Source organism: Lampetra fluviatilis, chromosome 2, assembly GCF_964198595.1.
Source record: "Lampetra fluviatilis chromosome 2, kcLamFluv1.1, whole genome shotgun sequence".
NCBI lineage: Eukaryota > Metazoa > Chordata > Hyperoartia > Petromyzontiformes > Petromyzontidae > Lampetra > Lampetra fluviatilis.
This window is the reverse complement of record NC_136276.1, coordinates 1406836-1695193: the sequence shown is the minus strand read 5'-3', so window position 1 is coordinate 1695193 and position 288358 is coordinate 1406836. Positions and strand designations below refer to the sequence as shown.

General features: G+C 52.6%; 3 protein-coding genes across 4 annotated transcripts in view; all 3 read left to right on the top strand.

The window, feature by feature from the left end:
* EPOP (elongin BC and polycomb repressive complex 2 associated protein) overlaps positions 1-939 on the top strand; it is a 5982-nt gene extending 5043 nt beyond the window's left edge. Inside the window, exon 5 of the mRNA XM_078866644.1 lies at positions 1-939. This exon is cut by the window's left edge and continues 1300 nt beyond it. The gene's annotated coding sequence lies outside the window, so the exon portion shown is untranslated.
* A 49123-nt stretch (positions 940-50062) lies between these two features.
* SRCIN1 (SRC kinase signaling inhibitor 1) lies at positions 50063-243603 on the top strand. Of its 2 annotated transcripts, XM_078866687.1 has the most exons (20): positions 50063-50435; positions 200565-200884; positions 202534-202708; positions 203099-203300; positions 203950-204043; positions 206979-207829; positions 209483-209700; positions 212504-212604; positions 219542-219735; positions 221806-221948; positions 222447-222594; positions 223553-223868; positions 224089-224442; positions 225008-225422; positions 225864-226177; positions 230247-230429; positions 231234-231350; positions 238165-238260; positions 240667-240759; positions 242531-243603. In XM_078866687.1, exons 1-20 carry the CDS (start codon positions 50291-50293, stop codon positions 243461-243463), a joined length of 5412 nt encoding a protein of 1803 aa, XP_078722813.1. In that variant the 5' UTR covers positions 50063-50290; the 3' UTR covers positions 243464-243603. The 2 variants fall into 2 exon arrangements, with proteins under 2 accessions (XP_078722813.1, XP_078722814.1); XM_078866688.1 differs by lacking the exon at positions 238165-238260.
* A 32505-nt stretch (positions 243604-276108) lies between these two features.
* The window catches only part of LOC144939099 (metabotropic glycine receptor-like), a 55511-nt gene continuing 43261 nt past the window's right edge, over positions 276109-288358 (top strand). Inside the window, exon 1 of the mRNA XM_078866671.1 lies at positions 276109-277107. Within this exon, the coding sequence (XP_078722797.1) occupies positions 276119-277107 (989 nt within the window). The 5' untranslated portion in view covers positions 276109-276118. The remainder of the gene's footprint in view (positions 277108-288358) is intronic.

Here is a 288358-nt window from a genome sequence, read left to right as displayed (position 1 = left end):
TCTACGTCCGTGGTGCTTTGTTTATATGTGTGTGTGTGTGGACGTATGTGCGTCACGAACTAATTAATGGCTCCGCGCGTAATTATTTGCACGGTGGTCTGGGTGCTCGACTCTCAATCGCGAAGGTTGCGAGTTTGTTGACGTGAATCATCTCGGCGAGCGAGTGGGGGGTGGGGAGGTTCGCGTCGCTTGGCCAATCATCCCTGCAGGGTCGGGGAGAGTGGGAGAGACTGGCCGCCCGCCATGCGAATGTGGAATTTCCACTTTACTGCTGACCTCTGGGTCACCAACGCTTGAACAGGAAGACACTTTCTCTTCTTCTACGTCGTGTGACTATTTGAATAGCACCAGGGCTAGAGGACCGTCGATGATGATGATGATGGTGGTGAAGATGATGATGGTGATGATGATAGTGATGGTGAAGATGGTGATGAAGGTGGTGGTGGTGCTGGTGGTTATGACAGTGCAACACAGAGACTGTTTTCTTTCTTTTTGGGTTTTCATACTGCGGTGTAAATCAGGGTTAACCTATGAACTACTGATCCACGGTGCCTACGTCATTACAATTGATGCCTCGACTGGGTCTGTCCGGTGCCCCACGTGGGCCCGCCGGAGCCGCGACGCTTTCGGGCAGACTCGGGTCACTGGTGTTGTCGAATCGAGAACAGCGTGCTTGATTTTTTCTTATTGTAATAATTATTATTATCATGGTAATAATCATGATGATGATTTTTTTGTACGTAATTTATTAATGCCAATGACAATTGTGTTTGGTGTGCTTGCGATATTGAATTTTTTTACACTTTAAAAGCGATTCAATTGATCTCCTTGTTATTTATTTGTTGTTATTGTTTCATTTCGGTGTTTTGATAGAAGCTACAATTCTTGACTATGTTTTGTTTATTTGTTTGTTTTTCCCCCCTCTCTGCGCGAGAAATTTGAATTAAAGAGAATGGGTTATTTTTTATGACGCGGATGTCGGTTGATTTGGGATCCACACTCTCACTGGCACATTCAGTCACTTTCACTGGCACGTCCATTGACACACTTTCTCACACTCTCACTGACACTTCCACGAATACAATCATTCACACTCTTGCTAACATATTCACTAACGCCCGCACTAACATGAGGCCGAACAACTAAAACATGACAGTCTATTTAATACTGACACGGTCACTAACACACTCATGAGACACTCACAGACCCAACACTCGCCACATTAGCACTCGCACTCATACAGTGAAACGAACGTTCCCACTAACATTTGTACGAACACACGCTAACTGCCAAAGACTGCCAAAGACAAAGATACCCCGTATAGCCTTAACAGGCTGTTGGGGCAAGTACTGTAAGCGAGCACCTATGAAGGCCGGCACGGCACATGAGGAGGTGGGTGGCCAGCACCGTGCCCGGCCGTCTTTGTCTCTCCATTGGCGATGTTTACACAGCGTACCAGGTACTCATTTGATTTTGAGCCGACCTAGGAGAGGCCCAGGACCATTTCAGATAATCGTCACTGACGGTGTTGGCCGTGAGCAGGAATCGAACTCGGATCGCCGGGTTCGTAGCGCAGCGCGGCGCTAACCGCCGCACTCTTACACTCATCAACACTCTTACTAACATACTTGAAAACTCACTCGCACTAACCCTAATAATCTCACCGCCACTCGACGACTTTTGACTTACGGGAAACATGATCGTGCTCCTGTCCTGGAACTTAACTCGACGTTATGGTCACGCATAAGTTACGCTTGAGTTACGTACAAGTGACCACAACGAGCGCCTATCGAGGCCCGAACGGTGAGCGAGGGTGTGTGTGCCAGTGGGTGTACCAGTGTGTGTGTCAGTGTGTGCCAGTGTGTGTGCCAGTGTGTGTGTGTGTCAGTGTGTGTCAGCGTGTGCCAGTGTGTGTGTGTGATAGTGCGTGCGAATGAGAGTGTGTGCGCGTGTGTGTGTGGGTGAGCGAGTGAGTTGTGTGGTGTGTGTTTGCCTGGGGGTGTGAGTGAGCGTGTGTCGGGGGAGCGGTGGTGCAGTGGTTGTCGCACTGCGCTACGAATCGGGTGACCCGAGTTCAATTTCGGCACGCGGCCAACAGCATCGGTGACGGTGTGTGTGTGTAAAACATCAACACTGGGGAGACAAAGGCGGCCGGGCGTGGAGCTGCCCCCCCCCCCCCCTCGTATTCCGTGCAGACCTTCGCTGCTCGCTAACAGCACTTGCCCCAGCAGCAGCCTGTGAAGGCGTGTGTTGGTGCACGTCTGTCATCCGAGCTCGATCTGCCTGCGTGTTGCTGTGGGCGCGTGTGAAGCGAACACAGCAGCACACCGGCGAGCGCACAGAGGCCCACGGACATCGTGAGTCATCAATGGGGCACGATCTATCCACTGCTCGACGGAGGCCCGCCGGAGGCCGCCGCACGCATCGCGCGGTCCCTGCGGTGGAGAGAGAGAGGTCCACAAGAGAGAGAGAGATCCACGAGAGAGAATGATCCGTCGTGCTGTTTGCGCGCCGATCAAAGGCGGACGTTTTGATGCAACACACGAGCGCGCGCACACACTGAGTACGTGCAACGCGTCCACGCGCTCGCGCCTGGTTGACGTCGAGGTCGTCGTCTGCATCCTACGGCACAGCGCCGTTGTGTCATGGACGCGCGCGCGCGCACGTGTGTGTGTGTGTGTTGAACTTCTTCCGCACCGTACGTAGTTCACCGTGCCTATCGGCGGTGCGGGGGGAAGGGCAACAAACTAAACACGAAAAGCAGTTCGAAAAAAAATTAGTAACGCGCGTCTGCGTGCTCGTGTGTGTGTGCCACCCCTATATCGACTCAGCCTTAAAATGAGCACCTGGTGCGGCGTACAAACGTCGCGACTGCGATGACAAAGGCGGTCGCGCGCCGTGCCGAGCTTCATCGGTGCTACTCGCTAGCAGCACTAGCCCCCAACAGTGTGTTGAGGCTGCACGGGGGATCTTTGTCTTTGTTGATTGTGGTGAGCGGCGGCGCACTGCAAACTCGGACCCCCACCCCCCTCGAGTTCGTGGGCCTCCCCTCTAGGTCGACTCAGCCTTAAACGAGTCGAGTGTCTTGCTGCGGCGTGGGGTCTCATTGTCTTCGGAGGTCGCCCAATTACAACGACGACCGTATTACTACTACTATTATTACTATTCAACGGGGGAAATTTGAATGATCCCACGACAAGATGTACTTTTTATTAATTTACTTTAGAACTGCTTGTTGTTGTTGTGTTCAGTTTATTGTTGCCCCCCCCAACCCCCCAGACACCTCCGATCAGCACGGCTGGCTACGTACGGTGCGAAGGAAGTCCAACACACACACACTACAATGGAACCTCTATCCCATTGCATCAACGATTGTGCATCGCGAGAGACCGTGTGCATTGTGCAGGTTTCAACTCACGTTATCCAACAGGTAACATAACATTGTATATTAAATCACGTTCAGCCTGTTGTGGGGGCGGATGGAGGGGGGTGTTGTTTGACCATACTTCACCGCACTGGTGACGAAGAGGGTAAGGAGAGTCGAGACGAGTTGGCGATGCCACATCGCTACTGATGGCAGCCGTGGCCAGGACACCAACTCTGGACGAGGGGTTCACGCCGGCGAAGTGCCGCCAAGCACTGCACCAGCCGTACCGGACAGAACATGAAGACGACGTTTCGGTTCACGTGCCATAATCGCGGCACGCGTTGAATGCGCACGTGCCACCGCCAGGAACGCGAACCGCCTCTGCAGCGTCTCAGTTGTAGTCAGCACACAAAGACAAAGGCCCCCCGTATAGCCTTAACAGACTGCAGGGGTAAGTGCTGTTATAAAGGTCGGCACGGCACGTGAGGGGTTGGGTGGGCAGCACCACGCCCGACCGCCTTTGTCTCCCTAGTGGCGATGTGAACACATCGCAACTCGGTACTCATTGGAGTCGACCTAGGGGAGGCCCGGGACAGGTTTGAGATCATCGTCACTGATGTTGGTGGCCGTGAGTGGGAATGAATTTCATGTCGCCGGGTTCCAAGCGCAGCGTGCTAACCACTGTGCCACCGCTCCCCACTACACTCAAACACAATGCACTCCTCCGATTATCACGGTTGGCTACGTACGGTGCGAAAAACGAATCTCTAAATTCACACAAACGCGTGTACAAGCGCTGTCGTGCCCTGGTGAGTATCCCACAACATCTACGTACGCATCAGCTGTATCCATGCACACGTGTGTGCACATGGGCCCTGTGGGCCAGGGAACTCACACAAATCAGGGATGTCATTTTGAAGAAGAGGGAAATTAGGTGCCCGAGGGCATGAACGCATCGCTCGACAGAGGGTGGACGAGACTTGCAGACGGAATGGCAGTCAAAGGAGAGAATCCACCCCCCACCACCCGCCCAGAGAGGGCGATGGCCGCGGAGATGGAGCGACCAGATCAGCTCATGTCCAGGAGTGAGATGGATGGCAGCAGCAGCAGCTGACAGCGTGGGGAGGTCTTCATTCAGCAGCGGATAAACCAGGCGCCCTGTAAACACATCACTAAGTACTCGCAACACAGCAACTCACTCACCACACTGCAGGTCACAACAACTCACTCACTCATGCACTCACCACACTGCAGGTCACAACAACTCACTCGCTCATGCACTCACCACACTGCAGGTCACAACAACTCACTCACTCATGCACTCACCACACTGCAGGTCACAACAACTCACTCACTCATGCACTCACCACACTGCAGGTCACAACAACTCACTCGCTCATGCACTCACCACACTGCAGGTCACAACAACTCACTCACTCATGCACTCACCACACTGCAGGTCACAACAACTCACTCGCTCATGCACTCACCACACTGCAGGTCACAACAACTCACTCACTCATGCACTCACCACACTGCAGGTCACAACAACTCACTCACTCATGCACTCACCACACTGCAGGTCACAACAACTCACTCGCTCATGCACTCACCACACTGCAGGTCACAACAACTCACTCGCTCATGCACTCACCACACTGCAGGTCACAACAACTCACTCACTCATGCACTCACCACACTGCAGGTCACAACAACTCACTCACTCATGCACTCACCACACTGCAGGTCACAACAACTCACTCGCTCATGCACTCACCACACTGCAGGTCACAACAACTCACTCACTCATGCACTCATGACACTGCAGGTCACAACAACTCACTCACTCATGCACTCACCACACTGCAGGTCACAACAACTCACTCACTCATGCACTCACCACACTGCAGGTCACAACAACTCACTCACTCATGCACTCACCACACTGCAGGTCACAACAAGTCACTCGCTCATGCACTCACCACACTGCAGGTCACAACAACTCACTCACTCATGCACTCACCACACTGCAGGTCACAACAACTCACTCACTCATGCACTCACCACACTGCAGGTCACAACAACTCACTCACTCATGCACTCACCACACTGCAGGTCACAACAACTCACTCACTCATGCACTCACCACACTGCAGGTCACAACAACTCACTCACTCATGCACTCACCACACTGCAGGTCACAACAACTCACTCACTCATGCACTCACCACACTGCAGGTCACAACAACTCACTCACTCATGCACTCACCACACTGCAGGTCACAACAACTCACTCACTCATGCACTCATGACACTGCAGGTCACAACAAGCCACTCGCTCATCGACTCACTCGCTCGCCCACTCACTCACTGACTCACCCAATCACCCACTCACTCACTCACCCACTCACTCACTCCCTCACCCACTCATTCACCCACTCACTCACTTACCCACTCACCCACCCACTCACCCACTCACTCACCCACTCACTCACCCACCTACCCACTCACTCACTCACTCACCCATTCACTCACTCACCCACTCACTCACCCACCTACCCACTCACCCACCCACCCACTCACCCACTCACTCACCCACTCACTCACCCACCTACCCACTCACTCACTCACCCACTCACTCACTCACCCACCCACTCACTCACCTACCCACTCACTAACCCACCCACTCACCCATTCACTCACTCACCCACTCACTAATCCACCCACTCACCCACTCACTCACCCACTCACTCACCCACTCCCTAATCCACCCACCCACTCACTCATCCACTCACTCACTCACTAACCCACACACTCATCCACTGACTCACTCACCCAGTCGCCTGTTCCACTTTGGACTTCCCTCCTCCCATCATCGTCTCTCATCCCAAGCTCTTATCAATGAAACACCTCGCTCAGTTCACGTGTAACAGGAGGTTACACGTGTAACCTCCTGTTACACGTGTTACACTCGCACTTACGTTGCAACGTTGATAACGGTGCTGTTTGTTGCTGGCTGCTTGCAGTTTTACACCTTCGGGCTCTGTGCTCAACAACTGTGTTTAAAAAAGACAAAACAACACCAATCATCACCATCACAACCACCATCACGCATGCACCCCATTACAACCTCATAGAAGAACGGCAGATACAGTCCTGTGCATTATAGAGACAATGGGATGCACATTATTGTACGTGATTATCGACTTATATATACACACATCGAAATACAGCTCTCGCGTCTCAAAAAAGGAAGTCATGTTAAAGCAAAACTTAGCAGAACTATAAACATATCATGATTACGCGTTTGATTTACCACGTGGTTCGCTGATGGGCCTGCAATTGATGTTAATATCACACACACACGTGCTTACACGCATTGCTACCCACGTGGTGTGCAAAGTACGCCGGCGTTGTAGTCGCGAGTGCCTTGAGCCGGTGTTTACACACCGCACCAGGTGCTCGTTTAAGGCTGAGTGGACCTCCGGCGTGGCCAGAACCACGCTCGACCGCCTTCGTATCCCCGGCAGTGCTGACGTTGTTCCACACACAGCCCACCAGCTACTGCTCACTGAACGCCGCCGCCTCCTCAACGCTGATGTTCGCCGTGGCCAGGACTCGGGGTTGGTAAGTCGCGGTGCGGGAACCACTGCGTCACCAGTAGCCACGAAGCACGCAGACGATGATCCCCTGCTAACAGCAGACTGTTGGGGCAAGTGCAAGCAGTGAGCACCCATGAAGGCCGGCACTGTGCACTCCAGAGGGTTGGTGGCCAACACCACGCCCGGCCGCCTTTGTCTCCCCGGCACTGTTGATGTTTACACACCGCACCGGGTAACGCGTTTAAAGGCTGAGTCTACCTAGTAGCGCACACGGACACCGTGCGTGCTATAGGCGACGTCGAGTCTGTCGGGGCCCTCGGCTGTGAATGACAACGGCGGACGTGGCAGAGGTCACAGACGCTGCGGCGTCCGGGTTCAGAATCAGAAAGGATTTTATTCGCCATGAAAGTTCGCACAGACAAGGAATTTACTTTGGCAGGAAGGTGCATACATGCAACATATAGCAATTATAAATCTTAAATAAGTGGTGTACAAGTCTAACTATACTACAGGTACAAAGTCTAACTAATACTAAGGGGCTAACGTATTTAAAAATCTTGAATAAAATATTAAATATAAAATAGCTATAATATACAATATTAAAATACAAATAGGGTGACATAGTGCAAATATGGCAAGGAGTCATTGTGTAGACAGAGCGTTAAAGTCAGTGTGAGCCCTTGGCCTTGCTGAAGAGGCCAGCAGCGGATAGGAACAAACTGTGTTTGTGGCGTGAGGTGTTGGTCCTGAGGGGAGTACCTGGAGCAGAGAGTGACCAGGGTGGGAGCAGTCGGCCACAATCTTCCTCGCTCGCCTCAGCGCCCTCGAGGTTCCAATCCAGCTGGAGCCGCTGCTGCCCGTGCTGAGGCCCGGGCACTCGGGTTCGGCGAGCTGATGGTCTCAGCCCTGTCAATGATCACTGCGCACACGAACGACCATCACGTTACATTTGGTTTGGCAATTAATGTGGCTGAAATTCCAGCTCTCAGTAGAACATTTCGTATGGGTGTTGAGCTTCTTTCGCACCGTACGTAGCCAAACGTGCTCATGAAACGAACGTTATTCTCCGATGTAGAACGGGTGTGAAGGTTCTGCCCTGTACTTGCATAGGCCAGAGGTCACTTGAAAGGGTCTCACAGGTAGCTCCTCGATATCCACTTCAGTGGGCTGTCCCCTAACACGAAGAGATCAAGCTGCTGTCAAGAAGGACCATTTCTGAATCTTCACCTTTAATATTTGTTTTTCTATTCAGACCACACAATGTAGTAGCATCATCACCACCACCACATGTGCTTCGTCAGAATCTGAATCTTTATTTCTACTCGAGGAATCCGATGAGCTATGAAGCTCTTTTTCACAGATGTCTAGTAGAGACAGGTCAGAACGTTACAACAACAAACATTACAACAAAAAAACGATAGCACTGAAAAGTATAGGAAAGGTAAATAATATATATTTACAAATAAAACTAAACTCTTTCTTTATTTTACCAGGTAAGTCCCACTGAGCTAAGTAGCTCTCTTTCAGAAGCAACCTGGCCACAAATGACAGCTCACCGAAGTGGCTTATCATCATCATCATCATCACCACGTGAAAATGTATAGCAGCAAAGTAATCTAAACTAATACAGACCGCGTGTTTCTAAATGTGGAGGGGGGGGGGGGAGTAAAACCCGGAGGACGCGGAGAGAAAGAAAAAGAAACAACCCACGTGCCGCCGATCGCACAGAGGGCATCAACAGGAGAAACAATAACATCAATGGACACACTCAAAAAAGAACGATGCACATGGCGCTATAAGCACGTGGGGGAGGGAGGCGAGACCTGACCCCGACTCGAACCCTATCCGACCCCGGTACTCGACGGCGTGACGGCTCACGCACCCGCGGCTCCGTGACAGCCGTCGTGACAAATCGTGACTCGTTTGAAAGGCCGTGGTTGATTACTGATAAAAAAGCGGTGATGGATGATTCCGATTGCGATGTGACAATGCGTGCCGCTCTACGCAAGGGGGTACGGGGCAGGGCATCCTCGGGGTTAGGGGTTGGGGTCACGGGGGGGGGGGGGGTGTGGGAGTGTGGTTGGAGTCCGTGGTGAGCGCGGCGCTGCGCTACGAACCTCGACCACTCGACTTCGATGCCCGCTCACGGCCACCAACATCGGTGACGATTATCTGAAACCGAGGTGCTGCCCCCCCCCCCCCCCCCGTAGATCGACTCAGCCTCAAACGAGTGCCTCGTGGGGCTGTGTAGTAAACATCGCCCACTGGAGAGACAAAGGCGGTCGGGTGTGGTGCTGGCCACCGACCCCCCCCCCCCCGTCTTACCGTTCTGCCCTTCGTCGATGCTTGCTCACAGTAATTGCCAGAGGTGTGGACTCGAGTCATGTGACTTGGACTCGAGTCAGACTCGAGTCATGAATTTGATGACTTGCGAATCGACTTGGACTTGCATAACAATGACTTTGTCCCACCTATAAGATGTGGACTCGAGTCATGTGACTTGGACTCGAGTCAGACTCGAGTCATGAATTTGATGACTTGCGAATCGACTTGGACTTGCATAACAATGACTTTGTCCCACCTCTGGTAATTGCCCCAGCAGTGTATGAAGGCGATACGGGGGATCTTTGTCTTTGTCTATGGTAAACCCGCGGTGTATTTTTAATTAGCTTATGACAACGTTCAGCTCGAGTTGAGCGTAATTCACTCAAGTAATTGGACCACGCATCCCAAGCAGAACCCGCCTTCAATTGAAAGTGCCACTCACGTTGCGCATCACATGCGCACACACCACACACACTCCACACATACACCACACATACACACCACACACACTCCACACATACACACACCACACATACACCACACATACACACACCACACACACTCCACACATACACCACACATACACCACACATACACACACCACACACACTCCACACATACACCACACATACACACCACACACACTCCACACATACACACACCACACATACACCACACACCACACATACACACCACACATACACCACACGCACACACACCACACACACCACACACCACACACACACACTCCACACATACACCACACACTCCACACACCATACACACACTCCACACACACCACACACACATACCACACACCACACACACATACCACACACCACACATACACACCACACACACTACACACACAAACTCCACATACACTACACACACAAACTCTACACACACTACACACACACATCGCACACCCCACAAACACACACTCCACACACACACCACAAACACACACCCCACACATACACACCACACAAACTCCACACACACACACGACACACTCCACAAACACACGCTCGACACAATCAAAGATCCCCCTTATAGGCTTTTCACAGACTGTTGGGGCAAGTGCTGTTAGCGAGCACCTATGATGATGAGGGCCGGCACGGCACACACACGGCCGCTGTTGACTCCCCAGTGGGCGATGTTCACACACCGCACCAAATACTCATTCGAGGCTGAATCGACCTAGGGGAGGCCCAGGACTGATTCAGATAATTGTCACTGGTGTTGGCTGTGAGTGGGAATCGATTTCGCGTCGCCGGGGTGGTAGCGCAGTGCGCTAATCACTGCGCCACCGCTCCGCACAATCACAAATACCCCACCCCCGTATAGCCTTTCACAGACTGTCAGGGCAAGTGCTGTGTTAGCGAGTAGCACCTATGATGATGAAGGCCGGCACGGCACACACGAGGGGGTTGGGTGGCCAGCACCACGCACACACGGAAACACAACGCACGTGAACGCACGCGCGCAAATGAACGCGCGCGCGCGCACCGCGGTGTCGCGATGTCTCCCGGCTCTCGTCGCCGAGCTGAGCTGCCGTCCTCAGATCACCGAGGCATGGAAGAGATCCACACGTAATTGGGATCCGGCTGTCTGAAGCTCGCTGTGTCCGCGCCCGCTCTGTCTGTCTGTGCTCGTCGTGTCTGTTTGCTCGCTGTGTCTGCGCAGGAATTGTCAGTCTGCTGTGTGTCTGCGCGCGCTGCGTGTATTATTATTGTTGGGCTGCTGTAGCAGACGTGGAAAGTGCGTTTCGAGGTTTAATTTACCCTTGCGTATGTGCACGTGTGTGCGTGAACGTGTGTGTGAATGTGTGTGTGTGAACGTGTGTGCGTGCGTGAATGTGTGTGAACGTGTGTGTGTTAATGTGTGTACGCGTGTGAACGTGTGTGAACGTGTGTGCGTGAATGTGTGTATGTGTGCACGCGTGTGTGTGTATGTGTGCACGCCTGTGTGTGTGTGAACGTGTGTGCGTGAATGTGTGTATGTGTGCACGCGTGTGTGTGTGTGTGAACGTGTGTGAACGTGTGTGCGTGAATGTGTGTATGTGTGCACGCGTGTGTGTGTGTGTGAACGTGTGTGCGTCGTGGTTCACGCACTGCCCTACGAACCTGACCACGTCGTTTCACGGCAGCTGCGAGAGACATCCTGTACCCCGACGACTCGCTCAGTCTCCCTCGTGCCTCGTGCCCGCGACGAAGGCGAAGTCAGCCGAGCCTGGAGCTCGCGACACAAGCTCCCTCGTGTGCCGTCCTCGCCTCGATATGTTGGCTCGCGAGCAGTTCTTGCCCGAACCGCCTCGGTATATGTATACGGGTTATACGAGATGTCTTTGTGTGTGTGTGTGCACATATTCATCCGTGAGGGTGTGTGTGTACATGTTGGCGCGATGTGGGGAGCGGTGGCGTAGCGCGCGCTGCGCTAGAACCCGGCGACCAGAGTTCGATTCCCGCTCATGGCCAGCACCAGTGACGTATTTCTGAACCGGTCCTAGGCCTCCCCTAGGTTGACTCAGCCTCAACTGAATAGCTGGTGCTGTGTGCAAACATCGCCACTGGGGAGACAAAGGCGGCTGGGCGTGGTGCTGGCCACCCACCCCCTCGTGTGCCGTGCCGGCCTTCATAGGTGCTGCTCGCTGACAGCACTTGCCCCAACAGTCTGTTCAGGCTACACGGGGGGTCTTTGTCTGTCTGCGGGCTCCGTAGACAGAACGAGAGATCGTAGAGAAAGTGCGAGAGAACTGCATGGAGCCGAAGAGAGCGAGAGAGAGAGCGAGACCTCGTGACCTAATCACCTCGATCTAAACACGTGGCGACGTGCCGGCTACAGTAATTGCGTGGCGAGACAGCATAGCCACAGTGTAGCCACGGCGATGCTGTCCGCCTGTGCCTACACGGCATCGGCGTCCAGGGCACGCCGAGCTGCGTTGGCTTGCGGGTTGCCGCACGAACACTTTGTCGCCACACATGAACCGCAACGCGTTTGCTGAACTCTTCAAGGAGCATGACCCATCACGCGAACGAAGGCGGCGGTCACCGCATCATCATCATCATTATCGCGCGACGCTTTCGGAGCCGTCTGGAACGCTCTTCCCTCCGATATTAGGAAGCCACCGGAGCCACGCACTTTAAAATCATCTAGATTGACGAACTCATGTATTTAGAACTGCTGTCTGCGTTTTATTTGCCGTCCTTCCCCTCCTGCACCTCTAATTCGCACAGTTGGCTACGTACGGCGAGAAAGCGTTTCAACATGCAGCAAAGCAATCGAGATGCGCGACTTACGTGGAGCGATACACAGCATCCGCAGTGCAGCACACACAGTGCAGCTGCAGACAGCATGCCCCAGGTACATGCAGCACAGCAGCACACACAGTGCAGCTGCAGACAGCATGCCCCAGGTACATGCAGCACAGCAGCACACACAGCGCAGCACACACAGTGCAGCTGCAGACAGCGTGCCCCAGGTACATGCAGCACAGCAGCACACACAGCGCAGCACACACAGTGCAGCTGCAGACAGCATGCCCCAGGTACATGCAGCACAGCAGCACACACAGTGCAGCTGCAGACAGCATGCCCCAGGTACATGCAGCACAGCAGCACACACCTTGCTCACAACGATGCACAGCACACAGATCGCAATGCACAGCACAACCCCGGTACGTACAACATAAACGCAGCTATCCACAGCATAAACCATGCAGTGTATGCAGCATAGCTACCGTTACGCAAAGCATAAACTCGATTATCGGCAGCGATTCCAGACCGCCTATTAGATGTACTAATGTCTGGTATGGCTGTTGTTCACAATTGCACCCAATACAAAATATATATATAGCTTAACCATAGCAATAGAGAGCAGAATCACAGCCATCTATAGCATAACCACAGCAACAGACTGCAGAATCACAACCATCTATAGCATAACCACAGCAACAGACTGCAACATCACAACCATCTACAGCTCAACCACAAGCGTATATAGAATAATCATGGGAATAAATATCATAGCCACAAACACATACAACACACCTACAACAATAACCAGCTCAACCACAACTATATGCAGCATAACCACAACTGTACGCAACATTCCCATCGATAAACACGCCATATACAGCACTAACCACAGCTAGATGAGGCAATTAGGTCAGCTTTGCTACATAGCATGACACCGCGAACACAGCCGAGCAAGAGCTCGTGCACAGAAACCCATCCACCGCACAGAAGAACAGAGACGTCCATAGCATGACCCTGCCTGAGAATAGCAGTGTGCTGTGTGTACATGCTGTGTGTGTGTGTGCTGTGTGTGTATGCTGTGTGTGCATGCTGTGTGTGTGTGTGCTGTGTGTGTGTGCTGTGTGTGCATGCTGTGTGTGCATGCTGTGTGTGCTGTGTGTGCTGTGTGTGCATGCTGTGTGTGTGTGTGCTGTGTGTACATGCTGTGTGTGTGTGTGCTGTGTGTACATGCTGTGTGTGTGTGCTGTGTGTACATGCTGTGTGTGTGTGTGCTGTGTGTGCATGCTGTGTGTGTGTGTGCTGTGTGTGCATGCTGTGTGTGCATGCTGTGTGTGCTGTGTGTGCTGTGTGTGCATGCTGTGTGTGTGTGTGCTGTGTGTACATGCTGTGTGTGTGTGTGCTGTGTGTACATGCTGTGTGTGTGTGCTGTGTGTGCATGCTGTGTGTGCATGCTGTGTGTGCTGTGTGTGCTGTGTGTGCATGCTGTGTGTGTGTATGCTGTGTGTGCATGCTGTGTGTGTGTGTGCTGTGTGTACATGCTGTGTGTGTGTGTGCTGTGTGTGCATGCTGTGTGTGCATGCTGTGTGTGCTGTGTGTGCTGTGTGTGCATGCTGTGTGTGTGTGTGCTGTGTGTACATGCTGTGTGTGTGTGTGCTGTGTGTGCATGCTGTGTGTGCATGCTGTGTGTGCTGTGTGTGCATGCTGTGTGTGTGCTGTGTGTGCATGCTGTGTGTGTGTGTGCTGTGTGTGCATGCTGTGTGTGCATGCTATGTGTGCTGTGTGTGCATGCTGTGTGTGTGTGTGCTGTGTGTGCTGTGTGTACATGCTGTGTGTACATGCTGTGTGTGTGTGTGCTGTGTGTGCATGCTGTGTGTGCTGTGTGTGCTGTGTGTGCACGCGGTGTGTACATGCTGTGTGTGCTGTGTGTGCTGTGTGTACATGCTGTGTGTGTGTGTGCTGTGTGTGCATGCTGTGTGTGTGTGCTGTGTGTACATGCTGTGTGTGCATGCTGTGTGTGCATGCTGTGTGTGTGTGTGTGTGCTGTGTGTGTGTTGTGTGTGCTGTGTGTGCACGCGGTGTGTACATGTTGTGTGTGCTGTGTGTGCATGCTGTGTGTGCTGTGTGTACATGCTGTGTGTGTGTGCTGTGTGTGCATGCTGTGTGTGCATGCTATGTGTGCTGTGTGTGCATGCTGTGTGTACTGTGTGTGCTGTGTGTGCATGCGGTGTGTACATGCTGTGTGTGCTGTGTGTGCTGTGTGTACATGCTGTGTGCTGTGTGTGCTGTGTGTGCTGTGTGTACATGCTGTGTGTGTGTGTGCTGTGTGTGCATGCTGTGTGTGCATGCTGTGTGTGCTGTGTGTGCATGCTGTGTGTGCTGTGTGTGCACGCGGTGTGTACATACTGTGTGTGTGCTGTGTGTGTGTGCTGTGTGTGTGCTGCGAGTGCACGCGGTGTGTACATGCTGTGTGTGTGCTGTGTGTGCTGCGTGTACATGCGGTGTGTACATGCTGTGTGTGCTGTGTGTACATGCTGTGTGTGCATGCTGTGTGTGCTGTGTGTGCACGCGGTGTGTACATGCTGTGTGTGATGTGTGTGCATGCTGTGTGTGCTGTGTGTGCACGCGGTGTGTGCATGCTGTGTGTGCTGTGTGTACATGCTGTGTGTGCATGCTGTGTGTGCATGCTGTGTGTGCTGTGTGTGCTGTGTGTACATGCGGTGTGTGCTGTGTGTGCACGCGGTGTGTACATGCTGTGTGTGCTGTATGTGCTGCGTGTGCATGCTGTGTGTGCTGTGTGTACATGCTGTGTGTGCTGTGTGTACATGCTGTGTGTGTGCTGGGTGTACATGCTGTGTGTGTGCTGTGTGTGCTGTGTGTGTTGTGTGTGCATGCTGTGTGTGCTGTGTGTGTGTGCTGTGTGTGCATGCTGTGTGTACATGCTGTGTGTGCTGTGTGTGCATGCTGTGTGTGCATGCTGTGTGTACATGCTGTGTGTACATGCTGTGTGTGTATGCTGCGTGTGCACGCTGTGTGTACGTGCTGTGTGTACATGCTGTGTGTGCTGTGTGTGTGCTGTGTGTGTGTGCTGTGTGTGCATGCTGTGTGTACATGCTGTGTGTGTTGTGTGTGCATGCTGTGTGTATATGCTGTGTGTGCTGTGTGTGCATGCTGTGTGTGCTGTGTGTGCTGTGTGTGCACGCGGTGTGTGCTGTGTGTGCACGCGGTGTGTGCACGCTATCTGTACTGTAATGCATGCTGTGTGTGCATGCTGTGTGTGCATGCTGTGTGTGCCATGTACGTACACAACAATAGCTGCCACTGCGGGGAAGATTGCTGCCCCGCAGGGATTGAGTTGCCGATTGCCACTCGCTCCGACTGGAGGCGGAGCTCACGGCCCAAGGGGATTTCGCGACGCCGCTGCTGCGGTGGCACCTCCGATTAGCACGGTTGGCTACGTGCGGTGCGAAAGAAGTTCAACATACATGTGTACAACAACAACAACCACAGATACTCAACATATTTGTCCACACACAAAAACAACTTCCCGAAGATGACTAAATCTATAACAGGCGATGGTTCGGGCAATGGTCCATCTTCATGGCCAAAGAGAGATCCCTTTCAAACGATCTTTAAGCTTTTGGTCTATTTGGCACTTCTTCGTGTGCTCTATATATAAATATGGCCATTGCCCTAAACGTCGCCTATTATATATTCAGTTTGTGTTGTTGTTTGTGCACCACTGCCAACGCAGCAGCAGTAGCGCCACAAAACCATTCTGTCCGTGTTTGAAATATCGATTAGATATGTCATTGTTTTCCTTTTAAGGGCAGTGTTCTTCTTGACACATTGCCCGATGTATGCTACACAGCAGATAGAGCTTAGCTATGGGCCGTGGGTTTGATGTCGAACCCTGGCCATGCCTGTGGTTGTATACTTGGAGTCCACGTGTTCTCTCTCTCTCTCCTCGTGGTGGTCGCGTGGATATTTCTCTGGGTCGCTCAGTGTTGCCCTCCACATTTACAAGCCACGCGCATTTAGACGACATGCTGCAACTCTACATTGCCACGTGTGATGATGATGATGATTATATATGTTACTTCGATGAGCGGGTCGCCTCTGAAAAAATAGCTCATAGCTCAGTGGGCTTCGCCTGGTAAAATAATAAAACAGTTGAGTTAAATTTGAAATGTACAAGCCAAAACATTTTGTCAGGAATCTGAATCTTAATACAATACGAATACACCTTATGGTGAGTACAACATTGCCAAAGCGTTCTCGATCCACCGGAGGAAAAACTCGATTGGATCTCAAAACTTTTTGTTGTTGTTGTAGTAAAATCATATTTCAAAATCATTCCTCGTAACTGCAGACTTGGGGGCGGGGGGGGGGGGGTGGAGCGGTGGCGCTGCGGTTGGCGCGCTGAGCTTCGATGGTCACAACAACTCACTCACCCACTCACCACACTGCAGGTCACAACAACACTCTCACCCACTCACCACACTGCAGGTCACAACAACTCACCCACTCACTCACCACACTGCAGGTCACACCAACTCACCTACTCACTCACCACACCGCAGGTCACAACAACTCACTCACCCACTCACCACACTGCAGGTCACAACAACTCACCTACTCACTCACCACACCGCAGGTCACAACAACAACACTTACCCACTCACCACACCGCAGGTCACAACAACTCACCCACTCACTCACCACACCGCAGGTCACAACAACTCACCCACTCACTCAGCACACTGCAGGTCACAACAACTCACCCACTCACTCACCACACTGCAGGTCACAACAACTCACGCACTCACTCACCACACTGCAGGTCACAACAACTCAACCACTCACTCACCACACCGCAGGTCACAACAACAACACTTACCCACTCACCACACCGCAGGTCACAACAACTCACCCACTCACTCACCACACTGCAGGTCACAACAACTCACCCACTCACTCACCACACCGCAGGTCACAACAACTCACCCACTCACTCACCACACTGCAGGTCACGACAACTCACCCACTCACTCACCACACCGCGGGTCACAACAACTCACCCACTCACTCACCACACTGCAGGTCACAACAACTCACCCACTCACTCACCACACTGCAGGTCACAACAACTCACTCACTCACCACACTGCAGGTCACAACAACTCACCCACCCACTCACCACACTGCAGGCCACAACAACTCACCCACTCACTCACCACACTGCAGGTCACAACAACTCACCCACTCACTCACCACACTGCAGGTCACAACAACTCACCCACTCACTCACCACACTGCAGGTCACAACAACTCACTCACTCACCACACTGCAGGTCACAACAACTCACCCACCCACTCACCACACTGCAGGCCACAACAACTCACTCACCCACTCACCACACTGCAGGTCACAACAACTCACCCACCCACTCACCACACTGTGGGGTCACACCACTTATCTTTCCGCCTCTTGCCTCGCTACCGCTCCACTTTGTGATTCCCTCATCCCATCGAAATCATCGGCTCTTGTCCCTCCCCAAGCTCTTGTCGAGCCGTCCCTCGGGTACACTGCGAATCATCGGGACGACTGCCCCGGGCCCCGCGCTGTAGGGGGGTGGGGGATGGCACGCTTCGAAGTCACGGTGTCATCAGATGTCATATTTTCGCCATGGACGACCCTACTGATCCAGACTAATCTATACTACTGTATTCTGTATTACAACATTTCATAATAGTGCTGATTGTTGCTGGCCGATCGACGTCGTTGGGCCTTTGGGCTCTTTAGTCAGCGACTGTGTTAAAATAAATACACACACACACACACGTATATAATACTCCAATGTACATATGCTGGACATTAACGTCTACTCATATGTCCACGTACACGCATTTACACAGACACTCATACACAAAAGCAGTAATCATACGCACCCATTTACTGAAACTCATACACCTATCTAGTACTCGCATAGGCACACGAAGCATCGTGCACGCATATACTCATGCACACGCACACACACTCTCCTATACCAACTTAATCTCACATGCACACGTACACTGATTTCACACACACACTCTCCTATACCAACTTAATCTCACATGCACACGTACACTGATTTCACACAGACACTCTCCTATACCAACTTAATCTCACATGCACACGTACACTGATTTCACACACACACTCTTATACCAACGTAATCTCACATGCACACGTACACTCATTTCACACACACACACTCCTATACCAACTTAATCTCACACGTACACTCATTTCACACACACACTCCTATACCAACGTAATCTCACATGCACACGTACACTCATTTCACACACACACTCCTATACCAACGTAATCTCACATGCACACGTACACTCATTTCACACACACACTCCTATACCAACTTAATTTCACACGTACACTCATTTCACACACACACTCCTATACCAACTTAATCTCACACGTACACTCATTTCACACACACACTCCTATACCAACGTAATCTCACATGCACACGTACACTCATTTCACACACACACTCCTATACCAACTTAATCTCACACGTACACTCATTTCACACACACACTCCTATACCAACGTAATCTCACATGCACACGTACACTCATTTCACACACACACTCCTATACCAACGTAATCTCACATGCACACGTACACTCATTTCACACACACACTCCTATACCAACTTAATTTCACACGTACACTCATTTCACACACACACTCCTATACCAACTTAATCTCACACGTACACTCATTTCACACACACACTCCTATACCAACGTAATCTCACATGCACACGTACACTCATTTCACACACACACTCCTATACCAACTTAATCTCACACGTACACTCATTTCACACACACACTCCTATACCAACGTAATCTCACATGCACACGTACACTCATTTCACACACACACTCCTATACCAACGTAATCTCACATGCACACGTACACTCATTTCACACACACACTCCTATACCAACTTAATTTCACACGTACACTCATTTCACACACACACTCCTATACCAACTTAATCTCACACGTACACTCATTTCACACACACACTCCTATACCAACGTAATCTCACATGCACACGTACACTCATTTCACACACACACTCCTATACCAACTTAATCTCACACGTACACTCATTTCACACACACACTCCTATACCAACTTAATCTCACACGTACACTCATTTCACACACACACTCCTATACCAACGTAATCTCACATGCACACGTACACTCATTTCACACACACACTCCTATACCAACGTAATCTCACATGCACACGTACACTCATTTCACACACACACTCCTATACCAACTTAATTTCACACGTACACTCATTTCACACACACACTCCTATACCAACTTAATCTCACACGTACACTCATTTCACACACACACTCCTATACCAACGTAATCTCACATGCACACGTACACTCATTTCACACACACACTCCTATACCAACTTAATCTCACACGTACACTCATTTCACACACACACACAGTCCATGCGTCCTCCATCCGTGCTGGCGACTCCCTGTTCAATCCCAGGCTCCTCCTAGTCGTCGTCTTCTGCCGATGACGGACCACCGTGGGATGATGACGAGGATGGATGACAGTGACGTATGCATGTTGAACTTCTTTCGCACCGCACGTAGCCATCCGTGCTAATCGGAGGTGTTATTGGTACGCAGTCTTGAGATGAAAGGGGTATTTGGAGGCGATGTGCATCCACGTCGTCTTGTATTTACTACTCAGATACACACATATACTCATATACGCACCTCCGATTAGCACGTTTGGCTACGTACGGTGCGAAAGAAGTTAAACACACGTACAATACATACAAAGACACTTACTCTTACATTCACACCTAAAGCCTTAACAGGCTGTTGGGGCGAGTGCTGTTAGCGAGCACCTATGAAGGCCGGCACGGCACACGAGGGGGTGGGTGGCCAGCACCACGCCCGGCCGCCTTTGTCTCCCCAGTAGCGATGTTTACTCCACACCATCGCACCGGGGACTCATTTGGTGGTGGCTGTCAGCTCGGGTGACGGGGTCCGTAGCGCAGCGCGCTAACCGTTGCACCGCCGCTCCCCACTCATACACGCACTCGAGCGAGTGTACACAGCTTCGTAGGAGGGGCCTGAACGATGTTAAATACAGCATCGATGTATACCGTCGATAGATTGAAAAGGGAACGTTGTTGAAAGTTGAGCTCAAGTCAAATGCGAATATCTCGTGGAATATCGACTCTAATAGTCGCCCTGCAACGCACCCCGCCCCGCGTGTCAATCAGCACACCTCCCCTGCTCCCAACACACACAACACACACACACCACACACCCAACACACACACACAACACACACACTAAAGTCTACAGTGTATACTGTATTGCTGTACAGAGCATTGCTTCACGCTTTGCGATCAGGGCCGGCTGCCCGTATACGACACCGCAAGCAGCAGCAGCATCACAGCTCCCACGTGCACCATAAGCAGCAGCAGCATCACAGCTCCCACGTGCACCTCGCGTTTTAACTCCACAGTTGTTGATTCGCGTCCACAGCGAGGCGGATGGGTGTGAAACATTGCCAATTAACGAACGGTAATAATTAGCGTGCGAGCGATGAGCGCGCTCGTTAATTGATTCATTGACGAGGGGAAATGCGAAGTCCGATGCGTTCTTCGCGTTACGCGTTCGTGGCCGATAGGGCGCCGTGACTCGAGCGAGCTGTCACATCATAAACAACGCAAAGCCCCTTCTCTGTGTCTCTCTCTCTCTTTCAAATAAAAACACAACGTGTTTATCTACAAGCTATTTACATGATCCACCGCTGGATGAAGGCCTCCACCTCCTGCCAGAAGTGGAGACAGGGAGAGAGGGAGAGAGAGAGAAGTTGCCCCGGTACCGTTTCGGATATAAAATAAACTAACGACGCGAGCCCCTGATGTCTGTTCGTGATTATCCGTGGTCGGGAACCGACCTCGGACTGGAGGGCTGCAATCATCATAGTGTAGCGGGACTGAACCGTGGTACGCACAGACACACACACACCAGACACACACACACATGAACTGCCTCACGAGGCAGCTGAAGCAGGGGCCCTCGCTCGAAACGTCGGCAGCCGCGTTGCACACGCGTGTAACGCCTCGCGGCAGCAAAGGAAGCGGACGTGGTTCTCTGCGTTTCGTTCGCCCACCGTAGTAGGCCTGTGGGTGTCCGTGCGTGTGCAGCAGCAGCAGCAGCGATTCCTGTGTATTACCCGCACAGACCCAAGTGGCAAGTGCTGTTAGCGAGCACCTATTAAGGTCGAACGACGGCAGCGAGCCCAGCAGTCACGCCTGCTCACCTTGTGTCCCCCCACGGCTCTGCCCACGTGGGCACAGCACGCGGCACGAGGTGCTCGTGTGCGGGCCGAGTCGCCCTAGCGGAGGCACAGCGCAGGTTAGGGCAGCGTGCCGGCCCCGCTGTGTTTGGTTACTGGCGGACTGGGAGTCGGACCCTTGGTGAGCGGATCATCACGCTGCACACGACAGGAGCCGCCATTCGTCACCGAGCCGCGGTCTCGTCTCTGCCGTGCTTGTGCCAGGCTAGGTGCATTCCCTGTACAAAGCTCCCGCGTATAGCCTTCAGCAGATTGTCGGGGCAAGTGCCCTTAGCCAGCACACACGAAGGCCGACACGGCACACGAGGGAGTGGGTGGCCAACACCAAGCACGGCCGCCTTTGTCTCCCCAGTGCTGGGTGTTTACACGCCGCATCAGGTACTCATTGAAGGGCTGAGTCAACCTAATTGAGGCTCAGGACCGGTTTAGATATTTGCCACCGATGTTGGCCGGGAGCGAGTCGCGTATCCGCAGTGCGCCAACCACTGCTCCACCGCTCCCCATATTGTTTATACAGCAAAGACAAAGATCCCCCATATGGCCTTTAAGATACTTTTTTGGGGCAAGTGCGAGTACCAATACATACACACACATACACACACATGCATACACACATACACATGCATACACCCATACACGCACAAGCATACACACATACACATGCATACACACACACACATGCATACACACATACACATGTATACACACATCACACATACACACACATGCATACACACATACACCTACATACACACATACACATGCATACACGCACACTGCAGCGTGACGTTGCAGGAGGATACATGAAGCCCCATATATAGAAAATAAAAAATAAATTGCCGGCCGATCGGTCCCGAACATCGGCCGCATCCAGCGGTGTCTTTTTTAAACAAAGCAAAGCGTCGCCCCGTTTCCCACATTTTGGGTCTCATCGGCAGCGTAAGGCTTTTTAAAAATTAAAATGTAACCGACTACGGGGGTGATCTGTTGTTATTGGCAAGAGGACCCCCCTCTGTACCGCGGTGTTTAAAAAAATATGTAAAAATACATATACATATATGTTTAAGAAACTTTTGCAAAGATGTCGCTGATGGTCGAGGTATTACATTCGTGAGTGTCGTATTCACGGCCTCGCCCGTTGTCAGAGGCTCCCTTCGTCAACTCGCACTGACCCACGTGGTCAAGTATGGCCAAAAAACCCCCCGTGAAACACCACGGCGTGGGGGAGAGCTTCCATCATCTTACGAGTGGATATTGACCGAGAGATGATGATTATAATGATTATTTTTGGTAACGGAAGTTATAAAACGTGATGTTGTTGATGTGTCAAGAGCTGAAACGATGAGAAATGATTGATTCAAAGTTAATGTGTGTGGGTGTGTGTGGCTATGGTTGTGTGTGTGTGTCTTACTGTGGGTATGTGCAGCTGCGCTACGACCCGGGTTCGCTTCCCACTCACGGTTAAAAGCAGTGACGGTTATCTAAACCGGTCCTGGGCCTCCACTATGTCGACTCAGCGGTGTGTAGACATCGCTACTGGGGAGACAAAGGCGGCCGGGCGTGGCGCTGGCCACCCACCCACCCCCCGTGTGCCGGTGCCAGCCTTCATAGGTGCTCGCTGACAGCACTTGCCCCAACAGTCTGTTAAGGCTATACGGGGGATCTTTGTCTTTGGATGCGTACGCGTGTGTGTGGCTGGGTAGAGATGGGGGGTAGGAGGAGGGGGGGTGGAGGAGGAGGGGGGAGGAGAAATGCGAAGGAGGGAGGAGGAAGAGGAGAGGAATTGGTGGGAGAATTTCGAGAGAAAGAGAGAGGCAGGGAGAGAGAAAGAGAGAGGGAGGGAGAGGGAGGGGAGAGCGAGCAGCCATTTTCGCTTAAGCCGGACTCTCGTCTCGGATCGCTCGCGGGGTGGGGGGTGGAAGGGGGTGGGGCGCATGGGGGGGGGGTGGTGGAAGGGGGTGGGGGAGGGGTACAGAGCGAGGGGTGGGGGGGTAAACGTGGGTGGGGGAGGGGAAACTGGGAGAGAGATTCGCGAGAGGAGGAGAGGGAGGAATGAGTCGAGTACAGGCGCGCGCTGCGTGGCTCTCCGTGCACAAACACCGCCGCTGCGCACAGCGCACGACAGCCTTGTGCGCGCTCGCTGCTGTTGCTACACAGCTGTGATTGTGTTCTTCTCGTGTACACGGCGCAACGTGTGCGCGCGTGTGGCGTGCGTGTGCGCTAACGTTGCGATAAAGCGTGGGGTTGTGCTCAAAATGGCGACGCAAACATTGTGGTTATCGAGACGCAAACCTCGCTTCGGATCGGCGCCTGTCAACTTTGTGTAGCGGGTTGCCGCATGTGCGCGTGTGCGTACACACATTGTGCGCGGACCAGGGTGGGCTGTGTACGCGTAGAGGATGAGGCAGCAGCAGCGGCGACAGCAGCAGCCCCGGCTCTGTGCGCGCAGAACGCGTCGGGGTCGAGCCAGGCTCGCGGAGCGCGCGTGTCGCGCCGCTGGGTTCTGTGTCCACGTCGCGTGGCTGGCGTCGTGTTGTGGTGTGCCCGCTATTGTTGTGGTGGTGGTGGTGTGTCCGCTGTTGTGTGCCATCTCCGACAGCGTGCGGTCGCTGTGCTGGTAGTGGTGATGTGGCCGTCGTGCGGTTGATGCACGATCGCGTTACGCACGCGGGTGTTCTGGTAGGTTTATATATATACGTATCTTTCTCGATGGATCTCCGTAACAGATCATTCTTACAATGCGTACAACCCTCCCGGACAATGGAGCCGGGAGCCCTTCCAAAGTAGAAATCCACACTCGATAATTGCGGCGCAAACAGGTTGCTGCTTGGCGCGCGCTTCAACTTGGCAGCAATCAGGCGGAATCGGCAACAAACAAAACGGAGCGACGTTTTGCGCGCCCGAATGTTTCCCATCGTTTTTGCTGGAAGGGAAAAAGAGGCAAAAAGAAAAGATACACGCCCTACCATCGGATTTTACTTTTGGGGGGGGGCGGACGTTGTCGATGTCTGTCTCTCTCTCTGTTTCTCTGGCTTAGATCGTGGCCGAACAAATGGGTAGCGTGGGAATCATCGCCAGTGCGATTGTTGAGTTGGGGGGGGGGGGGCCCGTTCCGTGGACCAAAGGCGTTTGGATCGGACTGCGCCCTCTCTCGCCACTGTAACTCGCTCACGCACGGTACGACGTGGAGATTACATATACATGACACACATATGTATATACGTGGAATATATAGTACATATTTACGTACAATATAGAATACATGTACTATGTATATATATATAAAACGATGGCTTGGGTAGGTAGGCCTTCGGTATTATTCATCCAGCAGTGAATTTATCATCGCTACTAATGCTGAGGTACACGTGTTTATTACATCAACAATAATTATTTCAAATTTTTTTGCACAAAAATACTCCCAACGGGAATTATGCGGCGGGGGGGGGGGGCATACATTAGAGGGCAAATGTATAAAGACAAAGATCCCCCGTATAGCCTTCACATACTGTTGGGGCAAGTGCTATTAACGAGTAGCACCTATGAAGGCCGGCACGGCACACGAGCGGGTGGGTGGCCAGTACCACGCCCGGGCCCCTTTGTCTCCCCAGTGACGATGTTTACTACACCGCACCAGGCACTGATTTGAGGCTGAGTCGACCTGGTGGAGGCCCTGGACCGGTTCAGATAATCGTCACCACTGGGTGTTGGCTGTGAGAGGCGATCAAAGTCGGGTCGCTGGGTTCGTAGTGCAGCGCGCTAACCGCTGCACCACCGCTCCCCACCGACGCACACAGACACACACACATCGTGACGAACGTCCGATTCCGTCTCGGATTTCACCAAAGTTCTCGCGAAAATGGGCCCCAAGGTCTCCCCGCATCAACAACAACAAACGGCTTCGAAAGTGATTCTCGTAGGCACGCGTGAATCCGGCTCTGCTCTGTACATTTCCATGTTGGTTGAAGTACATTTGGTGAAATGTTAATGCGCAAACAACGATCCCAAGATGCCGACGAAGCGCCGAGTCTCGCGATGAAGAGAAGCGAAGCGGCCCTTCCGTCGTCGTCATCATCATCGTCGTCGTCCTCGTCACCACGATCCATGGGGCAGATAGCCCGTACGTGTCCACCGCATGTTTTGTCACGCGGTAGTTTCCTCTCTCTCTCCGGCACTGTTCGCTCCGCGGCTTACATTGAACCTGGCATCGGTGCTTTGTTATCAGCCGTACGAAAGAAATATGAAGACCGCCACGGCGCATTCATGCACGGTGCATGTGACGCCATAATAATCAATCATCGGGATCATCAGCCACGGTCGATTCACTGCTGGACGAAGGCCTCGCCAAGCCGCTGCAGTCTTCCCGAGTGTACACGTGTACACGTATATACGTGTGCACGTGTATACGTGTGCACGTGTATACGTAACGTGAACACACGGACCGAGGCGACGCGACATCGCACCGACTATTTCCGATCTGCATCTCTCGCACAATGTACCCGCAGTGCCCTTGACGGGCCAGAGACGCGGGCATTGACCACAAACGGATTGCAAACCAAATCGATGTCGGGGGGGGTGAGATGAGTCGGTGAGTTTAGTGTTGGAGGCGGGCCATGTTGACGAGCGCAGAAGCGACGTTTGTATCAATGGCGACCGCGGCCAGAGTCGCTTGAATCAACAGGCGGCACGCGATTCTGTTGTTACGTATGCCGCCACTCGATGCCATTGTCGAGGTCTGCTGCAGCTGCTGCTGGCCACGAAAGGAGAGGGCTTCAGCATAGAGAGAGAGAGAGATTTCGCCTCGTTTTGTTCTTCCTCCTCCGTGGAAGGAGCGCAGACGACGCTGGTGTCACTATTACGGCTCCATTGTTTGGGTTGCGTGGCCACAGTCGCACGACACGGTGGCTAGTGTCTTAAAATTATGGTATAATATTATTGTAGACGAATGTCTCATTTGCGCACGTTTCGATACGATTCGAAGCCGCGTGCTTTATTCAAAGGGCAAATTAACGTAAACACGGGTGGATCGAATTCGCGCTTTGCTGTCCAATTATCTTCATTTCCGTTTGAAATCGCACCGCCACCGCCACCACAACAACTACCACCCCCCACCACAACTACCACCCGCCACAACAACCACCACCCGCCACCACAACCACCACCCGCCACAACAACCACCAACCGCCACAACAACCACCACCCGCCACAACCACCACCAACCACGGGTGTGAATCATGAAGACGGCGTGAATGTGTTCAGCAAATTCATCAGCCACCTTTGAATCCGGCCCCCTTCCTGTGTCAGCTGCTCAATTACACGCATACAGATAGCTATATATATACACACATATAGATACACATCACCACCACCACCACCGTTCATCAACCGCCATGCTCAATCCATTGCCGGATCCACGGGCGATATAAACGCGGCCCCTGCGCGCGAGATGAACTCGTCCGCTCCATCTCCTCCCACCGCCCGGCCCGTGTTTCCCCGCCTTTAGCTGCCACTCCGTCCTTGGCCTCGACCCGCGAGCCCTTCGCGACTCGCGCGCGGCACGAGGTGGCCTTCCAGACCCCTCGTCCCCTCGCGCCGCCGCGTGTGCGGGCCTCCCCAGCCTCCGTTACAACCACGTGGCCCTGTTGATGTTCCGTGTTTCCTTACACGTGGTAGTAATAGCGGTTAAGTGTGTGCGTGTGTGTATATACATACAATAAATATACAACACTGGTTGGAAAAAAACAATGATCGGTTGCTTTATATTGTTTGATTGTGTTTACGCTCATATAGACATACTAATGATGCATTTAAGTGCGATGGACTTCTTTCGCACCGTACGTAGCCGACCGTGCTATAGATCTACTGCTGGATGAGGGCCCCCACCACTAAGCCGTCCGTGCTGGTGATGGCCATTGTTTGGCCATACTTCACCACCCTGGTCATTGCGGGTTCGTGATGGGGGTCGATTCAGACAAACATTTGAAATTAAACGATCTTCAAGAACATTCACCTCCATTATTAACACTGCGATCTTGTCAGACACACGTATATACAGTTGGCTAACGTTTCAGGCAATTGCCCTTTTTTAGGGAAGCACAGATTGGGTGTACACATCCAGTTGGCTAACGCTTCAGGCAATTGCCCTTTTTCAGGAAAGCACAGATTGTGTATTCATTTCCTCCTCTAAAGGAGGGCCGTTGCCCGAAACGTCGCCTCACTATTTAGTTTGTTATCAGGGTCGTGCTGATGGCGAAGATGACAATTTGTGATCTTACTTGCACACTGGTATTAATTGTGTGCATATGCATGCCGTGTGTATGTACGTACATACGCACAGTACGTACTTATGTATGTATGTAGTGTTCATAGGTTTCCCATAACATCACTCGTTTAAGTAATCTACACGGATAAATGTGAAGTGTTTGTGTTTCCTGGTGGGTGAGTACGTATGTATGTATATATGTAAACCCTTCAAAAATCTAAAAGTATGATTTAGTAATCCATTTTGCTTATTTAATGGTTCGTGTTATTCAATGACGACTATTAGTGCAACTATGTATATACATCTTTAATTGCTGGTCACCATGAATCGTTAATGAGATGTAAAATATGTCCAGCCTCCAACTCTAAGTATCCACTCAATATCTCTCCAGCCTCTCCATCTATCTGCTCTGAAGATTGGCCATCAGCCGAAACGTCGGCTATTACATGTGTTTTTCCTCTTTAAGGCCAAACAAAGTGCTATTGACGAATGTTCAAAAAGGTGTATGCATGCGTGGGGTTTAATCCACGGTAACAACATTACAACAGCAACACACACACAATTATATATAAGAGACAGCAATTAAATGTCTAAATATGTTAACCACAAAACATTTGTAAAGTACACAACTATGAACCCCTGAGTTTTCCTTATGGTAATTCCGTTGCTGTGCAGTTTAACATTTTTCCAATATGTGTGTGTGTGTCATTTAGGTCGACTCAGCATGAAATTACTACACAATGTGGTGGTGTATAAAAACAAAAGCAGCATTGGGGAGACAAGGGCGGTCGGGCGTGGTGATGGCCATCCCCCCCGCCCCCTCGTGTGCCGTTCTGGCCTTCATAGAGTACTACTCTCTAGCAGCGTTTGCCTCCAACACTGTTACAGGTTACACGCGCGATCTTTGTCTTCGTATACTTCAAAAGTGCCGAATAACTTGGACAGGAACTCACAAAGGTTACACACAACGTACGTATAGACAGCGTGCATGTTAAATTGAATGGAAAAAATACGTACAATATATAGCTACCATTACACTTTCACTAGGATACTTATACAAATATGATTATATACTGCTCACCAAGTCTGTTTGTGTGTACCTCAGTGTAAGTGTACAACACTTGCGTATTAAATATCCAACGCACGTTTCCATATCGTGGCGTGTTACACTTTGGCTTATTGACTCCTCGTACATGTGAACGTGGGATTTCCGCCACTGACCCGGGCACCGCACGGCTCGTTCCAGCGTGAACTCGTCTCGTGAACACGTTCGTCTGGTACACCGAGTTCACGCGTGAGCATTATTGATGTATTTATGCAATTCGCACGGGGTACGCACGCATTGTGATCTTTTCATTCACGCAGTCGACGTGTACGCGTGCACGTCCTAGCGCCATGGCACGCGACGTTCACGCGTACATCGTGCGCAGCATTTCACGCGTGCACGTCCGTCGTTTACGCACGGCGTACACGCGCTTTGTTTCACGTGAACCACGTGCGTCCGTAGATCATCCCAAACAAAGGACGCTCACGTTGTGCACGTTGAACTTCTTTCGCGGCGTACGTAGCTAGTCGTGGCGATCGCAGGCGCGGGGGAAGGGAGGCGCGTGAATGGTGTGCGCATGAGGCTCGCGTGGAGTTCATCAAGGATGTGCCACGTGTTTGAGTGCACGTCCTTTGTTGTTCTTGAAGTTAGCGTGAACCCAGTCGTGTTAGCCAGAGTTTACAAACCCACTTACATCGCACGAGAGAGAGAGAGAGAGAGACAGAAAACACCTACACGATTCAACGAAATCGTCAATAACCCGTTAGCCTTGGCATTCTATTTAATAGGCGACGTTTCGGGCTATGACCCTTCCGAGCATTGTGTGCTGATGCGGATGTTGTTGTTGGTGTTGTTGTTTGTCCTGGTGCCACCACTGCCAAAGCAGTGACCCCCACCTGATGTATTATATTTGTTGAGTCACGCATTTTAAAATAAAATCAAGAAAGGACCTTACGTAGACCGAGTGAGGTTGTTATTGATGAGATTCCGATTGCGTCATGCAATTGTCATCTCTTGCAGGGGTCCACTCAAACGAAGATGTATTTCTTCAATCGGTTTGTAAAAAAAATACCCCTAAAACTATCCCACAGTACAGTACCAGCCACACCACAAAATAAATTAAACACACTCAATATTAATGTCTTCATTTACAAGGAAACATATTTTCCTACAGGGGTATCAGTTTATTGGAACAGTTTATTCAAACAGTTGATTGAAAAGTGCGGTTGTGCCGGTGTTAACCCCGTTTAATATCCTATGTGGTGTGTACCTGAATCGTTTTGGTAGCAAAATACTTTTGGGAAAAAAGTAAAAAATATATGTAGGTGACACATTGGGAAATGGCCATACTTGAGAGCAACATCAACAGAGAGAGAAAGAGAGAGTGTGGACTGTAATAGTTGGAGACTGCACTTGATTACAACATGGGGAGAGGGATCGCTGAGAAGGACATTTAAAAGATGTTCTTCCATTACCAGTTTTTATTTTATTTTCATTGGCACGTGAATAGTTAGACGAGCAGTAGCTATTGGGTGACTGACAAACCGTTCAAGAGGCGAGAGTCAAATCCACACGTACCCTGGCACGTATTTTACATCACATAAGAGGCGAGAGACACATCCACAAGTACCCTGGCACGTATTTTACATCACATAATAGGCGAGAGACACATCCACAAGTACCCTGGCACGTATTTTACATCACATCACGCGAGTATCACGTTCACGCGATGGTCTGGTCAGTAGCACAAATGTCTTGAGAATGCGATTTGTGGTGAAGTATGGTCAAAAAACTAACCGCGTAAAGGAGGCTATCATCCAGCAGTGACCTGATAAGGTTTCTGTGAATTATGTTGTTACTGTTGTTGCTATTGTTGTTGTTGTTGTGTATCGTCTAATGCCACAGAGACGAAAGGAAGAGGTAACGGATCGGAGGAGCGGAATCGATTGGCGAGGGTGAGGAGTGGAGATGCGAGTATGCCGCACAGGACGTTCACCATCAGAAGATGTAAATACGCTGCAGGAATCCGATGAGCTTTCACGCTCTTTGTCACAGATGTCCAGTCGGGGCACGGAGTCAGAAACGACGAGCTGGATCCTGGAAAAGGAATCATCGAGGGAGGGAGGGAGGGCAAGCGAGCGAGCCGGGAGAGCTGCGCGCATCCCCCGCGCTGTGGACGATGAACGAGATGCGGCTGGGAAGGAGGGAGTGGACGCATCACAATCAGCATCTGTAATCAGACCGGAGGAGGAGGAGGAGGAGGAATCGGATGAGCTATGAAGCTCTTTATCGCAGTTGTCCAGTAGGGGCGGCTCAGCAATTGACCCTCACAGTGACGACGACGACGACGGTGATGGTGACGGTGGGTTGCTAATCGCGGTGAAATTAATTCCATCCCGTGCGGTGATTCTCACAGAGTATTCGTTTGAGATAGCCAGGTCGTTGGTGAAGAAGAGTTGTGTAGCTTAGGGGGCATTACCTGGTGAAATAAACAAAATTGTTTAGTTTAAAATACGAGGAATACTTTGCAGAGCACGTGAGTGGATTTGACAGCAATATATCACTTTCACCGAATAGGGAAAATACCGATTACATATATATAACATCGCCTGCCGACCTGTGTTACCCCTAAACCTACCTCACTCCTCTAGCCCGAACTATAAACTCTAGCACCAACTTACATGGCAAGCCTAATTGTCACCGTAACAACTCCTCGTTCTCCCTACCGCTAAAGGCTCACACGATGCTCAGCTCAAGACAAACTCAACTCCCTACCCAGACTCTGCTTGTTTGACCATACTTCACCCCGGCTGGTCGTTGCTGGGTGTGCCCAGATTCGTTTCCGTATGTCCATTCGTCACTGATGACAGCCGTGCCTGGGGAATCGAACTTAGGTTACCGGTTTCCTTAGCGCTCATGGCATGGCTTACCAAAAAAATAAACCACGTGTGTGTAAAGGCAAAGATACCCCCTGTGGTCAGAACGGACTGTTGGGGCAAGTGCTGTTAGCGAGTAGCACCTATTATGAAGGCCGGCACGGCACTCGAGGGGGCGGGTGGCCAGCACCACGCCCGGCCGCCTGTCTCCCCAGTGGCGATGTTTACACACCGCACCAGGTACTCATTAGAGACTGAGCCGACCTAGGGGAGGCCCAGGACCGGTTAAGATAGTCGTCACCGGTGTGGGCCGTGAGCGGGAATCAAACTCGGCTCGTCGGGTTCGTAGCGCAGCGTAGCGCTAACCGCTGCGCCACCGCTCCCCACGTGTGGTACGCGTGTGTGTATATACACACACGCACACAAAACGTGATCGTTTATAGATACCCCACTATGATACCCGGTTGGGATTATAGAGAGAACAACATTTTATTCTTAAACCCTCTACGCGTCTCCCAGCGATCTCAACAGACGCGTTAAGAGACGCGTTCACGCTCTTGGCTGTCAGACAACGGAGCCGTCGCCTTTACAAACAGCCAACGCTGCCGTTGCGGGTCCAGTAAGAGGATGTTTGGAACAGTGGGGTATCTATAAGTGGATCGCCGTGTATATACTGAACACACAATTACAGAGTACGCGCCCCCACTCCGCTCCCAACACACGATTAAGGCGATCGCGGTGCACGTGGGTTGGTGGGGCCAGCTGATGTGGTCAGCCCTACTCCCAGCCGCCTTTGTCTCTCCCGCACGATTTAATTGATGCAAGGTCGCCCAAAAGTCAGGACACGTAGGGGCACGTATAGGGCGATTGTAATTTTGTTCTACAAATCACAACGGGTGATTTGATTTATTTTACCGTATGTTCAAACTGACTTAAATTAACGTTCATGCACGACGTGTGAATTAATTTAAGACGTCATATTTTTTTTTTTAGATTAATCTTGTCAACTTTGGACATTCATGAATTGTGTTCTCTCTTTTGTCTCATCAATTGTGTGTTGCCTCTTCATTCGGGGTTCTTGTTCCAGTTGTGTCATTGAACTCGTTCGTCTTTCGTTAATTTTCTTTCACGTTAAAAAAAAGTAATCATAGTCATGATAATCGATAACATATTAACTTAAAGAACAAGCAAATATAAATGTTTCAGTGCATATGTTAAAATAAATTAAATAACCCTATATATGTCCTGACCTTTGGGCCACTGCAACCCCATTACCACCACCAACACAACAACAATCCCACCACCACCACAACAATCCCATCACCATCATGAAAACGACCCCATCATCACCACCACCACCACAACAATCCCATCACCGCCACCGCACCACCAACAACAAAAATCCCCCGTATAGCCTTGACAGACTGTTGGGGCAAGAGTTGTTCGCGAGCACCTATGAAGGCCGGTACGGCACACGAGGAGGTGAGTGGCCAGCACCACGTCCAGCCGCCTTTGTCTCCCCAGTGGGTGACGATGTTCACACACCGTAACAGGTACTAATTTGAGGCTGAGTCGACCTAGGGTACGCCCAGTACCAGTTCAGATAATCGTCACTGGTGTCGGCCATGAGCAGGAATCAAGCTCGGGTCGCTTGATTCGTAGTCCAGCGCGCTAACCACGATGCCACCACTCCCTACATGTGCGTACACACACACACGTGTAGCCTTCATCACACGTGTATCTACGGCGCCGATTGCTTCGCCATAAATTGTCGGCGTGGTGCAGTCTCTGCTGCTGCTCTGGTTCGCTGTGCTGTGGACCCACCACCGTGGGTATTACGGTGGCTAGGAGATGTTGACTACCTCGCCTGCTATACAGGAGAGCGTGGGATCGATCCCCACTCTGACGCCGGCTGTCCATTTAGAGTTCGCGTGTCTCTCTCTCTCTCTCATCACCATCAAGGTGGCTAGGAGATGTTAACTACCTTGCCTGGTATACAGGATGTCGTGGGTTGGACCCCCACTCTGACGCCTGCTGTCTATTTGGAGTTTGCGTGTCTCTCTTTCTGTGGTCGCGTGGATTTTTCTCCGATTTTCCCCTCCACATTTAGAATTAAAATCACGCATTTGGAATATTTGACTGCTGTACATTTCCACGCGATGAGCCACTTCGTTGAGCTATCATTTGTGATTGGGAGGTCGCTTCTGAAAAATATCGATAGAGTTCAGTGGGGCCTTTACCTGGCACAATACTAAAATAGTTTGGTTGAGTTTTGAGTGGAGGATGGATGCGGCTGTCGGTGGCGAATATTCGTCACCGTTCATTAATCTCGCCCAGATTTGAACCTGATGGCGGGACCCCGGGGTCCCGAATATACGGAAGTCAAAATCGTAATTAATGAATTAATGTATTTTGTCGACTCCGTCCCACCGCGCACATGAACGCCGCGACCTGCCTGGCGCGGATCGTTCTGTTGCCGTGTCGTGTCCAAGCGCAGCACCGAGGACGAATGCGCAGAAGAAACAAAACTTTGATTAGCGCATCGTGTAGAGCTCGTCGAGAGGGACAGATCGCCGTACCGTTCGCCTTCAACAGACATAAAACGACGTGGCAACGCAGTTGATGCGAGAGCCGGGGGCTTATGGGACCCCGGGGTCTCGCCATGAGGTTCAATTGTCGGGCGAAAACGACCTCTCCGTATCTCTGTCATCGCCACCAATGAATGGGGCGATTCGACCGAGGTGGCGGCGGTGATGATGATGACGACGATGATGATGGTGATCATGATGATGTGTTTTGGCTGTGTTGTCAATATTTGGCACCATCATCATTAATTGGCAGAACCCTCATGAAAAAAAGTCATGACTCAGCGTGGCTTTCCTGGACATTTAAGCAATTATCATTATTATTATTTGCCATAAAACAAACGGCAATACCTCGCTAATCTCCGTCAAGGAACATAAACCACCAATCACGCGACACTCCGGTCATCCTCGCCACCGTATCGCGCACTGGTAGGCGCGCCTCGACGGCCCTCTTGAGCGCTCTCAGCCACCGGAGTTTCGCACTTTTAAATCCTCTAGATTGAAAACTCATTTAATTAGAACTGGTTTTTGTGTTCAGTCTGTTGTCCTTCCCCAGCACCTCCGATTAGCGCGGTTGGCTACGTACGGTGCGAATGAAGTTCAAAATATATGCGAATCCGACGCTCAATATCACGAGTTAATTATTTACATTATTGATAATTTAAATAAATACATTCGAATTAATTCATTTGTTGCGGAAACGTGAGTGTGTGTATATATATACACCCGGGGAGCGGTGGTGCAGTGGTTAGCTCACTGCATTACGAACCCCAGGCAACCAGGGTTCGATTCCCGCTCTCGACCAACACCAATGACAATTATCTGAAGCAGTATTGGGCATCACCTAGGTCGACTCAGCTTAAAATGAGCACCTGGTGCAGTATTTAAAACATCATCACTGGCAGCCGGGTGTGGTGCTGGCCACCCACCCCCTCATGTGTCACAGTGCCGGCTTTCGTAGGGTGCTGCTAATCGCTCCTAACAGCACTTGCCCCAACATTCTGCTAAAGGCTACACGGGTTCTTTGGCTTTGTCCTTGGTTTGCGCGCTCACTTCCTATCAACTCAGTCAGATGGGTTCGATGTCGGGCCACGGCTAACATCAGTAGCAAGTTGTACCTGAACCCAAGGCCGTAGCCATGGAGTCAACATTGGGGGGGACCAAATCTTCCAGGGAATCTGGGGGTCCCCCCCCCAGAAAATAAATAAATTTTAAAAGAATTTCCTGCTTAAAATATAAAAAAATGCACAAACACGGGATGGATTTTCTTTTTTACAATGTCTAATAGTGTATTGTATTACATTGCTCTGTTGTTTCATTGTATGTAATGGCAAAGATTATGGATTCATAAAGTACAACCATAACCACAAACATATAAACAGAAATCTATTTTATAGCAATATATTGGGGGGGACATTTTGAGCATATTTGACTATTGGGGGGATGTGTCCCCCCAATATATATTATAATTACGGCCTTGCCTGAACCCCAAGGTGGATTCAGTCTTCAATAATTCCCCCAATGCCCTTTGTGATCGACACTAGAGATGGGGAGGAAAAGTCGGCCGAGCGTGGTGATTGTACACACGGCTGGCTCGCTGTGCCCCTTCTGGCCTTAACAGGTCATCGCTAACACCCGCGCCCTTCTCCACGACAGGGTACAACGGTGTCGTGGTGGTGTTGCGTGAACGTGTTGTGCTTCACCGCACGCAACGTGACGTTCCCATCGAGATTACACCTACACGGTTATTGCGTCGTTTCATCGGTTACATTCAAACCTTCGGCTCATGCTGCAAGCGTCCAATCGTCGGCGTGATTATTCCATTCGTTACTCGCATGCGAATGTGATGATGATGTTCCATGCAAGTTATCGTATCGAGCAACACGACACAATTAGCGATACAGACAACATGAACCGGAGAGTCCAGACAAGAGACGGAGCACACGAGATGCACAATACAACGTGAACAACGCAATTCAAATGAGACGCAACGACGTAACATGTTGGGAATGTTGTGGACAAACATCACAAAGCAAACGATACATCAGCAGACACGGTGTCCACGTTACCAATAAGCAGACGCGATTGATCTCCCTCGCATGTGTCTCTCCACGTGTTCATAGGTGCTACTCGCGAACAGAACTTGCCCCAACACTCTGTCAAGGCTACACGGGGGATCTTTGTCTTTACTGTGCCCTTCGCGTCTAGCGCACGCACGGCCTTCTGGGAGTGCACAATTTCAGCAGAATTTGTTCGCTATAAGCAACTGTCTGGCTGCATGGGTTTCAACACGCAGTCTCTCATCAGCAGAGCCAGGCTTGCTTAAATCGATCAATGCTGATGAACTGCCCAGATGTGTATAGGCAGGGACAGGATTTCGACACGCAGTGTCTCATCAGCAGAGCCAGGCTCTGCTTGAATCAATGGCGGTGAACTGTCAGATGTTTTTCGACAAAGGACCCTCGGTTTGAGATGTTGCTACTGTATTTGCATTTCCCCGCAAATGATGATTTGTGTGATCGTTGGCGGTAGTGGTGGCTCCGCTGCTGCACGCGGCTGCCTGTAGTCCAGCGCTGGAGGCAGGAGCGAGGGTTGGTGGATCACGCACAGATGCCGTGAACCTCCTTCCCCCGTGGACGTCGATGACGAACCGTCGCCTCGCTTGCCAGGAGATGGCGGTACAGCGGAGTGTGGACTCCACCTGTTCCATCTGCGCGGGATAGAGCGTTGTCCCCTCGCACGCGTGGGTTTTCTCCGCGTACTCAGGTTCCCTTCCACGTCTATACACACTCGTCAATTGTCCGATAGCACCTTCATATGTAGAGGACCGCAGAGCTTGGGCAAGTGTTGGTAGCGCCGGCTCACCACCGCGTGGCTGTTGCTGATGCTGCCTTCCCCGCTCCTCGACTGAGATGACACTATTATTGTTGTTGTTGTTATCGAGATGCATTAAGCGAGCGATACGTGCCACGCATCCCCGTCTCTCTCTCTCTCTCGGGTCTTCACTCTCCGCCGAGTCTGCATGCGGAGCCGCGCGCGTTGTCCCCGAGTCTCCCCGTGTCTCGTGGCCGCCACCTCGCGGTGCGGCTGAGAAGTTTTCGTCGGTTGGCGATGATTTGGCAAACAAATAAAATCCACGCTTGACCAGCCGAATGTGAAATTGACGTTGTTGTTGTTGTGCATCCACGACATCATGACATCAGCCGTACGAAAGACGAAGACGAAGAAGCAGCAGTGTCCTCTTATTGTGGGCCCTTCGCGTTAATGGCGAACAATACCGATACTACTCGCGGTGTCATTTCTTACTCCAGACGTTACGGAACGCAGCGAGGCGAGCTCAGGAGTAGGGATTATAATCGACGTAAGGCAACTCCCACGAGAGTACAGCGTACGCCTATCCATAATACCCCCATATTATTGTACTGTACTCTGCATTCCTGTGCGCTCCATAAAGAGATTGACGAAGCGAGACAATTCCCGGGACCGCGTTCCGGACGTTTTCCCGGCTGATAACGAAGTCCTGGCCACGAGGAATGATAACTTACAACCGTTTGCAAAGGCTGTACAACAGCAGTCCAGATGGATACTAAGAAGGCCGGGGCGACGGGAGGGGGTGCAATTGGACATGTGGCCCCATTTCATTCTCTGAATTAAAGAGCCTTCCTGTGCCAACTACGACACGCCTCTGGTCAAATCCACTGCTGGATGAAGGCCATTGATCGTAAACGTCACCTATGATATATATGTTAATTTTAAGGCTCCGGTTTTGTAATTGACGAACGCGTTGCGTTGTTGCCGGCGTCGCAATCGTTAAGCGGCGACGTTCCACCCCATGGAAAGACGCGCGCGATTTACACTTCCCGTCGGAGCGCGTGGATCTCTTCTTCTTACCTTTGTCATTAACACTCGGGGATCGGCACGTCGCCGCTGGTGGGGGTGACGCCTCGCAGGCCACTCGCGAATCCCTTCACTGACCTCACGCCGACACGTCTGTACACATGCAGGAATGCGACGCTCGCTTTGCTTGCTTTTTCTTTTACAAACGCAGTCCATTTTTAACCGCGCATATGCTAAACCAAACTAACGCTATACAGTATGTTGTTTTATGTGACCAGGTGATGCCCACTGAGCTATGAAGCTTTTTTTCCAGAAGCGACCTGGCAACTACAAACGATGGCTCAACGGGGTGGCTACTCGTCGTGTGGAAACGTATCGCAGCCGAATACTCGAAACGCAAGTTTATTCTAATTGTGGAGGAAAAAAAACCCATCGCGACCATGGAGAGAGAGAGCGAGAGACATGCACACTTTAAATATACAACAGAGTGGGGATCGAATCCACGCCCTCCTGCATACTTAGCGAGGTAGTTAACATCTCACCACCGAGGGACTGATGCGGGAATGAGGCCTCCGAAATGTATTTGCTTATTTACATCTTTAATCTTTGGTTCTTTAGGTAAAGTCACGTAGGTATAACGTAAAATTCGTGTCATTTGTTTATTATTGCAGCAGTGTTCATTGAGGAATAAACCCCAGGCAGAACACGTGGTCAGAACGAGCACGCGACACGCAGACAAAACACCACCGGATCGGGCATCGAACTTTGCCACTCCTGCATCACGACCCACACGACCTCTAACATCCGCAACATTTCCTCAAGTAGGCTATGTCGGCCGAAACGTCGAGACCCTCCTATCCTAGCAGCGATAGGATTACACACCTGTACATGTTGTAATTTACCCGTCCTGTGGTTCATGAAACTCATGCCAGAAAAAAAGACGAAGATCCCCCGTATAGCCTTAACAGACTGTAGGGGAAAGTGCTGTACGCGAGCACCTATGAAGGCCGGAACGTCACACGAGGGGGTGGGTGGCCAACACCACGATGTTTACACATCGCAACAGGTACTCATTTGAAACTGAGTCGACCTAGGGGAGGTCCAGGACCGGTTCAAATAATCGTCTCTGGTGTTGGCCGTGAGCAGGAATCGAACCCTGGTTGCCAGGTTCGTAGCGCAGCGCGCTAACCACTACACTACCACTTCTCACACTGACAACACACACACACACGTGCATGCCCGTGTGTGTGTGTGTGCAGAGCACTGCAAATGTGGGGAGCGGTAGTGCAGCGGTTAGCGCGCTGTGCTACGAACTCCGCTGCCCGAGTTTGATTCCCATTCACGGTCAGCACCAGTGGTGATTGTCTGAACCCGGTTCTGGGCCTCCCCTAGGGCGACTCAACCTCAAATGAGTACCTGGTAAACATCGCCACCGGAGAGACAAAGGCGTCCGGGCGTGGTGCCGTCCACCCACCCGCTCGTCTGACGTACACCGGCCTTTCTTAGGTTGCTAAATTAACAGCACTTGCCCCAAAAGTCTGTTACACATTACTGCGGGACCTTTGTAATGTATATGGATGTGTGTAAGTGGGCGCGTTGCGTGTGTGGGTTGTGCACCGTGCACACCTGTACACGTCTCTCTCCGCGTCCTCATGCCATCAGTTTCGCTGAGTAATCGAGCCAGACAAGATGGACAAGAGGTCGATACACGATCGATATTTGCTGTTATATAAATATATATATACCAGACCCTTCACACTGAAAACGGTCCCCATTAACAACCAAGCGCCGTCGGTCTCTGCGTGAGCGGCATGTGCGCGGTGTGGTCGTAAACGTCGTCACTCGGGAAACAAAGGCGGCCGGGCGTGGTGCTGTGGCCACCCACCCCACCTTCGTGTGCAGTGCCGGCCTTCGTAGATACTACTCGCGAACAGCACTTGCCCCAACACGTCTGCTAAGGCTATACGGGGGATCTTTGGCTGGAGTGTAGTGATGAGCGCGCCTGCACAAAAACATCGTCTTTGTGGTCTGTTTTTCCCATTTAAATATTTGCAGACCTTTAATTATGCTTTCCTCCACCCCCCTAGCCCCCCCTCCCCAGTAGACAATTATAAACATGATGCATATCCTGTGTGTATATATATAATTGTATCCACATCTCATTGTCGCGAGGGCTAATTACTACACCACTCCAGCCCCATTACCGCCGTGTTTGTTCCGTGTAAACACGCGCCACGCCACGCCGCGGCTGCTGCTGCTGATGATGCTGCTGCTGCTGATGCTGCTGATGCTGCTGCTGCTGCTGATGATGCTGCTGATGCTGTTGATTCTGCTGCTGCCCCTCGAACCTCTCCCGGGTCCTCGCTGGGCCTCGTGGCGCGCGACTCCGCAGCCCGGAGAGCTGCGCGGAGTTGGAAATGTCTCGCGACATGAACACCTCGCTGGGGTCTTTCACGAAGCTGCTCGTGGTCCGCCCGAAATCGCATCCGCCGCACCAAAACCATGACAGCAGACGTGGATAGCTGGTACACACAAAACAATACTCCAGTCGGAGTGCGGTCATCCAGAGCAGACCGTACACGCGTGTTCATTTCATTTTAATTCATTTCATTTATTTGGTATAGCCCTGTGAGCCATTCGGCTCTTGAATCGGGTGCAACCGCAACAAACAGAAAACATAAACAAGAAAACATCTTAAAGTGACGATGTGTAAACAGAAAATCCAAGAAAAGACAGCAAAATATTGCAGAAAAAGACAGCAAAATATTGCAGAAAAAGACAGCAAAATATTGCAGAAAAAGACAGCAAAACATTGCATAACAAACGACGCAATGCCCCGATCCACAAATACGACGGAAACATCGCGGCGAGGCACGCCGCTGCTCCTGAATCGGTTGTCTGCCTTGACCACCTCCAATGTGACGTCGCAGTCGGTGCGTCTGCATCAACATCAGCAGCCGTGCGGGAGGAGGAAGAGTGGGACGCGGATCCAGGCGACGTCTCCGTGGCCTGGCTGGCGTGTTCTCTCTCCATCGTGGGGTCGTTCCCTTCAGCGAATTAAGAATTTGATTCCCTTCGCGGGAAATCGGCAATGCATGCGCCCAGTGAGATGTACAATACGAACTAGACACAAGGATACAGGCGAGAGAGAACAATACAAATGAGACGGAACGGTACAAACGAGACAGTGGAAACGAAAAAAAATAACCATCGATCATTGCATCGATTCGTGACGACTGAATCGCGAATGAGTCCAACGGGGAGGTGGGCTTCGGCGTGGATGTTTACACGCCCCCCCCCCTGCGAGTTATTGAGAACAATTCTCTCGCTTCGCCTGCAGGGGAAGTGCGCGACACCCCTCGACCCCCAACACAATAGCGGCTCCGCGCGAGGAAGGGGTGGTCCGTGTGGGGGGACGTGGGAGGGGGCGTGGGGGGGGGACGTGGGGAAGGGGGACTTGGGGGAGGGGTCAGAATAACCCATGGACCTTGCATCCTTCCCGGCGGCCCTGTCTAACCCCAAAACAAAGACAAAGATCCCCCCCCCGTATATAGCCTTAACAGACTTTCTGGGCAAGTGCTGTGAAGGCCCGCACGGCACACGACGGGGTGGGTGTCCAGCACCACGCACGGTCGTCTTTGTCTCCCCAGTGGCGATGTTTACACACCGCACCAGGTACTAATTTGAGGCTGAGTCGACCTAGGGGACGCCCGGGACCTGTTCAGATAATCGTCACTGGTGTTGACCGTGAGCGGGAATCGAACCCGGGTCGCTAGGTTCGTAGCACAGCGTAGCGCTAACCACAACACCACGCACGTATACACACACACACACACGTGTACACACACACACACGTGTACACACGCACGTGTACCCACACGTGTACACACACATACGTTTGCAGCCCGACTGTACGTGGTCTTCCGGATGTCTTACGATTCGCCTTTAATTGTCTTAAACTTAATATATGTTGAAAGCAAGGTTTATTTAAATCAGAAATTAATATGCAAAGGGAAAAAAATGGTCCTGGTCAATGAATTTGGGGTCACAACACATGTGGACCAGCCTGCACTTAACGCGTGTGTGTGTCCGTGTGCGTCTTACGATGGTGCTCAGAGCGCGCATCGCCTATCGGTTGACTTTGTTTCGCTCTTTAAACGGAAGGGACCTTCCAACCGAGCAGATTGTACAGCACGTGGAACTTCTTTCGCACCGTACGCAGCCAACCGTGCCAATTGGAGGTGCGGGGGAAAGATTTGTGGAGATGGAGCGAGGAAATCAGCCCGTGTGCTGCCGCTGCTGCTGCGTGGTACCCCGCCGCACCCAAGTTCTCTGCCGACGCCTTAGGGGACCGTCCATAAATGACGTCACGCACCTAAGGGGGGGGGGGGGTCAGACATTTGTGACGATGTGTAACGAGGGGGGGGGGGGGGGGTTGAGAAATGTGACGTCACATCAAAATGCGCAACTTTAAATAAATATAGACAACACGTTCTACTTAATTAAATCGACTTTTTAATAAATGTTCTCTCCTACAACATCAGAGTGCAGCGGCACATTAAATACAATGACAATAGTTTAAAGCGATTTGAAGCATGTTTTTTTTATATTTTTTTGGGGGGGCAGAGCTTTGTGACGTCATATTTCAGGGGGGGGTCTGACTTTTTGTGACGCCTTGTGACGAGGGGGGGGGGGGGGCAAAAATCGTCCAAAATCGCGTGACGTCATTTATGGACGGCCTCTTACAACACTTCCGACGAAACCATAGACACCTTGGCAGTGCGACGCAGAACCTCCTTGGAACTCCCAGGACAAGCACCGTTATTGTTCTTCATCGTTTCTCAATTGCAGCTCCCCGTCACTTGGGACGCCCCCCCCCCCCATATTCACGTCCGTAGCGATCAATCGTTTCCTTCGTTCAAAACAAACCCCCATCTCAGAGGGGCGTCTCTTCGGCTCGACATTTGACCACCGAGTCTCACCGGAACCGCGCGATTCGACACTGAACTCGGCTCTGCGCCTCCGAATTGCGTCTTCGGCTCCGCGACATTGCACGCGTTACACAATGGTCTTGTTTATTATTATTATCATCATCCAGCAGCGGATAGAGCACGGCTGACGTTGGTGGTGAACGTGCATGCACATCGTGAACGCACCCCACGTGTGCACACGACATCAATGTAGTTGATTAAGACGTGGTTCCAGGAGTCACGCGCACAACACGCAATTGGTTCCAAGAGGCTCATCTGATTATTAATTAAATAAAACGGATTAATTAATTAATTAATTAATTCACGGGCCACCACCACCACACTCCGTCTTTCCACGTTTTACAAATGTAGTCCTCCCCATTCAAATAACATTTAACTCGTTGCACGCTGCATGCGCCTGATGACTGTTCCACGCGTGTGTGTGTGTGTACACGTGTTCATCGTGATGATTGTTCCACGTGTGTGTGTCTGTACACGTGTTCATCGTGATGATTGTTCCACGTGTGTGTCTGTACACGTGTTCATCGTGATGATTGTTCCACGTGTGTGTGTCTGTCCACGTGTTCATCGTGACGATTGTTCCACGTATGTGTCTGTACACGTATTCATCGTGATGATTGTTCCACGTGTGTGTGTCTGTCCACGTGTTCATCGTGACGATTGTTCCACGTGTGTGTCTGTACACGTGTTCATCGTGACGCACTCAGCGTTCATCGCTTAGCGCCGTCACGTGGGACGTGTTTCACAATCATCGGACGCGTGCAGCGTGGGACGGGTTACTTATTATTCACGGATTCAAACTACAAAGCCACCGCTCGGCCGATTTGTCTCGGCGTTTGTGCTGTACAGTACAGCTTGTCGCGGTCTGATGTCCGACGTTTCGCTCCCGGTTCCTGAAGAAGCTCCCAGCACGTGGAGCGAAACGTCGGACATCGCGTCAATCAACACGAGGTAACAGCCGGAAAACGCATTTGCAGAGCTTACTATTCAATGTCGTTTTGGGATTTGAAAGACAAAAATATTCACCGGGTAGTTTAACCACGAGGTGGTGGTAGAGAGTTAGGAATGATCGCGTACCGAAGTCTCCGCGTTTGTGCAGATATCGCCGTGCGTGCGTGTGCACCTGTGTGCGCGCGCATGTGCGTGTGCGTGCGCATGTGCGTGTGGGGAGCAGTGGCGCATCGGTTAGCGCACTTCGCGAAGAACCCGGCGACCAGAGTTCGAATCCGGCTAACGACCGACAACAGTGGGGGATATCCGAACCCAGTCCTGGGCTTCCCTCTCGGTCGACTCGGCCTTAAATGAGTACCTGGTGCGGTTTGTCAAAAAAAAAACAGCGGCACTTGGGAAACAAAGATGGTGGCGACTGCAGCTCACCACTCGCTAACAGCACTTGCCTCAACAGCCTGTTAAGACTATACGGGGGACTTTTGTCTTTGTCGGGTGTGGGGCATTCGTTGCTGGTGCAGCCGGCGGAGCTCTGCGTGTTGTTTGCGCATCGCGACTGCACGAGGGGGGCAGGGGGGTCACATCTACTCCTGTGAGCGTCACACACCGTGGCGGTCAGCTCGGCTGCTGTGTGTGTGAGGGGGGAGCGGTGGTGTAGCGGTTAGCGCGCTGCGCTATGAACCTGGCGACCCAGGTTCGATTCCCGCTCACGGCAAACACCAGTGACGATTATCTGAACAGGTTCCGGGCGTCCTCTAGGTCGACTCGGCCTCAAATTAGTACCTGGTGCGAGGGTGTAAACATCGTCACTAGGGAGACAAAGGCGGCCGGGCGTGGTGTTGGCCACCCACCCCCTCGTGTGCCGTGCCGGCCTTCATAGGTGTGCTCCTCGCTAACAGCACTTGCCCCTACAGTTTGTTAAGGAGGATCGTTTTCTTTGTGTGTCGATGTTCATGTCCTGTGGTCATCTACGCAGCGTATCCTGCGTGTACGTGAAGCTACGACAGTATGCGTGCTGTGTATGTGCTTCCTGTGTATGTTCTATGTATTGTAAGTTGTGCGTCTCTTGTGTATATGTGTGCCCTGCGTGTCTATGTATATCCTGTGTATGTGTCCGTGTCTATCCTGTGAATCCGTGTGTGTGTTATGTGTGTTATGTGTGTATGTGTGTGTCCTGTATTTGTGTATATATTTTGTGTTTCACCCCTCGCAGCCACGAGCTGTAATCACTGCTCGCCACGATGCATTAGCAGGACCTTCATCACCGCTCATTGCAATCAAAGTCCTTAATTACACTCGTAATCACATAACGTTACAGCTCGTAATCACATCGCATCGCACTCTCCGCCACGTCGGGAAAAGTGTCTTTTCTTTAGGTCTGGGGTTTTGTTGTTGTTGTTGTTGTTGCGTGAACTGCTAATGCGGCCTCTAAGTCCAACTCCTTCACCCGCTGGAGATTTATGCAAATCGTAAATTAGTAATCACGCGGAGACGTCTCGACATTGGTCGAACAGAAATAACTTAAAGGCACGGCGAGAGCCAAAGGCGCATCCCTGCAAACGCTCGCTCACGGCACTGCTGGCAGAAGGAGCCTCCAATCGATGAGTCCCGAGACAATCCTTCCTCGAGGGAAGTTTGGCCTACTCTTCCACGCTACCAGCTAAAACGTCTTGGATGACTTGAATGTGTGCTGAACCTCTTTCGCACCGTACGTAGCCAACCGTGCCCAACGGGGTGGTGCGACGGGACGGACGCTCATCCCATTGTGCGCGTCCCCTTATCTCGAGCGAGGCAACTACAATTCAAAACAACGCGGCGTGAATTGACGCGTAAGAGAGAGAGCACGAATCACACCGCACCGGCACAGAGATCTCACCGTGTAGCTCACATACACGCCACACACACCACATACACACACGCACACACACACGCCACACACACACGCCACACACACACCACATACACACACGCCACACACACGCACACACACACGCCACACACACACGCCACACACACACACACGCCACACACACGCACACACACACGCCACACACACGCCACACACACACCCCACACACACACACACCACACACACACACGACACACACACACACACCACACACACCACACACACACACGACACACACACACACACACCACACACACACACGACACACACACACACCACACACACACACCACACACACACACGACACACACACACACACACCACACACACACCAGTCTCTGGACTCGTGCTGCTAAGAAAGCGCTCTTTGGACACATCTGTGGCCGGGGCCGACATCACGCCCGGGCCGCCTTTGTCTCTCCACGGTGAGGCACGTCATTCGGTGACGCTGCGTCAGCATCGGTGCACAAGAGCGATGAACACAAACCTCAACGCATTCGTGAATAACACAAATGTACAATAGGCGACGTTTCGGGCGATGGCCCTTCTGCGAAGCACACGAATGGGGTAAGGCGACAGAGCGCGATCACTTCACGCCGCAGCCGCCCTACAGAACAACGACAGGGGGTGGAGGAGGCGACGCTCACAACATCGAGCAGAGCGTCGGGCGGTTAAAACGCAGCAAGTCGCACAGAGGGGAGCACTGCCGGTGGTGCAACTCACACACGTCATCTCGGTTCATCTCCAGCACCTTGGTGGTGAGAGGATTATAACATTGTCTGCTCGGTTATTGTTTTAATAACACCTGTGCCTGTCTCCTTGACCTGCTCCCAGCGAGACTTCGACCCTCCACGTGATGACCGCGACGTGCACCTAGCCTGGCACAAGCGCTGCGGTGATGACGTCGCCGTCACTGAGTGGCGAATGGCGGGCTCTTGGTGGTCGTGGTGGTGATGATGGTGAAACAGGAGGAGGATTTCTCCACAAATCTGGCTGTCGCCTGATGAATTGTAAATGTTGCGGGTTTACTCTCCAACACGCCGCTGTGCCGTCCTCGTAACGAATTCGCACGTTTTGCTTACGCGACAACCCTTATATTTACGCGATATAAACCAAACAAAAATCACTTCCCCCTCGATTATGGATTATATTGGTCGCGAAAGCCTGCTGCTTGACTGCGTGTTGAACTGATCATGATGGTGGTGATAGTGGGAAGAGGAGGCGGTGATCATTGTGCCATCATTGGGTCATCATTGAATAGGCGTCGACACGCGGCGACGCGCGACGCGTCAGGGCCCCGATGCGCGCGGCCCGACTCGGCGCGTTCGCGTTGAGGCCCCCCCCCATGCCCCCCATCCCCCCCCATCCCCTCCACAGTGCGCGTGGCTGACAGCCGCGGTCGCTGCGTGTCGGGTGATTACGGTAGAGAGTGGGCGGGTTGCTGAGCACCACCCCTCCCCCCTTTGCTCCCCTCCCCACCCACCCGCCCACACTTCTCCCTCCCCCCCCGCCCCCACTTCTCCCTCCCCCCACCCCCTCTCCCACGACCTCCCTCCCTCCCTTCTCACCACTTAACGCTCCCCCCGTGCGATTGATCAACGGGGTTATTTTATTTTAATACAGCGTTGGCAGTGGTGCGCGCAAACACAAATAGCAAGGACGCATTCCTCATTAGCGCATTTCGCAAACTGAAGATTATATATCATAGGCGACGTTTCGGACAACGGTCCTTCATTCCAGCAGTCGAGTTCGATAATTCCCTGGGCATTGACGGCCGCCTGTAGCGTCGCTCACCCTCCTCCCCCCTCCTCCTCCCTTCCCCCTCCTCCTCCCATCCCCCTCCTCCCCTACCCATCCATCCACAACCCCAGCCCACCACCTCTAACGGGATGTGCCAAAACGGATGAGCAATTGCAGATAACAACAACAGCAGCAGTGATGCTAATAGCGAGAAAGGGGGGGGGGCTTATGCTGCTCTGCGATATTTGATGAGAATGTTACAAACGGACCACCGCGGGTTTGGAAACCGGTTCACAGAAATACTATTGCTCGCACTCATGGAGGAAAAATAAAACATCATCATCATCATTGGCCGTGGTCAGTCCACTGCTGGGTGAACGCATCGCCAAGCCGCTACCACCTCCGACGGATCACACACGATTACGTTAACAATCGTAATAAATCACAGCCCTTTGACAAATCCACTGCTGGATGAAGGCCTACATACGGCCACGGTTGAGGTTGAGATGGGGGGGAGGGGGGGGTTTGACCATACTTCACCACGATGGTCAGTACGGATTGGTGCACAGCTCGTCGTACTCAAAGCACCGATTAATGTTATGCGTGTTGAACTTCTTTTGCACCGTACGTAGCCAACCGTGCTAATCGGAAGGTTTTCTTTAATATAATATGAAGGTAACTGGCCAGACATGTCACCCTATGCAAGGTAGCAGCAGCAGCAAGACCCTCTCGAATAGGAGGATATTGGTTGGTGGGTCCGATTATCACCACCACCACCACCGCTCCAGCCGTTCGAGACGCATCTCACGGATATCAGCGGCCGTCCTGGCGGGAGGAGAAGGGGATTGTTTATTGATTCCGGACTGCGGATTTGAGAGGGGAGGGAGAGGGGAGAGCGACGGAGAGCGAGAGAGGGGGCTGGAGGGAGACAGCGGAGGGGGAGAGCGGAGAGAGAGGGAGAGCGAGCGACAGAACGACAGAGAGGGTGGCGGTGGGCTGAGTGAATTGAAGAGAGTGGTTGAGAGAGCGAGGATGATGCAGAGAGATACGGAGAGAGTGAGTGGGTGCTAGATAGGCAGGGGAGAGGTTAAGAGACGCTGAGAAAGAGTGGTCACGGGAGGTAGAGAGAGAGAGCGGTTGTAGGGGTGATTTCGAGAGAATGGTTGAGAGACAGAGGTGAGGATAGAATTGTATAGAGAGGGCGTGAGCGAGAGATAGGTCGGCACATAGTGGTAGGAGAGGTCGGTGCCAGGGTGTGGGCTGGAGTTCCGCCATGCGCGGCTGACCCACGCCGTGCCGGCCTTCAAGGAGCAGTGGGCGCTGGAGGAGGCCGTGTGCTCGGTGGCAGATATGAGCTACCGTCGGAGGCCGTAGGACTTGCGAGGAGGGCTGGGTGCAGATGCAGCACTTGTCGTAGTTAAAAAAAAATATGTACATAGAAAACAGGGGGAACATAGACATCGAGTAGGAAGAGAGGGGGTAGAGAGAGGGGGGGGAGAGAGAGAGGGGGGGTAGAGAGAGAGGGGGGGGGGTAGAGAGAGGGGGTAGAGAGAGGGGGAAGGGGTAAAAAGGAGGAGAGCAGAGCGTGACATATTTCGTGAAATCTTTCATTTAAACAGGGAGGGGGGCACATAAAACAAGGCATTGGAAAAACAAAACAAAAAAACCGAAATGATGAACGAAGCAAAGTGCCGACTACACCGACCATCTTCTTGTTTCCTCTGATCGTAAAAAAAATAAAGAGAGAGAGGTAAGCACACAGTGGTAGGGGAGAGGGGGGTGAAAGGGCCGTAGGGAAGGGGTGAGAGAGAGTATCAGAGAGAGGGGAGGGAGAGAGAGGAGGGAGAGAGAGAGGGGAGGGAGAGAGGGAGAGAGGGGAGGGAGAGAGGGGAGGGGGGGAGAGGGAGAGTATCAGAGAGAGAGAGGCAAGGTCGGGGAGAGGCAGGCAGCAAGGAGGAGGAGGGAGAGGGACGCGTTCTGAATCCCGACGATCTCCGCCCGCGCTCGCCACGGCCGCTGCCGCCGCCGCCGCCACCAAAAACAAACTCGGGGAGTGAATTTCTCCTCTCGCTCCCGTGAGCCGCAGCGAGCCGGGAGCCAAGGAGGCCATGTCGGTGGCTCGCCACTCGGGGCTGCCCTCCGGGGGCAGGCAGGCTCAGAGCCGCGCGGGAGATCGAACATCGTCAGGAGCAGCAGCAGCAGCAGCGGCGGCGGCGGCGTCATCGTCGGCAGCATCGGCGGCTGCTGCGTCGGGTGAGTGAAGCCCTCGGGCTCTCCGATGGTGACGGCGTCGTGAGTCGAGCGGCGGAGAGAGCGTGACGGTGGCTATGGTTACAGCACGGATGAAGGGTGTGGGGAGGGAGGTCGGCTGGCTGGCTGGGTGCTGACGGCATCCACAGGGGCAGCACTGCGTGAGCATCGTGCCGCTGGCTGGCGGTGCTGGTGGTGGTGGCTCGGGGTGGGTTCGCACCTGCAGCAACAGCCGGGCATGGTGAATAGCAGCGACAGCTCCACCATGGACACCGCGACATCACCAACGATAGCTACACACAGCATGGAGGCAGCAGCATTACGTCTAGCGAGATAGAGAATACGGCAACATCACCTACAGCTACACGCAGCATGGCTGCAACAACATCGTGTATAGCTACACACCGCATGGGTACAGCAATAGCGACATCACCAACACAGTAACATCACCTACAGCTCCACACAGCATGGGTACAGCAATAGCTACATCACCTACACGGTAACATCACCTGCAGCTCCACACAGCATGGGTACAGAAATAGCGAAATCACCTACAGCTAAACACAGCATGGGTACAGCAATAGCGACATCACCTACAGCTACACACAGCATAGGTACATCAATAGCTACATCACCTACAGCTACACACAGCATGGGTACAGCAATAGCTACATCACCTATAGCTACACACAGCATCGGTACAGCAATAGCTACATCACCTACAGCTAAACACAGCATGGGTACAGCAATAGCTACATCACCTATAGCTACACACAGCATGGGTACAGCAATAGCGACATCACCTACAGCTACACACAGCATGGGTACAGCAATAGCGACATCACCTATAGCTACACACAGCATGGGTACAGCAATAGCTACATCACCTATAGCTACACACAGCATGGGTACAGCAATAGCTACATCACCTACAGCTACACACAGCATGGGTACAGCAATAGCTACATCACCTATAGCTACACACAGCATGGGTACAGCAATAGCTACATCACCTATAGCTACACACAGCATGGGTACAGCAATAGCTACATCACCTACAGCTAAACACAGCATGGGTACAGCAATAGCTACATCACCTATAGCTACACACAGCATGGGTACAGCAATAGCTACATCACCTATAGCTACACACAGCATGGGTACAGCAATAGCTACATCACCTACAGCTACACACATCATGGATACATGACATACAGCTACCGACAGCATCGATACAGCAATAGCGCGTGCAGATACCGAGATGCAGAAACGCTGAGCAGCCACAGGTACCGACACAGACACTCGGGATATACAGCATTGCGGAGACACAGCACGCGGGGGCTGAGATACAGCAGCTACGGCGTTGCTGGCTAACGTCGCCAGACGGACGCTATCGATTCAAACGCAGGCAACTACAGCAGCTACAGCAGCTACAGCAGCTACAGCAGCTACAGCAGCTACAGCAGCTACAGCTGCTACAGCAGCTACAGCTGCTACAGCTGCCCGCACACCATCAGCACCACTACAGCCACGTACGTTGATATAGCAACTACACCTGGCGACAGCATGACACAGACACAGTCCACCGTGTCACGCTCCATCCACAGCAAGCTACAGCTGCACCACAATACAAAAGACAAAGTCCCCCCCGTATAGCCTTTTGCATACTCTTGGGCGAGTGCTGTCAGCGAGCACCTAATCCTATTAATCCCGCAACGGCACGCGAGGGGGTGGCGTGGCCGGAACCCCCAGTGCTGATGTTTACACACAGCAGCGGGTGCTGTACTCAGTTACGGCTGAGTCGACCTAGGGGAGCCACGGACGCCGGTCGTGTGAGCGGGAATCTAAAAAATGCAGCAGCGCCACGCACATCCAAGCCACGTTATGGTCACGGCTGCAGAGTGACATGAGTCTGTTCGAGACCGCCACAGCACGGTGCAGTGTGGTACAGCTGCTGCCAATAGGCACACGACTGCCAGAGCTACGCACAGCGATCTGCATACAGGATGCAGCTGCACCTTGGTAGAGCTGCAGACAGCTTGGTGCAGCTGTACAGGTACGCGGAGTACAGCAGCATCGCCACCTGCGGCGAGATGACAAAGCCACTCGGCGCGTATCCACGCCTCCCTCGCAAGCATGGGGCAGAGAGGGTCGTGTACAATGGGAGTCACGTGTGTGTGTGTGTACATAGGTGCCTGTGTATACAGGTGGGTGTGTACAGCTGTCAATGTATGTATTGGTACGTATAGGCGTGTGTAGGTATGCATAGGTGGTTTGTGTGTGATTGTATGTGCAGCGGTTAGCGCGCTGCGTACGAAGCTGACGACACCGGTGACGATTATCTGAATCGGTCCGGGGCCTCTTCTAGGTCGACTCAGCCTCAAATGAGGACCTGGTGCAGTGTGCAAACATCGCCACTGGGGAGACAAAGGGGACCGGGCGTGGTGCTGGCCACCCACCCCCTCGTGTGCCGTGCCGGCCTTCATAGGTGCTACTCGCTAACAGCACTTGCCCCAACAATGTATCCGCTGGCTACACGGGGAAATGTTGCCATTGTGGGGTTGTTAAGCCACGCGTCCCCACGCTGGTCTGTGCGGGTTGGTGAATAAGGGGGTGGGGGGTCAGGATTAATTCAGCACTCGTGGCCTGGGATTGAACTCAGGTCGCCGGTTTCATAACGCATGCCCACATGCAGTTAGCCATACACAGGGTGGCCCAAGAATTCGGGACACGTGCTGCTATTATATTAAACAAATCACATTTGGTGTTGGTGTTGGTCATGATGATGATGATGACAAAGCTGCCCCGTTTCCGACCGTTGGATGAATGTGGCGTCAGTGAGACGCACCGAGGAGGGCCGGCACGGTGCACACAGAGGGGTGCTGGGGCCAGCAGCATCACGCCCGGCCGTCTTTGTCTCCCCAGTGCCTATGTTTACACACCGCACCAGGTCTTCATCATCTCAACCGTACTAACAACAACAACGCTTGTTCACCCAGGGAGAAGCCTCGTCGAGTCTCATGACTCTCTTTCAGGAGAGTCCTGCCACGTGTTCGCAGCAGGTGGGCTGGGGGGGGGGGTGCCGCGTGTGATTCGAAACGAGCCGTGTGCGGGTAACGTTTCACATTCGGCAAAACAAAATGTTGGACCCTCACTCCGGCACACAATGGCCTAACTCTTGCCAACGACATCACGGGATCTTTAACGTGCGCATGTCAAGCAGAGGACGCGTGGTCTCGTCACGGTTCGGTACCACACCCCCGCAGTAATAACCCGGACGGCCGCGGAGATCGAACCGTGAACCTCTGCAACAGGCGTCGAACGCGCCGCCGCTGATGCTCTGACGCCGCCCCCCGCCGAAGGCTGAGCCGACCCAGGCGGAGCCACTCGAATTGACAAAGAGACAAAGGTCACCCGAGATACAGTCCTCTGCACGCCGTCGGGGCGCAAGTGCCGTTAGCGAGCGCTCATAAAAGGCTGACGCATGCGCAGCTACTTGCGTACACATTGACACGCACGCGAGAAGACAGCAGGTCACGAGCACGCCTGGTGACAAATCCTGAGCACCCCCTTCCCCCCATTACCCCCCTTCCCCGTCCTTATCTGCCCCTCCAACACAGGTGTGCTGGCTTAGGTAGACGCGCCGTCTGTTGCCTGTGTGTGTGTGCCTAATAAAGGCAGCGGTTGTGCAAAGCCTGCGCCATGGACGCTCACGGGCGCGTGCGTGCCGAATTCAAACTCGCGAACCTTCTGTGGCTGTCGCACCGAAGTGCGTGACGCCGTGAGCACCGTCACGATCACCGTCACGATCACCAAGCCATGGGCAGTGCGCGTCCGCCCGGGTGGCTTCAGGGGCAGAGCGAGCGAGCGGCTCGCGCTCTCGGAAGGTGCCGAGTCCTAAATATCGGCTGCTGGCCGTTGACTCACGCCCTTCATCCTTCCGGGGCCAGGGGTGTGGGTCGATAAAATGAGTACCATTTTGCGGAGGAAAGTTCCAAGCGTTGTCGCCCCGTGGAGTCGAAGCGATGTCCTGCTCAAGTGATCATTGCAGGCAGTGCACATTCCCCGTGTGTACAGCCCCCGGGCCGCTGGTGGCAATTCCTCGTGACGGGCGCGAGTCGATGCATACCCGCTGGGTGGTCCAGCCACGGGACAGGTTAAGGGTCACTGCCAGGTGGGATGGGATGTGGCGTGCCCAAACAATTCCTGGAACATCGTTCCAGGCTGTCCCGGCTGAAACGGAGCACGCTGGGGGGATGTGCGCGGCGAATCGGGGCGAGACGGTACACGACCGCTCCCCACACACTCAACAACAACACACACACAACAACATCAACACACACACACACAGCAACATCAACACACACGCACAACAACATACACACGCTCAACAACACACACACACAACAACAACAACAACACACACAAAAACATCACACAAAAACACACAACAACATCACACAACAACACACAACAACATCAACACACACACTCAACAACAACACACACACAACATCAAAACACACACAAACACATCAACACACACAACATGAAAACACACACAAAAACATCAACACACACATACAACATCACACAAACAACATCAACACACACACACAACATCAACACACACACACAACATTACACACACTCAACAACAACACACACAGCAACAACACACACACAACAACAAACCACACACAGCAACAACACACACACAACAACAACACACACACAACAACATGAACACACACAACATCAACACACACATACAACAACATCAACACACATTCAACACCACACACTCGACACCACACACTCGACACCACACACACTCAACAACAACAACACACACTCAACAACCGACACACACACTCAACAACACACACGCTCAACAACACACACACAACAACATCAACACACACAACAACATCAACACACACACAACAACATCAACACACACAACAACATCAACACACACTCAACACACACACACTCAACAACCGACACACGCATTCAACAACACACGCACAGGCGACGTCAGCCTGGCATACTCGTTTGCAGAGTCTGATGAGCTCTAATGATATTAAACAAGTCCCTAGTGCCTGTGGACTTTGTCTCGCTGATGCGTCGTGAGTCTCCCGAGTGCGAAGTTTTGTAAGCCCCCCCCCCCCCCCCCGTAAAATTTTCCTGAGCTCAACCACGGACAGCTCCGGCTGCTTGAAACGATTCCCCGAGCGTCACGGAGCCGTGCCGGTGACGGGGATCATCGCACACGGAGCGCTGCTGCGACACCCGCGGTCCCAGGTCCGAGTGCGACACCGGCCCACGACGTCTCGACCACGTCTGCGACGCGCGCCCCTCGCTCCTTGAGTCTCTCAGGGATGGCTGGAAGGGAGAGGGGGGTGGGGGGATTTCCTCGGGTATTGGATGTGCATGCAATGCCGTATGGAACATTGCACTTGGCTACCCGCGGTCCCGTATTCATTTCCTGTGGTATTTACTGTAATCTGCAGTCGCGCTGCACTGAGCTTCTGTCGGGAGCTCGTACCGAGAGCCGATTATTCTATTTGAATAAACCAATCGAGTGGCGGGCAGAAGAGAGACCCCGGGGAGAGTGCGGGGGGGGGGGAGGCTGCGTGCATGCACACGTGTGGACAACGTGCACACAAAGACAAAGATCCCCCGTATAGCCTTAACAGACTGGTGGGGCAAGTGCTGTTAACGAGCACCCATGGAGGGGGTGGATGGCCAGCACCACGCCCGGCCGCCTTTGTATCCCTCGTGGCGATGTTTACCGCATTGCACCAAATGCACTCGTTATTTGAGGCTGAGTCGATCTAGGGGGGCACTGGACAGGTTAAGATATTCGTCACTGCTATTGGTTGTGAGTGGGAATCGAACTTGGCTCGCTGGGTTAGTAGCACAGCGCGCTAATCGCTGCACTTCACCACTGAATCACCATCATCATCGTCATCGTCAGGCTTGGTCGATCCACTGCTGGATGAATGCCTTCCAAAGCCACCTCAATCCCTGACGATCCATGCAAATGTAACAATCGCCATCACCGTCGTCGGTACGATGTGCATTGAGATGGCATCTGAACGCGACCGCGCATCGCGATCGTGCAGCAGAAACGGCGAGGATTTGTTCGTTTTAATATTTCGTCGAGGGAGACAGAGAGAGAGAGAGGCGTGAACCAGTGATAGGTCAGAGGGGAAACGGGAGTAGGGTTTGCCCCTGGCGATGAATCCGGGTTTAGAAGCGTCGCAAGCTACGGGGGCACGGGGGGCGGGTGATGAGAGACCCCCCCCCCCCGCCCAGAGTGCAGGCTAATTGGGGGCTTTGACAGTGAGCCCTGCTTGTTGTCTTGGTTGCATCCTGAATTTAATCATCAGAATCATCATCATCATACAAATGCATCTCCAGAATTCACCACCATCATCATCGCAGTCGTCAGGTACATTGGCAATTGACTCCGCATTGTCACTCTGGCAATTATCATAAATATATAATAAACATAATCAAATATAATTTAACAAAAATATGATGTAAAATAATTATCATCATCATCGCTTGGATAAAGCGATTCCAGCAGGGGCATAGCAGTGGAGGACAATTGAGCGACCCAGTTAGAACGCCCCCTGGATAACTCGCCTTGCGATTAGCAACAACAACAACCGCCATTCGCCACAAAGTGGCGGTGACGTCACCACGATGCTTGTGCCAGGCCATGTGCACCTTGAGGCCACGTGAAGTGTCAAACGCCCGCTGGCAGGAGGTCATGGGGCAGACCCAGGTGCCACGGGTCGACTGACTGAGATGACCGAGATGACTGGCTGATGCACCACCTGTGCCCCCTACTGTGCCAACTTGCTGTGCTTTAGCCACCCAGCGCTTCGCTCGTTGTTGTGAGCGTCGCTCCTCTGCCCTCCGTTGTTGTTGGAGGGCGACTGCCTCCAACTGCCCAGTAGCGTCCTTCACGAGCCTCTTCTACAGAGGCCGATCTTGACACCGCTGGTACCAGTCATCGGCAAGTCCACTCAGCTCCACATCCTACTGTACCACGTCACTCCATCTCTTCTCTAGCCCGTGCCGCGCCTGTTTAGCCCCCTCGATCCGGCCGAACAAAAGCTGTTTAGGCATGCGGTGATTGGGCATGCGGACTACATGGCCCAGCCAACGTAGCCTTGCCTGCCGGAGGTGCTCACCGATGGGACTTTGTCCAGATCTTTCGAGGATTAGCAACACACACACAGACGTGCAACACACACACAGACGTGCAACAAAGATAAAGACCCCCCATTTAGCCTTAACAGACTGTAGGGGCAAGTGCTGTTAGCGAGCACCTAGACATGCAACACACACACAGACGTGCCACACACACACAGACGTGCAACGCACACACACACACAGACGTGCAACGCACACACACACACACAGACGTGCAACGCACACATACACGCCACACGAAGGTCGGCAAAGTGAAACTCGAGATCCGTCGATGGTGCCACCTCAGCCTGGCGTCAAGGCGACCGCTGCACTTTATTAGCCCCTCTCCATCCACCATCACCACGGTGCCTCCACGCGCTCCATCCACCATCACCACGGTGCCACGTGCTCCATCCACCATCACCACGGTGCCACGTGCTCCATCCACCATCACCACGGTGCCACGTGCCCCATCCACCATCACCACGGTGCCACGTGCCCCATCCACCATCACCACGGTGCCACGTGCTCCATCCACCATCACCACGGTGCCACGTGCTCCATCCACCATCACCACGGTGCCACGTGCCCCATCCACCATCACCACGGTGCCACGTGCTCCATCCACCATCACCACGGTGCCACGTGCCCCATCCACCATCACCACGGTGCCACGCGCTCCATCCACCATCACCACGGTGCCTCGTGCTTCATCCACCATCACCACGGTGCCACGTGCCCCATCCACCATCACCACGGTGCCACGTGCTCCATCCACCATCACCACGGTGCCTCGTGCTTCATCCACCATCACCACGGTGCCACGTGCTTCATCCACCATCACCGCGGTGCCACGTGCTCCATCCACCATCACCGCGGTGCCACGTGCTCCATCCACCATCACCACGGTGCCACGTGCTTCATCCACCATCACCGCGGTGCCACGTGCTCCATCCACCATCACCGCGGTGCCACGTGCTCCATCCACCATCACCACGGTGCCACGTGCCCCATCCACCATCACCCCGGTGCCTCGTGCTCCATCCACCATCACCACGGTGCCACGTGCTCCATCCACCATCACCACGGTGCCACGTGCTCCATCCACCATCACCACGGTGCCACGTGCCCCATCCACCATCACCCCGGTGCCACGTGCTCCATCCACCATCACCACGGTGCCACGTGCTCCATCCACCATCACCACGGTGCCACGTGCTCCATCCACCATCACTACGGTGCCACGTGCTCCATCCACCATCACCACGGTGCCACGTGCTCCATCCACCATCACCACGGTGCCACGTGCTCCATCCACCATCACCACGGTGCCACGTGCCCCATCCACCATCACCACGGTGCCACGTGCTCCATCCACCATCACCACGGTGCCACGTGCTCCATCCACCATCACCACGGTGCCACGTGCTCCATCCACCATCACCACGGTGCCACGTGCTCCATCCACCATCACCACGGTGCCACGTGCTCCATCCACCATCACCACGGTGCCACGTGCTCCATCCACCATCACCACGGTGCCACGTGCCCCATCCACCATCACCACGGTGCCACGTGCTCCATCCACCATCACCACGGTGCCACGTGCTCCATCCACCATCACCACGGTGCCACGTGCTCCATCCACCATCACCACGGTGCCACGTGCCCCATCCACCATCACCACGGTGCCACGTGCTCCATCCACCATCACCACGGTGCCACGTGCCCCATCCACCATCACCACGGTGCCACGTGCTCCATCCACCATCACCACGGTGCCACGTGCCCCATCCACCATCACCACGGTGCCACGTGCTCCATCCACCATCACCACGGTGCCACGTGCTCCATCCACCATCACCACGGTGCCACGTGCCCCATCCACCATCACCACGGTGCCACGTGCTCCATCCACCATCACCACGGTGCCACGTGCCCCATCCACCATCACCACGGTGCCACGTGCTCCATCCACCATCACCACGGTGCCACGTGCCCCATCCACCATCACCACGGTGCCACGTGCCCCATCCACCATCACCACGGTGCCACGTGCTCCATCCACCATCACCACGGTGCCACGTGCTCCATCCACCATCACCACGGTGCCACGTGCTCCATCCACCATCACCACGGTGCCTCGTGCTCCATCCACCATCACCACGGTGCCTCGTGCTCCATCCACCATCACCACGGTGCCACGTGCTCCATCCACCATCACCGCGGTGCCACGTGCTCCATCCACCATCACCACGGTGCCACGTGCTCCATCCACCATCACCACGGTGCCTCGTGCTCCATCCACCATCACCGCGGTGCCAAACAACGCTCCATCCACCATCACCACGGTGCCACGTGCCCCATCCACCATCACCACGGTGCCTCGTGCTTCATCCACCATCACCACGGTGCCAAACAACGCTCCATCCACCATCACCACGGTGCCACGTGCTCCATCCACCATCACCACGGTGCCTCGTGCTCCATCCACCATCACCGCGGTGCCAAACAACGCTCCATCCACCATCACCACGGTGCCACGTGCCCCATCCACCATCACCGCGGTGCCAAACAACGCTCCATCCACCATCACCACGGTGCCACGTGCCCCATCCACCATCACCACGGTGCCTCGTGCTTCATCCACCATCACCACGGTGCCAAACAACGCTCCATCCACCATCACCACGGTGCCACGTGCTCCATCCACCATCACCACGGTGCCTCGTGCTCCATCCACCATCACCACGGTGCCTCGTGCCCCATCCACCATCACCACGGTGCCAAACAACGCTCCATCCACCATCACCACGGTGCCACGTGCCCCATCCACCATCACCGCGGTGCCAAACAACGCTCCATCCACCATCACCACGGTGCCACGTGCCCCATCCACCATCACCACGGTGCCTCGTGCTTCATCCACCATCACCACGGTGCCAAACAACGCTCCATCCACCATCACCACGGTGCCACGTGCTCCATCCACCATCACCACGGTGCCTCGTGCTCCATCCACCATCACCACGGTGCCTCGTGCCCCATCCACCATCACCACGGTGCCAAACAACGCTCCATCCACCATCACCACGGTGCCACGTGCCCCATCCACCATCACCGCGGTGCCAAACAACGCTCCATCCACCATCACCACGGTGCCACGTGCCCCATCCACCATCACCACGGTGCCACGTGCCCCATCCACCATCACCACGGTGCCACGTGCTCCATCCACCATCACCGCGGTGCCACGTGCTCCATCCACCATCACCACGGTGCCACGTGCTCCATCCACCATCACCACGGTGCCTCGTGCTCCATCCACCATCACCACGGTGCCTCGTGCTCCATCCACCATCACCACGGTGCCACGTGCTCCATCCACCATCACCACGGTGCCACGTGCTCCATCCACCATCACCACGGTGCCACGTGCCCCATCCACCATCACCACGGTGCCAAACAACGCTCCATCCCAGGCCGCGCGCTCTGCCCGTGAAATTCCTCACCAATTCCCACGCACCGTGCATAAGCTCTCGCCATCTCTCTCTCTCGCTCTCTCTCACACTCTCTCGCTCTCTCGCTCTCTCACACTCGCCCTCGCTCGCTTTCCCGTGGCGTTTTGATGGGGAACTGAGCGCAGCGGTGGTGGTGGTTTTTGAGCTCGGGCCTCCACGTGACGACGCCAGGAGTTGCTTGACGCGTCGCGCCCGTGACTCCAGCGAGAGAGCGTGGGACGAATGTGGCCACAGTGGAAGGTCATGCGACGATCGGCAACATTCACTGCAAATGTACCGCTGGCGTCAGGGTCGGGATCGAGCCCTCGACATTCCTGTATAGCAGGCGAGGTGGTTAACATCTCTCCACCCTGGCACCTGCAGTGCGTCCTCCCAATCCGATTTTATTCACTCACACTCTCACTCATTCACTCACATTCTCACTCATTCACTCACACTCTCACTCATTCACTCACACTCTCACTCATTCACTCACACTCTCACTCATTCACTCACACTCTCACTCATTCACTCACACTCACTCATTCACTCACACTCTCACTCATTCACTCACACTCTCACTCATCTCACACTCTCACTCATTCACTCACACTCTCACTCATTCACTCACACTCTCACTCATTCACTCACACTCTCACTCATTCACTCACACTCACTCCTCATTCACTCACTCTCACTCATTCACTCACACTCTCACTCATTCACTCACACTCTCACTCATTCACTCACACTCACTCATTCACTCACTCTCACTCATTCACTCACACTCCTCATTCACTCACACTCACTCATTCACTCACACTCTCACTCATTCACTCACACTCTCACTCATTCACTCACACTCACTCCTCATTCACTCTCACTCATTCACTCACACTCACTCATTCACTCACACTCACTTCTCATTCACTCACACTCACTCCTCATTCACTCACACTCACTCATTCACTCACACTCTCACTCATTCACTCACTCTCACTCATTCACTCACACTCCTCATTCACTCACACTCACTCATTCACTCACACTCTCACTCATTCACTCACACTCACTCATTCACTCACACTCCTCATTCACTCACACTCACTCATTCACTCACACTCACTCATTCACTCACACTCACTCCTCATTCACTCACACTCACTCATTCACTCACACTCTCACTCATCTCACACTCACGCCTCATTCACTCACACTCACAATCATTCACTCACACTGTCACTCATTCACTCACACTCACTCCTCATTCACTCACACTCACTCATTCACTCACACTCTCACTCAACTCACACTCACGCCTCATTCACTCACACTCATTCACTCACACTGTCACTCATTCACTCACACTCACTCCTCATTCACTCACACTCACTCATTCACTCACACTCTCACTCATCTCACACTCACGCCTCATTCACTCACACTCATTCACTCACACTGTCACTCATTCACTCACACTCACTACTCATTCACTCACACTCACTCATTCACTCACCAACACACGAATAGTAAAGTAGGTCCAGGAGGAAAGATTTCACTGCTGGAAGAACTTAAAGTGACAACGTTTATTTTGGAGATTTATTCAGTTAAATTAGGACGTGCCATTCACAGCTCACCTTTCAATCCACTGCTGGTCACGAGAATTGTTTGACCATACTTCACCACGCTGGCACGTTTCGGATTCGTCAATAGGGGGGGGGGATCGTTTGAGACGTCACCCGCGAATGATTTTATAGGCAGGACGGGAGGAGATTTCCGTGGTTTTGTCTCCAAAGACCCACGCTGTTGGTCGGGTTTTATCAGCGAGGCGAGTAATTAAATAACGAATTCATACACTTTCTGAACATGTACTGAGAGATGAATATTTTTTTTGTTATTATAATAATAATGAAAACACCGCCGGCTTACGTAGGCAACCTAAGACGACCACCGCCCACTGATTCCGTTTCGAAACCTCCACATCCGTCTGGTCTCCCAACGCCCAAAACAATAAAATATCACCGCTGTTGCAAGCTGGCACACATCGTCAACCAGGTCGGCACGCGTGTTGCTGCTGTCTTCAGAATCAAACCAACGAGCAGGGATTGTCAATTCAGCAGCGGGGAAGGGGGTCATTTGCACCCACCCCCTTTGGAGGCCAAAGCTACGAGTTGGGGTCCCCCTTGACAACCACCACGAGATTTGCTTTCAACAACAACAGTGGCAAAGAACAACAACAACAACGCTTCTTTAGAACGCGGTTTAATTTTTATTTTCACGAACATTGTTTCATTTACGTTCCACGTATTTTAATTTAATTAGAAGCAATCACGTAATATTGCAAGGAGGTACTTACCACGGAGCTGCAGTGGATGCATTTTGCGACGACGGAGTGCCCCTACAGCGCTAAATGTTCGAGACCGTGAGCGTCACGACGATGTGATGAGGACAAGAGGAGCCGCGATTTGCAACAACGTCTAGGTGCGTCCGAGCAAGACAAATCCAATGTTGGGCCCCATCTGAACGATTGCCGCACCACCTAAGCTGATGATGTCGTCACTACACCACTGGTCCCACGTTTATTTCTCGTGCTGATGGCAAATCCCCCCCTCCCCACCACCGCTGTGTCTTCTAGCAGGATGGTTCACCTCCAGAGGGTTCATGCAGCAGCAGCTGCTGAGGGGGAGAGGAAATGAAGGTGACGGCAGAAGAAGCCTCGATCCAGGCCAGATTTATGGCAGAACATCAGGGACTATAAACATCACCATCATCATCATTCAGAACGGCGTAGTCACGTTCATCGTTTTCGTCATCACCATTACCGTGATCGTCGAAGCGCCCCCCCCCCTCACAAAACACGGGGCCCGAGGCAATCACCCCGATTTGCCGTAGCCTTGAGACGGCTCTGACAAGAGTCATCTTATCGTCACGACCATTTATCATTGGCACCATCATCACCATCACCACAGCCGTCGTCATCATCAACATCACGGGACTCGATGTGCAACGTCCAAACGAATCGGGTGTGTTGGGCCACACGCCTCCCAGTGGCGCCACGGTGGCTAGGAGATGTTAACCACCTCGCCTGGTGTACAGGAGGTCGTGGGTCCAACCCCGACACTGACGCCTGCTGCTGTATATTTGGAGTTTGCGGTGTCTCTCTCCCCGTGGTCGCGTTTTTTCCTTCCACATTTAGAATCATCGTCACGCGTTTTAGAGTATTTGGCTGCTACACATTTCCACGTGATAAGCCACTTGTTTGAGCTGTCGTTTGTGATAGCCAGGTCGCTTCTGAAAAAAGAGCCGGAAAGCTCAGTGAGCCTTACCTGCTAAAATAAAAATAGTTTATGGGTTGTTTTTTTACAGTGGGAGTCAAACCAAGTTGACCCGCTCGGCTGGGACAGTGGCAGCCCGCTTGCTGCCTCTGAACACGTTAGCATTGCAAGTTAATGTTTCACGTGTGTAAGGATATGGCACAAGCACGCAAACACACGCGGGGATCTCCTGTGCAGCTGCGCCAACCGTAGGGGGGAGGGGAGAGGAAATACGGAATGCGCTGTGAGTCGCCATCGTCCGAGCCCGAGTCCAGTTGCGTTTCCTACGTCTCAAAAAAGAAGACGTCTCAAAGCGATGGCTTTGAATTACGTATACTTTCTTCAATCAATGGATTCTCTTTTTAACCTCGGTGTTTCAATATCTCTCTCTCGGTGCAATGATTCCAAGCGCGCACATTTCCATAGCGGCTCTGCGCACTTTTGTACCACGTGTTCTCTGTCTCTGCACACTTTTGTACCACGTGTTCTCTGGTTGTACCACGTGTTCTCTGGTTGTACCACGTGTTCTCTGTCTATGTGCACCGATCTGATCCTTACGCAGGCGCAACATTTGTGATGCTGCTGCATTGGCAGTGATGTCACGAAACAAATAGCACTGTGGCCTTAAAATATACAAAATATAAGGCGACGCTTATGACAATCCTTCTTCAAATGGTTTATATTTACGTGTTATTATGAAGGGCCGTTGCCCGAAACGTCGCTTATTAGTGATGTTCTTCTGCATTAGGGCCACACCGTGTTTTTGACGAACGCGCTATGCCGCTGCAGGAGCGTTTGCAGCCCCTTTGCTAATCCACTGCTGGATGAGGGCCTCCAGAAACCACGCGGATATTGTGGGAAATGGGGGTGACGGGGAGCGGGGGGGGATTGATTTGACCATACTTCACTTCGCTGGTCAGTGTCACACCAAGTAACGGGGCTAAAGTAAACGTAACACGAGGTCGCCGTGCCCTCTTGTCAGAATCGTGGCTTTTGATTGCTCCCCTCGGGTACACACACTCGTGATGGTGCGTGCGAGTGTGGCTGTGTGTGTCTGTGTGTGATCACCTGCCACGTCAAGTTGGATGCCTTGGCAGCGCAGCGCACACGGGAAGATCAAACGACACTGCGTGCTTACGAGTGGTCGTCGCTTGTGCCTGCGTGCGTCTGTATGTGTGTGTGTGAGCAGCGGTAGTGTAGTGGTTGGCGCTACGCTGCGCTATGAACTCGGCGACCCGTATTCCATTCCCGCTAACGGCCAACACCAGTGGCGATTATTTGAACCGGTCCTGAGCCTCCCCTAGGTCGACTCAGCCTCAAATGAGTACCTGGTGCGTTGTGTAAACATCGCCACTGGGGAGACAAAGGCGGCCGGGCGTGTTGTTGGCCCACCCACCCCCTCGTGTGTCGTGCCGACCTTCATTGGTGCTCGCTAACATCACTTGCCCCAACAGTCTGTTCAGGCTATACGGGGATCTTTGTCTTTGTGTGTCTGTGGGGAGCGGTGGCGCAGTGGTTAGCGTGCTGGGCTTCGAACGTCGGCGACCCGAGTTTAATTCCCGCTCACGGCCAACACCGGTGACTATTACCTGATTCGGTCCTGTGCCTCCCCTAGGTCTACTCAGCCTTAAAATGTATATTTGGTGCGGTGCGTAAACACTCAGCACGGGGGAGATAAAGGCGGCCGGGTTTGGTGTTGGTCCTCAGGTGCTCGGTTACAGCATTTGTCTCCTGAGTGTAGATGTTTACACATCCCATCAGGTACACTCACTTGAGGCTAAGTCGACCTAGGGGAGGCCCGGGACCGGTTCAAATAATCGCCACTGGTGCTGGCCGAGAGCGGGAATCACACTCGGTTCGCCGAGGTTCGCAGCGCACAGACACACACACACAGACAGACACACACACAGACAGACACACACACAGACACACACACAGACAGACACACACACAGACAGACATACACACAGACACACCCACAGACAGACACGGCCGCTTCCTGCATCCTGAGCGAGGCAGAGGGGGAGGGGTCACCGGGCTACAGTCGCCATCTGCTGCTGTCAGACGGGGAGGGAACGAGAGCTGCCACTGCCGATCAGGCGTCGCCTCGCGGCACTGAGCTACACGTGGAGGAACTGGACCCGCCCTGTTGATGTGGAATTTCAACAATTGAACCACTGCGAGAACTGGAGTTTCAGAATCTCTGCCGTATGGTACGACTTGCCTCCCGAACATCACCTCCACACCCTCACCCGCTTCTCGCCCTCATCACCGCCATCATCATCGTCGTCCTCACTTAACGACTGATACAATGAGCAGCTCTGAATGACGATGCCCCACATGTTTGGACGTCAGCAGAGATTTGGTTAATGGGGGCCAGCCTCTCCCTTTCCGCATTAATTCTCGAATTTCCACCTCTGGTTGGAGACATCCGACCCACAGCAAAAAAAAACGAGCACCACCCAAACGCCCGCGCGAGCACGCAGGCACCCAACACACGGCTTGGGATGTTCTGCCCAAGGCCCGATGTTGTTGCTGTTGTTGCTGCTGTTGTTGTTGTTGTTGTTTCTGCTGTTGTTGTCGCTGCTGTTGTTGCTGCTGTTGTTGCTGCTGTTGTTGTTGTTGTTGCTGCTGTTGTCGCTGCTGCTGTTGTCGCTGCTGTTGTTGTTGTTGCTGCTGTTGTTGTTGTTGTTGTTTCTGCTGTTGTTGTTGCTGCTGTTGTTGTTGTTGCTGCTGTTGTTGTTGCTGCTGTTGTTGTTGTTGCTGCTGTTGTTGTCGCTGCTGCTGTTGTCGCTGCTGTTGTTGCTGCTGCTGTTGTTGTTGTTGCTGCTGCTGTTGTTGTTGTCGCTGCTGCTGTTGTCGCTGCTGTTGTTGCTGCTGCTGTTGTTGTTGCTGCTGCTGTTGTTGCTGTTGTTGTTGTTGCTGCTGTTGTTGTTGTTGCTGTTGTTGTCGCTGCTGCTGTTGTCGTTGCTGCTGTTGTTGTCGCTGCTGTTGTTGTCGCTGCTGCTGTTGTCGCTGCTGTTGTTGTCGCTGCTGTTGTTGTCGCTGCTGTTGTTGTCGCTGCTGTTGTTGTCGCTGTTGTTGTTGCCGCTGTTGTTGTTGCTGCTGCTGTTGTTGTTGCTGCTGTTGTTGTTGTTGCTGTTGTTGTCGCTGCTGCTGTTGTCGTTGCTGCTGTTGTCGTCGCTGCTGTTGTTGTCGCTGCTGTTGTTGTCGCTGCTGTTGTTGTTGTCGCTGCTGTTGTCTCTGCTGTTGTTGTCGCTGCTGTTGTTGTCGCTGCTGTTGTTGTCGCTGCTGTTGTTGTCGCTGCTGTTGTTGTCGCTGCTGTTGTTGTCGCTGCTGTTGTTGTCGCTGCTGTTGTTAAAACTTGCGGGACGCGATTAAAGCGGCGCGCTCTCAAAGCCCCTCGTTCCTACCCGTGCTTAATTTTAATGGCGCCGTTAATAATGTATCGCATACTCTTCACACATTGTTGGAAATTCCATTATCACGTCGCACACTCAATTTACCGCCCTCTACACAAAGTCCACCGCGAAGCACAAACCACCACCAGCCACTCGTCCTCCCCCCAAACTCCGATGCGGCTCTCCCCTCTGCACTTCTGCAAATTCGCGTCCGTTCGTGGCTTGCCAGGAGATCGGCATCCCCCCCCCCCCTGTGAAATATCCACGGGGGGAACGGCGGTCCTGCACATCAATGGACCGGACACAAGCTAGTCACAAGCTAGACACAAGCTCGTCACAAGCTCGTCACAAGCTTTTCATCCCCAGCCGAGGATCGCGAGGTTATTAAATCCCCACGGCGCATCTGTCCACCCGGTTGGAATAGAAATGGCAGTGAAGTCGATCGGCGGGTCGCGCTGGTGGAATACATTTTTTTTATAATTTCGTTTAGTTTTTCATCGGAGGCGTTCTGCGACTCACGCCCGCGGTGGCATCATCTGCCCGCGGTGGAGTGGCGCAGCATCGGTTCGCTCCACCCCATTGGCCGATTTGGGGAGCGCATCCTGGGGGGGTGGGGGGAAACGTTGCCCAAAGGAATGACTTAAAGGCCAAGTGACAGCGCCTAACCTCGGCTGACCCACGGCCGATGTCGAACACGCAAATCACCCGGGTCCCCCCACCCGGGTCCCCCGTCGATGCCATTCGCTTGCGTTGCTGCCCAGACGTGCGTCATTCAAACTAAAAACTCGTCGAGAAATTGACGCCGCCGCTTCGATTCGTATCTATCCCGGCAGTCGACGTAACGCAGTTTCTGAAATCACCCTGCATCTGTCCCCCACGCATCAGTTCCGTTGAGCCGTGCGTGAGTGCCTTGTGTACACATCAGCAGCGCCGGAGAGACACTGGTGGCCAGGAGTGGCTCTGGCCACACTGGCCGCTCGCGCACGGCCCTGGCCTTAGTACTTGCTCCTCACCAGAACTTGCCCCAATAGCCTGAACGACTCTATAGGGAATTTTTCGATTTAAAGAAAATTAGAAAAAAGTGGCGTTTTTTTCAAATGTTCTTGTTGTGGGTTTCACACCTGGTGATGATTGCTTGTGTTGCAATCGAAACGTCGTGAGAATTTTATTGTTTTATTTTTATTGTTTTATTATTTCCCTTCTACGTGACTTTACCGAAAGAACCAAGAATAGAAAGGGTATCTTTGTCTGTGTGTGCGAGTGCATCGGGAGCGGTGAGCTTGTGGTTTGCGCACTGCCCTCTGATCCCAGCGATCTGGGTTCGATTCCCATCACCGGCAAGTAATGTATGAGCCATATTATGGGCCTCCCCTGGGTTTACTCAGCCTCAAATAACGGTGCGTTGCGGAGTGGAAACATCTTAGCTGGAAAGACGATGGCAGCCAGGCAATGGTGTTGGCCAGAATGTCCTTTCATTTGCCATGTCAGCCTCAATGGGTGCTCGCTAATAGGGGCCGGTGTGACTTCGTGTGGGTGGTGCTGGACATGTGTGAAATAGAGCTTCATAGCTCATCGGATTCCTCCAGGGTGAATAATAATAATTCTGATTCTGGATGATCGTGATGAACCCTGACCTTCCATCAGTAAGCACCCACGCATCGATTCACATCTATTAATCGGTGAAGACATGTTCCTACGCTCACAAATGATTGATTATTTATGCAATCGACACGCGGACGGCTAAGTGGGGCCGTTAATTAACAAACGTGGCTGACGAAGGTGATCTCTGCTCCACTTGGGCCGCACGTGTCCCCGGCTCGTCGCAGAGACATGTGCTCCGGTTCTCCAGATCCCAGCGGGGCCCACCTGACAACACCCCCTGAGTCTTGCACCTAGTCTGGTTCCACGGAGAGGCTATTGGGGTGGGGCGAGTGCTTGGATGAGTGGGGTAGTGAGTGAGTGGATGAGTGGATGAGTGGGTGAGCAAGTGAGTGCTGGGGGTGAGTTGGAGAGCGAGTGAGGGGTTATTGGGTCTCTGGGAACGTGAGTGGGCGGATGTCTACGTGAGCGAGCGAGTCAGCGGGCGAGCGAGGTCATTCGTGGCTGGTTGAGTATCGGAGCGAGTTCATAAACACGCGGTTGAGTGAGCGAGGGCGATAGCTCGTTAGCTATCCAGCGAATGAGTGGGTGGGTGGCTGCGTGAGTGAACGAGCGAGGCACACAGCCCCTGGGGGTGTGTGTGGGGGGGGTGGTTAGAGTTGTGTGCGGTGATCTGCAAGCACCTGCTGGATGAGCTATTCTCATCGAGCCCCATGGCAACGAGCCGAACTGTGGCTCTGCGGAATTGCTCGCCCAGGCGAGCGTCTCGCGCCGGCGCAGAGGATGACACGGGAGGGGAGACGTGGGGGGGGGGGGGTGATGTGGGCGACGCAGGCTCTTGAGAAGAAAGGAAACGCTTTGCAGGTGAGATGGGAACGGTTTGTTGACGTCAACATCGGAACACGTGGCCAGGGATGCAACAGCAAATAAGCGAGGGAATGAATCCATACCGTTACCGTGTGTTCATTGCATACGAAGGCTTTCGTGGCCAATATTATGATTCATCCTTACTGATTTCTTTTGCATTAGGTCGTCGTGGAAACAACGTATGTCGTTAACCCTCCTCCACCCGACAGGGGAAATTCATAATGCAAGTGTCACGTGCACCAGACGTTGCCAGGAGCAGCAGCAGCAGCGGTGTTGATGTTGGGAGAGGAATCTCACACCATGCGCACTGGTACGAGGTCTGAGCTCCTGTTCACAACCTGACGATGGTGGACGCGATCTCCAGCGAAACGTCGTTAGCCCCCACGTGAGTTCCTGCAGTCGAAATGACGACTCTCGCTCTGATGTCACTGGGCACGAATGGGTGTCTGTATGTGTAGCAATAATAATGATATTAGCGTGCACTCCTTTGTCAGTCATAATCAGCATGCGAGTCAGTGTTGTTTGCCCTCTGGTGTAATACAACTTGTATTATTAATGTCACCGATGTAGCTCATCGTTGTAATGCAATATCCCACTACAATGCCTCACAATTATAATATTGAAGGCATTTATTGACAAAGCAGAGAAGGCAGTTGCGGGTTTTTTTTTACATGGGCAGACTAGTCCTCGCCGTAGGAATGTGGAATGTTCACAAGTGCTCAGGTTCATTAAAGGGGAGATTAGCGCCGCTCATTGCTCGTTGGAGCTTTGGGGACACGGGAGGCATCGCTCTTGAAACTGCAGCACAGCGAGCGCACTCTGTGTGTCTGTGTGATCCGGGTCAGTGGGTAGGGGTGGCTGGTAGGTGGTGAGTGGTGGGTAGTGGGTGGTGGTGGGTAGTGGGTGGTGGGTAGTGGGTAGTGGTGGGTAGTGAGTGGTGGTGGGTAGTGAGTGGTGGTAGGTAGTGAGTGATGGTGGGTGGTGGTGGGTAGTGAGTGGTGGTGGGTGGTGTTAGTGGATGGGGGAATTTTGAGGGTTTTTGGATTTACAGAGCTTTCATGTATTGAGTGGTGGTAGCGGTGGCACACGGCTGTTATCCGGCGCTCTGGAGCCAACAGTTGATAGATCGCAAGCAAAGATTTTGTGAAATTCCCAAACCCACTGTTCTGCGGTGGTGCTCAGGATACGTCAGTACAGCAAGTGGGTTCACGAACCCACCTCTAGGGCAACACCTTTAGAGTGTTAACCCGCTTCTGTGCACGTGGTGGCATTTTCGTCTGCGTCCTCTCGTGACTGAAACGGTGCCGAGACCGAAACGGTGTCGATGCGCGGCCGTTCCTGAATCGAAGTCATTGATCTCTTGGCCGTGACCACTTTTTGCAACCCCCCCCCCGCCCGCCCCAAACTTGAAGTTGGATTGCAAAGGGCAACATCGGTGTCATATGATCGGAGGCTTTGTCCTCCGTTCACGTGAAAAGGTTGCGTTCTGGGAAATGCAGCGCTGACAACTTTTCACGCAGACAGTTATTTTAGAGTTGACCTTTCCCTTCAGGGAACGTTTCCCCTTGTGCTTTGCCAGCCGGCCGGATTTAAGATGTTCCACCAATAGTGGGCTTGGGAATACAAAGGGGGGGGGGGGACGGGGCGCAGGGCAGCAGAACCCCCCCCCGCCCCCCACTTTTAGACACGGGAGCCGAGCCACGCATAGTTGGCCCCGCATTATCGGCCTTTACGGGCCCCCTTTATTACCCAACATGCCCCCCCCCCATGGCTACCAGCCCCCCCCATCCCCCCTCCCCCATCCCCCCTCTCTCCATTCCCCTCCCTCCATCCCCCATACCTCCATCCCCCATACACTCCTGCCCGTAATTAGCTGGAGTACATATACAGGGTGTTTACATTTTTTTTAACACTTCTGAGAATTTGCAACAATACCACTAAAAAATGTGCCGCCTCCGGGCGCTGGAGACCACCTGGAGAAGATTCCAGGCACGTGTGTTGACAATGATGGCGAACAAGTGGAGACTCCTTTACTTTCTGAAGCTATTAACATTACACTTGTTATCATGTTACAGTGTAGCAGTATCCGTTCTTTTTCCATTAAAAACGATAGTCCCATATAAGCGTTATATATAAAAAAAAGTTGAAGCACCATGTATATCGCTGGGGGAGCAGGAGAAGATAGATCAGCATTCGCATTTTTGTTAAATATAACAGTTTACGTGGTGACACATAGACCGACAGTGAAACTGACAGACCGATAGATAAACGGACAGACCGACAGCGAGGCTGACAGACCAACGAATAGACAGACCAACACATCGGCAGACCAACAAATAGACCAAGAGAGAGACTGACAGATCGACAGACAGAAAAACAGACAGCCCATCAGAGGGAACAATGAGGTCGACACACAGACAAGCAGACCAACAGATCGAGAGACAGGATGAACAAAACTCCTCGCGATCAGAGCGCGTTGTTTTATGTTCGCGTGCTAATTGCGCCGTGTTTTTGGCTCGATATCAACTGATTGAGTTTACCCTTGTTTTGCTGCAGGCCACAGAACTCACATTTCCCTAGCGCCCAATCCGGTGGAATCCGGTGCCGCACACACAAAGAGTCCAATGCGCACGCCGTGCACAGCACTGACACGCGCGCAAAGCAATTATCCCGTGTGTACGTCCCATAGACGCTCATAGACAATTCATGTTAGGGTGCGCCTATTAAGGTCGGCAAAACCACGCGTGGTCAGCCCTCTTCATAGGCTTCACCCCCCCTTCCCCACAGTAAACGTGCAACGTTGATCCAACGTTGAGCCAACGGCTCCAACCACATGCCAACGTCGGCCCAATGTTGGCATGGTGACTTGGAGCACGCCTGAGCGCCTCTGCCACTGCAGTGCCGCAATGATCACACCGCAGCCGCACACTCGCCAACCCGTGACGTTTGGAGCGGCAGGCTGCTGACTTTTAAGCCGTTTTGCCACGCACGCGCGTAACTGATTTCCGAAGCAAAGAAAAACACTTCATTAGGAAGCTTTGTATTAAAAAATGTATTTTTAAAAAAGTTTCGCAGTTAAAGTGTTTTTTTTGAAATCAGCGAAGCAGTCTGCCGCTTTAATCGACCATTTGGGCCAGGTCTACGTAAACCCAGCTATAAGGAACCGCTAGTTCATGAGAAGTTGTTTGCAAAGCGGAATTCGGTATATCGAGCGCCCTTTCCCAATGGATTTTCATTCTATAACCGGGGACGCGTTCCTCCGGAACAAAAAAAATCGGCCGGGAGATGAAATAAATTAACATTTGAGAATGCGGGAAACCTTTTTAAAGCCACGAGCCTATGCTGAAATATTCATAATGCTCAAAATAAGTCGTGAAATGAGATCACTGTAGAGTGCTTGCCGGCACTTACCGTAAGGCCGAGTTTGACAGAGGGAAGGCTTAGGAGCGTCTGAGATTGGATTTGATAATTACGTTGTGGATGATCACCAGTGGGAATCCAACCCAGGTCAAGAGGATCGTGGTCAGCACCTTGGATGCACAGCCACCTTTATCTCCCCAGCACCGAGCAAGGAGGACATTCATTCACGTACAGTTGATTGTATTTGTAAGCAGGCGAATGCTGGTTGGAAGGTCAACCACATGCGTGCACACAACCTTTAATAATACAGGATCATAACAATTAGCATTAAGTAGCAATTTAGATATCAGTGAATACGTTTTCAAATGAGCTGTAATGTGACGCACAAATGTATTACACGTTATCCTCGAATAGTCGCTATGACGGTGGTCATGTCCCCGTTTACAGCCTTGAACCAGTGGTCGAAGTTCACGTGGCTCTGCGTAAGACACCCACCATTCAATTCCCCACAAAGTAGCAGAGTTGTAGCGACCCCTGAGGGATGATAGGCTGAGTTAACCCCGGAACCAGGAGTTGAACCTGCGACCTTCCCATCGCGAGCCGCTCGCTCTGCCGCTGAGCCATAAGAGTTGGCCGGGACAATTTGCACATCACCACCTCTGAATTAGACTATTTATTTAGACTGCAAGGAGGAATCCGATGAGCTATGAAGCTCTTTTCCACAGATGCCCAGGAGGGTGCACGGGATCAGAACGTGACAACAACAAACGATGCAAAAACACGATAGGAGTGTAAAGTGTAGGAAAGGTAAATAAATCACTTAAAACATACACGAGTGAAACTAAATCATGTTTTTTTTTTTATCTTACCAGGTAAAGCTTTTAACTTATTTTTCCGGAAGCGACCTGGCTCCAAATGAGAGCTGAACAAAGTGGCTACATCACGTGTAAATTTATAACAGCAAAATAATCTACATAATTTCAATGCACGTTTCGAAATGTGGAGGGATAAACTGGAGGACCCGGAGGAAAAAAAATCCATGCGACCACGGGGAGAGAGAGAGAGAGACACGCAAACTCCAAATATACAGCAGGCGTCAGGGTCGGGATCGAACCCACGCCCCCCTGGGGGTGGCGGGGCCCATCAGTCGATAAGACCGTCCACCACCGCGCTGCCATCGGCCGCAAAGGTGAAGTTCGCCACTCGAGGTTGCATCGTCGGTTCCACGTCGCCGTGATTCCGCTGCGATGTGAAGGCGTTTGCCATTTCTAGGCCTGGAGCTCGAATTCTCCGCGCCGATGGAACTTCTGCGGGAGATGCTTTGTGTTGCCCGCGCTTGGGAATTGGGGCACCAAACAAGTCGCCCCGAAACGTTGCAGGCGGTGAGGGGGGGGTCAACACAAAATTTTAGACTTAATTAATGTTCATCAGTAAACATTGAAATATTTCAGTGACGCGGTACCCGACGTTTTTGCTGTTGTTGCTTCTTTCTGGGAAAGCCTTCGTCGGAAGCGTTTCCGTGAGAAAGACCTGCCCAACTCAACGTGAAAACTCGCGTCAAAACCATAAAAGCCGCCGGCACTCAAGTTTTACGGCCAACTTTCTCGAGACGCCCTTCAGCTCGAATGCTGTGCCGGGTCGAGTCGCCTCGAGCTGTCCGTGGGACGCAGGACACCTCGCAACTTTCATGCTGCGATTTCGTTTTCGCACGGCGCGCATTGTAAGGAAGGCACCGCGCGGTCGGCGTTGAGAGCCCTGAAGCGCGGAGGCACCCACTCCTGAGCCCCGTCAATTATATCGCCGGATTAAATTGAAAGTCCACTTTTTCCCCCACCTCATGAATAACGAACGAACGGGTTGATGCGTCTTCGCCCGCCCGCCCTGCGTCATCGAGGGGCCCGTCGTCCGAGCGAGCTGAATCTCGAGTGGATTCGAGAGTCGGACGTTGTGGTCAACGCTGTCGACTCGTAGCACCATTCCGCTACGAGCATTCACCCCCCCCCCTTACACCCCCCTCCCCCCCGGTGGCCACGGTGAGTGTGGTATTGACGGTGAGCGTGGTATTGACGGTGAGCGTGGTATTGACGGTGAGTGTGGTATTGACGGTGAGTGTGGTATTGACGGTGAGTGTGGTATTGACGGTGAGCGTGGTATTGACGGTGAGCGTGGTATTGACGGTGAGCGTGGTATTGACGGTGAGCGTGGTATTGACGGTGAGTGTGGTATTGACGGTGAGTGTGGTATTGACGGTGAGTGTGGTGTTGACGGTGAGCGTGGTATTGGTGGTGAGTGTGGTATTGGTGGTGAGTGTGGTATTGGTGGTGAGTGTGGTATTGACGGTGAGCGTGGTATTGGTGGTGAGTGTGGTATTGACGGTGAGTGTGGTATTGGTGGTGAGTGTGGTATTGGTGGTGAGTGTGGTATTGGTGGTGAGTGTGGTATTGGTGGTGAGTGTGGTATTGGTGGTGAGTGTGGTATTGGTGGTGAGTGTAGTATTGACAGTGAGTGTGGTATTGGTGGTGAGTGTGGTATTGACGGTGAGTGTGGTATTAACGGTGAGTGTGGTATTGGTGGTGAGTGTGGTATTGGTGGTGAGCGTGGTATTGGTGGTGAGCGTGGTATTGGTGGTGAGCGTGGTATTGGTGGTGAGCGTGGTATTGGTGGTGAGCGTGGTATTGGTGGTGAGTGTGGTATTGGTGGTGAGTGTGGTATTGGTGGTGAGCGTGGTATTGGTGGTGAGTGTGGTATTGGTGGTGAGTGTGGTATTGACAGTGAGTGTGGTATTGACAGTGAGTGTGGTATTGGTGGTGAGTGTGGTATTGACGGTGAGTGTGGTATTAACGGTGAGTGTGGTATTGGTGGTGAGTGTGGTATTGACGGTGTGTGTGGTATTGGTGGTGAGTGTGGTATTGACGGTGAGTGTGGTATTGACGGTGAGTGTGGTATTGACGGTGAGCGTGGTATTGACGGTGAGTGTGGTATTGGTGGTGAGTGTGGTATTGGTGGTGAGCGTGGTATTGACGGTGAGCGTGGTATTGACGGTGAGCGTGGTATTGACGGTGAGTGTGGTATTGGTGGTGAGTGTGGTATTGGTGGTGAGTTTGGTATTGGTGGTGAGTGTGGTATTGGTGGTGAGTGTGGTATTGGTGGTGAGCGTGGTATTGACGGTGAGTGTGGTATTGGTGGTGAGTGTGGTATTGGTGGTGAGTGTGGTATTGGTGGTGAGTGTGGTATTGGTGGTGAGTGTGGTATTGGTGGTGAGTGTGGTATTGGTGGTGAGCGTGGTATTGGTGGTGAGCGTGGTATTGGTGGTGAGTGTGGTATTGGTGGTGAGTGTGGTATTGGTGGTGAGTGTGGTATTGGTGGTGAGTGTGGTATTGGTGGTGAGTGTGGTATTGGTGGTGAGCGTGGTATTGGTGGTGAGTGTGGTATTGGTGGTGAGTGTGGTATTGGTGGTGAGCGTTGTATTGACGGTGAATGTGGTATTGGTGGTGAGTGTGGTATTGGTGGTGAGTGTGGTATTGGTGGTGAGTGTGGTATTGGTGGTGAGTGTGGTATTGGTGGTGAGTGTGGTATTGGTGGTGAGCGTGGTATTGGTGGTGAGTGTGGTATTGGTGGTGAGTGTGGTATTGGTGGTGAGCGTTGTATTGACGGTGAATGTGGTATTGGTGGTGAGTGTGGTATTGGTGGTGAGCGTGGTATTGGTGGTGAGCGTGGTATTGGTGGTGAGTGTGGTATTGGTGGTGAGTGTGGTATTGGTGGTGAGCGTGGTATTGGTGGTGAGTGTGGTATTGGTGGTGAGTGTGGTATTGGTGGTGAGCGTGGTATTGGTGGTGAGCGTGGTATTGGTGGTGAGCGTGGTATTGGTGGTGAGCGTGGTATTGGTGGTGAGCGTGGTATTGGTGGTGAGTGTGGTATTGGTGGTGAGTGTGGTATTGGTGGTGAGCGTGGTATTGACGATGCGACAAACGTCGCCGTTTTTGGGAACCACCTCCGATTGTAGGTACATCGTCATCCGCAGTGGTCAATCCACTGCTAGATGAAGGCCTCGCAAAGCCGTTCCCACCTCTCACGTTCCAGCGATGTCACCGCTCGTTCCATCGCTCCGTCTCCGCAGTGTACGTTCCCCCTCTCGGGCGTGTCCCCTGCCTTAGCTGCCGTGCCGCGATTAGTCTCGAGCACGGGCCATCATCCTCGTATCCACACAATTGTGTAGATCCTCGAAAGAAACATACATACAGGAGCGGAGCTGCGCTACGAACCTGGTGACCGCGAGTTCGATTCCCGTGCCGTGGCTAACATCAATAGGCAAGCAGTACTCGAGCCTATCCCGGGCCTCGGCCTGAGAGAGCGAGCACCTGGCATGCTATTGCTGTTCACACTCGGGTCGCCACCTGTCCTGGTTTTCCCCAGGTTTGTCCTCATGTTGAGGAGGTAGCTGCCACCCTGGGAAATATGTCAGTCTGCCTGGGACATTAAGTGTCCCAATCTTTGGTCAGCCGCGTAATGTATGTAAGCATGTTGAACTTCTTTCACACCGTATGTTAGCCAACCGTGCTCATCGGAGTAATAACAATACCACACCACCCAGGACAATTCACAAGTGGCAACCGTAATGAACGTCACCCAACTGGAAAGACAAACATTGGCTGGCATAGACCGATTCAGGTTTAGTTCATTGTCAGCAGGAAGGGCACAACGTGCTGCACGGCCGTATCCCCTGGGCGTCCCGCGACGGTGCAGATGTTATACACTTCAGACGCAGGTGGGCTTGCTAGGCCAATGCCCTCCGTGAGCACGCTCATGGCTCTGCTCCAGCACTGCCCATCGCCGATTTTCGTTCCAGAACTCCACCACCGTGTGGGACAGGCAGTCGTTGACGCCGTGTTTACGCGTCGGCCTTGGGAAGAGGCCAGCGACTCTGTGTGTGAGTGCAAGGTCCTTGGGAAGGACTTACTGACCCACACAAAGGCTGCATTGATAAGGGAAGCTGCATGGGCGGCCGAGTTATAAATTTCCTTTCCGTAGAACAGCGGCGGGCATTAGTATTCCCCCCAGAGGGTGGCGGTGGCGGTGGTGATGCTGCAGCCGGCTCGGTGGATTTAGCTTTTCATTTTTTTATTGGTATTATTTGTGCTCAGATAGCTTCATTGGGTTGTTTCAAAGGCTTTATATATAGGCACGTGGTGCGAGCCTGCGACTTCATTACCACCGGCGCATCGTACGTGGGTCGAATAAATCACCGCGATGACTTCATTATCCGGCCAGGTGACTCGGCGGCTTGCGATGGGAAGGTCGCGAGTTTAGATCCTGGTTGCCGGTCAATGAAACGAGCATCACTTTGTGGATAGACTCGCCCCCGCCATATGAATGTCGAATTTCCACCACTGGCTCATGAGTGTAAGAAAGAGACGAGCACCCCCTTAATTTTACATTTAATTTGCTTTCAAACATTTAACTATTAAAATAATAATGACATTCAGGCTCATGAATATAACTGAAAACGTACTTTTTTTTGTAGCCAATGCTTTCGTTTGGATCATAGTAAAGAGACGTAAGTGGCTTGGACAGGGTTTAGAGTATTCGGCTGCAACGAATTTCACCTCGATAAGCCAATTTATTGGACTATCATTTGTGACAGCCAGGTCGCTTCTGAACAACATCTATATATCTCAGTGGGCCTTACGTGGAAACATTTTTTTTAAGATCATTTAATAGTTTAGTTTATACGCGTCGCAGGTTGGGATGATGGCCGATGGTTCAGAATGATGATTGTGGAGTGGCCACCACGGGGGATGCAATGTCATGGTGAGGCCCTCCAAAGAGGACGTGGAGAAATGGTGATCGACTGCTAGGTGGATTGTTACAAACATTAGCCCTCATCATAATTATTATAATAATGCAACATTTTGGGGGTCGGTGGTGGCACCAGTGAGCTCATTTAAGTGATGGGTTTCGTTTTGTTTTTAAACGACAAAAAACTGGTCACACTTGTTGCTTCATGCGTATCGACATTTGAAATTGTCATCTTTTTTTTGAGAACAGAAATAAGAAAGTGCGATCATAATCATTGACTAAATAAATAAAACGTGTCTCTCCACGTAAAAAAACAAAAATGCATTTTGACACATCCAATCGCCACATTGCCTTCTGATAGTTTATATATATAATTTCATTTGTTTTTCAGCAGCATCGGTTTCACACCAACAACAAACATCATCAGGCAGCTCACTGGGACTGGTGGTTTAAGCAAGCCTGCCTTGCCAATGAGACAATTAATGTGAAAACCGGTCCAGAGTGTTTGGTTGCATTGCTCTAACGCCGCAGAAATGACACACTCTCAAGAGGCCTCGCGCCCAATACGATCGATGCAAACAAAAATATACTTTTATCTCTGTACGTAGAGGCATATGTGAAGGGAGCGTATTGCCTCATTATACCGTTACCAGCGTTCTCCACAACGGCGTCTAATGATTTGTGTGCGTTATATAATATTAATAATAATCATTTACAACCCCTTGCTCAATCGCATGCTGGGTCGTCCTGGGTGGGGGGGGGGGGGGCTGTTGGACTGTACTTCACCGCTCCCGGCCAGCGTGGGGCTTGGGGAAGGAGTTTGGGGAGGGGGGGGAAGGAGAGTTCAGACACCGCTCATCACTGGAGTCGAACTCGGCTGGTTGGTCTCATGACGCAGTGGGTCACGTGTTGCGCCCCCACTTCCCACCCCACCCCCATTTTCTGCTGACGTCAATTAAATTTGGTCAATGTTGGTCAATTTAATTGACGTTTCTACGGACGGTATTTGTCATGGTGCGATGATGCGTTATGGTGGAGGAAACGCAGAGGTATTTCATGAATAGTATTAACGGATTATGAAGCAAAAAACGAAATCAACATTTCACGCCAACGTCACATTATTCTAAACAAGAATGGCGCAAATTGAATTCATGTAGTAAATACATATCATTTTCTGTTGTTTGGAAGCAATGTCCACAAACAAATTATCGCATCACTAAATCTACGGAGAACGGACGGATTTATTTATTTAAATTTATTTTCTCTGTGATGATCATTTTCTTGTCATGTGTATATGTTTGTCTCGTTATTTATGTATTCCTTTTTTTTTTGCTAAGTAAGTGGGGGTTTTGTTTACGTATCATCTGTGCAAGGGACTGGCTAATTGATGTTGCAGCGTTGTGGGATGCAGTTGCATGAATGATACTCTATAAAAATGACATTATTATTATTATTCTGTACGTTGTATGGGTTTTTTGTGTTTAGTTTGTTGTCCTTCCCCCACACCTCCAATTAGCACGGTTGGTTACTTACGGTGCGAAAGAAGTTCAACATACATGCAAACGTTGCCGATACGTTTGCAGTGCCTCACGTGACTCGCTGTGAAACATCGCCGGAAAATACAGAGAGGGCCTCTCATACGATTGACGAAATATCGAGACATTTGACACAAAATGGGAAACTAAAACAACGATTTTACTGAGCCACAGAACCACTCCACATACTCCTCTTCACCCCTCCGCGATTCCCAAATAGTCCATCAGCTCCAGCTGTTCATAAGCTTCTCGAGTTCTGGGACTGAACCAACTCGAGCCGATTCGAGTTGGCTGTGCGTGGCGAAGCGACTCCAGCGTTCGCCATCCGGTCCGCCTGGCGCAGGGGGTCAGAAGCACTCACCTCGTAGTCAAAGGGTCGTGGGTTCACATCCCAGAGTGTGTGTGCGTCAGAGGATCAATACAATTATAGCCACTTTACCAGATGAGCGGCGGCTGTACTCCAAAACTACGGACAGACGTTTCCTTTGCCATGGGAACGTGGAATTTCCTCCGCCGATGTTTTTGTTGTTGTTACGTGCAGTCGTTGGTGACCGGGCCGAGACCATCAGACCAGGGCCGGCCCGAGGCATAAGCGAACTAAGCGGCTGCTTGGGGCCCCCTGGCCACCAGGGGGCCCCCGAATCGTTTTTTTTTTTTTTTACAATTAAATAACTTAAACAAGTGATATAAATGAATTAATGAATGAATGAATAAATGCACATTTGCAAATAATTTATTTAATATGTTTTTTGTGACCGTTTGTATTCAGAAGTTTTAATAAAAGAGTGAAGTATTTTAAGTGTTGTTTTTATTTTTTATTAATACATAACCTCACTGTATTCGTTTATAATATTCGCTATAACATTATAGTGTGACATTTGTGTCAATAATCTTCTAGCACAGATGAGTCTGCGTGGTGGGAGGGGGGCCCCCAAATCAAATTCTGCTTAGGGCCCCCAAGAGGCTCGGGCCGGCACTGCATCAGACTCACGAGTCTTTGGCACGTGGTGCACTCAGCGGTGGCTGCCTCGGATTCTAACTCAGGTCCTCAGTGGCGCCCGGCGGCCCTCTAAACGAAGCAGTAAACCAACGAGAGAGGGCACCCCAGTTGAGCACCACGCAGTTTGCAGGCCACGCAGAGGCCATGCGGGGCGTGGGGAGCGGTGGCGTAGTCGTGAGCACGCTGCTCTTCGACTCCCGCTCATGGCCAACACCTGCGGCGATTGTCTGAACCGGTCGCTGGGCCTACTCTAACGTCGACTCGGCCTCAAATGTGTGCCTGGTGTCAGAATCGGAATGTTTATTTAGACTGGAGGAATCTATGACGCTGTGAAGCCCTTCATCACAGATGTCCAGTCGGCCCGGGTGGTCAGCAAGTTTCAACAAATACCAAAAACAACACACGGTATGAGTGCGAGACAGAGAACGGGTAAGCGAGTCGCTAAAAAAAAAATATATAGAAGTACAAATTGCACAGGTGCACACATCCCTGACGATTTCTCAATGTGTACACATTGCAGCTTCTGCTGCTGCTGCAGCTTCTGCTGCTGCAGCTGCTTCTGCTGCAGCTTCTGCTGCTTACTCGCTACCCGCAGCACTTGCCCCAAAGGGTGCGTCCAGGCTACGCCGGGGGGACCTTTGCCTCGTTCTGTGTCGGGGCTCAGTGCCGGATTATCCTCGTAGCACAAGTAGCTACAAATGCTACGGGCCCCGCACTTTCAAGGGGCCCGCGCTAAATGCTTTCAAGCTATCAATTCCGGTTCAGTGATTCTGCGCTTGCTCTATTACTATAGTCCTATACCGCCTTCGACTTTTATGAACGACTGGGTGTTTAAGCTTAGGGATTTGTCGCATTATCTGGTTGTATAGCAAATGTGTGTTTTAATATGTGTGTTGTTTTTATATTTAGGGAACCTTTATGACAATATATGGTACAGGCCCCGCACTTGCTTAATTCGGGCACTGGCTTTTTGCACCACACGCCATTAGCCATCGTCATGGCAACGCGGCCTTGTGGCCTGAACACTCAGCCGGGCCCCTTTGTGTGGAACACCACCCTCCCTGGAGCCCTGCGTCTTGGTGGGAAGAGGGAGAGACAGAGAGTGAGAGGAGGAGGATGACATCAGATAAACATTACTTTAAAGATGCACAAACCCCCATTCAGTGCTCGGAAGATTGAAAGACAAACACTGGGGGGGTTTGTTTGTCCTGCTTTGTTGTTGTTGTTGCTGTGTCTCTGTTTGGCCGCGCCGTTTAGTGTTCGTCTGTTTACGTCATCGCGTTCATTCATTCGCGCTGCGTGGCTACCGGGGGCGCTGCCAGCGTTCCGGGCCGACGCCGGTGACGGGGAGTATTGGGCGAGAGGCGGCACTTGCCATGGTTGCCCCTTCCACCCAAAGATGCCACCACGTGTCAGCCTGTAACAGACTGTCGGGGCAGGGCAGCACTGCCGACGAAGGCCGGCACTGTGGCACACGACGGGGATGGGTGGCCAGCACCACGGCCCGACCGCCCCCCCGAAGCGCCGACGTTCACGACATGTCGCGCCGGCTACTACCCGCTTGAGGCTGAGTCGACCTAGGTCGAGGCCCAGGACCGGTTCAGATGATCGTCGCCGGTGGTTGGCCGCGAGCGGGGAATTGAACTCGGGCGGCCGAGTTCGTCGCGCAGCGCTCTAGCCGCTGCACCACCGACAAAATAAAGTCTGAAATGTGTCCCTCGGAGTGATGTTCTTCATTGCAAAGCCCGTGGGCCCTGGTGGCCTTCAGTGCCGGCCCCTGACGCGTGTCCGGCCCCTGCAGGCGGTGCGGCGGCCCTCAGGCTGATGATGTCTTATCGTCTGAAGTACGCCGCCCCGCCCCCATTGAAAGTGAGTGAAGAACGCTGCCGTAGACGGACCTTCTGAGGTCGTCGCAAGTTATTTGGCGACGCTGTTGCTGCTGCTCTGCCAGTGGTGCACGGGCACAGCTGACGCATGCGAGGGGGAAACACTCTATCACAGACTGACGTAACAGGTGGAGTCCATGTTCTCATGGCCCACTGGCCAGGGAGTTTCCACAGCGTTTGTAGGCGGTGATCCACCAACCCTCGCTGCTGCCTCCACAGCTCCTGGGGCGCAGGCCACGCATAGCAGAGCCACTGCCGACTAAAAACTCAACACATTCAGCAATAACACCGAGTGACTTTACAAGGAAAATTACATAATCGGCGACACTTCTGGCAATGGGCTTCCTTCATAGCACAAGATAAAGTGACAAATGTCACGAGGCACTTTGCAAAGTGTTAAACCAAAGTAAGGTCATGAAATAATCACTTTACTCATGGAATGTCGCTTGGGAAATCGCTTGGGATGAAATATCTAATTTGCGAGGCAGTCCAGCGCATCGATGGCCACATGCACAGCACGCACAGTGAATGACGCGTGCACAATATTTGTTTTATCTACAGTCACTGTCATACCCAGTCAAACAACATGATCGTTGCCATCATCATTATCATCATCGTCATATTTCTGATTGTACGTTGAGATCTAGATTACTTTTTTCGAGATGCAAAGAGTTGTAAGTTGAGATAAGGTACAGCGTTTTGCGACCCCTAACACTGAATAATGAGATCTACATTCTGATACCTGAAATTTCCCGATCTGGATACTTCCGCTGTGTGTGGCTCACTTGACGACACCCTGGACGCCACTTGCACACCAGACGCTCCATCTCCAGAGATTACGGAGGTGATTTTTTAAAAATTAATACAATAATAACACTGAGATTCGTAGAGGTACGGCATCTTGAGATTATCTAGATAACTTTGCTGATATACATTTCCACGTGATAAGCCAATTTGTTGAGCTGTCATTCTGTGGCCAGGTCGCTTCCGAAAATGGGTTAGTACCTCGGTGAACTTTACCTGATAAGATTTGTATATTTTTTTAAAGTGAATTGTTTACCTTGCCTATACTTTGCACTCCGATTGTGTCGTTGTACTGTTTGTTGTTGTAACGTTCTGACCCGCCCTAACTGGACATCTGTGAAAGAGAACTCGATAGCTCATCGGATCCATCCAGCGTCAATACATCTTTCCGATTCTGATCACTTTTCGGTTAAATTAGGGACGGTTAATTATTGGAATTAAACGTCACCCACAGAGCTCACACCACGTTAGCAGTTGCCGGAGCAGTGTGAATAAGCAAACTCGGCATCGGAATTTACATCATCCAGCCCTTCCCCCTTCAACCCTGCCGGCCAATCATCTTCCATCCCCCCACCCCCCAACTCAGGTGGGCAGCGTTGAGGTGATGCCCATGACCTCATCCTCCATCACCGATGTTAATGCGGGCTGGTAGCGATGATGTAATCCCATCGCCTGTCAACCCCTTATCAATTAAAACATTATTGGTCACCCCGTGCCCTTATACATCTCAACGTTCGTCCTACGAAGTACCATCACAAGGGAGAAACACACAAATAGACATTTGCCCGTATTGAAACGGCTGTACGCCCCATGGACCTGAAAACTCAACTTCCCCGTACAAGAATACGGGGATGAAGCGTTACGGGTTGAGGCGTCGTGCAATCCGCGAGTTACGCGCGCGCGGCCCGCGTGCCTTGCTCTATCATCTGTTGGCGTCTGCTGTGCCCTTCCTCGTGACACAATATGCTCGGCGTGGTGTGCCTTAGCAACCAGCGGGTTTTTTACAAGTGCTAGGCTGTGGCGACTCAGGCGGTTAACCATTAAACGGTGCCTTTGTGCGGTCGCTCGCTCGCTCACCGGGACGAGCGGTGAATTATTACCATTTCATTCGGGAAGCGTTTCGTAACATCCCAACCACCCCCCCTTACATACCGACCCGATCGTGCTCCTATCGCCGAGCTTCAGACTTTGAACCTGGGATGACCGCCCGGCCTTTTGTCTGCACGGCACCCAGTGCTCTGGAATCCGCAGTTGTTGGATTCATCTTCAGTCCCCGACTGAAGAGCCCTCTACCCGATTAACAACGCCTCCTCTGTCTAATTCTCTGTCTCGTCTCTGATATCTGAGTACCATGGTTTAAGAGCGCCTCACACGTCTAAATCACGGGTTCCCTGGCTTTACCCAGCCTCAGTTTGTGCGACGTCGCGTATATCCGGCGAACACATTTATACCCGAAATTCGCAATATGCGGTTCAAATGTACTCATGCAGTGGCTATGCGGTCGGACGTGGGACAACGTTGTGTACTGTGTGTACTGTGTGTACTGTGTGTGCTGTGTGTGTATTCTGTGTGTGTGTACTGTGTGTGTACTGTGTGTGTGATGTGTGTGTGTACTGTGTGTGTGTATTGTGTGTGTATTGTGTGTGTACTGTGTGTGTACTGTGTGTGTACTGTGTGTGTAATGTGTGCGCTACTCAGCAGGCAGCTGTCTCCTCGTGCTGTTTCGCTTTGTGTGCCCTTTTTTGGAACGCATCTACTACATTTACTATATATACTACTACACCTACTACTACTACATCTACTGCTACATCTACAACATCTACTACATCTACCACTACTACTACATCTACTGCATCTACTACCACTACATCTACTACTACATCTACTGCATCTACCACTACTGCTAATACTAGCTCATAGAGCGAGGAAGACCGGTATTTTTTTTTAAATCGTGGCATGCAGTTATTGACTCAACCTCTCTCTCCCGCCCACCCAGGCCACTCGGTGCATCGTCACGATTCAGGGTCGTAACTGAAGAGGATAATTAGTCGTCTCATTCGCATCGTCTGTATGTAACATTAGCATTTAATTAACATCGTCAGCCTCGATCTATCCATTGCTGGATTAAGGTCTCCCCATGCCACACGTAACATTAAAATAATACATTAATTTGCATTCGGCACATTGTAATTATTCAGCGTTCGCATGCACGAACACGTGCACCGATTTGCGATCGGTTTAATCGATCAATCAATGCGTCGAGCACGTCACAGTCGCGATTGGGTGGACTTGTAACGACGACTCCAATGGTCATCGATCGACGTCGATTCCCGAGCATCCCTCGACGCACGCGTCGAGAGCCCCACGTTGGTTGGTTTCCACGCGGTGAACGAGATGCGAACGATGCGTCCACGTTCACGGCGAGGTTGACGGAGGGAACCGACCGCTATGAACGGCATCGGGTGCAAAAAAAGCGAGAAAGAGAGACAGAGATTATACTGGTAGGAACCTCCTGGTTACACCAGCCCACAGGGGATTATTGTGTCCGTCTGTCGTGCAGGGAGGGGCTGGGTGGGGAGGGAGGGGTGGGGAGGGGAGGGGAGGGTGGGGAGGGGCTGGGTGGGGAGGGTGGGGCTGGGTGGGGAGGGGCTGGGTGGGGAGGGAGGGTGGGGAGGGGCTGGGTGGGGAGGGTAGGGAGGGGCTGGGTGGGGAGGGGCTGGTCACCCCGTGGTCCCCTTATAAAACTCAACGTTTAACCTACTCACGCCGGCTTGTGCCCGCCCTCACAGTCGGACATATTTGCGGAATACACCACGCCGCCGTTGACCCTGGCCATTGACCGAGCAACCCAACGTTCCTACCAGCTCCCCCCTCTGGAATGTGTTACAAGTGAGATTACTTTTTTTCTTTTCGAATTGACCCTTGAATGGAATAATACCCCTGAATGGCGACAACACACAGCATCGCGAGCGTGCGTGGACCGTGATACGCGTCGTGTTCAGCAGTCTACTCTCGACTGCTGGAAGCCCCCAACTGGTGGGAGATGCGTCACCGGCATGGGAGAGAGCTAACCTTGGAGGCAAGGCGATCAATTGATGCGCCTTTTTTTGTTCACACTGTTAGCCAGAGGTGCGGAGGTTGCATGCTTGGAATTACACCGAGAGACGGGAAAGAGGAACGCACGGATCAGAGAGCAAACGCGAGTTGACGCATCGCATTCACAGCTACGACGACTAATTGTCGCCGATTTTAGCCGTGGCTAAGAATCGAATACAGGTCAGCGGATTTGTAGTGCAGTGGCGCTAACCACTGTGCCACGGCTCTCGATGTGTTACCCTCGGTGCACTTGTGTGTGCTCACACGCATGCTCACACGCATGCTCACACGCGTGCTCACACGCGTGCTCACACGCGTGTGAGCACGCGTGTGAGCATGCGTGCTCACACGCGTGCTCACACGCGTACAGCGGGAGCGCCCGCGTCGTGGTTTACAGCACATTGCACTGCACACATCGATGACCCGGATTCCATTCCCAGCCACGGGCTTAACATCGGTTGGCGAGTGATATCTAATCTGATCCTGGTGTCACCTCTAGGTCGACTCGGCCTTAAATGAGCAGCACCCACCTGGTGCTGTGTGTAAACGTCGGCACCGCGGGAGACAAACGAGTGCGGACGTGGTGCTGACTACACCACCCGCCCCTCCGCTCTGTGCGCTGTGCGGGTCTTCATAGGCGCTCGCTAACACCACTTGCCCCAGCCGTCTGCGTAGGCTACACTGGTGGCCCTTTGTCTTTGCGCACACGTGCATACGCTGTGGATACATCTCATTAAGTGGGAGTTCAGCTCCATTGATGATGGAGACTGCCTCATGAAATGCTTCACGACCCCCACCTCCCTCCCCAACCCTCCCTCGACGCCCCCCCCTCCCCCACCTTGCGTAGTGGAGGAACCGTCGCGCGTCTGTCTTTGAGCTGTTCTGGGCCTCCCCTAGGTCGACTCAGCCTAAACAACATTGTACCTGGTTCGGCGTGTAAACATCGCCACTAGGGAGACAAAGGCGACCGATCGTGGTGGTGGCCACCCAGCCGGGGAGTCTTTGTTTTTGTTGTGGTAGGCAATGCGACGTTTATATTTATTTGTTGAGTAAAATTGATTCTTTACGCTCACGGCGCACGCATTGAATTGTGTTTTATGTGAAAGTGTGGATGAGTTTTGATTTGTGCAGACGTAGTACGGTACAGGAGGTAGACGGGGAATAAAAATGAAATACCACTGAGACGGAATGGACGAGAATACGATAACAACGACAAAGTACGGACAGCCGAATCAAACAGTAGGAACGAGACAGCACGAACCAGACCGACAGCATAGACCCCACAAAGAAGACAGTCGGAATGGACGGTACTAAGTTAAACGGTGTACACAGGACGGACATTCCAGCCAAGACGGGCGCAAACGAGACGAAAAACGGCGGTCTATTCTTGAGTGGAAACGCGACCATCGCATCGCGAGTCGGAGCATTCGCTGCGTTTGACGGGGCACGCCACCAACTACGGCGAGTGATGTTGTCCGCGCTTGGAGCGCGCGCGTGGTGCAGTTTGGCGGCACGTGTCGTGATGTCGCAAGGCGCGGAGTGGGCGCAAGTGGGTGGAGCAGGCGGGGGGTCCCCGTGGCGCGTGTTTGACGTGCAACCTCCACGCGGAGAGGCGCCCAAGACGGAGAGAGAACCCGGCTCCTTCCTGCTGAGAGGAACGAGCGTAACCACTGCGCCACCACTCTGGCCACCCCGAACAAAGCGATGCCGTGTATTTACCCCATGCAAGGCGCGCCGAGTCTCGAGACAATGTTTTTGTCGGGAGGGCCCTGCCACATTGGAATATTTGGCCAATGTAATTTCTCCCCGTGCGCGATTGGCGTTGTCGAACGGACACGCGCAGCGCGATTCGTGAAGGGGTCTCTTCGCGCACGCCACAGGCAGCGCCTCCAAACTCGCACAATGAGCGGACCGACCGCATGTGCTCCACGTGGGTGGATCGGCCGGGTGCGTTCGGTGGCCAAGTGCTGCCCTCTGCACTTCCGACGTGCGCGGGAGCGGGGCGGCGGAGCGAGGCAGGGGGGGGGGGTAAGGTGGGGGGTGGGGGGCAATTAAGGGCAGCCGCGGGAGGGCAGTGCGGGGCAATGTCTCCGTGTCTGGGGGCAATTGCCGCACCTCGCGGGGAGCCCTGCGACCCGAGCTCCGCTCGTGAGCCTTGACCTTGACCACGCTGCCACCACAGCGCCGTGCTTTTGTTGTGAAATGAAACAAAAACAAATTATTTGTTCCCCGCAGCTAATTTGTGTCCGTACTTTACGATCTGGCCGAGCAGCGCTCGTCCAGAGAGACGATGCTGCGAGGTGGTTGTGCCTCTTTGCTGCGTAAATCGCAATTTAAATTTAAGGTGGCGGCGTCGGCGGGATAACGGGAGGCGTCGTTCGTGGATACGCATGTACAGCCATGCGCGTCTCTCGCCGTGTCCGTGGGTGTCTCTCGCCGTGCGCGTCTCTCGCCGTGCGCGTGCGTGTCGAGTGCGCAGGCGGTGCAACTGCACTGGGCCCATATGGGCCGGAAGGGCTTAGGCACATTGGGATATATACGCAGATGTTGGGATGAGACGGCCAGGGTAGTGGTGGGCATTGGACAAGGAAGGGCTCATTTCATTCCTGCCAATCGCGCTCCGCAAGCGGTGTCCTGCTGCCCGCTGCTGTCACACAAAGCAAAGGCGGTCTATAGGGGGGGGGGGGGGAGCGGTGGTGTAGCGGTTAGCGCTACGCTGCGCTGCGAACCCGGCGACCCGAGTTCCATTCCCGCTCACGGCCAACACCAGCGACGATTATCTGCACCGGTCCTGGGCCTCTCCAAGGTCGACTCAGCCTCAAATGAGCACCCGGTGCGATGTGTAGACGTCGCCACTCAGGAGACAAAGGCGGCCGGGCGTGGTGTTGGCCACCCACCCCCTCGTGTGCCTTGCCGGCCTTCATAGGTGCTACTCGCTAACAGCACTTGCCCCAACAGTTCGTTAAGGCTACACGGAGTATATTTGTTTGTGTACACCCATGGATACACGCGTACACACGCATACGCACGGACGCGCGCACCACATCGCAATTGCATTCAAATGCCACTTTGAGCAATTCCCCAATTAGCCCCGGCACTCAGGCGAGAAACATCTGTTGACATTTACACCGAGGCGGCGCTTCTCCAGCGTGGCGCGGCACTCCGCGTGCCGCTGGCCACAAAAGAGTCAGAGGGCCTCTTCCGTCGAGTTCGAGGGGAGGCGAGGGAGCGAGTCCCACGCGGCCCCTTTCGTCGCCACCGCCGGCTCGCGAGTTGTTGTTTCTCGTCATCTTGCCCAACGAGCCACGGGCGGATAACGAGCGCGCAGCTGCGCTGCTCCGCGCCGCGAGTGACCCATGATCGGTCCACTGCTGGATGAAGGCCGCCCCGCGTCGTGCTGGCGCACGAGCCGACTTTGTTGCTCTCTCGCCGCCGGGTGAACTCAGCGGGCGCGTTTCCCTCCCTTGGCTGCCACTCCGCTGTTAGTCTCCGCCACTGCCCACCGCCCATTCCTCATCTGCCACGAGGCGTCATGTCCCCAAGCCCCCCCCCCATCCTTCGTGGTTGATGTATGCACTGTATGTAGAACTTATGTAGTGCACCGCACGTAGTCAACCGTTCCAATCGGCGGTGCGGTAGAAGGACGTGGCCCTGAATGTGGCCCCTTACACCTCCTTTCCCACTGCCGAACCGCGCCAGGGCCGTGCCGAACCGAGCACTGACCAACTCTACGCCACGTGTGATAAATTACTTAATTAACCTCGCCCTGCTTGGCAACGAGCCAGACGCGGTTTCTTGTGAGGCCAGTCTCATCATTTGGTGCTGGCTCGGTTTGGCGAACAGCCAGTGGGAAATATTGTTCAAGTCGCGTGCTCCTCTCTCTCTGTCTCTCGATGCAATTATCAGCGCGCGCCTCTCCACGTTTCTGTGCCCAAGTTTGTGGCAGTGACGCCGCAGCGCCCTCCCCCTACCCCCCAAATCGCGGGGCCCGGGGCAGTGGCCCCAATTCGCTTTGTACCACAGGGACGGCTCTGGGGGGTGAGCCCGACCTGGCCGCCGTTGGCGACCGCGCTCCCTCGGCCTCATCACCGTTTGCCGCGCCATCCCTTACGTAGCCAACCATCCGATTAACGCGGTTGTATACGCACGGTGCGAAAGAAGTCCAACACACACACGTGCAAAAAGACAACAACGCATTCATCACCGAGTGGTAGCGTCGCAGCATCTCATCCCCCTCCTTGTCGTTACTGGCACCTGTGTCAACAGCAAGTGGGCACCACGGTGGCTAGGAGATGTTAACTATCTCGCCTGGTATACAGGAGTTCGTGGGTCCCATTCCGACCCTGACGCCTGCTGCTGTATATTTGGAGTTTGCACGTTCTCCTCGTGGTCGCGTAGATTTTTCTCCAGGTTCTCCGGATTTTCTCCTCCACGTTCAGAATCAACGCCACGCGTTCGGAGTATTTGGCAGCTCCACATTTCCACGTAATTATGAGACACTTCGTTGAGCTACCATTTGTGATGACCAGGCCGCTTTGAAAGAAAGAGCCGTATAGCTCAGTGGACCTTAGCCGGTAAAATAAAAAAAAGAGTAGTTTAGTTTTTAGTTTAAGTGCTTGAAACGTTTTTACTGTTTTTGACCAATCCCCGTGAAACCCATGTGTCTCTTTTGACAACTCGAGCGGCGCGCACGATTGCACAATCGTTCTGTGATTGGTCAGGTTCTGGGGGGGGGGGGGTCGTGATTTTTACGAAGCCCTGCAAACAGAGACCCTCCCCCTTCCCCCATTCCAAAGGCACATAACTGTTGCTTTAACATTCGCGAATATATTTGTTTTAACGAGTGTTATCGCTGCCCTAGGAGACAACGCCCCATGAGCAAGCTAAACGTTTGACGTTCACGGCCTTAGAAGAGCGCTCGCCCCTCTCCGTCTGTAACGCGCGCGACCGCGTTGCCCCACGAGACCCCAGTTTCCCCACGAGACCCCAGTGGCCCCGCGTCTGGGATGCGCAATTAGCCTCAATGAGCCGATAGCGACACAGAGCGCCAGACTCGCTGTTTCCATAAACATTACAGCGCGATAAGCGTATTCAAGAGAGCAGTAAGAACCTGTTGCCACCATAAGCGTCAAAGTCTGAAAGTCTCGGCGATTTCCTGCTCACGGAAGCAGTGCGGTGGTGCCAATCGCCCCGTTCACAGTCCCCAACCAGTGGGGAGATTCCACAGTCCTCTGGTATAGGAGCGAGTGGAACTCATTTTATCGATCTCGCAGTGATGATGGGTCGAGTCACCCCCCCCCCCACCCACCCTAAGCAGGGTGTTGAACTCGCAGCCTCTCTCCATAGATGCGCCTCGCGTGAACAGAGCCTCCGACAACCTCCCGATACATATTCCACGTTCCTATGACGGGGCGCAGTCTTGATGCGCTCGACTCGATGGTGGCCATTTAACCGACCCCGAAGGGACGACGTTGGCGATGGCGATGATGATGGTGGTGATGATGATGATGATGACGACGATGGGGCCCTGCTGCTGAGCTGTTAAATATTACCCCTGAGTCAATAACCACTCCAGTTAATGTATCATCCTGTTAGATTATAAGTGCGCGCAGATGGCGATTAACATTCGCGATCGGGAACGTGCTGACTCCGTTGCGTGCGCGCGCTTTTAGCACGGGGCTCATCGTGTTAGAATCAAAACATGTCTGTGGCCCTCCCCCCCCCTCTCCCCGCCGATACGGAATCTCAACAGGACGGTGGGCCAAAGACTTAGAATCGATCTCGCGAGAGAAAACGACGGCGCACGAAACGAAAGAACGCCACCACCACCACAATTACGTCGCACGCGCGCCTTTCTCATCGGCCCGCCATCACATCGGCACTCAGAATCAGTATTTCTAGTGGAGGAATCCGATGAGCTATGAAGCTCTTTTTCAGAGGCGTCATCACGGCCAGCGCCAACGCCGCGCTGCGTGCGTGAGTCCTGGACGCACGACATTTCGCTCGCCCGCTCGTGATCTCAAGGCGCAGTTTGTTGAACAGATGAACCTCGTGGCGGGACCCCGGGGTCCCATAAGCCCTCGGCTCTCGCATAAACTGCGTTGCCACGTCATTTTATGGCTGTTGAAGGCGAACGATACGGCGATCTGTCCCTCTCGACGAGCTCTGCACGATGCACTCATCTAAGTTGCAAAGTTTTGTTTATTGTGCGCATTCGTCCTCGCTGCTGCGCTGGGACACGACACGACAACAGAATGATCCGCGCCAGGCGGGTCGCGGTGTTTATGTGCGCGGTGGGACGGAGTCGCTAAAAATAAATTTATTAATTACGATTTTGACTTTCGTTCATGGGGGATCCCGGGGTCCCGCCATAAGGTTCATATTTCGCACCGTACGAAGCCAACCGTGCTAATCGGAGGTGCGGGTGGCGGAAAACAAACTAAACTAAACATATTTGTATCATACAGACAAAGATCCCCCGTACAGACTGTAACAGACTGTTGGGCCAAGTGCTGTTCGCGAACACCGGATCAAGGTCGGCACGACACACGAGGGGGTGTGTGGCCACCACCACGTCCGGCCGCCTTTGTCTTTAAGATGTTTTCTTGTTCATGTTTTTGTTTGTTGCGGTTGCACCCGATTCAAGAGCCGCATGGCTCACAGGGCTATACCTACTAAATGAACTGAACTGAAATGAACTGAACCCGCAGCTCCCCTCCGCCACGACCACGCGCAGCCCCGGTGACATTTCCATCGGTCGCCGGACAATGCCGCCCGGGGCCGCGGGGTGAAGCTACCGGCGCCCTCCACTCGCGAGATAATTGGCGCCGTCTCTTCGCCAGGGGGTTTGACTTTCACGTTCCCGACGTGAGAGACGATAGAGATAGAGAGAGAAGCGGGGGGCCTTGGTGGGTTGTACCGAGATGATCGGAGAGATTAAAACATTCGAAGTGGCCCCGCAGGCGACCGCGTGGCTCAGCGATCAGAGCGCCCAGTCGGCACCCAAAAATAACCTGGGTTCAAGTCCAGGGCTGGGCCACCGCCTTTGATCAATGATTGAGCCGCGTGCTCGCGTGCTACGAGTTAATGGTCTCAGCGCGGTCACCGGTGACTGCGCGCGCAAAGCAAATCGCCGTGGGAATCTGCGTCGGTGCATGTATATGATACGTGTGGGGAGCGGTAGCGTAGCTGTTAGTGCACCGCGCTACAAAGCCGGCAGAGACCCGAGTTCGATTCCCGTTCACGATCAACACCAGTGACCAGTGAACCGGTCCTGGGCCTCCCCTATGTCGACCCAGACAAAGGCGGCCCGGCGTGGTGCTGGCTACACCACTCTCTCATGCGCCGTGCCGGCCTTCATAGGTGCTCATCGCTAACAGCACTTGCCCCAACAGTCTGCTAAGGCTACACGAGGATCTTTGTCTGAATGCACAGTAATTTGGCAAAGGCCTCCGCGTTGAGCAACGATTACGCCGAATAACCTTCAAGAAGTGCCACGCACACAAAACACCCCGTTAAATAATTACGTTCCGGCGCTAATGGTTTAAAAAATGCAACTATTAAAACACGGATTAAGGAGACGTGGGGCGTCATTGCCGTGGGAATGCAGCCGCAGTAGTTCAGCAAATTTATCGCATTCTCCCTCTATGCCGTGAGTGAGTGAGTGGCACAAGGCCCGTGGAGATGTCACCACTACTTAGTTGTGCATGGCGATGGTTGTTGTTGTTGTTGTTGTGAGTGCAAATTAGTGAGTGAGTGGCACAAGGCCCGTGGAGATGTCACCACCACTTAGTTGTGAATGGCGATTGTTGTTGTTGTTGTTATTGTTGTGAGTGCAAATTAGTGAGTGAGTGCTCGAGGGTTTACGTTGAAGGTCACGTGCAACTGTTTGCACAATTGAGAAATATTCCATCGCGAAGAGTTGCTACCTCTCATTTGTATGTGCCTCATCAAGGTGACGTCTGCCAGTCTATTGTCTAGAGACCCCATCAGAGACGGGTCTGCCAGTCTATTGTTGAGAGAGTCTATCAGAAACCAGTTTGGCAGTAGAGAGATTTCAGAAACAGCAACGTTGACAGCGAAAGTTCTGAAACATATATTATGCTAAAAGGTAACAATGTGAATTGTTTAAAAAATGATATATCAAAGGTTGCAACTTTCATTAAAAAGTATTCAAGGAGTGAATATCACGGTTTATATGTTTGAGATAAATTATTTGTAACGTGTTTAATAATTGCATCGACTGCCCTCCTTTTATTTAATATAAATAAATAACTGATAGAATAAAACCGGGCTTGACTTTGGGGGAAGGATTTTAATCCGTTGTGAGTCATGTTTTGCCAGGAGCTTTCGTTTAATAATAAAAGCAGATTTATCGGCAGTAATTACATTGTTGTGCTATGCTGTTGGAATTTTAATTTTGTAAAGGTTTAGCGAGCTCATTCATGCTTTCCCTTTCAACTGAACGTACCTATAGACACGCACGTCAACACGCACACACACACGCAAACTAACGTACGTAAAAAAACACCCCACGACTGCCTGAGTACCGATCTATGGAACTCGTTTTGAGCGAGCACCTGTGGCTGTACATGGTCTGTGTTACTAAATGTTGGGTCTTTGACTTGGTGTGCCCGCTGCAGTTGTCGAATGCGTTGAGGTTTCTTTTCACTTTGCAAGTGACATAGATGGTGCCTCGCTTTTAAGCGAGTTCCCCGTGTGTCGGTCTGGGGTGAGCACTGCCGTGCCTTGAGATTATTTTGCTGCTATACATTTCCACGTGATAGGCGATTTGATTGAGCTATCATTTGTGGCCAGGTCGCTTCTGAAAGAGAAGCTAATAGCTCAGTCGGCTTTACCTGGTAAGATTAAAACATAGTTTCGTTTTATATGTATATTTTAAGCGATTTGTTTACCTTTGGCAATTCTATTGTGTTTTTTAAATCCTTTATATTAAGTTCGCTTGCTTGCTTGCGTGCTTGCGTGCTTGCTTGCTTGCTTACAACCGTGCAAATCTTTCGGTCGTTGTTTAACCCACCTCCCGTGATCCAATCGAGCTGACATTTTCCACACAGACTCGTTGTGCGTGATAATTAATTTTCGTGAAAAATTTTTCCCCAAAATTTTACACTGTTTAGGGAACATTTTTTTAAATATTTAATTACCAATTGCTTAATGCTGGCAGACAATCATCTGACCCATAGGTGGCAGCCATCTCAAGCCAGAGGACGAGAGGACTCTAGCCGCCACGCATATAAAGGATTTATAGTGAAAAACTTTGTTTTTACGGGTTAATTTTTGTTGTAACGTTCTGACCCGCCCCTTCAGGACATCTGTAAAAAAAAAGCTTTATAGCCTATCGGATTCCTCCAGTATGAATATATTCTGATTGTGATTGTCACGTGAGACCTCACCCTCACAGGGAAGAAGCTATTGCGTTAATAATGAGCTCCCCGTGACCAGATAATAACCTTTGACATAGGTGAAAACAAATAAAACATTGATCAAAATGTGTTAACTTAGTAATATTATAGAGTTTCATAACTCTTGAATGGCTCTTAATAACGTAAGAAAAAAGCCATTCAAACGCACGCCAGGCAAATGAAGTCTGCCCCCCATGAGATGTTCCCGTCACTTTCTGAATACGACATAATCAATAGCATAATCGAACATTCCGAAATGTTAACGATAGCAGCCCAACGAAGCATGAGCGACAACATAAACAATGACGACGATGATCTCAGAGAGCATGGGGGGGGGTGACCCTTGAACGACTGTGGTAGTGGATCTGGCAGAAGGAAGGAAGCGACGGCGTCAACGGCAAACGCCGCGGTGTCCCCTTGACCTCGACATGAACACGGAGCGTTGTTTCGCTGCTGCTGCCGCTGCGTTGGCACTGGTGCACACGCACAAACAATAACAACCACAACAACAACAACCAGAGAAGAACGGGCATACACAAAACTAAACTCGACGCGTGCTCCAACAACACCGCGGGCCTTCAAAAGGAGACAAATATCGAAGAGCGGCAAGTCACTTTCACAAAGGAGTCCTTGGTGAACAAATACACCAACACACACAACAACACACACTCACCCACCAACACACACACACCAACACACACACACACCAACACACACTCACTCACCCACCAACACACACACACCAACACACACACACTCACTCACACACACACACCAACACACACACACTCACTCACACACCAACACACACACCAACATACACTCACTCACACACACTCACTCACACACCAACACACACACCAACACACACACTGACACACACACCAACACACACACCAACACACACACACACTCACACACCAACACACACACACACACACCAACACACACTCACTCACTCACACACCAACACACTCACTCACTCACACACCAACACACACACTCACTCACACACCAACACACACACCAACACACACACTGACACACACACCAACACACACACACCAACACACTCACTCACTCACACACCAACACACACACTCACTCACACACCAACACACACACCAACACACACACTGACACACACACCAACACACACACACTCACACACCAACACACACACACACCAACACACACTCACTCACTCACACACCAACACACACACCAACACACACTGACACACACACCAACACACACACACCAACACACACACTGACACACACACCAACACACACACACTGACACACACACTCACGCGTACGCGCGGGTGGGACGGGCGTTGTTTTCCCTCTCACTGCTGGCGGCAACTCCAGCGCGCGAGACCTTTCGTGCGACCGTCACGTGGCAGCCACACAGAGAGGATTCCCTTCCATGCTCTGGAGCTGCAATCGAGCGGAAATCTCAATATGGGGATCATCTTGTGCAGTCTCTGCACTTGAGAACCCGGTTCAATCACAATTACGTCTGTGCGAGCCTCTGGGTCGTTGAGCGAGTATATGTGTGTCTATGAGTCGATGTGTGTCTATGAATCGATGGGTATCAATTAGTCGATGGGTGTCTACATGAGTCGATGGGTGTCTCTGCGTGGTGCCTGGGCAGAGACCTTCAGCTCGCGGTTTAATAGCGGGCGGCTCAATCCCGGATTCGAACCCAGGCACTCAGCGGTGACGGCTCAGCATTCTGGCTCTGACCTCTGACCCGGCCACCTTTGTTTCGAATCCTCTCCTCCTGAGCCTCCTGACAATGGCGAGGTGGTGACCCAACGATGGTGAATGGGGCGCTGATGTCATTTCCCGTGGGTAACTCAAGCGAGACGCGGGGTGGCCTCTAATTATCAAGCTCCGCTCCCACCTACCACCCCCACCGCTGCCCCCAACCCCCACGCCTTCAGTGGCTTTGAAGCTGTCTCAGTCCGGTTAGAACCCGTGTCGAGTTTCAGTTTGAATTACGGAGTCGTTGTTCCACATTAAGGGCTTTAAACAAAAAATCGTACACCATTTATGAAGCGCCATCAGTATTTCACATCAAGAGGTCATCATGGCCAATGCCGTCGGTGCTACCCACGCCCACCTCGCCGTCGCTTCCTTCCTTCTGCCAAGATCCCGTGTGGTTGTTGCAAAGTCCAACCCCCTCCTGAGCCCTCAAGGTCAGCTCTCAGCACGGGCAGTCGCTTCCATCACGGCCACCCGGCGCTACGTTCCTCTCCTCTCTCCCCCCTCTCCCCTCTCTCCCCTGCTCCCCTCTCTCCCCTCTCTCCCCTCTCTCCCCTGCTCCCCTCTCTCCCCTCTCCCCCCTCTCCCCTCTCTCCCCTGCCCCCCTCTCTCCCCTGCTCCCCTCTGAGTAGCCTCCTCCACCCTGCGCCCGTGCCCCACCATCACAAGCTCCCCTGAGGCACTCACATCGACAGCGCTTTCTTGCCACGCTCTCTTCCAGTGTGTTTCCTTGCAAGGCCCAGGGGGCCACTGGCGGCCTCTGGTGGCCTTTGATGCGGCCCCTGACTTGGGGAACCCCTGACAAGACACAAACAGTGAACACACCCCCCCCCCATCATCATCCTCGTGCTGCTGTCAAACCCCAATGGGTTCAAATGCGTGGCGGCCCTCACATTGCTGATGTCTTATCGGTGAAAGTGCCCTCCCCCTCCTCTGAAAACGAGTGAAGCACACTGCTCTACTCCCGACTTCCGAGTTGTTTAACCCGATCCTTCCATGCCACTCCTCGCATCGTCTGCATGCACGTGTCGTTGTGGTTTTTTATTCAACGGAATGCTTAGACTGGATCTTGGGCGTGTGCTTCTGCAGGCTGCTTCCAAATGATCCGCACGAGATTATCGGCGACGAAAGAGCATCATTCCGCGAGTTCTCACCCCGATGCTTGGGACATCGCGTGGCTTTTAAATCATGTGTTCAGCGAATGGACAACACCATAATTATTATTAAAGTGGATATTGGCTGCTGGCTTTGGATGAGCTTTTGGCCCCATCTCACCGGGGTGGTATGAAGTGGCATTACAAACAAACAGCATTGCACAAACCAATAACATCATGATAACAAGATGGAAAGTATTGTAATCCAGTCGTGTGTCAACATGTGTCTCTAAGCCGGCAATCACCAAGCGGTCGTACCATTACACGCTCTTTTATCTGTCTCTCTCGAGGTCAGGTCACGTACTCTCACAACAAACGTTCGTTTGGGAACGGTGATTTCATTGCTATTCAATGTTGGATGTTTCATTTTGCGGTTTTGACCATTAATATGCGGATTGACGAAGCAAACGGCTCTCGATACACCGATTTGCTCTCCGATAGCGCACGAGTTTCTTCACGCTTTATTTAACGATTTTCTTTTATTTCATTTTCAATTATCGAAATTGCAATCGCATTTTTTAGATATATTCCTTCCCCGTGTGAGTGCCCGATCGATTCGCTGTTCGGGTGAATACGGCGACGTGAATGGGGTGATGTAAATACGGTGACATGAATACGGTGACGTGAATGGGGTGACGTGATACGGTGACGTGAATACGGTGACGTGAATACTGCGACGTGAATACTGCGACGTGATTACTGCGACGTGAATGGGGTGACGTGAATACTGCGACGTGAATACTGCGACGTGAATGGGGTGACGTGAATACTGCGACGTGAATACTGCGACGTGAATGGGGTGACGTGAATACTGCAACGTGAATACGGCGACGTGAATACTGCGACGTGAATACTGCGACGTGAATACTGCGACGTGAATACGGCGACGTGAATGGGGTGACGTGAATACTGCGACGTGAATACTGCGACGTGAATACGGCGACGTGAATGGGGTGACGTGAATACTGCGACGTGAATACTGCGACGTGAATGGGGTGACGTGAATACTGTGACGTGAATACGGCGACGTGAATACTGCGACGTGAATACTGCGACGTGAATACGGCGACGTGAATGGGGTGACGTGAATACTGTGACGTGAATACTGCGACGTGAATACTGCGACGTGAATACGGCGACGTGAATATGGCGACGTGAATACTGTGACGTGAATACGGCGACGTGAATACTGCGACGTGAATACTGCGACGTGAATACTGCGACGTGAATACGGCGACGTGAATGGGGTGACGTGAGTACTGCGACGTGAATACTGCGACGTGAATACGGCGACGTGAATGGGGTGACGTGAATACTGCGACTTGAATACGGCGACGTGAATGGGGTGACGTGAATACTGCGACGTGAATACTGCGACGTGAATATGGCGACGTGAATACTGCGACGTGAATACTGCGACGTGAATACGGCGACGTGAATACGGCGACGTGAATACGGCGACGTGAATGGGGTGACGTGAATACTGCGACGTGAATACTGCGACGTGAATGGGGTGACGTGAATACTGGGACGTGAATACTGGGACGTGAATACTGCGACGTGAATACGGCGACGTGAATACTGCGACGTGAATGGGGTGACGTGAATACTGCGACGTGAATACTGCGACGTGAATGGGGTGACGTGAATACTGCGACGTGAATACGGCGACGTGAATACTGCGACGTGAATACTGCGACGTGAATACTGCGACGTGAATACGGCGACGTGAATGGGGTGACGTGAATACTGCGACGTGAATACTGCGACGTGAATACGGCGACGTGAATACTGCGACGTGAATACGGCGACGTGAATGGGGTGACGTGAATACTGCGACGTGAATACTGCGACGTGAATGGGGTGACGTGAATACTGCGACGTGAATACTGTGACGTGAATACGGCGACGTGAATGGGGCGACGTGAATACTGCGACGTGAATACTGCGACGTGAATACGGCGACGTGAATACTGCGACGTGAATACTGCGATGTGAATACGGCGACGTGAATGGGGTGACGTGAATACTGCGACGTGAATACGGCGACGTGAATACTGCGACGTGAATACTGCGACGTGAATATGGCGACGTGAATACTGCGACGTGAATACTGCGACGTGAATACGGCGACGTGAATACGGCGACGTGAATGGGGTGACGTGAATACTGCGACGTGAATACTGCGACGTGAATACGGCGACGTGAATACTGCGACGTGAATACTGCGACGTGAATACGGCGACGTGAATACGGCGACGCGGCGAGTTGACTCGGCGAGGTCACTGTTATGGCGCGGCTCCAACAAAGGGAAAACATTCAAAGGGCTTCATGGCCTGGATGCGAACGTTGATTTACGAGGCGATATGCGATACGTGCAGGCGGAGCATTTCGTCGGCAATTGGCGCTCTGGCTGGCTGAGGGTGGCATCGGCAGTCGAACGGAAAATGCAGCGAGAGTGACGTCATTGCGCGCACGAACGTTGGACTTGTTTCGCGCCGTACGTAGCCAACCGCGCTAATCATAGATGCGGGCTAAGGACGACAAACTGAACGCTGCAACGAGGTTTGTTAACGCAGGAAGAGCGCCACTGATCGCGCCGCCCCTGCCACGAGCGCACGCTGGGCTCCGTGACGGCGCGAAAGAAGTTCACCGCACACTCGTAGATCGTCAGCGCTCTCCCCTTTTCTGTCGCTGGTGACGGTTACGTTCTTTGGGTTGAAAACCCCCAAAACATCCCGGCGTGCAGCTCCCCGGCGTTTGTGTTCGGGTCGTACCATGTGGTGCCTGCGTGTCCGGCGCGACGTCCGACGTTTCGCACCGAGTTGCTGACCGCTTCTCCAGGAACTCAATCGAGCCGCTCGTGTTTTCCCCTTTTCTTCTCTCGACTCGATTCGGCTCCAACGACGACGACGACTGCGGCACGGGACCGGACCCGAGGTGCAACTCCCCTCGTCTGAGGCGGTGTGGCAAAGTGCGTTTCCAACTCATCATCTCCCCCCCCCCTCACAATTGCGTGGGCTTGCCGCAGGGCAATTTAACATCCAAAGCACGATCCTCCTGCCAAATATAAAACTTAGTCGGGAGTCGTCACTGCCGAGGTTTTGCTGGGTAAAAAAAAAAAGTGAAATGGTTATTTTAATATCGATGTGTGGGCGCTTGCACGCCCCCCCCCTTTTTCCCGTTCCCCCCATCCCCCACTCCTCCCTCCCCCCCCTGGGGGAGTCAGGCGCGGGTGGAGGGGCGGGGGCCCAGTGGGGGGGGGGGGTGCAGAGCGGGGGCGTGAAGAGCCACACGATCGATTCTCCGCCGTTGAGTTGGGAGCAAGTTTGGCGATAAACATTCTCGCGACAGCCTCGATCGATCGATCACTCCGCATCTTTGTTTAAAGCCTGGCCGAGACGAACCCATTGACACGCGCGGTCCGCAGTGCTCGGAACGGGAGACTCGAGCCGGGGATGAAGTGACAATCCAATTTAGAAAAAAATCTAAAATACATAAAATGCGGGTGGAACGGTTTGGCCGTGGTTCACGCGCTGGGCTACGAAGTCCCCGTGACGTGGCTTCAACTCCTGGCCACGGCTAACATCAGCAGCGAGTGATATCGCAACAGGTGATGGGTCCCACCCCTTCACGACCACGTTCTGCAATTAACATTGCGACCACCCTAGTGAAGTATGCTCTAACAGTTCCCATGTTCGACACGGAGTGAGGAGGGCTTCATCCAGCAGTGGATGGACATATGGTTGATAACGAAATGTATATTTCCGTTTAGTCCCGGGATGTTGCGATGTCACGTTTCGTCGTCATTTGTTGGCCACCGATATTAGCCGGTATTATGACGTGACACCTCAGTGGGCTTTGCCTGGTAGGATGGGGATGGTTTAGTTTTATTCGTATGCTTTTGGGTGATTTGTTTACCTCTCTCGTGGGTGTGGTGTGGATGGGTGCGTGGGAGTAGTGTTGTGTGATGTGGATGGGTTTGTGGGTGGGTGTGGTGTGGATGGGTGCGTGGGTGGGTGGTTGTGTGGTGTGGAAGGGTGTGTGGGTGGGTGTGGTGGTTGTGTGGGGTGGATGGGAGCGTGGGTGGGTGTGGTGTGGGTGTGATGCGTGGGTGAGTGGTGCGTGCTGGGGATGCGTTGCTGGGTTGGTGGGTGTGCGGTGAGGATGGGTGAGTGGGTGCTTGACGCATGGGTGAGTGGAGCTGCGGGCTGCATTACGTTCACTAACGCGAGATCTGCTGATTCTGGTACACGACTCATCATTCCAAAGGCGACTCTGTGCTCAATGGAAGATGGAGCTGTTAGAAGACAGGCTCCGCTATTGTGGAATTCACTTTCATCCTCGGTGCATTCGGGAATCGGAGTCTTAAATTAAAACTCACGTGTTTTTGCAACAGGCTTTCTCCGTAACTTAAGCTCTTCCTAAGTCGCTTTGAGGCCTTGTGTGCATTACGCGAATAAAGAACCCCGAGTTTATTATTTTATTAGAATTGTATAGAGGCGCGACAACTGGACCACGCGTTAAAAGTATCAGTGCTCTTTTACTGACGTTTGTTGAAACGTTTAATACCAGAGATCTGACAGCGCTATTGGTCTAACTCCTCATCACCTTCGATGTGTGTATATCTTTCTATTTTGATATTTAACCCTCTTCAGGGCCATGTTGTTCTACATCTGCATTTTGAGTTCAGTGCTGGCTGAAGGTGTCCCCATTGGGGGGGCGGGGTTGTTTGACCACACTTCATGTGCTATCAAGAAGGGCCATTGCCCGAAACGTCGCCCGTTATATATTGTTTCCGTTTAAGACCACACTCGCTGTTATTGACGAATGCGTCGCGTTGTTTGTTATCTGTGCTCGCGCCCCACTGCCAACATCAACCCCCGCACACGTGCACGGTAACCACGGCCATCCTCGAAGCAGCAGCAGCCGCAGCAGCAGCAGCAGCCGCAGCAGCAGCCGCAGCTGCAGCCGCAGCAGCAGCAGCCGCAGCAGCAGCAGCAGCCGCAGCAGCCGCAGCAGCAGCCGCAGCAGCAGCAGCCGCAGCAGCAGCAGCCGCAGCAGCAGCAGCCGCAGCAGCAGCAGCCGCAGCAGCAGCAGCAGCCGCAGCAGCAGCCGCAGCAGCAGCCGCAGCCGCAGCAGCCGCAGCAGCAGCCGCAGCACCAGCCGCAGCAGCAGCAGCCGCAGCAGCAGCAGCAGCCGCAGCAGCAGCAGCAGCCGCAGCAGCAGCAGCCGCAGCAGCCGCAGCAGCAGCCGCAGCAGCAGCCGCAGCAGCAGCAGCCGCAGCAGCCGCAGCAGCAGCCGCAGCAGCAGCCGCAGCAGCAGCAGCCGCAGCAGCAGCAGCAGCCGCAGCAGCAGCCGCGGCTTCTGGCTCAGCCATCGGACAAAGACGGCGCCACCCAATCGTCGCGCGGCGCTTTCAGATGACGCTGCTTCTGCGGCCGTCTGGAACGCTCTTCCTTCCGATATCGGGAAGCCACTAGAGCTACGCACTTTTAAATAATCTAAATTTAAAACTCATTTCTTTCGAAGTGCTGTTGGTGTTTAGCTTCTTGTCCTTCCCCCGCACCTCCGATTAGTACGGTTGGCTACGTGCGGTGAGAAATAAGTTCAACATACACACATGCATGCATACATACATGTATATTTGTTCAAAGGTGGAATCGATTCGTGACTCGCGAGCCCGGGCCGTGACAATCCCACGCAACCGCGAGGTGTGGGCCGCGAATCGCTGCAGCGACACAGTCGTATGAGTCGATGCAGATTCGTGGTCCAGACAACAAAAATCCTGAGCTCCCAGGGGCCTCGTTCGCCAAAAGCAATCAATTAAGTCATCAATTCCTTTAGTTGATAATCGGCTAGAATTCCGCTGGGAGGCAGCGGCACTCGTTTGTTCGAAAACAGGTCTGTGAATAAAGCGGTGAAACGGTTGATTAGGCTTGGGCCACACGCGGCGGCGGCGGAGTGAAAGGAACGGGGAGGGGAGGGAGAGAGGGAGGGAGGGAGGGAGGGGAGGGAAGGGGAGGGAGGGGAGGGAGGGAGGGAGGGAGGGAAGGGAGGGGTAAATACCCCCTCTTTCAGGTGGCAGGGAAATGTGTGCAGAACAAATTTCAGGCGAGGAAAACATTTGCGCAGTCAAAAAGTCTACTCGACAACGACTATTTACTTTGGAGGCTTAAAATTAGTTCGGCAACCCACCACCCACCCCTTGATTGTCAGGGGGCAGGGATCATCCCGTGTGGGGGGTTAAACAACAAAACACCCCGAGCGGGCTTTGCTCTCGAGGAAAGGGGTCGGTTTCGAAGAAAGTGTGACAGCTGACGGAACACGCCACAGTTCAAGCCGCAGGGCGAGAGGGCCTTCGAGGCACGAGTTTTTTTTTAATCCGATCCAGATGTGGAATTCCGGTCCCGTGATGAGTGGGAGCGGAATTCTCTAACCTATAACCTAGCAAGATGAAGGGAAAGATAGGGGCAATAAAGAGATGCAGTGACATGTCAGAAATGACGGACTAGCAAGCAAGTGTAAGCGAGATGAGAGAAGAGCGGCGTGGATGAGGCGGAGATGCAGTGAAGCGAGAGACGCGGACAGTTGCCTTCACCCCCCCCCCAACCATGTTTGTCGTGAATCCGGGGCACCCTTCAGCTATTTGGAGCCCCTAACCCGTCGCTTGGTCTGCTTACGGCCCACGCCCAAACCGGGCGTGACCCCGCTGTTGCGAGGTCATTGCGCCGCTGCCGCCGCTGCTGCTGCTGCCTCTGTGTGGGCGAGCGCCGTTCCACGTTGCAGCCTCGCTCTGCGCCTCGCCCCCTCACGCCTGCGGCTCGAACGCGGTAGGCGTGAGGGGGGTGCAGGGCTGGCTCGGGAGACGTGCAAGTGCCCTGGGCGCAGAGTCCACGAGCGAGGGCCCTCTCCTCCGCGTTGTACGACGCATTGCCACCGTCTGCGTTGCGTCAGCGTTGACGAAGACGGCGCGTGGCGACTGGCGGCTAAAACGCAGCAAGTTGCCGCAGTAGGGGGCACGGCTGGTGCATCTGTCATCTCAGTCAGTCAGACAGACCCAGGTGGCCTCAGAGTGCACCTGGCCTGGCACAAGCACCGTAGTGATGTCACCGCCACTTCCTAACGAATGGCGGCTGTGGTTGTTGTTGTCGCGTGTGTGCATGCGTGTGTGTGATGCATGCGTGCGTATGCGTGCGTATGCGTGCGTGTGCATGTTCGCGCGTGCGTGTGTGCATGCGTGCCCACCACGTGCGCCACCGATCCCGTACGCTCCGACTCACGTCACACGTCACAGATCAGTCGCTGCGCGCCCTCGGTGACGGGGTGGGTTGGGGGAAGGGAATACACCGCCCCCCCCCCCGCCCACCCCCACAATACAAGGCTTCAAAATCCGCCCCCCCCTCACAAGCAGAGCAATATCATTGTCCTTTATCGAGAGCGATGGGAGGCGGGGGAGCGATGCGAGAGCAAACACCGCACGCCGCACGCGGACGGAGAACGCCCACGCCTCTCTCAGCCGTTACGTGCGCGATGGGGACGGCGCTGAGAAGCGCGGCGCTTTCAGATGTGCGCTGCTTTTGCGGCCGTCTGGAACGCTCTTGCGATATTAGGAAGCCACTGGCGCTGTGCGCTTTCAAATCATCTCGATTGAAAGCTTATTACAGGGAGGAACAATGTTCCACACTGCCCACCAGGGATTATTTAGCTGTCTGTCTGACTGTCTGTCTGTCGTGCATAAATAAATATATAATACACACAGCTCTTTGATTGGTGGAGACCTTACAAACAGCTCTTTGATTGGTGGAGACCTACTGCCGGGTACGGAGAGGGGAGGTGCCTAAGGGAGGAGGGTCAGGGGAGGGGCCTAAGGAAGGGGGGAGTCAGGAGAGGGGCCTGAGGGGGGGGGTTCAGGAGAGGGACCTGAGGGGGGGGGGGTCAGCGGAGGGGCCTGAGGGAGGGGGAGTCAGGGGAGGGGCCTAAGGATATGGGGGGGGGGGGTGCTCAGGGGAGGGGCCTAACAGAAGGGGGGTCAGGGGAGGGGCCTAAGGGAAGGGGGGTCAGGGGAGGGGCCTGAGGATATGGGGGGGGGGGTCAGGGGAGGGGCCTAAGGGGGCGATAGTTAAGGGGGCTGTCTGCCTGGCTACCTAAAGTCAAGTTATCTTGTATACATACAGGTAGGAACAACAGGTTCCACACTGCCCACCAGGGATTATTTGTCTGTCTGTCGTGCACGAATGCGCTGTCCAACCAAGTTCCTACCTGCCCACTCCGAAGGAACGTGTTTATTTCGAACTGATTTTGTGTGTTTAGTTTGTTTGTTGTTCCCCCGCACCTCCGATTAGTACGGTTGGCTACGTACAGTGCGAAAGAAGTTCAACATACACACCTACATACACATGCGCCAAGCTCTGGGATATCGCCAAAGAACGTAGCCGGCACTCGTAAAAGCCACTCACCGGGACTGGCTGGCCTTTGCTGTGAGCCGTGTGTAAAATCACGATGGCCTTTGGCAATTGTATATTTAAAAAAAGAAATACAAATGTGGCATATATATTTTATAAGCCGAATGAAAAACTAAAAATTCTAGCCTTGTGGGCTGTGACCTTTCTCCAGAATGTGTGCTTAAAACATGAGGTGTGGATGTCTGGCCGTGCTCTACCACCTCCTGTGTGTGCGTGTGTGCGTGCGTGTGTGCGTGTGTGTGCGTGCGTGTGTGTGCGCGTGTTTAATCGGTGAGGAGCGGTGGCGTTGCGGTTAGCGCATTGGGCAACGAACCTGTCGACCCGAGTTCGATTCCCGCTCACGGTGACGATTATCTGAGCCGGTCATGGGCATCCCCTAGGTCGACTCAGCCTCAAAGTAGTACCTGGTGCGGTGTGTAAACATCGCCACTGGGGAGATAACGGCGGCCGGGCGTGGTGCTGGCCACCCACCCCCCCTCGTGTGCCATTCCGGCCTTCATAGGTGCTCGCTAACAACACTTGCCCCTACAGTCTGTTACAGGCTACACGGGGGGTCTTTGTCTCTTGTGTTTGCCTTTCTTCGGGCGAGCAAGCACGATAACCCGGCTGATAGATTGTGCATGGTTGCGTGCCGAGGAAAAAAATAACATCATCATCGAGTCTCTCTGCCTCCTTTAAAATCGTCTTTGGTTGTTGTTTATTTTCTTCATTCCAATTGTGCTCTCAGCATCCTGTCCTGAAATGTCGAAATGTGCGCCCGGGACTCTCGCAGACCGCAGGGCGTCGCCCTTTCCTCGACAATGGCCCACGGTAGGAGAGCTCACGGAACTACATCTGAGAACACGAAGAACGACCTGTGAGAGTTAACAAGAGATTGCTTCAACTTACAGCTTCGCCACACCGGGGGGCAGCACTTTTCCACCCGCCACAGCGTTGTGTCTGTCACGTGGCAGCCAAGTGAACGCTTGTGCTTTTTGAATTATCAGGGGCTAGTAGACCTTAGCCAACTTTATAAAGAAACCAAATTGAATACGATTGTGTTAGTATCCGTGCAGTCGTCGGGTCACTGGGCTGAGACCAGCAACTCGCGACACTTGAGAACACAGCGCACGGCGATCTTGTATCGATCCACTCGTGGTGCGAATCGAGCATCCGCCCTGGCTAATACCGCGGGTGCAGTAGCCATCATAATACGTACGCACGCGTGCTTGTTGAACCTCTTTCGCAGCCTACGTAGCCGACCGTGCAATAACCGTGCTAATACGCACCGCCTGGTTCATTCGAAAATGACCCCGCAAACTTTACTCGCTTGGGAGTAGAGCGCAATGAATGTGTTAGGGAAGACATTTTTTGTAACGCGGATGCGAATTGGACATAACGTGATTGAGTGACCCGAGCTTCGTCGCGCGAGTCGGAATAAGCGGTGCCTAGGCGTAGCATCGTCGCACAAGGGATTGGGATGCTGCTGGATGCTTGTAGATGCTACGCACGCGCCTCAGTTTTCGTTCAGCCTGCGTACACATATCATACGTTGTGCTTTGCCTGCATTATATATTATTTCTTAGAACGCGATTTTCTCACAACGCGGCGCTTTTCGGGAACGCAACTACCGCGTTATAGGAGATCAGACTGTGCACACAGAGCAGCGATCATCGCCCCCCTACTGACAGACTGGTGCCCCAGATCACTCTTTCACATGAGACTCATGCTGGTCTCTACGAGTTCCCGCCTGGCTGGACGAAATGAACTTGACCTCGTGGCTTCATCTCCACCGAGGTCATCCCGTGCGTGACGTCCTCCTCTCCTTCGAGGTTTGCGACACAGGGCGAGAGAGTAGTAAGGAGTTTGCTGTCCTTCCCCCGCACCTCCGATTAGCACGGTTGGCAACGTACGGTGCTAAAGAAGTTCAACACACGTACGTGCGGTACATGGTGCACCTTTACCTCCTGCACAACTCCCACACGCTCCACATCTTTCGATTTCATCTCAGCCCTTGACACAATCCTTGGATATCTGCCGTTGTGTGGCTTCATCTTCGTCTGTCTTCGCAAAAAAAAAAGAAAATCTATACCTGTCAACGCTGCCAATCTTTGGCTGCACTTTGCCAAAAATGTACGATCCGTGGGTTACTAATGGTTGCTGTGAGTCGAGGTCACGCACTCGGGCGCAGAGGGAGTCGGTAGGACAGCGGCTTTGCGGGAGAGACGGCGATGTGGGCGCCACGGTGGCGAGATGTTAACTCCCTCGCCTGGTGTATAAGAAGAGGTCGTGGGTTCGATCTCGACCCTGACGCCTGCTGTATATTTGGAGTTTTCGTTCTCCGGTTTTTCCCTCCGTATTTACAGTCAACATCACGCGTTTAGAGGATTTGACTGCAACAAAATGGCTACATGATGATAAGCCACTTCGTTGACCTGTAATTGTTGATAGCCAGGTCGCTTCTGGTATCGTCAAAAGAAGTGTAATCGTTCAGTTGAATAGGAACGCAAAGGGGAGCAGCACACGTGGTGCCTCGTGATTATTCTTGCATCCAATCGTTAAAAGCAAATGTTGTATTCCTCTCGACCCACCCAACCCACCGATGCTTTATCGGCGTCACGCCACGAGCCGACGAATCCACGCGGAACTCTCGGAGAGTCGCGGCAGAGCTAAAGAAAGGGGCGCACGGAAGCGGACATCGCCGAACTACTTCCCAGCTCTCTCCCGCCCTCTCGCCTCTTGTTCGCGCCGTAGCTGGGGCCAAGCATTGTGCAACCGATCTTTGGTTTCATCAAAAGTCACTGAAGGACATTGGCTCGGAACCACGGCGAGACCGCCCCACCACCGCCCACCCCCCTCCTCTAATCGCCACTGGCGTCCATCTGCAGATAGATAGAGTGTTGCTCCCTCGCACACGTGGGAGTTCACTCCGGGTGCTGATTTTTCCTCGCACATTGGTTTTTGGATTGTGTCATTCATTTTAGCTTCGTTTGTTGTTGTTGTTGTCGTAACCATGGTGCTATGCCGTGACCAGGTCTCCATCGAAAATGAGAATTAATTCCCCAATGGGTGTTTACCTGCGCCAACGATAACCCCAACCGCAGCCCGTTACGCGCCGGGCAGCCGTGAGAGCGCGGAAGGGGAATTCATTCGGGCAGCAGTGCGACTGTGGAGCCCACGTCAACTCACACGCCGCCTTTTGCGGGATCACCGCACGGCGCCCCCCCCCCCCCACTTAAACCCCCTCAGACCCCCCCCCCCTCAACCCCCCCCGCCGCCCAGCGAGTTTGCCGAGTGATTGATGGCCCCATTAGGCGAGCGCAGATCGTGTCCCCCCCCCGGCCCTCATTTCCTAATGGCGAAGATGCTAAAATTAGCGCCCTGCTAATCCTTGAGTACGCAATGTCCAACAGAATTAGGGTTAGGCCAGCGAGAGATATGATGATGATGAATAATGAGGTGGAGGAGCTGGATTGGAGTACGGAAGTGGATGAGGTTGTAGAGTAGGAAATTTAAGAGAATGATTGATCAGCACCGGTGTGCTGTCCTAGTAACGAATTGGCAGGTTTTATTTACCTGGCAACCCTTACTAATTGGCTGTGTCGGTGGTGGCGGGTTTAACGACCCATTTCTATTTACGCGATCTAACCCACAAAACCTTTGTTATGGATGATTGATTGACGTTGTACTGATGCTACGAAGCAGTCAGAGTGAGGTTTAACAACAACAAGCAAAAAATATCTGGACGGTGTGAAACTGAGAATCACGGTCATAAATGTACAGAGAAACTCGTTAATTTCATTACTAACCTTTCGCGACCAATATTATGATGCATATAATGGGATTATTTTGGGTTAGATCACTGTGTAGGTATAATACCATTGTTTTTTTTTTACTATAAGCCTCCACCACCCACTAAAGTCAATCAAATCAAGTTGTCACGTGATGGACAAATGTGTCAATTAATTTGGTACAAATGTGAAAACCGGAGGATGTTTTATGTCCGACGTTTCGCTGGAGATCGTATGCAGCAGCATCAGGTTATTAACAAGAACTCACATCTTCCTCCAGTGTTGCTCACAAACCAAACCGATTTACATATTCGCCCACGTGACAACTTGATTTAATTGGCTTTGTCAGTTGGTGGAGGTCTATAGTTGAAAAAAGATAAATGGCGTCATACCTGCACGGCGATCCAACCCAATAGAGTCCAATTCGAGAGCGAGATCGCGGCGTTGTACACACGTGGGGCACTGAGTTGAGCTCGTGTGCAGGAGATCGGCACGTGTGCAGGAGTGACGTGGAATGTTGCATCGTGAGACCACGATGGATGGCGACTGATTGGAGAGGCCTTCATCCAGCAGTGGATATATCATGATATATTCACCGATAGATCGTGATCTATCCACTGTTGATGATGATGGCATGATGCAGACTTGGGGATAATGCTAGAGTTAAGAGGAACAGATGTGCGTGTTTGTGTTTTTGTGCGTCTGCGTGTATGTATTTATTTTGAAATTATTTCCCATCGTGCGTAGCCAACCGTGATAGTCGGAGGTGCGGGGGAAGGATAACAAATGAAACACTAAAAGCAGTTCTAAAGAAATTAGTTTTCAATCGAGATCTAAAAGTGTGCGAGTGACGAGCTACCTCTCACACACACTCACGCGTGATTCGTCAGCACACTGCACTACGTCGGTTCGATTCCTGGGCATGCACAATGCCTTTGCCAATTAATGCCTGAATCTTCCTCAACTCTACCCCCAGTCAACATTTTCTCAGTGGGAGGTCGCTCATTCTCCTCTGCTGCCCCCATTGTTTGGAACTCCCCCCCCATCCACCCGTACTCTCGACTCCCCTCCCTGCCTCACGACCTCTCCTCCTCTGTGACTCACACTTTCTCACTCTCACTTTCTCACTCTCTCTCTCTATAAAATATATTCGCCACTGTCGCCGTACATCTCCTTGGGATGCCGACCGCGATTTGCGATGCTATATATATCCCCAAATTGGTGGCATTATATTTTGTAAACGAGTATCTGGTGTAACGTGCCATTATCAATTTGCCATAACCTCCGTACGAATCAGCCCGGTGCAATGACTGTCAGCTCCGCCGTAATTCAGTGCCATTACCGTCCGCGTGGGGCTGTGCTGGTTGTGACAGGGGCAGCTGGATGTGCGTGGTGTTGTGCCTGCTACTTGTTTTGTTTTCGCTTTACTCATTCATTCATATGCCCATTTTGTGACTATTATCATCATTATAATAATTATTGCTACTACCACGCGTGTTTAACCCAGGAATGCCTCACCGATGGCTCTTCATGGGGAGGGTGCTGGCAAGTCTTCGCAGCAGAGGGCCACGATTGCCGTGTGTGTACAATCCAAATTGAGTAACAAGCAAAGGCGTTGATCGATAGGATAGCGTGAATATGTTTCAAATGCTGCAGGACAATTTTGGACCATACTTCACCACGCTGCTAGGCACAGGTGTTGGTGAAGAAGGTGTCCGAAATCGGTTGAGATATCACTCACCTCTGATGTTAGCCGTGGCTGGGAATTAAACTCCGGTTACCGGATTAATAGCGCAGCGCGAACATCTGCGCTGACGCTCCAAGCCCGGATGCAAATTCTATGTTAATGTTACATATATGTGTGCTGATGGCGGGTACCCGACTGTACAAAATAGTGAAACAATAATACAAACGAGATGGACACAACAAAAAAGGAATGGAGCTTTGAATCGCCACAGGTACCTCGTGGCGATCCATCCAATCACTGGGGCAAGTAAATCGTGCTCACATCGGTCTAATAGGGGACACACACACGGGCACACATGTGTACGCGCACACATGTGTACGCGCGCGCGTGTGTGTCTGCGCGCGTGTGTGATACAATTACAATACAATTTGGATTCAAATACGCGTCGGAATACGACCGCATCTCAAGACTGCCGCGTGTGTGGACGCTTGTGTGTGCGAGGGAGCGTGCGAGAGAGCACAGAGGTCATCTCGTCAACCTTGACCTTGAGCGCTCTCACACCCGAGGGTTTCACTGCGAGGCGAGTCCGTCGCCGTGGGGGCCGAATCACCCGGGTGATGAATTGTCTCCGCGGCTGCCAGTCATCTGCAGAGCCGCAGCTTCGGCCACGATTTTTTTTATTTCCCCCCCGAGACGCATTAATCACGCGGCCGCTCGCGGAAACGTCTCGAGCGCCGGGTTTTTTGTGCACGCGCGGCGGAGAATGAGCGGCGGGGACAATTTGACGGCCCTCTCCACTCGCGGGCCCTGAACGTCGCCTCTCGGTGAGACGCTACGAGAGACGCGCGTCCTTTGCCCGTGGTGGGCACGACGCCTGTGTGATGTCGTCCCGGCGGGGACGATTCGCGCGCGCTGTTCGACAGCGAATGAAGAATAAATATCCGCCCTGATCCCCTCTCCCCCCTCCTCCCGGGAAGAAAATAAAAACAACACACCTCTCGGCTAAAATAACGATGGATTGTTGTTGTTGTTTGTTAACTTCGGTAACACGGCTCTCTCTCTCACTCTCTCTGATGCGTTTTCTGGATGTACAGGCGGCCGTTGTTTAGCATAATGTCTGACCTTTCGCTCCGCGTGCTGGGAGCTTAATTCAAGAAGCTCATCCCGTGCCTGGTGCTCGCTAAACAGCACTCGCTCCCTACGGTCTCTGCAAGGCTAAATGTGATGCACGCGCCGTCACACACACACGCGCGCACGTGCACGCACGTACGAGTTTTGTGTGTGTGTGTGTGTTTGCATAACAGGGAGCGGCAATGTAGCGGTTAGGGCGCTTCGATACGAACCCGGCGACCCGAATTTGATTACAGCTCACGGCCAACACCAGTAGCGATTACCTGAACCGGTCCCGGACATCCCTTAGGTCGACTCGGCCTCAAATGAGCACCTGGTGTGGTGTGTAAACGTTCCCAACAGGGGATACAAATGCGGCTGGGGGTGGTGTCAGCCACCCACCCTCTTCGTGTGCCGTGCCGGCGTTCGTAGGCGCTGCTCGCAAACAGCACTTGCCCCAACAGTCTGTTAAGAGGCTACACGGGGGATCTTTGTATGTTGTGCGCACGGCCGGTCACCGGCGGCTGTTGCTGCGGCTCGCGGTGATGGACAACGTTAATCTCGGAGGCCGAAGGAAGTTTGAGAGAATCGCATTGAGGGAGCAGCAACCACGCGATAGTTCCGTGCGGAGAGCCTGTGCGCAGGAAAATGTGTGGCTGCTGAAAAACGATTTAAAATAATTCATTCATTCAGGGCACAGGGACTCTGAGGACATCACCAATATCAGAATATGCATTTACACTGGAGGAATCCGATGCGTTATAAAGCTATTTTTTTTTACAGATGTCAGTAGGGTCGGGTCAGAGAATTACAACAACAAACAATGCAACAAACACGACAGGAGCGCAAAGTATAGGAAAGGTAAACAAATCACTTAAAATGTATATACAAATAAACATAAACAATGTTCTTTTTTTTTAACCCGGTAAGGCCCACTTGGCTCTTTGCATCTTTTTTCAGAAGCGACCTGGCTACCACAAATGGCATCGTCACCCTTTGGGAATCATACAGCGCAAATTTGGGCGGACAGGGTGGGTGACGCAGTGGTTATCACCAGTGCCTCACAGCTAGAATTCCCTGGGTTTGATCCCTGACTAAGGCTGAAATGTCCCTGTGGAGATTACTCATTCTCTCCCTCTTCTGGATGGGTTTCCAATAGGCTCTCTGGTTTCCTGCCATCGAAAAAAAACCCAATGTAACTGAAATCCACCAAACATCCCAGTGCTGAAAGATTTCAGGGCAAATTCCTCAATTGGGATTCCATACAGCAAAAGCAGCAGCAATATCACCCCCCCCCCACTCCCGATTGCGAAAACATCGCAGGACCCTCGTAAAAATAGTATTGAGACTCACTGAGGCTTTCCTAGGTAAACAATCATAATAATAATATTCTTTGGTTCTTTCGGTAAAGTCACGTAGATAGAAAAATTATAATAAAGTGAATAAAAATAATAAAATACAAATAACAACACGACGTTTCGATCGCAACACAAGCAGTCGTCATCAGGAAAAGGGGGTTAGTCTCTAAAGGCAAACTGTTTATAAAGGTTTAAAATGGGCGTAGCCCAAGTGTCAGCAGCATGGGCAGGGAAGCTGATGTTAATGTCAGTGGTGGACCATGGCGGCGTTGGTAGTGGGTTTCCATGTTCATGTTGTTCACGGTGCAGGTTGCTGCTAGAGGTGATGGTAGTAGTGGGTAATGATGGTACAGGTAATGGGCTTCCACCAATAAAGGGCTACTGCTAGTGGTGATGGTAGTATTGGGCAGCGATGGTCCTGGTGGTGGGCTTCCACCAATTAAAGGGCTGCCAGGTCTAACATGGAAACATTACAGCCAGTTATGACTTGGACTGGTTGATAACATCCTTACAGTGATTGCTGAGTTTGTACCCATCTTCTCGGTGGAAATTGTGTATATGTCTGTATATATGGATGGCTTCGTGAACGAATCTTTGTTGATAGCCAGTGGGTTTGCAAAGTACCTTCGTCTTAGGGAAATCAATTTCGTGTGAGCCAGCCGCATTAGAACAATGATCAGCAATGGCAGAAGTTTTGGTCCTACCGTGTTTCAAATCTGCCTGATGTTCACGAACACGGTCCGAGACATGTCGCTTAGTTTACCCATTGTAACTACTGCCGCAGATACAGCTTAGTTTGTAGACGCCGGGATATTGCATGTCAGGGATCTTGTCTTTCACAGATGGGATCAGATCACGAATTTTATGTACTGTATTAAATCGGACCTGGATCTTGTGTTTGTCCATGATTTTGGCAAACGTCGTGGTTTTTATTTTTTATTTCATGATTTTTATTATTATTTTCATTTTGATGAACTTTATTATTTTTCTATCTACGTGACTTTACCGAAAGAACCAAAGAATATGATTTCCTGCAGTCACAAAAGTTTTAAGTAAAAATCATAATAATAATAATAATACTACTGGCTGACCCTGCCGATGTAAGCGAAAAGCTGACGATTTCTCGACCCTTTTTATACCCTTTTACCGCATGTCGATTGTCATAAGTTGGCAGGTCTAGTAAATATGCGGTTGTTTACAAAATTTCCACGGCACATTAAGCGGTAGAACCGCAGGTAATGCATGTAAACAACATCGTATAAAGTGTGCCGTCGATTCATACACACAAACACAGAAATGGCCCGATCTCCTTTCATAGGCTGTTGGGACGAAAGCTGTTAGCGAACACCTGTTAAGGCTGCAATGGCCCACGAGAGAGTGGTGTTCTGATGATTACAAGCCGCGTCAGGTATTTTATTTAAGGCTGAGTCGACCTAGGTGAGGTCCAGAATAAATTCACATATCAACTCGCCACTGATGGTCGCCATGGCTGGGATTCGAGCTCACTCCCCCCGCACAAACACTTACTTCCCATCGGCAGTGAATTAACAATAATTGTGATAGATGTGATGTGAAAAGGCACACTTTGCAAACATTGTCCGTTTTCTAGAATCTTGGATTCACCCCCAAATGTCAATGAATGTCGTTAAAGAACAGCTACGTGGCTTTTTTTCCAAGTTGTAGGCGCTTGTAACAAAGGGCAGCAAATTAGTATTAGCTAATAATGATAATAACTGAAAGACTTGTAATCGCACAGTGTCCACTCACTCTTGAAGAGAGGACCCACAGACGAGCGACAAGGCAGCGGCCACGTGACGAACCATCAGCCGATGTCGTAAGCCGGTGTCAAATTGAACTGCGAAAGAAGTTCAACATACATCCCTAAAAATCCCACCCCCCTCCCGAGCTCTGCGGTCCTCTACATATGAAGGTGGTATCGGCCAATTAATGAGTTTTTTTTACGTATAGGAGGAAACCAGAGCTCCCAGAGAAAACTCACGCCTTGTGCGAGGGGACAACACTTCTATCACACACAGATGGGACATATGGAGGTCCGTCCTTCTTTTTCTGCACCGCTCTCTCCAGGGGGTTAGCCCACGGGAAGGGAGTTTCACAACGTCTGCATGTGATCCACCAATCCTCTCTGCCTCCACAGCGCTGGATTGCGTGCGGGTCACCACCCAGTGAATAGTACGTGGGCCAGAGTAGACATTGGTGCCACTTAACGCATCATTACTTCATAATTACTGCATTACTGGATAACCCGACACGGGGAATATAAAGTGGCGTGAGTGGGACGGTTGCGGTGATTGCCCTCGCAATGTGAAAATAGTAAACCTCTGACGACAATCGCAAGGCGAGGAGACACGCGGTACCGCGATGGTGTTTATTCGGTGCGGGAGTGAACACGCGCGGGGAAAAAAATCAACATCAAAAGTAGAAGAAGAATAACAACAACAACAAAAAACACGTCCTCTGCCGCCACTCTGCGTGGACGATATCGTGTGCGGGACTTGGACGGCTTTTGTTGCGGCTTAAAGAGCGCGCCGTGTTAGACGACGCTCAACGCGGGCACCCGGCCGCTGGGCCGAAGAGCATTGCGAGGCGTGACGCGTTGGCCCTCTGGCGCGTTACGGGAGGCGAGGGAGCGAGCGAGCGAGCGAGTGGAAGCGCCGAGGATGTTTTTTCTCTCGCAGAGGCGGAGGGTAAAATTAACGGGCGAGATCGCTCCGGCCGAGATCGCTGTCTCTCGATCGAGAGCCGTCGCGCGCCACCAAAAGTAATTTCCCGGCGTTTAAGGATAATTGTACGACGGATTTAACGCGCGGGACAAGAATTCGGCGTTCCGGGCGACGCTGTTACACGCGGGGCTTCACCGGATGACATCGAGTGGCTTTAAACGGAACAAATGACTCAGCCGGCGCGGAGGACAATCGCCATCCAAACGGACGGATTCAACGGGGCAGTATTGTGTACTTCACAGGGACGTGGTCGTACGTGGAATGGAGTGGAGTGGTTAGCACGTTGAGAAACACTGCTCCACAGCGACTGATATTCGAGCAGTGGGGGCTACGCTGCTGCACGTGGCTGCCTGTGGTTTAGCACTCTGTGCAGCCAGCGGTAGCATCAGATGATGTCGCGAAACTCCCTGGCTCTGCGAGCAGAAGACATTAAGTTGGCTCACCACCATCTGTTTCCATCTGTACGGGGAGAGAGCGTTGCCCCCTCGCACGTGACGTTTTTTTTTTCTGAGTGCTCCAAGTTGTCTCTTCCCACGTGTATGATCCACACTCGTCACCAATTGGCTGAAAACCGTCTTAAAATAAAAAACCCAACGCAGGAGCCTCATCAAAGAAGAGCCACGGGGCTCAGTGTGGCTCTCTTGAATTGCGCCTGGCCCCATGCATTCGCCAACCCACACTGACCAGTGAGGTCAAGCATGGGTCGGGTCCAATATGTTTAAACAAGGAGGGGTGTTGAATCATACTTCACCACGCTGGACAGCGCAAGTGGTTAGTGAAGAAGCGGTGGGGTGACGGACAAGTACCAGTTGAGTTCGATGTTACTCGCTCCTGACGTTAGCCGTGGCCACACTCAAGTCACTGGGGTTCGTTGTGCAGTGCGCTAACCACTGCGCCACCGCCCCCCCCCCAACACCCCCCTCCCTCCCTCCACGCGTGTACGTAACCGAGCACATTAATAATATCTGTAATCAGTGGCAGGTGATTATATTCAGCAGGATCTTAAGCGTGTTATTATGCAGCTGTGAGGCTTTGTGCAGCGGCGTCGTCCCGGCTATCGGAGCGCCGTCGACATGGCAGCGATTTTAAATATTGAACGAGAGGCGGCGGCGGCGGCGGGGGGGATGGAGAAAGGGAACGGCGAGAGCGCAGGGTGCCCCGCCGCGTCTTCTGTCGTGACCATCAACGCATCGACACCGGACAGGGTTTTTTTCCTTTGCAAATTCGTTTCTGTTTTAAAGAAACGTTGCTTAATCTGTCTATTTATACATATAACGTTTTAGAGAATTTAATGGGGGGGGGGGGGGGGTTCACAAGACATCTGAACCACACTGCCCGGTACTTAAAGAGCAGGTTAAATATTTTAAGAAAACGTGGCAAACAATCACACGTAGATTCCCTCTACAGACTGTCACACGTAGATTCCCTCTACAGACTGTCACACGTAGATTCCCTCTACAGACACTCACACGTAGATTCCCTCTACAGACAATCACACGTAGATTCCCTCTACAGACACTCACACGTAGATTCACTCGACAGACTGTCACACGTAGATTCACTCTACAATCACACGTAGATTCACTCTACAATCACACGTTGATTCCCTCTACAATCAAACGTAGATTCACTCTACAATCACACGTAGATTCACTCTACAGACACTCACACGTAGATTCACTCTACAGACAGTCACACGTAGATTCACCCTACAGACACTTACACGTAGATTCACTCTACAGACAGCCACACGTAGATTCACTCTACAGACAACCACACGTAGATTCACTCTACAGACAGTCACACGTAGATTCACTCAACAGACACTCACACGTAGATTCACTCTACAGACAACCACACGTAGATTCACTCTACAGACAATCACACGTAGATTCCCTCTACAATCACACGTAGATTCACTCTACAGACAATCACACGTAGATTCACTCTACAATCACAAGTAGATTCACTCTACAATCACACGTAGATTCACTCTACAGACAATCACAAGTAGATTCCCTCTACAATCACACGTAGATTCACTCTACAGACAATCACACGTAGATTCCCTCTATAATCACACGTAGATTCCCTCTACATGGACCAAGGTGAGGTGGCTGTGAACAGCACCACACCCGCCCGCCTTTGTTTCTATCCCATTGTGATATTTGCACACAACACCGAGTACACATTTAAGACTGGGTCGACCTTGGGGAGGCTCAGGGCCGTGTATAACATCACTTGCCACTGATGTTGGACGTGGCAGGGAGTCGAACTCAGGCCACCGTGTTTCTAGTGCGATTGACTGGTCGACCATGGCACTGTGTGTGACGATTATCTGACTCGGTCGCGGTCACCTCGCTCGACTCGGTCTCAAACGTGTACGTGGTGGTGCGGTGTGTAAACATCGCCACCGGGGAGACAAAGGCGGTCGGGCGTGGTGACGGCCAGCCGCCCCCCCCCACGTGCGCCGTTCCAGCTTTAATACGCGCTCGCTAACAGCACTTGCCCCGACAGCCTGTGTAGGCTACACTGGGGTTGGGGATCCTTTGTCTTTGTGGCTGTGCGTGTGTCTGGCTGGTTGCATTATTGACGGAGCCTCCCACAGCGATGCCCAGACTTTCAGAAGCAATCACGAGTTTCTGCAATCATAACATTCAGCTACAAGACTTTTACTCGTATAACTCGTATATCATCGGCGCGATCTTATGTACTCTCGATACAATATTGGAAATGTTAAGGTCTGCATTGAAGAAAATAAACTATATCTATAAAAAAAGGAAGCGATAAACATCTCTTAAAGTATCTTTTGGATGGCGCACGCTTCTGTCATGTGGGGTAAAGCCAGCGAGTAGCCTTTGCCAAACGTCGCCCCGTCGACGGAGTGAAACTTCGATCATGAGCAAGGCTGTGAGTGGCAGCTGCCTGGAGGGAGAGGGACGGGGTGGGGGGGGGTCAGCAGTGGGCGGTTGGGTGAGAGGGGCAAGAAGGACTCGGAGAGAGACAGGATGAGCAATACAGAGAGAGAGACACTGAGCGAGACGAAAGATATGGAGAGAGAGACACTGAGCGAGACGAAAGATATGGAGAGAGAGAGAGCATGGGGACGTAGGGAGGGTGCAAAAAGACAAATGCGGAAACATATAAAGATCTCATCGCGTAGCCTTGAACAAACTGTTGAGGCACGTGTTGTACGCGAGCACCTATGAAGGCCAGAACGGCACACGAGCGGGTGTGTGGCCAGCACCACGCCGAGCCGTCTTTGTCTCCCGAGTGGCGATGTTTACGCACCGCACCAGGTACTCAGTTGAGAGCTGAGTGGACCAAGAGGAGGCCCAGGACGGGTTCAGATAATCGTCAGTGGTGTTGGCCGTGAGCGGGAATCGAACTCGGGTGGCCGGGGTTCGTAGCGCGGCGTCAATAACCACTAACACCAGCGCTGCCCGAGACGCGCGTGGAGTGACAGACACTTCGGCGTGGAGACAGACACGGACGTGGAGGGAGATGAACGGCCTCATACCCGCGTATCTGGATTGATGATTCAGCGTTGATATTCGGTCGAAGCACTGAGCCGGTGCCACTGAGATCTTTGGTTAGAATCCGGGGTTTAAGCACCTGTGATTAAACCGGGTTTTCGAGTGGAGCGAGTTGATGGCCCCAGCCTGCACACACAAAAAATATATAATTTTAAATGCGGTTTAATTCATCCCATGTTATTCTAGCTCTGTGGATTTAAAAAAAAAATCAGTTTGCAATGAACGCCTTACTTTGAACGTCTCTGTTAGCCGGCGCAAGTGAGAGAGAAAGTGATGTTTACACTGCCCTCTGCAATAGCTGCAAATGGAAATTTCTGCTTCTCTTGACGTGACGCCAATAAGTGGAATTGCGCAAATTACATCACTAAAAGATACGTAAAAAACCCGAAGACATTATCTACACCTGCGGTAGTAAGTGCTATATGAATTCACTTAAAATAAATTAAAAACTCCATTTGAAAAGCAAAAGTCTGCCTTTGTTAAAGTCTGTTGAACGTGTGAAAATGAACGATCTTATTAGCGGATCAAAATAAACCACCGCTATTAAACGGCCAGCCCTTCAAAGACGACAGTACTGTTTCTGAAACGGATTTGATAACAAAGCAGCGTATATTCCAAGCACGGCCTTCTCCTTTTGTTAACAACAACAAAAAAACAACCCTCAAACTTTGAAATAAATAAACCTTTTGTAACATAATCTGATCATTGAACCTGCTCAAAACGCCGCTTTTATGCAGCGCTGTGGCCTCAATGCCCTCACAGCGCTGTTTGTGTTATTTCCCACCGAGCGAGATAACGGTGCGAGCAACAACGCGAACTTTCTGTGCATCTAAATGCAACCGCAACACGTGCCCGTTGTACAAAGTGATGGGACGTGCGGCGTGACAGGAGGCCTCTAAACACGTGCAACTCAACCGGGCCATGTGGCTCAGCGGTAGAGCTCAGCGATTCGCACTCGGAAGGTTGCGAGTTCAACTCCTGGTTTTGGGTAGACTCAACCCATCATCATTCTGGGGGTCGATAAACTTGATTGCAAATTGTGGGGAACCCAACGACATTGTCCCGTGGATGGTCTCACCCCCGCCATAGTAATATGTAAATTACACCAACCTTGATTTTAAGCTTTCGTGACTGCAGGAATCTATACTCTGGTTATTTCGGTAAAGTCACGTGGGTAGAAAAAAATATATTATTTCTTGTTTTTCTACCTACGTGACTTTACCGAAAGAACCAAAGAGTATAGATGACACCACTGCTAAATGGGAGATCGGAGGTGAACACCACGCCAATGCACCATTGGAACCTCATTTTCCAGTAAAAAATATGAGAATGGGTTGATAAAAGGTGTCAGTTTTGTTGCCAGATAAAGGGTAAAAAAACAATTACCACCCCAATGCTCACTTGAGCGAGAAAACACTTTGGCTTTTTGTAACTCTATGCATATTTATTTTCGTATATTTTTATTTTTAAAGACGAGAGAATGTCAGACATGGGGAGAGGAGGAGAGGAGGAGAGGAAGGCCTTGGCCCAGCACGTGAACAGGGGCAGAGGGTCAACAGCACGGATCTCCGGGAGGGGAGCGAGTCCCAAACTAGGAGGTTCAGCAGAAGAGAAGGAGCGACCTTCCTGAGAAAACGTTGTCTACCTAGGGGGGGGGGGCAAGCACAAGGTTTCTGGAGTGAAGAGCATGCAAAGGGGAAGTAGTTGAAGGAGGCGAGAGGGGGTGGGAAAGCAGCAAGAGCGAGATAGGCAAAAGGTGCCCGGATTAACTGCGTAATCGTTTGCGTGCGCCGCGCGTGTGCGTGCATACGTGCATGTGTGCGTGCATGCGTGCACGTTGAGATCACGTCCTTGTTTGTCAGCCCCTTCCCGTGTTGGCGTGCGAAGGTAAATTATTTTCCTCGTTGGGTTTGTTGTTGCTTGGCCGAGCCGGCTCTCGAGATGAAATCCTAGCGGCGGCGGTGGTGGTGGTGCTGGTGGCGGTGGTGGTGGTGGCGATGGTGGTGGTGGCGGCGATGGCGATGGTGGTGGTGGCGGCGATGGTGGCGGCGATGGTGGTGGTGGTGGTGGCGGCGGTATTTATTCTGCTCCTTCCGTGATCTACGGCAGTGTCCGGGCCTTCCATTCCCTCCGCGCGGCCGGCTGTGACGGACGCTTTGTGTGACGGCTGTCACCATAATAACCCGGGACTGCGCTAAACACGCGCTGCGGAATTTTTGTTAAACAGATCGTATCTGTGCCGAGGAGTGAACGAGCTTACGCGTTGGACGGGATTTTTCGTGGATAGCGTGCAGCAAGCAATGCCGATTTAAGAATATATATATTTTTTAATTCCGTGAGAAGTATTTGCATTCACAAGCACGACGTTCAGAAGCAGGCGCGTGTGCAGCCAAGCAAAAGCACACGTCCCGGTTATAATGAAATAAAAACAAAGATGACCTCATTGGCTGACGGGATAAGTGCTGTTAGCGAGCACCCATTTAGTACAAGTCCCATAACAACACATCAGAGCGTGGTATAGCCATCGGACATACTGATGGGGTTTTTTAATTCATAATCAACGATTTTTGGGTTTAGATCGCGTTATTTAAACCCAAAAATCGTTGATTATGAACAATATTGGTCGCGAAAGCCTACGTGTTAAACTGGGGTTTTTTTAGTCACACTTCTCTAGGCGCTCATTTAGGGTTCAGTTGACATAGGGGAGAACCAAGCCAGGTACAGAACACCAGCTGCCACTTCTGACCGGGAATGAAACCCGTGTGCGTTGGGGATCGGTGCATGAGTCATGACAACATCGCTATCGCATTTGTGCCACTTGGCGCAGGCCGCCATCGTGCAGTGACAATATATTTGATTCTCTTGGGAAGGGCACCTGGATTAAGGTCGTCCAGGGACCTAATCCTGGACTCTGCTCTGGTCACGACGCATGGTTGAGTGCATGAAGTGAAAGATTGATAGATACGGATCGTATCCGGCGGTGATGTGTTAAAACGTTGTTTATCTCAGGCGAGAACTCAAGAGGCGTGGATGAGTCTCATTTGCAACAGAGACCCCGGGCCATTCAAATGTCACGTGTCCCTTTCCATGTCAGCCGTTCAATATCGCCGCGAGCGTGGCTGCATTCCATGCAGGAGGTGATGAGAGCAGGCCGGAGAGAAAGGAGGTACAACTGTACCCAAGGCCCCAGCCTCAGCGGCGAGCCCCAACAGTTAACAAAAACAATACCAACCTAATTCTCAGCCACCTATTTCACTTGCGAAAAATATTTCCTTCCATTGCGTTTTCCCAAGCAAGATGATTTGCAAAAGCGTGCGCTCAGTAATATTATACCGCTGGTTTTACAATCTAGGCCGAGGTGCGGCTGCTCGCTATGACAACGGTGACAGCGGATGGGAAAGAATGAGGCACCCAACCAACGTTGTTTACCAGGGCCCAATATATATACTTTTTATAGCCGCGTCTGTGCTCTTCCCACAAAGTCGGGCTTGAGTATCAGTGCGCTCCGCTCCCCGTAGGTGGTTTATTAATCATCCCCATAGAATTTCACCAGTGAACAAAGAACACTCATTAGTGGCGTGAGTTTGATGAGTGTTTAGAGTGCACCTGCACACATCAGTACGATTGAGTGTGCACTGCAAACCCTGGGCTGGGTGACACCTTCAGCAGGGACCAGAGCAGCGTTGATGGCTTTTTGGGAAATTTCGTCTGGTGTCAGACGAATAGGTGTCCACCCAGGAATGAATATTCATTCCCGTTAGGAATAAAAATTCTGGAATACTCGTTTTCCCCTCCCAAACATTTTATCCCTTTATTGTTTGTTTGGCAATAAAGTAAGCGCCCCTTGTATGCGCGTTTATATGCATGCATTATTTTAAATGAAAACCTTGCTTTTAAAACCACTGTCCAATATATTTGTGAAGCGGGTGCTCAGTTTGCTTTAAGTATAGTTTTTTTTTCAGATGTACATTGATCTTAACGTTGTCCAAACTAATCCAGCACCTAACCCTTCACTCTAATCCGGGGTCACAAATCGGTATGTAGGGAACGCGCCTAAGAGGATGACCATTGTGGAGATGGAGAATGAAATCAACTTACGTGCAGGAGCTGCATGGATTGTTGCATCGCGGGAACGTGAGAGATGGTGACTGTTTGGGGGAGGCCTTCATCCAGCGGTGGATGGATCATGGCTGATGTTGATGATGATCATGACGGGAGAACTAAACATTCACCGAATTATTTGTTTCTGGGTGAACAAACATTCGGGACAGAAGTGCCGCGTCTGGCGTGGCTGTATTCCCAAGCGTGGCCAGGGAATATCTCGCGCGGGCAGCATCGCTCGTCGCTTTGTATCATTATGAAAGATTTAGCGGCTGTTCAGAGTGGCACTGCACGTACGATCAAGCGCGGTGGGTTACAGCGATGGCGCTAATGTGCGTTAACGCGGAGAGGGCCTCGAGCGAGGAGTTATTGCATCAAAAGCCACCCCCTGCTGTTCCGTGATCACATTTACGAGGGGCTCATTATTTTAGCCCGTGACATGATGGTTCTTACCTTCTTTTTTCACCGAGAGAAAATAATGTGGCAGTAGGCAGCGGCTGTTATTGATAACGTAAAGAACGGGGGTGCATGTGTTTATTTAAATATTTATTTTATAACAGAATGGTGGACCGTCGGCCTGAATTTGCGCACGATAATGAGGAAGCATTGGCTGGCGATAACCCGTGGCAGCCAGATATTCCGCTTGTGCATCACAGCAATACCAATGATCATTTATAGACCTCTATCAATCCTTATGGGGGTTATATGACCGTACTTCATCACTGCGCTTTGGTGGAGGGAAGAGGACCAAGGCCCAGTTCAGATACCACTCACTACTATGTTATCACTCACCACTATGTTATCACTCACCACTATGTTATCACTCACCACTATGTTAGCCGTGGCCGGGAATTGAACTTAGGTCACCGGGTAGATGGCACAGTGCGTGGACTCCACTGCACCACCGCTCGTCCCTTCCACTGCATCATAATATTAACGAATTCTACTCAATGCTTCTCTGTTCTGACCCTAATTGTGAAGCAACCTCGTTAAGCAAGGATAAAGTATATCGCATTAGCCATTGGTATTACGGTGCCGAATAGCGTGAGCAAGAGTAGGGATGTTTATAGAAGTGAAGTGGCTGTACGTGGCAAGAGCTTAGAGAAAAATGAGTCACTTGTGAGAAGCCTTAAGGCAAAACTATATCCAAGTGGACTATGAATAATTATCTTCATGGAGGTGGCTGGTTGGTTCAGGAGTCAGTGCACTGAGCCGGCATCACTGAGAGCCGTCGTTCAGATTCGTGTTTGAACCGCCGATAATTAAACTGAGGCTTCAACTGTAGTGACTTAATGGTTTCAGCCCAGTCGGCAATGACTGCACAAGAAACCCGATGTGATAACGATAATATATGTTCACTTAAATTGGCTGAATGCCAGCTGTGACGATTAACAATATTGATTTGACTTCTATAGAGTGGGCATTTTTCAGCAGGAGGTGTGTGGGAAAGTGCAGTGGTCACATAATCTCAGAGGCAGTTCTGTAATCCTGGCTCACCTTCTGCGGACCCTTATCTAACTCACAGGCTCTGTGTGGATATCTCATCTCGTGACTCGAATAGAACAAATGGAATACATTTAAGAAGAAGAAAAGCAGCAATAGGAGAGGAATCGTCAGGCTGCAGAAAAGCTCACTTCTGGCGTCTGGCTCAGCAGTTGTGTCTGTGAATGTAACAGACAGTATTTACCAAGATACCATGAATCATATGAGAAAATGTAATTCTGGAAAACCTTGGCAATCATCCTCAAGTGGATTAAATACAATTAAAAATATAATATTGGCAAATTATAGTTCTCATTGTGAGACGTAATTTTCTGATATGAATTTGCAATGCACTTGCTTTACAGTAATTGATATGAATGTATACAATTACTACAGTGCACCATCCTTGTAAATTCAACTGCGGTACTCGGGGTATTGAGTCACGCAATGAGACAAAACTATATTTCCAAAGGCAAGTGCATCACAATGCGCCGCAACGGTTCCTCGCGCCGGCACAGCACGGACTGGCTTCGTCACTCCGTCTCCACGGCGAACGTCCCCCCCCCCTTTGTGGCGATTAATGGCTACGCACATTGCGTCGCGTGCGCGTAAAACACCGACAGTGAAGTCGCACAAAACCCGGGTCCTTCCTTAATTGATGGTTTGTGCGAGATAATGGACGACACTTAAACCTGCAACAGCCGTGTTAGCGCTTGATAAAATACCGACAATTAAGAAAGCCCCAAGGCAAATGGTCAGAAACACAAAACCCCTTTCTGGGCCTTGAGTCAAGTGTTCGTTTTTTTTTTCTGATCCATATCGCGAATAAAAGCTCAACGCATGCGTCGTTGGAAATACGTGCACCGTTTCGCCATGTTACGTGAACAATAATCAAATTCAGTATCTTAGTTTGCACTGGGATGAGCTATGAAACTGGACTGGGAAAGGGCCAGGTCAGGCCACATCCTGACACAAAATGGCTGAAACACATCACCACACTGTCCATTAACCCCAACGTTAAAGATATAAACCTCGGAATATCTACTAAAAAGATTGGCCTAAAAGGAACATCCTCCAACACATTGATCGTGCATAATACAGGTTTTTTTTTGGGGTTATATCGCGTAAATATATAAATGTGTCGTTAAACCCTCCACCACCCGACACAGCCAATTCGTAAGGTTTGTCACGTAAACAGAACGTGCCAATTCGTTACTAGTACAGCACACTGGTGTGTTGGAGAGCCAAGCCACAACATTTACCATCCGTGTACGTCGTTTGGCCAGTAATTACAACTAGCTTCATCAGGCGACAGCCAGATATGTGGAGAAGTCTTTATGTTTCATTCCTTAAATAGGCGTAGAGGTGGTCACAACATTTGTGCGCCCTACTTGGGGGGGGGTGGTTAATGAATCAACGTACATTATGCATCGGTCCTCCCCTGAGCCATCTGACCACCGTTTTATAATGCAGTCATTTATTTCACGTAATTTTGAGATGCAATCGTATTTATATGCCATCCAGGTCTAAATCGTGTTGCATTGTAGTTCCCTGTGGTGGCAGGTTAGAGGAGGTGTTGATTGTTGATGAGGTGGGGGGGGGAGTCCAGGGGTTGCCACCTCTAGCTTTCGAAACACCGGGACATGTAACGGCAGGAACTCTCGTCACATGACCTGCAGAAAAATAGAACTACATGCAAATTAATGCATTGCCTTGAGTGGTGCATTATTATTACCATCATTACACAACTGACAAAAAACAGGACTTGAAATGTCCTGGGTAAACTTACAGGTTTCCCAGAACACCTACCTCAACAAGAGACAAAAAACAAACTCAACACATTCATCAATGACACTGCCTTAAAAGGGAAGATATATTGCCGTATATCTTTGGCAATAGCCCTTCTCTATGGCCTATGACAGTGGTCCTTCCCAAGGGCACACGGAACTCAACAAGAGCCATTGCGTTTGTTAAACAGTACAGGACCTGTGTGAAAAAGAGCTTCATAGCTCATCGGATTCCTCCACGGTAAATTAAAAATAAAGATGATGTTCTTTGCGTGCTCCCCCCTCGCCCCAGTCGACTCCACAGGGTGCTGCTGTGAGGTTATGTAACACAACGAGCCGCCGCGCGGCTCCGTCAACACGCGCCATTCCCCTCGGGGTGGGCGGCGGTTGTGAGGAACAAAAAATTAACCCATAAAAACAAAGTTTTTCACTATAAATCCTTTATATGCGTGGCGGCTAGAGTCCTCTCGTCCTCGTGCTTGAGATGGCTGCCACCTATGGGTCAGATGAATGGCAGCCACCATTAAGCAATTGGTAATTAAATATAATTTATTTTTTCCTAAAAAATGTAAAATTTTGTAATAAAATTTTCACGAAAATACATTGTCACGCACAACGAGTCTGTGTGCAAAATTTCAGCTCGATTGGATCACGGGAAGTGGGTTAAAAAACGACCGAAAGATTTGCACGGTCGTAAGCAAGCAAGCAAGTGAACTTAATATAAAGGATTTAAAAACCACCACCACCACCCCCCCATCCGTGTAGCCTGAACAGACTGAAGCGGCAAGCGCTGTTAGCGAGTAGCTGCGCCTGTGAGGGAGTGTGGGTGGCCGACACTACGCCCGGCCGCCTTTGTCTCCCCAGTGGCGATGTTTACACAGCGCACGGGGAACTCATTTGAGGCTGAGGCGACCTATAGGGAAGTCCCACGATCGGTTCGGATGATCGCCACTTGGCGTTGGCCGTGAGGGGGTAATGGAACTCGGCGCGTCAATCTCGGCCCGTGCGCCCTGTGTCCTCACAGCCCCGGGGAGTTGGTGAACTTGAGAGACAAACAGATAATTACATTTGGTGGGGAGAAACGGCCGCCATCGACCTCCGCCACCCACTCCGCACACCTCTCCGCCTCTCCGACCCCTCAGGGCTTGTAACAACAACGACGCACAGTACGGGAGAGTCGTGCAACCAAACATGATGAGATAAAAAAAACCGGTTTACTTAGCTCGCTCGGTGTCTTCTCCTCACGTCAGTCAGCTATCGTAATAATAACAAAAACTCATGAAAGGGGGAAGAAGAAAAAAACCCTTTGTCGCTTTTGATTTCGGAGGCGAATGATGCTGATAAAAGGTTTGGGTTGATGGATCGGGTTCAACGCCCTTGAAGGATTTTGGCAGATTCCGAGTGAAACTAACACCACCGCCATCACCCCCCCCCCCCCCCGGTTCTCTCACTCGCTTCAAGGTCCCTCACGTTGATGATCGCCACGCCAGGGTGGGGCTTTTTCGCTGTTGTCGCCTTGTTGATGCCTTGTTGATGGATGCCGCCACGTCCACGCCGTTCCCCATCTGCGCTTAGGCCGCAATAATTTCCGTCGAAGCGCACGGAGGACGGTGCTGGCTCCAGGCGGGTGCTCGGGCGTTTGAAACAAACAAACAAAAAACATTCACAAGTGGCACGAGACGAAGACGTCGCGATGGGATGGCAGCTATTCAGGAGAGAACGCGCGCGAACTTCGCGATTGCCACGGAGACGGAGCGATGTGATGAGAACTCAGGGGGCAAAAGTGGCCTTGATGGTGAAGCAGCGTTGGAGCGTGAGGGATGGTGGCCTTGTGGCCCAGGCAACGTTGGGTCAACTGTGGGCCCGCATTGCATGTTTACTGGGTTTGGGAGGCCTTCATCCAGCAGTGGATGATGATGATGATGAGAGCTCAGTGAGACGAATTCTTAGAATCATTGGCAGGCCTTTGTCAATCCACTTGCTGGATGAAAGCCTTGTCACGCCGTGTTGGGTTCTTTGACCATACTTCACCATGCTGGTCAGTGTGAATTGGTGGGAGGGAGCATGGCCGGTTTCACTCGCTCGCTGAGTTTCGCCGTGTCCAGGAATGAAACCTCGGACCCGCAGGGTTTGGAGTGCACTGAGCCAACCCACGCTTCCCAGCCACTGGGATTGCTCGTCTCTTGTTCAAGAAAGATGTGGGTTTGGGTTAATTTTATTTGTTACACAGATGATCCCGTTAGGCTAGTTCCCCGCTATTTCACACGGGGAGCATCAACAAAACAACGACAACAAACGTCGACATTGCAGAGAACGAGTACAGGGCCCTTAAGGAGCTCTGCGCAACTATAATACCCGCTAATTTCACAGCAATACAATTAGGTGTAAGATGTCATGGATAAAACATTAAAATTAAAGCAAAACGAGAGGGGTGAAAATGTAACCCAGTAAATAGATGCGTTGTGCAGACTGGGTGGGGTCAGGTATCACAACGATCGAATGTATTTTGCAGCTGGAACATTGCAAGCGATGACTCCGGTTTATCACAGAAACCCGCTCGAAAGGAAAACTGATTGTAGTCGTAAAAGAGACGACAATTTGTGGCAAGTAAAAAAAAAGATCGCGCAAATTTTGTTTTGATTGCCCTCCAAAATGATTAACTCCACTGAAAATTGATGCAAATCACCTTTCTGCCAACACACGAATCAGGTTAACAGAATTGGCTCATCCACTGATTACTTACTCTCAGCATTTCAGGTGTTTGAATCAAGAGTTACGAATGAGCATATCCAGAAAATCATGTCGAGCGAAGGCATTTATCATTTACAGCACATTGCTATTCCACAGCTGAATAAAGTCCTCATCATGCCAGGCATGAGGATTATTTGACCATGCTGCACCATCCTCGTCAGTGCGGGTTGATGAAGTGAGATGGGGGGTGGGAAGGGTGGCACTCGTTCATATATCACTCGCCACTCATGTTAGCCGTGGCCGGGAATCGAACGTAGGTTGCCAGCGCAGTACGCTAACAACTGCGCCACCGATCCATCACGTGCCACGACCTCAATATGTAATTTCGCAGGCCCAAGTCACTCTTGCAAATAAGGATATCGCTGGTCTCTTGAGTTCTCACCGCGTTAGACAAAGACAACTTAAAACCGACTTGAATGTGCGTGCTAATATGACAGTATACGTTGCGTCATTACTAAAAATATTGATCAATGTGACTTCATGTTGGTGGACGAGAACTCCCAATGCAGCGATCGTGTCTCCAGTGCAGGAAGGTGACGAACACCAATCGTAGCCTCGTCACGTATCGCCATTGTCGTCTATTTGCCCAAATGCCTTTTGTGGGCAAACGCAAGCCGCGCCTGGCCGTGGAGGTGCTGCCCGTGAGCTCGATGTGTGGTCGTTTGGTGCGTGCGGTCATTTACAGAGGTGTGGACTCGAGTCATGTGACTTGGACTCGAGTCAGACTCGAGTCATGAATTTGATGACTTGCGACTCGACTTGGACTTGCATAACAATGACTTTGTCCCACCTCTGGTCATTTATCTCCTCGTGCGAGAGCCGCGGTGCCATGAATACAAGGGACGCGATGACCCCTCTAGGCCTGCACCCTCAGCTCTCGGCGCCGTGTACAGGACATCCGCAATGCCCTCTTGACCTCCATCTCATCGGTAACACGGGACAAATCTCACAACGAAGCTCAACACACATACGTACGACGTTGTACCGCAGTCAGTTATAGAGAGTAATGGTTGAGAGGGATTGATCAAACAAAACAAGAGCACGGATAATACAAACCATGTAAATTGTAGGCTGCTGTATATGAAACGTATGCATTGTTTAATTAAGAACACACGTAAAATGTGTCGTGTGTGTGTTTCTGAAAAAGCATTCGGGTTACTCGCGGCCACGTGTTTGCGGTCACGAGATCACGTGAGTCACAGACCCCCTATTGTGTGAGGAGCAGATAATCATTGGAAATGAGCGCGCTTGCAAATGTGAATAAATACAATATATATTAGCAAGCGCGGTTAATACGCAACCCGGATAATCCGCCAGGGATAATGCGAGAGCGTTCACCATACATGCTATAAATCATCGTTATCGGCCTTGATAAGGACGACAATGGTGAGAACGAAGACCTGTTCCACGCGTGCGCTGCTGCATCCCGATTGATGAACAATCCTCGTCCTTCGCCTTTTGGTGTTCTCTGGTCTGACACTGGCGAGACGAGGCCGTAGAGAAGGCTGTCTCTGGTGTAGGACAATCAATTTCAAAGACAATGCATTTATTATAACCAGAGCACGTGTGTTTGCATGTTCACCAGAAGTACGTGTGGTTCACGCAGACTTGATTCCTTGCAAAAGGTTTCTATTTGGTGTTTGAACATCTTAACACCTCCTGTTTCATTGTCAGAAAGGGTAGAAGCCATTCTTATTGTATTCATAAACTGGGCTGCCGCAACAAAATATTGAAAGTTTTGTGTATGTTTAACTTCTTTCGCATGCACCGTACGTAGACAGCCGTGCTAATCGGAGGTGCGATGGCTGCGCGAGTGGAAGAGATTCATTGGAGACAGCGCCTCTCGCACTCTGGATCTAAATGCACGCTCCACCACTCCCGTACTCTTCACTCCTGCGGGGCAATGCATCGCCATGACCCGTGGGCTCGCGTGGGCTTTGAATCGGCTGTCATTTCTCTTTCCTCCTTATCTATTGCTTGTTCGCGATTGGGATTGAACAAGAATCAATAACATGAAAGCTTTTCGGGTAAGTAGGCGTTTTCCAAACAGGTGCAGCCGTTAGAGCAATTTTTAATATTTGTTTGGTTTATTACCTCTGATATAATTAACTTTGAGCAATTTACAACGCTTTGTCAATCCATTGTTAATGAAGCTTCCCCCATGTCGTGCCGGTCATGGGGCTTTGTTTGACCATACTTCACCACACGGGTCAATGTGGGTTGATGAAGGAAGATGTCCCCAGGACTGGTTCAGATATCGTTCTCCACTGACATTATCCGTGGCCTGGACTCGAACTCAGGTTTCACTGTGCAATGCACGAGCCACTGTGCCACTGCTCGGCCGTCCTGAACACAGTATATATAGTTATATTATTAGAGTAGAATGCATTGCATAATAATGTTTACTCTAGATGTATCCATGCATCAGAGTAAACATGCTTATTCATGAGCTCATGATGCACACACCACACTGCTCGGGTTTGAATGTATTATTGACTATTCGTGTGCAGTGCAGTATGCTGCATGTAATGTGTCACACGTGACCCCGACAGCCACTAGAGGCGCTACCATTCACTGCAGCGCAAATATGATTTTTGATTTCTAGCCGGGCAGCAGTTCATTTTTTACTTGGTGAAGGTATCAACAAGCTCCGAGTTGTGGTGTTGACGGAAAGGTCGTTTTCGTGCACAATTTGGTGGGGGGGGGGGGGGGGGTAAAATAACTTAAATTGCTGCTATTTTCCGCAGAAGATTGGTACAACCCCTGTGTGTGTGGAACTGGGGCAAACGTTCCATCATCACGTGACATGGGGCGAACGCTGCTGCTGTTTCCCTCGGTTATTTTTCAGCGATGTCGATTTTGAACGAGTGCAGCAAAAAAAATATCTTGCAGAAAATGATTTCCTTTAATTCAAATTTCATGAAGTAATTATTTTTTTAGAACGGTTTATTTAGAATTTGCCCTGTGAGCCAAGAAGTTATTGAATCGGGTTTCATCAACAAAACAGAAAATCTGTTAAATTAAAAACGCAAAGTGTGCAACAGGTTGCATAAAAAATATAAATACAATAAATACAGCAATGAAAAAGAGTCAACAAATATTTTTTTCACAATATATTACTTCATTATAAATTAAATATTTAACTAAATTAAACATTAAGATTAGAGAAACATATCGCAAAATAGTGCATATAAAGTGAGGAATAAGATTCGATAAAATATTGCAAAAACGACGAATCGAAACGCCTTTGGTAAAATAGTTTTCCTGTGCAAACAAGAAATTCGAAGTAGCACTCGCAACCATAACAATCACAATGACATTGCACACATTACAACAGCACAGGACTCATATACAGAATAATAATGATGATGAAAAACTATTTGTATATCATCTACTTTCTTCAGCAGCGGCAGATTGGCAGGAATGCACTTGAAAGAAGTGATTCAAGATGACTGAGTGAAGGTAGTGACTGTAAATCAAGTCTTGTGGTGATATTATTCCAGAGAATCGGAGCGTCCACTGTGTTGCCTTATTACGCGGGGGGGGGGGGGCCGACGAGGACATCGAGGCCCTAATCGGTAAAGCTGTACATGAACGACAAAATGGGTTTGTATATCCGGCGTGTTATACACACGCACAGTGCGCAGGGATAAGAGATGAAAATTCGTGAGATAATATTCGTAGAACATCCGGTTGAGAAATAACAGACGAGACTCGGGATTGCAAAATGCGTTTTCCTTATAGTGGCGGGTGTTCACGCTGCCACTCGGCGTGGACTTTACAATTAAACTCCTATTTTTACTCTTCCTTGAATTTAAATTGATACAAACAGAGACGCGACATGGTGCATCGAGATCATTACGCGGGTGTTCACGTGGCTTTGGGTTATTAAACCAAAAAATAATGAAAAGGCCTGGAAATGGCAATATTAAAGCTTCTCTCCCGCCGAGCCTGCGCGTGTTCGGCTCCATGGCAAGAGGTATTTGCAGCCCTGAGGCACCGGGGATGAAGGGAATTGGGGAGAGGGGGGCGTGGAATTTTGGTGCCTGGTGGTGGCGGCGGAGATGGTGGAGGGGTGGGCGGCAGCTGACGGGAGAGAGTTCGAGGGAAGATGCCGGACATCGTGACGATGATTAGGAAAAACCGTCAAAGTGAATTCTCTGTTCAAATGACCGTGGGGTGGAGCTCATATGAGTCTATGGCCCCGAAGCCAGAGGTGGAATTCCTCGATTGCTTTCCAAGGGGGTCAAACGTGCGTTTCGAGTCTTTGATTGCGATATATTTCCACATAGACAAGCCACTTCGTTGAGCTATCATTTGCGGTCAGGTCGCTTCTGAAAAATAGCCGCATAGCTTGGTGGGCCTTACCTGGTAAATAGTAGTTTTATGTGTTTATTGTAATGAGAGAATAAACAGGAGTAGCCGGAGAAAAACAACGCACGTGAGGGGATGGCGTTCTAATGCTGCACGACCAGGTTAGCCCTCGGGCCTAAGCGGACACTTTACAGCAGTTCCAATTTGTTTATAGGCCTCACAAGCGAGATATAAAGCTCAGTGGTCCTTTCCTGCTAAACCAAAAAAAACAACTTGTTGGTTATATTTGTTTCAATCCATCCGCAAGAAAATCACCGTCGAAAAATAGATTGCCTTTATTTCAAATCAGTTGAGCCTGGAAACCTCGTTTTCAAGGGAGACCTGGGAAAACAAGAAACACATCCCACTGCGAACAGGTTTCAGAGTGCAAACAATTCCGAATGCAGAAATAAATTAAATGATTCGTGAACGATTACGCTAGATTTAATCGGCAGGAATATGACAGCAACACAAACTGCATTCAATTTGAAACGAAATGCGGTTACACATTTACAACAATTTTCATGGGTGCAGCCAGATCGAATGTTGGATGTGGGAAGATTCTAAACGTGGGAACGTTCGGGGTGGAATCGTGCTCAGGGTTTGATTTATTGGGGGGAAGGGGGGGGGGAGCTTTAGAAAGGGAACGTGAGATACGGCGAAAGGTGAACTGGAATAACAGGGAGAAAACATATGACAAAATAAAGAATGAGATAATAACCAAATAACCTCATATACTGTATATTAAAGCAACATCCCATACATAACAAAACAGCAAATAAGATTAAGGCATTGACATTCTTTAAAACGTTCAAATCTTTTTTAAGATGCATGATTCAGGTCGTATGTTTTGCATGTTCCGTACGGTCTGTGGATCGATCGTTGTGGAGGGACTGTCCAGCGCTGCGCGACTCTGACCCGCCACGGCCTCAAGGCTGTCCAGCAGAAGGCAGTATAGCAAGTAGCTTGCTAACAACCGTGTGCAGGTTTGTCACGTGATTGATGGTCAATGCCAAGGCGATAACAAAAAATGTAGCGCAGCATCAATGCCAAGGAGGGGGAGCCGCCGAAGTTTAAACTGAAAGCCGTAAAACATGAGACGCACACCTGTTCACAGTTACTTACCCATACCCCATCCTCCTCCTCCTGCTCTCTGCACCCCCACCCCACCACTCCTGAACTCCCCCACCACCAGCTAAGCCTCTACCCCCCCCCCCCCACAAAAAGGATGTTCGGCAGAGAAGCAGCCGCCGCCTCGTCCGCGCGCTTCTTGGCAGGGCCCACAAATCGTCCACGCTGCCAGCCCAGCTCAGCGCAGCGTCGATTTCACTCTCGCCGAGCCTTTGTTTTCGAAAGTGGGGCTTTGTCGCATTTCAGACGATCTCTGCGGCTGGGAATCGCCGCGTCATTGATCCCTCTCCGGCACGCGCATCACTCGGGCCCGTTCTGCCCATTACGCATGGCGGCATCCCCTCCTTTTTATCTTTTGCCTGTAGCAACATTGACCGTTGTGTAATGTTTGTATAATGGTTGTGGTATTGATGGAGGGCGCGCGCGTGGGGGGTGTGGAGAGGGCGGTAATGTTGCGACGGTGGATTAGGTGTAGCTCTTTATTTTGCAAGGGCTTTTTTGAGATAGAGAGAGAAAATCGCACGACGATTTATCCCCGCCGCCGCCGCCGGCTGCAGTCTGTTGCTGCGGGCGCTCGATGCGCCGCCGATGCAAATAACTGCGCCGCGTCGCAGCATGCCCCGGGTCGTGATGCCGGGGACAGGTGTCGAATGGAACAGGGCAGGTCACGGGCCGAGCGCACATCGGCTTCTCTCGACAACCACGGCCAATGCGGTGCGAACTCCCCACCCGCCCACCAGCCCCACCAAAGACAAAGATGCCCGTGTAGCCTTAACAGACTGTTGGGGCAAGTGCTGTTAGCGAGCACCTATGAAGTCTGGCACGGCACACGAGGGGGTGGGTGGCCAGCAGCACGCCTCGCCGCCTTTGTCTCCCCAGTGGCGATGTTTACACAGCGCACCAGGTACTAATTTTAGACTGAGTCGACCTAGGAGATGCCCAAGACCGGTTCTGATAATAATCGTCACTGGTGTTGGCCGTGAGCGGGAATCGAACTCGGATGGCCGGATTCGTAGCGCAGCATAGCGCTGACCGCTACACCGCCGCTCCCCACACCGCCCCCACCAACCCCCACCACCATCATCCACTCATTCCATCACGAAGCCGCCTCCAGCAGCGGCCGTGGCGGCTCCCTGCGGGGGCAGCGGCAGCAGCAGCAGAGACACAAAACAGGATGCACCGTCGACTGAGTTCGAGTCAATCTCTTGGCGGGCGCCGTTCCCCGCACGGACTGCACCGAGGACAAATGGAGCCCTTCGGGGTTATTCACTTTGTAGTTTTGTATTGCGAGTGCGCGTACGTGTGTGTGTGTATGCGGAGAGCGGTGGTGTAGTAGTGGTGGTGGTGGTGGTGAGCGTGCCGCGCTACGGACGCGGCCACCCGATAGGGATCGGTTCCTGCCGATAACACTGGCAAATATATGAACCTGTCCTGGGCTTTCCCTAGGTAGAGTCGGCCTTAAATGTGTAGCTTATGCGGTGTGTAAACACCAGCACTGGGTAGACAAAGGCGGCCGGGCGTGGTATTGGCCACCCACCCGAACGTGTGCTGCGTCGACCTTCATAGGTGCTCGCTAACATCGCTTGCCGCAAATATACGTTAAAGGCGTTACGGGGGATCTTTGTCTTTGTGTGTGTATGGGGAGTGGTGGTGCAGTAAAACCACAGACTGTGCGCCCGGTGACCTGCGGTGTCGTGGCGGAGAAATGTGCGCACCGAGCTACGAACCTGGCGACCCGAATTCGATTGTCCGGCCACGGCTACTATCAATGGCGAGGGATATCTTTGGCCAATCCTAAGGCTTCAACTAAGTCGACTCAGCCTCGAATTAGTGGCGTAGAAGCCAGCATTGGGGATGCAGAGTTGGATGAAGTCTCATTGTGCTGTGGCCACACCGCCCAACCGTGCGCTGTGCTGATGTTAAGAGATACTCGCGGCACTTGCCCCAGCAGTCTATGAGGCTACATGGGGGATCTTTGTCTGTGTGCATAATCTGAAAGGTCTCTGCACCACAATATTGCTTCTTCTCTGTTATACTGAGAGAGAGAAAAAAATAGTAAAAAAACGGAATTAAGCAAAACCAGATGAGTCCATTGAGGTGAGATGTCTTCCAAGGGACACATGGGTTCACGTTATACTTTATATATATATGCATTATAATTATATAATGCCCTTTCAAAGCTTATGCTCTGTGGCATGATCGTTAATCACTCCGACTCGGGCCATGATAAAAAATCTTTACATTCGTTTACCTTTCTTACACCATGCTCTCCTATCGTCTTTTTGTATCGTTTGTTGTTGGAACGTTCTGACCTGCCCCTTCTGGAACACCTGTGAACAAAAAGAGCTTCATAGCTCATCGGATTCCTCCTCCAGTACAAACACAGATTCTGATTCCAAGGTACGAACCGGAGGCGGTGGTGGGCGGTGGGCCCGCCCAGAGTCGCGGGGTCTCGGGGCTTGCGCAGCCGTCGTCGGGACGAGAGGTCAGATTCGTGTCCCCGTCTCTTCCTGCTGCTCCGTGTGAGAGGGGGGGGGGGGGCGCTCAACTCCGCTGGTGGAAATTCCACATTCCTGTGGCGGGGCGGGGGGGGGTGCGGTGATTGCGATCTTTTTTTTATAGCAAAGGGCGGTGGGGTTGGCACCAACATGCACCTCGTATTAAAACCCACTCGTGCACAATTCTCGGCGAGAGGGGTAGAAATGTATGGCACGGTATGTTTGCTCAAACTCCCGATGCGAGGTGTCGTTTACGATGTGATTCCCTTCCACCACGACTGGCGTGAGGACTCATGTCGTTACTCAGCCCCATACGGACGATGGCGATGATGGTGATGGTTGGTGGTGGCGATGACGGTGATGATTGATGGTGGCGATGATGGTGGTGGTGGTGGTTGATGGTGGCGATGATGGTGATCTTGGTAGCCTTTACCCAGGAAAGCCTCTTTGAGACATTTGTTTGTTTTTGCAGGTTCCATGATCGAGTGCTTGGCATGACAATGCTAATGGTGATGATGATCGATGCTGATGATGTTGATAATGTTTGAATTAAGTCGATCCCCAACTCGAAGAGTCGGTCCCTGAAAGAAATGGAGATGAGAGCGAGAGACGCAAACAACCGAGCTAACCGGACATTGGCACGAGGAAATCGATGATTTTGCTGCTATAATTTCCGCATGATAAAGCACTTTATTAAGCTACCATTTGTGGCCAGGTCGCTTCTGAAAAACAAGTTAATACCTCAGTAGGCATTATGTTCTAAGATAAAAAAAATAATTCCTATACTTTGGGTCCTATCGTACTTTTGTATTGATTGTCGTTGTAACGTTCTGACCTGCCCCGACTGGAACATCTGTGAAAAATGAGCTTTATAGCTCTTCGGATTCCTCCAGTATAAATAAATACTCTGATTCTGATGCTGTTCAAGGGTACGCACGTGCGCGTGTGCGTGTGATGTGCACCTTGCGTGGGTGCTGCCGCTGGCATCTCCACCAGCACTGTCAGCTTGAGAGCACGAAGCCAGGGCGTGATGGGGGAGGGGTGGGGGAGGGTGGGGGGACTGGGGGGGGGGGGAGCAAGAGGGAGAACGTTCAGACGCGCCCTTGGGATTGCTCGCCTCTACCCAAGATGAAAGGCACATTTGGCACATGAAAGAAATTGGTATTTCAGTGCGGAGAGAGCAGGTTTGATCACATGCGGTATGAGGTATGCTCCACTTAGGTGGTGCTTTGCACACGCATGTACACACACGTGTACACACACACACGTGTGTGTGTACCTGGGTGCGCTCCATGCGTGCTATGCTTTATAGCGGTAGCTGGAGCGGAAGAGCAGTGAAACTCCCCCCAGTGCTGAGGCTGAGAGTTCAATTCTCAGCTCGGGATATTTCAAGCCCATTGTTGATGTCGTGGTCGTCATCGTCGTTTACAACGACATTAATCGATGAATCATCGTCACAAAAACATCGTCATCAATCATTAAAATCATTGTCTTCCATCATTATCATCACGGTCATCATTCTCATTCTCATCGTCGTCAGCATCAGCCATCATCCCCACAGGGTCGGTAAAATAGGTATCAACAGTGGCTCTGCTATGGGGAGACTTGACTTCTGATTTCCTTCCCTTCGGTCTTCCTTTCTAGACGACGGAGCCGCAGAGGAATTGTAGAACATAGTATTTACGTTCTCAATGCTTATTCTGGTATTTTCTTGTCTATAAAAAGATGACAATCCAAATTATATCTGTGAGCTACGAACAGACATTCAGTGGCGCATGGTGGCTGCTGTTATTGCTATGATCACTCAATTGCTTACACAACTACGTATACTATTCACGTCGAACGAGTACAATTTAGAAGGTCTAAAAGACAGATTCAAACAAATGCCGTGCGAATCATTGGCCGTGGATACAGACTGACGGGCATTGCAGCATTAACATTTGAGAACGCATGAGCAGATCGATGCAATGGTCACCAACGTAAGTCGGTTTCAATCGCTTGTTTTGAAAGGTCAACTCGATCCATACGTTGTTTGATTAAACGTGATTAATTTCAAATATATCTTTATTGGATTCGAAGAACAGACGCCGTTGATATTTCAGGAGGCTGGCCTTTGGAGTATTTATACTGAGAGGCACAGGCGGCAGATATGTACAGTGATGCCTTTAGATCCAGACAGCTTTGCTCACGACTCTAGCTCTAAAATTATTTTAGTTTCGCGGAGAGGGAATTATGAATCAGGGTCAGGGCAGGATTGTCTGCAAGAGTTACTCCTGTTTCAGGGGTTTCACCTAAACCGGCATTCATAAATTATGCAGGAAATGCATGTCATCACCATCATTATCAACAGCATCAGCAGCAGCAACACTTTCCACTAGCGACTGGGTGAAAATCTCCCGCGATGCCACAATCTACTGGGCAATGCTATTACCACATCAAAACTTAACCCTTTTTTTTACCGGGTAAGGCCCCCTGAGCTCTATCGCTTTTTGTCAGAATCGACCTGGCCACAAATGATTGCTCAGCGAAGTGGCTTATCACGTGGACATTTATAGGAGCCAAATACTCTAAACGCACTTTTCTTAATGCGGATGGAAAAACCGGAGGACCCGGACACAAATCCACGCGACCACGGGGAGAACATGCAAACTCCACATATACAGGCGTCAGGGTCGGTATCGAACCCATGAACTTCATGTATACCAGGCGAGGTAGTTAACATCTCGCCACTGTGGCACCCCTAAGCTCCCACCCAGCACGTGGCGCGAAACGTCGGACATCGTGCCAAACAGCACGCGGTGACAGCTCGCAAACGCGTCGTAGAAATACGCAGCAGCAGCAGCACCCCGCAAAGCCACGCAGTCGTAAAACGAGGAACCCGACGCAGATTCAACGCTTCAACTTGTTTCTATAAAGACAGTGAACGGGCAGGCGAGGGGGGAGGGTTCAGTTGTCTCATTGGGCAGGGCCCCCTTTTAGCTCAGAGCCAGAGGAGCACGGTGGTGGGGGAAGCGATCGAGGGGAGGAGCCACTCCGCTCTGAGCTGTCATCCGAGACGAGGCGGCTCACGTTTCCACTGGGCTCACGAAAAACCGGCCAAGTTAAAAAGCTCCGTCCAATCAGCGCGCGCCTCCACCGGGCCAGGTCACCGCGGCGTGCGGCTTTGCGTCTCGCCGGCGGGGCTCCGGCTGCTGCCGCGTGCGCTGTTGCCGTTGGGTGGTGCGCGCAGCCGTCGCTGCGGTAGCGGTGGCGGTGATTGGGGCGGCCGTGTGGCTCCTCGCACGCACTTGGGGCCTTGCGCGCTCGCCCTGACTGGGGCATAACACGGTGGGGGGAGGGGGGGGGGCTGCTGGAGGGGGCGGCGTTGCGGTCGCGGTCCCGCGCGGCGCCCGTTCACGAACGATCGATCGGCCTCACTCCCCGAACCGGTTTTACAGGTGCGCGTGCGCGTGCTCTCGATTTGCCGCGCTGCGAACCCGGCCGCTCGAGTTCGATTCCCGCTCACGGCCAACATCAGTGACGATTATCTTGGTCCACTCTTTGGTCTTCCCTAGGTTTACTCAGCCTCAAATGAGTACCTGGTGTGGTGTGTAAACATCGCCACTCGGGAGACAAAGGCTGCCGGGCGTGGTGTTGGCCACCCACCCCCTCGTGTGCCGTGCCGGCCTTCATAGGTGCTGCTCGCTAACAGCACTTGCCCTGATACTAGATGAGGTGTCTTTGTATTTGTCTCGCTGTGAGCTACGACCACGGGGGGGGGGGGGGATAAGATCGCTCGCAAAGTCTCGTCTCCACGTCACCCCTCTGGGCGCCCCCCCCCCCACTTCGCTGTGCTTCGGGGTTATCGGCTCTGAGCGTCAAGCGTCTTGTCACCCAGCGCGCGCGTTGCCGTCCGGCCCCTATGGGGGCCCTGAGTAAACACAGCCACCGAGCGCTGCCTGATGAGTGTGCGCTTTTGTGTGCGTGCGTGCGTGCCTGCACTGGCTTCAACTAAAACCTGTTGCGGCCGGGTTACAGGCGCCACGTGTGGATTTCGTGGAGTCAGTAGCCGTCACTTGATTTCGTTTGGCAAGCGTTTGCTTTTTGATTCCTTGCTTGTCTATTGAAAACAATATTTGCCCCAGCGTGCTCTTCAAAACCAGCATATTGGTGACGAGAAGACACCGCAATGCTGGTGACTTAGACAAGTGCGTGAAAGCATTCAGCGCGACGCCGTACAGATGGGAGCCGTGTGGATGGGAGGCGTGCCTTCCTGCTGTTTGTGAGCACGCCTGTGCGTGTTATTGAAACTTATCAGCTCGGGATAATCGGTTGGCGTGGTGGTTAGCGCACTGCGCTCTCAACCCGGCAACCTGAGTTCGATTCCCGGCCACGGATAACATCGGTGGTGATATCTGAATCGGTGCTGCCCATTACCTCGCACTCCCGATCACACGCTCCCTCCCCCCACAGATCACTAAGCTGCACGATCCTTTATAGTGAACTATGGTCAAACACTGTCCATGACTCACGTGGCAAGGTGAAGCCTTCATCCACCGGTGGATTTACAGGGGACCGTGCATTGTTGTTGTTCGTATTCTCCACTCGTGGTGTGGCTGCAGCTACTTGTGATTGGCGGAGGGAGACGGTGGATGATGGCAACAGTCGCTTGGTGTGGTCGACGGAGAGAACGTTGGCCGATGATGCTCCATGCCCGCGGTGGATAGAGATGGTGGTGGGTCTCAGGCGACGTGGCATGTGGTGGTGGCTATTGGACATTAACCACACGTTTTATATTCATTCATTTAAATATTTTACTTGGGGAAAATCCCTTGTGATCGAAGATCTTATTTGCACGGGTGTCATGCAGCGGCTATTGGCTAGCCATCGAACAAGGAAGGTCACTACCGCATCGCGCGGCGCTCTCAGATGCGCTGCTTCTGCGGCCGTCTGGAGCGCTCTACTGAGAGACCCAAATAATATAAATAATGCTTCTAGATTTGAAGCTTTCGTGACTGCAATGATTCATATTCTCAGGTTTTTTCGGTAAAGTCACGTAGGTAAAAACATTAAAATTAATGACTTTACCGAAAAAACCTGAGAATATAAATAATGCTGTTCCTTTAAATATTAGGAGACTACTGGAACTCTGCACTTTTAAATAATTATCTAGATTGAAAACTCATTTCGTGAGAACGGCTTTTTTGTGTTTAGTTTCTTGTCGTTCCCCCGCACCTCCGATTAGCACGGTTGGCTACGTAGAGTGCAAAAGCAGTTCAACCATAGATACATCCATGCAGCTTTGGTGGAGGCTACATGATATATGCACGGATATCACTCTGGGCTTAGAGGCGGCAGGGGGAGTTGCGTGATGTTAGCCGGTGCTCGTGGTGCCCACAGGAGATGGACGTCGTAGGCCAGAGTGATCGCCGTGGTGACGTGAGACGGACGATGTTCACGACCAGCGCTGCCGAGCGGCAGCAGTGGGGAGGAGACGATGCCGGCCACGACTCGCTGTGGCCGGCTGGACGAGGCGGGCGGTGCGAGCCGGCGCGGGGCGGGCCCTGGTTGCGTGCCGCGGGCTTGTCGTGAGGGCGCCACGCCGAGGCCCCAGCGCCTCGCCCCTCCCGCGGTCCGGGCTCTATCGGGGGAGCTGGAATCCGGCTCCGCCAGATGCCTGCACGTGTCGGGGCTCACGGCCGGCGCGGTGAGCTCACGCCTCGCAGCTCCGAGGGAGGGCGGCGGTCGGCGATGACAAGGATTGTGCCGGAGTTTGAGCGCCCTTTTCCCCCATGTTGTTGTTGTTGTTGCTGCTGCTCTTGTAGTACGGCCTGCGAGCGAGCTTGGTCAATTTCCTCGTACAGCAAGAACACGCGCACAGGAGTGGCGGTGGTGGTGATGATGACGCTACTGTCGCCACCACCACCACTACCACCACCCCTCGCCACGGAACGTTGGCCCAATCACATGTGAACGTTGGTCAAACGTTGGACGTTTACCGGATCAAGTTCGCCCCCCCCCCCATGTCACCTGCCGTGTGCGAGCGACGTCACGTCGGGTCGAGGGCTTTGCGCGCTCGCCCGCGCTGCATGCGGCGAGCTCGGGGTTAAAGGTCACGAAGATGGACAGCCGCGTCCGTGTTGAACTGGGCTGCGCCACGCGTCGTTCGGCCTGGTGACCGACGTTTCGCACCACGTGCCAGGCAGTTCCCGAAGAAGCTTCCAAGCTTCAACCAAGCACACTTACGTGCTGAGCAGCACGCAGAACAACCGGAAGACACACCAGAGAGCTCAAAGGCGGATCGATATTTGCGTGAGTGGGTACTGCTGCCGAGTAAACCACGGCCAATGTTGGGTCAACTTTGGTCCAACGGTCCGAACCAAATGCCGACGTCGTCCCGTTCCATGTTCACTGGGTGGTCGCTTGCACCGCGCTGTGCATGTGTTGTGAGCGGGTAGGGGCACTTGGCCACGCAGGGTATGAACTACAAACCTATTAACTTTTTGTTCCTTCTAGGTAAGGCCCACTGAGCTATATAGCTCTTTTTCAGAAGCGACCTGGTAACAAATGGTAGCTCAGCGAAGTGGCTTATCGCAGGGAATGTATAGCAGCCAAATAATCTAAATGCGTGTTGATTTTAAATGTGGAGGGGAAAACGGGAGGACTTGGACAAAATTCCACGCGACCACGGGGAGAACTTGCAAACTCCAAACACGCAGACGTCAGGGTCGGAATCGAACCCACGACCTCCTGCAATCCCAGGCGAGGCCACCGTGCTACCCCGTATGATGGTTGGCCGCCCACGCAGCAGCAATCGGCCCATGAGGGTGGGGAGCGTGGTGATTCAAATCCAATCAACAAGGTCATTGTGAGCCGGCTTCGTGGTGGGAATGTCAAGAATCTGATCACGTGGCCGCGAGCAGTCGGCCAATCCAGAGGCTGCTAACCGGCACTGTGGCTGGTTGTGTAAAAAAACACAACTTAGGTTGTTTATTTCCGTTAATTAAAATGTAAAATTGCATTTTGCACTTAATTGATCTACATTGCCGCTCTGGGAGCCGTACGAGTTATTTCGAGATTCTGCTGCTGCGTTGGCCGTGGTGCACTTTCGTCAATAACACTGCGGCCTTAAGAGGCGACGTTTCAAGCAATGTCGCTTCTTCATAGCGTATCCAAATAAAGAGGACCATTGCCCGAAACGTCGCATATTATGTATGTTAAACTTATTTCACACCGTACTTAGCCAGCCGTGCTAATCGCGGGGGGAGGTTAACATGCCCCAGAAATATTTACGAATTTGTTGAGTTTTTAGTGTTTTTTTGTGAGTTAGAAATATCTTTGTCTTGTGACATAATACAATTTGGGAAAATAGAAAACAAAAACTCGACAAACGTGGCTGGCAAACCAGGAAGACCACATCTCATGATGCACAGGAGAAACACGCTTCTAGGCGCAAATGCAGGCGGCATGCATCCCAATGTTCCGAGACCTTGAAGCAACAGAGAGTGATGCTGGGAACAGGGAACATTTTACGGCTGCGAGCAAACAGACTGCGAGTGCAGTGGCCAGGCAACAGCGTTAAGAGATGTTCCATCGGTAGCCTCACATATTGATACAATACTGTTTGTGTTTATATAGCGACTGCATTGCCGGACTCCACACATACACCGTGGGCATATTTACTTTGTAGACAGAGACCCGTCCACTCACGTGCGTCTCTCTTATATGAGTTCGTGGGTCTCTGTGTGCTCATATGGATCTATGTGGGTGTATGCAGCGGTTTGCGTAAATATACGAGCCTCCGCATGAGTGCCCGTGCGAGTCTGTTGTTTCCTCGCGAGTCGATGCAGTGCAACAGAACGCGATCGATAATTATACAGCGTGCCAATGTGACGGCATCTGGAGATGCTGCAAACGAACGGTGGTGCGTATATCTATTCATTTTACCAGATAAGGCCCACGGAGCTATTTAGGCATTTTTCAGAAGCACCTTGGAGACAAACGAGAGCTCAAAGAAATGGCTTATTTTTACGTAGAAAGGTATAGCAGCCAGATACTGTGAACGCGTGATGGTGTTTCTAAATGTGGAGGTAAAACCCGGAGGACCCCGGAGAAAAACCCACACGACCACGCGGACTCCAAATATATAAGCATCGTCAGGGTCGGGATCGAACCTACGACCTTCTGTATACCGGGCAAAGTAGCTAATATCTCGCCACCGTGGAGCCGTCGGGTCAGTGACTAACATGGGCAGTCGCTCACAGGCAGAGACGAGGTGTCGAGCCTGGCCTTGAACAGAGGGAAGGGGGTCGAAAGCCCGGGCGACCTGGGGGATGTGGAGGCAGAGGAGAGATTTGCAGACCGCGGGGTGCAACAGAGGGGGAGGGGCGCACCGCGGCTCGCAGCCTACGATTGGCATTGTTGCCAGACAACGCATGTATGTTGAACTTCTTTCGCACCGTGCGTAGCCAACCGTGCGAACCAACGGGGGTGCACGCAAGGTAGCGAACGGCGCGTGTCCCCTCGCCGCCCTCCCCCCTTGCGTCACGGGACCTCCGCGGAGAACGCTTGATGGATCGGCGAGCAGTTGACGGGCGATGGTCACGGCTCAGCAGTGGCGTGTGAGAGGGCGGGCTGGGCACAGGCCGGGCACAGGAGGTGCGCTCTCGAGATTACGCGACGATTTCGAGCTGGGAGCAGATGGCTGCTCGCCTTATCTTGCGAGGAATGCGGCGAAAGTGGCGTCGCTAAGCGGGACGGTGGGAAAACGAAACGCCCTTGGCACAAGCCACAGGAGTGGGATGAGAAGAGGTCTGGATGCAGCTTGAGTGCATGTGCGTGTGATCACGTGGAGAGCGGTGGCGCAGTGGTTAGCGCTGCGCTGCGCTATGAACCCGGCGTTCCGAGTTCGAATCCCGCTCACGGCGAACACCAGTGACGATTATCTGCAACGGTCCTGGGCTTCCCCTAGGTCGACTCAGCCTCCGATGAGTACCTGGTGAGGTGTATAGTAAATATCGCCACTGAGGATACAAAGGCGGTCGGGCGTGGTGCTGGCCACACCATCCCCTCGTGTGCCGTTCTCGGCACTCATGGGTGCTCGCTTACAGCACTTGCCCAAAAAGTCTCCTCATGCTATACCGGACAGATCTTTGTCTTTTGCCTGCATCAGGCACATGCATTGGGACCGTGAGAATGGACTTTGTGTTCTTGTGCACGTGTGTGCGTGAGCGCGCCCTTGGCACGCGCGAGCGCACACACACACACACGCACACACACGCACACACACACGCTCACCCACACACACGCGCGCACCCACCCACACACACACACGCGCACCTACACACACACACGCGCACCCACCCACACACACACACGCGCACATACACACACACACGCACACACACACGCGCACCCACACACACACGCGCACCCACACACACACGCGCACCTACACACACACACGCGCACCTACACACACGCGCACCCACACACACACACGCAGCCACACACGCGCACCTACACACACACGCGCGCACCTACACACACACACGCGCACCCACACACACACACGCGCACCCACACACACACACGCACCCACACACGCGCACCCACACACACACACGCGCACACCCACACACGCGCACCCACACACACACACACGCACACCCACACACGCGCACCCACACACACGCACGCGCACCCACACACACGCACGCGCACCCACGTGCGTGTGCGCTGTGCGTGTGTGGACTCGCACCGCGGAATGCTCAGTGGGACGAGCGAGCGCGGCGGCGGACGTGATCGTCATGAGCTGCGTGGCCAATTGCGTCAGACACCGGGGCCCCCCACCTTGACGCGTTGACTCCGAGATATGGGGGTGGTGGTGGGGCAGTTAATAGATAGGGGGGATTGTGGTGAGGGTTGGGCGGGGGGAGGGCAGTTAAGAGAGAGAAAGTTGTGTTGATAGTTGGGGTGGGGGGCAGTTAAGAGAGAGAGAGAGAGGGTTGTGTTGAGAGCGGGGGGTGCGTGGTGTGTTCGGCCCGAGGCTCCGTGCATCCTGAACATGGCGACTCGTGCCATCACGCGAGCCACGTTCCCACGACCACTGGGCAATGAGCCGGCCCGGTGCTTCTCCAACCGAGCTACTGTGCTTGTGCTTTGCTGTGTGGGGGGCGTTTGAGGAAGGGGGGTCGGGCAGGGGGCTGTGGGCTTTCACCCGAACCGCCCCCAATTACAGTCGCGGTGTTTAGGGTAATTAATAATAAATAAACACACAGTGCCCAGATCTGCTTTCCAATGCTGGTAGCAACGCAGTCTTATTCCCAGCACAGGCAGAGCCTCCGTCCCTGCCTCACGAGCCTCGTAAACATTGGACAGTGATGAATGAGTCCTCTGTCTTCTACTAAACTCCAAAGGGGCTCTCCGGAGCTCCCTCTAGCGAACGCCCCTCCGCCAGTAGTGGCGTGAACGAGCAAATGGCGAGATGTTGACTACCTCGCCTGGTGTACAGGAGGTCGTGAGTTAGACCCTTGACGCCTGCTGCTGTATATTTGGAGTTTACGTGTCTCTCTCTCTCTCTCCCCGTGGTCGGGAGGATTTTTCTCCGCGTCCTCCGGGTTTTCCATCCACATTTAGAATCAACGTGGGTTTAGAGGATTTGGCTGCTATGAATGTCCACACGATAAGCCACTTCGATGACCTATCATTTGCGGCCAGGTCGCTTCTGGAAAAAGCATTGTATAGCTCAGTGGGCCTTACCTGGTAAAAATTTTAAAAAAAGTTTTAGTTCATTCATAGTACAGTTTTTTTTGGGTTAGATCGTGTAAATATATAAATGTGTCGTTAAACCCGCCACCACCCGACACAGCCAGTTTCAGTTTAATTGTAGGGCCACACCTTTGCCTGCATGGCCACGTGAACAATGGAAAATGATTCTATTGTTCATCGATGACCGGCGTCTGACTTACGGGGGCGCATGAACCGAAGTGAAAGTGCCGACGAATAGAAGGGCCACGAGCAGTCCAATTCCGCGACGTTTGTTGTTGTTGTAAAACTCCGCACGGTGTGTTTTCGGGTTATCCCGCGTGACGAGGCTCCCGGGCACGAGGAGCGAAACGTCGGACACCGCGCCGCAAAAGCACACTCCGCACAGCCGCAGAACGAGCCGCTGCGCGCTTTGTAAAACTTCGCTGTAAAAGTAAACAACGCTGCCAGGCAGTGGGAGTCATCCAGAGCTGACCGTACAATCAAATAACGACGAAACGCCCCGCTCCACAAATTACGACGAATGCGACATCACGGCGATACACTCCGCTGCACGTGACGCGATGATCTGGCTTGACCCATCTGAATGCGCAATTGTGGCCGTTGCTCTACATGGACATCAGCAGCAGTACGACGGAGGAAGAAGACGAAGAATAAGAAGTGCTACTGGAGAGCGCCCCTTCTCGCGGGAGATCGCTCACGCAGGCGCGACGACGCGGCCCAAGTGCCTCTCAGCGCAGATTCGAAGTTGCTCCGTCTTCTTTTTTTGGGGGGGGGGGGGGGGATTTTACGACATTACCCTGAGAGAGAGAGAGGGAGTGAGAGAGAGTGGGAATTGTATCTTCTCACTCCAGCCCGCCAGCGGAGAGGGCACTCGTGTTGAGCCTCCCCGGGTGCTTTGGGTCACCACACTCGCAGATGAGATTCCCGCAGACGCTGGGAACGTGGGCGCGTAAATGCGGACTTTTTTTAGTTTTATCCTCTGAAGTTTATGCCGCCGAATCGTGTCGAAACTGAGTTTTATCTTCATCGTTGTTCATAATGTTACTAGGAGCACGGGTACAGGGGGAATTGCATTTTTGAGCAATGCCTCTCATTATGATGCTGATGAGTCAATGGGAATGCCCCCGTGCTAAGATCACAATCAGACAATAAACATCTCAGAGCGTATTCTCTATCCACTGCTGCATAACGCCTCTCCCCCCTAAAGTATGTTCAGTCATGTGATATGTTAACCATACTTCATTGTGCTGATCAGTGTGGATTGGTTCTAAGTATTGGCAAAGAGTGGGATATCACTCGCCTCCTGTGGCTGGGGATAGAAGTCGGGCTGCCAAAGTGCATGATGCAGTGCCACTGCTCCCCGTCAAAGGTAGGAGTCATAATAATAGTAGTAGTAGTCAGAATTCGGGGTCTAAAGGTGAAACCACTGCTTAGGGCACCGGTCAGCGTTTGTTAATGGTGATGATGATGGTGGTGGTGGCCAGGGAGAAATATGAAAGCTTTCAGCCTGTCATTCTAAACCATGAGTGCCTAGTAAGTATCTCGCACATGACTATTATTATGAAGTCACCCTTTCATTATGCTGTCTGTGTTTTTTTTTTACACTCGTACGCAGGATATATCGCTGATCGTAGATAGCGGACGGTAGACGATAGCCGCTCTCCCAGCTCGCTGGGTGGGCACATGCGAGTCTCCTGGCACGGTTACGCCACTGAGACCCCAACATCGAAATACATTTAAATTATAAAATAATCTCCATAGGGGCAGCTGTCATCCACTCGGTAAGGGTAACGCAAGCAAAACACCGCTGAAACAAAACACAAGCAGATTCATACTCAAGTTTTTACTTACAAAATGTTAAAACACTTACTTATGTGCTTGTCTTACGCGCTGGCTTTTTGCCAGCTACGCCGATACCATCTCGATTCTGTCGCTGCTGCTAAGAGCCTGGCAAAGATCTCTCAACGTGACCGACTGTTGTCGATTCTCATCGCCGTCGCGCGATTGAGGTGTCGTCGGCCCACGTGGGAGGGAGGGCTCGGCAGCCACGACAAAAGCTTTGGAAAAAAACGTTGCCCCACCCCGACAAATTAAATGCGCGCCTCTTAGTGAAATCCAGCGTGGCTGTTCATGTTATTAGACGACGTCTCTCGTTTCGCGGAGAGATGGCGCCGAGCTCGAAAGGGGCGCGCGAGCCTGACGCGACTTCATCGTTGGCGGCGTCGCAATATTTATTGACATTGATGATTGGCGCGTGCTCGGTGGTTTTAATTCGCCCTGCGGTTACTTTCGACGCCACTCCGCTCAACCACGCGATGCGCGTAGACAGCGTGGCGACGAGATGGCATCGCTGTGCTGTTCAATTCCACGTAGCCAATCACTCCCCAAAGGTATGGACAGATATCCCACGTATATAGTCAGATGTAATTGTCTGTATATTATGTACAGGTGCATTTCCTTATCGATAATAATGATAATTTACGGCTTGTTGCCAATTCCACTCCTGCATGATGTTTTATTTTCTCCCACGCCGTGTCGGCCACTGTGGTTGTTTGACCATACTTCACTACGCCTTGCCCAACAATCAGCTGTCAAATGTAGATGTCCCACATCCTAGAGATGTATTCGGAGAAGATTTCACGTCCGAATGGCACAGCAAAGTACACATTCATCTCACGTCAACCGTGAGATGGCTGGAGGAGCAGCGGCGTAGTGATTTGACGCGCCGCGCTCTGAACCCGGCCCAGCTGAGTTCGATTCCCTGCCATGGCTGATATCAGTGGCGAGTGATGTCAGAACCGGTCCTGCCCTCCCCCATCGTCAACCTGGACTGACCAGCGTGGTGAAGTGTGGCAATTTAAAAAGAAGTACTCCCATGAAATTGCCGACAAGTCTTAGGGAGTGTCCTTCATCTCTCGGTCGACGGAGAATATAAAAAATGAAAAAAAAATGATAGCCAATCATCATGAGCACCGATGGTAAACGATGATAAACGTGGCGTCACTTGCAAGAAGAAGAAAAACAACAACAACGTTGTATAAATTAACCCAAACTGCACCGGCCTGGTGTTTTTTTAGTAAAGTATTAGCTGGTCGCGTGTCCAGGGGATGATATCCTTTAGCGCAAACGTCAACAGGCGGGCCCCCAATGTAAAGCGCAAACATCAATGACCCCTCCCCCACCCCCGCCGTGTGACCTGGGCTTGCCACCTGTCCCGGTTTCCCCAGGATCGTCCTCTTCCTTGAGACAGCCGTTCTGGGAAATCGAAAAGTTTACCCAGAACATGAAATAGCATCCCGGGCTTTCGTCGGTTGTCGAATAACGCACGGGCTCGAGACACAATGCGTGCGCGTGTGGGTCGCACCTCTTCCGGTGCTGTGAAGCGATTCCTCATCTTCTTCTTCCCATGGCAAGCTCAGAGTGAGGTGGCAACCCATGGTGTTAGCGAGCCCCTGTTGAGGCAGGAAGCGGCACAGCCGGGAGGGTCGTGGCACCAGTCTCACTTTACCCTGCCTCGAACCAAGTCGTAGGTGACGTGTACATCGTCGTCGTGGCATCAGTGCACAATGTGTCCTCGTTGTTTGATTGAAGCACTCGTCAAGGGGCGCAACAAGAACCCATGCGGCAATCGTTTGCTGAACACAAAGCCGGGTCACTCGCATCTATGTTTGAAAGTGCACAAAACACACGCGCACACACATACACACTCGTTTTCCAAAATGTATATTTATAGGCTGTGTGTGGGGGGGGGGTAGTGCTGTTTGCGAGCACCTATGAAGAAGCCCGGCAAGGTGCCCGAGGGGGTGGTTGGCCAGCACCGTGCCGGGCTCGCCGCCCCGCCATGCGGCCCAGAGGAGCGGGCAGTGTGGGTGCGTGAGTGGCGGATCTAACGATTGGCACCGATGGCTCCAAGAGAACGCGGTTCGGGGTACGAGGCGCCGCGTCGAGCCGCGCGACACCCAACAAGAGAAGGCGAACAATGAGAGGCGACCCCCGCTCGTTCACACTTTTAGTGCGGCCTGCCGCAGCGCACGTAGCCAACTCCTGCACATACGATTAGCGCGATTGGCGACGTACGGTGCGAAGGAAGTTCTACATACATACAAACATACAAAGGCATTTGCCCAGGGTAGACAATTGACCTCTCGTTACCAACTGAGACGGCGTCGCTGCGGTGGTTCCCAATCCTTAATGCGGCCAATAAAGCTGAAGTATGCGGTAGCCTTTTTAAATGAGTGGCTTATCAAGGACATCATTCGCTCGAATTGGCCGTACGAGTAAATCGGCATTCATTTTTTTCTCCACAGTGACGCGAATGATGAAACCGAGTCGCGTTATGTTAAGAGGTGGACCCCATAACGTAGGGGAAGGTTCCTTGTCCATGAGCTCGCCAGTTTAGCACCATTGCTTCAAGCGAGCCGATCTCTGCTGCTGATTATTAAGACCCGAAACCGGTGCTATGGTTTGCGCCTCTTAAAACAAATGCTGCTGCAATTATGCACCGTCAGAAGGCCGTGCGGCTGATGGATTGTCTCACAAATACTTTGAACAAAGAAATATTTGGAGGGACAGGTACGTGGAGGAGACGTTGTCTGTTTATTTATTTTGGTCCTGCCCTTCGACAGTTTTCTTTTCTTAGGCGTTATCAATACTCGGAATGTTTAATCCACGGAACACGGTGAATCATCTCCCGAGCTATGAGCACAACGCGCTTGTCAACAACGGTCCCCATTGTCCCTCTGCGCGTGCATGCATTTGTTTTATGGTGCTCACTAACAGCACTTGCCACCTTCGTCTGCTAAAGGCTATGCGGGAATCTTTGTCTTTGTGTATTGATACATGCGAGAGGGGTGCGTGTGTGTGTTCGCGTAGTGTAGTGGCAGTGTAGCGCCAAGGACCCAGCGACCCGAGTTCGATTCCCGCTCACGGCCAACACCAGTGACAATCACGTGAACCTGCCCTGGGCCTCGTCCGCCACTGATTACCTTGTGCGATGGCGGTAAACATCGCCACTGGGGAGACAAAGGCGGTCGGGTGTGGTGCTGGCCACCTACCCCCTCGTGTGCCACCGTTCCGGCCTTCATAGATTCTTACAGCACCTGCCCCAACAGCCTGTTAAGGCCACACGGGGGATCTTTGTCTTTGTGTTTGCGTAACTCGCAGCATGTCCTCTGATTGCGTTTACTTCATTAATCGTGCACCGTGCCAGTGCCTGTCTGTACGAGCCCCGCGTTTTACAACCGTCTCGTCAGCTCGAACCCATGCTGGAACACTGCCAGATGTTTGTCGGCATGGAGGGCGTGTGCATCATGGGATGTGTAAAATACACTTGTACGTGGAGGTAAGAGGAGACGTCCTGTCTGTTTATTTATATAGTGGCCTATATGCTCCGCCAAGACACGCTCATGATTATTGCGTGACAAATACACGCAAATACATACATACAAACCACACACACACACCAACACAAAGACAAGGACACAAACGGAACAGCAGGTGACAGAACAGCGAGTAAAAGAACACCCTCTGTTGATGGACTGGCAGCCAGATAGATAGACATAGCGACGTAAGGATGCACAAATTGAAACACGTGCATGTGTGTATAAACTAGACAGACAGGGAAATGTATGAATGTACAGACATGGACACACGCACGCAGTCAGCCAAATGTCCCGCTGGATGTCGAGTCTGACCAGGCAGGTCTCGGAGCCCGTGCAGCCTCCCCGCTAATCGACTCCGCGCGGCGCCTCTGCGGCCCAGGAGCAAGGGTCACAGTGTTTATTGGGTTTGGACGGAGGGTCCGCGCCTCCCCTCGGGGGAGTGGAGCCGTGTTTGTGCAGGATTTCGCTTTGTTTGTTTTGAAATCTTTTTTTTTGTTAATAAAACTCCAGCGGCCTGCCCTCTCAGCTTCTGGTGACATCATCCTCTCCACGTGAGCTCTGGCGGAGGGTTTTTTTATTTTTACATCCTGTTCCAGTTTTAGGATGGGCAAACAAGGCAGCGAGAGCAGGGATCTTTATTTCATTTTTTTACTTAACCGGCGAATCCCCCACTGGGTCGTGGGACTCTTTCTTTCAAGAGGGCCCTGCTGCTACATCGGGGTTTGATTTTCAAATGGTTTCAGCCACTTAATGACGAGCGTGTTTGTTATACAAGCGGGAGTATGAAAGCGGAGCACCCGGAGAAAACGCACGGGCGCAAGGGGGTAACGTTCGATCCCCGTACGGATGGAAACATATGGCTACACTTGCTGTACTGCATTCTCCAGGCGAGCCATGGCATGGCACCTTCTCGTGGCCCACGGGAAGGGAAGTTGACCGAGCAGAGGCTGAGGAACGGTTCAGATAATCGTCACCGACTGTTGACCGTGAATCGAACTCGGTCGTCGGGTTCATAGCGTAGCCCCACACCCCCCACATCCGCACATACAAACAAAAACGCGCGTACATATTTGTATATATTCGTAACACATAATAATACAGTACCCGTGCACGCATGCATAACAAAATGCATGTGAACGCTTGGATTAAAGTGGCAGAGAGAAGCCTTACCGAGTTCTTCGCGCGGGCCTGCCAGACATCAAACTCTTAAGCTCCAAATCCCATTTTGACATAATGCAGAATTTTCTATTAGCCTGGCCGCGTTAAGTGGCGGCTTTCTAAAATATTAAATAGTTGCCCGTCTCGTCGATCTTGTTTTTAAGTTGTATTCCAGGTTCGGCGCACGGGGCGAGGTGTGTGGTTATTTTCTGTTATGCTCTGGGATTGTCCGCGTGTTCGCTCGATGGTGGCCGTCTTTCAGCAAGGCCGCCTTAATATGGCAAAGCGATTTGGATCCCCATTAGCGATGGATAATTGTAACCACCGGCTTTCACTGCTCCGCTCGAGATCAATAGCCGGCTTCTCGAACAGCGCTGCAAACTCCGCCGTAACGCTTGGTGATGGACAGGAAAAGCGCAGACGTTTGTAGAAATGTTTTGTCCAAGTTAAATAGAGAGCCACTAATTACATTTGTGCAAAGAATTTGGAATTCGGGGGGTCTAGGGGCAAAGATTTTCGTAAATAGGAAGCAACCTTTTTCCACCTGATGACGGTCGCTTGTGTTGCGATTGAAACGTCGTAGTTGTATTATTTTATTATTTGTTTAACCTATCTACATGAAATTTCGATTTAAAGCTTTCGTGACTGCAGGGATTCATCTTCTTGGTTCTTTCGGTAAAATCACGTAGAAGGGAAATAATAATATAGTAAAAATAAAACATAAAATAATTCTCACGACGTTTCGGCCACAACGCAAGCAGCCATCCTCAGGTGAAGAACAGGTCTCTCTACATGACTTTACCGAAAGACCCCAAAGAATATGAATTCCTGCAGTCACGAAAGCTTTAAGTTACGAAGGAAGAAACTTTTGTTGAGATTGTAGACTTGCGCATCACATCCCAGAACAATATACACGCGTGCGCACATTCTGAGCCAAGTGCACCTAGCCTGGTACCGCGGTGATGTCACCGCCACTTAGTGGCGTCTGGCGGCTGTGGTTATTTCTGCACATTCGATATCTTAATGGACAAATCGTTTATAACTTGGAATAAGTGGCAGAGGAAAGCTCTTACGTTTATTTTAGGGCCTCTGTGTGTCTGCGTGTGTGTGTGCCCGCATGCCCAGCCACCGCATGCCTAAACAGTTTTTGTTCGGCGGGATAGAGGGGGCTAAACGGGCGCGGCACGGGCTAGAGAAGAGATGGAGTGGTGTGGTACAGGAGGACGTGAAGCTGAGTGGACTTGCCGATGACTGGTACCAGCGATGTCAAGATCGGCCTCTGTGGAGGAGGCTCGTGAAGGACGCTACTGGGCAGTTGGAGGCAGTCGCCCTCCAACAACAACAGAGGCGGAGGAGCGACGCTCACAACAACGAGCAGAGCGCCGGGTGGCATTAGTCAGTCATCCCAGTCATCTCAGTCAGTCGACCCGTGGCACCTAGGTCTGCCCCGTGACCTCCTGCCAGCGGGCGTTCGCACATCACGTGGCCTCAAGGTGCACATGGCCTGGCACAAGCGTCGTGGTGACGTCACCGCCACTTAGTGGCGAATGGCGGTTGTTGCGTGTCTTGGGTGCTCGCCAACTGCACTTGCCCCAACAGTCTGTGTGTGCAAAGCTGTACATCTGCCAGTTGTTGAGCCTTCAGGACTATGCGTCTCCCCTGAGACCGCCTTCTTATCAGCGAGCCATCACAGCTGTACACCGTCTCAGAGTGCACCTAGCATGGCACAAGTGCGTTCTGAAACCTCCGCCACGAGTCGGTTAGGTTTGTTGTCCTGCACAGTACGCAATGTACAGCCCCTTTAATCAACCCACTGCTAGATTGACGAGTGGTTGTTTGACCATACTTCACCATGCTGGTCAGTGCTTCATCCGTAGAGTGCTTGGCAACATACGCTCTGGTTCAGAGTTTTGTTCCTGTCCGTGACGCATATCGGGGACCCTTGCCTGGGTCTCCCCTTAAGTCTACTCGGCCTTAAACGAGTACCCTGATACAGTTTGATTAACATCAGCACCGGGGAGACAAAGGTGGCCGGGAGGGAATGGTGCTGGCTCCTTTGTGTACCATGCCACCCTCAGCACCGATAATCCCCCGCGATAAGTTGGCGAATTGAGTTGTTTCACTTACACGTTGCTGATTGATTAGGGAACATACTGTAATAATTATTATACACAAACATTTTTTTATTTACCAGGTAAAGCCCGCTGAGCTATTAGCTTATTTTTTTCCAGAAGCGACCTGGCTACAAATGATAGGCCAACGAAGTGGCTTGTCACGTGGACATTTACAGCGTCCAAATCATCTAAACGCACGTGTCGAAAAGTGGAGGGGGGGAACCGAAGGACCCGGAGAAAAATGCACGCGCCTATGGGGAGAGAGACACGCAAACTCCAAAAATACAACAGGCATCGGGGTCGGGAGCGAACGCACGAACCTCCTGCATACCCGGTGAGGTAGTTAACATCCTCGCCACCCCGGCGCCCCGTAATAGGTTCCCGACGAACATCACACGAGCCCCAACAGCCTGCGTATTCATCTAAGTGAGGAGGGGAGGTCGTGGCGTCATCACGCTCTGTGTGGATGAGCCCTGGCTCACAGCCACACGAGGCTGGAGTGCGGCACGTGTACAATCACTCGAAAGAACACCATAAATCCAGCCGCTGTGGAAACGATGAGCAGAACAAGGCATCGATTGATATCGAGTCTTAAGGCCGCTGGATACATGCATCGAAAATCGTGCGCATGAATTGCTCTCTCGATCAAGCCAAATCATACGCGAAAATAATAATCTGATTATTTAGCGAGTAAAGCCTCGAAGAGTTAACAAGACTCTGCGTTCAGAAGAGGTCCCGCTGCGTTGGGGTGTTTTGGCCAGCTCCGCTTAGGAATGCGGAATTGTGAATGTGCGAGGGAAAGAGAACCCCCCCCCCCCGCCGTATGAAGCGCACGCGATAGGCCGGGAGAAGGCGCTCGAAGGCCCCCCCCCCCACACACACAGAGACTCAATCCAGCGAGTGGATCAAACCTATGCTCGTGGTATGCTAATGATAACCATTGGCTTGTGGAGCAAAAGCAACTGTGCAGTACGCACGAGAAACGAGGCTCACGAGACAGAGAACGAAACAGGAGGATTTCTCCACGAATATGTCTGTCGCCTGATGAAGCTAGTGGTAATTGCTAGCAAAACGTCGTACTCGGATTGTAAATGGTGTGGCTTGGCTCTCCAACACACCGGTGTGCTGTACGAGCAACGAATTGGCACGTTCTGTTTACGTGACAAACCCTACTAAGTGGCTGTTTCGGGTGGTGGCGGGTTTAACGACACATTTATATATTTACGCGATCTAACCCCAAAGATAGCCTCTATTATGAATAACAAGACAAATAAATAAAACATTATAATCATTCTTGAATCGAATCACCAGCCATGATCCTTCTGCTGCAGGATGAACGACTTCCCCGAAGCCATGAGAGATCTTGCGATAACAACAATCTCCACAGCAGCCTCCCCCCTCCGCCGTGAGCGACACCTTCAATCCGTCTCCGTGGAAGACGTCCTCCTGGGCGCGTTTCCTCCTCCGTCTTCAACACGTGCGCGGTCTCTGACGCGATGCAAATTCAATTGTTGCCACTGCTGTTACGTTGGGAGTTTGACGCAGACCTCCAACACGACAGGGGTAGGCGGGTCCCGAGTCATGGGAATGTGGAATTTACACACCTCTGGTTCGGGGCTTCTAAACGGGCACTGCGCACGCCGCTCCACGTTGGCCTGAGATGGGAAAAGTAAATTTACTTTGAATTCGATGAGTAGTTTATTTGACTACCGTCACTGAGGACTCACAACAACAAAACTGACGACATCTATCAATGATTGCGAATCGGAGAGCCAGTGGTTAGCGTGCTGCGCTACGCATCTGGTGACCTTAGTTTGAATCCTGGCCACGGTTAACATCAGCGGTGAGTTTTGGGGCTTTGCACTCCTTCAACAACCCACACCGACCAGTGCGGTGAAGGACAGCCATGGGAAGACCTTCATCCAGCAGTGGATTGACAAAAGGCCTGTATATTATTCTTGTTCTATAATTATTAGATTGTGAGCTATTGGTCGGGGTTATGGTGGCGGTTTGTGGGGAGATGTTTGCTGGCCTTCGTGTATAGCAAAGTAGAGGACGCTTCAATAACACTGAATATTATCATCGTCGCGATCATTTCCATGGCGTCTTTCACACGCGTGCCTCCCGTGTACACAGCTGTCGAGTGTGCAGAGGAGGTTGCACGGCAGACAACAGCCACTGGCGTCACCATGCATAAATAATAATAATAATGATGATGCAGTCGTGTGTTGATCCAGCGAAAACCTCACCGAGTCCCAGGACTCTTCTACACGAGGGAAATTTGTTTTGTTCAGGGCGCCGCGGTGGCTCGGAGATGCTAACTACCTCGCCTGGTGTACAGGAGGGCGTGGGTTCGATCCCGACCCTGACGCCTGCTGCTGCTGTGTGTTTGGAGTTTGTGTGTCTCTCTCTCCCCGTGGTCGCGTGGATTTTTCTGCGTGTCCTTTGGTTTTTCCTTCCACATTTAGAATCAACGTCACGCGATTAGAGTGTTTGGCTACTCTCCATTCCCACGTGATAAGCCATTTCGTTGAGCTATCATTTGTGGCCAGGTCGCTTCTGAAAACGAGCTATATGGCTCAGGAGGCCTTGCCTGGTCAAATAAAAAAAAGCGTTTAGTTTGTATTTTTTTCCATTACAGTGTAAAGTACCCGGAGAAAACAAACCCACAGGAGGGGATGACGTTCAAATGCGACCAGGTTAGTCCTTGGGCCTGAGCGGATATTGGTGCCCAATTAAAGTCTAACAACTCTCACAGCCTCAACACTCTCGCCGTCGGACTTTGTTTATCGGCCCTGGGCGTGAGTGCCGCGGTGTGGGAAGAGTGATGGAGACGGAGGAGGGGGGTGAAGTGAATTGGAAAATAAAGAGCGTGCACACACACAGGAGACAAGGAGAGCGACTCAACATGCTTTAGTGCAATAACAAAGGCGGAAATCTCGTAGAATTAGTTAAACAAAGGGGTGATTTTTTTTCCATGAAGTCTATTATTTGTCGAATGCTGTTTTGCCTAACACGACATATTCCAAGAACGTAACCCCCGCGTTCTGCGAGGACTGTCCGCACTTCTAACCCCTGCACCACCGTTTCCCCTTGTGCCCCCACCCCACCATCACCACCACCACCACCCCACCACCACCACCCCACCACCACCACCACATACACAGACAATGCAAGTACCGATCATCGCTTTCCTTGTTAAACCAATCAACAACTCGACGCATCCATGGCCTAATTCACGGCCTAATTGGCAAACGGCGAACGGCTGATACGTGGATGGCGCGAGCGAGCGAGCGGGCGGGCGGGCGGGGGCTTTAAATCTCCGGCCGTGGATTCCAGACACGGCCTCAACCATCAGCACCCACCACCAATTAAGCAACTGCCGCAATCGCCCGCCGTTTCCGCGTGCCACATTTGCTCCATTTGCATATCCATTTCACACCCCGCCTGGCGTTTGTGTGTGTGCGCGCATGTTACGTGCGCAATGACGTGTTGAAACGTTTGCGAAAAAGACGGCTCCGTCTGTCGTGCGCTGGATGACGGCCTCCGCTCGCCCTGTGGCGGGCGGAGTGGCTGGGACGCAGGTTGGTGAAAGGCGAGGTGGGAAGATGCAGAAGCATAGAAGTAGAGTCCAACAATAGCTATGTGCTGGCCACCCGCCCCTCTGCTGCCCACCGCGTAGCCTCGGTTTGCAATCATGCGCAGTGGGTGACGCTTTTGTTTTTCGCATCAAGAAATTCCTGGGTTCGATTCCGAACCCGACTCCTTTCTGCGTGGAGTTTGTGTATTGTTCTCGCCCTCTTTCGAGCAGGGGGTTCTCCCGATTTCTTCGGTTTCATCCCGTAGCTGAACAAAATGATACATACAGAACCCACAGCGTGTAACTGGCATTGGCCAAAACATCCCAATGCTGAAAAATTACCCGCTAATTACTCAACTGGGATTACACAAAGCAACATATGGTCGTGAAATGTATAGCACGCACAATATTGTACAGACATACAAGACGACGGCGAGTGTGTATAACGTGGCAGGACTCTCCTGCAAAAGAGCCTTGAGACTCGACGAGGCTTTCCTGGGTCAACCAGCGTCACCATTATAATAATACTAGTAATTGCGTTGTATCGGTCGGTCAAGAATCGCGTGGAACCATTGATCAGACGTCGAGTCGTACATGCAAAATACATTAACGTATTCGTCGAATAATGGGGGTGGTCTGACAATCACGCGACTGTATACGCAAACGAGATGGTAATGTTACATTTAAGATTTAATTAAAAATATGCTAACGATCCGTCAACAACAAAACCCCAAAATATTACCACGCCATAACGACACCATAAATAAATCCTACATTTAATCAAATGGCTGGGTCTTGTCGTGTGCCAATTAATCTGGCTGTGGAAATGAATCATTGTCTGGATGCTGCCTTACCAATTAACCATCTCCCGCCCCGCGTGTGCCCTATGTTGCCTAATTTGCATATATATTCGCGCCGGTCTGGCATCGCGTGCTATCGTGTTTAATATCGCGCCAGAGTTGAGATGAGCCCTGATTTGTGTTCCAAATCGGAGCTTCCCTTGAGCGATAGCCAACGCCCAGCGCAGCCTTGCAAGCGTGTGTACGTGTGGAGGGTGTTTGTGTCAACCCACTGCTGGATGAGGACCCCCCCCCCCCCCACGATTGTGTGTGTCGCGAGGGGTTTATTCAACTTTGACCATACTTCACCACGATGGTCGGTGCGTGTGTTTTTTTTTTGGTGAAGGCGAGCAGCATAGGACGTTGGAGCATCGTAATGGGGTTTGGCTGCATTGCCATCTGTTGGCCGCATCGTGTGCCCCCCGCCCCCCCCAAAGTTGCCGACAGCCGGGGGACTCTCCAGGCTCAATCCCGCTGAGCCTGCGAGTAGCGCTGGCGACGTCTCGCGCACTCGCGCGTGCCGGAGTTCAGCCGCGTTAGCCCGCCTCGGCGAACCGCGGAAACGTTTTTCTGCACCCGGTCGGCACACCGCATCCAGTATCCCCCCACCCTCCCCACACACACACCGAGACGGCTGTGGCCACCCGCGAGTCGCGCACCAACAACTCCAGTCGCTTCGGCAGCCGCGAACAAAATAAATATCCAGAGTTCTGTTCATCGCAGGAGTAGGGGGCGGGCAACACCCATAAATAAACCGACGACGATAAATGAGGGGTCTTGTTGTCTGCAGTTTGAATCTCCTCTACCTGCGACGTGGACCAATCACCCACGTCGCCGTGACCCCCACCTGCAAGAGCGGGGGGTGGGTGGGGGGGGTACAGCCACCGCATTGGGCTTCACCTGAGCCTCAGCGCGGCGCAACGAGACACCGAGACTCGGGTGGGGGTGGGGTTAGGGGAGGAGAGCCCCGCGAGAGGGAGGTGAGGGTGGGGGGATGTGGTGCGAGGTGGTGAAGGGTCCTGGTGGTGGTGGGGGGGAGGTGATGGTGGTGATGGGGGGAGGAGGAGGTGGTGGTTGTGATGGTGGGGGGTAGGGTAGGGTGGGGCGGAGAGTGCAGAGAAGGGGGAGAGACAAACAGAGCGAGTTAAACCAGGGCGTTGACTGCCCTAAACCGAGACAGCCCTGACTGGACACACTCGCTTGTAGTTGAGACAAGAGACTCGGCAGAATAGGGAGGGAGGAAGGGAGGGAGCTCGCAGAGAGAAGGGACGAGAACGCGTTCGCGGGGCTCGTTACTCGCTCATCTCGTTGGAATTTACGGCACACCTCCACCAGCATCGCGAGGCAAGAAGCAGGGGGAGGACATTGGCAAAGCAAGGGAGCAGCTTTGATCAACACGAGCAAACAGCAACGCAGAACTCAGGTGGGTGGTGAACACAGCACGCACTGCGCTGGCAATAGCTGCTGCTGCTGCTGTTGCGAGCTTGGCAGTCTTCGCGTGCCTTGTGGGATAGAAATGTGAACCTGGGAGCGGTCGTCGGCCGAGCAGCGTGAGACGGGGTGGTTCTGTGACCCAGGGACCACGGAAAGAATGTGCGGTGGCTTTTCACCCTCCCTGAGCGCAGCGCGATTGCGCTGGGAGATTCAGACGTCTTGTTGCAGTGCCTTACACAACAACAGTGCCTTGTGTGTGTTCCTGGCCAGCTATTACTATACTACGGTTGTATTCGCCCGATTAAAAGACCCCCCCCACCAACCTCACCCCTAATATATTTTCACTCAAAGTTGGCAGTGCGCATTATTTACCGGTGCTTATGCGCGTGTGTATGAGACTCGATAAAAAAATAACTCCGTTGCCGTGCGCGTCGTATCTTACCGCGAGTATCTTCTTATCCACAACATATGCTCTCGTGTCTTTCTTGAACGCAGAGCTGCACAAAAAAACTATTGTGCGAAGTGAGCAGACTCCAACATGGAGCTTCTACTTTTAGAACGTCGGCTTGTTCATCATTTTGGTGGTGTTTATCACCCCTCGTCTTATTATTATGCACTCGGCACACCACATCCAGTACGCACCTCGCTCTGATTCCTCATCTGGTCTCAATGTCGCGACAGATCAGTATATGCAATGTTTAAAGTGCGGGACGGGGAGAGGGCTATGTTTTGGTCTCGGGAAAAGAGAAAAGGCGTTGAGGTTGCGGTGTGGAGTTGGTTAAGGTGGCTCCGAGGCTCATCCACGGACAGTCACGGAGCACGAAGCATCCTTTCGATGCATTAAACACAAGTCGATAGTATTTAATATTTATACAGCACTGATGTGTGCCCGCATGGAGAGGGGACGGATTGGTTAGCGGGCAAATAATAAATTAATTGCTGCTCTTCTCCATCCACCGTCGGATGAAGGTTTTTGTCCACACGCCGTGTCGGTCATGGGAGGTTTTTGGACCATACTTCACCACTATGTTGACAAACGAGGGACCGGTGATAGTTAGAGCACCAGCAGGCAGAAGGACATCCAGGACCCGGAGTCTGTGTGACGGGGGTCTTCTCCCTCACGAATAAACGGAGCAAAGCAACGCAGGCGGTTAATAATGCTTCTCAAAGCATGCAGGCTGCAGGAACTCGATAGGCAACGTCCACCACATTGCAAATGAGGGGAGTGTGGGAGGGGGGGAGACATTCGTTTTATACAATAAAAAACACAGCATCGTAAAAGCGCGTTGCAAACAAGAGCTCGAATCGCATGCGATGTTTACATCTCAACCCGAACGCTGATCCCCCCCCTACGCATAACCTCCCCCATTCCCCCTGCCCCCATCACCACCACCCTCATCACCACCACCCCCATCACCTCCTCCTCTCTCCTCCATCCACACCACCCCGCTCTCATCACAAACCACTTGCATGCTTGTTGGCCCCAATTTAATTTTGAAGCGTTGATGGCTAATTGCATCAGCTGGTCAATTTATTGGTGGGTAATTCCTTAGGTAAGAGGGGTGATGGTGCGCTGGGGTGTAGGGGCTGGGTGTGTAGTAGTGGTGGCAGTGAATGGGATCGGAGTAGATCGCGTTGGTGATGGTTGGTTGTAGTGCACCGAGCCTGGCACAAGCGCCGTGATGACGGAGCCGCCACTTAGTGGTTGTTGTTGGTGGTGGTGAGAAAGGAGGGGAAATAGAGGGAGTATGCTGTGGGAGGGAATTGGTGGCCGATGCGAGGCGAGACGCGTGGCGGCAGCCACAACAACCAGCAGGGCCGTCTATAGGGGGAGGGGGTGCGGGGCCCGGGGCGACTGACACCATGACGTCGAAGCGCGCCCCGATTCCACCCCCCCAAAGCGCGCGGGGGGGCCCAGGGCGGTCGCCCCGATTCCACGTCCCCTGGTGGGAACGGCTTCACCACAACGAGGCCTTGGTCACGACCCTTCCACGTGCCAGCCACTGCGCGAGATGTCCGGGCAGCAGAGAGGGAGAGGAGGAGGAGGCACGGGGGGCCAGGGGGCCTCGGCGAGGAGGGCCCCCCGCGTCTCGTGCCTCGCCACCTCTGCGCAAAGGGCAGCCGTTGCACGATGCCCTTTTTAACTCGCCCTGGCAAAAGATGAATTTGGCCATAAAAACGCCGAGTTTATTACCCGCGTACATATAGTTTTATTATTATTTTTTGGGTGGTGGGGGCGGGGTTGTTCTTTTTAGGGGAGCGGTAGTGTAGCGGTCTGCGCTACGCTACGAACCCGGCGACCCGGGTTCGATTCCCGCTCACGGCCAACACCAGTGAAGATTATCTGAACCGGTCCTGGGCTTCCCCTGGGTCGACTCGGCCTTAGATAAGTACCTGATGCGGTGTGTTAACGTCGCTACTGGGGAGACAAAGGCGGTCGCGCGTGGTGCTGGCCACCCACTCCCTCGTGTACCGTGCTGTATTCATAGGTGCTCACTAACAGCACTTGCCCCTACAGTCTGCTAAGGCTATATGGGGGATCTTTGTCTTTAAACAAATACTTTTTTTTATTGCCGCATCCATATCTCCAATGTATGCATTCGGCGGTAAACACAAACGCGATCCGTTTGTAGATACCCCACTGATTGAAACGAGCCCCTTTCTGCTGTCGTCTCGCTGAACATTGAAAGGACCTCACACCCGGCTACGTTGGACGAAGGGTACCAGGAGAGAGAGTTAAAGATGTAGCAAGTGTCGAGATTGGTGGAGACGTGTTTCATTACAATGTTTCCTGTGTACAGCAATGCCCCCTTTTTATCCGAGTGGGGCATTTGTAACCAACCTCTGTTCTGTACTGCCTCCATAAATATGTTTCTGAGAGCCTATCTGCATTCCAGATGTATGTCGACTGGCAAGCATTTGTTTAAGCAAGCGGTCTCTGAACGGGCTTTCATTTTCCTGGGGCTCGTCAGCAAGAGTTTTTCTTGCTCAGCAAATGTTTGCGGCCTGCGAGATCTTAATTACTAAAGGGCACTCCGGCCACGCTCTCTAAAACGACGGGGCCCTATCAGCGCAAAAAAAGAACAATGTGGAGATAGCGGAGGTTGATGTATTTATTCTATCGAGTCGATTCGCCGAACCACAACATGGTTCTTTAATGCGGGGAGTGGAGTGCATTCAGGGGTAGTTTGTTTGCTTTCACAAGTCGCAACAGCAGGTGCAACAGAAGCGAGATCTGTAAAATATAATCAATAATAATTCACAGCCTCTTGCTAATCCACTGCTGGATGAAGACCCCCCCCCTCCCCCACCGCGCCAGGTCGGTGCATGCGGGTTATTTGACCATACTTCACCACTCTGGTCAGTGCGCTTTAGAGAATTATGTGGCGCGGGACCGACTCGGACATCGCTCTGCATATCATCCATGCTGCCCACGTGTCCGGGATTCGATCTCGGGTGGCTGGGTTCATCGTGCAAGTGTGCTGCTAACCATTGCGCCACCGCTCTCACCGCACGGGTCTGCATTAGGGGCGTGGGGGGGGTGCCTGCGAGAAGCGGTGCCGTGGTGTTGTTATGTAGCTGCACGCCTCGGCTGCCTTGCTCCAGGAGGCCCAGCTGCTGCTGCCGCTGCTGCCCCGACGTGCGTCGTCGTGTTCTCGGGGACTCGGCGCGTCGCCCGCGGCGGGGAGAACAACAACAAAAACGCCGCTAAAGGTCGTGCGCCGATGTGCCGCGGCAGCGTGACGCGTATACAGTGCCGTCGCCGCCGGGGCCGAGCTGACCGTGTCGCGACTTGCGGAGCCGAGTGGCGCGGCCTCGGCGAAGGCGAATCGGCAATCGTCGTCGTGGGTGGCTCGTGGCTGAGCATGCGGGATTCGTGGCTGAGCGTGTGGGACCCGTGACTGACCGTGAATTGAAGCCACCCAGAAGCCGAGGACCTGCGACCGCAGGGATAGAACCGCAGCAAAGCCTCGCCTCATCCGCCGCACGGCGATTCTTCCGGTTATCCGTGACATTTTTGCGGATAAAAATAGTTTGCCGAGAAAGAGATTTCATTGTCGATGCTAATGTCATAGCATTGATTCTGTTTGCCCGGTTATGGGTAATTGCGTAATCACCTCACTATTGGATTCATGACGTGGTGCTGCTGCGACGTTGGGAGTGGTGCACGCGCAAATAAACGCTTCTCGTATTGATAAACGTCACTGTTGCCTTCGACGATATATAATAGGCGACGTTTCGTACAATGTCCCTCCTTCATGCACTATTTGGATGGGCACTCGGGCAACTTTTCCTTACTGGGCCCGCTTTGTGTGTCCCGGTAGCCCGAGTGGTCACTTGGCCTATGCGTGCCCTGCACAGCCTCCTACACCATCATCACCATCATCATCACCGCCATAATCACCATCACCATCATCGCCATCATCATCACCACCACGACCATGACCGTCACCATCTTCAAGATCACCTTCCTCAAAAAGCATGCCACGCACACGCTCCTTTTTAATTATTATTCTGGAACCGAGTGGATGTCACCGTGTGCAGGATGGGGCAGTTCCTCGGAGGTTTCTGTCCTCCCTTGTGTTGCTATCCACGTGGTTTTATTTTTCGAACGCTATAACCGCATCTGCCAGTTGGATCTCCGTTGTTATCACCTTTCATACCGAGACTCCGGTCGCCACGTGCCCACCCGCAGCAGTTTTAACGTGCGCAGCATCACCAGCACTGTTGTGCACGGCACAGTTTTTTCTTCACTCCCCTCGCCCCCCATGTGCTGCTGTGTCGAGAGATAACGCCGTCTCGGTTTGAAAAGCGCCTCCGCAAACTCTTGAATTTCCCGTGCCCCATCATCTCTCGCTTTGTTGACGTCCGAGTTTTCCGATGTAGTTCGGCGGAGCGTCTGCCCGGTAGAATTACAAGGCACATAGCCTCCTCCATGCCAGGCAGTGGATTCACTCCCCCCCCCCCCCCAAAAAAGAAAAGAAAATTACATTCAATTTGTGCTGTTGTTGGCGAAAATTACACTCCAAGAATCCATGTTTCTGTCCTGCCATCTGCTGGGTCACCTCACAGCCCGAGCCGATAACAACGGTCCTTTACTGTGTTGTGAACTCGTATTATTTTCCAGCCGGTAATCATCATGTTTACATTACGACGAGTTTCGTGATCACTTACAGCTCTGAAAATAGTCTTCTCCATCCAAGCCTCACCCTGTTTTTGGCCTCCAAGATCTGACGAGCATCGGGCGCATTCCAGGCGACATGGCCAGGAGATTAGCCGGACCCTCCACGTGTGCAGGCCTGGAGCTCTCGGCGGGTAATCGCTTTTCGTCACAGATTAGCGCGGAACCGCCGCTCTCGAGAGCTGCCCGCACCGCTGCACGCGGTACGGGGCTGGGTGGGTCACGCAGCACGAAGAAGGCATCCGAGCCTCGACAGCACCCCGCGGTACGGACCCCTCTACGGGGAGGGGAAGCATTGGGGGTAGGGGGAGGCTGTGCTTCAAAGTTGGTCACGGTGCCGCGTGCGTAATGCGGAGCGAGACCTGGGAGGAAGGGGTTGGTGGCTCGCGTGCAGTTGGATCAGTCGCACACCGCAGTGCGTGCCGAGACGCGGCAAGGTGCCTGAAGACATCAGTTCAGTGGGGAAGTCTGCCGACCCAGGCAAAGCGAAAGAGTGATCTGTGTTCTCCGCGGAATGTGTGTGGGGTTTTTATCCATCACTCTGTTTTCCTCCGACAAGAAAAAAAACACCATGAACGAGACCGCACATCACAAGCAGCAATGCTGCCACGTTTCCCTGGGCCTCACGCTAACGTGGTTCCTCGCATCGGACCTGAGGGTGACAGAATAAGGACCCCCCCCCCCCACACGTGGCAATCTGCCCCGGGCCTCCAGGAACGACTGGGGCCAACCTGCCAAACAGGTCTCGCTGAGAAGGACGAGTGGCTAAACCAAGTACCATTTCACCCGTAGTAGCAGCGCCAAAGGCCGTGGTCGTGATGTCATGACGCCAGAAGCGCTCCCCGCGTCTCTCCTGCGCTCACAAACAAACACTGCCGCTTAATTACCAACACATTTAGCCGCGGCAAGCACGGGCGTTCTGTGTCCCCCCCCCCCCGGTCCACTCGAGCGAAGGATGGGATCATTTTTTCGGGACGGGATTATCCGGGGCAATTAGAATGCAGCGGCGTGCGTGGAACGAAACCAGAGATCTGCGGAGCAATTGTGGCTCATGAAAGCCGACACGCACGCGCTGCGCCGTCCATTACCGAGTCTAATTGTCGCGGAAAACCACCTGTGCACTTGCATGCAACAACACAAACATAAAGACAAAAGTCCCCCCGTGCGGCCTGTTGGGTGGGGGGGCAAGTGCTGTGAGCGAGCTCCGATTTGAGGCCGGCAACTGCACACAAGGGGGCAGGGGGGGGGGGTGTGGCCAGCGCCACAGCCCAGCCGCCTTTGTCTCCCCCGAGCGTTTATGTTGAAGAGGCGGAATCCGACCCAGGGAAGGGGATGATGCCCCGGGTAACCGGTTTAGATGTTAATCGCCGCTGATGTTATCCATGGCCGCGAAACGAATTCGGGTTTGTAGCGCAGTGCGCGCACCGCTGTGCCACCCCTCCCCACTCCAAATCAACATCGAGGCGATGCTCATGTTCTGTTCACAGCCCTGAGCCATTGGTGCAAATTCCACATTCCAATGGCAGGGGCGAGTCTATCCAAAGGGCAACCGTCGTTGACGTCCCCACAAGGCGTTATTCATTTTATCGACTCCGGAGGAACGATGGGCCGAGCCAACACCTGCAGCCAGGCTCAGGGGTAGAGCGAGCGGAAGGGAGGGAGGGAGAGCGAGCCGCTCACTCTCAACGTGCAACGCATTCCAAACACGTCGCGTGCAGTCACGCAGTCGCGCACGCACGGGGAGCACGAGGGTGCTTTTACCCTAACACTGTTTCCTCCACGCCACCGCATGGCACGTGCAACGGGGCATTTTGCCGCATCGGCCGGTTGCCATGAAATATTGATCAGGTGCCGCCGGCGTGGAACCGGGACATCGGCCGCTCGCTCCCCCCGGCCTGCGCCACAGCACCACCCCCACGCCACCCACCACCCCCCGCGTCACCCACCACCCCCCGCGTCACCCACCACCCCCCGCGTCACCCACCACCCCCCGCGTCACCCACCACCCCCCGCGTCACCCACCACCCCCCGCGTCACCCACCACCCCCCGCGTCACCCACCACCTCCACGCCACCCACCACCCCCCGCGTCACCCACCACCCCCGCGCCACCCACCACCCCCCGCGTCACTCACCACCCCCCGCGTCACTCACCACCCCCGCACCACCACCCCCGCACCGCACCGGCGGTTCGCGCGCGCACGGCGTGGAGCAATCGCTGCGACAGCTCCTGTGAAAAGCCACGGGGGACCGTTTTTGTTCGGTTGAATTTGGATGCGGTTTTGTTTGTGCGTGTCTGCAGTAATTGCGATGAAGGAGAGTTGTATGTTCGCTGGCGCGACGGGGTTAGAGTTCGTTTGGCCTCGCTCGCCTGTTGATGCAAACTGCTTGATGGAAACAGCCAATTTGGCAGAAAAATAGCAGCGATTTGCCCATTTTTCCGACTTAATGGTACCAATGGGACCTAATAAGTCTCCATTCCACAAGGCGAGAAATTTTACTTGGAATACAAAGGATGCTGGCAACGGCTGAGTGACTGCTCACGCACGGGACTCGGAATCCAGTGATCGCCGTGTCGAAGCCAACAGCAGTTGATGCAATGTTGGTGCGAGCTTCTTAAATTCTCCCCCGCCCGCCCTGCACCTCTGTGCACCCCGCAGTTCTAAAATGGCACCATCACAGTCAAGTAGGTGGCACGCGGTGGGGTAAAGAGTGGGGTCCTCCCACCTCGTCCAAGACTTCTCGCCAGACGAGTGGGCGAAAATGACCTTCCACCGGCATGGGCGTGAGCGAGCAATTGCAGCGCTGCGACTTTACCGCCGTTACCCAGGGATGCTCTTTTGGCACCTTTTACAGAAGACGCAGAAAATCCGGTGGCAGCGTGCACCCGGTGACCTGCCACCGTTGACCTGGGACCACGGCGTTGACCTGCGGCAAGTCGCCTGTGGTTTTCCCGCTGGCGAGGGATCGCGCTGGTGCCGGGGAGAAGTGGCCGGGGAGATTTTGCGGCGGCGCTGGGTTCGTGTTTGTTGGGGGGGGGGAGCGCTGCTAAGGAAGGCGGCATGCAGGGTCGTGCGTCGTCATCGCCTCTTCAGCCGGGACGTGCTGCTCGCGTGGCCGTGACGGTGGGGGGGGGCCGAGTTGCTCTCCCGCGGTGCGATCCGCAGGCTTCAATGTTTGACTTTGAACGACAGGGCCTGACGGTTTACATTTTAATTATAGGCCAAGGAGCTATTTCGTCAAAGCCGTCTCTCCCCATGTTTGCGTGAGTGTTGCGATGCACTGTTGGGTGTCTGTCGAAATCATACTTGACGTGTACTGAACTGAACTGACCTGATCTGACCTGGGTCTTGTGCTGTACGCGCCAGCCGCGTGCATGCCCACCACCGTCTGGCTAAATAACGTGAGTTAGAGACTGACGGTTAAGAAACGTAAGTTGGCTTGGCCAGGACACTTCGCTCGAAGGGATGATAAGCCATTGGTCGAGACTAACAACAGAGTGGGAGCTAACGGAGGGAATTGAAAGGACGTCTATCTTGGAGGTGGAGCGACGAGATCACCTCACGTGTAGGAGCGAGTTGGATCATAGCATCGCAAGGTGCTGAGGATTGGCTATGGCTTGAGGAGGCTTTCATCCAGTAGTGGATAGATGATGGCGGATGTTGATAGTTGGTCTATGTTCATAGCTAGAATCATCTGAAATCCATTATTTTCGTATTTGGGTCCTCAGATCATAGCCAAGAAGTCGCCAGGTTTGTCTCTGCGACGGGGCTAGCCTCACATTCCACGTCGCTTTAGACCTTCTGCTCAGCATTTAAAGGAATATAATACCCATTGGCACTGAACTAAGTAAGTTGCCTCCCAAGAAATGTGACGTCAAAAGTAAGAGAAAGCTGCAGGTTAAGCCCTGCTATCAGACAACGCTGCCAACCCGAGGCCTAACGTAAATCCTCAACACCAATCCTTGGACATCTGTGAAAACGAGCTTCATAGCTCATCGGCTTCTTGCAGCCTAAATAAAGATTCTGGTTCTGGATGTCACCACTGACCGCTTCCGATAGGAGTTCCCATCTCTTCTTTGCCACCTGAGTTCCAAGATCAAGTCCCAAAACCGGCGTATGCGCAGGTTCAAACAATCTCTGGTGTTATGCAGCAGTGCTTCTCAGAATTAGACTTTTTTTCTGTGAGCACAGATCACGGAGTTACAGCCATACCCACCCACTGCAGGCTCCTCGCCTCGTTTAGTGTACTGGCCCAACTTGTGTTTAACGAGACAAAGTAAGCAGCAGCAATGTGAGGCAGTTATCCCACAGCGGATAGACTATGGCCCATGGTAGTGATTATACTGATGATGAGACTGAAATTAGGAGACTAAAATTAAAACCATAATAATTATGAGACAAACTGAAACCATAATAATGATGATGAGACTAGAATTACAAGGATAATAATAATGATACTAAAATTAAAACCATGATAATGATGAGACTGAAAAGAAAACCATTATAATGATATTTGCAATCTTAAAAAGTGAAAGTGATGACTGCTCAGATTAGCATTGAGGCAGTGTTCCACCTCCTCTTCATAGCGCTGCTGTGGTCCGAATTCCACATTCCTAAAGCCAGAGCCAACTTCACACAGAGGACAACCACTGTTAGCTTTCTCCAAAGTGGAACTCATTTATCAACCTCACATGGCTGATGGGCAATATTGATGAGCAATCATAATAACAAAATCTCACTGTTAAATTAGTGTCTAAAAAAACCGTATCATGTACATTTAATATACTGATTTGTGAGCGTATTGGTGAATGTGTAAATTATTGGGGAAACACAAAACGTACAAATGAAACACTTAATTTAAAAATAGATTATTTTTTACAAAATTACCAAGATCATCAGTGCGCGCCGTTTGCACGTTGGTATTAATCACATCCCAAGGCCCAAAAACATCGACCTGCCTCGATTCTCGCCGGGCAGGAGTAGAGGCCTAAAGTATCGATCATGCTTACAATCGCGCCGATTTGTGTTGTTTGCCGTAAATGAGACAACCCGTGTAATTTAGCATTTCAATTTGTCTTAACAACCTCTTATTTCATGCATTAATTCATTAATGTTATACATTATCGTTAAGGGACCTCCGCCCCTCCTTCGCAATACCGTAATGGATTTATGTTCCCTAATTTCACACAAAAGAGTCTCTGCGCGTTTCTCCCGTCTCCAACATAATGAAATATTAAAACAGTGCCTTCACAAATTGCACATTTCAGACACCCGGGGGGGGGGGGGGTTTAATCATATTTATTTTTAAACTACGACACGTGTGCCAGTAAACAAAACCACACACACACACGAGGGGTGTGGACTTTTCCTGAGCCCGTGTTTGCGGAGCAGGGTTGTTGTGTCCAATATCGGTCCAGGTGCAACGCCCCCCCTCCCCCCCGTGCGTTAGGAGAGGTGCCTCCCATTGTATCGATTCGCGCTTCGTGCTCGCGCGATTGCACGCGCGCCACCAACCCCCATTTTAACAATGGGTCGTCTTTAGCCAATCGGAACATTCTGCTGCCCCGAAAGTCAATGGTCTTCATTGTTAACGCATTGACGTCAAAAAGCACGCGAGGACAGACCTGGGCCGTAATCTCCCCCCGACTCCACCCAACGCATCAGCAGCAGCTCCAGAGGGAGGGGGGAGTGAGAGGGGTTTTATGGACGAGATAAGGGCGTGAAAACAAACAGGCCGCCCGCGGCGCACACAAGCCTCTCCACTGTCTCGTTGCGTCGTGGGGGGGAGGGGGAGTGCCTCTGACCGCTACAGTCGGCGGGAACATCGACGGTGGCAGATCAACGCCCCGTGGCATGCTGGGGGAGAAGAGCTCGTCGGCTCCTCCGGTAGTCGAGGGGGAGGAAAGCTGAGACGTGTTGGTGTGGATCCTCGTGGGGAGAAGTGTGGAGGATGATTATTGTGCGCACCTGCGTTGTGAAGGGGGGGGGGGCACGTTCCGCGTGATTTGATGGCTTTCGCCTGTCGCCACAAAGTCGTCGTCTGGTCACGCGAGTCTGGTTTTGTTCGTGTTATTGTTTTAACAATGTCGGCAAACACGTGGCCACAATGAGCTCGCGCTTTTGCTGTTTGTGTTATTGTTTTATGTTGAGAATGTAATGCATACATGATTTCTTACAGCTGGTCTCCGCTTCTGATGATGTCCAGGGTTACACGAACTGGGCCAGGAGTTTTCTCATTTTTCGTTTTTGTAAAGGGCAGCGTTGACACCTCACAGTGTGACATCTGGTTGATGGTGGTGATGATGACACATGAGAATGTTAACACGAGCATGTAATAGTCTTATTGTTTAATATATATGATTCTCTTGTATAAATCACACACCTAAAACAAATATTTGGCCTTGAGCTGTCATGTATATTTTATTACTCTCCTTATATTTAGTTTGTTGTTACCGTTCTATACTCGTTGGCTCTTTCGCTAAAGTCGCGCACCGATCTATATTTAGATTCGTTTCCAACCATTACAACAATTGCAGGATCTAGCAGAAGGAAGCAATGACAATGTGTGGTCGCATCAACGGAGCGGCCCGCGGATGACCTCTTGACCTACTTGATTACGATTCTACACACACAGGGGACGGGCAGCACACACGGAATGACGCAGCAATGCACAGAGCCACATTGAGATTGCTAGCGTTTGCTGTTATTGTCCCCTGGCACACAGAGCCCGGGTGAAGGTACCTGAATTATTCTTTGGTTACATCGTTATACTGGTAGGAACCTCCTGGTTCCACCAGCCCACAGGGGATATTGTGTCCGTCCGTCGTGCAGGGAGGGGCTGGGTGGGGAGGGTGGGGCTGGGTAGGGAGGGGAGGGGCTGGGTGGGGAGGGTGGGGCTGGGCTAGGTGGGGAGGGGCTGGTCACCCCGTGGTGCCCTTATAAAACTCAACGTTTAACCTACTCACACCGGCTTGTGCCCGCCCTCACAGTCGGCCATATTTGCGGAATACACCACGCCGCCGTTGACCCTGGCCATTGACCGAGCAACCCAACGTTCCTACCAGCTCCCTCAGCAGGAATGTGTTTGAGGGATGCTCACGGCAGCGACATTTTAATAACCTCGCCTGGTATACAGGAGCTCGTCGGTTCGATCCCAACCCTGACGTCTGCTGTATATTTGGAGTGTGCATGGCTCTCTCCGTGTGTTCATGAGTATTTTTCTCCGGGTCCTCGGGTTTTCCCCTCCATGTTTAGAAACACGCGTTTCGAGTATGTGGCTGCTACACATGTCCACTTCATTGGGCGACCATTTGTGGCCAGGTCGCTTCTGAAAAAGGAGCTGCATAGCTCAGTGGGCCTTACCTGGTCAAATAAAACATAATTTCGTTTCTAGTTTAAAACACAATATCCGATTATTAGAATCGAGTGTTTTTTTTTTAGGCTCGTCGAGCTGGGCTAAGGCGGCACCTGCACGATTCCCATGGTCCCGTTGGTAATACCTCCACACTGTCAACACTGTTGGTAGGATTATGGTGACAGTCATGATTATGGAGGCGTCATGGAATGGAGTGAGAGAGGAATCATTTGCACAAGCTCCAACGCTTCCATGAAGGTGGGAAGCAATTTGTGGTCGTTTCAATCGCTCGCAGAAGCTCCGCTCACAATCTGATGGCAGAAAAGCGATTTGTTTTTTTTACTGATTCCATGAAGGCAAATCCAATGTTTCAAACAAACAAGGCGATGCAAAAATGTGTTACAGAGCACACAGCCGTTCGTGGATTATGCAAAACAACATCGGCATTTCCTGAAGAAGTGCATTGTGGTCCTCTTCGTCTTTGGCCACCATCAAACACATTTGAGCAAGGTGCTGATATTTTTTGGGTATTTCGGTAAAGTCACGTAGATAGGTTCAAATAAAGTAACAGAAAAATAACACGATCGCTTGTGTTGTGATCGAAACGTAGTTTTTTGTTATTTTTTTGTTATTTTCTTTGAACCTATCTACGTGACTTTACCGGAAGACCCAAATAATATGAATTCCTGCAGTCACGAAAGCTTTAAGTCAAGATTTAAGATGCTGATATTTTGATGGTAATCAAAGACAAGATGACGACAGTGCACTGCTGCAGGACGTGCTGATGGGGGTGTGTGTGTGTGATTTTCACACATCTGAGTGCTGTTTAAAACTCGTGACTTACCAGCCTGCGCTCGGATCCTGCTACGATGGGGGTTTCTTCTCATCGTTTACCGATTCAATTTGAAGACAAATTCTGCAAACTCACTCCCCGTTCATAATTACAGCACACGAATAGAATACAGGTTCCACTCGGGTTTGGCATGCGAATGGGGTCTGGAGAATATATCCCGATAGAAGTCTTTAAAAAAAAAAATCTTTTTGTGACTTGACAAGTCACAGAATAATTGCGTGGGAGAGATTTTTTTTAAAGAAAAAAAAACCCGAAATGAAGCTGATGAAATGTAAGAAGTCATTCATCGCTGACGGGCAACGGCAGTGACAGGGCGGCGTTGGTCACGTGGGCAGGGCGCGCGTCTTCGGCCGGACAGGTGATGTTACTCGTTACCTGGTTACCTTGACAAACAGTTGCCGGCGCGCGGTGTCAGATTGACATGGCGGCACAGGGAGGGGGTGGCCAGGCGAGGGGTGGGGTGTGCGGGGGGGGGCTTTTTGTGCCTCTGCATTTCTCGGCGTATTTATTTATCCGCTGAAAGTGGTGTGGTTTGTTTTATTCGTTTAGCCAAGTTAGCCCTTTACGTGACATTTCTAATTTTCTCCGACGGCTTTTTGGCACAGAAAGTGGCGCAGCTGCGATTTTAAATAGATTTATAAATATTCAGCTGACTTCACCGGATCGTGCGCGAATGAGCGTTGGGTTATTCAGAATCAGAATCGCTATTCATTCTGGAGGAATCCGATGAGCGATGAAGCTCTTTATCACAGATGTCCAGTAATTAGCGGCTGCAACACAAACGCGTTTGCCGATGCAAACATTCACCGTTTCACAACGGCGGTCGCGCTTTTCCGCCAAACAAATCAAGCTGTGACGTGAACGAAAGCAGTGTTTTCACTTTCGTCGTCAGGAGCGTGTTTTTATGCACGCTCAATAAAGAGCGAGCAAATTAAACGGAGAGGATATGCGGTCTCTCGCAACGTTGATTTACATATTTTATTAATTGTGATTAGTACATAATGAGCCTCTAACGCTGGGTTGCTGTGACATTTCTTAGCATATTCTTAGGGCATTGTTTCCGTGTGCGATCAGTACAACTGGCAGCATTTGGACGAATCCTCTGCTGGATGAGAGGCCTCCATACACCATGCGGGTTACCGGTGCTATTTCACCGTTACCTTTGCCACGCTGGTCGGTGTGGGTTGCCGAGCAGAGGGCCAGATATCGGTTCAGATGTCGCCACTCATGTTAACTGTGGCTGGGTGCTCAGCTGGGGTCGCCATCCTCCTAGCGCAGCGCGCGCACAATAGAGGGGAGTCCCACGCAGGGTTGCCACCTGCGAGGCACAGAGATCCAGGACTTGTCAGGGGAAGGAGAACATCTCACAAGACCAGAAGAGGGGAGAATTGAAGTAAATGCCTTCAGTGTTGTATTATTATTATGCAACTGACAAAAAGAACGTTTAAAGTCCCGTGAAGACTGGGAGATTTCCCAGAACAGATATTACAAAGAGAGGACGGTCCTGAGAAAAGCAGGAGAGGTGGCAACCCGAGTCCCGCACCAAGCTTTCCGATATCGAATTCCCACCAGTGTTGTGTACTGACCAGGAATTGTGTATGGACCACTAGGGTGCCTCGACTGGTACACAGTCGGTCGTGAGTTTGATCTCAACCTTGACGCTTGTATATATTGTGCTTGAATGTTAACACCGTGATTGCGTGGATTTTTCTCCGGGTCCTCCAGTTTTCCGCTCCGTTTAGAAGCGTGCATCTAGAATATTTGGCTGATAAGCCACTTCGTTGAACTATCATTTGGAGGCCAGGTCGCTTCTGAAAAAAATGCTACATAGCTCAGTGGGGCTTACCTGGTAAAATACAAAAACAAATTGAACTGGTGCTGCTGAAATTGTAGCGCCGGCGGTGCCTCGATCGCGCCCTCACGCCAGCGCCGTGACTCCTTCCTGCGCTCCGGCTCGCCGCGGAAAACGACAACGGGCAGCGGTGGCGGGGGTGACGAAAGTGGTGGCGGCGGTGTCCCTGCAGGAATTCGCCGAGCGTCTCATCAGTCACCTTTGTTCCGCGTCGGAAACGGAACGCGGCTGCAGCGCCGCGGAGATCGTATCGCAGCTGCAGGCTCCGTAAAGACGCTCAGGGGTTTTACAGCGGGAACATTCTTTCCGCTGCTGGTCGGTGATTGAGACAGGCAAGACAGTGGGGGGGGGGGTGTGGCGGAAAGAACGTCGATACGGAACGTTGTGCGTGTCTGCGCCCGCACGTGCGTGCGTAAACGTGTTTGGCTCGGCAGTGTGAAACCGCGATTAGGGTTCAGCAACCCAAGTTCAATTCCTGGTCCACACACAACACTGCTGGGAGCTTGATCTGGACTGGGCTTGGGACTCCCGCATGGTGCTGGCCACACCACCCCCTCCTGTTCGCCGTGGCGGCCTTCATAGGTGCTACTGGCGAACAGCATAAACAACCTGTTTAGGCTACACGGGGGGGGGTGGGGATACCTAATCGATGTCTTTGTTGATATGGCCAAAAAGTGGGCACCCGTGGGTCAACGTCACAACTGTGAAGATGAAGGTGGCTGGTTGAGCGTCGTGAACCTGGACCCACCTCCATTACAACAATGTTCCCCGGCAGTACGATATGTCGATGACCAATCTCTGGACTTTGGTGTGCAACGCATCACATATTTGTGTGTGCATGCGTATGCATAGCAATGCGCGAGTGTGGTTGATCTTGATAATGTTATTTCTTTTGAGATAGACGGCGAGTCTCTAAAGGCTCACAATAGCTTAGTTCGAGCAGTGCTAAGGCTCGAGTGTTGATTTCGGATTTCAGCCAGAAACGATTAAATTGTCTTTTCGAATGTAGCGAGCTGATTCTCTCAGCCCAGGCACCAAATACTGCACAGAAGGAAAAAAAACCCATCACTCCATCCCACTCGTACAGCTCCCAAGGGCAAAAGGATTAAAATTAATAAATGTACGGGACACATTTCAGAGAGCCGTTCACCGGAGGAGGAGGAGCGTGGTGCTGTGCCCGCTTCGTGTTGGGGTTGGAGTGGCTGATTGACATGACTTGAAGGTACGGTGGTCTAACGTCATCTTACGGGGCAATTTCCTGACATTGCACGGGATAATCTCGTGCGGCAATACATCGGTACCTTTGATTCATATGTGCATGTAATAGTCAATGTGAAGGGGCAATGAAAATAAAGACCTTAGAAAAAAAAACATGCATCGAAGGATACATTTGTTCCAATTCGCGAATGTGATGCAATAGCCGCAGCGCTTCACCATGGTCCCTAAAATCCCTGGGGGAGCTAGAGGGGCTGGGGAGCTGGGTCGGGGCCTGGGGGTTTGGGGGGGTTGGGGGGGGGCAGCAAGGGGCAGAGGTTTGGGAGTCTTGGAATGATGTTTATTTGCATCGTAACTCACAATTAAGGGGATGCTACTATTTCCACAACTGAAATATAATTTGCTAATTTAAAAAAAGTGTACACATTAATAGCGATGAGCACAAAAATGCACGAATTAATGAATGAGCACAATTACCCCGGCGGCGAGAAGATCGGGTGGCCAGGGGGGTGACGCGTGGCCACGAGTCGCCTCCCTGCAGAGCGGCCAACGTGGGCCTGGAGGGAAAACGCCCGTCACGTGGCAATGGGTGGGGAGGGCCCAGGGAATGGGATATTGGTGTGGGGAGAGCGACGATGATGTGTGTGTGGGGGGGGGGATGGGTGAAGGTGAAGATTGATTTGTGAAGGAAAAAGATTTAACAGAAAAATCCACCACAAGTTCCGCAGCCATCGTCCCCATATGTGGCTGCACAGCGGGAGCCCTTCCTCGGCGTGGAATGAGATGACACGTGCAGATGACTCATAGGTAATGCACTTTGTGCGCGTGCGTCCGTGTGTAATACGTGCATTATGTGCGTGCGGTTATACATATAGATACATGCTTTGTGTATGGCGGCGCAGTGGTTGGTGTGCTGTGCCGTGAACCTGGTCATCCGAGTTGGATTCCTGCCTGTGGCAAAAGGCCGAGTCCACCCAGAGTAGGGGTCTGCAAACCAAAATAACGAGAGGAGCCATTTCTTTATAATTCGGTAAAAAATATCTATGTTTGAAGAGCCGTACTGAATGCGACCTCCATCGCGCAGCCTGCCGCTCCGGAGATGCAGGCTGCGACCCCTGACCTCGAGGACGGCCATGATGGAGTCCAGGCGTTTGTCAACGATATTTTCTGTGAGCGGGAATTGAACTCGGGTGTCTGGGTTAGCAGCGAGGTGCAGTAACCACTACACTGCCGCTCCCGTATTATTTACGAAGGGTATCCGATGAAGTGTCACGCATAAGGGTAGTGGTTCGATTCAATAAACGATTCTGTACGTTGTGGTGATGGGTATAGCGTCTCTAGTGGCTGCAGAGGTCACGTGAACCCATTACAGGAAATCATCGCCGCTTTCGCTGTCCCTGGTGGTCCTGCCTTACCCCAATCCATCTCACGCCTCTACACGCGCAAAATACACGAGATGTATGGCACACGCAGTACGTTGTATCTGTACCATCGGCCATGATCTGTCCACTGCCGGATAAAGGCCTCACCAAGCCGTCAGCATCTCACGGTCCTGCAGTGTGACGATCCCACCAGCTCCTGCACACGATCTCATTACTCCATCTCCACGACAGGCGTTCCAACAACAAGCGCAGCATGCACCGATCGAAAGGCATCGATTCTCGCGCGTGCGACTTGATGCGATGTCTATTTGATTAAAAGGCATCTTGAGCTGGAGACTCATTATATATCGACGCATCGATGCATCAGTACAGCTGCGACAAATGGACGACAATAGACACGGGGTCTGTGTTTTGTCTCGAAAGTCTTGCAAGCTGCGCTGCACTTGCAGTGTACTCGGCGTTCTGGCTGCTTACCCCCGCGCACGTCCCCTGCCCCGCGTTTGTTTAGAGTAATTGAGATTTTTGGCTTTCATCGACTTGGCACGATTCGAGATTGCAAACCTTCGAGAGCTCCCTTTTTATTTGTTTGGCCTTCGACCGCACCGGGCCGAGCGCTCTCCTTAATTGAAGGCCGTCGACGTGCGGCGCCTCCGGCGATGCGGCACGGCCGTGTGGAGTTGTTCCGCTTGATTTGTCACGGACGCCAGCACTGCCAATGCAGAAATGATCACTTTTCGGGAAACGAGGAGAGGCGGCTGGTCGTGCTTGCTCGTCGCTCCTCATGGCGCGATTAAGGACTTCATTTCAAAATCGTTTCTCACGGATGCCGTCATTTTCCCACGCCACGAATCGAGCGGGCCTTGACAGAACGGGCGGCTCTCAGCGCTTGGTGGCTCGGGTGCTCTTTGCGTTAAACGGGGGGGGAGGGGGGGCATAGACCATCCCCCCCCCGCGCAGATTTGTCAAATCGAGCTGGGGGAGACGTGCGGCGGCACGCGGGACTCCACTTGCCCGACCGCTTGAGTGGTCGCTTGAGTTAAAAAGACGAGCACGTCATTTAACTTGGCGAGGGAAGAGGAAGCAAACGGATCAGTTGGGGTGGAACAACGTGAACCGTTGGACAGGTCCCTGCATGAGAGGCGCCGAGGACCGTGGAAGATGGAGAGAGCGTCTGTCGTGAACATCGACCCCCAGTGATGAGGATGGTCACTCGATACCGAACAGATAGATGCATTGAAGATAATTAATAACAATAGTGATGACTGTTGAGCTTGCAGAGGTGGGGCTGTTAAAGAAGGAGGATTGTAAGTGGGCTGGCCAGGAGAAGGAGAACCACAGAGCGAGAGTTAGTCCGGGCGCTGAAGCGCTGGGGGAGAACGCTGCCGTTCCGAGGTTGAGGGATGCGAGCTGCGTGAACACGCACCCGCATGCTGATTAGCTCGCCCGCACGTCCACCCGCTTGCTCGTCCGCCCACCTGCTCACCCGCCCGCCCGCCCGCTCACGGCTCGCTGTACCAGCTGCGATTGGCTCGGTGGCGTCCCCTCTTACCGTGCGGCATTGCAAGCGATGCCGAATCTCTTGATCGGGGTTTTAGCTTTAAATGCTTTTATATTTTTGACAGCGGCAGTGACAATGGCACACGGCTCATTGCCGAGCTTTGATAGTGGCACCAGTAGGCGGCCGCTTAGCAATTCCACTCCGACGCGTTCCGCCGCACGCGTTGCATGTGAAGCCATTCTCACCACTCGCCTCCCGGTGCTGGCAATTACAATGCGCTGGCTACGGAAAGATAAAACGCACGACACCTCGCAATTAATATCCCTTTCTCTCTTACGTTTTCAAGTGATGGTAAAGAGGTTGTCGCATCATTAAAAGTTTTAAGGAAATGGTGTTTCACCGCCCACCCCCTCCCCCATTAGACAATCGGGGGAGCGATGTTGAGGCGAGGCCCTCCCGTGACCTCTGCGTGCCAGCGTTTCATTATTTCCCGTTGCCGGATAACAGTCTTCCGGCACTGTGTCGGGTCCTGGAGGTAGTTTGACCATACTTCACCACGGTGGGTGGTGACATGGGGTGGTAGTGGTGGCGATGAAACTAACCGCCTCTGACGATAGCAGTGGCAGCAGTGGCGCGGTGGCTTATGAGGAATCTTGAGGGGCTTCTGCAAAAAATGAAGCTGTAATTCACCGATTTTGGTTTGGCGCGGTGCAGAAAAGCGGCTCTCTGTGTGCGAGCGCGTTCATCATAAACAAACTAAACTGAAGAAAGCGAGAGAGAAATTACATTTGCAATCATCTCGGCTGCAACAAATGGCAAACGGTGGCAGTTTCGGAGAGGTTATATGTTTTGTATCGCATTCAGAGCTGGGGCGATACGTTGATTAAGCCGGTTAAAAACAACTAATACTAGTAACCGACTGCTTTCGGAGTCGATTACTCAGGCCCCGTTAAAATTGGCAGCCGCTTCCCGCATCCTATCTCCCAAAGTCAATAAACCCCCCCTACAAGCCACGCCTGGTGTGACGGGGCTGATGATGTCCCTAGGCCCCGCCCATCACCTCCCGTCCAGCGGCACGTGTGAATAGAGGCGAGGATGTTTTTTTCCGCCACTGTCGTTGTTTTCCGACTCGCCGAGTAATGGAACCGGCAGTGGGGTAGAATCGTCGACTACCGAGCTCGGCGAGAGGAGCCCGGCTCTGATGGTGCTGCGTGTCAACGAGAGGGCCACGTGAATGGTTTTGATGTTAATGGGTTTTTTTTAAAAGCCTAACATTTCAGGGCAGCCCCTCCCTGTCCCCTTGGAAGTTTCTGGATCCGCCTCTGGCTGCCCTCTCCCCAAAGCCACTGAAAACTTCGTGGCCGTGCGGCGGGCTTAATTTCAGCCGGAGCTGCCCGTGGCTGAGCTCCAGAAAATACATCCATTGACTTGTAACAAGCACAATTATGCCTATTGATTGCTCAAGTACAAGCGCCCTTTTGTTCTCACCGCAAAAGAAGGAACTTGATAACGTTACAGCAGGTCGTACTGACACGCCGATTGTATCGTCGTTGCGTTGTTATAATAGGTAATTGTGAAATTGTTCGTCAAAAAAAAAGTCCACGCTGGCTCTGTGTTAAAATAAACCTCAAGGTTGGTGAATGTTGCAAAATATTTCCCCCTCAATAGGCATTCAAATGGAAAGACATTGTTCGGAGCAAACGGGCTTACTGCCAAACCCTTTGCCGTTCGTCGTGTAAAAATTGATCGGGAGCGATGTCAGGAATTGGTTGCACGTTGCTGCGGTGAGCGCAATACACGCGCAATGGGGGGGGGGGGGGCGCTGGAGGAGGGATCACAGCGGCGGCCGACCGAGACGGCCGCTCGAGCTAGGGAGTGGCGCGAGGTTGCAATCTCATCGGTGCAGTGATGCCACACCGGTGCCTCGTAAACACATGTATTGCGGGGGCGAGGCGGAAAAACAAAGCATCCATTTCAATTTTTATTTGCCAGGACATGCTGAGAAAAAAATGTGTATATAAAATGGCAAAATATGGTCGTAAAAATTACCATCGTTTCCGTGCGGCTGTTAACGCCCGCTCGTGACTGCGGTTGGGAAGTTGAAGGATGTGCGTCTTACAAAGCTGCTTATACTCGGCTGGCATGGTTAGCGAAGTTTGATATTTTTTTTTATGGTCATCGCTTCTCAGTGACTCAAGGTCGTGAACTTCACCAAACCAAATAAAAACCACAGTAGCCACAATTTCCCATAACAAGGGGAAGAGATTACAGTCATAATAAAAATATATAAATACCATAAAAGACACTCTGTGAAAACGCAAAGAACATGTTTTTTATCCAATCACTATTTCCGTTACAATAAGATTGTAAAAGGCGAACGGTTTGTGCCAAATATGTATGTAATCGTGCCGTCTCTTTCCATGTTATTGTTGGAAACCTGCAGAACAATAGAAACATTGATAGCGGAGCAGAGGTTACAACAACATGCAAAAGGGGCCGGCCAGCCAGCAACTCGGCAGTCGGCAAGCCGAGCCCCAACACGCTGTGCGCAGTGGCAGCAGCGCTGGGCATGAGAAGACTAAGCCAAGGTGTAGTGGACACCAAGTGGCCCAAAGGTTCCCATATTAATGAACAACAAAAACCACAGGGGTGCACCTGGTATCCTCTGGTATAAATTAAAATATTCTGATTCTAATATCAACCTCAACTCAGAGCAGCCCAACCTCAGATGTTTCTCATGGCGATCTTGAACATTTATTTCATTGTACTTTAGTCTATTAACTCATGCCGTAGCCGGTAGCACATTCGCCGCTTATAGCAGAGAGGGTTCGCGGTTGGAATCCGGCGGGTGTAGTGACCGCCACACGCATCGTCTGCTTCACAGGGGGGACATTAAATAATCCCTTGGCGTCATTCTCAAGAGCAGGGCAACAGTGTGCCAGTGTTGGGTTCCAATTTTTGCCAAATTCGAATATGACACAGCAAATTACTCACAGTCCCCGCCTGCTGTAGGGCTAATGCCCCAGGTCACCCTTGTAAAATGTGACTCTTCCCTGGGTATCTTGAGCCCTCACCTGGTTGAACACAACAAGCTTACCCTTTGACCTTACTTCAAAGAGCTTGCAGCGCCAAACCCCTGATCGTGAACCGTGCGGTCAGCCTCAGCCAGACGCATGCGCTCGCGTGGGAGGCCGGATGGTGAGGGGAGACGCGGCAGGTGGGAGTCGGCGTTGGGAGTCCAGTGACGAGACGTCTGTGGGCGCAAAGCCGTGGGAGTTTGGAATCTCAAGTGCGGGAATGCGCGTGGGTAATGCTCTCGCGCTGAGCGAATGAGCCAAGCGACTTTGACGGAAATGTCAGATTTTGAACGGTTGTCCTGATTTGTATTATTAATATTTGTATAATTATCACAGCTGCTGAGCGCAGACCCAAAGGCTCAATTATTACACGCCATGGTGGCGTTTTAGCGGTGGAGTGACGCGCGCGTTCATTGGTTCGTATGGATTCCGTGAGCTTGTGGGTTCGTGGCACGATTCGCACGCGTCGGAATCTGTGTTGTTTTGTAAGTTGTGTGGCAATAGCTTCATAATCGCCACTGCAGCCACTAGAGGCACTACAGTTCTCGCCTCGTTTCGGTGACGTAATAATGAGCCGAGAGCTCAGTTGCCATTGATCTGTTCTTGCAAGGAATGACTGCGAATTTGTGTTTACGGTAATTGTGGGGTTTTTTCCCCAGCTTTCAACTAAGGGTCACTTTCTATTTGAGCAGTGGCCTAGCTATTGAGTGAGCAGGCGATACACCTGCACCACTGCTGGCTGACGGGGGAGAGGGCCTGGGTTCCAGGTAACACAATCCCATACCGCGGCCCCCACGCGTTAATAATGCAGACGCTGATGAGACCCTCTGTTGCGAGTTGCGGGCGGTCTGCTGACAAACGACGCTCGCTCACTCGACGCGCACGTTTGAATAATGTTCTCCGGTTGAACGCCCGACCAACAACACATCGCAAGCACAAACGTGCGCACGGCTCCGGGAGGGGGTGACGCTTCAGCCGTCTTTCCCCACATCCTTCGTCGCGAGTGCGACACGATCCCATGGCACCGTTGCCACGTGTTGGCCGTGGTGTGCTGCTCAGAGTCGCATGAAACGACAATCCATCTTGCCGACACGGCATGGCAAGGCGCTCCTCCAGCGGTGGATGTTCCCACAGAAGAGCTGGGCAAAAGCGAGGTCTTGCAAACACGCGGCGTGAAGTGGAGCTACCCCTGAGTGTAGCACACTGTGTGTTGTCGAACTTGGCACGAGCTAAACTATCAATCTTGTCAGGTTGCTCCAACCTCCCAGTGGGGAGCTCGCTCACTCTCCTCTGCTGCTCCTATTGTCAGGAATTCTCCTCCCCCAGGCGTACGCGCTGTCGGCTCCCTCCCCCAGTTGAAGTCTACCAGTCAAGACCTTCCTTTTCACCTCTGGCTACAACTGCTCAGTAAACGTGCAGCGTCGGAGTCCAACGCTGGCCCAACGTTCCATGTTTACAGGGTGACCGTCTCTCTCTCTCTCTAAATTAAACATGCCCTCAGTTTCCTTACGGTAGTCTTTTCTGTAGAGATGTGGTCACATATAGACGGTCACCTGCATCCACGTTGTATTTTTGAAAGTTTCAATTATGTGCTGTTCTCTGCTGAAGTTCACCAAAGCAACGGTGATAGATGTTGGAAGCCGTGCGAATAATTGGCTGTGCTCTTCCTCTGGGCGTGCGTCGTCCACGCAAACCGCACGCGCGAGAGCGCGGTCAATAATTACCCGCGGGCGCGAATATGAGCGGCCCAAATTACCTCCGGTAAATATGCGTTGCAATTTTAGACGGGCACTGTAAACAAACAAACAAATTTTGCTTCCCTTCGCTCTGGGAGGGCAGGTACCATTCGCCCATGTCACCATGCCCACCCACCCCTGCACCACCTTGGCTGATAGATGTCATTAACGGTGACGAATATATAGGGGCTGTGAGCCGCGCGGTGTGCGGGCGGTCACGCCACCGCGTTTCGTTCCTGCACCTCGCTCGCTTGTTTGCTCGCTTCGAGTTACCTCGCTCGCTCTCTCTCTCTCACGCCCTCTGTCCAACCAACTCTGCGGGATCGGGTTATATTTAGAGCCGTTGTTATTGTCTCGTCAAAAAAAAAACAACGCCTTGCAAGCCGCCACGGAGAACGTGCTGTTTCGTGAATCAATTTGCTTCGTGGGGACCGAGTTGGGATCGTGGTGGGGGGGGGGGGGTCGTGGGTGGAGGCAGGGTGGGAGGGGATTTCAAATCACCCAGCCGCACGTTTCTACAAATCACGGCTCCCACCCCCCTACCTTCCCCACTCACCCGCCTCCTGCCTGCAGTGGGGCCGCGAGGTGTCATTAGATTTGTTGTTGTTGTTATTTCTTCGTCCTTTTCCCCCCATCCTCGACCGAGGGCCTGGGTTCGCCCCCACTTGCAGGCCTCTGGGCCTCCGGGCCGCCGATGGAAATTCCGAGTGCTCGACGCAGGAGGGGCCAGTTTTTAGCCGCGGTGGAAATCGCCATCGAGTCCTTGTTTTACCGACCCGTAAGAGATGATGGTATGACCAGGGCTTTTTTTGGACGACCTTCTACTTTGTTGGGGCATGTGCCGTCCCGTCCAGCCATCGCCCTACCCCCATAAATTAAGCCGATTTAATTGCACCCACGGTCATTATGTAACTCCTCGCGAAATCTATTTGCAACACTTAACCGAATTTGTTATGACCCTCGTGTGTCCAACCGGCGTTTAACGGGCACTTACCAAACAGTACTTGCCCCAACAATCTCTACCGTGCGGCTAAATCGGGGCGGATCTTCTGTGGTTACAGCCGCACGTCTCCCCTGCGTGCGCTTGCCTAACAACCTCTGCTGTCTCCGCGGGCAAAACCCGCGTCGCTCGCCTCTGCTCAGCAGAATTACGTGCACGTCCGCGTTGATTTATGCCGGTCGGTAGCGGTATGAGTGCGGCACCGCAGTTTAAATGGGTGGGGGGGGGTTAGTGGGGGGGGTAAGCAGAGCCGTCTCCATTTTACGAGTATCTCCCTGGGAGTCGCGGCGGGGTTACGTAGGGCAAGGCTGTGCAGGGGAGGTTGGGTTGTCAAGTGGCAGAGGCTGGATCCATGATGTCTCTACAGCTTTGTACAACCAGCGATGTAATATAATGTGTAATCACCGGCCAAACCCATCAAACGCTACCGCCCCCCACCACCACCATCCCACCGGGTTAGACCTGCCTCGAAAACGAACATCACGCTGCGCCAAAGAACCCGCAGCACCCACGATTAGATGCGGCCACCAGCGGCTTCCTATTCGAATCGGGCAACCGCCGGTGGTGTGCCGACCGTCGCGGACCGCACTGCGAGGCCACCGCCGTAAACCTCGGGTTACACTCGGCGGAGGCGTTGGAACAAATCCATTCAGCTGCAGCCATGGCTGTCCATTCGCCTGGACATGTACGTATGTACGTTGAATTTCTTTCGCACCTTACATAGCCAACCGTGCTTTTCAGAGGTGCGGGGAAAGGGAAATAATGAGCTGCGATGCGAGGCCGCAGGTGAGGAGAGGAAGAAGAATAATCCGGGACGTGGTCAAAGCCAGAGGGCGGAGGGGAGTGTGCGGGCAGGCGTGCGCCGACGCGGTTACGGGGAGGTCGTGGCGTAGCTGCACCGGATCGAGGCCGGTGGTTTTGCCTTCCGCGCGGTGAGAATAAACAAAAATAGAGATTGACATTTGGAACCTGGCGGACTAAATTTTGCAGTCGGGAGAGAAACGTGTTATTGTTTGTATCCATTATTATTATTATTTTCGCGGAGCGTGATGCGGCGGTGACAGGAAATAAATTGCCCGTGATGTCTGGCGCGACCGTGTCCGCTCACCTGTCGAGATTTCAGTGGGCGTGTGGCCGTCGCCTCATCGGAGCGTGCAGCCGGAGATGCGTGGGTCGTGGAGACGCTACCTCCACCGCAGCGGCAGGCGCAGTGTGTGGATCTTAGCCATCGAGTGACAACTTGGGCCCACGTGATTGTCAGTACGTGTGCCATGCAGCCATCAGGATAGATTTGATTGCTAAACTTAAAAATAATTATAATAAAGCAGATTAAGTCAGTGCGTGTGCAGGTGCTGGGTGGACTTACATCGCAGGGGTATGACAGATGGTGGTGGTAGCTTCGGGAGGCCTTCATCCAGCAGTGGATGGACCATGACTGATACTGCTGCTGCTGATGATGATGATGATGAAAATAACTGAGCATTGTCCTGAGAGCATGTGCGAGTGTCCTGAAATGATTTGAATCACAATATACACTACGGCACAAGCTCGTTAAAAACACTGCTATTGTTTTTTGTTGTTGCAGTAATTATATCTTTTGACAGACGTGTCTACGCTTTCTAAGAAGTTGAGGAAGGACTCGTGGTAATTGTGCAAGAGCCGGCTCCTCTATCCAACTACAATTTAGTCGGCTCGCATTGCTGGCAATGGCTTCTTCACGATAAAGAGACTTGGCCCTAAAAACGTCTATTACTATTTTATTTAACCTGTGTAGGAAGGTCCCCAGAGTGGGTGTCATGCACAGAGAATACTTTGCTGTCTTTTCTTGGATTTTCTGTTTGCACATAGTCACTTTAAGATGTTTTCTTGTTCATGTTTTAGTTTTTTGTTTGTTGCGGTTGCACCCGATTCAAGAGCCGAATGGCTCACAGGGCTATACCTAATAAATTAACTTTGAACTTTGAGAATGTGGGGCACCGCGGTGGTGAAATGTCATCTCCCTCGTCTGGGATACAGGAGGTTGTGGGCTCGATCCCGACCCTGACGCCTGCTGCTGTATATTTGGAGTTTGCGTGCTTCTCTCCCCGTGGTCGCGTGGACATGCCTCTGGTTTCCTCGGTTTGTCCCTCCACATTTAGAATCAACATGAGCTTGGAGTATTTGGCTGATATAAATGTCCACGTGATAAGCAACTTCGTTGAGCTATCATTTGTGGCCAGGTTGCTTCTGCAAAGGAGCCACATAGCTCAGTGAGCCTTACCTGGTGAAATAAAAAAAATCGTTTAGTTAAGTATGTTTGGCAATAATAAGAGCATGGGATTTCCACTGCAAGACTCAGGGTCACCTCCATCTCACTGCAGCAGCAGCAGCAGCTCCACCGCTCTTTTTCACGTGGGCAAGGAGACGCTTTGACGTCTGGCATTTCTCTAAGTGACGACGGCTCTTATAATATTTCACCCTGTGCTCGCGTGATCCTGTAATAAGAAGGGCGATTTCGCAGCCACCGGCACGTGACGCCCCCCCCCCACCCCGTTCGCGAACAACGTCACACGACCTTTGCGTTGGCGAGTTGGCGTTGCAGCCGTCACCTTCAAGGGACGCGTGATAATATGTTCGGCGGCAGCAGGTTATTATCACGGGGTGGAGGAGGAGGGGGGTAGGGTTGAGTTGGTTTGGGCAGACGCGAAGGACAGAAGCGAGCGGCGATGGTGGTGGGAGGAGGATGAAGTCTCAGAGTTGAAGGCGAGGAGAAGGCGGGCGGCGCTGGATGACCGAGACGCGGCTTGCACGTGCCGTGAGCCTTCGGCCTTGATTCACGGATCGGAGATGGCGGTGCAGAGTTTGACGTGCGATCCTCCGGACTTTCGTCGCGATTCAAACGAGGAGCGAGACCATGAGCGGTGGCAACATGAGCCAGAATTGACAGATAGTCGAAAGATTCATAAATCTTGACTTAAAGCTTTCGTGACTGCAGGAAATTCATATTCTTTGGGTCTTTCGGTAAAGCCACGTAGATAGAAAAATAATAAAATTATTATTGTTTAATTATTTTTATATCTACGTGACTTTACCGAAAGACCCAAAGAATATAAAAGATGCATAGCTCGTCGGATCTCCCCAGGGCAAATAAAGATTCTGATGAAGTAACTACGCGTGCCCGAAACGGCGTGGCAGATTTAACGCAATAGCACCCCCCTCCCTGTCCCACAACCCGTCCACCCGCCCCCCCCACACCCCCTCCCCCCTTGTTTTCGCCGACCAAATGTGATCACACTTAATTTGGTCGTCGGAAGCCGTAATGTCGCAAGGCATTAACCCGGGGAGGAATACAATTAGGTGGAGGAGCATCGCGTTGCTCGTTCGTTGCCTTTACTTCTACCCCCTCCCGACTGCAGGATGCTGCTGCTGGGGCGCAGCGGTGAGCAGACTCGAATCGCAATCCGGCAGTCGGAACGACGGGGCCAGCTTCTTAAATCTGCCCCCACCGCTCCCCTACCTGCCGCCCATCCAGCAGTAGACGCGGGTACACCGCCACAGTCTGATCGATTGGCGGGTCGCGCGTGCGGTGGGTTGCAGTGTGGGTAGCTGGTCCCATCTCTTTGGCGGCATTGGGCTAGCGTGGAAGAGTAGGCCAAAACACCCCCTTGAAAAGGGGGTCCTCCTGGATCTCCATCGAGTCGGGGCCCTTCTACAAGCAGCGGCGTGAGAGAGTAATTGCAGGGCTGTGCCTTTATCCACCTCGCGTGTTGCCGTCTGTGCTTTGTACACGGCGTGGATCCGTTATGCCATCGGTGTTTTAGATTTTTGATGTATTTTTTAAATCAAGCTACTTTGAGATAAGTTCAAATTCACCCCCGTGAAGCGCCGAACGCCCCGGAGACTGAGATTGTGTTCAGATCTCAGAAATGAAAGGGGGACATTCGCAGTTCCGTTGTATCATACTCGTTTGAAACGCAGAAGCATTCGAAACACGAGCGGCACGCGCGCAGATGACTGGCGTTTATAACAACAACAACAAGCACGCGCGTGTCGTGCGTGCGTCGTGAGTCACTGTCCTACAACTCCCAGACCAACGTGTCGTTCTCTGTCCGCTTGAAAATGTTTCATTCGTCTCGTGTTGACCTCTACCCACAGAGTCAACCTTCCATGTCCGCTCGACTAGAATATGAATCCGCAATGTTTAGATCACGTAGACAAAGACAAAGATCGCCAGTATAGCCTCAACAGACTGTGGGGGGGGGGGGAAGTGTTGTTCGTGAGCACCTATGAAGACCAGCACGGCACTTGAGTGGGTGGGCACCTTGCCCGACCGCCTTTGTCTCCCTGGTGGCGATGTTTAATACGGCGTACCAGGTACTCATTTGAGGCTGAGTCGACCTAGGGTACGCCCAGAACCAGTTCGGATAATCTTTGTGGTGTTGGCCGTGAGCAGTAATCAAACTCGGGCCACTGGGTTCGTAGCGCAGTGAGCAAACCGCTGCACTACCGCTCGCCCACTGATCGCCTAGAAGCACAAACGTGCACACACGCGCACACACACACGCACACACCTCTACCTGAAGCTTTAACCGCACGTTCTCTTCATCCATGGGGGGCGCGCGCAGCAATCATCAGGCGTGTGCGGTGCGTGACGACTTGATCTGTATGTTAACGGAGTTGATCGGTCAACACAGGGAGGCGGAGCGGGGGTGAGTCACGAAAACTGCGCTTTTTTGGAAGCCGTGACGACACCTCGAGGGGCTCGCAGTTGATGGGACGTTCAGGCTCGACAGCGTCCATTGCCGCCACGTGGCCGGCGATGCAACGATTGCAATCAACGACGAGCGAAACTCGACACGTCAGCGACTTTCAAATGGATCTAAAACAGGCGACGTTTTTTGGGCAATGGCCGTTCTTCATTGCACGAATGTAGAGAGGGTAGAGGGATAGGGGGCCTCATTTCATTAGATGGTTATATTTCAGTATTAAAGTGACTTATGCAAATACTATTTTTTTTACAAAGGAAAAAACAATTGTTCGTACGAGCCACTGTGATAAACTTTCAACCGTCGCATTCTCAAACTTCGTAGGGAGCACGTCGCGCTCCTCGCTGAAACGTAAGTATCTCCGTGAATTAAATTTGCCCGGATCGACGTAAGGTGCGGAATAGGGGCTGAGGTTTGGCGAGCGTGCAGACTGCACACGAACCGTGGCTGTCCCCAGCTCACGTCGCCTCCTTTAACCGACGAGGGTAACGCACGGCGTTTCGTTTGGAAACTATGCCTCACGCCAACTTAGACGTACGTTTATCTCCCCAACGTTGTAATTAGCTCTCGAACGTTGCGATTAATATTTTAGCAGCCGTGCCTTTTTGGGAGCGGTGACCGTGCCGCGTCGTGGTTTTTTGCCGGCTATTATCAGCTCCTGCTTATTAGTTAAGTGTTTATCTAAAACACGGAGGAAGACAAAGACGGACGTGGTGGGGGGGGGTGAGGGGAGGCGGGGTGGGTGGGCGATGACATTAAAGAGTGGACACAATCACTCCGCACGGGGACAGTGGCGAGACATTTGCACCGAGAGGAAGCACTGGCATGCGGTGTGCGTCGACCTCCGAACCCGGAGCCGACGCTGATGGATGGACGGACGATTTGCAACGCTTCGCCGGGAATGCGGGCAGATCGGCGCGGCGGTGCGAGGTTCGCCATGCGCGTCTGGTGCCTGGTGATGTCGCAAGGCATTTTACAGGCCCGCGTTGAGAGACGTCATCCGACGTGCTAAGATACGGCAGTGGCCCTGCTGCGGGAGGACACGTGCTCGAAGACGGGACGGTGGCCGATGGTCAGGAGTAATGAACGGGGTGTCAGCCGAGGAATGGGGCGCCCCCGAGTGGAGGTCCACCAAGGAGATGGAGCGCTGGCATCGCGAGAGGCGGCCGTGGCGGCTGGTTGAGGGAGGCGTTCATTCGGCATTGGACGATGACAGGAGAGAAAGGGACAAATTCACTTCACGTGCGCTGCACGGTGCAGCCCGCAGAGTGCTAAGTGGGTGCTTACGAGAGGATGAGGAGGAGGAGCACACGGAGTGGTTTGGAAAGTGCCGCTCGGACGGTCACCGTGCAAACCGCTGGGCCGCTTTGCATGAAATCGCCGAGTCGAAAAACAAATGGCAAACGTCCGCGCAAGCACATTTGCCAAATCGTCCTTGCAGAAGCGATAATGGCCACCTCGTTAGGTACTCGCTCGGTTAAATCACGCTCACAGGACTGAATGTGCGATGGGAAGTGGCAGTGGGGTGGTGTGGGGGGGTGGAGGGAGATGTGGGAGATGTCGGAGCTGACGGGGCTGACGGGGCTGACAGGCGCGAGTGCCGTGACGCCGCGCGAGCGGACGAGCGCATGCTCGCCGAAGCGCCTCTGAGCGGACGTCGCTCTCTGGCTCGTCGCTCTCCGGCTCGTCGCAGCGGCGCGGTGCCGCCCGACGCGTCGGAATCACGAGTGAGCGGCGGACAGATTTGAGTGACGCGAACGATGTCGGGTCTCGTGTGGGCCCGTCTTGGTTCTCACTCCCCCACCACCCCCAGGCCACCGTGCGTCTCCTCGTTCCTTGAGCCATTGGCCCAAACATTTCTCATCGGGTACCATCCAGGGTGGCAAATGCAGATTACAGACACGTAGGGTGGCAATGGTGCCGTGGTTGGTGACTCTTTGTGGGAAAATGTTTGTGAAAGAAGGGAATTGTCGTTTTATTGTTGAAACAAAAATATATATATATGCATTTGGAATTAAGAAAAGCAAACTAATATGTATGTATGTTGAACTTCTTTCGCAACCGTACGTAGCCAACCGTGCTAATCGGAGGTGCGGGGGAAGGAAACACGTGTGAGGTCGCCACGGAATTTGAAAACAACTATTTAAGTGCGTCCATAAAACAGACGGTTACGTATAACCAAGCTTTCTGCTCACGGTGGGATACCGTGGTAGCATTTACCACCCCGAGTGGTACTGACACAACCCCCACCCCTCTCGCACGCGACGTCGGCTTCCCGACCGGCGTCGTCGGCAGCTGTGGGTGACGCAATCTGCCGTGCTCCTCCTTGGGGCGGGCGGGGGGGGGCAGCCGGCACCTGGCTGGACCCCCCGGCCGCTTTGGCCAATCAAGCGGCACCGCGAGTCAGGGGGGTCCTTCGTCCTTCCTACGGGCCATGGAAAAGGAATCATAAATGGAGATAAACATTTTAACACGTATCTACCCTCCTGGGGAGCGGTGGTGTAGTGGTTAGCGCGCACCACTCACGGCCACCAGCACCGGTGATAATGATCTGAAACGCTCCTGGGTCTCTCTTAGGTCGACCCGGCGTCAAATGATAAGCTGCTGCTGATGTGCAAACATCGCCACTGGGGAGACAAAGGTGGACGGGCGTGACTTTTGGCCACCTTGATCCCTCGTGTGTCGTGCCGGCCTTCACAGGTGCTCTACTCGCTCGCAGTACCGCCTCAACAGTCTGTCAAAAGGCTGTTTGGGAGATATTCGCCTTTGCCTATAAACATACCAAAGCTCGAATCGGACACGTGGTGAAGATGTGAAAGGCGCCATGTTCACGTTGTCGCGTGTCGTCTTTTTATGACCTTCGCCAAGTAAAACAAAATCCAAGAAACAAACGATGGAATGAGCCCATTGCTGATTGGACGGCGCGAGGAACGTGTCTGGCTCTGTGTGACGTGCCTCGCTGCCTCGTGCGAACGCGACTGACTGGTTTTACCGGGCGTGCAGCAAACAGGGACTTTGCTGAAGTGCTTAGTACATTCACAGTACAACGTGTGTGCGTGTCAGTGTGTGTCGGTGTGTATCGGTGCGTATATAGGTTTATTTGTCACAATAGCGGGTACAGCTGGTGCATCTACCAGTCATCTCAGTCAGTCAACCCACGGCACCTAGATCTGTGCCGAGACCTCCTCCTGTCAGGCGAGCCTTCGACACTTGACGTGGCCTCAAAGTGCACCTGGCCTGGCACAGGCGCCGTGGTGACGTGACCGTCACTGATTGGCGAATGGCAGGTATTGGTATATATGTTTCGGGGAGCAGTAGTGTGGCGGTTAGCACGTTGCGCGACGAACCAGGCGACCCGGGTTGCAGACCTGTTGACGGCCAACATCGGTGATGAATATCTGAACCGGTGCTGGGCATCCCCTAGGTCGACTCAGCCTAAAATAAGTACCTGGTGTGGTGTATAAGCAATCGCCACTGGGGAGATAAAGGCGGTCGAGCGTGGTGCTGGCCACCCACCCACCTTGTGTACCGTTCCGGCCTTCATAGGTGCTCACTAACAGCACTTGCCCCAACAGTCTGTTAAAGCTATGGGGGGGTCGGGGGTGGGGGAGGATCTTTGTGTTTGTCTATACATGTAGCCTTTCACCTGATTACAGATCAAATGCCATCAGCAGGCGGTGATGTGAGTGTTCTTGGTTCTTTCGGTAAAGTCACGTAGAAGGGAGATAATAAAATAATAAAAATAAAACATAATAAAATAATACACTTTACCGAAAGAACCAAGAAGATGAATCCCTGCAGTCACTAAAGCTTTAAATCGGTGATGTGAGTGTTCGGTTCATTGTTTTGTGCGGTGCGCGGAATTGCCGCGGTTTGTCTCACGTCAGAGACGGTTGACCTGGGAGGGCAGTGGCCAAGTGCACCACAACGGAGCCGGTCGATCGGTTTGGGAGCGGCGTTTCTGATTTGTTAACACAAAGTGCACGGCGTACTTTGCGGGCGTTGATGAATGCTGCCGAATCCTGACATGTTCGATCTTCCCTCCCTCTTCTCTGAATCCGCCTCCGGCACCCCCCAACCACTGCTCCCCCACCACCACCCCCACCACCAAACTTCTCTCTCTGACCCCACGCTGCGCTCACCGCCACTCTGCACATCTCTCTTCTTCCCAACCGTCTGCCGCCGCCTCCTCCTCCTCCACTCCCTCCCGGCTTCCTCTCTCCCCCCACGCGCTTGCACGTCCTCCGACGCGCTGTCGTCACACCTCCCAACTTGCGTCCACGCCTCCCTGTATCCTCCCACACAATTATCTCACTCCCCCCCCGTCATCTCCCGCATCCTTCCGAGCACCCCCACGTGGTCCGACATCCACGCCACGTGCTCCGCCTGCTCCTCGGCGCACACCTCTCGCTCCGTCGAACGTGCTCTCCCATCCACCCGGGCTCTCCTCTCACGCTCTCTCACGCTCTCTCCTCCCCCCGCACCGTCCCACAGAAGGCGTGGTGCTCCGCCGGCCCCTGCTGCTCTCCAGAGACGAGGTGCTGTCAGCGGCCCCGCGCAATGGCCGCGAGCGCGGCGGCACGCGGCTAGAGCGGCCCGTGAGCCGGCGACACACGGTGGACGGGGCGCGGCTCAACGACGCCGACGCCGCCGTCGGCCACGCGAGCGGCACTCCGGGCCCGCCGCGCCTCACCGCCACCGTGCCGCACGCCCTGCGTAGCGGTGCACCGCCCAGGAACCACGAGCGGGGCCTGTACGGGAGCTACCGGCACCTGCACTCTCACACGGCACCGGCGCCCGTCGGCTCCACTAAGGTCGGGGGGGTCGGGGTGGGGTGGGGGGTGTGAGCGATGGCAGCGTACGGCGAATGTTCGGGACGTCGTAGCGACGTGTCGGGCCGTCGATTCGAAGGTCTGTTCGTGAGGCGGCCGGGTGGCCCAGGGGTCGGAGGGCGCTGAGCTGGCTCCGATGGCATTCCGGGCTGGAATGGAGGCAGCAGCAGCGGCTGTGTGGTTGAGCCGAGTTGTCAATCTTGTTCTGCAATGAATCGAATAACTGGCATCACAAAACACTCTTTTATCAGAAGTGGCCAAACATCCCAATGCACAGGAATAGTCTTGAGACCCGGTGAGGCTTTGCTGGATAATTGAATGGCATATTATTGTTCTTCTCATCGCATCAAAGGGAACACCCATCTCGTGCATACTTGCCGTGAGAATTTGCAGTCGTTTAGGTAACTGCTTAAATATTCCGAACATGCATAATCCATTGTATGAATAATTACAACGTCAGCCTCGGGCAAAACAGTTATTTCCCTGTCTCTCCTTGGCGACAACGCGATCCAGCCCTAGTGGCGCCTTTGTGCTGGACTCCAGTGAGATAGAATCACCTCCTCCAGAGTGAGCGGGTTGATGAGTTCAGCCTTGCTTGGCCACCAGTGACAAATGGAGAAGATTTGGTCGATGCAATCAATTCTCGAAAATTCATCTCGAATTTAGAGATGAATTTGTATGGAGCTCTCTGATGGGCTGTCGGGTTGCGCTGGATGCTGTTTGGCTATTCAGGTCCTGCACAAGTTCATGGCACGTGGAACGAAACGTCGAACACCGCACCAGAAAATCACATGGTGCGACCCAAAAACACGTTTGGAGAGGGCCAGACAGCACAACTGTGAAATTCCAGGCAATGCATTTGCACAAATTCAGCAGGGATGAAGAAAACGGTTTTTGCATAGAGGCAACGTACCGGGAAAGTATCCGTACGGTGATACTTTACCAACAAAAAACAAATCGGATAATGTATGAACGCGATCCGGTATTTAAGACCGCAATTGCAGGGACTGGGTAGACACTTTCTTCCCCAGGCAAAAAGCAAATGAAGAGGGAAAAAGAAATGACTGTGTCCGCAGCAGGTAAGAGACTTTCCTTGCCCGGTACTCGGCAAGGGGTCTTGCCGTATCTCATTTCAGCGCTGGCTCCTGCAGGGATTTGCCTCTCGGCGATAACTGTGATGGAGGGGGAGGGGGTCCAGCGGAAGAGTTTTGGCTTTGTAAGTGACACTGGTAGCAGCAGCAGCAGTTGTCGTACAATTGTGGATTAAATCACAGAGGAGGTGGTAGTGGTGGGTGGCATGCTTTTATACACGGCCACAATAAGCGCCACTAAAGAAGGGCTGGGTTCGTTCGTTTTTTGTTGGAAGGAGTGACCCAGTAAACGTTGAATGTCCGGTCCAATGGTTCTAACCACATGCCAACGCTGGCCAAATGTTGAATGTTTACAGGGGCGCCGGCATTCCTCTGAACTACAAGTGTACCGTTAGCGGCGTGCTTTGAAATACAATGCTGTTTGTTTAATTTGTTTGATTTGTTTTTAGTTTTGTGCAGTGATATGCTCCTGTTTCGTTTGTTTTGGTTTGCGTATCTGATATTCTGTGTGTTTTTGTTTTGTCGTCGTCGCTGTGCTAGGGCGTAATGTACGCAGGCTCGCCCGACATGGCCGACTACGGGGCCTACCCGTCAGCGCACGGCCAGGAAATGACATCAGAGGCAGACGGCCCCCGCGGCTTCACGCGTGGCTCTAAGCAGCGCGCCTCACTTCCTGTCATCCGCTCCACCAATCAGAGCAAGGACAAGCCGCTCGGTGAGTGTGTGACCATGAGATTCACTCAAAGCTGGGCTGGTTACTCCCCCACCGATTATCGCTTCAATTGCTCCACCAACTGGATAATGTAAAAAATAGGTTGTAATAAAAGCGTCACCTCTGTTCCCACGTGTGCCACTGGACAGGAGGTTATGGGCGGGGCTTGGTGACGTCATTGGCATCATCAGACACATTGCACTGGCTTTTAGGCTTCCTACTTATGGGAAAGGAAAAGATTCTTCAATCGGCCCGAACAATCGATGACAAAAATGCAGTCCATTTGGCGGCGAGGCCTGGCTAACGAGTGTGACATTTTCCTCTTCCCTCCGCACGCTTCCCGCCCCCCTCCCGCCCCCCTCCCGTCCCCGTCCCGCCCGCAACCGCCGCCAGGTATGCTGTACCTGCAGTACGGTGGCGAAATGCGGCAGACGGTGATGCCCAACTCGGTGACGACGATGGACACGGTGCGGGCACTGTTCGTCAAGGCCTTCCCCACGGCACTCACCATGGCACTGCTCACCTCGCCCGACGCCATCGTGTTCGTGGGCGACCACAAGCAAAGCTCCTTCAACCAGCTCAATGACATCGTCGGGTGAGGCACTGCTGTCGCCGCGGAGATGAAGCTGGAACCACCCGCGGCCTGGCGTCCTCTCGCGAGCGAGACGGCGGAGGGCTCACAAAGCCGCTGATGAGCCTCAGGTTGGGAGTCGGAAAACCATTAATGACTCTTGATTTAGGATTCAACCATCAATGAGGGCTGTGTTACGACTCGGTCAGCTGTAGGTGATCCCTCGCTTAGGAGCCATTCAACCGAAGGCCTGGGGCACACTCAGCCACTTGTGCTGTGTTCTGTACCACAGTTGATTCATCCCTTAGTATAAATCCGCTACTGCCTTCAAACTGTTCAAGCCACGTGTTTCCGATCATCTATTCAGATTTCATTTACTCTTTGATTCTTTTACCTTGTCCATTCGTCGTGTCGCAGTCTCCACCCTGCACCACTGCAGCAGTGTGCGCCGAGTTGCCAGCTTGGTCCCAACCGTCGGCAGGTCTGCCTTGATTCATCCCGCATGCGTCCGCTCTGCTCTTACTCACGGTTGTGTCCTCCCGTCCTGTTTGTCTGCTCATCGGTGCGATTGTCCGTCCGTTCGTCTCGTCTTCTGTTCATTTTCCAGTCGTTGTAATCCTTGAGGTGTGGTCGTTCATTCTCGTCTGCCCCCCTCGCCGCCTCTCCCACCCAGGGAGGTGAGGGATCAGGCGGTGCTCAAGCTGGTCTTCATGGAGCCAGCGCCGGTTGCCTACGGGGCCCCTCGCCCCTCCAACGGAGACATGCGGGTGAGATGCTTGCAGGATCGTTTAACGACAATAACAATAATAATAATCGAGATTCTAATGGTCCTACATTGTATGTTGAACTTCTTTCGCACCGCACGTTGCCCAACCGTGCTAATCGGAGGTGCATTCATTGCCCAGGAAGTCTCTCTGAGTAGGAATATTCCCCACTCGCGATGTCTGGACCCCCAATGCCTTATAGAGCGTGTGAGCATTGTTTGAGGACATTGGAGTGCTCCCAATACCTCTGTGCATTCCAGGGGATAACACTCTACACAAACCTTGTGATAGGCCAGCGACCTACTTGCTGTGCTGTCTTCTACCCGGGCCACCTTGTATTGGTGGATTTTAACCAAAGAGTCTTTTTTTTGTATAACTTTCGTTACCTTTGGTTGGTTGCCTAGAACAAACATGCTCAATGAAATTTGACTAAACTTCACACGAATGTGAATTACCAACTAGAGGACACGATGTTTCGTGTGACCAGCTGCTGGTATCGTGCTTCAGTCTTGCACCTGGCCCTGCGCAGACACAATGTTTTGTATTTGCATTTTGCATATAACACGACGAATCACTGATGTTCTACACCAGGCGTGTAATGATTCATCGGTTCGTCAATCAACACCAATTCCCCAGGCTCACGATACATGCATCGAGTCGCACGTGTGAGAATTGATTACATTTACAAGTAACTTGGGGTGATGAAACGGGCCCTGTGGTATCGCATTTGCCGATTGTCGCAGAGGTTCGTGGTTCGAATCTGGAAGACTGCCCTGGCTAATACTGTGGTAGTGTTTTGACCGTAAAATACGTGCCATCTGCTTCGTAGTGGACGTAAAAAGTCCCGTGACATCTTTCCAAACGAGCAGGTCGTTGTGTGTCTGCATCATGGTTCGAATTTGAAAAAAATTCACCGCAAAATTACTCTGTTTAGATTTACTCTTCGCGACTTCACCATCGACCGGCAGGCTCATGCCCGCTTGCAGGCCAGGTGCCGAGGCGCCTTGCGCTGCACGGGGACAGCTGCCACCGCGGGGGGGCGCCCTTGAAAATGTGTTGAGCAGAGGATGTGAGGTGCAAAGCGCTCCGAGACGCTGCGGTGTATAGTTGAGGCGTTGCTGCTGAAACACTACTCCAGGCTACGTTCGTGAGACAGAGCGTCTTCGTGATAACCTTGCGCTTGTAAGAAATGTACTAAATCATCAATATGATTGTCTGCAAATGTGAAGCACGCGCTTTTATAACGTTACATTCAGGCTAACGTAGCGAACGAACTGGAGGAATGAGATGAGAAATGAGAAACTAAGAAAAGTGATGAAGAGGGGACTACAATCTTAATACATTCTGGATATGAATCACAATTCCAAATAATGGAAATCAATTAAATTTATTTTGGAATTGAATCATTACATGCTTAGCTTGGGGCACATCAAATGTTAATCTCTTGTACTCGTGATGATGATGCTGACAGCTGCTTCGTCTCCGCCTGGGTTTCTTCCCGTGCTCGGAATACATTTCTATTTTCGAGACCCACGTGAATTTTCCATTACCAAATCTAAACGTGAATGGAGGATATGAGTAAACACGTGTGAGAGACGTGTGCAATGAGAGCATGTGTACACAAACCCCCACTCCAGTCGGTCCTCTCTCCCTTCATCCTCTCGCTTCTGTCTCAATTCATCAGCTGTCTCTTACCCCGTCTCTCCTGAGAGATGAACATGAAAAAAAACACTCTGACCAACCAAACATCATCATTCCATTATTCGTTCAATGTTTTGAATTGCCACGCACGCAGTTTCGTGGAAAGAACAAAAACAACGCAACAAAGGAAAGTTATACAAATAAATCCGCCGGGTTCTGCTCTTTTTCAAACGCAGTTGAAAGAATTTAAAATCTACTCTGCATAATAGCGCGCGGCAGCTTGGAGAATAAAAAAAAACCCACCATTCCGTACGTGAAGACGTGAATCAGCGGATCGCAATTGAAGCGCGATGCCGCGTCGATTTGGAACACGAGGGCACCGCCCGGGACATGCGCCTTCTCACGCCACGTTTGGCTAATATCGACAAACAGACATCCGGGGGAAACACAGGTCATCAGCGCGTAAAAGGGGGGTCCCGCTGGAAGCACACTTGGGCTCCTCACAGCCTTAGCACCGTCGGGATGATGATCGGGAGCAGCATGGGGAGGGGAAGGGGAGGGGGAAGGGGGATAATGTGACGTCGTTTTGGGAACATTGTGAACGTGAGTCCACTTCATTTATTTCGGGCTCTTAACCGTTGCACGATAGAAGAGCCGTTAACACATTTTGCGTGACATGCCCCATAAACACCTGACTTCTCTTTGCACCAACAAAATAACTTGATACGTTCATCATTAACACCGTGGCCTTAAAATAATGTAATATATTAATAATATAATATATATAATAATATATATATAATATTATACGTAACATATATAAAACAAGCAAACCTTCAACGGCAGCTCTTGCAAACACGGGCGACGAAAAGGTTCGTCGCAATGTTTTGCATTTCAAATCGCCTGTTCTAAATGTTCGACATTTAAGCTGCAGTCACCATCGGGAGCATGCCTGTCTACTTCAAGAAAATAAATGCCTACTTGTCTTCGATCATTTTTCGGAGAGATCTTGCATAGTGGGTGTTTGATTCGTTATTTTTAAAGCAACGGGGAAAGAAACCCCCCCCACGATGCGCACGGGGGGATAATGCACGTACGGCGTCACTATCCCGCTTGCTGTACTGCCATTCCACAACCACCTAGCAGCCCGTCCCATTGAGAAGTTTCACAACGCTACATTGGCCTCCGAAGCGCTGGGTCGCGATAGCGCTCCCACCACTCACCCCCCCCCCCACCAACCTCTGCGCGTTTCTCCGTCTTGTTCTTTCCTCCGACCGCCTGCGCCGCGGATCTCCAGGACGAGACGCTGTGGCGCGTCACTCCCGCCGCCGCCAATCCCGGCTACGCCTCGCCGGCGCTGCCCTCCCCGTCCAAGCGCCACTCGGGCTACGGGCCGAGCCCGGGGCCTCCCGGCGGCACCTGGGAATGGGGGAACGCGGGCCCGCCCGGCGTGGGCCCCGGGGGCAGGGGCAGCCCGTCGCCGGCGCCTCGCCACCACCTCCAGCAGCCGCCACCGCCTCCCTCCCCCGTGTCGCCCGGCGCCATCCTGGAGCGGCGAGACGTGCGCCCGGACGAGGACCTGCGCAACCGCAACGTGGTGCTGGTGCGCAACGAGGGCCTGCGCTCCGACCCCGTGCTGCTCGGCTACTACGCGGACGCCGGCGGCAGCGTCGGCAGCAGCGCGCGGCAGAGCCTCGCCTCCAACGCCAGCTACGCCAGCGAGCAGCAGTACCAGGCGGCGGCGGCGCGGGCGGTGGCGACGGGCGGGTACTACGAGCAGGGCTACGCGCGCGGCACCGGCAGCATGCGTCGCTCCGACTCGGCGCGGGACGGAGGAGGAGGCGGCGTGCTGGCGTACGCGTCGCCCGGCCCCGCGAGGTCGCGCACCCCGCCGGCGTCGCTGCACTCGCTGCATGGCTACACGGTGGTGCCCATCGAGTTGGACGGCGGTGGACGGGGGTCGACGGTGGACGGGGGTCGAGGGCCGGCGGCGGCGGCGGCGGCGGCGGCGTCCCTGCAACGCGGGCCGCCCACGCCCAGCTCGACCGCGACCACGCCGCCCAGCGGCGACTCGTGGGGCTATGGCCGCTGGGAGCGGTCGCCCTCGGGGAACAGCACGTCGACGCTCGCCAGCGACCGCGACAGTCGGTGAGATCACCGCGCCCGGCGGCTTTTTCTGTCTCCGCGCCGGGCCGGGGTAGCGCCATGGCTCGACAGGCGGAGACGTAATTGGAAGGTCGTGAGGTCAAATGTGGATCTCGCTGTAGACTAGCCTCGCGATTTCCCCCAGTTTAGAGAAATGCCCTTTGTGCTAAGCAGGAAAACCTCGTTGCCCAAACACTGTTTTGCAGTTGGGTCCTGCATTGGGATGTTTGGTCTACTCTATTTAGAGTGTTTGGCTTCATGTGGGAGAACATGCATACGGAGGAGTGACGCTGAACAATAATATTATTTGTTGTGCTACCATCTCCTGACCCAAGACTACAACACCTGGACTTCTGAGGCAGTGTCCCCTATGCACGATCTGACCACGCTTTGGGTTGCAAAAGGAGATGGGCACGACTCCCAAAGTATTTGAGCGTGGAAACAGATTGACTTGACTTTGTTTCGTCTTCTGAATGTACAGAGGTCAGGCAGAATGAGATTTTAATTAGCAAATTTCTATTCACTAGGCTATAATGCATCGATTCTGATCGTCATAATACGTGCATCGGATCGAGTGTGTGAGAATCGATTATATACAATCGATGCAAATCGCATGCAAAATTCTATGGTAGTATTGGGCTTAGGCTAATAGCGCTCTTCTTTCAAAAACACAAAAGTGCAAACATGACGGTTAAAATGGAACATTATCAAATCCAACCTTGACCAGAATCGCGTTCCAAAATTTGCAAAATGTCATCGAATCACCAGGCTACGGTGAATCATCGCATCCCCTGGTTTTCACATTTGCGAGGTCGCGACCCCGCGGCGCGTGTGAACTCTGAGTAAATCCACGCAGCGGGGGCGAGGGCATCTGGCCGTGCCCACTGGACGGCGCTGCGAGGATCATTATGGATGACGCGTGGGGGGGGTGGGGAGGTTTGGTGCTTGAGCACCGCCCCCTCGGCAGCAGATGGGTTGGATGCGTGTCGGTGCACGCCGCGGAAGATTACGCTCGCTACGCGTGTCCACTTGGTCGCTCGGCGACTCCTCCGGAGAGCGTTAATGCAGTTAAATGGATTGGCTGCCGCGTCAGCCGGTCAATCGGTCGGTTGCTGCTACGCGAGTCGGCCGGCCCTGAAGCCCCCGCCGGCTTTCGGCTCGTCTGTCGTTTGGTCCGACGGCTCCGGCTGAACACGCGCTTCGACGAGCCAGATATGCACGCTCGGGCACGGTCGGCCTCTAGCGCCGGAGGTCACGTAGCCGTAACGTCGAACACGTGGCAGCAGCGAAGAACGCCCGCAACGGCCGCGGGAGGAATGTATCGCCCCACTGTCTGGGTTGTGGTGGCGCGCCGCGCCCGCTCTGTCCGTCATCCTGCCCGGCAGGGCGAGCGCGGCTCCGTCCCTCGCCACGGCCGTCAGCTTGGTTACCTCCCCGGTTTGAGTGCGAGCGAGAGTAACGGCGTAAGATTGTCGCCGGCTCGAAGCCCAAACCGGACGTTGCCCGCCGGGAGTGACGACCGCCCTCGCTGCCGACATCGCGGCGGCTCCCTCGGTGCCCGCCACTCGCAGCTTCTTCAGCTCCGTCCCTCCACCACAACACTTGATTCTTTTCTCTCTCCCCCACTACCGACACCGCCCCCGAAACCCTGCCCAGGGAGAAGATGGAGAGTATGGAGCGCAAGGTCACGATGCTGACGGAGCTGTTGCAGCGCACCATGGGCCCGGAGGCGCTGGAGGACGCGCTGAGCCGGTGCGGCGCCGAGGACGCGAGGCTGTGGGCGGCGGGGATCGGCGGTGCCGGGGGCGGCGCCAGCACGACGCCAGCGACCGCTCGCCCGACGAGCACCGCCTGCACGCAGACCGACTCCTCGGGTACGCGCAGAGCGCCAGATCGTGTCAGCGGCGCCTTCGGCTCCGGTGCCTCCGCCGCGTAACGACGTGGCGGATTCGCCGGTCGATTAGGAACGGATTCAGATTCTCGTAATACTCTCGTCGATTTGATTGCAATAAACTAAAATAATGAACATCTCCTCTCTGAATCCACTGCAGGGGGTAAAGGTGGCTTGCCCACGTCGTGTTGGACATCGGGCCCCGCCCACAGTCCCCTCCCTCCCCCGACATTCGTCGGCGACGCGATGGAACGCGCCCCGTCGCATCGTCATTACCATTCAATTTACAGAGTCCATGAAATCCCATTCCGCATGCTCAGTCGATGCCTGCTGTGGGCGCGGGCGTGCTCGTGTGCGTGCCCCGTCGCATTTGAATCGACAGCAGGGAAAATGGCACTCTGTTAAAATGCGTAAATCAATTAGCGCTAATCAACAAACAGAATTGGGGCTTAACGGCGCCGGCTCTGGGGCGGCCTACATGCGGGCACCGCGGTGGAGAGCCTGGCTCTTTGCCATGCGCAATGATTCAAGAAAAAATATTGCCAAGGCTTTAATCATTTATTGACCGCCCCCCCCAATTCGCCAAATTCCTTACTGAGGAATGGAGCTAGGGTGCGAGGTGGAGGGTAGGAGATGGATGGAGGGGAAGAGGAGAAAGGAGGGAAGGAGGTGGATGGAGGGGAAGAGGTGTGTGGGGAGGAGATGGGTGGAGGTGCAGGGGAGAAGGTGGATGGAGATGGTGGTAAAGGAGGTGGGTTTATATGAAACGCGAGTAAATGTTTGATTGCGTCACTTAGTCACAAGAGCACACACACACAGCACACTCGGAACACGAGCTGGCACAGGCCACTGGGTGGAGGCGATGTGCCCAACATGATGCCCCCCCGCCCCCCCCGTGCCTTCGCGTCTCGGTCCATCTCCAGCCATCTCCTTCCCTCTGTCTCCCTCCCTCTGTCTCCCTCTGTCTCCCTCCCTCTGTCTCCCTCCGCTGCCTCCCTCTGTCTCCCTCCCTCTGTCTCCCTCCGTCTCCCTCTGTCTCCCTCTGTCTCCCTCCGTCTCCCTCTGTCTCCCTCCGCTGCCTCCCTCTGTCTCCCTCCCTCTGTCTCCCTCCGTCTCCCTCTGTCTCCCTCCGCTGCCTCCCCGTGGCCCACCTTGACGCCCGTGAGGAGAGAGCACCGTGGCGTCGTCGTCGGCTCCTTTACTTGGTTCATTACTTGGTTTAACTTTTTCCCCCCAGATGTGCTTGATGGGACGCCAAGCGGCGCTCGCCGTGTGTCACCAGAGGGCACCTGGGGTGACCCCCCCAGCTCCGAGTCTCTTTCCCTTGCCGGCGCCGTTTGTGACCTCATCTCTCTGGCTATCTCGTTTTTCATCTCGTATCTCCCCGTTAAAGTAATTCGTTGCCCTCTCGTTTTTATGTCTGTAATTTCCTGTTATCCTTTCTCGCTCCATCAGCCGTGTCTGGTCATGTCTCCTCTGTACGTCTATTCTTTCCTCTGTCTTTTCTCTTCCTGCATCTCAGCCATCCTGCCTTCCATCTCCCTCCTTCCTCCTGCTTATCGCTCTCTCTCTCTCTCTGTATTTATTTCTCCTCCTCTGCGGCCCCCTCCCCAAGGCAGCCGCCCACAGCGAATCTCGAAACTCCGCTCTTAATCTTTCCCGTTGTCCTTATCTGCCACAATATTTCTCTTCCCTGCAATATGCATTGTTCTACTCCTTTGATCTTAGCTGCCTCTCCATCTCCCAATCTGCCCATCTCGCAATCTCTCTCACCCTGCGTTCGATCGCTCTGCACTGGCAGAGAGCTCCTGGTGCAGCTTGGGACGGGAGGGGGGGAAGGCAGATCCCTCAGGCTTCCGCCTGCCCCCGCCATTCTAATCTCACTTCACACCACTCGCCTTATCCAGCCTCCGCCTCTCGCGTAGGTGGCTGTCAGCAGCGGATCGCAGGCAGCTGTCACTCGATCGTCATTGTTATTGTGAGCAGGTGTCCCCAGTGCGGTGGCATCACATGCCCCTCGCTGGCTCGCAAGGCGGTAAGCCTTCTTGCGGGCCCACTTGTTACGTTTTTCAGGCTTTTTATGTCACCCTAAACACAACTAATACCATCCTATAAAGGCGACATGTTCATTTGTGTACAGATATGATCGGAAGAGCTAAATGCTGCAAATAGGTCCTTGTTAATCACCAGGAACTGATCGGATGAGGTCTGTGCATGCACCAACTAAATATTGAAATTCTCTCAACCTAAATGTTACAGAACTACATAAGCTCTCTGCTGAAGCCCTCGCAAAGTTGCGAGCAGACCTCGACATCGGCATTTTGCTCCTGAACATGTTACCATCGTGTGCAAGAACAGGATAGAAACTGTGAGCCTGCCAACCAGCCAGCCAGAAGTTGGGCAGTCAGTGAGCTGAGTCAGTCTGACATAATTCAACCAGCTAGCTAGAAAATCAGTCAATCTGTAAGCCAGTCATCCTGCCAGCCATTCAGCCGGTTCAGTGACCTCGATTTTACAAGGTGAGAGGTCATTGCACAGACACACTGGCATTCCATAAAACTGAAGCAACCCAGACTTGAAAGAGATTCGTCCACATTTTATACTTTATCTCGTAAACATGGAAAAGACGTTTTGGGTCAAGTCTCAGCTTTAATGAGTTTGCCCATAAGACGGAGGACAGGGCTGTTGAGATGGCTGGGATGCATGAGGTTTTGGTAAATTCCTATCGGCTTGCATCACTCTCTCTCTATCTCATCCACTCAGTTCTCCATCTCTCACCTTCGCAGAGGGTGACCGGGACCCAGATTCCCTGCGGTCGGTGGCGTGGCGACTCAAGGAGACGGTGGGACAGCTCCGCACGGACGTCAATCAGCTGCGACACATGCAGGTGACTGCCGCGTTGACGACATACCTGCGCTGCCACGCGGCGACGCCACGCGCTGTCGGGCCCGACCGCTGGATGAAGGCCTCCGCAAGATTCCACCATCTCTCACGGTTTCTCCGGCACAAAAATCCGCCTAACACCCACCAACCCGCCCGCGCGCGAGGTGCTCCATCTCCCTTCACGGGACGTACTCTTGAACGCGTTCCATTCCCTCGTGGCCACCCCATCATTATTCTTGACCGTCGGCCATCATCCCTTTTGGCAACCTGTGTACGTACGTTGAACTTCTTTCGCACCGTACGTAGCCAACCGTGCTCATTGGAGGTGCGAGAAGGACAATAAACTAAACACAAAAAGCAGTTCTAAAGGAATGAGTTCTCAATCGAGATGATGACTTGAAAGAGCATATCTCCAGGGGCTTCCTAATATCGGAAGGAAGAGTGTTCCAGACGGCCGCAGAAGCGCATCTGAAAGCGCGAAATGCGGTGACCACCATCTTTGTTTGATGACTACTGTCTCACCCAATCCCCACTCACTTTTAGTAAGTGTGAATGTTGTCGTTTACCTGCGTGTTTGGAAATCTCCACATCCCCCCTCTCTCCCTCTCTCTCTGTGTGTGATTGTGAACAAGCACCTCTCCACGCTGCTTTGTTTTTTGCATTCCACTCGCACTCTTCAGCACCGCGGCCCCCAGACTTCTCCCGAAGGGAACCACCACTCACCGTCACACGTGTAGCAGAACCGGTGCGTTTCCGTGCGCCAATACCAGTCCCCACCGAGCAACACCCAGCTGCCAATGCCGTAACAGCCGAGTGCCGGCAGCGCACTGCAGCACACCGTGGCACACCGCTGGCCGCGTGCACACCGCCACACGCTCGCGCCGTGAGCTGCCACTGGGTCGAGTCGAGTTTTATTTGTTCAACCGTGGTGAGAACTACGGGGTTCTGGTACCGCTCACCCCGCCAGATGCCGGCGCCAGTCACCACCGCACGCTGGCATCGGTCGTTGGCACGCGCTGGCATTTTCTCCAAATACCACAGAGGCACAGCTTGCTCCTGTAGAGTCCCCAACAGGAAACACAAAGTGTGGCTCCCAAACCCCGCTGCCTCTCTCTCTTATGCTTGACTCTGAACCAAAAAAAAACTGTATATTCTGCCTCTAGCCTTGAAAGAAAACCACTTTGTCTTCCAAGATAGATTCCAATAACCCTTAATTGTTATGAGTTAATTGGAGCATTTCTTGGCTCAAACTGTAGCTGTCCTGACGTGTAAAACATCGCTGGATGCGTTTAATATTGTTGTTGTTACGTGTGATTTTGTTATTAGATAATTTTGTCAGAAAATTATTTCCCAGAAAGCCAAGCTATTGACCACGCCATGCTGAGCAAAGATGGACGATTACTGAGGATTTTTTCCCCGTTGTAATTGAGAGAAATATAATCTTAATAATTGTTATTTAACATCGTCCTGCGGTTAGTAGCCTGTGCCACGCACCCACCGTAGCTAACATCAGTGGTGCATGATGTCAGAACAGGTCCTGGGTCTCCCCTAGGTCGAATTAGCCTTCAATTGAACTAACCTGATGTTACGTGTAAACAATGAGCACTGGGGGAAAATGCGGCCAGGGCACGGTGCTGGCCACGTCACCGTCTCTTAAATAGGTGCTCGCCAACTGTCCTAGCTCCGAACAGTTTGTTAAAGGTGACGTCTGGGATCCTTGTGTGTATGTGTCTGGGCATGAATGTGCGATTCTGCCACTGCATGCCCTGCAGGGAACAGGTGTTCTGGCAAGACGGTCTGGAGGTGTGGAGTAAGGGAGGGGGAGGGGAGAGAGAGGGAGGGTAGAGTGGAGTGGGGGCAGTTAATATAAGTGGTCTTGGCCTGCATTCTTAACACTTAATTAAAAGTCAAACAATGCCATTGGAGATTTTAGTTGAGGCTCTTTTTTCTTAGTTTTTTTAACGCAATTTATTTCACGGTCCGCACACTCGCTCGTCTTTAGAGGGAAATTGCAGGCTCCACCTCCACTTAATTGCACTGGAATTCACAGCCGTACACATTTGTTCTTGGCAAGGAAAATAATCATTTTGATTCCAGTGCACGTTAACCGGTACAATAGTATTCTTGGTAATTTGCATAATCAACATACACATACACACGGACTCACTCTCGAAAACACACACGCTGAGATGGCCGCACAGCGTGGGTTGTTATTCGTTTTTTTAACGTAGCAATTACACGTGCAGTTTAACACGTGTACAGGTGCACATTTTTTGCACTTGGAGCACACAGAGTTCTGCATCTGTAATTATTCCGGGCCACTGACGCCGGAGGCATCTGTTGCTACGGATCACACAAGCGTTGCCAAATGAGCCATTTTTGTCCCTAGGTTCTCGCACTACGTTTTTGGGTTTCCTTGGCGACGTGAATTTGTCAAAGCGAAGGGGCGACATATCTATCAACTTTCTTTGAACATAACATGATGCGGATTTAAGCGTGTATCGAGGACACTGCCACACATTTGCCACAACGGGTAATCCGTGGTAAATTGTCTGGTGACATTTTGACCACAGTAAATATGTCGACGTTGGCCCAACGTTGGCATAGAGTTGAAACCCGTTGGACAAACGTCGGCCCAATGTTCCTTGTGTACTGGATAGACGTTTTGATGTTCGTTTTTAGGACTTTCTGTGTGAAGGAGTTGGCAGACAGTTGTGATCAATCACCGTGATTTATATTGAAGTGGGATTGAGCCTTCGGCTTCACCCAACTTAGGCCTCAGGCTCCGCTGCCGTAAAGCCCTCTTTGGTCCCTCCACGTCACTTTCCACCTCGTTTGACTTCATCTCACGTCGTCGAGCATCGTCTGAGGCAGTGCCAGAGCTGGCAGAGAGGAGGCAGCTGGGAGCCGAGGGTCCTGCGGGGTTCACGTAGGCTTCACGCCAGGCCGAAGGCTTCGTGCGCACAAGCAGCAGGGGAACATAGACCCAGCAGTGCAGCATTGCTATTTCACATTCGTGATACAGTAATATGTACAAATATGCACGTTCTCTTTACTGATTGAACGATTTAATTTCAGACACTTGAGGTTCAGACACAATGGGCTGCTCTTCGCAACGAGGGCATGTGGTGACTGATGCTCACTTCGAAAGAAGACCCCCATGCCATGCTTTGGTCATGCAGCGACATTCCTGGGCGCCTGTGGGGCAAGTGAATCGTCGTCTTGCATGCAAATTTTGGTTTTGAGGCAAACACGCTGACCACTCTCGTCTTCATCCAGCCGCCCGCCATGAGGGGAGATGCTGCCCCTCCTGATCAGAGGTCTCTCTAACTGCTCCCCCCTCCCATGCACGGTTCACTCAAAACGAACGTCTATAGAATGTCTATAGTGACCGGATGTGTACACCACCCGCCCGCCCACCTGCCCGCGGAGGGAGATAGTGGAGACTGATCTCCGGCAGGCATTGCGGGCCGCGTTGGCGCCTTTTTACAATGCAGCTCATCACTCATTAACCCCCCCACCAGCCGCCATCGCCGCATAGCTCTCGTCCTGACCTCTCACCCCTCCTTCTCCCCATTTCTCCTCGCTTTTAATTATTGATGCCTGCACCCCACCCCCACCCCCGTGGTATTGTGGGTGACGGTGATGGAGCTGTGTGCACACGTGTCAAGTGCGGCCGCATTGTGAGACACGACCCCCCGTGGTCATTCCACGTCGCGTGGTTTGCCGGCTCGCGGTGCCCTTCGCTACCACCCCGCACCCTCTCCCCCCATCTCAGCCCCCACCCCCTCCCTCCACTATTGCCTGCGAAAGTCCACAGCAAGCAATACGGGCAACTCCTTCGAGCGGGAAGTCGCCATGCGAGCTTGAAAAATGTCACTAAATGTTGCCGACATAGACTGCATAAAGTCGTCAAAATGTGACGACAATTGACCGACTATTGGTCCTGTATCAGTTAACGCGTACTCAACTGATACAGGATCTCTTAAGCATCCATGGTTTAGCTCCTGAATCTGCATCAGTCACGAAGTTTGTCAGCGGTCACTTTAGACCAACGTATCGTTACCGGGAGAACCCAAACCGTCAGTAGGCCTCGTGACACAATCGTTAAGAAGGACACTGCCCCCCCCCCCCACGCTTCCCTGGGGTGATGCAGAAAGTCTGTACCACCGCACGCTGCCGAACTCGGGATGGTGGGGGTGTGTTTTCGTGACGGCGGGATGTTCACGATGCTCGCGTGTGGCACTCGCCCGGCCGAGCGCGCGCCGGCACGTAGCGAGCGACGGACCTCTCCGAGGTCAATCGGACCGCCCCAAATTGAAATTCCAGCACGGCGCAGTCTTGGTCACCGACTCCTGAAAGAGAAAAATTTGCCAAAACCAAACCTCAGAAAATCACTGGACGTCGCTAGTTAAACTTGTAAAAAAATGTCTGGCCACCGAAATACTTTGCACATAATAAACTAATCAAATAGAGAAGCCCAACAACACTCCAAATCGACCAGTTCTACCCCCTGCGGTGGCTCCATCGACCACCTCGGAACGACGATCGGTCGCTGCGCGAAACCTCTTCCACGAGTGGGACATTAAAGACGATGAAGACGGCCACCCAAACCAAACGATGGACCACATCATGAACAAACAGCATTGTCGTTCTACTGGGCCCGCTCCCCGGCAGACCAGATGGCATTAAGTCGCGCTGTTCCCGAAGCTTTAGTCACGTGGCTCTCAAACAAATAATTGACTCAGAACTTGGCAAGCCCTTGAAGAAGGAGTTCTCTCCGCCTGTCACGCTTGCAAGAGAGGGACCTTGCCTCGTGTCAAGAGCTTGTGTAAACCCACAGTAAAGAACATTTATAAACTCTAAAGCAAATCAATTTCGGGGGAGTTGACAGTTACCCTTCATCTTTCCAGTTAGGCTACGACATTCCAGTTTCCGTGCCCAATTTGCTGTCGCTGGCTCTGGCGGCTTGTTTCATCGCGTGAACCCCAAGCAGCAGCTGAGCCACGCCGCACGGCACGGCGGAGAGCCTGATGCTGGGTGCCTCGATCGGCAAAATCCTTCCCCTGCCTTTGCCGCATCACTGCTTCAAACGTTTAACTCTTTCAGAACGTTCCTAACTCCCAAGCATAAACGCCTGGCTGTCTGCGGAGGCCTTTTAGAGTTAGATTTTTCTGCAATTGGAGAACATTTATTTGCGCCCACAAGATAAAACTATGGTATTTTTTTTGTTCATTCGGCCATTCAGCTAAGCTGCATCCCACGTCATCTGTAACGTTGAGGGGTTTTAAAGAGCCTGGATGTAATAAGTGAACATTTTGATAGCATCACAAGAGATAAAATGCGATTGTTTAGGAGGACTTGAGCAGCTAATGCTCTTTCAAGTCCCCCGCCAGACACCCGTGCGCATATAAGCACACGTGGTAATTCTCATCTGGCTGTGTATGGCAACGTGGGAGTGCGCTTGTAAATGAGTTCCAGGTAGGGGTGTGATTATGCATCGATTGATCAATTGATAGCGATTCCGAAGCCCGCGCTATGCGCGTTTTAATTGCGTGCAGGGAAAAATCGATGCATGCAGATTCACACGTGTAGCACGTGATGCATTCACGTGACCCCTGCTACCACTGGTGGCCGCTACATTCACGACAATGTTAAAACAATCTAATGGGTTCACGGACCCGAATTCTTATTGTTATAGCAACGCTTGTTATATCCAGCAAAGTGTTGCCAATTCCCGTGACTCTTTTTTCAGAAGGGTGTTTGCGGCAGGAGGAGATGATGGTGGCTGCTTACAGTGCTTTCCTGTGTACATTAATTCCAACTGAGTATAAGTTTGGATAATGTTCTCAAATTGTAGGCCCATGTTGAATGCAGCAATGTACCGGGAATACTCATTGTCAGGAAGGGGCTCACTGCAACCCTCGTTTTGAGGGTGTGTGTGTGCATCTTTGTCCGTGTGTGCGTGTCCGTCCCTTCTCAATAGTACTAGACTTCCCCGAGGTCGACTCAGCCTAAAATGAGTACAGTACCTGGGGCGATGTGTATCCATTGCCACGAGGGAGACAAAGGCGGCGGGGCGTGGTTTTGGCCACCCACCCCCTCCTGTATCGTGCCGGCCTTCATAGGTGCTCGCTAACAGCACTTGCTCCAACAGTCTATTAAGGCTATATGGCGAGGGGGGGGTCTTTATCTTTGTTATATTTATGTGCAATAGGCATTTTTGTATTTTAAAAGATACAACTTCGGATTGTCCAAGCAAGTTGTCCATGCGTCTGGGGCGGTGGCGTTGGGGGGTGAGGGGGGTTCCCAGTTTTCAACTTTACAAGCAGGTCCCCCATCAGGCGCAGTTCCGTCACAATTGAATCTGTCGGACCAAATGAGGCCGACGAGCGCTAACAAAACCAATTCCACCTCCACGCCGCCTGGCCGCACGCATCGCTGCCTTGGGAGAGTGTGTCGCCTGCAGCCCCGTGGCGCTCTCGCTCGGCATGCCTGTGCGTGCGTGCGTGTGATGAGTACCTGGCGCGGTGTGTAGTAAACATCGCCACTTGGGAGACAAAGGCGGTTGGGCCTGGTGTTGGCCACCCATCCTCTCGTGTGGCACAGGTGCTGCTCGCTAACAGCACTTGCCCCAACAGTCTATTAATGCTGTACGGGGGGAATATTTTGTGCATGTGTGTGCCATATGTACACATGTGTTTGGGGTGCGGTTGGTGCACTAACCCTGAAATCAGGTGAAAAGTAATGTCAGAACTGGTCCTGGCCCTTCCCTAGGCAGACCCAGCCTTAAATCCGTACCCGGTGTAGTGCCCTGTGCCACCCCTTAATAGGCACTCCTCGCTGACAGCACGTGGCCCCCAACAGTCTGTTCAGGCGACACGGTGGGGAGGGGGTAGATCGTTGTACGTGTGTGTGCGTGCGTGCCGTGTTCCCACCAGATGAGCCACAAGCTGGCGTGGCAGACTGTGAGCCTGGCGACGGCGCGCCAGGTCCTGGGCCGCGCCGCCGAGGCCGCCCGGCGCTCGGCGGCGGAGCACGACGACGGCGCCCAGGCGCGGCTCCAGCGGCAGCAGCTGGAGGAGAGCCGCGCCCACTTCGTGGGGCGCCAGCACGCCGTGCAGCGCCAGCTCAGGTGCGGCGCCCCATCGCTGTGTGCCCCCCCCCCCCGCTCCCCTCGTCTGTGCCGCCGTCAGCCGGCGAATGGGGCGGGTCACGGACGTAGAAACAAACACGCAGACACACAGACAGACAGACAGACAAATGCACGAACAGAGTGAGAGGCGGCCATAGGCAGCAATACACAGACATTCAGATGAGATGGACCAACCACAAAGTAACCACTAGCACCATTCTGGAGACTGTAATTAACAAAGTAATTAAGCAGACGGTTTCGCCTCCTGTACACATCCCACGATTTACCCTTCGGCAGCATTGGCTTGATGTCGGCACACCGTGAAGTGCAAGCAGGCATACGAAGCGGGAGGGCCTCGAGGGGCGAGGGGGAGGGGGAGAGCGGGGGGGGGTGGTAGAGAAGTGCGCATCCCCACGCAGAGACTCCATCCTCGCCATCCCTCGCGATGGACGTCACTTGACGGGAACAGTTTTTACTGCCGGCCTCCGCCTAATTGGTCGCAAAGCCACTCTCGGAACTTTTGAAATGCCGCGCACGCCGGCGTGCCGTTAAATTGGTCACAATGCAGGGCCCCTAAAATACGAGCGGGGATACAAAGCGGCTGTCGCCGGGGGGGCGGGTAGCGGGGGAATGCGTGGAGTCGCGTTCACCGCGCGGGCGCTGCGCTGATCTGCCCCGTGCGTAATTGTGTGCAGTACGATTCGATAATTGCATTTGTGTGAATGCCAGCAAAGGGAGGGGTGTGGGCTGGGGGGAATTGGCCGTCGTAGGAGTACGTCCACGGAGGAGTCGGAGCGATGAAATCTGCCCACGCGCGGCCGCTATGCGCATTGAAGCATCGTGGCACCGTGAGTTGGTAGCGGCTGCTTGAGGAGGCCTCTGTCCAGCAGTGGACTGAGCGTGGATGGTGATGGTGATGGATACAGTACGGATCACACCGAAGGAGAGTACTTTTCCCGACCATCGAGTTTCGTCAGGAAATGACGTTTTCCTTTACTCCACCGCTGATTTTCGTCGCGCGGAGTTTGCGATGACGAGCGTCTGAATCGACGAATCGACCGAGCGTCGCTTCCGGGCCACAGTGTTGTTGCCGAATGTGTTGCGTTGTTGATGACGTTTTTTAGTGTTTGAGGTTATTTGTAAATGTAAGGAACTTGATTCGCTGTGTGGCAAGAAATTAAAATTTCTCATTACCGGAACCGCCGCGGAACTAATGTACATGTCGTGTCCAGCTTGTGATGAAGTGCAGCTGTCTAACGACGTAAATGCCTCACGGTCAAACAGATGTTGCCTCTCTCTTGCGAGCGAGCGAGCGCAGATCACGAGCGAACGCGACGTAGATTGAGTGGTGGCATATGGGCGCATGCACGCGCGATCATTTGTACTCGCATACATCTTCGTACATGAGACAAAGCTCCCCCGTATAGCCTTTAGCCGACTCAAATCAAGATTTAACCGACTGTTCGGGCAATGCTGTTAGCGAGCACCGACGGAGGCCCGGCACGGCCAGCACACAGCGCCAGGTACTAATTTGAGGCTGAGTCTACCTAGGGAAGATAATCGTCACTGGTGTGTGGCCGTGAATGGGAATGGAACTCGGGTCACCAGGTTCATAGCGCAGCAGCGCTAACCGCTACACGACCACTCCCCTCTATGAGCCACACACACCGGCACACACTCCAATGCCATTCTGCATAGATCAGTGGCTCAACGTAGTGGTGCATGGGCTCGCCCATCGATTCCTGCTAATTCTTCTCGCACTAGTTCTCTGGAGATGTGTGCTTGCTTCGTCTGAAGCAGTCCTGCCGCCCACCGTCCCCACCACATCTGCCCCCCCCTTCTTCCCGGTCCCGGGTGCGCCCCAAGTTGACTCGGCCTTAAACGGTGCAGTGCGCAAACATCAGCACTGTGGAGACAAAGGTGGCCGGGTGTGGTGCCGATGCCAACACCGCCCCATCGTGCGCGGCGCCGGCATTTATACTTGCCCGTTGACGGCGCCCGCCCTAAAGAGTCTGCGTAGACAATGCGGGGAACTTTGCCTTTGCGTGTCGCTTGCGCCCCGCGTCCCAGCGAGCTGGAGGGCGGCGTGCAGCAGCTGCAGCGGGAGCTCTCCAGCGCCGCCGGCGCCGACCGCGGCCGAGCGGCGCTCGCCGAGCTGGACGAGAGTGTCGGGGTGCTCCGGCACGTCGGGGAGGGCGTCTCCGAGCTGCAAGGTCCGCAGGGGATGCACACGCGCACGCGCGCACATACGCACGCAGATACAGAGACATACGCAGATGCACGCACTCGGACACGCACGCAGACACACGCGCACATGCGAAAAAAATTCAATATGCATGCGGATGTATGCACACAGGCCTAATTCGCGAACACAGACATACGTAGCAACATACAGATGGACTCACCACACACACAACAACAAACACATCGTGATTCGCATACTGAACCATGAACCCAGCGATTCCCGGCCATTGCTAACTATCTGATCCAGTCTTGGGCCTCCTCTAGGTCAACTCAGGTCAACTCAGCATTAAAGTATCACTCGATGTATTGACATCGACAGTGGGGAGGCAAAGGCTTCTGGACATGGCACTGGTCACACCACCGTAAATTGTGCCATGTTGGACTTACCACTAGCCCCATCCGACTCTTAAAGGCCACGCCACGGACCTTCTATTTGTGTGTGTGTGCGTGCGTGTGTGTGCGAGCAGCCCAGTTCTCCGTGCTCCAGATGCATATGCGGAGCCTCCTGAGAGCCGAGGTGGAAGCCGTGAAGTTTCTCAACGACGAACCTCACCAGTTGGAGGGGCTGCACAGCAGGTGTCATGCCATCAACGAAGCCATCGGCCTCCTGCGCAGGTTCGCATCGTGAGACGGAGAGAGAGACAGAAGAAAGCCTCTTTCCACTCGTGGTGTGACTGTAGCTGGACAGAATGCAGATCCGTCCGTCCGTCCGTTCATCTGTCGGCTCATCTGTCCATCTGTCAATCTGTCCATTTGTCTGTTCATCTGTTGGTTCATCTGTCCGTTCACTTGTCTGTTCATCTGTCAGTTGGTCTATCCGTTTGTCTGTTCATCTGTCCGTCCGTCCATCTGCCACTTCGACTCGGCCTGCTCGTGCCCAATTAAGAGACGAGTAATTATGTATTTAGTCTGTCCGTGTGCCTCTTTGGGCTGCTAATAAAAACAAACGTAGGAAATGGTTGTGGCACGCTGATGGTTATTTTCATGGATGTTGCGCTTGTTGATTTGATCATCTTTGTCTTCGCAAATTAAGTTTCATCATGGTTATCATCACTGTCATTCACCGCTATCCCTCATCGTTATTGCCATTGCCATAAACGTTTAGTGGTCGTTGAGATTACTACATCTGCCTGACACTTACAATTACGCAACCGGTTATTAAAAACTACAGGACCCCCATATTTATCATCGCCGTCCCTGCCATCGCAAATAGTCGCTTTATCATTCGCTCTCCCGCACTCCAAGCATTTTCATCCACATCACTGCCGTCTCTTTGGCGTGCCTCTAGATTGTACTGTGCATTTTCTGTTCAAGAACTAAATTCGGTTCCCGACGAAGCTCCCATCACGTGAAACGAAACGTCGGACATCGTGTGGTATGACCCGAAAACACACCGGAGAGCCGTTGCCAAGCAACCGCGAAAACCTTACGCGGTGACTTCACCGTGATCCGCAATCGCTCACGTCGACACCGTGCAGACTGCGTTCCCGTGCGTCGCGTGTGGCATCACGCGCGCCCCTGCGTGCCCCGTGCATTCTGAGCGTTGCCGCTTCACGCGTCATTACCTCGGCAGGGCGGTAGCAGAGGGCGTCCCTGTTTCTTCGCTGGAACTGCCTCGCTGGGAGCGAGAGCCGGTGCGGGCCGAGGGTGGGCCGGACGCTACGGAGCCGCCGGGCGACGCCGCGTCCCCACAGCCCCGGGCCGTGCCGCGTCACCACAAACCGGCGGCCGACGAGGGCCGGGACCCCGCTGCAGGAACCGCTGCCGCCATCAGCGCCGTGGCCACCGCCGTCACCGGCACCGCCACCACCGTCACACTCGCCATGGCTTCCCCGGGCAGTCGGAACCAAGAGGTGACATCGGCCGCATCCGGTGGTGCAAGCAAGGAGGTGAGATGTGGTTGCGTCTCTCTTGCCCGTCGTCAGTAGTGTGGTGGTGGCGGTGGTTGTGATGGTGATGATGGTGATTATGACACTGCTGTGTAGAATGGTGGTGCCGTTAACAACTACAAATACGACGTGTCTTGTCGGATCCGGCTCGGATTTGATCGGCTGTTGATTAATGTGGCGTTGCTGGATGATGATGGCGATGGTGGCGGTTGCCATGTAGGGGCATCCTGTGAGCCGCGTAGCTCGCGGGGTCAAGTCGTCCCGGCAGCAGCAGCAGCAGCAGCAGCAGCAGGAGGAGCAGCAGGAGGAGCCACGCACGACGCCACCGCATGGCGGGGATCGGCCCGACGGACGGGGCCGCTCGGCCGCCAAGCAGCTCTTGGAGGCGGCGCCGAGGTCGCGGGGGGCCCAGCACAGGGAGGGGCCCCCCCCACCTCTCCCGCCCACGCCAAAGCAGCACCGCGACGGGGGTGCCGCGCACGTCATCGGCAGCGGCGCCGCCGTCGCCGCCACGGCTGCCACGGCCACGTCCACCGCCACCCTGGAGATCGTCAACAGGAGCGTTACTCTCGACGTGCGTCCCCCGGCGTGCCGTGACGTGTGACAGTGGCGGTGCTGCTCGTTTTCGCTTTCAGCGGCGGCTAATCTCACGCTCGCTGTTGCGAGCCGGCGGTGGAAATTCCGCGTTCCTTTGGTGGGCGAGGGTGAATCTGGGCTCTGCAGGAGGGATGGGGTTTTAACAAAACTCTCTGCCTCGTGACCAGGGCTTCATTTGCGAGGGCCCCCAGCCCCACAAGAGGGTGGAAGCACCGTCTTGTATTCTGGAGCTCAGTCTCGGGCAGCTCTACCTGAAATTAAGCCCTGCTTATGACCCACCACTCTTTCTAAGTTAAGCCTTCTTAAGTTTAGTAATTTGTCAATTTACCTCTTTTTAAGGTGGAAATGCAAAGTCATTTCGAGTATTTAGCTGCTAAACATTTCTCACGTGATAAGCCACTTCATTGAGCTGCCATTTTTGGCCAGGTCGCTTCTAAAAAAGAAGTTATACAGCTCAGTGGGCCTTAACAATCTCGTTTCAGTTCAGTTACAAACCACACACACCTGCTGATTGCCAACGGCATCGCGTGCGCCTGCTGCAGGAGCTGGAGCGAGAGCTGGAGGAGCGACGAGCCAGCCGGAGCCACTTCAGCGAGCGTGACTTCAACCGCGTCCTCAACGAGGCCGAGAACACCATGGCTCTGATGTCCCCCGTGGGCGACGGGCGGGCGCCGCCAGCCCCGTGGGACCAGCAGGGGGACGACGGGCAGCAACAACAGCAGCAACAGCAGCAAAAGCAGCAGCAGCAGGCTCGTCCTCGGGAAGGCCTTGGCACGGGGCCTTCGCAGGCTCAGCCGAGGGAGGCGCCAGCAGCACCGACGGGAGCAGTGGCCCCGGCGCACGCTCGTGAGGAGGTGGCCCCGGAGGAGCCGGTGGCGGCGTCGGCTGTGTCCGAGGCACAAGCGGCTCCACCCGCAAGGCCCCGTGGCGCGGCCCCGGAGGTCGGGGGTCGGCCTGGTGAGTGGGTTCGGCTGTGACGATTAAATGAGCTGTGAAGCGTGGCATCGTAATCCACTTTAGGTTCCAATGTAGACGGGCTCTCGAGCGTCGTGAGTTGGCCACCAACGACTGCACAAAACATTCAATACAATAACTTACCTTTTCTCCTTCGTCGGGGTAATGATTCCAGCTCTTGAGAATAAAAAATATTGATTTGCCTGTAGAATGACATTTTGTGTGTGCAGCGGGGACATGCTGTAAAATTCACCGCTGCCCCTGTTGAGTGCGAGCGGTCGCTTGAAGGGATCTCAAAAGCAGTGTTGCGATATCCCCTTCCTCGGGCCGTAGTCCTTCGCGCACGGGGGTGCCGCCCCAGCCGCCCAGCGGGGTACACCCCGTGGGCCGTCCACCCCGAGACGAAACCCAGACGAGCGTCGTGCTGCCGCTCTCCCTGCACAGACGCCGGGCCCCCAGCTGCCGACGACGGGGCGGTGGCCTCTCCCCCAGAGTCGCCCGGCGCGCCGCCCCGGCCCCCACCGCCGTCCGTGGCGGCGACCGCCCCCAGCCCCGCCGTAGCGCCAGCGGCCGCGAGCTCCGGGTCTCCCTCGGCGACCGCGGAGGAGCAGGAGCAGGAGGAGGAGGAGGGGGGGGACCCCCCTACCCCGCCCCCCCGCGGGCCCCAGAGTTTCTCGTTCGGCCTGACGACCGGCCGCTCCGGCGAGGTCATCCTGACCAGCCGCAAGGAGTCGACCAAATCCCCCGCGCCGCCCACGGTCAGTGGTTGTTGGCGTACGTATGTTGAACGTACGTTGTATTATGTACGTATGCACGTCGAACTTCTTTCGCACCGTACGTAGCCGACCGTGCTCATCGGATGTTCCAGGGAAGGACGACAAACTAAACACTAAAAGCAGTTCTAACGAAGTGAGTTTTCTCTCTTGATGTAATAGTGCAGAGCTCCAATGGCTTCTTAATATCACATAGGAGAGCATTCTAGACGGCCGCAAAAGCATATCTAAATACGCGCGATTATCGTGGTAATCATAATAATGATCCTGTAACTATGACATTCGTGGTGTAATGGTTAGCGCACAAGAATCCACAGTTCAAGCCCAGCTCCTGTCGCGTTTCTTAAATCCCCTCCGCCTGCTCCCCCCTGCCCCCCTTCCACCTCCCCGCCTCCATGCAACCAGCGGTATAAATGATGCAATGGCGGTTTGTGTGTGGTGGGGTAAAGTGTGGGTACTCTCGCCTATTCTAAGATGCGTGTCGAGCGTGCAACTGTGCAGCAACTCGCCCTTGAGGGGGCTCAGCAGCGCTTCCGCGAGGTGCGAATGCCTTCCGCCTGCAGTTGCGTGGGCGGGCAATTGCAGGGCTGCCCCACTACCGTTTTAATTTTGTTTACACCCAGTCTCAAGACCCATTTTTTTTCACTGCATGCACGGTATTTATAAGAATCAAGTTTAATGAATGGTTACATTATTGCAAGCACAGCAGCACCAACAACAACAGCAGCAGCAGGATTTAACTAATAATAAATTATCCAATCATCTCCGTCCGCTCCGCTCAGTCGGCTCCGCTCGATCTGCTTTGCTTGGTTCACTTCACTCGATCCGATTCGCTGGATCCGTCCCCTCAATCCACTCTGCTCGGTCCGATCCGCTGGATCCATTCTGCTGGATCCGTTCCGCACGGTCCACTCCGCTTGGTCCACTCCGCTCGATCCACCGTTTGATGCGATGGACATTATCCGCCGGCACCCTCGCAGTGCTCACAAGCGACTTTGATTGTCAGAGCGGGGCCCACTCGGGGGCCGCTTTGAAGCCCCCCACTGCTCCAGGTGCGGGCGTGGGGCGGGCATGGGGGGTGGTGGGGGGCTGTGCTCATCGCGTACAGGAGCACTCCGCAATTCAATCGAAGCGCTTCCGACCCTTGTCAGTGCCGAGGCTCGTTAGGGATAATCAAAGGGGACGTTCGCAAATCCATAATGGGCGCGGGACCGTCCCGGGTCGCCTTTGTAGTCGCGTGGGTAAATGTCGCGCGCGCACACGCGCACGCACGTAACCCTGGTACATTTGGGATGAATCGTCAGCCGTTGTCTATCCGCTGCTGGATGAAGGCCTCCGCGCGCCGTCACAACCTCTCGCGGTCCAGTGCCGCTACCGTCCATCGCACTCCGGCACATGAACGGATTTTATCGCTGCATCTCTGCATTTGTCATCCTCCTGAGATGCTCTCTCTCCCTCCTTCTGGCTGCAATTCCGGCACCAGCCTCGCCCGTCGGCGGCCATCGTCCCTCCCGGCGATGTATCCTGCCCGAGCCCATTTACTGGCCTTCTCTGTCGCCAATGCGATCTCTCCGATTTGTGTTTTTTTCGCCGATCCACGCGTTCCTGTCGTGCATCTCGCCGAGACCGCATCTCAAGACACGTGCATGCACATCCTCCTCTTAGCGTGCTTGGAACTGCATCTCTTAACCCTTTCCCGTTCGGAGGCGACTTCTGCGAGTTGCAGGGCGGGTGGTGTCCCGTTCACCGCTGCATCTTGGTACCCGCAAGCGGCTCAGCGTACATTTCTATTTAGAGGCGCAGTAGCGCCGCTGTTTTTAAAGACGTTGTACTCACCGCAGAGAACCGTAGCGACACGACCGCACTCTACGATGGATGGCGCTAAATTGTGCCACACGGCTTTATGGGAGCCTCGGCACCGATAAAGTTATTTTATTTTGGTATTCTTAAAAAACCAACAACGTTCATCATTGGAATGTGAAAAGGTTAAGACTGATGCTGAGTGAGGCGGTGGCACAGTGGTTAGCACATTGGGCTTAGAATCCGCTGACCTAAGACATACATCGGACTCCCCTTATGTGCGTGTCGTGCGTGCATGTCACGTGTGCGTGTAGCGTGCACGCGTCACGCGTGTGCCTCGGCTCACACAGCTGCCCCCTTCTATTAGGGGGTCCGTGCAGATGAAAACCCGAACAGTAATGAACCACTAAATATGCGCACCTGAACTATGGAGAATTTTTTAAACGTTTTGATAAAGTGCCCGTCAATCCATTACCCGGCCAATTAATTAGCTCTTTTCATGTATAGTGGTGAGCGGTAGAGGCTCACCGCCCTGAGTGGGTAAATTCATCACGGCGGGGCACGTAATTTGAGCATCCCAGAGTGCGCCTCACAGCGAAGATGAGAAGGAGGAGGAGGAGGATGAGAAGGAGGAGGAGGGCGCTTCAGTGGGGAGCCGCTGCGCACAACCAGAGGGAGACGTCATCAGCGGAGGCTCGCGCGAACGCTCCCTCCCGCTCGTGTTTTTTTTTTGTCCATCGCGTGGGCGTTTACACAAAACGCGGACGCTCGCGTGTTTGCATATCCTTCCCATGGTCGCGTGGATTTTTCTCCGGGCTCCTCCGGTTTTTCCCTGCACATTCAAAATCCACATCGTGCGCTCAGAGTATAAATGTCCACGCGATAAGCCACTTTGTTCAGCTGTCATTTACGATGGCCAGATGGTCGCTTCTAAGCAAGAGCTACACAGCAGCTCAGTGAGCCTTACCTGGTAAAATAAAAATTGTTTTGGTTTGTAGTTAAAATCGCGTCCGCGAAATCCTCGCCACACCACTCTCTGTTTTCCGGAACTTGGAGGTTTAGCAATTGGTTATGGGACAGTCGGGCAAATGGCACATCTGCTGTAGTCGTGCAAATCGTAGTTATCTTTGTCTCCTGCCCCTTCTGTGACCCTTCTAACGAGTGTGAGAAGTGTTCACTGAATAATTCCTAAAATAGACGACCTACTCCTTGGTGTGTAGGGCATACATTCACATTTTATTAGCTTCCATTTTAAATTAGCTCCCGCCCCCTCCTCCTCCCATTCCTTCTCTTCCCCCTGCTCTACCCCCTCCCCCTCCATCCCAGCATCCTCCCTCCGTCTCATCACAGCTCGTCCCTGTCTCTGGAGGAATCGGCACGTGGCTTTTGCTGCAGCATCGCGTTCTGACTACCATTACCCACAGCTCGTTACTTGTTGAGCAAAATAAACCGCGGCTCGCCGCGCAATTGTTCTAACATTCTGTGGTTTGGCGCTTTGCTTGGGCTGCTCCCAAGCTCTGTTTCCAAATTCTGGGCTGGCATTCGGGCTCCAGTCTCCACCCCCCCTCCCCAACCTCCTTGCATGGTTTTGATTTTGTTTGTAAACAAGACAAATCACGGGCATTGCTCGTCAAAGCACACATCCCATGTGCAATTTATTTGGCTGTAAAACACTCTGAGGATGGTGCCCGCGAGCACGGGACATTGCCTGCCAAAATCGTGGACAAATTTGCAGGTTGACTGCATTTCCCAACGCCGCCCGCCAGATTGTTCCTCCCACTGGTGCTCGTCAGCCCTGCGCCGGCTCATGTAGTGGCCTGCGATACCACGCTCCGCTTGGGCCAGAGCTTCTGAAAGGAATCGCATGGCTCGCCATCCTGAGGACACCTCCTCATCGACAGCCACACACCGCCTTATTACAGACAATAAACCAATGCTTACGGCTTTGGCCCTGCTTTAGAGTTACGTACAACAGGCTGACATTACATGCATGACCAAAGACAAAGTTACATGAATAACCCATATGATGAGCCTTGGATACAGTATCCCTGCACAAGTTGTGATTGTATCACAATGATGATGATGGCAGTGTTTTTATTTTATGTGTCTTTGGTGCCCTGTCTGTTCCTCTGTTTCCTTACCTTCCTGTCCCTCTCTTTCTGCCTGTGTGTATGTCTGCCCGTGGGTGCGTGCATGCGTGCGTTATCTCTTGGCCCCATCCAATTCCTCTCTACGCACTCACTCCCCGGCACAGAAGTCTGACGCGGAGGCCAACGCAAGCGTAGCGGAAGTGTCCAGGTTAGTGCCCCCCACTCCGCCGTCGTCTTCCCTGCCCCCCAGCGTGAACCGCACGCCCAGGCCCCCCGTGGTGGCGTCTGAGTTCGACAGCGAGGATGACGAAGAGGAGGAGGAGGACCGCATCCTCGCCGAGCTGCAGGTGAGGACCCCCATCGCAATCGTCATCGCCAAACGTTCATGTCAGTAGTCGTACGAGCCTTTGGATACATATTTTGGTGATGCTGCTGCGTTGGCAGTGGGCACGCAGGCACGGTTAATAAAACAAATCCCAACAACATTCATCAATAACACTTGAGGCCTTAAAAGCTAAAATATATAACGGGCGATGTATTCGGCACGTAGCCAAGCTTTTAATGTTTTGCAACTAGGGTGGAAAGGATTTATGTGTGAGCTCTGTCTGTCCATCCGGAGCGTGCGATAAACTTCAATATAGACTATTCAGTACAAGTGAAAATCTCGGATAAAGTTGCGTTGCTCTTAGGGGCACACAATGTTGAAACTGGTCAAAATGATCAAAGGGTTGTCCACGACTTGGAGGCTCAGAGAGCACTAAAAGGAGCTTACCTGGCCCTGGTGGCTGAGGACCACCCTCCCAGGCAGAGCCGCTATCCGAGCCGTGTGGCCTCATCACGGCCTACGACCGTGCTGCTTTCTGCACGCCTGGTGCATGGACCAGCCCAGCTCGATTCACAGAGTGTTTGGGAGTTTAACAAATATTCACACGATCCACAAACCCTCGCCTCCAAAGCACTGGATCATAGCTGTACACCACCACTACCCCCACGCCCGGTCGGATGATCCCACCCATCACACTTGATCTCACCAATTCTGCTAACCAAACCATGACCTTTCTAATCCATATGCCCATGCATTCCCGCATCTACACTCCATGGCTCGCCCTCACCCACCCCCACCCCCGCCCACCACCCCCCCTGATCCACAGGCATTCCAGCGGAGCCCGGCTCCGGTGCGGCTAAGCGTGGACACGGTGGCGATGGCGGCCGAGGCCTGCGAGGTGTTCGACATTGGCGCCGAGAGGGAGGTGTTGACGGACAGCACGGTGAGGACGGGGTAGGGGGCACCACGCTGGCACCAGGCTGGCGCCATCCTGGCACCAGTGTTCGCACCGCAGGGCCCAGGGAGATGTAGGCCGGCACACCCGTGCCTCTTGACGAGCGGAAAGCGAAGCCTGCCGTTAGGCCGCGAGGAGGGAACGACGGCCGTTGCTCGAGACTCAGCGAAGTTTGTATTGTTTGTGAATAGGTTTTCCCATGATGTGTTGTATTGTTTATTGTTGTAACTTTCTGACCCGCCCCTACTGAGAGGTCTTGACGCCTTGCGGAAGGCCTTCATCCAGCAGTGGATAAACCGTGGCTGATCGTGATGTGTAGTATATAATTGGCGACTCGTGTAGCCACTAGCGCAAGAACAACAATTCTCGAATCAAATTGTGATCCCAAATCGTGACTGTTTACAAAATAATGGAGAGGGCGGATGTATGAAGTGGGGGGGGGGGGGGGTGAGGGGGGCGCAGGGTGAATCGTTAAACCAAGGACACCCTCGTTTAGACGGCTACCTCATTAACTTCTTTGTGTAGCCATGTCACAGCCCCCATCGACAGTGATGCATCCTATGCGGCCCGTTGCAGGCGTCGCACTCACAGTTGGTGGCGGTGGGGTGAGGCGGTGGTGGCCGTGACGTGGTTTCCGAGCGGAAATGAGAAGCCGGCTAAGAGGCATGAGGGACACTAGGCTCACGGCACAGCTCCATTTCTCGCCAAATATTTGCCGGGCGACCGGGTCCAACCGCTAGCTGGCAGAACGAGAGCCGAACTGGATGCAAAATTATCGTCCGGCAGGAAGCCCTAATGAGCGGTTCACGCGCACGCCACGTGGGCCCCTCCCCCCCGAGTGTGTTTGTGCGTCGTGGTCGCACAACCACACGTTGGAACTCGGTGGTGCTGAATGCGCAGGTCAAGAGATTGGGCTGATGTTGGCCTGACGTTAGATCAAGATTAGCCGAATGTTGGGTCAACGTTGGGCCAGCGTCGATCCAACAGTTGCCAAGTGTTGGCTGGAAATTGTCATGTTTAATGGGTGGGAGACCCGCAGTCCATCGCGATAGATATCACGAAGCACTGTTAAATGCAGACACAAGGCAACTTCGATTTAACAATGGCGTGCCAGTTCCTCTTGATTCTTCATTACATCCCAGCAGTGCTGTGACATATGAACACAGATGGCATGCATAGAGACCAAGGTAAATGAAAAAACGTTGATGCGTCGCTTGAATAAAACACGTTGGGACTGTGGCAAATCGTTTAATGCAGCGATAAATAACTGGAATGAATCGTCATCACCGCCCTCATCGGTCGTGAAAATGTGCACGTCCCAAAAAAAAAGAATTATAACGAAATGCGATGAATGAAATCGTCTGTCTCGGGCGGCAGATCCCGACCTGGGCACTCTCGGTCCCGGCAGCGCGATTCATCCCTCGCTAAATTGGGCGTACGTGGCAACCTCGTGGCGGCCCCTGACACGGCACTAATTAGGCGATGTTTACCCGGGGCAGCCTTGCACTTGCACCGTCCGCTCAGGGGGAGGAGGTGGAGTGTGCGGGGGTGGCGGGGGGGAGGCCCCCTGCCCCCTCCCCCACCTCCACTCATTATTGCACGGTCACAAAGCGCCAAGTCAATTTAATGAAGCCAGGCCGAGCGGGTGCCGTTAATGGCAGTGTCAGGTTATTGCGGTGCAAACTCATTACGCTTGCGCCCGTCTCTCGTGCGGGCGCCCGCTGTCCACGCGTCACAACCCACTAACCCACCCCCCCTCGCCCCCCCACACCTCCACCCCTGGGGGGCACAATCTCCACTCTGCACTCTCCACGCCTCCTCCTCCTCCAGTTTTCTCATATCACGGGCATCCACTTAAATATTTATAGAGTATGTAATCATCCTTCCTTAAAAAATCCACTCCAAGCTGTTTTTTTTTCTTTCGTTTTTTTCTAAGAAAGTGCAGCCCTTTTGCACGCTCCCCAGAGTCTACGAGATAACGGGCATGAGCCGGCTAAGCATTGCCCTTCGTTTAATGGGGCAAGCGCCTGTTGAGATTCAGTAGCTCTTGTACAACGGAGACCTGGGATATTGGTTTAACACAGGGAATTGTGATTGGTCTCGGCCAAACATCCCAATGCTGAAAGATTCCCTGCAGATGGCTCGGTTTGTCGCCCCCCCCCCCCACCCCCCATGGCTGCAGAAAACTTGGCAGGACCCTCTTGAAAGCAGTCTTGAGACTCGGTTAGGCATTCCTGGGTAAAGAGGATAATGATTGGATTTTAGATGTGGGCCCTTAACACTGGCAGACAACTGAATATTCATGCAAATTATCATCATCATCACTATCTAAGTAATTAATGTTTTATTATGAAAGCTCTAGCAACAAGCGTACAGCCATCTTCAAGTGGGTCAAATACAATTGTGGCTGATTGGATGAGTGGGTGAAGTGTCAAGTGGCAGCAGAGCTAGTCGTGTGTGCATTTCACACGCCTCTCTGTTGCGGACACGGCACAGAACAAACCACTCGGAAGATTGACAGCCACTTCACTCGGCCATGATTTACACTCAAGGAATGGAAAATGCTTTTACATCATTGCATTTGCCATTTTGCTGACCCCCAAGTGACTCTTGCAAATTACTCATCCCCGGGCTCGTGAATTCTCACCTGGTTAAAGAAAATTTAAATTCACAAAGTCACTCATCATCTCACTCAGTCATTTACCATCTCACCCAGCATCTCACTCACCATCTCACACACCTACTCACTCATTCACTCACTCTTGCAAATTAGACTATCCTAGTCACTTGCGTTTTCACCTAGTGAAAAAAAATTAAGGAATCTATGGACTACGAGGCGTCTACTCCCCGTGTGATTACGCACAGCCACTCCAATCCTTCACTTTCCACGGACAGGCAACTCAAGGAGACACTTGAGCGCACTTGCGTTTGATTCCTCCCAGAGTCCCAGTTAATCACCTCCAGTTGATGAAACCAATTTGAAGGACAATTAAATTTTGTTAGAGAAAGTGGTGTTTCCGTGATTTTCCTAGTGACCCCAGTTATCACAGGAATTGGGCACGGGTTTACCAGAAACACTTTCAAGCAAGAAACCTCCCCAGAAATGCTCCTGCTTATAAGGTCAAGGCTGCATTGCAAGGAGAATAAAAAAAAACGAAATACGAATTCGCTGAATGTCAAATCAAACGTAAAATTGAGTGATTGCGCCACCTCCAACAGGTTTGTTTTCTTGGCATGTTTGGCGGCGCATGCCTGCCCAAGCCGGTTCCTGATGGAGGGAATCCAGGACACTCTGCCGAGGGTGTCAATTTTGCCCAGACAATTCGGCCTCCAGCCCAGAATCCCCATTAAACACGGATCGTTGGGCCAACGCTCCAACCACGTGCCAACGTCGTTGCATGTTTCCTGGGACGGCAGCCAACTTGAGTTGACTAGCGAATATGGAAACGTGGTGCCTGGAGCGCAACTGGAATGTGGACTTGAGTTCTGAGGCTCGTGCACATTTCGACAGAGCAGCAGGTCATCATCACCAGCTGCTAGACACCGTCCGGCATGGCGTGGGATTTTTGCGGACTTATGCTCCACAGTGCGCGAAGAGGAGTAATGTGACGTAAGGTCATCATCACACCAGCTCATTTAAAATTACTAATTGTGTTAATAATAGCTCCTCGTCAGGGGACCTCCTTTGCCAGTGTCACAATATGAGAATAGGTTTCCCCCTTTTTTCTGGCAACAAAACAGGTGTTAAGATGTTTAAACACCAAACGGAAACCTTTTGCAAGGAAGCATGTCTGCATGAACCACGTGCACTTGTGGTGGAAATACAAACACAAAACATGCTCTGACAGTATATGCATTGTCTTCGAAACTGATGGTGTGGACCAATCAGTTTATGACAGTATATGCATTACATTTTAACTTAAATCCTGACTTTAAGCTTTCGTGACTGCAGGAATTCATATTCTTTGGGTCTTTCGGTAAAGTCACGTAGATAGAAAAAAAATATCACGACGTTTCGATCGCAATACAAGCGGTCGCCATCAGGGAAAGTGGGGTTAGCTTCGAAAGACGACTGCTTATAAAGGTTTGAAATGGGCATAGCCCAAATGTCAGCAGCCAATGCCAATGCAAGTGGTGGGCAGCGACCGCGGCAGTGGTGGGCTTTCCACCAATCACAGGGCTGCCAGGCATAAATTAGCATGTCAATGTAAGATCGCCGAGACTCCTTCACGGCGAGTGCGCCAAGGTGGCTATGTTAATGTGAGAGATTAGCATGTTAATGTGAGAGAATAGCATGTTAATGTGAGAGAATAGCATGTTAATGTGAGAGAATAGCATGTTAATGGGGGAGATTAGCATATTAATGTGAGAGATTAGCATGTTAATGTGAGAGAATAGCATGTGAATGTGAGAGAATAGCATGTTAATGTGAGAGATTAGCATGTTAATGTGAGAGATTAGCATGTTAATGCGGAAGACTAGCATGTTAATGTGAGAGAATAGCATATTAATGTGAGAGAATAGCATGTTAATGGGGAGATTAGCATGTTAATGTGAGAGATTAGCATGTTAATGTGAGAGATTAGCATGTTAATGTGAGAGAATAGCATGTTAATGGGAGAGAATAGCATGTTAATGGGAGATGGTGAAGCAGCAGCCTCGAGGATGGTGAGCGAGGTCGCTGTGTTAGTGAGACATTTAATGGGTTAATGTAAAAAAATCAGAGAGCCGAAAATAACAACTAACATCGGAAGGTGGTAGGCTGGGATATGCATTGTCTTTGAAACTGATGGTGTGGACCAATCAGTTTCAAAGACAATGCACATACTGTCAGAGCATGCTTTTTTTTTGTATTTTCACCACAACTATCTGTGGTTAATGCAGACATGATTCCTTGCAAAAGGTTTCAGTTTGGTGTTTTAACATCTTAACACAGCTGTTTTGTTGCCAGAAAAAATGGGAAAACCTATTCTTATAATGGCTCCTCGTTTGGTTTTGCGCGACGATGAGAGGGCCAACGCTCAGGGATGGGAGGATCTTGTCCGAAACTTCCGCGAGGAAATGAACTCCGAGCGATAAATTAGCTGGGAGGTGGTGGCGCATGCCTTTAAGCTTTTTTTTTGCTTAAAACTTTCATGACTGCATTAATTAATATTATTTTGTTCTTTCGGTAATGTCACTTAGATAGAAAAATGATAATACAAAATAAAGTTAATAAAAAATTTAAATTTAAAATTATAAAAAAACCCACTAATATAGACTGTAGCCGGGTTCTTAAGCAGAGTGAGCGTACTGGCAATCTGTAATGTAGACTGTAGCCTGGTTATTAAGTTTGGTGAGTGTACTGGTAGTCTATAATGTAGACTGTAGCCTGGTTCTTAACCTCGGTGGGCGTACTGGCAGACTTATGATTGGTTTTCATATTTTTTGGGTCTTTCGGTAAAGTCACGTAGATAGGTGGAAAGAAAATAACAAAACATAACAAGTGAAGATGATTATTGGTTCTTTCAGTAATAAAAATAAAAAAACAAAAACCATGACGTTTCGATCGCAGCACAAGCGGGTTTTTTTTCTGATGACGACCGCTTGTGTTGCGATCGAAACATTGTGGTTTTTATTTTGTATTACTGAAAGAACCAATAATATGTCTACATTATAGACTGCCAGTACGCTCACTCAGGTTAAGAACCAGGCTACAGTCTACATTATAGACTGCCAGTACCCTCACTAAACTTAATAATCAGGCTACAGTCTACATTACAGATTGCAAGTACACTCACTCCGATTAAGAACCAGGCTACAGTCGACATTATGGATTGCGAGTACACTCACTCCGATTAAGAACCAGGCTACAGTCGACATTAGTGGTTTTTGTTTTTCATTATTTTTATTATTTTTATTCACTTTATTTTATTTTTATATCTACGTGACTTTACTGAAAGAAACAAAGAATAATATGTTTGCTTACAAAAAAAAAACACTTCCAAATTCGTTTTCAATTACTGCAGTTACCATCGCTTCGGCATAACCTTAATACGCTTCATTCCTCTATTATGCGTATGGCATTTGTTGGCGAAACTGTTAATGGCTTAGTGTCCGCGTGAACCACCTCGGCTCCTGTTATTGAGTACCCAGCTGCGTCATCTTCCCTCCCGCTCTTGCAGGGCCCCGCTCGCTCCCCGCGATTGCTGCCCGCCTCCCTCCCTACCGGCACTTAGTGCGTCGATTGTGCGCACCCCTGCTTTTGCCGCTGCTCTGGCGTTTCGACCCGCCGCGATCTCCTACAATGCCCCGCATTCATATTCCACGGGAGAATGCGACGCGTCGGAAAATCGCGCGCACGTACACATACAAAGATCCCCCATGAAGCCTTGAACAGACTGTCGGGGCAAGGTTCTATTAGCGAGCTCCTACTCGGGCTGGCACGGTCCACATGGTGGGTGGTATGGCCAGGACCACTCCCGCCCGCCCGCCTTTGTCTTCCCATTGCTGAAATTGACACACTCTCTTACAGGTACTCATTTTAAGGCTGAGTCAACCTTGTGGGAGGCCCAGGACCGATCCACAAAAGTGCAATAACACGCACACGTGTGTACACACACACACACAGAGATACACTCAAGCAAGGGGACTGTCACCGTATCCCTGCCTATATCTGATCTATGCCGATGTTGTGCAAAATTCCTGTACCTATGCAAAGCCATCTTTGCTCTCCTTTACGCTGTGCTGTCTTTCTCTGTGGATGCGCGTGTTTGCCCGTGCGCGTCTGTATGCGTGTGTATCCGTGCGCGCGCGTGCACAGTCCTACCTCCAGCAATCCTACTACGTCCCTTACTTTTATTGTACGCTCACTGAGCCCTGGGACCGTGCCGCAGCCCACCTCTTTATAGACGAGGAGGCAAGTTGGCTCCGTTTCGCAGATGGACAAAACCCTCACCTCTGTCCCATGCCCCATCGCTCCATCCGCTGCCCCCCCCCCTCGCCTTCATCGTCGGGTTTTTGACGTTTGTCGTGTCGGTCGTGCGTGCGTGCGACGCCATGCTATTCGTGCAGCGTCACGCCGTCCGTACATTGCCGCTGCCATCGCTGCATCCGCATGGACATCTCCATTCCGCCACGATGCAAATTCCCACAATGCCGCTTCTGGTGACTCAAGGGGCGACACTTCAATCAGCTCTCTTAGGGCGCGTGTGTGGACAGAATATAATTATAATAGCGTAATAATAGTTACACTAAATATTCACTTTACAAAGTCTCACTGAGCCTCAAGAACGTTTTTCATGAGGTGCCTGCTACATTGGGATGTTTGGCTTCAATTTGGGAGAACGCGGAGAAATTCCACATCCTCGGGGTGAACATTCAACGCTGCCATCTCGTGGGCATCTTGAAGATGCTCGGCCCACAACACCTCGCAAGCTCCTGTAGTCACCCCTCCAAGAACAAGCCAGGCCAAAGCCTGCTTAGCTACTAAAATGATTTGGTCATACACGTGCGTGCGTGTGTATGGGAGTGTAGTGTCTTTCTGCAGCAGCGCACTCTCTGGGAGGCACATTACTTGGTTCACTGATGATGTAATCGTTTAGCGTAAATATTAAACCAGCATTCTTTAGGCCGACCCTAACCCTACGAGTGAAACTAATTAATCAACTTCTGGCCTGTAATTTTTGGGGCCGAAATTTATGTTTTCGGATTATGCCATAATAGGCATTGACGAGACAATATTTATACCAAATTTCAGCATCCTTGCCTCTATATCATTGATACTTGTCTAAGTATATACCTGTGAAGAAACCGTTTTATTTAATCATACGAAAGAAAACAAAATCATTGAGTCGATCGAATTAGAGAGGCCTTCCAGATCAACCCCTCCCAGTGGCTTTTGTTTAATCTTCGCGACCATGGGCCGGCTTCGACTCCATTGAGCGCTTGCAGCGAGACGCGGCCCATCGACGAGACGCCGATCGGTGATCGATCGCCCTCTCGGTGATCGATCGCCCTCTCGGTGGTGGCGGCAGCGTGGGGGGGGGGGCAGAGTCACCCGGGAGCGCCGTCGGCCGCACGCCGAGAGGGCTCCGCCAGAGACCCGCGACGCGATCACAGCACCCCCCAGAGATGCCGTCGTCGCGAGGAGACGCAGAGGGTCCAACGGGGGTGTCGCCGCCGCCGCACCATCGCATGCTCCACCCCCCGCCTGTGCCAGCAGCAGCAGCAGCAGCCGCCTCCCCCGTCGTCGTTGCAGCCAGCAAAAGCTGCCCCCCTCCCACCACCACACCACCCCCGCGACTCCCTGTCTGCATGAAACCGTCCGCCACCACCATCGCCAGATCGCCAGTTGTCTTGTCCGCTCGCTGCATATGCTCGGTCACCCATCTGTCCTCACCAAGGACGCACGCAACACGCACACACGCACGCACATACACGCACGCACACACACGCACACACACGCACATACACGCACACACACGCACAGCCGGTGTGACACTCACTGCGACCCACGGGCATTGAAATGTCAGGGCGCCGATTCATGATGAGAGGCTTAACTTTTTATTTATCTTTGCGTTTCTCTGCTCCATGCTGTCTCTCTCTTTCTATACACATATTTGCTATTTAGTTACTTATAACTAGTTACCATATCTCTAGCTATGAATTCTAACTATATAGTTTTGCCTTCCCCCCCCCCCCCCATAATTTATTAAGTCAAGGCACCCCTTCGTTTTTTTCAATAATTAATTTGTTTCTGTTCTTGCCTCGATGAGCAAAACCATCTCCCTACCCAGGAGGCCAACTTGTTTGAACGCGCATTCTATCATTCCATTCCTCGTTTTGCTTCTCTTTTTTTTATCACTTCCCGCCGACACAACAACAACGGCAAGTAGCCACGCACACACAGCCACGCAGCCACACACACACAGCCACACACACACAGCCACACACACGCAGCCACACACACGCAGCCACACACACACAGCCACACACACAGCCACACACAGCCACACACACACACAGCCACACACACGCAGCCACACACACGCAGCCACACACACACACAGCCACACACACGCAGCCACACACACGCAGCCACACACACACACAGACACACACACAGCCACACACACGCAGCCACACGCAGCCACGCACACGCAGCCACACGCAGCCACGCACAAGCAAGTCCCCCCGTCAGTTTTGTCCACGGCGTTTTGCGTAGCGATGCCCCCGCTGGTTTTTGTGGGGGGGGGGGTGTCTGGGGGGGGGGGGGAGCTGCACTGTGGTGTTGACGTCTCTGCCGGGGTTTATGCGACTTCAGGGCGCCGACGCTTGCCGGGGGATCGGCAGCGGCCCAGGGCTGCCGTGCAGCGAGGATCTCAGAGTCATTTCTCCCACGGGGGAAGAGATGATGGTGGGCGCACGCACGTACACACGCACGCACGGACACGCGTGCACGGACACGCGTGCACGTACACACGCACGGACACGCGTGCACGTACACAGGCACGCATGGATGCACGCACGGACGTACGAGCACACGGACGTCCGCATGCACGCACGGACACTCGTGGGCGTACGCATGCATGGATACGCACGGATGCGCACGTACATACATGCACGCATGCGCACACACATACGCATGCTCAGACGCGCATAAACAAACGTGTGCATGCACACGCACGTACGCACGCATGTACGCAGACACATGCACGGACACGTGTACACAAACGCACAAGCATGTGAACACCCGCACGCCCTGTCCACTCACGCTCTTGCTCCCCTGCCAATTCCCTTTGTAAAACCCAGAGAAAGCCAATGCACTCGAGGTGAATAATGCGAGCTCCGCTCGTTGGCGTGACCCGCCAACGCTCGACTCCAAAGCGCTCGATCGCGCGTAGGCGTTCGCCGCTTGTCAGTTTAGTCTCGGCTATTCATCAGAGACCTTGGCTTCACAGGCACTTTGACGTCAACTTCACCGCAGGTGTGGCTGTGCAGCGCGTGAGCACTTCTCAACCTCCCTGCAAAGACACAGATCCCCCGTGTAGCCTTGAACAGACTGTTGGGGCAAGTGTTGTTAGCGAGCGGCGCCAATGAAGGCTGGCACGTCACACGAGGGAGTGGGTGCCCAGCACCACGCACGGCAGCCTTTTTGTCTCCCCCAGTGGTGATGTTTACACATCACGCTAGGTAGTTATTTAATTCTGAATCGATCTAGGGGAGGGCCAGGACCAATTCAGATAGCCATCATCGGTGTTGGCCGTGAACAGGAATTGGACTCGGGTCACGGGGTTCGTAGTGCAGTGCGCTAACCGCTGCCCCACCGCTCCGCTAACCTCCCTGCATGCGCGCACACACGCACAATATATTTCGTGCATTTCATCTACTTTGTCAGGAAAGCCTCACTGGGTCTCTGGTCACTTTTTGTAGGAAGGCCCTGCTAAGTTTTTGCAACGGGGAGCGACGATGCCGTGTGTCTTACCACCGGAGTAATTTGCTGGTAATGTGGACCCACGGGTGGCTTCCCTTGCCTGCCGCTTGTTTGCACGCACGCACCGCGCTCTGCTGCCCCGTTTGTTCACACACGCACACACACAGAGGGACGCGCGCTCGCTCCCTCTCGCAGGCGATGACATCGCACACGCGCGCACCCGAAGGAGTAAATGCACGAGCGTTATTAATTTTTAACGGTAATGTAGCCGTCACGGAACGTATTGGCGGGATGATATTGCTCATCACAATGATGGATCTGGGAGCCTCCGCTGGTGCAGGTTACTGCTGCGGCCCGCCCGCCCGCCCGACGGTGCCTTTCTCTCGAGCAGTCGGTTATAAAGTGCCGTTATTCAGAGCATTAATTCGAGTTAACGCACCCATTCAATTCGCCCTTAACAAAACCGCACTGGTGGGGGTTTTCTCTTTTTTCTTTCTTTCTTTCGACGAGGGCATGAATAATTGCAATTATAACAAACATCAGTAACGTTTCAATTTCATGGGGGGGAAAAAAACTATTATTACTCTCTTGGCTTATTAGTAACGTTTGGTGAAATATAAAATGAAATGCGTAACTCCTAACGTCTTTTTTTCTAATACATGATTTAAGCGTTAACCTTTTTATTAATGTGCATTCATTTTAGTTTCCTTTTAACTTCAACTCCTTCTCTTCTTCTCTCTCTCTCCTGTCGCAGGTTCACTCTTGCAAATTCACTTTCCCGCAAGCGCCCGGCGAGAGCCAGGATGATGCGTGCACCATCGTGTATTACGAGCGCTCGCCCGAGCTGCCCGGCTCTGCGGAGGTCACAGGGACGGGCCCGCACGAGCGGCCCGCCCGTCTGCCGAGTGGCTCAGAACAGCCCGAGGAGGGCCGCAAGCGCAGGGCGCATCCCTCGGAAGGCCTGGCCGCCGCCAAACGAAGCGTCACCTTCTCCCCACAAATCCAAACGCAGATGGACGAGCCGGCGGGAAGGCCGCCGGCGGAGCCTCGCGCCACGGCCGAGGACGCGTCGGCGGTCCCGCCGGCCAGCGGAGGGGGGACGTCCGCCGGGAACGGCGCGGCACGGGAGGGCGCCGGCGCCGTCGTGGCGGCTTCGGAACCGGGCTTCCCGCAAGGCCCGGTCGGCGCAGGCCTTCCCGCCGGGGCCACCAGGGAGACGTTCACGCAGTCGTCGGCCCGCGACGGCCAGCAGAGCACGGTGACGGTGTACCAGCAGAGCGGCGTGCTGGACCGCGGGGCGCAAGCACCGAAGACCATAACGATCCGCTACATCGAGGAGATCACCTCGGAGACGGTGCCCCCCGGCGGCGGCGGCGGCGGCGGCGGCGGAGAGGAGGAGGGAGCGGACGGCGTCGTCAAGGAGAAGCTGGCGTTCCTCATCCGCGAGAGCCACGTGCAGGCCATGTCGCACGAGCAGGCCGCCCAGATCGTGAGCGGTGCTGGCGACGAGGTCACCTCGCTCATGGTGACCAACAAGGCGGGGCCGGGCGCCGGCGCGGGCCATGGCAGGGGGGGGCGCGACGGAGCGGACGCGGCGACGGGAGGGGGGGGGCGGCGGCGCGGCGGCCCCAGGCTACGCGCACGGCGAGGCCCAGACCTCCGAGACCTCCCAGACGACGTACCATAGCAAGAAGCAGCCCATCATCGTCATATTCGACGAGCCCATGGACATCCGCGCCGCCTACAAGCGCCTGTCCACCATCTTCGAGGAGTCGGACCTGGACCGAATGGAGCAGGACTGGCAGAACCAGGGCGACTCCTCGCCCGGCCAGCGCAACTCCACCGCCGAGCGGGAGGCGGAGTTCTCGGACGTGGAGATCAGCCAGATGCCCGAGTCGGCGCAGGAGCAGGCGGGTGGCGCCGCGCCCTGGGACGACGCGGAGGCGGCGCGGCGAGGGGGGGCGCGGGGGGGGGTGGGGGGCGGGCGCCACGGCGCCGACCAAGGGTAAGCACGGCGCCGGCGACAAGGACGGCAAGACGACGTCCTCCTCCAAGTTCCGCATCCGCTTCCCCCGCAAGCAGCTGGCGGCGCTCACCTCGGCGCTGCGCTCGGGAACGCGCTCGGGGAAGAAGACCCTGGAGCTGGTGCCGGACGGGGACGAGCGGCCGGATCGCGAGCACGCCGCCCAGGGCAGGGAGGCGCCGGGGCCCGAGGGCGGCTCCTCTCGGGCGGCTCTGGTGGGTTCCGAGCAGAGGGGTTCGCAGGTGGTAGCCAAAGCGGCGTCGGCGGCGGTTCCACCGCGGGGCCCTCAGGTCGGGGTTGCGGGTGATGATGATGATGGCGGCGGCGGTGGCGACGGTGGCGACGGGGGTGGTGGCGGCGGCGGCAAGGGTGAAGAAGAAGAAGGTATGAGCATTGAGCGCACGGAGGAGATCCGGCAAAACACCTACCGCAGCCTGGACAGCTTGGAAGAGACGATCCGAGAGCTGGAGACCACGATTAAGGAGATCTCCGTGCCCAAGACGCCACCGCCCGTCGATGATAAAGCGGCGGCGGTGGCGGCTGCGGCGTCACCACAGCAGATCACGGAGGAGCGGCCGCGAGAAGAGAAATTGAAAACCAGCGTAAAAAAACCATCTGTAAAATCCAAACCACCCCTGCTACCAAAGCCATCCCTGTCTGCCGATCAGTTGCTACAGGTTCCCTTGTGTTTTTCTCAAATCAGCCCGCACAAACATTCCTTCTTCCCTCCCTGGACCCGCTTCTGTGATGAGTTCTCTGGGTGCTCTCCGCTTCGATCTCTCGGGGGAGTGACTGGGCCTCTGCGCTGTCGGAGCGGTTCGAGGCGGTCCGCCCGGCGAGATGCTGACGCGGCCAACTGTGACCTCACCTGCGACACCGCTCGCACCCAGCTTGCCTTGATATTACTAAACTATCACTCCTTCTGCTAGCATTATTATTATTTACTCTGTGCATTTAACCCGAACTGCCCACGTCTTTCCATCCCCACCGGTGCAGGAGGATGGAAATCGCAGTTTTAATCGCTGGCATGTACGCTCGTGTACGCGCCAGTGCACTGATGTACATGCAGCCTGCTCGTAGACTCGATGTGCATCGTTTGGAATCTGCTGTGACATGCTCAGTACCTTTATTTATTTCCTTGCATTTGTTTAATTTTTTTTTTACAATTATCGAACCTCGCGACATGCATAATTGCACAGGCGCGTGCGTGTTTAGACGTGCGGCTGGCGCCGCTGGTCGCTGTGGGTCTGGGCACCGCTCCCCTCTTCTCTTCTCTTTTTTTCCGTTTGGGGATGATTTTGTGCTTTGGGGCTCGGTTGGTCTCCGCGCGTTTCGATAACCGCTCTGTAACCCCGGGCATTGCGAACCCTTCACCGACGCATTGCCGCTGAATTGCCTCGTCAGATGAGCAAGCGACCAAGGCTCGCGAGCAACCCTGCCCCGTCACGCTGCCCGATGCCGAGCCAGACTCGGGGCGGAACATTTGAGGCCGCCCCTTTGAGGTTTTCGCTGCGCGAGGTCGTGGGGCCGATGACGCCGGCAGAAAAATAATTGACCCGCTCGTGCCGAGGGTTTCGCAATGTCCGCTCTGATAACTCTGTCTCCCTTCACGCACAGCCGCTCGCCTGCATATCCCCGCACCAGCATGCGCGTGCGCGCGCGCGCTCGCTCTCACAGCCTGCATGCGTCCTGGTCCCCCCGTGTGCACCTCCCGTGGGTGAAGTTAGACTCGGGGTACACGGCACGTCCGCTTGGCGCTCGCTGCGACGCACGCGAACGGGGGGGGGGGGGGGGTTTCTGCGATGTCGCTCGTTCGCTCGTTCCTGTGCTCGCACGCATGCACGCGGGGTCGCGTGGGAGGGGGTGGGGGGCCTGGGCACGTGGCGCGCTGCTCGTTTTCTCATGCCCGCATCTGGAAGTTGCGCGCTTTTCACCGGCAGTGACCACAAGGGCAGCGCGGTGTGATTTAGAAGCGCCGGAACGGATGTGAAGCTGCGGCTCGTGTGGCCGGTAACAGCCGAGTTGAGTAGCCGGGGGAGGCGGGATGGGGGGTGGGGTCTGGGAAGCATGGTGGCTCCTACCCCTCTGTCCGAAGGAGACAGTGGGGCAGCTGCCACCACCCCATGCAATCCCACACCGACGAATTGAACGAAGTTATTTCGTAACATTTTCACCCTGTCGCGAGTCGGGATGGGGACAGTGGTTCGTTTTTAGGGAGGAGACCGTGCGGTGTCAGTAGCGTGCGGCACCCGTGTTTGGTTGCGTGGAGAATGGAACTTCGTTTTCTCTGCAAGTCCATGGGCTTCTGATTTACAGCAGCCAGAGAGCAGCCAGGTGACCCGCGTCTGGCTGCGATTGGGGCGGACATAACGACAGCGACTGTGCCGTGTACCCCGTGCGCTAGCAGGGACGATGCCCCCACTGCTTGCCCCCCACCCCCCCCGTGTGATCCTAATTTATTAACACAACACAAAATGATTTTGTCACAGTTACTAACCGCTTCTGGGATGGCCCAACGCTGCCAGTCGCCCCCCAAGCGCTAACGCCATGCCCCCCCCCCCCCCGTGCCTTCTCCATCTTCATCCCCTCCCCGTTTCCATCTCCCCGACACCCCCCGACCCCTCCCCATGCGCAGGGCCCCCCCGGCACGTCGCCGAACGCCGTGACCCCGGTGACCCCGGTGACCCCGGTGACCCCCACCGGCGGCGGGGGAGGCCACCCCTCAGCGCACGCTCCCAGGGACCCCGGCGTGCCGCGGCAGGCGGGGCCGGCAGACGGCGCTCAGCAGGTAACCGCGATGGGCGGGGCTGGTCGCCGTCCGCTCGGTGGCACCGGGGGGGGGGGGGGGGTTTGCGAGGCTGGGGCAGGTGGCATGCCGTGTGCTGCACGCCGAGCGAGCGCTCCAGCTGGGGCGTTGTCAATGTGATGCGGAGGAATTTCCCATTCGTGTTTAATGCGATTTGCCAACGAGAACCCTGCTGCTGCAGTGTGTTCCATCTATATGGCCCCCTCCAGGTGTAACGATTCTGCCCCCCCCAATCTCCAACAGCGGATTAATGCATTCCCGACCCTGATGCCTGCTGCTGTATATTAGGAGTTTGCGTCCTCTCCCCGTGGTCGCGTGGATTTTTCTGCGGGTCCCTCCACATTTATAATTATCAACACGCGTTTATAGTATTTGGCTGCTATAAATTTCCACTTGAAAAGCCACTTCGTTGGGCTATCATTTGTGACCAGGTCACTTCTGAATCAGAGCTACATAGCTCAGTGGGCCTTACCTGGCCAAATGGTTTATATTCAAATAGTTTTAGTTTAGAGTATCGCTAAGTGTCTGCAGGGGTCATGCCAACCCATTCCGTGCAACGGGCACAAATAAAACATAAGAATCCCCAATTGTTGCCAGAGCAGTTTTAAGCGATGCATCATTATGCCTTCCGACAGTTTACCAAACAATTAAAGACAATCTTGGAGATTCATCACCTTGGTCGATTACCTTTCTATATAGATGTGGGTGATGGCTTTTGCAAAGGAGACCTGAGTTTATGTACCTGGCGTTTAATTACCTGGAGGCAAAATTTACGGTGACAAAAACGAAGCCTTCGTGAGCAGTCGGGACGGTGCAAATGTAGCGCAACGCCAAGGATTGTAATCTAAAAAGTAACCCCGCTGAAGTGCAGCACGGCCAACATTTATCGCTGCGTGTGCCGCTGCTGCGGTGGCGGCAGCGGCGGTGGAGAGGGAAATTATGTGAGTTTCATAGCAGTGTTGTGGCGTTCCCATGGAGACATGGACTGTATCGGTGGATAAGAGAAGCGGAGTTTGAGAAATTCTCTGCTAGACAATAGATACTTGGCTGCAGCCGGAAACAAACCACCTTTAATCTCTCTGCACAGAGCTCCCTGCACGACCCAAGGGAGTGTCTGGGCGGTCGACTCGTGCGTCACTGATTCTCTTCCTTCTCTCTCTCTCCCACGAATCCCTCCTTGCCACCACCACCACCTGCGTCACCACCTACCAACTGCCACCATCCACTGCCACATCCGTCCACCACCACCACCCACCACCACCCAACCCCTTACCAGCAGAATGGAAAATCTCCGGCCGACGCGGGAGACCCCAACGCTCCGTTGCAGGGACACAAGGCCATCCGCGTGTTCCACTCCTTCCGCCACACCGGTCGCACCAGCAGCAGCAGTAGCAGCAGCAGCAGCAGCGGTAGCGGCGGTGGCAGCAGCGGTAGCGGCGGGGTGGGATCCCAGGGCCAGCATAAATGAGGGCGGCGCAGCGCCGCGGTAGCGACTCGCTGCTCGGCCACCGCCGCGTGCGTCTCGTTTGTCGGTTGTGAATCATGCCGATCGTGTAGTGGTCCTGTACGCGATGAACTCTACAAGCTGTTTGCCTCTAGATGCCGGGTTGGGTGATGTAAAGGTTATGAGTTTGTCCGGGTTTCCGTGCACACAGACGGTCCGTTATGATTTTGTAATTACCGCGAGAGGTGGACGTTGGGATTTGGTGATTTGTTAACAGTGACTTAATGAACACGCTGGGCTTTGTGTGCTAGCCGCGACCCACGCTCGCGTGTACGCGACCGGTAGTCCCTGCACACCGGGCACGCGGGGGGGGGGGGGCACCCGGCACACGCGGCGACCAGTGTTCAAGCCGGTTTAGGGCATCCCTCCTTGGATCGCGCTGCGCCCAGTTTTTCAGGATCGGTGTTTTTGGCGCCGCTCAGTCCGTGTGGCCTTGACATTCACATTGCCAACATCACTGCGTGCGTCGCGTGCGCAATCGTTTTGCCAAAATGTACACTTTTTTTTTCTGGCCGAAAGCTCGCTTGACCCTATCTGGGCGGGTGTCAAATTGTGGGGGGGAGATGTGGGGGGGGGGAGATGGGGGGGGGGGGAGATGGGGGAGGGGTAGGAGATGGGGGGGGGGTGGGAGATGGGGGGGGGGACATCCTTCTGATTTGTCAGCCAGAGGTGCAGAGGTTATTATATGCCCGAGGGTGTGCGGCAATTGTCAGACGCGTTACAACTGAATCATTGCACGAACATTGATATCAAGGTCTATTGCTGCCCGGGCCTATTTCGACAAGTCAAGAGCTTCGAATTGGCTGTTACGGTTACAGGGTTACAGTGACCCAGACCGGAAAACTGAATTATTGAAATTTATTCCGATGGTATATGACAAAAACAACAAACAATTTCTGCTAAATTATTCACCAAATGGATTCGAAATGTTTATCGTTTGCAGTTGTTTGAAAACGCTCTTTGAATATTAACAAGCTTTTGCATTTTCCTCAGTCCGAGTAAGCCCGTGAAAGGAATCCTGACATCGACGGTTTGCAGCGTTGTACGTAGAGGCGATGCTTTGCTACGCGTAGTTGGTTAGCGAACTGGCGTGCACACTCATTGGAAGGAATGTTCATGAAAATCCCTGCCTCTGACTTGTTTTGTAAATCTCCACCTTTTATCCCCTCGTTCTTTAAACGACCTGTAACGCCACACACAAATGAAATGCACATTATTTTATTTTATTGTAAAAATATATATTATAGAGTTTAATGAGAGTAGATTCACCTAGGGGTGTAACGTTGCGTCATTCGCAGGTTAAAAAAAACTATATTTGCGCCCGCGATACGCGCTTCGCACCTGCGCGCATTGATGTGGTCTTTTTTTATCGTTCGTGCTGCTTGGCAGTGGCTTCGTGTGATCCGTCAACCACTAGAGGCGCTACAATGCATCACAATGGTCTTCGTACGACGAGGGGAGCGTGAATTGTTACCGGCGGTGACCTCAAAAGAAGCGCATCTTTAATTCACGTAAATTATCAACATCGATTCGCAGTCTCAGAACAATCCCACTGTTCTTCAATGAACACACGTGCTAATGTTACGGGTTCTTGTCACCTCTGCAGGCGTTGGAAGGCGCTGCATTCGCTATGATGTTTAAACGACAAAAAAAACTTTTCCTGCATGCCACGATCCTGAATTGTTGCACTCCAAGTAAAACTGAAATTGTGCATCGTGTTTTTACGCAAATTGGGCCTGAAACAGGATTAATTTATACGTTTAAAAAAAATCCGATTCCTAAAAACATAGTGTGCCCCAATTCAATTCCAATTCACTTGGCGGAATAGCCGACAATCTAACACGATGTGAATGTTTTAGAGAGAGCGATTAGGGAGGTTGAGCATCGTGTAGTGTGAATAGATGGCGCTGCGTAGGCGGGTGTTAGACATAGAAACCCAACATAGGATGTTGGGCAAACTTTGCACGATTTACTGGCATCACGCGGAGCAGAATGTCGCTTTGTCATTTTAAACGGTCGAAGATAACGAGGAAAGGAAACACATTTTAGGAGTGTGAGTAATTGTCAAGATGGTCCGATGTAAACACCGATGACTCACGTGGCAATGCCACGCCGAGTCTGAAGGGCTCCCTTTCAAGAGCGCTCCTGCATTGGCATGTTCGGCCAACGCCATTACAAGGTGTATTATTTTTATATTAATTATGGGGAGGAAACTGGGGAATCTGGAGAACCCCACGCGTGACAGAGGGAGACCATACAAACCGCGCACGCCAAGGCGCCCCGAGTAAGCCTTCGAACCCAGGCCCCCCTCTGTGCGAGGCGCTCTGTCGCCAGGCCCGCACCTCCGATGAGCGCGGTTGGCTACGTACGGTGCGAAGGAAGTTCAACGTACACACACTGTACTCGGTGCATGTATACTGTCCTCCTCCTCCTCCTCAGCCCTGTGTATATTACATGAATGTATTACTACTACTACTGCTACTTGTGTATGCACACGGTGTAGACCGTGCATATGTGTGTGCGTTCCCCTTGCACCCGTAGAGCTGTCGCGTCGGGTTAATTTAAATCGATTAATCACGATATTAAAGGGGTTCATTTTCACCGTCGGTTAACCAACCTATCGTATACGGTGTTATCAAGTTGCCGGTGGGTGGGCTGAACGTGAGCTTAATAAAAATTACTTGTTAATTAGGATTAAGAGGATTAAACGGTCGATTATGGAAATGCTAATTATCGACGTTTCAGCCTAAAATATATGGTAAATGTATATATGTTAAATATCATATATGGGATGAGAAAATTGCATATATAGGGCGCTTATATGCCTCAAGTAACTCGAAGCGCCTTAGATCTCCATTCCAATGCCCTGCTGCAGCCCAGCCAACGGGGGGGGGGGGGGGGGGCTGCAAGTGGGGCATTAGTCTGCCAGCAGGGGGCGATGACGTCGTCTGGGTTTTCCCTATTTAGTAGACTTTATCATATACATGGTAAATGTGTGCTTGTGGTGCGTATCATCTATGGAATGATTTTGTGATCACAGTAGTACGGTGGCAACACGTATAGGGTAATTCACGGGGTTGTTTTTTCTTGCAGGAAACGACGCATCTCTCAAAACCGCGTACTTTGCAAGGCCGTCCACACACGGACATGGCCAAGATCATTCGCTCATTCATTTCTCTTGAGACCAGCCGAGAGCCCATTAAGGGCGCGATCTTGTACACCGGAGCACGGGGGCAACCGAATTTGTGCTCGTGGCGAAATTGAATTACAGACGATAGACGCCACGGGACCCATGGATGGGCACCGTGTGTGGCAGCACGATTTGGATTGGGGGGCGCAGATGCGCCAGCGCACAATTGGGCCGTGGAATGTGGCCAAAACAGAATGAAGTGTACAACCGATTTTGCCATGTGGCCAATTGCGTTGACTTCAGAGCGATAGCAGATTTAAATTCGGTGTGTTTTTCATTTCCCAATCTCACACAATTCTCCATTGATGGCCATGTGTACACAGGCGGTGCGCGGATAGTGGGAGTGGGGGTGGGAGGTTGTTTGACCATACTTCACCACGCTGGTCAGTGCCGGTTGGCGAAAGCGGGCGCAGGCAGGAGGGGGGCGGGGGGCGAGGGCATTGCATAGCTGTGGGGAGCATAGAAGTCTAGTACAACGGTGGATTTGTCTGCATAGCCGACGACATAAGCCCCATCCGCAGCCCATCACAGCTGCGTGTGTGCAGGGTGGTCATCATCGTCTAAATGGCACCAATCGGGTGGGGCCGTCCTCGGGTTGCACCCCGCTTCTCCCGGTAGCCCGCGGTGGGCCAATGGACTCGGCACTTAGCGGCAGCAGAAACAACGCGGGGGGTGAGGAGGAGGTGGGGGGAAGAAGCCAGACGCGCCGGGGCCTTCACCTCCAGCAGGTGATCGATATCAGCTGCGCGTAGTAGCGCCCCCTTGTGGCTGCTGCGCGCGTTGCTCGCAGTGTTTTGTTTGTTTAAAGGAGGGGGAAGGGCACGGGAGTCCACCGTCATCACGCGGCAGGGGTCTTCCCCACCTGCAGTTCTTCGCGACAGACCACGATGAATACGAGTTGATTCGTCCTGCGCTGCACGTGCCTCATGATTGCTAAAGTACCAGTTCGCGTGTGTGGGTGTGCTGTTGACCACCCCACCCCCCTCGTGCGCCTTCACGGATGCTTGCTGTGACGGCGCTTGCCCCAGCGGTGTGTTCAGGCTACGCGGGGGGGGGGAGCTTTGTCTCCCCAAGTGACTGTAGGAATCCATACTCTTTGGTTCCTTCGGTAAAGTCACGTGGGTATAAAATACGATAAATCACGACGTTACGATCGCAACGCAAGCGGTCGTCCTCAGGCGGAAACAATTATCATCCAGCAGTGGAACTGCTGAGGACGTCCGCTTGTGTTGCGATCGAAACGTCGTGATTTATTTGATTGTATTCCCACGTGACTTCACCGAAAGAACCAAAGAGTATGGGTTCCCGCAGTCAAGACAGCTTCAGATCAAGATTGTCTGAGGAATGCCCTTTCAAATTAATCGCCGCGATGTGAACGCGCGCTTCGTAATCATCGGGCGCGTGCAGTGCGTGATCAGTCCACGTGCTTTTAACGGAGGATATTCGTAGGCCTGGAAGAGGAAAAAAAGCATTGCGGTGTGCCGGTAAACATGAAACTTTGACCCAACGTTGGCTCAACGTTCACCCAACGTTGGCCCAACGCTCCGTGATTGCTGGGAGCGTCGCCAGGTCTGCAGCTCACGGAGCCCCGTGTGCTCGTGTAGGATCGACGCCGAGCCTCTTCTTGAGTGCGTCGTCTTTATTTTTTAGTTGGGAAGGGGGGGGGCGGTTTCGTCTACAAATTGCAGCAAAGCTTTGTACATTGCGCTCGCTGTGTGGTTGGGTGTCGCGGCGTAGAATGTACCGCAGACGGGACCGTGCGTGAGGATTCGCTTGTACACACGCGACGTTTTACGTGAAACACCGACTGTAATTACGCTAATTAATCTGCAGAGGGATGACAGGTGTGGGGGGAGTCGGGGAAGGGGGGGGATTGGCCATTCACTGCATGTCTTGTCTTATACTTGGTGGCTGGGGGGGTGCCTTCAACATAGACTAATACAAATCTGAACGTTAATCTAAAAATCTATAATTAAATAGCTTTTCCCCCCCATTATTGCTCTTTTTGTTTTATTTTTGGGCCAGTCGATAAATAAATGTAAGTGAAATGTCACTGGATTAATACGAAGGTCATTTGCAACACTGATTTAAAAAAAAAGCAAATCTGCACCTTCTGAAAAAGAGCAGTGGCTGTAATCGTCTCGGCACGGAACTCCTCTTCCTCGTGCTGCGCTGTTGGGACTTGAGGTTTTGTTGATGTCCGTGAAAAAAAAGATGTAAGATTAAACCGCAATATCGCCACGCGAGCATCGCTTCACAGCTTCCACGGGCAGCGCAATGGTTTGTATACAGGACCGTTGTTTGTAACGCGTGACCATTCGACGTTTTAAACGGGAGAGGTCACGTGAACACTGCCCGTGTGATAATTCGGCATTCACACGAACTTGATTGTGTATAAACTTCGTTTTCATTCCCATTAGAATAAAATTTGTAAGACACTTAATTCAACTTAAGTGTATTGAAGGTTAACAAAGGAACTCCACTTTTGGCAACTGCTTTACAAAGTAAGGTACTTCACAACATAACTAGAGATGTACTCCGAAGCCTCTAATGTCTACTAAATAATAACGGCTTACAGCCCTTTTTCAAGCCACTGCTGGATGAAGGCCTCCCCATGCCTTATTGGTCTTGGGGTTGTTTGACCATACTTCACCACGATGGTCAGCGCAGGTCCTAAAGTAAGTGACAATGGTAGGCGGATGTTAGAAATGAAAGTGTCACGATATTAAATTTGGTACATATACTTTTATATATATACACACACAAAAAAACAATTGTACTCTGTTTTCAATTACATGTGACTTGATGGTATTGTGTGTTAGACAACGCATACACACGAAAGGTGATTGATGGATTGTGGGACTTTGGTAAAGTGTCGAGGCAAGGTAGATTTTAGGGATGGGTTTCTGGTGTATGATACGGGCTGTCTGGCAAAGGCTTTACCCGCATTGTAAATGGTTGTTTTTGTTAATCATGGTAACGAGTAATAATCACTTTCTTTGAGTCGGGGACGTTCAATTTTTCCTTCACGAATAATTGTGGAATTGAAAAATGTGGAATAAAAGTATGGCATTAAACAAGAGTGCATACTTGTAAATAATTTTGTGTTCACAGATGACGTACATACATATAGATATACAGTTAAACAAGCAGGTGCGCAGGGTAACCTCATTTGGGCATGACGCGCCTACTTAACATCATCATAAATTTGGCCTCCAGACTTCATGGACTTATTTCTCTGCGTTCATGCCGCAGCCCACTGAATCGTCACGTTTCTCATTCGATCGCTTTACTGCGCCTGGCCTTTCTCACACGGCGCTTGAGCAAACACACAAACGCGCCGAGTGATGTTGACTCTTCCCTCCCAGTGTGAACGCCGCACGCTCAGCGACCACGTGTGTGCTGCTTCTTCAAATAGAATCACCACCGATGAAGCAATCCCACCACGTGACGCACGTTCGTTGGCGATGCTGTCGCGTTGGCAGTGGTGCGGCAATCGCAAATGAACAAAAAAACAACTTTTGTCAATAACACTGCGACCTTTAAAATTTTAAATATTAAATTGGCGACGTTTCGGGCAAAATGGTCCTTCTGGCCTAGATAGGCCAGAAAGTTTAAGTTAAATGAGAGAAATCAGGAGAAACTCAGCAATTAGCTCGCCTGTATACTTATGGACAGTATTAATAGTCTGCACCTAGGATAGCCTGAGTCTTGTGAGTATCTTTCAGGAGTGTTTTACAGTAAGGGGCGGTGATTGCTCTGCCTATTCCAATAGAGTAGTTTGCGGGTACATTTTTTAAATTTGGACCCTGACGCTGGCACACAATGACCTACTCCTGCGACTTCCGTCACGGGATCTTTAACTTCCATTGTGCAGCGTAGTATTTCCACGATTAATATTTTACCACAACCGCAGTAGTATTAACCGGGGCGGCCGCTCGATTCGCATCCGTGAATCTCTGCCTCGAGCGGCGAACGCGCCACCGCTCGGCCACGGGATTCAGATTTTAGTTTCCAACAAGACAAACATCTCGCTCTGCTTCTGGATGAAAGCCTCCTCACGCTCGGCCCCCTTCTTACCACTGCCTCTAGCGCACAGCAGCGGAAATCCATGCTGCTGCAATCACTCAATCTCCCCTTTGATCACTGCTCCCTTCATGTCGGTCTCTGTCAGCCGCGCTCTCCTCGGGCTGTTTATCTTTTTCTGCCAGTCGACACTTTGAATGGATTGTTTTTCCCTTCTGTCTTTGTGGGGTTTATTTTTTGGTCCACCTCGGAGCGACGCGGTGTGACGAACCCACGTGCAGGACTCGGGCGCAGGCACTCACTCCAGCCGATGTCGCGTTTACCGTCAATACCCAGGGAACACAAACACCACGCCGAGTCTGAAGATTATCGTTCAGGTAGGCGCTGCTACATTGGACCGTTTGGCTCGGAGCATTAGTGCTGAGCGTTTGGCTTCCTGTGGGAGGAAGAGCGGCTCACCCGAAGACAACCCAACCACGCATCGGCGCGACCATCTCTCCTCCTGGCCACGCGCTGGGAGTCCCACGCCCGGAGCAACCCGGAGGTCGCCCATCCACGCACCCGCCAGGCCCTCGAGCCTGCTTAGCTACTGAGAACGACATTAGGCAGATTTCGGGAATTTTGGTCTTTTGAGATCAGATAACGGGGCGTCTTTAGACCGCGAGTTTCTGTTCCCAGGAAGGCTTGGGAAAAATTAGGTAGGACATAGTTTGGTGTGAAAAAGCAAATAATTACAACTGATTCCTGAATGCCAAACAATTCCAAACGCAGCAATCAATTGGCAGGGGAAAAAACAGAACTGTTCATTTAAAAAAAAAACTGTAATTGCCATTTACACTGTCAAAGTACACCTCAACATTTGACGGAATCGAATCCAACACTGTAGTAGCAGTCGTAGCAGCAGCAGCCCGCACGCACACACAGTCCAGACTCGTTTACGTAAAAGCATTGTCACAAGACGAATTATGTAACATAACTTGTTTCGAAAGAACACTGTTATGCAATGACGGAGCCAAGGCGTGCGTATGAAGTCATCGATCTGCCCTTGGCACTGGCTAGTTCTACTTTAACCGGCCCGGGCAATTGTGATTGGTGATGTGCTAGGCGAGGACTCCACGTGCCGCGAGAGATGATGCCCTCTCGTGAGTTGAGAGTTGGAAGTTCGCACACTCGTCAATAACGATGTGGCCTTAAAAATATATAACAGGAAACGTTTTGGACGATGGCCCTTCTTCATAGCACATGAAAGTAACGGCCAGGGAGTGAGTGGACAATACGAGTTGGAGACTGCACTTAACACTGATGAAGATCACATTGTATCAATGTTTCCTGATGTCCACTTTTTTTTAAAAAGGCACGTGAATAGTTCCACTTAATGGTAGGGATTACCAAGCCACACCAATTTAACACGGAGCCTTTCGCGACCAATATCATCCATAATAGAGGTTGTTGGCTTAGATCGCGTAAATATATAAATGTGTCGTTAAAACCCACCACCACCCGACACAGCCAACTAGTAAGGGTTGTCACGTAAACAGAACGTGCCAATTCGTCACTAGTACAGCACACCGGTGTGTTGGAAAGCAAATCCACAACATTTACAATCTGAGTACGACGCCACACCAAGTCTGTGGAACGCTGTTTCCATCGGCGTCGGGAACTCTGATTCCGTCGGTTCTTTTAAATAATATCTGAACGTCTATTTTTCATCAATGGCTTTTCTTTCTGGTTGATTCCATTTTATGGAGATCGTGACAATTTCCACCACTTTTTATTGTATTCTCTCTGACTTCCACCGATTGTTGCCAGTGTTTCTGTTTTGGTTTTATTTTCGGTGTTATTGTATTCTGATTGGGTCTTTACTGGTGTGTCAGTGTTTTATTTTTATATAAAGGTTATCATGTTTTTTTTATGTCTCATGTACGGCGCTTGGAGCTGACCAATTTGAGAGGCGCTTTAAAAACTGAGTTTATTATTATTCAATGACCAAATAGTACTACTAATTAATCTCATGTATATTAAAATGTAAATTATAAAATATAGCTGGCACAGTGCATTGTGAGAAGGTTTGTCCTTGCGGATGCAAGTGAGAACGATTGATATTTCCCACGACACTAAAGATGGGACGTACGACAACTGCCTTTTGTGTTGAGGTTGTTGTTCCCCCGCACCTCCGATTAGCACGGTTGGCTAGGTACGGTGCGAAAGAAGTTCTACATACAGTATATTCATACGTACGTTCGCATGTCAGTGTGGATATTCAGACATATAAACGTCCGAGTGGCTTCCTTGGATCGGTATTAACCCGAGCGAGTGATGGAAATTCCACATTACCGTGGCGGGGCCCGGCGATGCCATCCGCAGGGCACCCCACTGTTGAAATGTATGGGAATTGCGTAGCCACCAATTCGCAATCGTGCGACGAAGAGACTGCGCCAGTTCCGTTCCGCTGTATCACAGCGCCCTCCATGGGAAGGGTTCGTTCATTTTCAGTCTCCATTTCGAGAGCAGATCGAGCCCGATGTAAATTCACGACTGGATGACAGCCTCCCCCCAACGCCGTGTTGGTCACGGGGGGGGGGGGGTGGTGGGGGGGTGTTTTACGCCAGTGTGGTCATCAGTGCGGGTTGAGGAAGAGGGATGAGGGGGCGGGGTGGCGCAGCAGTGTGGGGTGGAGCGTGAGCGTGGCGACTCGCGGAGAAGCGAGTTCGAGTCCGCGCCCAAGGCTGGCAATCGCCGAACCGGGCCCGGGCATATCCCCCTCACTTCACCAATGCGCACTGACCAGCCCGGGGTGAAGTATGGTCAAATATCACCCCCATGACTAACACTGCGTGGGGCGGGCGGTCAACATCCACGTTCTTATTTTTATATTTAGCCTTAGCTCAGGGCGCTTCACATAGTTAAAAAACGGTGACGAAAATCGAGTGATTTACATGGCAGGGGCAGTGCAAGGGTCGAAGAGTGACCATAACAGAGGGCACACGTAGGGGTCACGAAAGGGCTATAGAGGAGGGACGGGAAGGAGTGGTGGGGTCGAGGGGGGAGGAAGAGCAAGGGACTGGGCAATGGGGAAGAGGTGAGGCTTTGAGGAACGAGATGAGGTTAAGGAGGGGGACTGCTCAGTGGGGAGGGGAGGTTTCTTCACGAGACTTTGACATAATGTTAGCGGAGACCGGAGTTACCACGAGGAAACCCACGACGCTTGCAAGGGGGTTAACACACTAAAAACTCCGCACAGATAGATTAAAGAATCCATGACTGTACTGCCACCTCCTTGGCCACTTCGCAGCCCAAGGCGACAACATCTGGCTACTGCGAGGCAGTTCATGTGGGCCAAACCAACCGGACGCAGGACGCTCCAGAAAGAGTGAACGTCTTGAGACTCGGCGAGGCTTACCTAGATGCATGCGTGCATCGACCCATCAAGGGAAATAAATGTCAAGCGCGGTTATAGCGCGGCACGTGGTGGCGAGGGGGGTGGGGGCGGTAGTGGGGAGGGAGGGAGGCTGCATGGAAGAGACGTCACGCGAGGCTGATGCAATTTGCCTCTGTAATTCCATTATAGAAATTAAATCCCCCGAGCAGATGATGGCATTACAGATCGCGGGCGACTGCACGGGGCCGGGGGGGGGCAGAGGCTGTGGGGGGGGGGAGCTGTGGGGGGAGTGAAATCTACAGAGAATGGCCTCGTGCCTGCTGCTCGCTGCTTCAGGAGGTCCACAGCCAGAGCTCCTCAGACTATGGCCGCTGTGAGGGGTAGTTGACGGTGCGGAAACTACGAGAGGCCTTCACCCGAAGCCGCGAAAGGAGCGTGCCTCGTGGCGATGCGAGAGTGGCAATCATTGGGTGGCTTTAGTCATCGGAGCCCGCGACACAAACTACGATGACGACCGCCGTTTATGCTCGTGGACCCTTTGTGGGGTTCAGTGTTTGTGAGAAGAACAACCCCAGATTAAGCTCGGCACGGGACTTGAGTGGAGTGCCGATGTTTACCCACCGCGCCATCCAGACATCCACCCTGCGTCCTTCCCTGTGGAAGAGATATGTGGATGACACTTTCGTCATCTGGCCACATGGCCTCCCAGCATTGAACCACTTCTTGGACCACATCAATTCTAGACACCCATCCATCAGATTCACCATGGAAGTGGAGAAAGACGGTAAACTACCATTCTTGGATATTCTGTTTGAGAGGAGTCCTGACGGTTCCTTGGGACATTCTGTCTACAGAAAAGCCACCCACACAGACTCCTACTTGAAACCGGATTCCCACCACCACCCATCTCAAAAGAACTCTCTCATCAAAACGCTATACCACAGAGCACATGGCATTTCTGACAAACACCACCTGACCGGTGAATTAAGACATGTACATCGGGCCCTCAGGGTGAACGGATACTCTGACCGTACTATCCGCCAAGCTGTCTCTCCCACCACACAGAAACAGCCACATGAAACTCCGACCAAAACCATCACGTTACCATACATAGCTGGCGTGACCAAAAAGATCTCCAAAATTCTAAACAAACATAAGATCCAAGTCCGATTCAGTACAGTGCATAAAATCCGTGATCTGATTCCATCTGTGAAGGATGTCGTTCCTGACTTACAGTATCCTGGAGTCTACAAATTGAGTTGCATTTGTGGTGATTGCTACATTGGAGAAACGAAACGTCATGTTTCTGATCGTGTCCGCGAGCACAAGTCAGATCTGAAACACGGCAGAACTGATTCTTCTGCCGTGGCCGATCATTGCTACAACTCGGTGGGCTCTCATGAAATTGTCTTTTCCGAGACCAAGGTTCTCTGCAAACCTCCCGGCTACCATCAAAGGTTTGTACACGAAGCCATACAAATATACAAACACAGACATAATTTCAACCGTGATGATGGGTACAAACTTAGTAATCATTGGAAAGATGTTATCAACCACGCAAAAAAGACTTAATCACAAATTTTTTGGACCATCTTATCTGACAGGCACTATTTTACTGTACTTTACCGAGTGTTAACATCCCCAGTTATTTTAACAGTACTCTCTTCATTGTTCAGCCAGCATTGGTATAAACATGGGCATTTTCGTTCTTTTGTCTATCATGTGTATCAGACCCCCCCTCCCCCTCTCTCTCCATTGTGTTGGCGTGTGCAGTAATTGGCCGCTTGCGCACAAGCGCTTCCACGTCCGTCGCCCACCCTTTTGGCCTCGCCCCCCCCCGCCCCCCCCTCCCTCTCGATACGTTCCATTCATTGGCTACCATAGTCTGATGAGCTCCCCCTAAGTTTGTACCCATCATCATTTTCGTTCTTTTGTCTATCATGTGTATTAGACCTCCCCTCCTCCTCTCTGCCCATTGTGTTGGCGGGTGCAGTGGCTGGCCGCTTGCGCACAATCGCTCCATTGTGTTGGCGTGTGCAGTAATTGGCCGCTTGCGCACAAGCGCTTCCACGTCCATCGCCCACCCTTTTGGCCTCGCCCGCCCTCCCTCCCGATACGTTCCTTTCATTGGCTACCATAGTCTGATGAGCCCCCCCCTCCCTCTCCCTCCCCCCTCAACTCGCTTTTAAGGGATTACATCTTGAATCATTGCCTCACTTGATACAGCTAATCTGGCTGTGACGGTCCCACCTGATGACGGAGACTTGTGTTGCCTCCGAAACGTCGTGATTTTTGTTTTTATTTTATTTTACTTTCTACGTGACTTTACCGAAAAAAAACCTAAGAAGAAGGCCATACTTCACTCACGCTGCTGGACAGGCCGAGCTTGGGAGAGGGAGGGCGGTGATGTGGGCGGGGTGCGTGGGTGGGATGGGCAGCTGGAGACTGACTAAGATCATCACCACTCGCCACTGCCGTGAGAGACGCGGTCTGCATCAGAACCCAGGGCAGCGCGTCCCATCGCGCGACGCGATCACCAGAGCGCTGCACCCCCCCCGCCCCCCTCACAGAACAATGTACGCAGCATTCTACTTAAGCGAGACACCAATTAAATAGAACTGGCGGCGTTTTCCTTATTAATTCAGCCCATGGAGCAATTATACAGAGACTGGAGCATGACTGGCTACACTCTCCGCGTGGGGTCATTCACGCTTGTGCAGTACTTACAATGTTCAACACCAACGCATACCTATCACTGAACAACACAGTGATGTTGCTGTACGGTACAGATATAAAAATGGATTAATTACACCCGGAGCTGTCCGGGGCTGAGCCCCGGAAAGTATCCATCCTTCCCTGCCGTCGGGAGAGAGGGGAGTGGAGGGGAGATCCGGTGGATTGGGCGACTGCGGAACGTATGGCACGAGATCGTGACTCCTTCGTGTATGAGTGTATCGGTTAAAGTCGATTCTTAAATTGGCGATGCACATACACGTACATAGACTCGAGTGTGTATGAACAAATCTGATTATTGTATGTTGCCTGGAGCATTCACTGCAATGAAACAGAAACAGTTGATTACTGAATCTAAATCGCCATCATTTATTGGATCGCGAAGGCTGTAAAATTGTCACACCCCTTAACCCAGGGGATGGAGCGGTGGCGCAGTTGTTAGCACACAGCACCTGTGAACTGGTGCGTCCTGCGTTCGATACCCGAGAACGACGAATATCAGCGGCGAACCGGTTCTGAACACCACCCTCGCCATGCGGCACAGGCCAACGTGGTGAAGGATGACCTCGTGGCACGGAGAGGCCTTGATCCAGTAGCCGAATGAGAAAGGAGCCGTGCATTATGATTGATGTACACATATGCATCGCTATACACTGACAACAGCAGCAGCAGCGGCACGCTGCGTATTCCAGCAGTTAGGATAAAAAAAGGATAAAACCATCGGCTGCATTTCCATTCTCAGCGCCTTCCCCGAGAACGGGGGGCGGCCGCCAGTATTTCAAGGGCCGCAATGCGCTGTGGTGGATACCAGACGGTGCGTAATACATCACGTGTCACGGGACAGTCCTTCACGAGTCACGTGCAGCTCCGGAGACGCGTTTTGCCCACGCCTGCCCATGGTAAATTGGACATCCATGGTGAACTATACTTCCATGGTGAACTGGACTTCCATGGTGAACTAGACTTTCATGGTGAACTGGACTTCCGTGGTGAACTAAACTTCCATGTTTCGATTTAAAGCTTTCGTGACAGCAGGGATTTATCTTCTTGGTTATTTCGGTAAAGTCACGTAGAAGGGAAGTAATAAAATAATACAAATAAAACATAAAAATAATTCTCACGCGCTTATTTTATTATGTTTTATTATTAATTTATTACTTCCCTTCTACGTGACTTTACCGAAAGAACCAAGAAGATAGACTTCCATGGTGAACTGGACTTCCATGGTGAACTGGACTTCCATGGTGAACTGGACTCCCATTATAAATTGGACTTTCATGGTGGACTGGACTTCCATGGTGAACTGGACTCCCATGGTGAACTGGACTTCCACGATCACGGGTCGGCAACCAAAATAACAAGAAGAGACATTTTTTTTTCTTCAGAATTTCAGGAGCCGCACTGCAGCCCCTAGGGAGCCGCCGGCTTGCCGACCCCTCCCCTAGGAAGTCGCGGCGCCACCTGACGTGAATCTCGGGATAAGTTCTGCCGTGTCCACTTCCCCGCGCCGCCCTCTCAACAACGCGGCGACGCCCCCCCCGATGCCCACTGCGGCGTGAATCCCTCGGACTGCGCGACGGAGAGAATCCTTCATAGTCGACGGGACTTTCACCGCACACGACAGGTGAGGTGTGCGCAGCGGGGCTCTTTGCGAACTGCAGAGGACAGACGAACTGCAGGCAGCAGCACGCGTGTTAATGTACGCTGAACTTCTTTCGCACCGTACGTGGCCAACCACGCTAATCAGTGTAGAGCGTCTCTTCCCCCAAGGGGCCAGGGATAAAGACGATCATATCTTCAGCGCCTCCATCACATATCCCCCCTCCCCCCACGTCAACACAACGCAGATAGACGTTTTACAAGTCCAATCAGCCGTGTCCGCCCGGCAGTGCGCCATTTCAGCATCATTCGTTCAACACACGCACACCGTGGACCGGTTTCGACACGCAGTGTCTCATCAGCAGCAGCAGGAGTCACAGCTCGCTGGTGAGCTGCCAGATGTTTATCGGCAAGGACAAAGACGGGAAGGGAGAGCGGGGCGAGATAGAGAGAGAGATAATGAAATAAACATGCCGATACACTCTCTCTTTCTCTCAGCGTGACGCACACGCAAGCCCCCCGAGTCGTCATTTTAATTTGACATTTGGGTTGAGAGCAGAGTGGGGGAGGAGGGGTGGTGTTGGTGGTGGGAGGGAGAGAGCGAGAGTGGGGGAGAAGGGGTGGTGTTGGTGGTGGTGGCGGTGGGAGGGAGAGAGCGAGAGTGGGGGAGGAGGATGAGGAGGGGATGGTGGTGGTGGCGATGGGAGGGAGAGAGGGAGGAAGAGACACCCTCTCGGGACCACTCTCACTTGCTTGGAGTCGGGGTGTCTTCGACGGGGAGATGACGCAGTCGATGTCTGAATCCCACGTGGATTCTTCTCAGATGCAAGTGAGTCACTTAAAGGAGGAAGATGGCTCACAGACAAAAAAAAACACCGAACAGATTTAAGCACGGCTTCACATACGTGACCATTAATTACGCCCGATATCCTTTCATCTCATTTGATCTCGAGAGCTAAGCAGGCGGTTGAGCCTGGATCGTACTGCCTTCGGATGGGTGCACCACCACGTCTTGTGGATTTGGGGCTGCGATGTGGGTCCTCTGATTTCCTACACAACGAGGCCGCGCAGTGATTTTGGTCAAACATGCAAATGAATGCAGGGCCTTCCTGAGAAAGAGTCGAGACTCGGGTGAGGATTTCCCGTATGAATAATGATTCATATGTATATATACACGAATTATAATTGGTATATCTTACATATATTTTGTTATTGTTCTGGATTTGGCATTATAGATTTTTGTTGGCACTGTTGAAACAGATCAACCGGATCACGCAGTTAATAGCCAGAGCAGTTTCAATCCCCGTTCCACTTGCACCAGTCCTTCGCACCTTCATCGTGTCGAGAGCGATGTTGCCCTCACAGGGAGTCTACAGCCGGGGGGGGCAGCTCCAAATGAGAAGCAGTTGATTTGTTTTTAAGAGACTTCCGATTCACCCACGAATAGTGTGAAATATCTAAATAAGAATCGTTACACACGCGTAACTCTGGCAGTCGTGCATTCAACGCCGTTGGAATCATTTATAAGCAGGTCTTATATCCTGAACATAACTACCCTGAGGCTCTATTCCAGACTGTCCTGACACAAATTAGTAACTCCGTTCAATTAATTTGTAATGTGTATATATATAAATGTAAAGTTACAGTTATGAGCGTCATTATGGCATTGCACAGATTGTCACAGCGACGATATGCATACGTTTGAACACAACGTCAAGTGACCAGGAGATCACTTGAAGCCAAGATGGGAGCGGTGATGATGATGATGAGACTGCAAGCTTGGAGGTCGGGTGTCGATTTGACAACTCGCTGAAGTAAAGAAATAGACAACCCCCAAGACTGAAACGGTGCAGTGGATAAAGAGACCAATAATTTTTTTCTTTATTTAAAGCTTTCGTGACTGCAGGGATTCATATTCTTGGTTCTTTCGGTAAATATTCTTAGGTTTTTTTCGGTAAAGTCACGTAGGTAAAGCATTAAAATTAATAAAAGTAAAATAAAATAAAAATCACGACGTTTCGGAGGCAACACAAGCTTCCGTCTTCAGGTGGAACCGTCACAGCCGCGACAGCTGTATCAAGTAAATGAGAGATTACAAGAGCTACCACTTCGTAGCTATTTCAGCTCTTGCTTTCGGTAAATTCACGTAGAAGGGAAATAATAAAATAAAAAATATATTTTAAAAATAAAAAAGTATTGTTGTTTTATATTTGTATTACTTTATTATTTCCCTTCTACGTTACTATACCGACATAACCAAGAAGACCAAGGATTGTAGATGATTATGATCATTCATAAGCGAATGTGTTATATAGTTGACTGTACATGTGTCTAGATGTCATGCGTGTCGAGTTGAAGGTGAGAAGGAAAGCGAGAGACAGCGCTGGCCGATGCAGAGCAGAATTATCTGCCATCCAAGGAAATTGGCCCATTGTCCACATGGGGATTTCGAGAGGAAACAACACACACATGTTGACACGTCTGGTAACACACACACGTGATGAAACACATGGACTTAGACACAACGTATTGAGACGTAGACACGTGTTGAGGCATGCACGTGTTGAGGCATGCACGCGAGTTGAGGCATGGACACGTGTTGCGAGTGGGACAGACTCACGTGTTGAGATCCACGCGCCCTTGAGACAAGGACACGTGTTGAGACACCTGGTCAAAGACGAAGGTCAGTCGGCTTGTCTCAGTCGCTCTCCCGGTTGTGCAGGAGAGCTCACCGTCCCAGCACGACCCATGGATCACAACGAGACTGGCCTCACAAGAGCAATGTGCTGTTTTGTAATCACATTAGTACAGTATTTCGTTTGGTTGTACTGATTTTTTGTGCTTCATTTTCGCCTCTGTCCGTTATTATCTCGGTGATTAATTTCTAAAGGTCCCTTCGGTCGTCGTGAGCTTTGAAATTTCACATTATTTTCGCTTGAAGGGAATACATGATGTACTATCGGACCCTTTGTGTGTGCACGCATACTTGCCTATCTTGACTCCTCTGCCAAATGGAAGTCTATGTTGCTCAAACTCCCTTCTCCTTCTTCCGATCCCATCTCAAGCGCCCCCTTCATATCAATGCATGCCCCCCCCCCCAAATTCCTTAAAATCGTCAAAGACTCGATTCAGAAGAACACTGAACCCTGGGTTCGATCTTCGACGAAGCTCATGGTCCACCCTAAACCGCATCCGCCATGACAGACGTGGATACCTGATGCACAAATGGAGAAAAAAAAAACCGATCCAGTAGCAATGTGCGACTGTGGCCGTATAGAACAGGCCATGACAACGTGTAACGACGCGATGCCCGATCCACACAGACGAAGAGGACATCACAGCGATGCACTCCGCTGCTCATGACGCGCCGTTATTTGTCTTGACCACCTGAATGTGAAATTGTGGTTGTCGCTCTGCATCGACATCAACTATACGAAAGAAGAAGCATGCTTATTCTTGTTCTGCCTCTGGGCCTCTTTCCCAATATTCCCGACGCCTTCCAGAACTTACATCATCAAGCATCCATCTCTGAGAATGTGCCCCAACACACACACTTTTGTCTTTTCTGGCTTGTCTAAGTTCGCGTGCGCGCTATATAAGCAGTCCGTGGCGATGCCATGAATTTCATGACGACGTTTCTGTCCACAAACGTGCGTCGGGATCCAACCCCAGGTGCTTGAGCTCATCACCACGGGGCTCTTTGGCACCCAATATTCACAAGCCTCAATTTCGACTCAGACGTTGCCACTCAGAAAGAGGAGGCGAGGTCAACATGAAGAAATGCAATCACGAGAAATTCGATAATTTCCTGAAGGCACAAGCAGTTGATAACGCCACGCTTTTTTATTCCAAAATATTAACTAAACAAAATATTGTTTTGTTTTTTAGGGGGATGGAGCAGAACAACGAAATGGGTTCTTGTAATGTTTTTGTTTAGACCTCGTGTGTGGGGATGCTCTCAAAGTATTCCGGCATCCCCTGATAATTAACGAGAGGTAACGCAGCTCAAATATAAATGATAACAAACTTCCTAAAATAGCCCCCTGCCTAAATTAACTTAGAAGTGCATTACTAATAGTATTATCGTATAAATATTCTTTGGTTCTTTCGGTAAATTCACGTAGATATAAATTTTTTTTAAATAATATTTAATATTTTTTTCTATCTACGTGACTTTACCGAATAAACCACAGAATATTTATTCCTGCAGTCATGAAAGGTTTAAGCATATATATGTATACCGCACCTTATTCCAAGAATATGAAGGGCCATTGCCTAAAACGTCGCCTATGATGTTTTTTTTTATGCCGCAGTATTATTGACGAATGTGTTGAGTTTTCATGACGAATACTTTTTGTGTGTCGTGGATTGCGCCACCCTCGTGGGTCCTTGCGAACCGTTCATGACTAAAGCTGTCCGCATTTCTGCGAGGCTCAAACCAGGGCACGTGGCAGCACCTCGTGGTAGCCCCCTCCCCTCCATCTATCGGCCACTCCCACTTTGCATAGCGACGCCCACCCGCTCACTAGCCCCGCCCACACGCAGCTCCTTCGATATTCCCACAACCACGAGTCGAGCAGAAATCTGTAAAGTTTTGAAACCAGGAATACTATCTTGGTCTTTACACAAGCTTCAGGACACCGAGACAGACTTTGTGAAACCACTGGGGCTGTCCCGGCCAAACCAGGACATCTGCGAGCTTAATGCTCAATGAGCCGTGACCTGGTAAAATGCATGAATACGAAACAATAACAATCCCAAGGGAGATAATTATGTATTTCCCTATAAGCTTTCCTTGCCTCCTGCTATGGAATATGCGGGATTTTTGCCATGGAATATGTGGGATTTTTTGCCATGTAATATGTGGATTTTTGCCATGGAATATGCGGGATTTTTGCCATGGAATATGCGGGATTTTTGTCATGGAATATGCGGGATTTTTGTCATGGAATATGCGGGATTTTTGTCATGGAATGTGGGATTTTTGCCATGGAATATGTGGAATCTTGCCATGGAATATGCGGGATTCCCATCACACGATCAGAGCTACCAACGTAGAGGAGCTGTGTCCGGGCTGTATTACTGGGGAAGGAGGAAGACACGTTTAATAACGACGATGCTCACGATGGGTCGCTGCCGATGATGATGTTGCTCACGACAGTTATATCTGTTTCTCTTGTTGCCACTGCTTGTTGCTACTGGTGACGACGGTGCTGCTGCTGCTGGCGGCTACGATGACACCTGCTACTGCTGTGGCTACCGCTACTACAGATACTGTCTATAGCGTTAACTACTACAGCTGCTGCTAATCCTGCTGACGGATATTACTACTACAGCTGATACAACGGCTGCTGCTGCTGCCGCTACAACTACTGCTAATGACGGCTATAGCCACTGCTATCGCTGCTGCTGCTGCTGCGCATGAACCGCAGCGAGGAGGGAGAAGGAGGAGGAGGAGGAGAGGGGCACCCCTGGGAGCTGTGGTTATTTTTGTCCGAACCCAGATCTCTCTCTCTGCCCTCCCTCGTGCCGCGGGAACACGCGCGCCACTCCTGAGCGCAGCGCTTTATTAATGACGCAGCAGCAGCGGCAGCGCGGGACCCACGTGCATATACGCACACTATATCTGCTGCGAACCGCCCTTTATTTAACCACGAAAGAACCCATTGAGATGCGCTTACCTGCGTGGGATATTTGGGGGGGGGATCTAAGGTGGTTTTAATTCTAGATTTGAAGCCTTCGTTACTGCAAGGATTCATACTCTTATGTTTTTTTCGGTAAAGTCACGTAGGTAAAAATAATAAAATAATTAGGTGATTTAATCGATTTCTTTATTATTATTTTATTTCATGATTTTTTTACCTACGTGACTTTACCGAAAAAACATAAGAGTATAAGGTGGTTTTGTTTACGTTGCGTAATAATGCATTGCATAAATTGTTAACAATGCATTTTTTTTTATCTCACGATGCGTCGCGTGCAAGGAAGAATCGCGTGTGTGAAAGGTCGATTGTTTTAATTGTCACGTACGTAATAGGTTCACGGCACTCATGCAGCCGCTATAATCACGACTAATCGACTGCGGGAAAGTGGAGGGAGTAAACCGTTAAAGCCTTGCATCATGTCACATTTTACAATTCATTGAATGCGTACGTTTTGTTTGTTTGGGAATTGGTAGGCGACTGCTGCTGTGTGGTTCGGTGTGGTTGGTTACGGTTGTGGGCATGGGTAGCGTATGGTTGCGAACAAGTAAAACTCACAAGGGACACAAAGACAAATATCCCCCATACAGCCTTGAACAGGCTGTAGGGACAAGTGCTGTTAGCGAGGACCGATTGAGGCCGGAATGACGTACACGGGAGTGGGTGGCCAGCATCACGCCCAGCCGCATTAGTCTCCCCAGTGTTGATGTTTACACATGGCACCAGCACCTCATTTAAGGCTGAGTCGACCTAGACAAGATCCAGGTTCGGTTCATATTTTCGACACCGCTCCCCACACACACGAGACACACACGAGAGACACAGGAGACGCACACGAGACACACAGGAGACGCACACAAGCGAGCGACGCAGGTGGCACGTACACAGGGCCACGACTCTTAACGATGAGCGCCCCCTGCATCACCGCTTTTGTAGATGCTTGCTTTATTGATGGCGCAGATTGAGCGCTCACGCCTCTCGCCGGACTCGCGTCTCGGTCGTGCTCGCTCACACGGGCCTCGCGTTAGCCTCCTGCCAACTTGTGTTGTTGAACTCCCTCCGGGAGCGGACGATTCCACACTCGGATCAACCTCGAGTCTTGCGAAATGTGAACAAATCATTGTGGCGATGCTGCTGCTGCTGCTGTTGCGCTGGCAGGGGTGTGCACGCACAAACCACACGACAGTAAACCCCCTCAATCTTGATTTGAAGCTTTCGTGACTGCAGAAATCCATACTCTTTGGTTCTTTCGGTAAAGTCACGTAGGTACTTTACCGAAAGAACCAAAGAGTATACTGAACCACTCGCTATGCGCGAGTTTTTAATTCTCGAGTTTCGCAATAATTTCGAGCGACTCAATCGTAGGCGAATTCCCTCCTCGCGGCTCCAGCGTTTGCGAGTGTGCCTCGTGCCAGGCCAGCCGCGCCGTGGGGGAGGGTGCGCCGCCCAGAATGTTTCATTGGAAACGGTCCGCCAAGATTGGGCACGCCACCTCGGCTGCCCGCTTTGTCCCCAGCGATAGGAACTAAACTTCGCAGCTCCTATGAACTCGCCATTGTTGCACTCTTACGTGACACGCACGTGCTCGTTGATTGCCCCTAATCGTGGTTCACCCGCGTCCAATGGGGGACGGGAAGTGCGTCCGCTGGGAGGAAGAAAAAAAGGCAGAAGAAAGTGATGGGTTTGAGTGAAAAGGTAAAACAAAGTGTTAGATCGACGAGATGGCGGTGAGAGTTGACTGCGATGTCCATTGAGGAGAACGCGAATGCGATCGGGCAAAGTGTTGCGGCCTGCGCTCACCCGAGTGGTGACATGCCAAGGGAGCGTAAGCCGTTGTCATCAAACAGTCGCATCTCCACAGGAGCCACCACAATGTGCACGTAATCGCGCGGCGCTCTCAGATGTGCGCTGCTTCTGCGGCCGTCTGGAACGCTCTTCCGATATCAGGAAGCCACTGGAGCTGTGCGCTTTTAAATCATCTCGATCGAAAACTCATTTCTTGAGAACTTCTTTACGTGTTTAGTTTCTTGTCCGTACCCCGCACCTCCGATGAGCGCGGTTGGCTCCGTACGGCGCGAAATTAGTTCAACATCCATCACCACCTCCAAGGTCTTCAAATCATCATCATCATCATAATCGTCATCGAAGGTAATCAAAAGCATTGCTCTACATAATGTATTTATTTCATGAGTGTGGTTAATCTTGAAGCTAAGTAAAGAAAAAGATTGCTCTTCATCATTTATTATTTCTTTATTGTAGTCATTCTTATTAAACATTTATCACCCCTCCCCCCTCCCCAAGTTCACTCGTACCAGGAACGTAACCCCAAGGTTTCTCCATTGGCGAGCGCTTTCAAGAGCACAACCCTCGCTAATCGAGCGGCGTCTGCTTTGCACCAATTCCCTGTTCGCGACCCGCCAGACTCGAGTCTTTGCGAGCCGACGCAATGCCAGGCCAGCCACACCGGGGGAGGTGCGCGCAGAATTTGACATGTGAAATTGTCAGCGAAGTTTTCCGTCTCGCAGTAACCCCGCGGTAGCACGAATATGCACGACATTGCAGCTCCTCCCAACTCGCTAACTGCGATTTTTTTACGTGATAGGTAAATGGCCCTAAATCGCGGCTCCCAAGCCTCCAATGGGAGAGGTGAAATGCGTCTGCTGAAAACAAGTCAGAAGTGATGAGTTTGAGTGAACAGGTAAGCGTGTCGGATAGTCGAGATACCGGTGAGAGTGCGTGTGGAGTAGGCCGACGTTTTGGTACGAACGAGTCGACCGTGTGAGGTCCATTACAGGGAGCGCGGATGCAATCGGGCAAAGTGTTGCGGCCCGGCGCTCCCCGGGGTGCTCACATGACAACGGCTGTGCGCAACAACCAAAAAAGAGCATTTGACGACAAAGTGGCGAAAGCGTGACACGTGCGGGTGGACCGAGGAGCAAATCGCGACAGAGAAAGCCACCGAGCGGCCCCCAGTCGTACGCGGCAAGTCGAAGCGTTTGCGCGAACATTTTTGAAGCGACGGCGTTGGAGGCGGTGCCGTCCACTGAATGTCAAGGCAGCAAGGGGGTGGCTCGAGACGTTCAAGAGAAGGCGAAGCTGGTACCGCGTGAGGCCGGTGAGCCCGTCGTCGGCGGCGGCAGCCCGCGAGGCAGCCCCGAGGAGTCGCGCAGGCTCGCACAGCAGAAGGGATACAGGCCGCAACAGGTTTGGGTGTTTTTTTTTACTTACCACGGACGAGACTGCCCGGTATTGGGAGAAGATGCCTCGGCAGACCTTCCTGTCGAAACAGGAAAAAGGGCTGCTCCTGGCGGCTTTGAGTCAGCTACAGACCGAGTGTCGTCTCCTCTTCTGTTCCTGGCGGCTTTGACGCAGCTACAGACCGAGTGTCGTCTCCTCCTCTGCTCCTGGCGGCTTTGAGGCAGCTACAGACCGAGTGTCGTCTCCTCCTCTGCTCCTGGCGGCTTTGAGGCAGCTACAGACCGAGTGTCGTCTCCTCCTCTGCGCCGACGCATCTGGGGACCGCACGGCGTAGCCCACGCTGCTGTGCCGTGCCCTGAACCCACGCGCGCTCAAGGGCAATCGTCAACGCGCCTGATCAAATCCAGCGATGATGAGGACAGCGAAGAGGAGGATGCGACTGCCAAGACCGGCAGCCTGAACCTCGAAGCTCTTGCAGAGATGATGCAGCTCAAAGGAGCCCACGTTAATAGAGCTGTGGCGTTGGATCCAGTTATGGAGAGGAGCCTCAAAATTTAAGAGAGAGGTTGAGGCCGTATCACTGCCGCACACCGACATCCAAAGGAACCTCCGGAAAACGGCAAAAACAAATGGCAATCACAAGTTGTGGTTGGCCCACTTCCTCCAGTTTAACTTCCGACTCCCCCCACTACCTCTGATTCAACTTGAGGCACCACCACAGTCCCTGCGAAGTCAGCCACCAGCAACCCCAGCCCTCTTCAAACACCGGCGTTAAAACACAAAGTTTTGCTGTCTGGCTGGCTGACTGGCTGGGGGGGCATGGGCAATATGGTAACGTCAGGGCGCGCATCTGCGCGATTACGTCACCCTGGTGCTGCTGGTGACCAAAGGCAAGAGGATGACACAGCGCAGTTCTCAAGGAACTGCTGATGGTGTTTGTATAATGCAAGAACTGAGGCTGAGTGCTGTTTGAAACGACGTATGTTTTTTCCTACCCGCACTGATTTGTCTGTTTGATGATGATGGGGGAGGGTGAGTTCACGTCATACGTGGATTTACATGTTCTAGAGATTCGATTGACATGTCTTGAGCGTTATGAGTCGATGTGAACGCATTCAATATTTGATGATGTTCATGATGACCATGCTGCATTGGCAGTGGTGCACAAGAGCAATTAACAAGGCAACTTGCAGGACACCAGTCTTGCAGACTGCGGGCTGCAAATAAAATATTTATTAGGCGACGTTTCGGTCAACAAGTCTTCTTCGTAGCACACGAATAAGGAACATTTCCCGAAACGTTGTCTCATGTAGCTTTTTTTTCTTCTTCTTTAACGGCAACGGTGTTATTGACCAACGCGTTGAGGTCGATGCTGACACGTGGCTGGTCACTCGACTCGTCCCCCTTGTTGTTGTTCTATATCACCCCGGTAAACATACCGACGTTGGGCCAACGTCGGTACGTGGTTGGGACCGTTGGACCAAACGTTACTTGAACGTTGAGCCAACGTTGTCCGTCGGTTCCAGTTGAAAAGACAACAACAACCGTGGAACGCATCCGAGAGGACTTCGACATCGCGAAGATGGCGAAATGAGATCGAGGCACGTGCAGGACCACGTGACGTGGTGGAAGCTTGGGAGGAGAGGGGGGGGGGCATTCATCCAGCAGTTGATGGACCATGGCTGCTGCTGCTGCTGACGACGAGGACGACGTGTGTGGCTACACGGGCTGTCCGCGCGGTGTCTTCGTGAGTGAAAGGTGATTTTGTGGATTCGTGTATCACTGCTCACGACGCACGCGGGGCGCGGGTTGGTGGAGGGGGGAGAGAGCGGGGGAGATATACAGCGAGATGTGATGGACACGGCGAGAGATGTCAACAGCGAGCGAGATAGAGGGGGAGAGATGTTGTACACAGCGAGAGAGAGAAAGGGCGAGAGAGTTGAAGGCAGAGAGAGTTGAAGACAGAGAGATAGCGCGAGAGGCAGCGGTGGGGGCGCGGGCGAGAAAGAGAGCGATAGGGGAGTGAAAGAGCAATCGAGTGGAAGATAAAGTCGGAGAGGGGTGGGTGGGGAGAGTGCTGGAGAGAGCGAGTGGCTCAAGAGACACGGTGGTAGAATGAGAGGGATGCGAGAGCGTGGCAGAGCGCGGGAGATGAGGTCCAGAGCGAGGAGGCAGAGCGTTCGAAGGAGAGAGTGAGCAGGGGAGAGAGGGGGGTAGAGAGAGAGGGAAGGGATAAGGAGAGCAGAACGTGAAATCTTTCGTGAAATATTTCATTAAAAGGGGGGGGGGGGTTTACATAAAGCAAAGCATTACACAACCCACGCAAAAAACTAAATGATAAACGAATCAAAGTGCCGGCTACATCGAGCATCTTCTTGTTTCTTCTGATCGTAAAAAAAGAGAGAGGGAGAGTGGGAGAGAGAACGCAATAGAGAGGTGTTGGAGGGGGGGGGGGGTGTGAGAGGGAGAGGGTGGGAGGGAGAGACGGCGCTTCACCATACCGCTCATTCGTCTCCCGCGTGATGCTGCGAGCGCTGAATGCGCAAAGCACGCGACACATCACACAGAGACATCTTACCCCTGGCACAGACATCGACAGCTTGAAACGACCATCGAGGGATTTCACGATCACCGCAACGTAGACGGAGACACGGACAACACACACACATACAGAGCTAGACAGAGACTATTTCACACAGATTGAGCGAAAAAATAATAAACCCACTCTCGGATTCCTGATTTTTCTACTCGGCGATAACGATGACGACGACGAGGAGGATGATGATGAGGATGCGCCGAGCCGGGATGCCGCATGTCTTGGCGACTCCGTCTGCTCTTCCGCGATAAGGGACGAGGGGAGGGCTGATCAGAGACGAGAGGAGGCTGATCAGAGACGAGAGGAGGCTGATCAGAGACGAGAGGAGGCTGGACCGGAGAAACGAGGAGAGACTCGTGTCGCACCGGCGGCGACAGTTTTGCTCAAATGGCGGTCGGAGGAGCCGTGGTTGCGGCGACAGAGACGACGACGGCGGTGGCGATGGTGACGATGGTGGTGATGGTGACGATGTGTCCTGAGGCTGGAGCAGAGCGCCGCCGCCGCTGCTGCTGTCAGTGATCGCCGCCTATCGCGCAGCGGGGGTCTGAGCGACGAGCGCGGGCGATTTATTCGGTGGCGCGCAGCAGCAGTAGCAGCAGCACCACCAGTAGCCGCAGCACCACCACCACCAGTAGCATCAGCACCACCACTAGTAGCAACAGCAGCACCACCACCAGTAGCAGCAACAGCAGCACCACCAGTAGCAGCAGCAGCAGCACCACCAGTAGCAGCAGCAGCACCACCAGTAGCAGCAACAGCAGCACCACCAGTAGCAGCAACAGCAGCACCACCAGTAGCAGCAGCAGCAGCAGCACCACCAGTAGCAGTCACACAACCACCACTACTAGTAGCATCAGTAGCACAACCACCACCAGTAGCAGTAGCACCACCACCACTAGTAGCAGCACCACCACGACTAGTAGCAGCAGCAGTAGCAGCAGCACCACGAGTAGCAGCAGTAGCACCAACAACACTATCATCAGTGGCAGCAGCAGCAGTAGCAGCAGCGAGAACACAAACAGCATCAGCGGCAGTAGCATTGACAGCAGGAGCAGCGGCAAGAACGTCAGCAGCAGCAGCAGTAGTCGCAGCAACAGCAAGAGCAGCACTAACGTGAGCAGCAGCCGGAGTTATAACATCAGCGCCAGCATCGTCATTAGCAGCATCAGCAACGCCACAAACGGAACCAACACCATCGGCGACAGCGCAAGACCAGCGGCTGTAGTATCCATCTTCATTATCATCAGCAGCAGCAGCAACATCAGCAACAGCATCACCATCAGCAGCAGCACCATCAGTAAGCAACATCATCGGCAGCACCATCAGTAAGCGCCAGCAGCGTGGAGTCGAGCGAGGCGGGCGTGAGCTCCCACAGCCGCTGGGGTTCGCTCTCTCGCTCGCCGCACGCTCGCACGCACGCGCACGCACGCGCACGCGCTTGCGTGCATTGACGCGCGCGTGCTCGTGGCTCGGCTCGAGTCTGCGAGTCTCTCTCCTTCCCCGCGCCCGCCGAGGCCGATGTGAATGCGTCTCGTCGCGGTCTCTGCCAATTCTCTGCGGGCCGCCTTCGGCAACGCGGCGCGGGGATGGGTCACCATCATCATCATCATCGTTATTACAATCGTCTTCATCGTCATCTTCAACTGCTGCCGCTGCTGCTGCTGCTGTCCGCGTGTTCTACCGTGTTCGTCTGCGCTGCCCGCGGCCATGGTGAAGGCGTCGTTGTCTTTGAGCCGCTGCTGCTCGGGCAGGAGTCGAGCCCCGGAGGAAGAGGAGCCAGACTCCGTGACAGGGAGCGTGCGGGCCGCCCCCACTCCTCCTCATCATCATCATCTCCAGGGCAGGAATCCGCTGGCCTAGACCCGCAGACATTGGCGGCGATCTGGCTCTTCTTCTCCACGGGAGACCGGATCCATCTCGCCGACGCGCGCTGCACGAAGCGCTTCGAGCTGAGCGTGCCCGGGGCTGCGACTCGCGGCAGCGGCGGCGGCGGCGGTGCGGCGGGGGGGGGTCTCACGCCGGCCCCTGACGGTGCCGCGGAAGCTCTCGCGCACTACGCGCACCTCCTCACCGCCGTGCTCGAGCAGGCTGGGCGGGAGCGCCGCGACGACGCGACCATGCAGCACGCGCGATGGTACCCGGCGCTGCTCAGCAGCCTCCTCGAGAGCGACCCGCGCGTGCGGCGCGCCCTGCTGGCGTTCGACGGGGCCGGCGACTTCCTGCAGGTGAACCGCGGCTCGGCGCGGGGGGACATCGTGCTGCGGAACGTCTCCTCGCTGCCCGCCGACCAATCTGCCAAGGCGGCTCTGGCCGCCTGTCCCGGTGGCCTCAAATCGCAACAGCAGCCGCCGAGAGGACCGCGGAACCAAGCCGGGTTCGCCCAGGGCCTTCGCGAGGGACGCGCCGCCGCCGCTCGCTCTAGGAAGGGCCACGCGGCCGCGGCCGAGAGGGCCCACCTCGTGTGGTCTCCTCCCTACCTGGAGTGCGAGGACGGCAGCTACAGCCCACGCTGGGTGCAGTCTCTCTCCGCCTGTCTGCAGGGGCCCAAGGACGAGCAACACGCGCTCGAGTTCAGGCAAGTGTGGGGGGTGCGTCGCGTGTCGTGTCCGTTCGTTTTTGTTGGGCATCCGTTCAGCCTACGGGATGCAAGGCAAATAAGCCAGCAACAGAGAGAAGAAGATACCTAATGATGATATTACGTTAAACAAATGTATACATGTATTGGACTCAGCGATGCTGTAGGCATCTCGGGAAAAGGGGTTGATGGGGGAAGTTCCAAAGTCTATCAGGTGGGAGGAAAGAAGGTGGAACACCGCACGGAGGACGACAGCGATCCGTTGTTGTGTTCGGACGAGGCCTTGGCATGGTTGGAGGTACGAGAGCGTGGAGTTCGTGGGGACAATGACCGAGATAGTAGCGACGAATGAGTGACACGAAAACGACTGCGTGACGGTGAGGTGACACGAGACTGTAGACCTGATGCAGCAGCCTGGCCTGTCACCGACGGCCCCGTTAGAGGTGGCGTTATATAACAGGGATGACCTATGAGTGTTCGGGAAAGCCTCCACGAGTCTCGGGTTTCTTTCGGCATGAAGGTCCTGCATTGGCAAGTGGGAGGAAACAGGAGAGTACCCGGAGAAGAGTCGCCACGCGCACGAGGTGCCAACACTCAAAGCTTCGCGCAGATCGATTCAATCCATTCGCGTACTTCCATGTCGAGGCCACCCGGCCGCCCAAGGCGACGTAATAACGCCACCAGCTATCAATAACACTGCGGCTTCAAAAGTGAAACTATATGTAATTAGGCGACGTTTCGGGCAATGGCCCTTCTTCATAGCACAAAAAGAGAGAGGGCAGAGATAGCGTTGATACTGGTTGCAAACTGAAGTTTACACCGAGGATTAGCCAGGCTCAAACCCGCTTGGCTTCAGAGATCGGACAAGATTCGCCGGATTCAGAGTGATTTCATCATAGCGACGACACACGGGTACGCGAGGTCTGCTCATCGAGGGCTTGGAGTGGCGTTGTTAGGCACACGCGCGGTCGCCTTACAGACCCGCTCGTAGCCCGCAGCGCACGTGCGGCGCATGCAGTCGTGCACGATGCGCGTGGCGCGTTCGGTGCCGCGAAGGCGCAGATCGTGGGCGCGCAGGGCGCACGATCTGCGATCCAGCGCTTTTTTTTGCATGCAAGGGTTGGTGGATCACGTGGAGATTTGTGAAATTCGCACACCGATAGGTTGCGAGGTGGCCAGGGGATGGCAGCATTGCAACAAATGGGCTCCTCTTCCTTTCTGTCCCGTCCGCGTGGAACTCTGAATGGTATCCCCTCGCGTGAGTGGTTGAGTTTTCTCCTGGATCTCCGGTCTAATCCCGCACACAAAACCAGCCCGTGCAACAGGATTGACCAAACAAAGCCAATGCCACCCCCGGTCACCTGAAAAAGTTTTGAGGCTCAATGAAGCCATCCTGGATTAAAGAAAAAAAGTATATATATTCATTATTGCAGTATTTGCATTATCATACAGTACACTGCAACAACGTGGCCACAGCCAGGCAGGGCGCGGTGTTGACAGTGGAGAGCCATGCATGCAGACGGGAGAGAGAGAGAGAGCGAGAGAGAGAGAGACCGCCAAACTCTGCTCTGGTTATTTTGCACAGAATGCTAATCGCGTTTTCTCTTACGTCTGCGTTTCTGGTAATATTCATCCCGCGGCTTTTATTGCAATGCCAGACCTGTCTGAATGTGCAGCGCCCTGGTTTTATATAAATACAGATCGCCGTCTGAATGACTCACGTGTCCATCCACGCCAGGTGGGGAGGATGTTTACCCATGACATCCTCATCGAGGGTCAAGAGTTCTTATCAGGAGGGTCGTGCTCCGGGGGGTGAATGATGAATGTTTGGCTTCATATCTGGACAAAATCATAGAACCCGGAGAAACCCCCCACCAAGCGTACGAGGGGGCAGCACTCGCATCTGTTTGCGTGGGTTATCGCCTCCCGACCTCAACTCGCTTGTGACGATGTACGGCAAGCGTCGTTAGCGCGGTTGGCCACGAACACGCACAACGGAACGCGCCGCCGACACACGCGCTGCGCTAAAGCTGTCAAGTTGTTTGTCGCCCGACGATTTGCGCTGTCACCACGGTGACGGTCATTGCGGGGGAAATGTGAATGAAGTCCCGTGACGCCCCGGCACCCGCGCGCGGGGACGGCACGCACCCAGCGAGAATGGAGGAGGAATTCCCGGACACGGAGAGAAGGGGAGCGACACGGGCAGTAAGGGACACAGAGATTAGGGAGGGACACGGAGATGATGATAGAATGGAAAGGTACATGGAAGGGTAACGGAGAAGGGGTGGGGGGGGGGCACAGAGAAGCGATGACACAGACGTCAGGTAAAGGGCACAGAGGGAATGAAGGGACATCCCGGGACCCAAATCGAAGAGGGGGTGGCAGGGGAGAGTGTGCCGAGAGCGGATAGGGTTCATTTGGCACCCAGCGAAGGCACTCCGGGACCAAGTAAGAACGGGGGGGGGGGTCACAAGAGAACACGTGATACTTGTGTTGTCAATCCAATGTTTGGCGTTTTTATTTGGTTGTTGTTGTTGTTGCCAGGAGTAAGTAGTCGCTGTGTCCGTGAGCCCCCCCCCCCAATTGTTGGCGGGGCGCGGCGCAACGCGAGACGAAACGCGTCCTCTCGTCCCCTAATCCCCTCGTCCCTGCGCCTCCGCGTCCCCTCGTCCCCTCGTTCCTGCGCCGCGGGTAACGCGCGCAATCGCTGGTCCCTCCTCCTTGGAAGGGCGGCAAGGCGGTGCAGCCCGAAGGAGCGCGTGAATGAACGTGGCACACCGGACGCCAATACTGTACAGTACAGTGTATTCCCCCAGCTTGAAACAAAAAAAAATCACGCCAGTGACGTCACGTAGCGAACACCGAGAGAGAAAAAAAATGCCGCGCCACCCTGACGCACAAACATTCCACTCACGTAGAACTCCACCGACATGTTCTTACTTCGCTCGCCATTTCCAGAAGCTCCCGCCCGCAGATGTGGTTATGGACAGCGGGGCAGCCGAGAACGCGTTTATATTGCGAAACAACAACAACACAGACATCAACAACAACACAGACATCAACAACAACACAGACATCAACAACACAGACATCGACAAAAACAACGTCACGCCCGCCGAAACGTTCGCGAGGAAAGCACTCGCGTGTACACTCACAAAGACTAAGGTCCCCCGGCAGTGTAGCCCTTTACCAGGCTGTAGAGGCAAAGTGCAGTTGTCGAGCACATATGAAGGCCGACACGGCACACGACGTGGAAGGTTTCCAACACCATGCGCGGCCGTCTTTGTCTCCACGGCTGCTGATGTTTATACACCGCACCAGGTACTAATTTTAAGACTGAGTGGACCTAGGAGAGGCCCAGCACTGGTGCAGATATATATCCGTTACCGACGTTGGCTGTGGGCGGGAATCGAACTCGGGTGGCCGGGTTCGTAACGCAATGCGCTACCACTCCCTGCAACACGCTACGCGCACACACCGCTTCGCGTTTATGATATAAAGGGATATAATGATCGTATCACTCCCTCCCAACACCTCCCCCTGGCGATTTCATGAATTCTTACAATCTCTGGGCCGTGATTAGGTTCAAGAATCCACGCTATTCCGTCTTGTTTTTACTGTCTCCCTTCCCATGCTGTAGCCTGAATAATATTATCATGTCGTTTGCATGAACCGACAAACGTCGTTTCTTACACATACGCATCGAGCCAGCATATATGGCGAGTTAGACATCGATGTGAAATTGATGCATCGCTACTCTCCATGTACTGTGCACTGCAATGTATAATATGGGCAAAGCACGCGTGCAATTACTGTACATGATTCAATACAGCACGAAAATCCGTAGCCCAATGCACTGAGAACCCATCGCGTTCAGTGCATCCGAGGAAACTCGCCCAGTGAGAGCGTTGCCTTACCTTGGCCAGGCCTTGCCCCGACTTTGCCCGTTAGCCTCACACGCGCGTGCAGCGCCACGGTAGAATCTATTCTAGCGCGTAGCAATACATTCAAGAGCTTAACGCCGAATGCCGAGGTCTGTGCACCACGACGAGAGCGCTTCAGGGGAGAGTTAATGTACTTTTGCTATTCCTCCTCGGCCGAACGAGGCGCGGACTTCAGTGGTCGACAATCGGGGTCCATAGCTTGAGTCGCAAGGGCACAATCGCACGCCCACCACGGCGTGTCTGAGCGAGGTCGGTTTCAGCACCAGACACGAGTGGACAGCTCCAGTCACTCGGCCACTGCTCAAGGCGTAAATAGCAGTGCAGACAAAGCGGAGACGACGTCTCCGTCGCTCATCCGTCTCTCCTCGTAACACACACAAGTGTTTATTCTGGGAGTGCATGCATTCATCAGCATTGATTTCAGTGCAAGCAAAACTCTGGACCGGCTTCGACATGTACAGTGTCTCATCAGCAGGGTCGGGCAGGTGTGCGTGAATTAGGAGCGTAAACAATGATTCACGCCGTCTGCTGCCGCCAATCAGCGTCGCGATTCGATTAATGAACACATCGATACACTTTTTTGTTTGTTCACGTTGCGGTGAATGTTGCAATCTGGAGGATATGTCAAGCGGGGGTGGGGTGGGGGGGAAAGTCAACTCATGACATACAGCATGTACGAATCGGACCACAACTGGTGAATCTGACAAACTGCGATTCTCTTGAGCTTAAGAATTGATCTTAATCCCATTCTCAGGGCCTTTTGCCGGCAGCCGAGCCGAGCCGTCTTGACAAAGCGCCTAATGAACGCTCGGCCGTATTCCGTCACCTTTGCCCTCGTTCGTCCGATGCACATGATTAGCAGCAGCAGCAGCAGCACACCGCAGCCTCCTGGTGTATACCGGGCGCATGCTGGATACCTGATGTCTGCTGGTCGTGTTGTTTTACACCTACAGTGTACAACACGCACAATGCAGGGCATACGTAATGACCAAATCACCCGTTACGCGCCGGATACCGTCAGATCTCGGAAGCTAAGCAGCGTTGGGCCTGGCGAGTGCTAGGATGAGCCGCCACTGTGCTTAAAACACGGCTGCTATTGGCTACTGCGGGGGCTACGTTGTGGGGTCAGCTCAGCCACATCCGTTGTTGTACTGTGCAGTACACGTCTATGCTCCCCGCCTTCACTAGCTCGCGTTGTGACCAGCGTGGTGAAGTATGGGGATGCAGCCCCTAGCCCCCCCTCCCCCATCCCCACCAGCAACACGGAGAGGGAAGGGCTCTTGTCTAGCAGTGGACTGCATTGGAGAGTGCGACGGAAGAGGGGGGGTGTGCAATGGTTCACATTCCTCCGTGACGATTCGTTTCATCGGCTCGATTTAATCGCAGCAATTCGATTCAATAGGCGATTCTAAATTTCAAAAGATATTTTATTACCGCAACACGACATCGATTAAGCACATTTGTAATGCAATTTGCAAATATCCGATTCTTACCCACTGGATATCACGAGTCTTACGAATCGATATAAATCGATAATATTCGACGCATTGTAACCCGATTTGGCAGTGTACCAGTGTTTCTGCAGTAGTGTAGCGGTTAGCGCGCTGCGCTACGAACCTGGCGACCAGGGTTCGATTCCCACTCACGGCCTATACCAGTGACGATTATCTGAACCGGTCCTGGGCCTCCCCTACGTCGACTCAGCCTCAAATGAGTACCTGGTGCGGTGTGTAAACATCGCCACTGGGGCAAGACAAAGGCGCCCACCCACCCGCTCGTGTGCAGCGCCTTCCTTCGTAGGTGCTGCTCGCTAGCAGCACTTGCCCCTTACAGTCCGTTAAGGCTATACGGGGGATCTTTGTTTACACGAGGCTCGAGGGAGGGGGGGGGACGGGGGAGCAGTGGCGCGAGGTGCCCGTTGGCGGGTGTCGCAGTGAGCGAGGCAGCTGACGCCTCGTCCGAGCCACTGAACGCGTCTTCCGCTTCAGTGCGCCGGCCGCCACGAGATATCCTGGGTAGCAAGCAAGCAAGCAAATAAACAAATAACGACATCATGATTTACTTTTCATATATATTTATCTATTATTTTGGGTGCATGGTTCTGCAGCCCTCACCATTATTTACAGATGACAGAGGCAGAATTAATTGTGTTTTCTTGCCACGGGGCGTTGTTTTGGCTTCCCTACGGAATGGATAGTGACTGCGCTTTGTGACTGTGTGTGTCTGTGCGTCAGTGTGTGGGGAGCGGTAGTGTAGCGGTCAGTGCGGTGGCCTACGAACCCGGCCACCCGGGTTCGATTCCCGCTCACGGCCGATACCACTTACGATTATCTGAACCGGTGCTGGGCCTCCCATAGGTCTACTCGGCCTCAAATGAGTACCTGGTGCGATGCGTAAATATCGCCACTAGGGAGAGAAAGGCGGCCGGGCGTGGTGTTGGCCACCCACCCTCTAGTGTTGCGTGCCGGCCTTCATATATGCTCGCTAACAGCACTTGTCCCAAAAGTATCACCCGTATAGTTAAGGCTATACGGGGGACATTTGTCTTTGTATGTGTGTGTGGGGAGCGCTAGTGTAGTGGTTAGTGCGCTGCGCTGTGAACCCGACGACCCGAGCTCAATTTCAGTTCCCGGCCCATTAACAGTGGCGAAGATATTTTAACCCGTCTTGCGCCTCCCCTAGGTCGACTCAGCATTAAATTATTAGCTGCTGCACAGTGTGTAAATATCAGCACTGGGGAGACAAAGGCTGCCCTGTGTGATGCTGGCCACCCATCGCCCTCGTGTGCGGTACCAGGCCTTGATAGGTGCTCGCTAACATCACCTGCCCCAGTAGGCTACACGGAGGATCTTTGTCTTTTGTGTGTCGTTGTATGTGCTCATGCGTGATTGCGTTATATGCGAGGACAATTATTGATAGAACATGTGGGTGGAGCGAGTCATAAGGGATCATGAACACTGAAACCTACCAGTACGTGATCATGTCTGCATCATCATCATCAGCTGCAGCACCACAATCATTATGCAGCAGCATCAATCATGATTATTCTCAGCAGCAGCTTCAATAGCAGCGATTGTAGCAAAAGCACAATCATGAATAGCAGCAGCAGCTTCACATTCACCATCATGCTGAAAATCATCATCGGAAGCAACATAAATCATCATCAACAACAATTATTGTCATCAGTGTAAATAATACTCATCATCATCATGAGACCCGTTCCTCATATTATGTTGGGCTACAGCATCGCCTCTTCCAGGTGCGCATGTGAGCGCGGACGGCCATGGTGACATGACTGGAAGAGTGGAGAGAGAGGGTAGAGAGGGTGGGGAGAGTGCAGAGAGAGGGTAGAGAGGGTGGGGAAGTGGGGGAGTGCAGAGAGGGTGGAGAGGGTGGGGGGGTGCAGAGAGAGAGGGTAGAGAGGGTGGGGAGAGTGCAGAGAGAGGGTAGAGAGGGTGGGGAGGTGGGGGGAGTGCAGAGAGAGGATAGAGAGGGTGGGGGGAGTGCAGAGAGAGAGGGTGGAGAGGGTGGGGAGGTGGGGGGAGTGCAGAGAGAGAGAGAGGGGGGAGGTGGGGGGAGTGCAGAGAGAGAGGGTAGAGAGGGTGGGGAGAGTGCAGAGAGAGGGTGGAGAGGGTGGGGGGAGGTGGGGTTTGTGCATTCTCCGTTCTCTCACTTCAGAGCGGGAGCTTCCTCCCGTGCCGTGCGAGCGGCGTGACGCATCTCAGGGGGAGGGCGTGCGCTACCCCGCAGGAGCCACCGGATGTCTCTATTCGCCGGAATAGTTGTTGTTCTTGTTGTTCTTGTTGTTGTTCTTGTTGTTATTCGTGGCGGTGGCGGCGGTAATGAATCCGCGCAGACATCGGCATCTGCATCATCACACAATAACGCGTGATTGTTGATGTGACTTGTTCACTTTTTCGCCAACGTCGCAATATCTGACACCACGTCAAATATTGATGATCATAGGCTGAGTTTATGACCATGAAACGAGGATTTGAACTCACGACCTTGAAGTCGCGAGCTCAAATTGCTCTTAAGCGCAGCCTCCCTCACCCTACCTCGCACGCGACGTCCCCGAACCGGTCCAACGCCGCTCGCCCACGAGCCGCGCGCACCGACCGCGCGTTGCGTCAGAAGCAGAGCGGATCGTGGCCAGCCGATGTCAACTGAAACCGCCGCCCCCCGGACGCGACTGCTGTGCTCCGAAGAGCGATCAATAATAGACGGACGGTAGACTGCAGGCGGGTGGATGGACGGTGGACTGCAGGCGGATGGATGGACGGTGGACTGCAGGCGGATGGGTGGACGGTGGCTTTACCCGAGTCGAGGGCATCCGACCTGTGCTGGCCGCTGCCGCCGCCAGCCCCTCGAGGTGGGCTGCGTCGTTGACTTGGCCCCGCCCTCTCATCCCGCGAGAAGGGGGCTCGATGGAAGAAAACGGAACAGCGAGCAAACAGTGGAAAAAGGGGGTCTAGGGTTAGGGGTTGTTAGGGGTCGTTAGGGGTCAAGGTGTTAGGGGTCAGCGAGAATGTTCAGCAGGGATTGAAGTCAGCCAGGTCTCTTCCAGGTCGGTGACCCGGAAGATTTGTCTGCACCCGGCACACCGCTTCCAGGATACCTCTCGCTCAGGCCGCGTCTCCTACTGGTGAGCACAAGCCTGCTCGGTTCTTATGAACGAACCGAATAACATTCGATAAAAAAGTTAATTTCTGAGGGGTAGACGTAGGGAGGGCGCATCACCGACAACTGTTTAGACCGCAAAGATAACTGAAAGTGATACGCTTTGCGGGTAGCGCTAATAGGGCCAGTTTATACTGTATAGGGCAAGCGGCTCGCTGATGAGAGGTGTCGGTCTTGTTGCCAGATAAAAAGGGTAAAAAAACAATTATCAGGTTAGAGGGAATTTTGGATAACGTTTAATCGACGCATATGAAAATGTTATTGAATGAAAAGCTGCGTTGGTTCGGGCTGTTCGGTCACTGGGGGAGCGAGTAGAGGACTGCGGCTGGCAGGTTCGAGGGGCAGGGGTGGCATCATGCTGGGCATGGCCCGGCATCCACACGGAGTGCTCGTCCCGCCACATGGCGGCTGATGGTCTTCTCCTCTCCTGCCCTTTCAGTGCCGCGCTAGGTTTGTGACTAATTACGTTTGCAGAATGTTAATTACGCCTACAGTGGGAGGTTTTTTCTTCTTCATACATATGGGGTTTCTTTCTGTCAACAAATGAGACTATCTTCACCATCATCACCACCTGCACCTTCATTATCATCACTCTCAATGTCATCCTTTTGAGTGTCGCCATTGTCACCAATACCACCACGACCATCTTCACGAGCGCCGTCATCAAGCTCCACTTCCCGACCACAAGCGCAAGGGTTTGGCTTCTTAAGTTGCTCATCTCGGGACTGTGGTGGCATTTGCCACTTTTCTCTTCGCAACACCAAGCCCGACAGTCAAGCCGCAGAGGCTCCCTGCTCCCAATTAGCAATGTCGCAGGACCCATCTCTCCTGGCGGTCCTGGGGCAGTGGGCGGGAGCTCCACAGTCTCACGGCGCCGGGAAAGAGAGACGATGGCTCTGCACTGTATATATGAATGGTGGACTTCTTTCGCACCGTACGTAGCCAGCCGTGCTAAAACAATGCTCGGCGATCGTGCCATTGTTCTCACGGTTCGGCGTTTGTGTATTTAACCAGGCAAGGGCCAATTGGGAAGAGCTCGCCCTGTGGTGGACATTCCACATTGCTTTGGCGGAGGCTAACACACCGATGGACAAGCCGCGGTGGGCTGACTTATTTTGTCCGACGCCAGAAAGATGTTTACATCGGCCAGCCGCCACACACCGGCGACCTTCACACCGTGAGCGCTCGCCACGTCTGAGAGCACGGCGGATGGGTATTTGACCTGCCTCTGCACGAGTGCTGTAGACCACAGGTGAATCGTGTTGATTCTCCCGTCAGAAATCATCTCGAGCCGATTAACGCGTCTTCATGAGAGAGCTTAACGCGTCTTCATGAGAGAGCTTAGCGCGGGCATGGCCGCCCTCGGCGATTAAAGAATCCAGAAAAAAACAATCAAATCCTAATGAGCGTGACCCAGCCACCTTGATTGATTGATGCAAGAGCTGGATAGACTGGACGTCCACACTTCGCCCCCCCCCCCTGCTTCACCCCCCACCGCTCGCCGTGTAAGCAAGCGCGCCTGTTGGAGCTGTCAAACTTTGGCGGGGACGAGATGAGTTGTTGTAGCCCAGGAGTAGTAATAGCCGAGCCTCCTGTGCTGTCAGGTGCGTGACGAGGACCGTCCTCGGCGCCCCGGCCGGCGGCGCGCAAACACCCCCCGGACGAGCGAGCGGTGACAGGCGGCCACGGTGGGGGGGGCAGGAGGGCGCGGGGCCTCTTGCTAAGAGGCGGCGCGGGTCCGTCTCGCCACGAGGGCCACGCACGGATTGTTGGGCGTTTCATGGGTTTGTCGATTCGGTGATTAGGATATTGATATTTTGTAAGCGCACGAATCAATGCAACGTAATGATGAATTGATGACGACGACGATGATGATGATGGTGAAGATGGCAGTTTCTTTCTTTCTCATGGCTGATGTGGATTCAGAGCGACAACCACAATTTCACATTCAGGTGGTCAAGCCAGACAACCGCGTCAGGAGCAGCGGAGTTGTGTATCGCTGTGATGTCTCCTTCGTTTTTGTGGATCGGGCGTCGCGTCGTTATGACGTCGCACTCTTCGTTCTGGATGACCGCATTCGCACACTGTCGGAGAGTTGTAATATTCAATTTGCGCATCCGCGTCTGCTGCTGTGGGTTTGCAGTGGATGCGTTAAAGGGCGGACCATGAGCTTCGTGGAAGATCAAACCCCAGGGTTCTTCTGTGTTGGGTCTTTGACGGCGAGGTGTTTGTCAGTTCTTTTGAACTCTATTCGGCTCCTCAAGCTTCACCGGGGGTTGAATTCGCATCGTTTAAGGTTAAGCGCGTCGGTCCAAAAGGACCTTGTGTGACTTGAAGCGATGCGGAGGAACGCCAGTGAGGTCCTGGTGAATGGTGAATGGAGATGTCAGTGCTGGTGGCAATGGTGATTTTGCGGAGTATTGATTGCGGTGAGAACACGCACATACACGTGGAGAGGGGAGAACACGCGCACACATTCTGCCTGTGCGGCCCATCGCCATCACACGCCAGGGTCCATGCCGCGCGAGATGAAAAGTGACCAAAATACATCAGAGGCCATCAGTTGTCGTGAGTCGGAGGGGCAAACAGGTTTGAGGCTTGGGCACTTTAACCACCGCAATGATATC

What these genes read in the sequence shown, in the direction of transcription:
- SRCIN1 (XM_078866687.1), top strand. Translation starts at nt 50,291, where the DNA reads ATGTCGGTGGCTCGCCACTCGGGGCTGCCCTCCGGGGGCAGGCAGGCT. An exon ending in AATCCCCCGCGCCGCCCACG is followed by an intron (nt 226,178 to 230,246) that starts GTCAGTGGTTGT and finishes TCCCCGGCACAG; the next exon opens with AAGTCTGACGCGGAGGCCAA. An exon ending in CCACGGGGGAAGAGATGATG is followed by an intron (nt 240,760 to 242,530) that starts GTGGGCGCACGC and finishes CTCCTGTCGCAG; the next exon opens with GTTCACTCTTGCAAATTCAC.